Source organism: Lampetra planeri, chromosome 2 (genome assembly GCF_965212315.1).
Source record: "Lampetra planeri chromosome 2, kcLamPlan1.2.h2, whole genome shotgun sequence".
Lineage (NCBI taxonomy): Eukaryota > Metazoa > Chordata > Hyperoartia > Petromyzontiformes > Petromyzontidae > Lampetra > Lampetra planeri.
The window spans coordinates 20,519,550-20,807,544 of NC_136108.1; the positions used below are offsets into that span (position 1 = coordinate 20,519,550).

The window sequence follows — 287,995 nt, forward strand, 5'->3', positions numbered from 1 at the left end:
AGGCAGCTCAGATGAAACTTTTAACTCCCTCTGAAGGATTAACTTTCGAGTTTCATGCAGACCTTTCTCTCCCCCCGCCCCGCCCCCCCACCACAAAGGAATCCATCTATCACCACAAGGAAATGGGAATTCAAAGCCAGCAAGTTTGCAGACGTGGGGGGAAGTGCGCTGACGACACCGAAGTCCACAAGAATGCATCCCAGAGATTGTACCAAGCGTGCTCGTAGCCACACAATCCCCCCCCCCCCCCACGACTTGCTGCCAGTGCCATTGCGCTGCACGTGAAATGCTTTTAGCAACGCCGGAACGCCCTCTTGACGTTCAGCAACGCCTGCGGAATTAACCAGCTCGACAAACGGCAAAGGGGCCGTCCATAAATGACGTCACGCGATTTTGGACGATTTTTGAACCCCCGCCCTCTCGTCACACGGCGTCACAAAAGGTCAGACCCCCCCCCCCTCAAATATGACGTCGCAAAGCTTTGACACCCCCCCCCCCCCAAAAAAAAAAACAACGATATTTCCATTTTAAAAATAAAACATGCTTTAAATCGTCTTCTTGGTTCTTTCGGTAAAGTCACGTGACTTTACCGAAAGAACCAAGAAGATGAATCCCTGCAGTCACGAAAGCTTTAAATCGAAATGTAATGCTTTGAATCGCTTAAAACTATTGTCATTGTAGTGCGTATTTAATGTGGCGCTGCACTCTGATGTTGTAGGAGTGTTGTTATAACCATTAGTGTTGTTATAACAATTCTAAATGTATTTAAAGTTGCGCATTTTGATGTGACGTCACATTTCTCAACTCCCCCCCCCCACCTCGTCACACATCGTCACAAATGTTTGACCCCCCCCTCCCTAGGTGTGTGACGTCATTTATGGACGGCCCCGAAGGCAGTAGCCGTTTCGTGTGAGCAATTAGGCAGAATAATACGCGCTGGGCTGCAAATCCTTATTTAACAGGCTGAAATGTAAAAGGTGGCAGCGAGGCGCTTAATCGTGTAACAAGCAGCCCGCGAGTGGTTTACGGATGAGTGCAATACACTGTGGATGTGTGCACGCGAGCGTGTACAAACAATAGCATGCAGTGTTGCGCATAAACACAACCACGTCTCACGATGCCGTACGCGGAATCGTAGCGCAGAGACGGAGGGCGCTTCCCCGGCGTGCAACACGATTGCAATCCGACTTGGTTTTCGCGCACAGGCTCAGTGTCACGCCACCACGTTCCATCTGCATGGGGTAGAGTGTTTCCCCCTCGCACGCCTGGGGTTTTATCCAGGTGCTCCTGTTTTACTGCCACATGTAAACACTCGTGAATTGGCCAATAACACCGTGATATCTAGAGGACCGCAGAGCTTGGGCAATTTGCGGTTCGTCGTCTCACCTCTGAGTCATTCGCTTTGCACGAGAGGCAGCGAGTACTTCACACGTCAAAAGTTGAAATTGCTACTATGACGAGCAAGCGGGGGTACCCCTCTTGTTCAGCCGTTTATATGTGACGAGCTTTACTACCACGGCTTCGCCCGGGGCTTGGATTCTTGTCTTGGATTAATAGACGGCCTACGCGGAGGGTGGGTGGGGGGGGGTGCGTTACGTCAGCAGGCACACTGCGTGACGCTGCCGCATGCGGGTGACATCACAGATGTGATGTCACCGCTCACTTGCCATGCAAAATATATCCATTATTGAGCCCCCCCCCCCCCCCCAAGAAAAATATATACAAAAGTCTATTTTTTTACGTTTTGCATTGTGTACAGTCTGGAAGCTACCCACATGCCAATTTTCAACTTTGTTGCATGTTGGGAAGTATGCTAAACATTTCGAACATACACACATTCACAAATTTCCCTTTTATATATATGGAGATTTAACATTGAGGTATCTGTTCTTCAGACTGCCCGCAGGTACCTCAGTCATGAAGAGACAATTTTACTCCATGAAGGCACACGTTCGTGTCATTTGTATTGTCATTGACAAGAATCAGTCGAGGCACAGACTGCGTGGAAAGAGATGGAAGCTGCAAGTTGCGAATAACAGTGACTCACAACAGGCAGGTGCTGATGGAGACTGCACAGCTGACGTATGCAGAATCATCACATCCTCAGCCCAGGCTCCTTCTTCCTGTTTCAAAAGCAGGAAATTCACTTGTGAAAATGTGTTTTCCCCCCCTGTATAATCTCATGTTTTGTTCACGGAGAATGTATCATGGGTGAGTCCTGAAAAGCAACGGTTCTACCACGTAGTAATAGTCGACACAATGGCCTTGCAATCTAAACAAAAAAAACATTTATTTTACCAGGTAAGGCCCACTGAGCTATACATCTCTTTTTCAGAAGCGACCTGGCCACAAATGACAGCTCAACGAAGTGGCTTATCGTGTGGAAATTTACAATTAATTTACAAATGCTCTAAACGCATGTTTATTTTAAATGTGGAGGGACAAAACCAGAGGACCCGGTGAAAAATCCATGCGACCACGAGGAGAACACGCAAAATCCAAACATGCAGCAGGCGTCAGGGTCGGGATGGAACCCACGACCCCCCGTATACCGGGCGAGGTCGTTAACATCTCGCCAACCGCGGCACAATGCCGGAGTCGCCGGTTCAATCTCCCGGTGCGGCAATTGACACAATGGGAAATATTTATCAAACCCCTCCGCTGCTGCCCACTCAGCAGGGTAAATAGCTACCACCACAGTTAGTCGCATGCGGTGGAGTAAAATGTGGGTTCTGCCAACCTCTTCCAAGACCTTGTCGTCAGCGTGGAAGAGCAGGCCAAGATGCTTATCTACAGGCGGCTCGCGAGGGCTTTCTCCTCCAGTGGAGGCAAGCCATTGCAGGGCTGCTTCTTTACCTGAAAGGTCGAATATATGGGGCCGTCCGTAAATGACGTCACGCACCTAGGGGGGGGGGGGTCAGACATTTGTGACGATGTGTGACGAGGGGGGGGGGGTGTTTGAGATATGTGACGTCATATCAAAATGCGCAACTTTAAATAAATGTAGATAACACGTTCTACCTAATTAAATATACTTTTTCATAAATGTTTTCTCCTACAACATCAGAGTACAGCGCCACATTAAATACGCACTACAATGACAATAGTTTATAGCGATTTGAAGCATGTTTTATTTTTCGAGGTGGGACAGAGCTTTGTGACGTCATATTTGAGGGGGGGGGGGGGGTCTGACTTTTTGTGACGCCGTGTGACGAAGCGGGGAGGGGAGTCAAAAATCGTCCAAAATCGCGTGACGCCATTTTTGGACGGTCCCTATATACACACACACAAGGGTTGTTTTAAATTGCCATTCACCGCTCAAGGCACTATTCCTTGCCAGGTGTGGTGTTACATGTCTCATCCTGTCCGTCCACACACCTGTCTGCAGCGGCGGGGTGAAAAGGTTGACTCACTCTGAGCCGCGGAAGATCAACGTGAGCCCTGGATCTGGGGTAGACGAACTCACCTCCAGAGGAAGCGTTGAATTCAGCAGGCCGAGTGCAAGAACGACCACAGCAACTTCACTGCCATTTTGCTGGGCCACGTGTGGTCACGAAAAGGACGCCGACTCTCAATTGCAGTCCGAGGCAAAGTTGCCCCGCGTGCTTCAACGAGCAGTGGGGTCCCGATTATCCCCAAGGGACCTAAGGCCAGTGGTGGAAATGCTCCTACGCACGGCACCTATTGTGCAAGTGAGACTCTCAAATTGGACAATTGTAATGTTTAATAATAATAATGTTCAGCTCTTTGTCAATCCACTGCTGGATGAAGGCCTCCTCACGCCGTGTCTGTCACGGGGGTTGTTTGACCATACTTCACTACGCTGGTCAGTGCAGGTTGGTGAAGGAGAAAGCCTTGGACCGTTTCAGATAATGCTCGCCGCTGATGTTAGGCATGGAAATCAAACCCAGGCTGCCGGGTTCATACTGGACAGCTGTGGAAAAGAGCTTTCTAGCGCATCAGATTCCTCCAGTATTAATACATATTCTGATTCTGATAGTGCAATTATAGGACAGTACTGTTTTAAAAGCAATGCATTTTGTTTGTAGTAAGAACAAGCATTCAGTAACAGGGATCCCCGTAACATTTGGTTAAAATACAAATGGGCTGGCAGCAAATATTAATGTTTAAATATGCATGCAAGAACATCTGTTACATTTTGTGGTGAAGTCATTTAACAGCAGACACAAACCCACAATGTCAATTATACTTAAGCCACAGTAAACGCTGCATTTTAGGTGAGTGCTCACGAATGCTCTATATTTACGACGCGTTTTAAAAATATTATTTTTAGCTGCCGTGTAGTAATTCGTTTCAAATTGATCACCTCCATTTGTGCCGTAGATTACGTCAACAACAATAGCTTGCAATATTTTTAGTGCCAATCAAGGGCGGTGATACAATAATAGGGGACACGTAAGGAGTGCTTGGGGAGGAAGGCTATAGTTTCCCATGACCTTGAATTGTCTACGATACCAGGAGGCAGGAGTACTGGGCTGCTATTTGGCAGATGAAGCCAAGCGCAGAAAATGTATCCAAGCACAGTATAGTCAGGTTACAAATTAAACAACTGCTAACGCAACGCCTGGAAGCTGCTGTTGCTGCCCGTCTTGATGTTATCCAATTCAGCAAGGTCAGGGCACTGCAATGTGGACGGTGACGGGGCTCAGTGGCAGTGCCTTCCACTCTTGTTGCAGAGGGTTCACGGTTCCAACCCAGCAGACTCCCTGGTTAATACTGTGGGGTGCGCTAACCGTACCACGACGTGCTGCCTGCTTCACGGCGCACGTTAAAGATCCCCCCTTGATATCGTCCGATCTAATTTTTATTTACAGGGCACCTTCGCTCAAGGTGGTTGGCGTAGCTTACAAACGTGGTGCAAACGCTCTGGGTTTACTATCCAACACACCGGTGTGCTGAACTAGCATCTAATTGGCGCGTCTTGTTCACGTGACAAACCTTACCAATTGGCCGTGTCGGGTGATTGGCGGGTTTAACAACACATTTATATTTACGTGATCGAACCCTCCCCAAAAAACCTCTATTATGAATGATGTTGGTCGCGAAAGCGTACCCCGTATTAAACTGACAGAATGGAATGGTGCATTGGTGCCAGAGGCGCAGCGAAGGGCTGATGAATGAGCGATAGCAACAGATGGGTAACCGGGGATCACGAAAGCGGTAGGGGAGGGATGGGAAGGAGTGGAGGGGCGAGGGGAGGGAAGGGGAAAAGAATGAACAATAAAGAAGAGCTGAGGCTTCAGGAGAGGAATGGAAGGAGGTTGAGCGGGGGGGGGGCTGCTCAATACACAGGGGGAGATGATTCCAGTGTGCACTGGCCTCAGAGTTCAGATTTTACAAAGTCGAAATTTACACCACAAATTACTCAATTGGAATTATGCAAAAATACACACGCGCACGGCAGTAATAATCGCCCCCTACTGGCAGCTGAATGCCCCAGGTCACTCTTGCAAATGGGACTCATCCTGGTTTCTTGAGTTCTCACCACTTGGTTAACAACGTAAACTTTTACTTGAATTGTGATGGGCCTTTCCAGAATTCAATTCTACACTGTAATGGCTTTTATTTAGATAATTACACATTGAAGCATTACAATGTTCTGTGAGTGTAACTCATTCATGGTTAGATTCTATATTCAGTGGGACGCACAATATGCTACGAACCTGTATGTACGTATGTACAGTATGTTGAACTTCTTTCGCGCCGTACGTAGCCAAAGGTGCTAATTTGAGGTGCGGGGACAGGACAACAAACTAAACACAACAAGCAGTGATAAAGAAATGAAGTTTTCAATTTAGATTTTAAAGTGCATAGCTCCAGTGGCTTCCTAATATCGGAATGAAGAGCTTTCCAGACGGCCCCAGAAGGACATCTGAAAGTGCGTGATGCAGTGACCGTCTTTGTTCGATGGCCAGCCAAGATCCGCTGCTGCGAGGATGATCGGAGTTTGCGTGATGATGGTTTATGCTCTTGATGAGATCAGCAAGGTATTGTGGTTAATTTGTGGCTAACTGGTCCTGCCCACCCCACAGCTTGGGCAGGCCTTCATCCAGCAGTGGATAGACCAAGGGCCAGCCTCCATTAATCCATATCCCATTCATGCACTTCCAAGTCTGTGTGTGAAATGCACATGTATGCAAAACCGCTGATTCTTAAGGCATAAATAATTGAATTAATACTGCTCTTAAAAGCGATGCCTTCATTTTGAATTGAATTGCTTATTAATTTTATTCACTCAGACTGTAAAAGTGATCTGTATATTTTTTTAATGGAAAACAGTTATTTTACTGCAGTAGATCTTACAGTGCTGGAATCTCCGTAAACAATATTCCATAAACCCATCCGATAATATGAAATACAACGGTGAAATGTCTTATACATTGAAATTACTCCAATTTTTAAAGACAATATATATCTTGGAAGCATTAATAGCGTATGTTATTTGCGTCCATAATATTGCAACACCTACTTTTATAACCTGTGATGGTAAAATTCGTATTTTTTCCCTGACAACATGCATTTATTCCTCTGGTGTACAAGAAACAATTTTTCATCGTACAACAACTTTTAGCATTAACAATCTTTCCTTCTCTTCCTGGACATTTAAATCCATTGAATGTATCTACGGTGTAAAGGCAAGATGCAATATAATAGCGCAGTGCGTTCATTATATAACACTGTCTAAACGTTGACTCAATGTTCTATTGGAATGAATTCAATTCAGCGGAACTTCATTCTGCCATCCTCCTAAAATCTACGATTCCTAAAATCCGTGAGAATTTTTGGCACGTTTGGGGCACACGGTGGCGAGATGTTAACTACCTCGCCTGGTATGCAGGAGGTCATGGGTTCGAGTCTGGGCCATGATGCCTGTACATTTGGAGTTTGCATGTTTTCCCTATGGTCGCAGTGGATTTTTCTCCAGGTCCTCCGTTTTTTTTCCCATTTCGACATGATCAGCCACTCCGTTAAGCCAGGTCGCTTCGTAAAAAAGAGCTACTGTATATAACTCGGTGAGCCTTACCTGGTAAAAAATTTAGAAAAAACATTGGGATGGCAGCCAAAAATACTCATAGAATGTGCGGAAATTGTGTGGATTATAGCAGCTAATTTTCCTAAAATTCGTGAGACCCTGCTACGGGAATTATTTTTCGAGTGAGGTGCTGCAGATTTAAGTCGTCCGGCTTCATTGACGCCTGCTCCACTTGAGAGAGAGGGAGACGTTTTTTTAAGCGCTTCAAACGTTAGTACATTGCGCTAGCCACCGTTGCCACAACTCTGCCGCACTGACATAATGAATTAAACACCAAATCCCACTGAGACAAACTAAAATTAACTGTGGTATCCACTGAAGCACAAACATCCCAATATGAGTCATTTGGTTATTAAAATATTACAATAATATTCAACTGATTAATAAAAATAATAATTGTATGATGATGTCTGCGGACCGTTACTTTCACAGCAGTGTTGGCTTCCCAATGGGGAGTTGGCTAACTTTGGATGTGGAGCCCAGGGGCTTTCAGTTCCTCGCAACGGCACGGAATGCATCACATTTATGAGATTCACAATTTTAGAGAGTCCCACGCGTGATGAATGTTTTTCATTATTTCAAGTGATTACAGCTTCATTGGACCGTACATTATCGGTCATAAAATTCCAAACTACTCCAACAAACACCCATAGATACAGTTGTGCACTGCAATATATCCTGAGAGAGCTATAACCCAATATTATCATCTCTCATGTGCCAAGCTTCAGACCAAAAGAAAAGCCCACAGTAAGCAATTAAGGCAGAGTTTTGCCAAGGGAAGGTAGAGGGATTGGGTGAACAGCAAGAGTCAGTGAAGGTTGTTCCATGAGTAACATCAGCTACACAATAGGGTTGGGTAAATATTTTTTTTGTCATTTTTATATTGTCTCTTTTTCAGAAGCGACCTGGCTACAAATGATAGCTCAACGATGTGGCTTATCACGTGGAAATGTATTGCAGCCAAATACTCTAAATGCATTTTTATAAATGAGGGAAAAACCTGGAGGACCCGGAGAAAATCCACGTGATCACGGGGAAAACATGAAAACTACAATTATATTGGCTTCTGGTTCAGGATCGACCTCCAGCATACCAAGCGCGGTAGATAACACCTGGCCACATCACTTGGAAATCTCCAAAACATAATTTACGAATGTACGGTCATGTTTTTAGTTTGAGAGAGCTAATATAGCGTTCTGCCATTATGCATTGTTCACACCTTTTACAATTGTCAACAATTTGGTAAAAAGTTGTCTCCCACACCTGTGCCTACATATTTCAAACTTGGTGGCTGGCATGCTGATATGAAAAGATAATATTAAGTCAGCACTAGTTATAATCCAACTGTTCTTCACGCACACGTTGAAAATGTATCGATTATCGGAAGTTCACTTGCAATGCCGTTGTGCTTATTCATTTGAGTTGTCATACGATGCTGGTTTTACTGAATGTATTGTGATTAAACACTTGTTTCTGTTTTGTAAAGAAAAAAATATGAACTAAACTCAACATTTTGTTTTATTTTACCAGGCAAGGCCCACTGATCTACTGTATATAGCTCTTTTTCAGAAGTGACATGGCCACGAATGATAGGTTAACAAAGTTGGCTCATCACGTGGTAATTTATCGCAGCCAATTACTCTAAACGCACGTTTCTAAATGCGGAGGAAAAAACCCGGAGGACCTGAAGAAAATCCACGCGACCATGGGGGAGAACATGCAAACTCCAAATATGTAGGTGTCAGGGTCGGGATCGACCTCCTGCATACCAAGCAGGGTAGTTAACATCTGGCCACATCACTTGGAGATCTCTCTACGACAGTGGAGAGAGAGAGAGCACCACCGAGACACGAGCAGTTAAGGGGAAGGCCTAAAGCCAAACAGTGTGACGGTCTAGGAGTCGGCCTTGAATGTGGGGTGCTGCACGTGCAACAGGCGTGGGGTCTGGGACGGCGACAGCAGGGCCCGATGGCGGCCCTGGTCATGACCACGGTGCACGAATTAACCACGAGAGTCTGTGAGTTGTCTGCACCACAGCGGACTATAAAGACCCCCCCCCATGACATCATTCAAAACGAGTAGGCCATTGTGTGCCGGAAACATGGTCCAAATTTGCCCCAAAAAAAATAATTGCAAATTTTTCAATTTGGATTACGGAGAGCAATCATTGCCGCGCAGTACGGAATTCCTCGATTGCCGGCCAGGCGCTGAGTCGCCTTGTGCCCACAGGGACAGCTGTCACGGGGGTGCCCTTTTAATGTTTACGTCTAAAGCACTCTGAGACGTGCGGGCGTCAAGGGAGCGATATATACGATGTAGAAATCACGATCATTATCTGGCGAAAAACGTGGTGTGCTGTGGTGCCGTCAACAACCATGGCTCTAATGATCCTAACCTTGGGCTTAGTTTGCTTCTGCCTCACATTCATTACTCAAGTGCAGCATGAGGAAGCTTAAAATTCCCTCGCTTGAGCCTTTATTACATTAATTTAAATAAAGCAGCATTCCATGCCAGAAATAATATCACGGAAAGCGGGTTAAAGGCGGAGGGAAAAAAAACAGGAAATTCGAGGCGTCCGAATTCGAGGGTGAGAATAGAACTGGCACGGCCCCTCCGAATCCCGCCTTGGTTTTGAGTCGCCTCCAAATGAAAAGACTCCACCGCCAAATCAAATGACAGCCCCGGTTTATCCAATTAGTCGTATACACGCAGTATCGATGACATCCGCTGTTATCGCGTTTCTTAATTTGCAGAGGCTTAAATTTTGTTAAAGGCATTTTCGCAATCAGCACATTTCCAGCGCATCGTACTGTATCGTGGAATTATTCAGAATTATCGTTAACTCTAATGAGAGGAGGATGTGTGACGGAATTCTGATTTTTCGAATTCACAATGCAGTGTGTAGTTTCTGCAACCCAGCCACATATATATCAAGTACAAATTGCAATTTTGAGAAGCATATAAACAGCTAAAAACATAACCGTAAAACATTGCCTTTCCAATTTGGAATCCTGCATCTATGGAATACGCGCATTTTATTTTCACACAACGCACAAAAAACGGATGGCGACGCAGCCCAGCGTTAGCACCCTCGCTGCTTGTTGCAAGAAGCGCACGGTTCAAACGCAGCGGCCACCCTGATTAATACTGCGGCGTGTAATTTGCCATTATAATAAACATAATGAGGGCTCTTCTTGTTTCACAGTGAAAGTTAAAGATCCCATGGCGTCATTCGCAGGAATACGCCATTGCGTGCCGGCGTTGTGGTACCAAATATTTGCCACGTTTTGGAAAATTACTCGTAAATTACTCAATTGAAATATACATGGCAATCATCGCTCCCTCCCCCCACCCCCCGACTGCAGGAACCTCCTGAAAAAAATAGTCAAGATACTCCATGAGGCTTTCCCTGGTCAAACGAGCATCATAATAATATATGTACATAGAAAACTAACGTCATGTCACTCAGGTGGTGTATGATGCTGCAAACGATCCATTATGCCCTGGCAGAAGCCTCAGGTCTAGAGGGGGCCCACGCAGAGCAGCGTTGAAGTCCCACCGCCCTTCCCCCCGTCACCCGCCCTCCAGGACCCAATTAGCCACCAGCCAGACGCCTCGTTTCAAAGCGAGAGTTTTAATCACGCGCTATAAATCCCGGCCATTCTTGCACTGCACCCATGCTTGCGGTAAAGGCGTAGCCCTGAAATTTCTCGCTCTCGCCGCTGCAGGCAGAAGGGCCTCCACTAGAGGGCGCTCTAGAGAGCCCCTCTACCGGGTGTGCCACCCAACTCTCTTGCACGCTGGCCAGACGTTGAGGAAAGAAGTGGGAGTAGCCGCACTTGACTACGTGCCCAGCCACCGCATGCCCCAAGCAGCTGCCGTTTGGCCAGATAGAGGGTGATAAACGGGTACAACACGGGCTAGAGAAGAGATTGGCTGATGGGTTAGTAAGGGTTAGTGTGAGTATTTTAGTGGCACGAGCTAGAGATTAGATGGAGTGATGTGGGACAAAAGGATGTGGGGCTGAGTGGCCTTGCCGATGGCTGGAAGAGAGACTCGTAAAGGACGTTATTGGGCAGTTGGAGGCCGCCGCCCCCCCAACAACAGCGGAGGGCAGATGAGCGACACTCACAACAACGATTGGAGAGCAGGGCGATAAAGCACAACGAGTTGATACAGTGGGGAGCACAGATGGTGCATCTGTAAGTCATCTCAGTTAACCTAAAATACCTGGGTCGGTCCCATGACCTCTATCCCACTCGCTGACCTCCTGCCAGCGAGCTTTCCACAACGGCGTGGCCTCAAAGCGCACCTAGCCTGGCACAAGTGCTGTGGTGACGTCACTGCCACTATGCGGCGAACGGCAGCTGTTGCTTGTTGGCCTGCGTGCCGCTCTGGTCAGATCAGAATGGCTCAAGGAAATGTGGCGACAGGACATCGTGGTATTCATGCGCCCTACAAGAGATTCAGACGGGGGGTGAACAATAGCAGACAGAAGGGCATAAGAGGCAGCTTTAACAAAAAATGGTCCTGGCTTTGGGCCTAGAATGACCTTAATACAGGCCTGTGTGCATTTTTAGCCAGCCTGAGCAGAGAAAGGGGGTATACGTATGTTGAACTTAATTCGCACCATACGTGGTGTGCACAGTCGACTCGGTTTGCTCCAGATCCTAGGGTGTAAGGTGGCCGGTGCGTCGTAAGGGGGTGTGAGCTCAACGTGCCAAAGAATTGTGCCAAGACTTCCAACACGACGGACAGGATGGCACATCAATTCTGTCCACAGTATAGCAAGCGTTGGAAATGTAAAGCTGTCACACGTGGCCCATGCTCCTGAACAATGTGTAGTGGGTTCTAACGACGTTGGAGACGGATCTTTGGAGGCGACACTTTATTCAATACAAACTCTCGGCAGTACAGTCCCAGTCTCACACAGGGCAACGGCCCTTCTATCACCACTGCCTGGGGAGGTACTGCCTCCGGGCTAGCGTGCCCTGACACGGGGCGACAACTCTGGGTCCTCCGGCTATGGGTGCTCGAGGGGAGGCTGCACTGACCCGACCCAGCTAAGGTGTGGGTGCCGACCACTGGCCCACTCGGACCCGGCCCTTACAAGGACGTCGGGCCAGGGGTTCCCAGGGTCTCACCATTGGCCCACAAAGTCCCGGCCCTGACAAGGGCAGCGGGGCTAGTGGTCCCAGGGTACTAGCTAGCTGGTCTTCTGGCTTGGACTGGCCCTGGACCCTTCCAGGGGTCCGGCTTTTATACCCAGCACCGGTGCGTCAGCCCTGGCTCCGCCCACCTTCCAGAGAGTTCCAGAGGGGGCTCCGGGGGATCCTAGAACACCCCGCAGCCCCCGCCTGCTCTGGGGCTCGGGATATAGCGACTGCCCTTGCTGGACTGTGTCTGCCCCTGCAGGTAAGTGTACACTGCCCATTTACATCGCTACAAATGTAAACACAGCGCACACGCCACATGCGCACTGGATGGTCAAAGCAGAGCTCCAATGTTAACCGTCAATTGCGCATGTGGGGGTGACAACCTGCAATCTCGCTCGACTTGTCCTAGAGTAATTCCACTGCCCTCCAGATGTCAACCGATACATCAAACGGTCTGGCACGGTGTATCATTATGTTCCTAGGCTGGAGGTTGTTGGCCGCTTGATTCCAGAAGCATTTAGCACTCCTAAATAAGTTCAAGTTTAAGTGGAATGTAACCGAACAACATACAACAACGTAAACCTGATGAAAGGCCGATTCACAAATTAACCCTTACTGGGGGAGCTGAACACATACTTTTGTGATCATAAGCCCTTTGCTCCAACTGGCTTTAATAAAGCGTGCCTGCTGCTTGCTCTAAATATACAGTTTACTGAATGTGTGTTTGCATAGTGTTTGTAAATTGAACGATTGGACGAGGAGCCACGTGGTTAGTCAATTAATGTGTTCCAATGTTTAATAATAATAACAAGGGCATGTTTCAAACTGGGGCATCATTGCCACGTGCTTATTCTCATGCGTGTCTCGGAGAATGTATCACGGCAACTCTAGGAACCATCAGCGTTGACACAAGCAGAACATTACACGCTCGCAGATGTACTTGACAACAGCAGTGGGTCGTGGCACATTTGCTCTGTGCAAAGGGTGCGCCGTGAAAATTGCAAAACAAAGTAAAAAAAAAACTTTAGATAAATTACGGTCATATTTCGCTCGAACGGTTATTATGGGTGGCCATCACCGTCTGTCACGTTAACAACCACCACTTTACACATTCTGCGAGAGCTACTATTCATACTGATGGCAATATCTCCGGCGCCGTAACGTGGCAAGCCATTAGAAGGGCGCTGAACATGGGATCAAGGGTGATGCCCCTCTGATCTTCACATCTGATATAAGCTCACGGTGATGAACTCTGATTAACCCATCCGAAAAAAAAATCTGCGCCGCATTTTTTCAGGATAACATAATCCGTCGCAATGTATATGATTACAATAAACAGCCCCTCTGATCTTTGCCCCTGATGGGCTCACGGTGATGATGTAATGGTTGCTCTATTTATTAAGGCCGAAAGCAGGAAGACTTCTTCACAATTCTGGAAAACCGCCTGATGACGCTGGTTGTAATCACCAGCAAAACGTCGTGCCGTACTCGAATTATAAATGATGTGGGTTTACTTCGCCATCACACCGATGAGCTGAAGCAATAGCTAATTGGCACGTCTTGTTCACGTGGAAACCCTTAGTAATTGACTGTGTCGGCTGGTGGTGGGTTAACGACGCATTTATATTTACGAGATGTAACCCAAAAAAGCACCTTTATTGTGGACTGTTCAAGAAATTGGCCATCACAGTTTGTTGTGGGTCAAAAGGGCAATTCAGCTCTGCCCTGGCCCTTAATTCAACCTATGCCAGATGTACAACGCACTGAATCACGTGGCGTTACGGACTTGAAAGGCCACCTGCAGATTTTGTTTTTCTCCAGCGATTGAATTTACTCGGCAGTTTGAGCCACACTCTGTCGAGGTGGCTTGCAGCCACGCGAAACTCAACGCACGGCCGTTCATGGAAGCATTCCATATTCCTATTGTATTCTTATTATTTTAGTTAGGCTTGTTGACCCAGGAACGCCTCGCTGAGTCTCAAGACTATTTTTTTCCCAGGAGGGTCTTGCCGAGTTTCTAAAAGAAACATCGCAGCGCAGTGCGTAGGACAAACATTGTTTTTTTGCTCAGCCACTTACACCCAAACTACTGGAGCTGTCGTCTGGCCCGATGAGTCGATGGCGCGTGAAAGGAATAGTAGTAATGGGCGTGATAGAAATAGGAATGATTAGCGTGAAAGGAATAGTAGTGATGAGAGTGAAATTAATAGTGATGGGAGTGAAATTAATAGTAGTGATGAAAGTGAAATTAATAGTAGTGATGAGAGTGAAATGAATAGTAGTGATGAGAGTGAAATGAATAGAAGTGATGAGAGTGAAATGAATAGTAGTGATGAGAGTGAAATTAATAGTAGTGATGAGAGTGAAATGAATAGTAGTGATGAGAGTGAAATTAATAGTAGTGATGAGAGTGAAATTAATAGTAGTGATGAGAGTGAAATGAATAGTAGTGATGAGAGTGAAATTAATAGTAGTGATGAGAGTGAAATTAATAGTAGTGATGAGAGTGAAATTAATAGTAGTGATGAGAGTGAAATTAATAGTAGTGATGAGAGTGAAATTAATAGTCGTTCTCATGAGTTGGGCAGTATAATAAACTGCTCCCCTGCCCCGGTTACAATGTGTGCTGTCATTTGTTGGCTTGCCACATAACAGCCATAGGTTTAAGACTCAGTTGGGTGTCGAATCAGCCCATCATGCATGTGGGGGTTGATAATAAAAACAATTGTTTGTGACAAGTCAAGAGCTGTGTGCAATTTAAATCACTGGCTCCGGTTCACCAACAAAGATGACACGCACAATTTACAACTGGCGAGATGCATCTAAGAAGATGTTTTTGTTTAATTATCACCCAAATGTTTATTACAAATAGCTGTTGATAGAAACTGTTAACATGGAGACTTCGGCATGCTCTCCATTCTAAAGACGGACCCTTTGGTCAGAAACTTAGCCTGGTGTGTCATGATTTGTTGTTACGACAAAAACCGACTCGACTCTGAAGCTTCAAAATCATTTCCAATGCGTGGGCACGCTTCGTACGATGCTAACTTCCCAGTGATTCCGTTTTTAGTTCATTTCACCGTTGATCAAACCGAGCTCTCGGGAGTGGCAACAACAACAACAAAAACACGCATTATCATGTCGCGTTATGCAGGAAACCACCCTGTACCTTACTCTTTGTTTATTTCGGTAAAGTCACGTAGTTAGAAATACAATTTAAAAAATCAGGACGTTTCGATCGCAACACAAGCGATGTATTTTTCTTTTATTTCTAACTACGTGACTTTACCGAAAAAACCAAAGAGTATGGATTCCTGCAGTCACGAAAGCTTCAAATGAACACCCTGTGCCGATTAACACATTCCTGCGGAGGGAGCTGGTAGGAACGTTGGGTTGCTCGGTCAATGGCCAGGGTCAACGGCGGCGTGGTGTATTCCGCAAATATGGCCGACTGTGAGGGCGGGTAGAAGCCGGCGTGAGTAGGTTAAACGTTGAGTTTTATAAGGGCACCACGGGGTGACCAGCCCCTCCCCACCCAGCCCACCCCTCCCACCCCCACCCAGCCCCACCCTCCCCACCCAGCCCCCTCCCCACCCTCCCCTCCCCTTCCCACCCAGCCCCACCCTCCCCACCCAGCACCTCCCCACCCTCCCCTCCCCACCCAGCCCCTCCCAGCACAACGGACGGACACAATAATCCCCTGTGGGCTGGTGTAACCAGGAGGTTCCTACCAGTATAATTCAGACTAACAGCCCTTAACCCCACTGGGACCGAACTGACGTCAAACGACCCCTTCGTTTTCCAACCAACTCGCCTCGACGAGCCACAACCAACCCCATCGTCACCGCCCCAAACTTCAGCGTCTCTTGCTTTGTGACCGTGGGGGGGGAAACATCGTCGACTGACGCAGCGCCAATCATTTTTGCCAACAACGCAAAAAACAACCCCTGCCCCGCGTCGCTCGGACGCTGCGAGCGCGTGACCAAGATTCAGGGGACGTTAAATCCTTCTCGTCTCTTTTTGAGTCACGGGGAAACGGACGTCACTCCCGAGACTGTAATGGGTTATTAACAATTCCAAGCGGACTTGTGTTTTTTCTTGTCCTGGCTTCTCATCTGTAAGCAAAGGCGTAACTAGGATATTTGGCGCCCGGGGACAAACTATAAAATTGCCCCCCCCCCCCCCGTTTAATCACGTACCAAAATGTAATTACATGACATGTAGGCTGTGTGTGGCGGGATATATAAACTTTTAGGTTGAGGTGTAGATTTGTGCAGTAGTTTCAGGCTGCCGCGCCCGCCACAATAAGTTCTAATGTAACGTTGTAAGCCTCATTTTGGCGCCCCTTTACCTTGGCGCCCGGGGACACATGTACCCCCCCTGCCCCCCCCTAGTTACGCCTCTGTCTGTAAGCGGCAGCAGCAGCAGCGGCGGAGGAGGAGTCGAGGAAGATGCTCGCACGCTTCTGTCCGTTCGGATTTCGCCGCTGCGTGGGGGCCAATCCTCCTCCCTCCCCGCCTTTATCAGCCGGAGAAAAAACCCAGCGCTCATTGTACGAAACTCGTCACCCTCACCCAGGGCTGCTTCCATAAACAACAACAACAACTCAAGTTGACGCGCCTCTCTTCCGACGTTTATTAATGGACTTTGTTTACAAGGCTGCGGTGAATTGAGGCTGGGCTGGGCTGGTGGCGTACACGCGCTCGGCGCCATTTATTTTCACAGGTGGCAGCAGTTGCCAGGAATACGGCAACGCTTGCCACGGCGCTCGGCGGCTTGCTCTGTGTTTGTCTTGACGTTTGGCCAAGAAACCGGTTCGCCCGTGCCCACAACTCCCACCCCCAATCCCGCCTTGACGGCCCCCATCCCTCCTCCATCCTTCCCTCCCCACGCATTCACTCGAGGTGACTTCATGGAAAGGGGAGGGAGCAGGAGAATTGCCTTGACCCTCCCCACCCCCCATTGTGCGGTGGCTTCTCCAGTCATCAATCCGGGCCACTGAGTAGAACGCTGCTGCTGCTGCGATTTGCTGCTGCAATCGTTGTATGTCTCTCTCTGTCTGTCTCTCTGTCTCTTTCTCTGTCTCTCTCTCTCTGTCTCTTTGTATGTCTCTCTGTCTGTCTCCCTCTGTCTGTCTCCCTCTGCCTCTCTGTCTGTCTGTCTCTCTGTCTGTCTCTCTATCTGTCTCTGTCTCTCTGTCTGTCTGTCTCTCTCTCTGTCTCTCTGTCTCTCTGTCTGTCTCTCTGTCTCTCTCTGTCTGTCTGTCTCTCTCTGTCCCCACCAGGCAGCCTCCGGTGGTGTGCGGGTCGGCCACAGGCCGGGCAAGTGTGTGCCGCATATGGGGGACAAGTGACAAACGAGCAGAATATATCCATAATAATGTTGTTTTCTTTTTGTGAGTTAGATGGCGTAAATATAAATGTGTCGTTAAACCCGCCACCACCCGACGCCGCCAATTCCTACGGTTTGTCACTTCAGCACACCGGTGTGTTGAAGAGTAAGCCCACAACATTTACAATGTGAATACGTTTCACTGGTGATTACAACCAGCTTCATCAGGCGATTCGCCGGAATATATTCCACTGTACTTGTTCTAATGGCCGTGAAATTCCCTCGACTCGCCAGCATTTAGTTGAGAATTTCAAAACAACCCAATCAGTATTTTTTTCTCCACCCTGGGACGTCCGGTTACCTTCTGATGTTGCAAGAATAATCATTCATGAATACACCCGACTCAATTATCTTGGGTCGTGGGGGGAAGGGCTCATGGCCTCGGAAACACGAATACACAAGTAATGGAAAACACGTGTTAGTTAGGCTATAGCGCGCACACACTTGTGCGTGGCTCACCCTGCAGAGTGGAGATGAAGACCTCACGTGGTGTGTATGTGTATGTGCCTTATTCTTAGTTTTTTTCCGTAAAGTCACGTAGGTAAAAAATTAAAATTAATAGAAGTTAAATAAAATAAAAATAAAATAAAAATCACGACGTTTCGGAGACAACACAAGGAACCGTCACAGCACGCTTGCTGTGACGGTTCCACCTGAAGACGGAAGCTTGTGTTGCCTCCGAAACGTCGTGATTTTTATTTTATTTTTATTTTATTTAACTTTTATTAATTTTAATTTTAATTTTTTACCTACGTGACTTTACCGAAAAAAACCTAAGAATATGAATCCTTGCAGTCACGAAAGCTTCAAATCTAGAATTAATGTGTGTGCCTTCTCTGTTCTATTGTTTCGTTAAAGGTGGTCCCTTTCCCCTGCCGACGCGTTCGTAGCCACGTGGACACTTGCCCGCTGACCCCTCGGCGAGTGAGGAGCAGCTATAATAATTGTAATTATTATTAAACCAGCGCGTGCACGTGAAATATCATCGTTGTGTGTCGAGCACGCGGTTAGTCCACAACCCAGACGATCCGTCCATGGATAATCGCGGTTTCGCTCTGCGAAATATCACAGCAGGTTTTTTTTCATCAGCAAATATTGAAAACACAAAGGTGAACATACTCTCGTGTCATCGGTGTGTTTTTATTTGTTTTGGTGTCACTTGACCAGGTCAAGGCCTATAATATGATCAATAGGCCATGGCTCTGGGTTATTCTTCGTGTTTTTGGAGTTTCTGACTCTCTGCTCGCAATCGTGAAGGACTTTCGCGATGATGATCAAGTCCGGGTCAAGCTGCGTGGCAGGGAGTCTGAGCCATTCCCTGTTAATCGTGGGGTGCGACGGGGATGTAAAATGTTTAAAACTTTAAGTGTCGTCCTTAAACACTGATCGATGCTATATCTCGTAAGGGGACGTCCATAAATGACGTCACGCGATTTTTGACGATTTTTGACCCCCCCCCCCTCGTCACACAGCATCACAAAAAGTCAGACCCCCCCCTCAAATATAACGTCACAAAGCTCTGCCCCTCCCCCCCAAAATAATAAAACATGCTTCAAATCGCTTTAAACTATTGTCATTGTAGTGCGTATTTAATGTGGCGCTGCACTCTGATATTGTAGGAGAAAACATTTATTAAAACATATATTTAGAAAAGTAGAACGTGTTGTCTATATTTATTTAAAATTGCGCATTTTGATGTGACGTCACATTTCGATTTTTGACCCCCGCCCCCCTTGTCACACATCGTCACAAATGTCTGACCACCCCCCCCCCCAGGTGCGTGACGTCATTTATGGACGGCCCCTAAGTAGCGATGTCTCACGTGTGTGAGTTGTCATATTGTAATAAACATCATGAACCAGCCCATCGTCAAAACAGTCGAGACCCAGGTTAGACGTCCTGTGTAAATAAGAAACTGCAGTGCACACGTGTCAATAAGATTATTATCTGTAATATCGCCGGTATCTTTGATCTCAGGCGCTTGCACATACATTCATTATACCAGGGTAAATGTTGATGTGAGTGTTTGTGTTTCCCTTGTCAAACGGAGGGCTCTGCACTGTATTTGATACAAGGATGATCGGTGATGTAATGCATCGACTCCAGACGGGATTGCAACCTGTGCCGATTTGACCCCTAAAGGTGGCAACCTTTGACCCGGACAGTCCAGGAATTGGCGTCTGTGTTCGGGTGGCAGGGAATTGATCTGCAGCCGAGATCTGCTAGCGGTATTGGGTTGAAGTGTATCACAGAAGGCTGCTGCACATAGGTGTGATAGGCCTCGGCTGACTTGAGGACTGTGTCCGGGTTTGGTTCCACAGTGGAAACGCTGGCAAGAGCTACGCGTAGCATAGCTTCACTCAAATCCCTGGGCCCTGTTATATCCACATCTTACGGGTAATTTTGTATTACTGCGAAGCATTCCCGTTCCATTTGTTGCCATACTTGGATATAGCCGGCGGTATCACTGAAGGCTGGAATGTGTGGGAGGGCTTTATGTATTGCATTGCATCGAGTGTCAATATATTGAAGCCCTGGGCATCGATTTGGAGGGTGCTTCTGGCCCCCAATCGCTCCCCAGCGCAACGCCCGCACACAACACATCCCCCATCCGACATCTGCCTCCTCCATTACGGCAGCTCCCACGAACCACAGCGGAACATTCATTGTCGCCTGGAACACATTCCCCCTTTCGTAGTCGCTTCATGCCGACCTCATTTGTTTTTAGTTTTACCTTTGCGCGCTCTCGTTTATGACGGCGAGAACGTTGACATCGCACGAAACGCTGACACCGCAAGCTGCATCCCACGCACGTGCTCGGCTTTATACTGGTAGGAACCTCCTGGTTACACCAGCCCACAGAGGATTATTGTGTCTGTCGTGCAGGGAGGCATGGGTGGAGAGGGAGGGGCTTGGTGGGGAGGGGAGGGTGGGGAGGGGCTGGGTGGGGAGGGTGGGGCAGGGTGGGGAGGGGCTGGGTGTGGCTGGGTGGGGAGGGGAGGGTAGGGAGGGGCTGGGTGGGGAGGGGCTGGGTAGGGAGGGTGGGTGGGGAGGGGCTGGGTGGGGAGGGTGGGGAGGGGCTGGATGGGGAGGGTGGGGCTGGGTGGAGGGTGGGAGGGGTGGGGCTGGGTGGGGAGGGGCTGGTCACCCCGTGGTGTCCTTATAAAACTCAACGTTTAACCTACTCACGCCTGCTTGTGCCCGCCCTCACAGTCGGGCATATTTGCGGAATACACCACGCCGCTGTTGACCCTGGCCATTGACCGAGCAACCCAAAGTTCCTACCAGCTCCCTCCGCATGACAATGTGTTGTTGTGACAGGCGATTCTCTGCGTGATGCGTGAAAGTCGCTTGCAGCAGGCGCGGCCTTGCGAGCGGGCAATTAGAACATATGCACATCGTTGCGTGGGGGGTGCCAAGGATGGATTAGTACAGGCAACCCCTGTCGTTTTTTATTGCTCCAGTCTTTGCGATGTACGGTATATCACGTAGCATGTAACGCACACAAACAAGCAACGCGGACGATGACAAATTACTGCGTAACAAATTACAGAGTTATCACCAGAGAGTTACTTCCAATGGTGGGTTTAAATCACCGTTTGTCCAGAGGGAATAAAATGTACATGGATGCCAGATTTGTCGTGAGGAGGGAAGAGGGGGGGGAGCATATATGAATGTTTATTCACGTGAATTTCGCAAAGAAATCAAGAGTGCGATCGTGAGAGCGTGATACGCCGATGGCTTTGATACATCTGCCCGAGCCATAACGTTTTGGAGGCCCACATCTCTGCCTCGACAACGCTCTGGGGCAACAATCCCCCTCCCTACCATTGCTCTCCTCTCCGCCTTCCAAACTCAACCGCCCACTCTCCCCCCACTCCCCACCCCTCTCTCTCTCTTAACAATCCATCTACCGCTACCACTGCATTATGTAAGCGGCGTCTATGTACTGACTGGATTCGTTGTTTTGCGTGCGGCTCAGGCAGGTGAATCACAGCAGTGACAGAGAGGCTGTCGGCAGATACAGCATCCGTTCAAAATGCCAACTTTGTCTTATAATAGGTGACGTTTTGTATCTCGCTGAGCCATGACCACACTGGCCGCACCCCCACCCCCGCCCGCCCAACCTCTGCGTTGTGGATGCAGATGCCAGCCAGGCCCTGTCAAAATTAAGACCTGGAATCCGAATGGAGAAGGCTACAGCATAGCCCACGTCGAGCACAGCTGGGATTTCGAGCGCAAACGCGTGGCTTCTTTCTCTGGAGTCGTTTAACCGCACCCTATTTTAAACTAAAAACTATTCATTTTAAAAACAATTACGTATTTTTTAGTTTACCAGCTAAGGCCCACTGAGCTATATAGCTCTATTTCAGAAGCGACCTGGTTATCACAAATGATGGTTCAACAAAGTGATAGCTCAACGAAGTGGCATCACGTGGAAATGTGTGGAGGGAAACGCCAGAGGACACGGAGAAAAATCCTCGCGACCACGGGAAGAGAGACATGAAAATTCCCAAATATACAGCAGGCATCTGATCGAACCCGTGATCTTATATTAATAAGGCGAGGTAGTTGACATCTTGCCACCGTGGCGTTATGCAAGCCGAGGCTGGGGCTACAGAAGGCCGACCCGATTTACAATCAAAAGGTGACGAGGTCAAATTCGGTTCAGGGGTCAACTCAGCAGATCGACATATCAGCTTGTTATTTTAACAACAATTAAACGTGTGCTGATTTTGTGCCAAGTTACCACTGGTGACTGTACAGATCGATTGCTTCCTGCATGAGCAACAATGTGGAACTTTCATCGCTGGCTTAGAGCTACCAATGGGAATGGCTATCATCCAATTGCCAGTGTGGGTGTGAAGACATCCTCACTGACATAAGGAGAATGCGATATGTGCTGGCTTGTATACACGGCCGATAAGATTGTTTACAAAATCATGTACAGCATTCCCTGCGTATTCACGAGGGACATGTTCCAGAGATGCTCATGAATTGAAAATTTCACAGATACTTAGATTGGCCTAAGAAAGCCTATATTTGAAATGAATTTACTTAAAATAAATACGTTAATAAGCTATTACATACATGAACATTATCGTAATTAATATCTCTCATCACTTTATCTCATCACTTTCTTTCTTTCTCTCTCGTTCTCGATTCGCGGACAACTAAACTCGCGGAAAGCAAGTTCGTGAATATCGAAGGAATACCGTATCGAGAAAATCACCCTCAATACACCTAAGGGGCCGTCCATAAATGACGTCACGCACCTGGGGTGGGGGGTCAGACATTTGTGACGATGTGTGACGAGGGGGGGGGGGGTGAGAAATGTGACGTCACATCAAAATGCGCAACTTTAAATGAATATATACAACACGTTCTACTTAATTAAATATACTTTTTGATCAATGTTTTCTCCTACAATATCAGAGTGCAGCGCCACAATAAATACGCACTACAATGACAATAGTTGAAAGCGATTTGAAGCATGTTTTCTTTTTTTTGGGGGGGGGGGGGGAGAGCTTTGTGACGTCATATTTGAGGGGGGTCTGACTTTATGTGACGCCGTGTGACGAAGGTGGGGGGGGGGGGTCAAAATCGTCCAAAATCGCGTGACGTCATTTATGGACGGCCCCTAATGTCATCAGTTCTCAGAAGCTAAGCAGGCTTTGACCCGGCTTCATACACGGATGGGAGGCTACCTGGAAAAAGCAGGTGTTGTATGCTTGAGTTGTGAAGGGAGCAGAGAAAAACAGTAGTACAGTAGAGCGTTGAGTGTAACCTCCTCATATGCATGCGGTTTTTTTTCCAGGTTCTTCCCAAATGGCAAACGCTCACGAATGGAATTGGTCACCCATCTCAATGAAGGATCCTCGCGGAGACAAAACAAAAGTCTTGAGACTCAATGAGGCTTTCATTCGCGATTAACGTGCAGTGCTGTGCGGTCAATGACCACCTCCAAGGTAGGCACAAGGTATGAATTAGGAATTGTCAACATCCGGGCACTTATACTGGCCTCGTGCCAACCCAGGTTCTTCGCACACTTATAGTGGCGTTTCTACCTGGCCTGGCCTCTGTCTCATCACTCCGTCTCTATGATCACTCGCACTTTGCTTCCCTGATTTGATCAATGGCATCCGAGCAACTCCCCACAAAGAGCAACTTGAGGTTAATGTCCCACAAAGGAATACGGAGTAATTCAAGCGCTTTGACAAACTTAGCGGAAATGCGACACATTGCAACAGCTGGCAGATTTCACCAAGGTTATCCATCATCCGTGGATGCAGTATTTCAAATTAACCATAATGCCGTGCAACACCGTGCAATTTGCCTCTGTGTGTTCTATGTTTTTATTTAGCAATGCCTTTTGTGTTTAGTTTGTTGTCCTTCCCCCGCGCCTACGATTAGCACAGTTGGCCACGTACGGTGCGAAAGAAGTTCAGAATATGCATTGTTGCCTCTGTGCGTACTGTTAAAATGGGTTGATAATTGCTTTGTCCGAACTCATCCGTCTTTTATTATTTGATATTGATTCATGTTCGTGCAATATTTTCTGGCCTTGTGATGTCTATCTGCTTCATTTGCTGTGCTCGATGTTATTTTTTATGTTGGTAACCCAGGCCACTCTTGCAAATGACTCATCCTGGTCCCGTGAGGTTTCACCTGGTGAAACAAACTATACTTGAAACGTCGACAAGAACATTGAAAGAGAACCCTCTGCTCCAGAAAGCGGAAGCCTCCGTAACTTTTATCCCAAGTGCAAAGGGACAAGTCTTCATGCGCATTATTCATGTCCCGATGTGGTGCTTTATTAGACACTGAGCACTCGGCAATATAACCTGGCAATCTGTCACGCCCCGCGGCAGCTACAAGAATGTATTAATATTATCACTACGCTTGTTTGTGAAGGAAAGTCTCGCTGAGACAAATCTTCACATTCGTGGTGATGGTTGCCCATGCGTATCTGCAATTCACTCATTTGCGGTGTCATTTTTTCTCATTGGAACCATGATGCCGGCACACAACGGCCGACTCTTGCCAATGGCGTCACGAGACTATTAACGTCCACTGTGAAGCGGACGGCGCGTGGTATTGTATGGCAGATACACTCTCACTGTTAACCAGGACGGCCTCTGGATTCGAACCGTGAACCTCTGCAACGAGCTGCGAACAGCGCTGGGCAGCGTCTCCGCCGCCAAGGATATATTTGTATATATTTTTTCTTGCCCAATCTGGCAATCTGATGAAAACAAATGTGCACGTTTCATGTTTCCAATCGACCAGATGGTAAATTTGAGCTGTGAAACGAGGCACAAACAGTAGGCAGTGTGTACACACCCATTACAGCTTCAATTCGAAGGTGAACCTTTGCCATCTGGCAGCAAGGGGTTAAATTAATCTGGGTGTTAGTATAGTGGCTGTAGCAGCTATACCAGAACATCCCAAAGTGCAAGATAACGTCACTTTACTGGCCGAAAAAAACTGGTTTACTCGCAACACTCAGCCAACGTGGATTCAGGACCATAAAAATATGATTCCTCGTAACTTAAAGCTGACTTATTGACGTTAATGTTGGACAATTACAACACTAATTCTGGCAAAGTGAGTTGTGAAGACGAATGCACGATAACTTTTTGCGTGAGTGATTACTTTCGTTTCATTATTTTTTGTAAACCTAAATCTCAATGCAAATTTGGCGCGGTTAGGAAGTGAACTGACGATATGAATCTGAGAGCAGACGGCTTGTATCGTTTGCGAATGCATCCCATTCGTGACAGACATTACTGCAGACAAATGCTGAGCACGAATAGCTTCATGAGGGATTTGTTTTAGGTCTTTGCTATGTGTGCATTCGGCTTTTAAAAAATTAAATTCGTGCAGTAAGTGAAGAAGGGTTGATCGGGATTTTCATAGAACAACGAATGCACCAAAACGAGTCTCTGTAATTTCAAATTCGTTTTGTCGGGAAAGGGGCTCGATTTGACCTTCAATTATAATTAAACAGGGCAAACAAATTCAATAACCTTTAACCAAACACTGTACATGTATAGTCTCCCTTATCAAGGTACACTTGAACAAACTATGAATGAATTGGGAACATTTATTTCTTTGTTTTATACAGCATTGTAATTTTATTTGTGGGTATTTTTTTGACAATTTGAGATTCGAGCCGCAATAAGCACACATTAACCACCACTTGCAAACTACCAGATACGTCACACTGAACAATATGAATAATACTTTCATTTTATATAGCGTCGTCACTCATGACTACAACATTCCACAACGCTGTACATTCATTATATATACAGACCAAATCCCATACACGCGGTTGGCTACGTACAGCTTGAAAGTAGCCCAACACACACACACGTACATACACACCAAGCAGATGAAAGCCCTACTACCCTACTACTCAGGTGCATGCATTGGTGGTGTCACACAAGCACAGGTAGAGCATCTCATGTCGACTAGAAGAGAACCCCTTCGCTCTCGTGAAAACCCCTTCACCACCATGCATATTCATCCATCCGCAGCATCCGTCGGTTGTTATTCGTTGCTCCGATGTTTCCTCATTCCAAATGGCAAAAAGAAGATGAGGAAATTCACGCAACTTTTTTTTTTCTTTGGGGCATAACAACTCAGCCGACCTCCTCCTCCTCCCCCATCCTTCCTCGATGATTTGATGACTTATCACGGAATTGATTTAGGATTCGAATTTCGTCTCATTAAATTTTTACCATCTCATTTGTATTGTTTCTTATGTTCTGCGTCTCATTGGCACGGTGGTGTATGCTTCATTAGCCTCAATGTATATCAGCATCCCATTTGCTATGCGATTTGTGTACTGTACAATACAAAAATTACTGATTCTTTGATATGCAACTCAATACATGAAAAAAGAGATGATGAACCGACACCGTTATTTATTTACCTACAGCAGGGTAAACATTACGGCTTATGAGACAAAAGCCCAGACCCCGTAGTTTAAACAATGCTCATCAGTACAGTAATGACGATGTTAATTCAGGAGCCTGGCGTTTCCATACATGCAAATAATCACATTTTGCTATCCACGCAGAATATCACACATTTATGATATACTATTTAATTGAGTTCTAGATTATATAGACATTTATTTCATTACACAAAATAACAAGAAAAGGAATTATTACACTCGCTGAGTGGCAAAAAAAAATTGCTGGCTGGCCTCAAGTCAGCTGACCAAAATGTTCAGTCTTTCCTTCCTTCTTTGCAAAAATAATAATTCTTGTTTTCATTAATTTATTCGCATGACAAACCGTGTTATTCATCCGGTGTTCATTCAGTTTGGTTTTAAAAAAAAACAACACTTGAGGAGACTTGTAATAACGCCAAGTGATCTAAGACACACCAAGTGTAGACCGAGGAGATGGTCATTTATTTATTTTTCTCCCAGCTTCATGTATTCTTGCAAAGCAAAGTGGAGGGAAGCGTGCCACCATCACCTTTAAGTAACAAACACCGCGACTGTAGGGCACGACACGCATGTTACTCTCGAAAAATTACAACACAAAGTCGCTTGTACTTAGGACCGTGCATCCGGAGGCTCCTTGAGATTTATGCCGAGGTAAAAGAGAGTTATTTTGAGGCGTTAAATGTAGGTGACGGTTTGGTCAATTGTATAGTTTCTTATTGGGATCTGCCGTAGCGATGTCACCGTTAGCAGTTCACTGTGCTCCATAGGTTCTTCCCTTGACACGTCAGTTGAACTGTGGGTACGTTTCTCAAATTCCCCCGCATCTTTCCACCCAGCAGTACAATGTGGTTCGTAATTGTTGATCCGCAGATCGCGTTTGGTGGGGTAAAGTGTGGGCACTCCCACGTAATATTTACCCATGTCGTCACAGAGCGACTTTCTGCTATTGAAATGAAGCATCATAGCTGGCTGGGTAGCAATACGGGCACTCCTCGACTTGCGAACGGGTTACGTTACGTTCCTGGAACCCGTTCGTAAGTCGGTGTGTTCGTATCTCGGAATTCGATATTGTATTTAATTATATGTACGGTACATACTGTACGTAAAATATGTTATGGCTAAAAAAAGGAAGCATTTTGAAACTCAGAAATGAGAAGAAATATTCTACATTTGCATGTAATACTGCAGTTAGAAAGAAAACAAAAACTATTATAACTTACTTTGAGTCCTGATGCTGGTTTGCTTGTGCATCACACGGGATGCCGGGACTAATTACATCTCGCTGTGAATGGCTCTGCCGAACAAAATAGCGTCACGGTTCGCAAGTCGGATGGTTAAAAACAAAATCACATCTTATGGCGTTTCGTTCGTGAGTGCGGATCTCTGTAAGTCGGACGTTCCGTATCTCGAGAAGTCCTTGGGCAAAAACAAAATCTACGGATTGAAATCATTGGCCATTCACACTGTAATTGTCAATGTTATTGGGTTGAGGGAAGCTTTGAAGTGACATTCAGGGTGTGCACAACCTTCATGCCTGGGATCTGGTGAGAAGTCTTTTTTTGCAAACTCTTCAACAAAAGGATAGGCTCACATACGTACTGCTGGTAATACACCCATGTTACCTCTCAGCGTGCAACGAAGCCAATGCTCACGGGAAAGGGGCGTTTACATATGTCCATCCCACCCTCATTACACAAACGCTCAACCTCCCTGTTGCGTAACAAGTTCACACATTGATGGGCGGCAATGTCGTCGACGTCGCTTCTGCAACACAGTAGCACACGTGACTCAACGTGTACAATGTACACAAATAAATACATGCATTCCAGGATAATCCTGCAAGGGTGTCTTGAATATGGTTATATACGAGACACATTTTGTGAGGACAAGCCTAAAATGTCATTCGGAAACATGTTGCAATGCATTTACTCATAGAAACCACATCAATTTGAATATGCAAGATTCATCAAAAGACGATTTTTTATTTCAGACCAACTAAGGCAAAAATCATGGAATATATTTGATGCAGTGCTGCTCTGATGATCTGCCTCAATAGCAGGTCATCATCATCATCATCTTCTTATTTTCAATAAAATAACAATATTGCTATTTGAGGACAAGCCCCATTACAGGGCCAATCTGTGCGACGATTGATGGAACCGCGGTCAAGGAGTACGGCCATTGCTTGATGAAGGAAGACCTCGGCATTAATATGCCTTGGTGCTGCCCAAACAACATAGAGCCGTCACGGCTCCACAGTCACTCTTTGTTGTGGAAAAACAAGAACATCGAACGGTTATTGCCGTACAGGGGCCGTCCATAAATGACGTCACGCACCTAGGGGGGAGGGGGGTCAGACATTTGTGACGATGTGTGACGAAGGGGGGGAGGGTTAAAAATGCGCAACTTTAAATACATATAGACAACACGTTCTACTTAATTAAATATACTTTTTAATACATGTTTTCTCCGACAACATCAGAGTGCAGCGCCACATTAAATACGCACTACAATGACAATAGTTTAAAGCGATTTGAAGCATGTTTTATTTTATTGGGGGGGAGGGGCAGAGCTTTGTGACGTTATATTTGAGGGGGGTCTGACTTTTTGTGACGCCGTGTGACGAGGGGGGGGGGGGTAAAAAATCGTCCAAAATCACGTGATGTCATTTATGGACGGCCCCACAGATGCAAAAGATTCCACATTGTTCAAAAATCAATTCAAGCGTGGCAGCGAATAAGAGGGGTTTTAAAACAGTTATTCTTTTTTGTTTATGTTGGTTGTTAAAATAAATAAGGACGTTCTTGATTGCGACTTTTTTTAAGCCAAAACCCCAAACTCTTTGCTTTGCTTGGCAGACAGGGAAGTAAACGAGATACTCTCCGTTTGCTCCTATTTCCTGAGATAATCTCACAATGAACTGTATTGTAATTGGCCCGCTCAATAAAGATGACTACTGTATTCATAAATATCCCACAGCAGTCACTTCAACCACCCTTTGGAAAAAAACAACTACAAACGCGAAATGACTCGCACGTACCTCTGCATGAAAAAGTGAAGTCTCGGCTCTTTCTTTCTCTCATTGTACTTCCAACCATGCACAGTACTTCTCTATGCTTCTTTGCACAGTTTGCAGCTTGTTCCATTTTACTGGTAGGAACCTCCTGGTTCCACCAGCCCACAGGGGCTTATTGTGTCCGTCGTGCAGGGAGGGGCTGGGTGGGGAGGGAGGGGCTGGGTGGGGAGGGGAGGGTGGGGAGGGGCTGGGTGGGGAGGATGGGGCTGTGTGGGGAAGGGCTGGTCACCCCGTGGTGCCCTTATAAAACTCAACGTTTAACCTACTCACGCCGGCTTGTGCCCGCCCTCACAGTCGGGTATATTTGTGGAATACACCACGCCGCCGTTGACCCTGGCCATTGACCGAGCAACCCAACGTTCCTACCAGCTCACTCCGCAGGAATGTGTTAGAGGCCAACTAGTAATGACAGCAAGCTGGATGTATGTATGTAGTGTGTGTATGATGCACCTCGTCCGCACCGTACGTAGCCAACCGTGATTATTGGAGGTCCGGGAAAGGACAATAAACTAAACACAACAAGCAGTTCTAAGAAATGAGTTTTAAATACTAGATATACGAAATGTTTTTTGGTCATTGATCTGAACTAGATTCTATAAAACACGAAAAACCAATGAAAATAGATTCTGACATGAACATTACCTTACATGCATCGAAGCATGTGTATAATAATCAAGTGCAGACAAACTACTGTGATTATGTGGGGGATGTATCATGTGGATTGTTTTATCCGCAGGGTTATCTGCAAATTTATTCCACATATCCTCCGGGAACATTTGTGAATAATTATGGATAATAGGATGACATTTCCGATAAACTCCTCTGATCACGAAAACAAATCATGGATAATTAATAGGAGTTATAACGTATTTTCTCAACGTACATGATGGGGCAAATGTCCGGTCAATACCAGTGGATAATAGGATCAATCTATCGCAGGACACCTCTTACCCATGAAACATTGGCAGATAATGGCAACAGTGACCACTGTTCCACACAGCCGAGGGCGTCACTTTCTGACCCACTCTTCCAAAAGAGAGTCGCATTGAACAATCACATTGATATTGACGCTGACATTTGAATGACCAGAGGTGGATTTTAGTAAAATGTATTCCAAAACCAAATTTTATGTGATAGTTGTTTTGTGTGTGTGTGTCAATGCAGTCATAAACCGGACTGAAACGATCCACTCCCTCCACCTGAAAGCCTGGTTAAATCACAGGGGGCTGCCTGGATTAAAGAACTTTAGCGGTGCCGAGTTCAGCGCTCTGACCTTCTGAGTCTCCTGGACCCCCTCAGCTAAACGCTTTCTCTTTAAAGCTCGGCGTCTGCGTTTAAAGCACAGTGGGTGCGTTTAGAGCACGTCGAGTGCGTCTCATGAACGCAATATTCACGTTGACACAGGACAAAGACAAAGATCCCCCCAAATATAGCCTTAATAGACGTAGGAGGAAAGTGCTGTTAGTGAGCACCTATGAAGACCGGCACAGCGCACGAGGGGGTGGGTGGCCATCACCACGCCCGGCATCGCACCAGGTACTGTACTTATTTGAGGGGAGGCCCAGGACCCATTCAAACAATCGTCACTGGTGTCGGCCGTGAGCGGTAAATCGAACTCGGGACGCCGGGTTCGTAGCGCAGCGTGGCGCTAATCGCCACAACTACCACTGACACCAGACACGCGCGCACAAACGCACGCGCACACGGACGCGTGCACACAAACGCACCAATGAACACGCGCGCGAACACAATTGTCACGTTAGGGTTGGGGTGGCATCGGGGCAATTCCACGGACGTGGCGTCAACATTGCATCTCAGTGGCGATTCTGGCCCCTAGAAATCGGGCCGACTTATCATGCTGGCCAGCTGGAATTGACAATAGGTAGTTAGACTCAGCACAGCCGATGCTTAGCTAAGCTAAACGTGCTATAGAATCCCATTACATCGCATGCGGCAGAATACTCGTTAAAATATGAGAATCGCCTCTAAAAATACCACGATTCATGCAGGAATCATCAGGGTCGACTCATTGGAAATAAATAACATTCCTGTTCAGCTCTGTTGCTCATGCGTCACTGCACATTTGCCAGACACAGATGCTTTTGTCATCGATGGACAATGCGCCCTTTCAATGGAGTAAACATTTGAAACACCAAATTCATGAAAGCTATGCAAAAAAAAATGCCCGTTTGCCATGATTTTGCTATAAAATGACGTGTAAATACTTTACATCAACGCGTGTACACATTGTTAAGAGCAAGCGAGTGGTCGTCGTTTACAACAAAGAGTAATGACGTGATTGCCCGAAGTGATAAGTCGCAGAGTTCCTATGTACGTTGAACTTCGTTCGCACCGTACGTAGCCAACCGTGCGAATCGGAGTGTGCGGGCGGGTTGCAAGATGACACACATGGCAGATGCTGTCGCCTCACCATTGTTTTGTAACGTTAAGGTGCAGCCCTGCAATGGGCATGCTTATTCCACTGCTGGTGACGAAGGGCCACCACTAGAGGGAGATCCGGAGAGCCCCTTCTCGTGGATATGTTGGCCTCCTCTTTCACGCTGGCCCGACATCTTCAGTCGGAATGCAAGACCAAGATTGTAATCCTTTACAGCCTACTTTAAAAAAAATCGATTTGACCAGCAAATCGTGAATAACAGTGCAGCTTGAAATGCAACTTCCTCTGTCCGTCGTGGAAAATAAGTTTCGTCTCGATTCTAAAAAGTGTTTCAAGTAGGGGCGGCTTTGTGTTAAGCAAGACCGGCGCAACTGTGCTTCACCGTTTTGCCCGCAATTCTTTGCGATTGGAGCCTTGCGTGCAACGTGCACAATGCACGCGCACCTGTGTACACACGAGGAGCATATTCGTCGTTGGGGCATGCGGAGCCCAACCCTAAATATATTGAAGACTGCAGCCTCTGCAAGTCAAAGGTGTACATGGCACATTGCGCCCACACCATCACAACAAAGTAACCGCTCGCGTTATTTGTGTAGAATATTAGGGCGCCGCGGTGGCGAGATGTTAACTACCTCGCCTGGTATACATTTAGTTTGTTGTCCTTCCCCCGCACACTCCGATTAGTACTTCGTCGGTTCAGGAGGCCGTGGGTTCGATCTCGACCCTGACGCCTGCTGTATATTTTGAGTTTGCGTGTCTCTCTCCCTGTGGTCGCGTAGAATTTTCTCCGGGTACTCCGGTTTTACCCTCCACATTTAGAAACATGCGTTGAGAGTATTTAGCTGCTATCAATGTCCACATAATAAGCCACTTCGTGGAGCTATCATTTGTGATCAGGTCGCTTCTAAAAAAATAGCTACATTTCGATTTAAAGCTTTCGTGACTGCAGGGATTCATCTTCTTGGTTCTTTCGGTAAAGTCACGTAGAAGGGAAGTAATAAAATAATAAAAATAAAACATAATTGTTTTATTATGTTTTATTTTTATTATTTTATTACTTCCCTTCTACGTGACTTTACCGAAAGAACCAAGAAGAAAAATAGCTACAGTGAGGGAAAACAATTATTTAATTCCCTGTTGATTTTGTACGTTTACCCACTGACAAAGAAATGATCAGTCTATCATTTTAATGGTAGGTTTATTTGAACAGTGAGAGACAGAATAACAACAACAAAATCCAGAAAAACGCATGTCAAAAATGTTATAAATTGATTTGCATTTTAATGAGGGAAATAAGTATTTGACTCCCTCTCAATCAGTGGGTAAACGTACAAAATCAGCAGGGGATCAAATACTTTTTTCCCTCACTGTAGCTCAGTGGGCCTTACCTGGTGAAATAAAAAACTTCAAATCTAGAAATAAAAACAGTAGTTTAATGAACAAAATAAAAGGCCGACGACACGCCTTCTTCCCATGCCGTTGGCCACATGGCCTTCTGGGAATAAATGCTCCCTCTTGTGAGATGTAATGAGCTTACTTCAGCTGTATCAATGCAGCAGATTATAATTTGTTAGTTTTTTGAGAAATTATATACATTTTCTCAATTAAGACCTCGGTTCAATCTTGATTTGAAGCTTTCGTGACTGCAGGAATCCATACTCTTTGATTCTTTCGGTAAAGTCACGTATGTTATTTTATTTTATACCTACGTGACTTTACCAAAATAACCAAAGAGTAAAAACCTCGGTTTGTGATGTCTTGCTTACCTACGTCAGTTTCTACTGAATCAAATGCCTTTGCAGAGTAAAAAATCAGTAATTCTGGTATCTGATTGATTGTGTGCATGTGGTCAATGATAGAAAACCCTTTCCTAAATTCCACGTGTCCATGTGGTTGGTTGGGCCCTGTAAATTAGTTCCCTAAGATCTAATATGTTTTTGAACAATATATATGCCATACGAGACTACATTGTTCCTAATTTCACAAAGCAGTTTTCTCTCCCTTTTGAAAAGAATATCAAATTGAGGTGTCATTCCATAATTAAACTATTCAATCAATGTTTAAACATCTCGTGAGTAAATCGGCTATTTTAATTTCACCAGCTGGTACTGGTTCTCCGATAATTTCCACAGAGCACCCCCCCCCCCCCACTGTTAATATGGAAAATAAATCCCGTGGGATGCAGCAGAATGCAAATAACATCAATAAAAAAACAGAACAAACAATGAAAGTGAAACGTTTGCAAAACCAAACGGAAATGTAAAAAAGTGGGCACATGAGAATATGCAGCCAACAAAAATGGTCCACAGGAACAAAACATAACTCATGATGTGCACAGGTCCTTAAGTGCACAGGTCCTTAAGTGCAGGTTAAGAGCACGTGGAGACGCCAAAAGAAACTGGCAGGAAAACTCTGGATTAGAGCCACCCCAGGATACCAGTTGGGCGAAAGTTCTCATCGTCGGCCAACACCTTAAAAAAAAAACTTCCCTTTGCAGGTGGAGGTGGTGACTTTCAGGCAGAGTTGGCAACTGCCACCATGGACACACAACCACACAGACTCAAAATGCCATTCCACGAAGGCACAGAGCCCAACCTTGATTTCAAGTTTGGGATTAAAGACAAATCATTTCTCAATTGGGACTCTTATGGGCCGGCCAGAAATGTGCACTAATATCATCGATGCTGTGCTTCAGACACTGCGTCATTAGTTGCGAGCAGCGTGCCCCTTCAAATTGTAGAGGTAGCTTTTGACTTCTGAATCTGACACTAGCTTACGAAGAGTGTGAATGTTGTCACTGAGGTTACAGTCTGTAGTGTACCTGATGGCAACTTGGGGGGTTGTGTTTACTTAAAGAAAGACCTACACTTCTCCCAAATCCTGTCTCGATCTAAGAAAATGTATTTTGGAATGGAAAATACGTAGCACTTATTTTGAAGGTCTTAATTTAATGAGTAAATGTCAAGGTTTGACTCAGACCATCATCGCTGTGAGAATAATAACGCGGGTAACACTTTGTGGGGCAACCACAGTCCTTGTCCTCTGGAGGGAATGGTTCTGTCATAGAAATGTGGAATTTCCACCAATTGCTGCAGGTCACCGATGGAGATGAGCACCGCCCATCATCATTTCACTTTGATATATAGGTCACATAAAGTAAAAAAAATAATGCAATTTTTCCTACAATAAAATAACTTTGAATTGGGCCATTAAAAGAAGAAACAACCTCCGAGATACACGCAAATCTCAGGAAACAAATTCTATATTTTATAAGACCAAAATAATACAAGTGTTATGTTCATACACATATTGCCGGGTGCGTGTGAACATTTGTCAGCCCACATGTAGTAAAGCACGAGTGTTGAGCACATCTCCTGTGATAGACCCTTGAATAATTTACATGTCGCCATGGTGGCGAGATGTTAACTCTCTCGCCTGGTTCGATCCCGACCCTGACGCCTGTATATTTGGAGTTTGCGTGTTCTCTCCAATGGACGCGCGGATTTTTCTTCGGGTCTTCTGGCTTTCCCCTCCACATTTAGAAACATGCGTTTAGAGTATTTGGCTGATATAAATCTCCACATTATATCATTTATGGCCAGGTCGCTTCTGACAAAGAGCTATATAGCTCAGTGGCCTTACCTGGTAAAATTAAAAAAATTGTTGAGATTTAAGTTAGAATGGTATGTGATCATTATCTGTGACATTTCAGATGTTGGGATACCATTAATGATTACTAGTATTTGTCCATACTACTATTATTATATTGTACATGATAAGGAGTGTGCTGAATGTGTTTTTCTTATTGTGCAATGCACTCACACATGTTTTAAATTATCCTTGGCCGTACACCCATTGGCACACTGGAACCGCTGTGTTTAATACCGTGTTTATTTAACTGCAAAGATTAATGAGCCTAGTTTAACAGTGCAATTTAACCAGAATGGGGCTATTCTACTATAGGATTTATTTAGATCGTAATTTCTAATTCCGAGGAACGCAGCTGTATCTCATGCATGCACAGCGTATTTCACATTTGAAATGTTTAAAACTATTTAGTGGTAAAAAAAACAACGACATTAATCTATATATGCTGTCAACAGTAATAGTTTGTGTAGTTTTATTAAAATTTTCAGATAAAAAGAAGGGTGTTCACAAATTCACGGTGCGTTGTTTATCTGCGTAGTGTAATATCGCTTTGCTTGAAATTGTGCATCTAATTGCCTCTTACTATGAGCACCTGAACAGATGTCAACTTCATTCCGCACGTGGCTGTAGCGCGTTTCGGTGCACGTTCAAAACGGGAACGCACACCCCAGGTCTCTGCCACACCAGCAGCGCCAGATGTTTGGTAATGAATGTGTCAAACGTATTTAAATCTGAAGGAATTATTTCAAAGTCAGTTCACTTCAATTTCAGTGCAACGTAATTATGCCCCAAAGTATATTGTTTATGGGTTTTTTTATTTTCATTTAAATCTTTTAATTAAATATGCATTTTTAAGTGAAGTTCAGAATCCCATAAGCTATCAAACTCTTTTTGACATATGCCCAGTAATGGAAAAAAAAAACCTTAACACATTAATTAATGACATTCTGGCCTTGAAAAGAAAATATATATGTGACAGACGTCATTTCAGGCAATGGGCCTTCTTCATAGCAAATGGTATGGAGATATTTCCTGAAACGTCACCTATTTATTTATCCTCTTTAGACCAGTGTTGTTGAGGGATGTATTGAGGTTCTTCTTGTGTTTGTGCACCACAGCCAACACAGCATTGCCAGATAATTTGTTTAATTTTACAGAAAATATACTTCATGAGCTTCCACTTTTCATGACGTGAAACCTGTAATGGTTTGTCTTAAGGTTATGTTTTTGGCAACAAATTTTAATTCCCAGATGAGGATAGTGCTGTTATACTACAGTATGTAAACTACATGTCACCAAAGCGATTAAATTATTCTTGTACCGTTAATTCAATAACACTAAAATGTTAATCCGTTGTCTCATGTCAATCATGGGCATTTTATTTAATCCAAATAATCTATCAATGACCTGTTTTTCAGATGTGACCTGAGCACCCGTAGTTTTGTCGTACGGACTTTGGGCAATGACAAGGCCTAATCTTGTGAACGACATAACAATGGACTTTGACATCTAATTTGTGCAAAGGAATAACTGGCTGTCATAATCAGTCAACGCCATGGCAAGCTGGCTCGTGGCAAACAGACGAGTCACTGTGCAATCCAGCTATCTCAGCCTCATTTAAATCTCTTCCAGTTCACTACCCTATGCATGCAGGTCTATTAGAAATGAATAAATGCAGCATTATTTTCAAGTCTACACATGTACAGGCTGGGAAATGGCTTTAAAAAACGTTTGCGTTATTGTGCAAAAACGTGGATAAACGACAAACCTATTTTTATCTTTACTTTTTGGTTCTTTCGGTAAAGTCACGTAGGTGTAAAATAAAATACATCACGACGTTTCGGGCGCAACACAAGCGTCCGTCATCAGGTGGGAAAGCATGGTCTGCTGCTGAGGCAGACTGTTTTAATTTATTTTATACCTACGTGACTTTACCGAAAAAACCAAAGAGTATGGGTTCCTGCAGTCACGAAAGCTTCAAATTAAGACTATTTTTTATCTTCTTTATAAGATTGTTGGGGGAAAATACTCTTAATGGAAGCTTATCATGATCACCAACCCAAGGCTACAATGACAATTGTTCATTCTGATGTGGTGGATGCTCGCAAAAGATTATAATTTCCATGCTTATCCAAACGGTGTATTCTTCTGATCCGTACAAAGGAAGTGTTTGATAATGCGATGATAATTAATTAGACACCCACTTATGGATTACTCTTGGCCGTGGATATCCGCAGATAATTTAAATTTGGCACTTGTGGAAGGCCACACCCCTTGGCAATTCATTACCCGTGGATAATAATCATAGGATGAGTGATTCAACGAGACTTCCAGGGCCGAAGGAGACAGAACCACTGCTGTTGACCCCTCATAGCCACGATCAAATTGTGCGTTCAGTCCACGTTTGTGAAACGCAGGGAGCCCCTTCGTGATAGCCATGTCCCATAGGAGTGGCTTGAAGACCAAAATGTGCCCGAGTCATCCGCAAGTGAGTGCCTCGTCATGTGTGTCAACACCAACAGAATCAGAATCTAGACTGGAGAAATCCGATGAGCATTCAGCAGAATCAGAATCTGAATTTAGATTGGAGGAATCCGATGAGCGTTCAGCAGAATCAGAATCTGAATTTAGACTGGAGAAATCCGTTGAGCAATGAAGCTCTTTTTTCACGGGTGTCCAGTAGGGACGGGTCAGCTCCGGGTCTACCCTGTGCAGTCACTGGCTCCAGGTGCTCAAAGTAAATTATAAATTTTTTTAACCAGGCAAGGCCCACTGAGATGTACAGCTCTTTTTCAGAAGCGACCTGGCCACGAATGATAGCTCAACGAAGTGGCTTATCACGTGGGAATTTGTAGCAGCCAAGTAATCGCGAAACGCGTGTTTCTAAATGTGGAGGGAAAACCCCGGAGGACCCGGAGAAAAATCCACGCGACCATGGGGAGAGAGACACGCAAACTCCAAATATCTATAATAAAAAATGCATTAAAGGTCTGGACCGCCACTACTCAACATGCTGCCGCCGCGACCCTCACCAGGACTAAGCGGATTGAGAAACGAACGAACGGATCAAGTGCACCTATAACAAAGAGGTTTGTGTGGGGGTAGACCGCGTAAATATGCGTCGTTAAACCCGCCACCACCCGAGTAAGTTTTGTCACGTCAACAAAACACGCCAATTCGTGACCAGTACAGCGCAAGGGGCGTGTTGGAGAGCAAACCCCACACCATTTACAATTCGAGAACGACCTTTCGCCAGCGATTACAACCAGCATCCTAAAATCAAATGTTTTCGTTCCGGATGTCCGCTGCAAAGTATGATCTTGTGTTTTGATTTAGTGTGCTGATCTAAAGGTGCATTTAAAATTGTGATACTCCTACTGATGCTCCTGCTGTTGTGGAGTGACTCATGCAGCCAGCTATGGCTGCAGGGTTTGGTGGTACATGTTGTTTATGTCGTTTATTGTGAAATTTCGGTCACAGCTCCTATGATCACTGTTACATTGCTTATGGCTTTATTTTGGTGATTACGAAAACGTGTTTTGGTTTGGCCATGTTTGTTTGTTGTAGTACGGAGTTAGACTGATGGCTTTAATCCAAGTTGTCTTGTGGTTGTTGTTGTTGTTTGACTTGCATCCCACTGGGATTTTTGCACACGGCGTTGGTGGACGGTGCTTTTTCTGGAAGACTTTGCAGTTTTTTTCCTGGATTTTTCTGTTTGCGCATAGTCACTTTAAGATGTTTTCTTGTTCGTGTTTTTGTTTTTTGTTTGTAGCAGTTGCACCCGATTCACAGGTCTATACCAAAAAAAAAGAAAAACAATGAAAGCATCATCAAAGTGCACCTAGCATGGCACATAGTGCCGTCGTGACGTCACCGCCATTTAGTCGTGACCGGCGGCTATTGTTGTTGTTGGTGCAGCTGCTGTGGGGACCACGGTGATGCAGCGTCTCACCCAGGGGCATTGCCAAATCTGAGTGGGAGGGGGGGGGAGAAGGAGGTGGGGGGGGAGGCGCAGTCGCGATGACGTCATGCGGACGGACAGGGCACACATTTCGTGACGTCGCATAGGGAAAAGAGTGTGGGTGTGGTGACGTCACGCGAAATGATGCGCGCAAGGGGAGCGCGTTGGGCCGTCACGCTTAGAGACTCGGCGTGTTGACGTCACGCAGGGAGGGACGGGGCGTGGCGACGTTGCTTGCGCGGACGTGGTGACGTCACGCGCATGGGGGGGGGTTGGTGGCGTGGCGACTCCACGCGCATTGGGTAGATGTGGTTACGTCACGCGCAAAAGGGGTGGGGCGTGCAGACATCACGCCCATTAACGGCACGCGTTACGTCACGCTCATTTGTGGGCTTGTGGACACGTCACGACCATAGGGGGGCGTGATGACGTCACACGGACAGGGTGCGTGGAGACGTCACGCGTAGAGGTAGGTGGGAGGGAGAGGGGGGGAAGGAGCGTGGTGACGTCACGTTACCGGCGCGATGGCCGCCGCCCCGGAGTGAGGTCCGGCACAGCTCCGCGCTCCGCGCCGGGACCAGGGACGCCAGCGAGCCGGGCGGGCACAGCGACACAGCGGGGGGCCGGGGCCACGAGACGCGGGAACATCCTCGCAGCCGCTGCTGTTCGTGGTGGCGATGGCCGAGCGCGGGATGGACGTGATGGCGCTGCCGCTGGAGGTGCGAGCCAAGCTCGCGGAGCTGGAGCTAGAGCTCTCGGAGGGTGAGAGACGCGGGCACACGGGGAGAGCTGGAGGACACGGGGAGAGCTGGGGGACACGGGGAGAGCTGGTAGACACGGGGAGAGCTGGTAGACACGGGGAGAGCTGGAAGACACGGGGAGAGCTGGAGGACACGGGGAGAGCTGGGAGACACGGGGAGAGCTGGGAGACACGGGGAGAGCTGGGAGACACGGGGAGAGCTGGGAGACACGGGGAGAGCTGGGTGACACGGAGAGAGCTGGGAGACACGGGGAGAGCTGGGAGACACGGGGAGAGCTGGGAGACACGGGGAGAGCTGGGAGACACGGGGAGAGCTGGAGGACACGGGGAGAGCTGGGTAACACGGGGAGAGCTGGGAGACACGGGGAGAGCTGGGAGACACGGGGAGAGCTGGGAGACACGGGGAGAGCTGGGTGACACGGGGAGAGCTGGGTGACACGGGGAGAGCTGGGTGACACGGGGAGAGCTGGGAGACACGGGGAGAGCTAGGAGACACGGGGAGAGCTGGGTGACACGGGGAGAGCTGGGTGACACGGGGAGAGCTGGGAGACACGGGGAGAGCTGGGTGACACGGGGAGAGCTGGGTGACACGGGGAGAGCTGGGAGACACGGGGAGAGCTGGGAGACACGGGGAGAGCTGGGAGACACGGGGAGAGCTGGGAGACACGGGGAGAGCTGGGAGACACGGGGAGAGCTGGGAGACACGGGGAGAGCTGGGAGACACGGGGAGAGCTGGGAGACACGGGGAGAGCTGGGTGACACGGGGAGAGCTGGGAGACACGGGGAGAGCTGGGAGACACGGGGAGAGCTGGGAGACACGGGGAGAGCTGGAGGACACGGGGAGAGCTGGGAGACACGGGGAGAGCTGGGAGACACGGGGAGAGCTGGGAGACACGGGGAGAGCTGGGTTACACGGGGAGAGCTGGGTGACACGGAGAGAGCTGGGAGACACGGGGAGAGCTGGGAGACACGGGGAGAGCTGGGAGACACGGGGAGAGCTGGGAGACACGGGGAGAGCTGGAGGACACGGGGAGAGCTGGGTAACACGGGGAGAGCTGGGAGACACGGGGAGAGCTGGGAGACACGGGGAGAGCTGGGAGACACGGGGAGAGCTGGGTGACACGGGGAGAGCTGGGAGACACGGGGAGAGCTGGGTGACACGGGGAGAGCTGGGTAACACGGGGAGAGCTGGGAGACACGGGGAGAGCTGGGAGACACGGGGAGAGCTGGGAGACACGGGGAGAGCTGGGAGACACGGGGAGAGCTGGGGGACACGGGGAGAGCTGAGGGACACGGGGAGAGCTGGGAGACACGGGGAGAGCTGTGGTGACACGGGGAGAGCTGTGGTGACACGGGGAGAGCTGGGTGACACGGGGAGAGCTGGGAGACACGGGGAGAGCTGGGAGACACGGGGAGAGCTGGGTGACACGGGGAGAGCTGGGTAACACGGGGAGAGCTGGGTGACACGGGGAGAGCTGGGTGACACGGGGAGAGCTGGGTGACACGGGGAGAGCTGGGTGACACGGGGAGAGCTGGGAGACACGGGGAGAGCTGGGAGACACGGGGAGAGCTGGGAGACACGGGGAGAGCTGGGTGACACGGGGAGAGCTGGGTGACACGGGGAGAGCTGGGTGACACGGGGAGAGCTGGGTGACACGGGGAGAGTTGGGTGACACGGGGAGAGCTGGGTGACACGGGGAGAGCTGGGTGACACGGGGAGAGCTGGGAGACACGGGGAGAGCTGGGAGACACGGGGAGAGCTGAGGGACACGGGGAGAGCTGGTAGACACGGGGAGAGCTGTGGTGACCTGGGTGGGCATGGGAGACACGGGGAGAGCTGGGTAGGACACGGGGAGAGCTGGGGTTGACACGGGGAGAGCTGGGGTTGACACGGGGAGAGCTGGGGTTGACACGGGGAGAGCTGGGGTTGACACGGGGAGAGCTGGGGTTGACACGGGGAGAGCTGGGGTTGACACGGGGAGACCTGGGGTTGACACGGGGAGACCTGGGGTTGACACGGGGAGACCTGGGGTTGACACGGGGATCTGGAAAGATGATCGGGAGAGTGTATTCAGACAAGAAGGATAAGGAAGAGAGGGAGAAGAGAGGAGGGGTGAAGACCGTGGGGCAGAGGGAAGAAACTCGAGGCTATAGATACGACAGGGAATGGAGTTGGGACGTGCCGTGAGAGGGTAGACGAGGTTCAGAGATAGACGGAGGGGAGAGGACCCGGACCCTGTGCGAGCGAGGACACCCAGAGCCATTGCCGACCCCACTGGGTACCCAGGGAGTGATGGGTTACAACAGAAAGAACCAAGAATATGAATCCCTGCAGTCACGAACGCTTTGCATCGAAATTTCACAACAGATCGTCTACAAAGGGTGGTGGTGGTGGGTGCCTTGCGCGTGCCGTTGTCCGCGGCAAGGGTGACCGATTGCCCTTGCTGGGTTTGGTTCGATCTTAATGCGTGAGGGTGAGTGGGTGAACGTGGTGGGTGGTGGGTGGATGAGAGGAGATGGTGTCGGGGTGAGCTTGTTGTTAGGTGATGGGAGCGGTGGTGCAGTGGTAAGCGCACGGCGCTACGAACCCAGCGGACCCGATTTCGATTCCCGTTCACGGTCCACATCGTCGACGATTATCTAAACGTGTCATGGGCCCACCCTAGGTAGTCTCAGCTTTAAATGAGTGCCTGGTGCAGTGTGGAAACATCAGCACTTTGGAGACTGAGGTGGCCGGGCGTGGTGCTGGCCACCCACCCCCATATGTGGTGCTCGCTAACAACACTTGCCCCAACAGCCTGTGAAGGCCACACCGCGTTGATCTTTGTTGTCAGCTTGTGTGTGATGGGTACTTGAACACGGTTGAGCCCGGGGTCAGGTCGGGGTCAGGTCGGCGTGAAGGCCGCCACTCCCTGTGCTGGGTGGTTTCGATGGAGATTAAGCGCATATTCAGAGAGGATGGGTGTGGACACGATGGACAGAGTTTGGGCAAGGATTGTTGTATTTAGATCGCCTTTGGATTTCCAGACGATACATCTTGATGATCGTGTCCTCCCCGTCTATTGTAGAGGCGGCTCGTGCGGGGCTCCCCATAGTGTTGTCTGGATTTCAGGATAAATAATAAAGGGGTGGAACAGAGGATTATTGACATCCGAGAGCAACAATCAATCAGTGATTGATCTGTCACCTGGAAGATCGGAAGGCCTGGGCTGGAACTCGTCGATGTGTCTGTAAAAATAAACTAAACTTATGATACTAGGTAAGGCCCATTGGGCTATATAGCTCTTTTTTCAGGAGCGACGTGGCCACGAAGTGGCTTATCATGTGGGAATTTATAGCAGCCAAGTAATCGAAATGTGGAGGGAAAACCTCCAGAGGACCCGGAGAAAAATCCACACGACCACGGGCAGAGAGACACGCAATCTCCAAATTTATCGGGTCGGGATTTAACTCACGACCTCCTGAACATCAGGCGAGGTCGTCAACATCTCGCCACCGTGGCGTCTGATGGCAAGGCACATCATGGACTTATTTGGCAGTGGTTTTCGTCAACTCTGATAGCGAGTCAGAACTTGTGGTTTAACTTTCCTAACTTGTCTCTCCATTCAGTCATGGGTTTCTTCGAATTAATGTATGATTCATGCCACGCATCAGATACTGTCGTTAACAGTACTGTATTTTATTAAATCGAAAAGAAGACTTGCGATGGAGATGATGATGATGCCAGGCGATAAGTTCGAGATTTGTCAGAGTCTGGTCGAGATGCACCCCAATGTCAGCTGATTAACATCGTTTACCACACTTTGAAACGAGGTATTTTTAGTGAAATCTTTTTTTTTAAATCTCTGTTTACATGTAATTGAAAACCATCTTTTGACCTCCTGGTTTCACCGACGTTAAGGCTGTACAGTACTAAGTAACGCCGTATTGTTCTTCAGTATTTCCCCCGTTCGCAAGGGCCTAAGGTATTTTCTGGGCATTATTTGTAAAGAAGATTATGGGATATCGTCAATTGAATCTATTGTAATGACAATGTTACCATTGTATTATTCATGTTTCTCGTTGTGATGCTGTAGTTCTGGTGTGTCTGTTTACTCTCTTGCAGTGCTTTATTATACCACTTTTAAGAGTTACACAACCTTTAACAAAGCAAGGGTACAGGAGGTTGTGTCGATGACGACTGCAAGATGAGTAATTCTCATCGTAATCTGGTTCCATTAGGGTGTAAGGAATTAAGTGACACTTGAATTTCACGTCAGCTGATTAACATACATTGCAACCCACCACGGAAGCGTTCTATTATCGTAAGGAACACGTTACATCCGTTACGGCAGAACCAGATACAGTAGTTATCCTGTGAGAGTATTAATGGCTTATATATTTACGGCGAAACACTGCCTTGCATCGTTGTCCATTGTCACCGAAGTGAACATCTGCGACTGTTTTATTGTTGTTGTAACTGGTGGAACATGTTTGTGTCCCGTCGCCGTATAACAACATAACCAGCTGCGCACAAAGGCACCGGTCCGCACATGTAGACAGTGCGTTGTGTCGGTCGCGTTTGTCAAAATCTCATCACCGCGTATGGAACCCACGTCTCTTTACATAGAGAGGTACTGTCACTCATTTGTACTTTATCTTTGCATTGCTCTCACGTATGGCCCGGTCCATTGGACAACAGCAAGGCTACACTGGGCTTCCCAAACAAAAAAAAACCCCTACTTGTCATGAACGCATTTCGCATGTGGGCTGTACAAGTCCGTGCATATATAGATGGGAGGGGGATAGGATTCCATTTTGCCACCGACCTTCTGTGGTTATTAATCTCTTCTAGTTGGGAAGAGCCATTAGCTTTCAACGCTCCGATAATGGGACATAAAGAGTGTCTGCAATGTTTCACTCTGCGCTTCAATTTATTCACTTAATATAGTCATTTGTTTTTAGAGTGCATAACGCTTGCTTGGGAAACGCATTCGATTGTGAAGTTTTGAACTCTTAAAAGATCCACTCAGCGCAACGGCATTATATATTTTTGGACATTTAATTTAAGTCTTTCTTTTTTGCAAATGACCAATTACCCACCAATATGTGCCACATGCAACTGGGCACAGCAAAAGCGGTTTTCCATTGCAGGCTCCCCCACAGAGAGCTCAACCACAGACCATGTTTATAGTGCTGAGCAATCGATTTAGGGGCATGCTCTCATTGAAACGGTGAACTTTGATTCCTGGCATATTGTTTAAACTCAAACGCTTTGCTTCTGGATTTTCTCAATAGGTGATATGTAATTGCAAATAACCTAACTTTTTATGTTACTTTAACACGTAGTAGTAGGCTTTCGCGATTCACATTATTCATAATAGAGTTTTTTGGGTTTGATCGCGTAAAATATAAATGTGTCGTTGACCCACCGACACAGCCAATTAGTTAGGTTTGTCGCATAAACAAAACGTGCCAATTAGTTACTGCTTCAGCACATCGGTGTGTTGGAGAGTGAACCCACAACATTTACAAATTGAGTACCTAACACTATTGTGTGCATTTGGTTGTTTGCCGAGTACAAATTTTACACATTGATCTTTTGGCATGGAAGAGTTACGTTTTGTCTTATAAAATCTTGTCGACTAAACACTACATGGAAGCAATGTAGCGTTCCCCGTGTAAGCATTGTGTGAGTTAAATTAGTGTTACTGTTCATTTTAATAGCATACGAATCTTGATAAGCACTGTTGTGTAATGGAAGCAGTGAGTGCACAGGAAGTAGCGGTCAGCTGAAATCCAGGAAGGCTGGAGCAAAGCATTAAAGGCTCAGCTCCATAACAACGCAGCGGATGTCCAGACCTGGCCATGTTCATACTTCGTATACTCGTCGACAGCACTTGATGAATATTCCCATGTGCGTTGGTGTTTCTTTGAATAATTGATCAGTCCATACGATTAATAGTTTTCCATGGTGCTGCCTAGCAGGCTGGTGGTGCAATGTTTGGCGATAAATTTATTTGCGTTTATCGCACCTCGGTCAATAAGGTGGCTTTGGAAATTTGAGAGCCAGGCAGCAACAGTCGAGGGGCATGTTTCAGATAGAATGAATGCCAAGTTTCATGAAGGTTGAGTAATGGTGGTGCTTTGGTCTCTTGATGCATTGGCTGGAATAAGCCACACTAATTATGTGACGTTGTTCGAACACGCATGTTGCTAAGCATTCTTTCTTGCAACATATACACACGCACTGTAGTGCTAAGCTCTTTAATGGTGGTGAAGTGAGCCTGCGTTGCTTGTATTTTCGAAGGTGCTGTTTGTGCTGTCCCCATGTGTTGAATGATGCATGTTTACAATGTGCCATTCTTGTTGGAAGTCTGTAATTTTGCGAGGTGCTCGAGCGAGAGCGATAACATTGCAGCATGATTGACAAATACATACTTGGTGTTACTGGCGGCAGTGGGACTGAATTTTACTGTGATAACACGACAGGTCGTAAAATGCAAACCTGCAAATTATCTACAACAGCTTCCCCAAAATGTTCCATTATTGTTCAAGAGTCCAGTATTATATTCAGAAAATATTATACCAGGAAGATATATACCCAATAAAACCAGCGTAGTATTCTTATTATCTAGTAGACAATTCTGTGATGGTGAGCATTCAGATTGTGGATTTGGTAAGTGACATTGGCATCATATGAGCATCATATTTACAGGCATCGTTTTAGATTTAATTTGTATACACTTAGTTTTTTCTCCTCCTAAGTTTATAGATTCGTTTTGAATAGTTGAACAGTCACTTAAAATTGTAGTTATTGTCAGTAGTAAAAAAACCTGGTATAAAAATGTTAAATATTTGTTTAGTTTATTTTTTTCTTCCTGTAATTAGAAACACGTGGTCTCCAGAAGCAGCAAGGTTGTTCACTTACGATCCCTGAACCAACACCATTGGGAACCTGGGTTTGAATCAGGGCAGCCGCATGTCACTAAACCGATGTCTCAAAGCGTATTGACTTGATAATCCACATTCACATGGCAGGAGCCAATATCTCCCTACGTCTACCACAATTTACTTCCCATAGTGCGGTGTTTCATTTACAACAACCACAAAGCTGTACCACAAACTGTCAGCTGGCATGACGTCCCCTTTAGTATCACCCCAAAGAGGTTTGATCACTTCCTGATTTTTTTACTGACTGTGACATAGGTGGAGCCATAACATGGCCAAACGGAAGCATGTTTGCCCATAATTACAGAGGTTCACAGTTCAAGCCCCACTGCCGCCATGGTTAATATTGCAGGTGTATTAACCTAAAAGAAAATGCGGTCATCTTAACAGAGGACATTAAAGATCGCTGTGACTTTACTGGGGAAAGATTAGGTAGGCCATGTGTGCCGGCGTTGTCATCCAAATTCGAATAATTACCTCAAATCGTAAATTTGGAAAGCATATCCAGTATGTGCACGTATTGTTACGTAGCATTATTTCCCCCTCCTGATAAACAGCCTTTGAGACTCAGGCTATCCTACGTGATTATATGTTTGAAATAATAATAACATACAGGAAATAGTAATATAACTGTATACTTTCTATCTATGGGACCTTTTGGCAAGTACCGAAAAAAATAAGAATAGGTTTTTACCCTTTCCGGCAGTTGCCATGATAAAAATTAGGAATCGGTAAAAGCTATTCTTCTTTTTAATAATTTCTGTATAGTTTGTATAGACTACATTTAATTGTAAATACAGTACTTACAGAGGGGTTGTGTAATTGCATCCTCTGGTTTGATCAATCTTGGATATACACCACCTTGTATTTGATTTATGTTTCTCGTACAGATGTTCACATTCCCAAGGATTCCTCCACATGAATTGAACACAAATGATAGCTCAATGAAGTTGCTTATCATGTGGAAATGCATAGCAGCCAAATACTCTAAACGCACATTTATAAATGTGTTAGGAAACCCTGAAGGACCTGGAGAAAAATCCACGCTACCATGGGGAGAACATAATCTTGGTTTTTTCGGTAAAGTCATGTAGGTAAAGAAAAGAAAAATAAAATAAAAATAAAAGATACAAAATAAATTAAATTGGGGAGAACATTCAAACTCCAAATATACAGTCAGGGTCGGGATCGAACCCACAACCTCCTGTATACCAGGCGAGGTAGTTAACATCTCGTCACATTTTGACCGCACGGATGTGGTGTTGTGGACTCTGGTGCTCCACATTGACCGACTAGCGACCCTTTCAATGTCTAAACCAACGATCACATTTGTTTCAGTTGCACAAGTGCAACTCTGAGCAATTGGCTGCAACGTTCAATGTTTAATTTGTCCGCAGGGCCACTTCAGACCTGCACTGCCTTTCATGTGGGAAGTCCCCAGAACTTCCTGTCAAATGTCCCAAGTACTGTACATAAAACAACTTGAGATCTCAAGTGGCCATCAGTTTGATTTGGAGATGACTCTTGAGAAAACACGTGTCTTATTATTGGTCATTGATTATTTTTCCATGTTTCTTTAACACGGCTGTCTCTTTGCTTGTAGCCTGCACATTGGCTTGTGCTGCGTATGAGAAAATGCTCTGTAGTGATTTTTATGAATCTCGTCATTTTGTATTTTTATATTCTCCCACAAGAAGGTAATTGGCTTTATTTCGTCCTACATGTATATATCGTTAATACACTATGGTACATTATTCCACACACTCGCGTTCATTTGTAGAAGCGTGAGAGGAAGCTTGCGGGGAATTGTGGACAGAGCAGGGGGTGACTGAGCAGAGGCAACACCAGATGGTCCCATTCACCCTTTCCCATTCCGATGGCGTATGTGTACATGATCAGTCTTTCTCCCGATTCCGTTCTGATGATGTACACGTATGCACACGTAGTCATGGGAATGGAATCGTAAGAACATATAAAGTAAAACAACTTTATCAGTACCAAGGCTCCCCCACGAGGCTATCGTCGAGTGCGGTTGTGTCGCCACGATTCTCTGCGGTGAGTACAATGTCTTTAAAAACAACGATGCTACGCCTCTCTAAATAATAGTAACGCTGAACCGCTTGCACGTTCTGAGATCCATAAGTAAACGGGGGACCCACCCTGCGACTTGCAGGCATCTCGGAATGGGAAAGGGTTAAGAATCATCTCCTTCCGTGAGTTAATTAATATTCATGAGCACACATGGGCAGCACACGTCTCATCCGGGGAGCACAACACAGCAATGTCAAATAGTAATCGTCTGAAAGATAGACTTTCTTCTTGCCAGGGGACATCCCACAGAGACTGAAAAGTTAAACTCGAGTAACAAGTGACAACCAATACGGTGCAATGTGGGCTCAACATGCTAATCCACTGATGGATAAGGACCTCCCCTTGCTGTGCTGGTTATGGGGGTTATTTGACCATAATTTGCCACGCTGGTCAGTGGTATTGGCAGGGAGCATAGATGTGGTAGCATATGAAATACTGTGACTTTTGCCCATACAAATACTTTCCAGGCTCCATCAGACCTGCTTAGCTTCTGAGATCTGCTCTGTACGCTGTTATGCAGCATATTAATCTAGATTTGAAGTTTTCGTGACTGCAGGGATCCATACTTATTTAATTTTATACCTACGTGACTTTACCAAAATAACCAAAGAGTATGCAGCATATTATTGGCTCTTAGAACAGACAATGTTTGGGAATATTCAGGGATACCACCACAGTGTGTACAGTGGTGTATCTTTATAACTGCATTGTGTGATGACATTCAAGACCAGGAAACAATGAGCCTCTCGAAATGATTAAAATATTAGTTTTGCGGATTGGAGACAACTGCAAGTCACTCGTAATTGTGCTTGAGTGGAGATAACGCTCCCAATAGGCCATCGATCTCCTACAGATGATGCGCGCGCATTTCAACAGTGAACGGGTTGTGATTTCCACTAACATTACATGTTCAGAGCGGCTGATTTTTGGGCATCGATGTGGCATTGTGCATGATACTTTTTCAAAATGGCTTGGCTTTGAAGGGACATAAAAACTCTTCACACCGATTTCCACTACATCAAGAGCAACGCTATAGATGGGTTCCTCGAGACTCTTTTCATGAGAAAGTGGCATTTATGGAAATTACTTTGGGTCTTATGAACCATGACTAGATTCGAGGAGAACGGTTTCTGGAAAATATTGTTACTAGTGATGAGATGTGGGCTCGTGACCTCATTGCTTTTTTGAAATGACGAAGTGTGCAACACTGATTTATATATATGCCCCATTTTCTAAATGTAAATTATCACCTCAAGGTTGTATGGACAGTAGTCGCAGGCTCTTATTTCAGCTTCTATATTTTCAGATTTGGGCCACGCTTCGCTTTTTCACAGCAGTAATTTTTTAACGCCTAATGAATTTGACGTATGTGTGTACATTTTTTAAAAGGAAATTTACTCAAGGGGTTGACTTGAGATACAATAAGGGGGGCCCTTTGAATGACCAGTCAGGAAAAAAGCTTCATATGTTTGCCATATTAATTCGCCTTCGGTGGCTATTGCAGTGACACAAATAACGTGTGAAATAGTGACGATGGCAGGGTGTGTGAGTATGATAGAAATGCAACGTAGCGTGTGTATACCAATCGCACATACATCATGTCTGTTCGGCAACGATCGTTGTGGCCTTCTGTCTGCCATGGCGCCTTACATCAGGCGCTTTACAGAAATTGTGAACTGGTACATAAGGCGGCAGTGGTTGAGATAAACAAAGTGGGGTTTTAACAAGTGTTGGTGTAGTTATAGTGACAGTTACGAGAACAGGCGGGGAGTGGTTAAGGAGGGTTGGGGCAGGGTCTGATCGTAGCTAGCCTCATGACAATTTATTGTTTTACAGCAAAGGAAATATCGCCTGATTATTTTTGAGTCATAGTGTGGTGTCAGAATGCCGTTTTATGTTGTGCTTTCTTAAGAAGGACAACCCCCCCCCCCTACATAGACAGAATACTTTCACAAAAACTGACCATTCTTAATACTGTTAGAAAAATAAACCGGCCAAAAATGTGTTTGAAAAAAACCCAGCATAATGTGTCCAGGTGCACAGGTTACGCTTAGGGTTCAGATTGCTGCCAACGGGGGGGGGGGGGTATGCTTTGTCAAGACATGGCGAGATCAACTCTGCTCCAATCGAGATGAATATTTTTAACAAAACTTCCTCCAAGTGAAATGATTATAAAATGTAGAAATTAAAAACCAACGTTCAATGTAAGATGAAACATAAAGTTTACAGTGGACAACATTCCGCTTGTGTGTTAGGTTGCTCCTCCATGTGGATTGCCCTCTATGAAAGCAAAGTGTGAAACTTTGTGTAAAAAACCAAAACGAATTGGCCCACGAATGAAAATAACGTGCAAACGATTTTAGCAGTGGACTTGGTGCAAAGCCACATTGCCGCAGAGTGACGCTCCCAAGTCTTAACGTAAACCAGGACACTTGTGAACACCCCCTTTGTTATGGACATGTTTAGATACCTACTCAAAGCATGAAATTAAGAACATTCAGCCATTTCACTCATGTAGCCTCTTGATCTTCCGTATGTATTCTTCACACTTGCTTCCATCCTATCGCCCGCTTCCTTCGCACTGACTCTGGACTGGTATCGTCGCACTTGGGAAGGGCTGGGTGCCTCACTCGCATCAGGTAGCTTTTTAGATGCGTTATTTAAGCTGGCAAGAAAGAAAAAAAGTGAATAAAAATACACAGCCATCACACCACCTGGGCTGTCCACCGATGACAGATTTCATCGTCCCAATTTAATTCACCTAAACGATTTAAACCAACTCAAAGGACACTATTGTTTATAAATATATAGAAATAAAGGAAAAAAACGTGTTAACAGATGCTTATATATGCACCTTGTTTTATCACCTCCATGAACAAAAACAAACTTTTGGAATGCTAAAGTAGCACGTGGGTTTGTGTATTCTGTCGAAAAATGTGAAACGCATTTTTTGGCTAAAGGAAAAAAAATATCTTAAAACCAATCATAACATTCGGTGTGTATTTCTGCCAAACATGACATGTATTTAAAACATCGTGAAAAATAGTACAACATTCAAAGTGCACGTAAGATTATGTATGTTTAACTTATTTCGCGCCATATGTAGCCAACCGTGCCAATGAGAGGTGGGGGGGACAGACAACAAACTGAACATAAAAAGCAGTTTTAAATAAATTAGTTTTCCAACTAATTTCACGCGTGGAATTAAAGGGGTAAGAGGAGAAACACGCACATTGCAGACACATTCAAGAAACCCAAGACCACTGCACTATTACTTGAAAACAGATGTATTTGGTTAGACCTGTCACTGCTGGAGATAACAACTGGGTAGGAAATAAGAATGGCAGCCAAATGCCAGTGCACAGATAAGTTCGTTGGGGAAGAGCAAACCGCATTTGCGAACGACCATGGGCATCGTTGTTATTGGCACATTATTTTTTGCCAGCAGTGAACCGAGAATGAATGTTTAATTTTGTGGCGAGAGAAAGAACATGGCCCAATAACAGCGTGTGAGTTTGTCAGAAGCGCCCCATCCCCGTTTGGGTTCCTTTTTTTTATTACACGCTTTTATTTAACTCACTCTGTTTGTTGTTGTTGTTGTCTTTGTTGTTGTTGTCGTATCCTCAAATCTTGTAACTCAATTTTAACCCACTTCCCAATGTGGTATCGACTGCAAACTTGGTATACCTATGTCATACTGATGACAATACTATATTCTATCATAAAAAAATAAAAAAGACGTATTTTTAAACCATATTTTTTATATGTTATGTTTCGCCTTGGGTCTAATTGTCCACGCTCAACTCACGTTGGCTGTAAATCACCACGGCCCCTGACGTTATGGCAAGCCTCGGGGCCACTTCCTGGAGTCGTGGAGTTCTGCCATTACTCGTACGGTACATTTCATTAAAGCGTGTTTAAAAAAAAGTATTTTTAAATATTACTTTTTCATCGGTCGGGTTACGATGCCACTTGAAAGGTGGCGTGTTACGCACGTTCATCCCCTCTCTCACTCTCTTCAGTGGCTGCCCGGCTGACATTGATGGTGATTGTTTCGGATTGGCCGATTGACGTTGGTATGTTATGGCCGGCTCAAACATATTGCTTCTGCTACCCTGTCTCCACATCCCACTCATATTTACGACTATAAAGATTCATAGTCAACCGTTGGAGGCCATGGAGAGGATGAATGAAAATATTGTACATTGGAATTGGCCAACGCTGTAACTTATGTGGTAATGTTGTTCTCAATATTTAGTTTTGCTTTGGATCCTCACACATATCAAGCACCATGAACTACATTCTTGTTACAATGCTGTGTTTAGCATCTATTTCAACATTTGTGTTAACCTTCATGCTTGCTTTGGTTTGCGTAATTCCTCTGCACTGATGGCTGCGTACAACAAAGATCCCCCATATAGCCTTAACAGACTGTAGGGGCAAGTGCTGTTAGCGAGCACCTATGAAGGCCGGAACGGTACACGACCGCCTTTGTCTCCCTGGTGACGATGTTTACACACCACACCAGGTACTCATTTGAGGCTGAGTCGACCTAGGGGAGGCCCGGGACCGGTTCAGATAATCGTCACTGGTGTTGTCCGTGAGCGGGAATCGAACCTATGTCGCCGGGTTCATAGCGCAGCGCGCTAACCGCTACACTATCGCTACGTACATACACTTACTGTCAGATACTGTTGTAAATATACAGATTGTGTGAACACAACAGGGAGGCTTGTACTATGTTAACACCGCATCATGAAATATTGCTGATTGTCATCGCTTGTGGGTGTTTCTGTCTCACTGAATAAACGTATAGAAACTAAAACTAATATGTTTTATTTTACCACTGACCTATTTAGCTCTTTTTTGGAAGTGACCTGGCTATCACAAATTATTGCTCAGCGAAGTGGCTTATCACTGTGGGAATTTATAGCAGTCAAAGACTCTTAAACGCATGTTGATTCTGAATGTGGAGGGAAAAAATGTGAGGGCCTGGAGAAAAATCCACGCGACCATGGGAAGAACATGCAAATTCCAAATATGCAGGCATCATGGTCGGGGTCGAACCCACAACCTTCTCCAAGTGAGGGAGTTAACATTTGGCCACCACGGCACCCCTCGTGTTGTCATCCCTCAACACTAGAAACGAGTGTTGTCATCCGTCTGCAGTAATACGAATTGGAATGTGCAGATTCTTAAGCATCTGAAGGTGCCATTGAGAGCAAACCGAATCAACTCAAAGAGCAGCACATTGAGGCAAAATATATAATCAGACAAAACCAGAACACGTGCCGTGCAGGTTGAGCAGCCCTGGAAGAACACGGCATGCTCTGGCCGCCTCAGCCACCATATCCCAACGCAGATGGCGACTTTCATTTTCAAACAAACTTCGCATCGGTGCTTGGTAGCCCTGAGCCAGTGGCAGAAATTCTACGTTCTAGTGATGGGGGCTGGTCTGCTTTCGACTTTCCACGAGCCGGTACTTGGTGGGACAGAAGCCTGGCTGAGTTCACCCTCCAGTTGGAATCACCGGTTGTACACACGACCGACAAACACCATTCCGCCAAGGAGTCCTAACAGCACCGTTAGGGGCCTATATATAGAAGCGTGGAACCTGAAATTTGCATAGGACCTTGGAATGCCAAGTCACTTTCTGTTGGTTTCCATAGAAACGTGGAGGATCCCTTGGGATGCGCGTTGTATTTTTGGAAGATGTTAATTAGATTGCGTCAAGGCTGCACATTCTTTATTTGTAATTTGTGAAGCTTCGGAATGAATTTGTAAGAGCTTCTTCTACAAATTTACTACTTTTAAGTCCCAGGGATGCCACCCATCGTATCGCAAATGAATGTGGATATGTTTTCCCCCTTAATTAAAAATAATTGGTCAAATCTTAGCTGGAGATTTCACTAATGGAGACATTCAATGTTAAAATTCTAGCTTTAAGCAATACAGTTGCAAATGTGAGAAGAGTACACATGTTTTTGGTTATCACGAGTGTGACAATTAAAACTAATGGGATGTGATAATTTTTTGCGATTCAGTCTTCCTTTATGTAACTATTGTGAATTAAATTGGATGTTAGGCTCGTGTTGAATCTCCACTTGCACAGGGAAACGTTTGTGTACCGTTTTGCGCGTAGACTCTTCGACATCGTCCAGTGGCCTCACCTTACAGGTCTGTGAATTGTCATTCTTCATAAACCTTACAAAAAACAGAATTAATGTTAAACGCGAATATATATAAAAAACATAAATGGATACTGAATTAAATACCTTAAAAGGTCATATCCTGGACAACAGTGCTGGAGTATACATTCAGTTGTGGAGCATGTGCTTCATATTTAATAGTTTTTTATTTGAATGAATCAGCTAATTTATTGCATAGTCATAGGACACCATATATTTGCATGGCACCGAGTTCTAACCGGTTCATATCTGCTTGGTGCTCTTTGAAATATTTTATAAATATTCACGAGTAAAAAAAGGATATGGTGCCAGGAGAGAGAGAGAGAACATACTGTATGTAAGTTACCAACCCCATTCCAACAGTATTATACGTGCTATGGGATTGCCTGCTTTAGATGCAGAGGTTCAATTTAACCCCCCGTGTTCTATTTGTTAATTCTTTTCATCCTTAATGCTGTTTCCAGGCCTTGTAGATGTCAGTACGGTACATTAACTGTGCTCCCACGTTAATGTTAGGTTACGTGACATGAACAATATTACAGTTTTTTCATATCGTGCGCACGTCACGAAGAAGTGAACGGTTTTATGAAAAGTATATTTGTGAACTTGGAAACATTTACTTTAATTCTCTCGCCAAAGCCAAATGGAATATTGTAAAAGCTTGTATTTTGAGGCCTGCTTGAATTTCAAACACACTACCAAGGTCAAGTAGGCATCAGTAGATATATTAACATCGTTTTGTCCTGCCTTTTGAAAATAACTTTATGCTATCTTTTATAAAAAATAATATTACACCAATTTAAATACCATATCCACTCTTATAATTTTTTGCTGCACACAAGTAATTAACCGTGAATGTGCTATTTGAACTATGAATGTAAAATCGGCAGTGACAAGCATTATTGCTGCGTGTAAAATGAAAGGTAGTTTAGTACAACATGGGAGAGAGCGGAGGGGATGATTGGTGTAGTTGGATGGCTGTATATAGACTGCTGCTCAGTGTGAATACCACTTGGCCAGTTTACATTGAGTGAATATTTTGATTGGTTTGGTGCTCTGGTTTTTTCTATAGTTTCTGTCTGGCATAAAACATGATGGCTGTGAGAGTAATTTGCATGAGTATGCCTATTATAGAACCAAATCTGAGTTAATGAACGGTAGCATGAACGAACCCGGCCACATACATTAATTGGGTGACTTGATATTCCTTGGGTCTTTCGATAAAGCCACGGTGACTTGAGTTCAATTTCCATCCATGGCTAATATCGATACGCGTGTCATATCTAAACCTGTACTGGCCTGTCAAGGTGAAGTGACCTGCTCAAATGAGCATTTAGGTGGTGCTCATCTCCTATTTATAGCCCTGAGCTATGAGTGGAAACTCAACATTCCTATGGCGGGAGTAGGCCCTCCTATAGGTCAAATTAAGAACCAAAGTGGTACGAATTTCGATTGACTGGAGTGATGGTGGACTGAGACAACCAACAACTAGGTGGTTTATATTTCCCATCATTTCTCAGTTGAAAGGTCAAGTTGCAACTCTGCAAATGCTTGCTCACGCCACTGCTCGTAGAAGTGCCTCCATTGAAGGGGACTGGAGGGTATTTGGTCCGCTTGTTACTCGCTGCATTCCATGTCCAGCGTGCTAACCGTTACACGAAGTCAGCTCCATTGAGTTCAGAGTTCAAAAAGTAATTTTTTTTGTTTGTTGCTTTTGACGATTCTGTATGTGCGGCAAACTCGTAACCAGTTTTGTACCTGTTTTTAGCGCGCGATTACCGGGAATGATAAAACCCTCACGAGTTTAGAAATCCTACTTGCATATACACCGATACGGTACTTGTGTAAATAATTGCTAGATTCCACAGTAAAAAAAATACATTTTCCGCCGTTTTTTTAAAGTATGGGTTTAGATTTGGCACTTGGTCAAGCACGTGTCACGTGGTATTACAGGGTCTTTGATAAACAACAAAAGAAACATTTAAATTTTCTTCTGGTCAAAATTAGATTCAAGGTTGTGGGCCACCTGAGTAAAACATTAAACATCTGGCTCACGTCCCCATTCCAGAGTTCCCTTTGAAGCTCCCCATTTAAGTAAGATAAGCTTAATTTATGAATTGCCAACCATGCCATCCCATCTGCAATGCGGCTTAAACTTCTGTTATTAGACTCGAAGATGGCTTGCATTCACGACTGTAATTACTCAAACTGTTTATTGTCATAACTGTTGGAAACGGCGATTATTTATGACCGAAGGACCCTAACATTATTATTATTGTGCCACTTGGAACACGCGCTGCTGCACTCGGCGTTATTCGCTCCGCAGATGCGAAGCATGAAATTGAGGTGCGATATCAAGTGCCGATGCGCGCGTTTAATGCACGTTCAGCCGCTGCTTCCTTCTGTCCCACATCACCGTCACTCGAGCGTGTTTGCCGCCACTGCTGACCACATACGCAGCTTGCCCCCACTTCCCTTTCGGCTTCAAAGCATCCACCCAGATGTCTGCGACTGATAAAACGCTGATCTCGTTTAAAAAACCGCCTCAGAATTGTACACATGTCGTGATTCTTGTCATTGGTCGTGATATATCCACTGCTGGATGAAAGTCCACCGAAGCCGTAGACGTCTCTTGCGACCTCGCTATGCGACAACCTAACTGGTTGCTCTACACGAGTTAATCTTGCAGCTCAATCTCCGTGGCAGACGTGGCAGTATTTGCTTGCAGCCATCATCACTTTTCCCAAGCCCCCCACTTATTTTCTAATTAATCGGTACGATGTCTCGAATTGTGTGTGTGCTCGAATCTAACTGTTAACTGTCTTTGTGCCTCGGTGTAATTCCAAGCCTGTACCTCTCCTGTGAAAAGTGCCGACAGCATTGTGCAGCATGATGTTGATGACGATTGCTTGTGTTGCAATCGAAACGTCGTGATTTAATTTAATTTATTTCATACCTACGTGACTTTACCGAAAGAACCAAAGAGTGTCCTGCGTGATGTTCTTTGCGCTGCATAAATTTACAGGCCCCGTCAGCTGCTCGTATTTGCACACCACAATGCGTTGGATCTTCTGATGAGGATTGTGCCTGTCGTCACATGTCCGGAGATGTTTATCCTCTCAGTGTCATTTTGTGACCTCTGCATTGTCTTGAGTCCTGACTCATTGGTTAAAGGTAACGTTAGTAATGCATAATGCAAATGCTATGTTTTGTACGTTATACAATATGTTGAATGCACTCTTGTATCCAGTTTAATCATCCACTGTTATAAATAGGTTTGTTGTAATGACTCTGGGACATGATGACCTATTCACCCTTGAAGAAACTGCCACTATAATTAATAATGAATCATCAATTAACAGTAATTATGCCTTCCTCATGACATTTATTTTATTGGTTTTAAAAAGCCAAAGCTTCCAAAAAGTTGATGAGCATCGGGCAATATTCACATCTTCGCCGATCTGGTATACAACCACATTTCTTAAGGAGGGACTGGTAATTATAAAAAAAACAAGTGGTGCTTACCACGTTGTATTTACTGGCCTCTGAGGAATTATGGGCTGACTCTACCAGCTGATATTGCAACTGAAACGTTTATAAAAAATCTACAGCCTTACAAGTTGAGCAGTTCCGGTCATGAGTCTTTGTTGTTATACTGCTATATACTGTATGTAAAACACTTGGGTCATTTAAAGTGTCTAAATGTGAATGCCTTACACGGTTCAATTTAAATTCGTAACTAAATCGTAACCGTTTATATTAAGTCATGCCATTAAAAAACACTACGACTTCTAAAATAAATAGGGGGCGTAAAAATGCGCAAACATGTTTTGTGGCAGTGTCTTGGGTCAGATAAGTGTCTCATATTCGCATGCATTGTGGCTCTTGAAACATTGAGTTTTTTTACCTAATTAGAATAAAAAATGTCTCTTGTTATTTTCATTTGGCGACCTCTGGCCTAGTGGCAAGTGTCAGGGCGCGCACATGAGAGCATCATCAGCTGAAATCTTACTGCGAGCGTTGGATGCTATTTATGCAGATGAAGTAAGAACATCAGGCATTGGCACGCCTTGTCGGACACCGGGCACCGTCAGCCTTCATAACATTTAAGAGATCAGGTTAAGATTCCCAATTTCCTACTTCTGTGGGAAATGGCGGCTGTGAGCTGGTAAATATTTATAGTGCACAGCATTAGCAGCATTCACTCTCTGACCCGTTTGGTTTAAATCTTTATGGACCCACGGACCGCTATCAACCCTCAACATTTGTTTTGTGGACCACCGTGCAGTAAAATAATGACGTAAAAACAATATCATATCTGCAACAGTTGCGCGAACCACTTCCCATGGCCATGCGGGACCACTTGCAGTCTGCGGACCCCAGGTTGGGAAGCACTGCTCCTCCACCCGATATTAGGGTCCTGTATGTGGCATGAGCTTCTCGATCTACAGATTCACCCCGTAGAACCGCAGCATTTTGGCAGAAATGCCAAAGTCTCTGAGAAGTCGGCTCATGCCCTCGAGTGAGATGCTTTGCTTTAAGCTCTTATAGCACTCCATATAGAGTCATCATTGCAAACACCAGCAGAGTACTTGTGCCATAATTCTTTCCTGCCCAATTGCTCCAGAGCATTTCATCACTGATGGATAGGATAAATAATGAACATCAATGGGAAGGGTGCCGGGAGATCAAACTGCTTGCTGCCTGGGCATGCGTGGCTTTGAGGCCGTGTGCGCACAGCTGGCCTTGTACGCTTTGGCACATAGAGACATGCGTTGGCACATCGACAAGCGTTTTGAGAGCACTGCTTGCGGGCTTAATCTCTGGTCTCCATAACACACCGGCCTGTTTTGTTATTGTCAGAATGCGTGTAGAAGTTCGTAAGACGTGCACTGTGTAAACCGAGTAATCTTGAGGAGCCACCTGAAAGGCCGGTGCAACATCCAAATACACTGCGGGTGTTTTTTTTTCCCTTTCGAATTCGAGGTGTGTTTAAGCGGAGATTTTTTTTAAACCTTTGCACGCGTACGTGACCGGAGCTTGTTTGAGAATGTGATGTCGGTCGAGCCCAGTCAAAGCGTCTCGCCAGCTCAAACGAGCGAAGCTGAAGGCACTGATCTTCCCTGGTGGCCCTTCAGCCTCTGGTGGAACAGTTCACATTCCCACGGCGTGAGCTCGCTTCTCCCGTCTCACGGCAACTGTTGACTTTCCATACAGTGGTGTGTATTTTTTATTGACCCGTGGAAGGGGGTGATGATGGGCCGACTGGATCCCGATTCGGAACTTCTTGTACTGGTCACCCGTGATTGCGATTCCGCGTTCTCTAATCGCAGCACTCCATGGATACATATGAATGATGCACTTCATAAAGAATACAGATATATTCAAGATAATCCCTTGTCTGGTTATAGTTCATGACCCCGCATACTGTTTATGTAGGCTATAGGCTATAGTGTAAAACATAGCTTTTGTTGAAAATAAATATTTTAATTGTCACGGTGGGATTTTTTTAAAACGATAAAAATATTTTGCATTTTATGAATGCAGAATCATGTATTACTTTAATGTTATTGGAGAATGACCAAATTTAAGGAACTAATTACTCTTGAATGCCTTATGAAATATAAGTAATAATGGTATTTCATTAGCTAGACATCTGCCAAAGTTTTAATAAAAATGCCATGTGCAGGGTAGAGTGGTGCCTACTGGTTAGCGCACTGCACTATGAGCAACACATTAAAGCAGCAGATTGCGCTGTGTGGAAATAAGTTTATTGGATCTTTTTTTGTTATCTTTGTTTTTTTTCATCACCATTACACTTTGCCCATTTTACTTCGAATTAAGATATATGTAACAGAACAACGTTTTGCTTGTCCAAAATCTGTTAGCCTTGTTCACAATAAGTGCAATGGACCATTAAGAAAAAAATTGTTGGGAAGTGCGCACGCATTTGCTTGACAGTTTGGCGGATCTTTGTGCCGCGCTCAGTCTGGCTGACATTCCGCGACAGTGAGGCCTTTGAAAGGAGAAGAATGCAGCGCCGGTCGGGCCTTCCCAGCATTCCAGATTCGCCTGCCATGCCGAAAGTTCGCAGAGTCGGGCCACAATGCAGAGAGCAGTGGGGTGCACGAGCCTTGAGGGCCCCCAACCCCAGTTTGCCACGTTTGGGACTATTGAAAATGGTGAAGTTGACTAATATGGTAAGAACAAAACAAACACATTGAGACATTGTCAGCATAACAAAACGGTAGAGAATGTAGCCAAAAGTGTTGACTTCCCAAGGGCGTATATCCGGCTGTTAATCGAAAGCAAATGTAAATTAACTGAAAAGATATTGTACGTAATGTTTGTGTTGCAAAAAATGGCATTCGTGTTTCTGGTGAAGAATAAGGCAAATTTGAAAGTGACCTGAAAATGAGAATTAAAATGCACCTTAAACAAGGTCGGTTGAAACTGTCACCAAAGAAAATGGCGCTGGATATTTTATGGGATTCATTTTTCTTCCTTGGGGTACGGGCGATGCATCTGGCCTCTGGATGATAAAAATGTCAAGTGCCAAGACCGATGAACATTTTACAACTTTTATTGCTTTCTATAAAATTGCCTGGGTGGGATACAGATCAACACCATAAAGCCTCTTTCACAGGACTCTAATAGTAGCCTTATTTTAACATTCTTCGTGCAGATTGTATGCAAGAGACGAATGTATAACTTTGATAATGCATTTGTTTCATATAGCCTCATACTGAAGAGATGCATACTAGAATAGCCAAAAGTTATTCAAAGTGTGTTGCAAGGGTGGCTAATCGCAGTATCTAAAATGTGTGCTTCCTTTTGCAAAGTGGTTGTTTAGTACGGGAGCCATTCTGTCGATATGGGGGTTTGGGGATGTGATGTAGTGGTTAGCGCTCTGTGTTATGAACCTGGTAACCTGAGTTTTGTTCCCTTTTCATCGGTTGTGTAACACTGTGTGGAAGCTACCTGGTCTGTCGCTCCACACGAAGCTTCAGGTCTTCTCGGCCACAGTCATTCCCTCCCTTCTCTATGCTTGTGAAACGTGGACCCCCCTAATGGAAAATCTTCGCCGGTTACAAACATTTAGGCTGGCCTGCCTACGATCCATCCTGGGTTTAACCAGGCTGGATTGTGTGAGGAGCTCACAAATTCTTGAAAGATCTGGGCAAAGTCCCATCGGTGAGCTCCTCCGGCAGGCAAGGCTGCGTTGGCTGGGTCATGTAGCCCGCATGCCCAGCCACCGGCTGGATCGAGGGGGCTAAACGGGCGCGGCACAGGCTAGAGAAGAGATGGAGTGATGTGATATAGGAGGATATGGAGCTGAGTGGACTTGCCAATGACTGGTACCAGCGGTGTCAAGATCGGCCTCTGTGGAGGAGATTCGTGAGGGACGCTACTGGGCAGTTGGAGGCAGTCGCCCTACAACAACAACGGAGGGCGGAGGAGCGACGCTCACAACAACGAGCGGAGCGCCGGGTGGATAAAGCACAGTAGGGGGCACAGGTGGTGTATTAGCCAGTCGTCTCAGTCAGTCGACCCATGGCATCTGGGTCTGCCCCGTGACCTCCTGCCAGCAGGCGTTCGACACTTCTCGTGGCCTCAAGGTGCACATAGCCTGGCACAAGCATCGTGGTGACGTCACCACCACTTAGTGGCGAATGGCGGTTGTCGTGTGGGGACCGTGAGCCAAGCAAGGCTCCTGGTGCCACCGAGCTTCAGGGCTCCATGTGCTTAATAACACATTCGCTCCAGATGTGGCATTTTCCCTTGTCATGGACGCACAGTGCCTGCTTTCGCGAGTTTTAATGAATGCGTGGCTTATGCTGCCTTCAGTGAACATAATTGGCAGTAATTTCCTGCACTTACCCTTGACGAAGGCAGAAAACAGGCTCGAGCTCTTAATGGGATAAAAGCTGTTTATCAACGCAAAACGAAAAGTATTCTGTTGTTAGGAATCGTTTATTCAATTTCCTAAGAGTGCAAAGTTTGCGCTGACAACACTGTGGTGCACTTAATGTGAAATGCCTATTTTAATTTAGATATTTTTTCACGTGGTTTTTTTCCCACCGTATCCTCACCGTAATTTTTTCATTAGAAAAGAGCGGCGCTAATCTGCTTTGAGTCATAGTGTATTTATTTTATATATAAGGTTACCTAAATGTTATTTTATTTTACTGCAGTAGGTTTTAAGGGGCCATGAACATATTCTTAAACTTTCTCTCGACTTCAAAGCGAGGAAATATCATGACACGCTTTTATTTGGCGATTGTGGTGGCGATATGTTAACTCCCTTGCCTGCTATGCAGGATGTCGTGGGTTCGATCCTGATCCTGACACCTGGATGTTTGGAGTTTGCGTGTCTCTCTCCCTGTGGTCGTGTTGATTTTTCTCCTGGCCCTCCGGTTTTTCCCTCCACATTTTGAAACATGTGTTTAGAATATTTGGCTGCTATACATTTCCACGTGATGATATCATTTGTGGCCAGGTCGCCTCTGAAAAAGAGCTGTATAGCTCAGTGGGCCTTACCTCGTAAAATAAAAAAATGAAGTTTAGTTTTAGTAGCTTAGTACTAAGCCTCATCGAATAATTGTCAAAATGTGATTTTTTAAAGTCTATCGAAGCACTGGTTGTCAGCCCAAGCCCTCTTGTCACTCCTCTCTTACAAACCATTGTTTATACAGACAGGCCTCTGCAATGTCCATTGTCTCCGTGCATGTGGCTCCTGTGCCATGAGAAACGGGTTTGGTTTGGCGGTGGGCCCACCCAGTGTGACGTATGTGCGCACACACCATCAGGAAAAGTGACCCCTCCAGCACCTTTTTCCGTTCCACAGCAAACCCCATCCGGCCTTGGCCCCACGAGACTACTTTAGGATAACCAAGTCAAAATAACAAAGGATAAGCCTTAGTCTTATCATGTTTTTGTAAATATAAAAACGGCTTACCTAATCATCTTCAACATCTGTGGCTAGACTAATGAGCCAAGAGAGTTCTGTGCCAATGCTGCTTTGCTTATTCACTCTTGTAAATTGTCAAAACCTACGCTTTTGTAAGGTTTTGTTTTTCTAAGTGTTGCTTGCTTGCCTTGAGCTACTATTACTGATTCAATTGTCCTTCCGAGTGTGCAAATATTATGGATACATTATATCAGCAGACGAATGTGGGTCATGTGTCGTAACATGTAAACGTAGAGTCAAAAAAGCCATAATTTATTTTTTCTAAATTAGATATTTTTTATTGGAACATTGATACATTTTTCAGGCAATGGACTCTACAGTGGTTGTAGCAATCAGTAATATGGATAAAAAATAAATAATCTTGCGTTATGCCTGGCAGGCATGAAGAATTAGAGGCAATGTAGTTATGATATGTGAGAAAAAAAAAAGCTGCAGATTAACAATTAGTATTTTGCTGTTGTTCAATTGTTTTGTATCCAGAAGAAACTGGCTACACAACTTGCTGTACCTCTTAACCCAATCGTGTCGCTCTGTATAGAACCGTGGTTGTCCTATAGATCCGCTAACCCCCTGCCATACGAACGCAGAGTTCCACCATTGGCTCAGGTCTGCATGCAGGAGATGCGCGCAGGCCCCACACCCGTTTTAAACGGGGACAACTTAGACTGTTGATATGCTTATATGCATCTTAACAGTCGCCTACCCACCAGTCTCCATGACTTGTAGCATTTCACGTTTTCATTGTTATAAATCGTTTTACCTGTCGCGTGTAATTTACGTAAGGTGAATCCGATTAGCACGGTTGACTACGTATGGTTCGAAATAAGTTAAAGATGCATACGGTTGCTGCTTGATAGACGTGCAAAGTGAGATTGTGCTGTGTGCACGGGGGGTGACATTTAACACGCTCCCCTCTTTTAGTGTGTACTGTGCTATGTCGATGACTGCCTTCTCTCTATAAAATGAATATGCACACTGTTTACGTACAGAGTCCTGGGATGGGTAGCTTTTAGTCGCTACATAAACTCAAATTATATTTTATTGCCCAGTGTGAGACCAGATAAAAACTGATGAAGCACTGGGTGTATTGAAGTAGACGAACTGCAAATGAACTCAAGTTTGCATTGGGTTTAGGATGAACCCAGGCTTTTGGGTCTCCAGTGCCAACATTTTAAACATTTTATTTAGATTTTTAGGAACTATTAAAGAATTTCCTTGTGGTTCTATCATTGTGAAAGCAGCAGTTGGATCTTTTGCAGTGCTGAGGAATTAAAACATGACAAGTGTGGGTGGAGATGGCTATTGTCTACCGACTTCCTTCACGTGACATGCCAAGTCACAAGTACTCTCCCACACCTCTTTGCCCATTGGCTAATGAGACCTCCAAAAAAATCGTGTCAATTCATTTACATAAGCCTCGTCGCAGCAACCAGTGTATAATCTCCAAAAGGTCCTCTATTTTGTGCAAGTGCGATCGGCAACTTTTCAATGCAAAATTTGTGATTAGCACTCTGCTTTTGCATTCGTATTGTGGTTGAATCGCAATGCCTTCTTAGACATGCCTAAATTGTTTTGTAATGTCTGGCCAAATTGTTTGTGAACCCAAATGTTAGTGGCCATGTGAACTGGTCACGGCGGGCTGCCTCTTAGCCAGTTGGAAATGCCGCAGGGCCGGGCTCTCACGCTTCCGTTCCAAAGTGAAGTGTCCCTGTGGTCGCGTGTTCCTATCCTCGATTCCAGTCGTTGTTTATTTAAAAAGGCCAAGACCTTCCGTTTGTCGATTGCTGTCACAATCTCGGCCCGCTTTGGGTTTCTCCGAAAACTGCGGTGGGATTTGTTATTTTGATAGACCAGTCAACTGATTTAATACTTCTGCATATATACAAGTCCTCATTTCTTAACTCTGTGTAGAAAGTTGTCGATTTCCAAGCCACTCACTATGAATACCTATCTATAAACAAATACGGTGCACATTTATAAATAGTGAGACTCATTTTGTTCCTTGAATTAATGTTGTCAGTCTTTCACCAGGCAGTCTCTGAGAAATGCATTGTGGGCCATCGCCAGCATCACATGTTTAATCCTCATGAAGGCTCATCAGTTAACCTTGCCTGGCTGCAGTTGTTGTACATAGTACGTTGGGAACTGTGGTGGAGTGATGTATTGTATCATTGATTAATATACATTCTTAAGCCATGGTATATGAATTGAGTCACGTGGGAATTAATAAATCTTCTGCTCTGCATGTTGTATGCAACAGGGTCATGTAATGTAATGCACCTTTAGATTTTACGTAAGGCACTATTTAAGCTGTAACTTTTATTATTGTTATGCAACTGCCAGAGGCACTACCATTCACCACAATGTTAAAAATAATAGTTCATTTTTGAATTGAATTGCGACCGTGACTCACGAGTTTGAATTCCAGGGTGGGGCTTGGGGAGTTTTTGGGAGTGTTTAATAATTCTACCGCTGTTAGGAACGTGCCCTTCTCTCAGGGTATGTTGTGTGCAGCCCTGTACTAAACATGCATGTACACACACGAATGCAATTGAACGTTCACTCGGGGCTTGTGTGCTCGTTTCCCTTCTGGGTGGGGTCTCCTGAATATATGGGGATGGATGAGGCACCCCCGTAATGTGTTTTCTAAGAACGCATGGTTCCTAAGCCAGCAACGGACCCATAAATGTTGTGCATATATATTGTACATTTTATGAACACATTACTCATTGCAGTTCACACCATGTGCTGTATGAATAATATAACGTATATGAATACCTTATGCGAAATCAACATTAAGGTTGTCACCAAAATGATAAAAGAATATAGCTTTTTGGGAAGTGAGACTCTGTAGGCAGTGGAAGAGAAAGGTGGGTGGTGAGTCTGTGCTTAACAGTGGGAGGTAATCAGTGGTGCTTGTGGTCAGAGGGAGGGGTGGTAGTCCAGACAGGAGGTGGGGGGGGGCAGCAGAGGGAAGGTGGTGGCCACCCACTGAGCACAGGCTGCGGGTAGAGAGGAGTGAATGCAGTGGGGGGGGGGGTGGTTTTGATGAAAAGTCAAGAGAGATAGGATGGGGGCAAGGCCACTATGGATCTTTCAGACAACAAAGGGGAATGTTGCCTGGGATCCACAGTCCAGGTTATGAGTTTGAAATAATCGTCGAATTGACAAAATGAAAAACAAACACCAACATTTTGGATGTGCCCCTTGAAGAGGAGTAATCAAGTGCTCCATAGGAAAGAAAAAAGTTAACGGATCTTCCATACTTAAAATATGACCAACCATGATTGCGGGGTTATGGTGATGCCTTGATGTAAGAGTGCAGCCCGAAAAATGCCATTGTATGATCATCTGAGTATTGATGGAAAAAACAAGTGGAGTTCAAGCATCATTTCAAAAGCATTTGCTGCCCTACGATGTGAATGATCGCTGAACATTTCAAAATATTATTTGTGATGAATGTTATTTGAGATAAAGCCACTTGATTTTTTTCTTCCATATTTCTTTTTTTGGTTAAATAGTTTGACCTAAAAATGTGCAAAATCAGTATGATTACATTGGAACATTAGGGACGATTTCATCTTTCAGGACGGACATGTCAAGGAAACCTGAATGTCTATAATTAACTCGGTACTTATTTTAATTAATGCAAGTGCATTGATTCTTTCAATCAATTGGGGAGCCCATTTATGAAGCAAAATGCTATTGCCTGGGAGACCAGGGATTGTTTTTTTTATATCTGTGGATAATTATCTGACATTGTGAATTCCCATGGTGGGTGACATTTAATGGCATTATCTAAATCCACGTAAACAAACGCTTCTGCAAATAAGCAAATCCGATCATTGCAGTCTTATTCTTGCCAGCCTTTAAACTTGGTTCGAGTACCCCTTTTGTTTTATAAATCTTTTCAACAACCTTTTGTCCTCTAAAGTTACACTTATTCTCGCCGCACCGCGTAATAATCTGCCGTCAGCGTTGTGCTCGTCACGACACTTTTAGGCACCGCCGTTTGATATTCAAGGGCCACCCTTCGCTTCACATATACCACTTGCAGGACATTTATACAGTACTTGGATTGCCCTCGGGCGATGGCGACGTTATTGAGTGCAATGCAGGGTTGTGATTTGCATCTCAACTTTGAGGTTAGTGACTCAACGCAGTGCTGTACGCATTTTTTTTCATTCCAGTATCAGTATCATATGTAAGGCTTCCACCGTTGCATTATACTCTCTTGTTTGGCGAGTGTCACAATAAATCAGTGGCTGCTCGGAATTTTGAACTTACTTGGCGGTCTTCACATACCCACAGTAACCTGTTATTTCACCGCATGGTGCCATATTCATTATTAATGCTGAAAAGCTCAACAACATGTGCTTTTAAAATTACACTGGCAGCAATTCTGAAAGAGTTTATAAATTAACGGGAATATTTATGCTCACGATAAATTGTTGAAATTATATTTTCACCTGAAACCGATTTCTGTTTTTGTTTTCTCCTTTGTGCACTCAAATGCCTTTTAAAGAAAATTGTAAAGGGTTTGTAAAATGAAACATTATTTATGTTTCTTCACCCCCTTGGCACATTGCTACCATGTCTCTGGAGGGGAGGTGGGGGGGGAAGCCCGGGAGTGAGTGTCTGTCTCGAGGAGTAGCGGCTTTAATATAATCTGTGTTAAATTCGCAGACCGTGTCTCTTTGAGCCGCTGCTCCCCAGACTGCTTTGGCGATAGCGGTACAGTGCGCAGAGCGTGCGCGGTCACTTAGCCTCACCTGAAACGCTCAACCACTGGCAAGTGAGGGCATGTCTGCGGCAGCCAGAGCCTTCTGTTCTTTTCGCAAATTATATCGCCCGTATCCAGAGGCCTGTCCAGCCTCCCAGACATGTGACATTCTCACACACTCTTCAGGCCCAGCAGGTTGAATGCATGTGTTTTTTGTCCCTTTAGCCACTGCGTTACTCAACAATGAATGTTTGTGTGTGTGCGCATGCATTGTGGTCATCTATGAGGAACGGTTAGTACAGCGGTTAGCGCAGCTGAGCTCCCAACCTGGCAACCCGAGTTCGATTTACACTAACAGCCAACACCAGCGACGATTATCTAAATTGGTCCTGGGCCTCCGCTAGGTCGACTCAGTCTCAAATGAGTACCTGGTGCGGTGTGTAAACATCGGCACTAGGGAGACAAAGGTGGTTAGGCGTGGCGATGGCCACATACTCCGTTACGTGCCATGCCAATCTTTAGCAGCACTTGCCCCAAAATACTGTAAAAGCCTATACGGGGATCTTTATCTTCGTTATCATCTATTTAACATACACTCGCAATTCACACCTGTATCACTTTCATGCAGACACTCGTTCCTCCAGATCCGACGTGAGGGAGGAGAGAGTTGTTTGGGAAAAGATGGTTTGATATTTTCATAAGTGAGGATGAGAGGCTAGAAAAATGTTTAAGTGGTGGGTTGTGTGTACAGTGACAATCATCATCATCATAATCATCGTCATCACGTGTCTTGAAGATTGACAACCATTTCACACCACGATTGGCAGGGCGGTGCACAGTGGTAACACTTGTGCCTCAAATTAAAAAGGGCCTGGGTTCAATTCCCGATTGGGGGTGACTTTCTGTGTGGAGTTTGTATGATGTCCCCTTGCTCTGCATGGGTTTCCTTCGCATTCTCCGGATTCCTCCCATTGTAAGCAAAAAAAAGTTCGAAACAATGTAACTGGTCTTGGCCAAACATCCCAATGCTAAAAGATTACGTGCAAATTTCTCTATTGAGATAACGCATTGCAGCATCCCACCAACCGTAAAACCTTGGCAGTGAACCACTTGAAAAAAGGACTTGAGACTTGGTGAGGCTGTCTTGGGTAGTAGACAAGCCTACAAATAAATAGGTGGCATTTGCCATTCTTTTGATCTTTTTATACATTTCCAGCTTGGTCCATTCTTTCACATCTCTTGCCATCCTTTTGACAAAATAGAAACCGCCACGTTTTCCAACGTACTAATCGCGCGAAGGAAATGTAAAGCTCGCAGATAAAGTAATGATGTTTGTCATATGGAAACTGACGAAGGTGGTGTGGCACAACATTGGCATGAAGTCAAAATAAATGTGGTATCCAGCTGTGATTTAGATTAAACACATGCTGTTTTATTCAAGCTCGACCTGTGTACTTTTACACTATGAGATCTCTTTTACCAGTGGCAAAATATAATGGTAGGTTTTTACCCTTTTAACTGGTACAAAACTGACACCTTTATTCAAGGCATCATGTTTGCAATGACCACAACACAAGTAGTCAATAAAGCAAACAAAAAGAAGCAACTCTGATAAGGATAATAATATGCACTGTCCTTGAAGTTGATTGGCCCACACCCGAGACGGCTTTCTTTAGAGCCTAGTCCCCATTGGTGTAGGGCCAGATGACACCAGAAGGCGTACAACTCAAAAACAGTGCAATATCAGAGTATTGAGAGTTCGGGGTAAACATTTACACTATGAGATCTCTTTTACCAGTGGCAAAATATAATGGTAGGTTTTTACCCTTTTAACTGGTACAAAACTGACACCTTTATTCAAGGCATCATGTTTGCAATGACCACAACACAAGTAGTCAATAAAGCAAACAAAAAGAAGCAACTCTGATAAGGATAATAATATGCACTGTCCTTGAAGTTGATTGGCCCACACCCGAGACGGCTTTCTTTAGAGCCTAGTCCCCATTGGTGTAGGGCCAGATGACACCAGAAGGCGTACAACTCAAAAACAGTGCAATATCAGAGTATTGAGAGTTCGGGGTAAACATTTACACTATGAGATCTCTTTTGTGCCACTGGTAAAAGAGATCTCATAGTGTAAATGTTTACCCCGAACTCTCAATACTCTGATATTGCACTGTTTTTGAGTTGTACGCCTTCTGGTGTCATCTGGCCCTACACCAATGGGGACTAGGCTCTAAAGAAAGCCGTCTCGGGTGTGGGCCAATCAACTTCAAGGACAGTGCATATTATTATCCTTATCAGAGTTGCTTCTTTTTGTTTGCTTTATTGACTACTTGTGTTGTGGTCATTGCAAACATGATGCCTTGAATAAAGGTGTCAGTTTTGTACCAGTTAAAAGGGTAAAAACCTACCATTATATTTTGCCACTGGTAAAAGAGATCTCATAGTGTAAATGTTTACCCCGAACTCTCAATACTCTGATATTGCACTGTTTTTGAGTTGTACGCCTTCTGGTGTCATCTGGCCCTACACCAATGGGGACTAGGCTCTAAAGAAAGCCGTCTCGGGTGTGGGCCAATCAACTTCAAGGACAGTGCATATTATTATCCTTATCAGAGTTGCTTCTTTTTGTTTGCTTTATTGACTACTTGTGTTGTGGTCATTGCAAACATGATGCCTTGAATAAAGGTGTCAGTTTTGTACCAGTTAAAAGGGTAAAAACCTACCATTATATTTTGCCACTGGTAAAAGAGATCTCATAGTGTAAATGTTTACCCCGAACTCTCAATACTCTGATATTGCACTGTTTTTGAGTTGTACGCCTTCTGGTGTCATCTGGCCCTACACCAATGGGGACTAGGCTCTAAAGAAAGCCGTCTCGGGTGTGGGCCAATCAACTTCAAGGACAGTGCATATTATTATCCTTATCAGAGTTGCTTCTTTTTGTTTGCTTTATTGACTACTTGTGTTGTGGTCATTGCAAACATGATGCCTTGAATAAAGGTGTCAGTTTTGTACCAGTTAAAAGGGTAAAAACCTACCATTATATTTTGCCACTGGTAAAAGAGATCTCATAGTGTAAATGTTTACCCCGAACTCTCAATACTCTGATATTGCACTGTTTTTGAGTTGTACGCCTTCTGGTGTCATCTGGCCCTACACCAATGGGGACTAGGCTCTAAAGAAAGCCGTCTCGGGTGTGGGCCAATCAACTTCAAGGACAGTGCATATTATTATCCTTATCAGAGTTGCTTCTTTTTGTTTGCTTTATTGACTACTTGTGTTGTGGTCATTGCAAACATGATGCCTTGAATAAAGGTGTCAGTTTTGTACCAGTTAAAAGGGTAAAAACCTACCATTATATTTTGCCACTGGTAAAAGAGATCTCATAGTGTAAATGTTTACCCCGAACTCTCAATACTCTGATATTGCACTGTTTTTGAGTTGTACGCCTTCTGGTGTCATCTGGCCCTACACCAATGGGGACTAGGCTCTAAAGAAAGCCGTCTCGGGTGTGGGCCAATCAACTTCAAGGACAGTGCATATTATTATCCTTATCAGAGTTGCTTCTTTTTGTTTGCTTTATTGACTACTTGTGTTGTGGTCATTGCAAACATGATGCCTTGAATAAAGGTGTCAGTTTTGTACCAGTTAAAAGGGTAAAAACCTACCATTACTGTGTACTTTTGTTAACATCTCCAGAAGATTTTGGGAGATTCTGCTTGCATAATTAGCCCATAGCGCTCACCAGATTCTTTGCTCATGGCATCACCTGTTTGTGTTGACTAGTAGCCACAAACATAATACGGGGTCTTGTTTCTAGATGGTGTAATTTGTAACTGCAGCTGTGTATACAATAGGGCATGCTGAATAAATATTCAATTGTTCCAACTTAGAAACATTTACAAACCGAATTGTTCGCGTATCATTTCAAATGAAAGTATCAGGCACTTTTTTTGTTTATTCCAAAACTTGTTTTGTGGGAAACGGACGTCTTTTGTGAATTATTTATAGGTAAAAAAGTCAGGGTTGTTGCCGCCTTTCTGGGTTTGACCACAGACATTCTGGGAAAATGGAATCTGTGATCGGGTGGCAGAAATTGATTTCTACCGTGAAGTGGTACCAGTATTGTGTTGAACTTTATTCCAGCATGCTGCAAAATTTTGATGGACCTTGGCCGACTGTGAAATATGTCTGGGTTTGGTCTGTGGGAAAAAGGTAGGTGACAACGCTCGTTTAAATTCTGTTGCAACTAGATTCATTACCCCATATATTGTCTGTATTTTTTCAGATCTTCTCTTGTGAAATAGTTTAACATATGTGGCACGTTAGTCTAGAGACAGGGGTCTGCAACCAAAATAACAAGAAGATATTTTTTTTTTCATTAGGTAAAAAAACCCTCAATATTTCAAGAGCCGCAATGCACGTGGTATACGAGAGGGTGGTCCTTAATAAATAAAGTCAAGAAGCAGTCCTTAAAGAGCCGCATGTGTCTCCGGAGCTGCAGGTTGTCTAGACAATTAAAGGTTTTCTTGCAATTAATTTTAGCAATAATAAATGGATTAGCTCTTATTGTAGTTTCACAAGTTCCATCTCCACAGTTTACATTTTTAGGCCATCATCCTGTTTTTGCTTAGTCAGACGCCTTACAGTGATAACGCCACGGTGTCGAGATGTTAACTATCTTAGCTGGTATACACGAGGTCATGGGTTCAATCTCGATCCTGACGCCTGTATATTTGGAGTTTGCATGTTTTGCCTGTGGTCGAATGGATTTTACTCCAGATCCTCTGGTTTTCCCCTCCACATTTCGAATCAACATGCGTTTTAGAGTATTTGGCTGCTATACATTTCCATGTAATACGTCACATTGTTGAGCTATCATTTGTGGCCAGGTCGCTTCTGGTGTTCACTTAGACAGGAAAAGGATGCGTCCACTTAGGCAGGATGAGCAGCAATGGATATATTGAGTCCGAGCACGTGGAGGAGAGAATGGCAAGCATGGGGAGACCTTCATCTTGTCAGTGGGTCAAGAATGGCCGGCAGTTATGATTGTTAAAATAATGTTCAGCAATTGTAGTGTCACATCAAGCAGCATATATTTTAATGGCTTCCGCAACTGGTGTATTTATTTAGACTCCGTGAACAAAATGCGCCTGTGGTGTTTTCGCGTGGTTTGTTCGTTCAGGATAAGTTTCAGATGACATTCATGACAACTTTACACATCTCTATTGTAGTGCATATTTTGAAAGCTTCACAAATTGTTCTTCTGCCCATACCTTTCACCAAAGATCTGCAATAATACCTTTTTTGCAAACTCGTACATCATACCACCGAATAACTGAATTTTGTTTGCTTGATTTCCGACGTCACTTGCGGTGTATTTAATCATGTGTGTATATGTGACCATTTCTAGTCCTAACTCAATCTTATAATTCTACTTATAGGCATGTGGCTACATGAATGTTCAAGTGATGTGAGCAAACATCAATTAGTTTTAAAATGTTTAAAAGACTGCAGGACGAGACTTTTGCTGAGCTCAAAATCTTAGTAATAATCCTCACTGGAATGCCATGAAGCTTTTACTCAAAGAACCGGCATAAGCTCTTTGTACCTTCATTGCCTACAGAAGGAAATATGCAGTAGTTATTGGAGTCATGTCTATGCTCTTTAATGTTCGACACACGACTATAGAAAGTTAAAAGTACAGCCTCTCATGCCAATGCTGGCAGATGGTCATTCGCTAGAGTGAACTCGATTCATGATTTGGTCTACTCTACCACATTGACCAGGCGTCTTGGAAGAGGTGGGTGTACCACCAACACTTTACCTAACCACACGCGGCCTGCCGATCAATTCACTCCATTGAAACCCATCGACACTGCTGGATGGACAGAGGTGGTGGATGGGGTTGATTTGAGAAACTCGCCCCATCGTTTCAACTTCCGCACCAGGAGATGGAATCGAAACGGCGCCCTCTGGATTGCAAGTCCAGTTGCGCTGACTGTTACACTGTGGCCGCTCCCACTACTGTCCTCACCGTTAATGCGGAGTTTGTTTTTTCCGTGGCACTTTGATGGATGTCCAATTTTCCACGTGAAATTTATATTTTAGGCCGCGGTGGATGGATCTGCATTTGTGTTTTGATGCTTGATTGAAATGGATGATTTAGAGCGTCTGTAGGGCGTGCTTCACGCATGAAGTGATGGCATGCTCTTGCCAGGTGCACACTCATACACTTTCCTTGTGGGGACAGCCAATCACCAACAGATATATATTTATCCTGTCCCGTGATTATTCATGTCTCTCTCCGTGATGAGAAGACGGGGCTTTGGGCCGCACCCTCGGAAAGAATTGGAGAGTGCAGCCTGGTACCTGGTCCCATGTCTGGTTACGAGAAGCAGCTGCCGACTGTGTGGTAGCGTGGCTGGTTTCACGACTCTGGCTGCTTCGCTTGCTAGCCAATACCAACCACACGGGTTCAAGCGCTTCTGCCATCTTCGTAGGCAGAAGACTCGTGAGATTGCGAATGATTGTAGCTCGGTGTGTTTTACTCTTTGCGGTACATGTGTTTAAATGTAGTGTTACGTTGAAATATTGTCCCAATCACTGTGTGCAGTATTATGAATTGTATACACTCTGGTCTTATAAATACATTATACAGAAACAAAGAAACGTGACCATCCACTTTTTATCGTTAGCACATACACTTTTGGTGGGAAAGTGTTCTTTTGTTCAGTGTCTTTGTTCTGCATGTATGCCAACACATTGACTTAGTTTTTAATCGGCATTACAGGATATACAGTATACCGTGGTATATGTAACAAGCACCTGCGTCTCCTATTACACTTATAAAAAAAAATTGTAATGTACACAGGATGAACAATGGCCCTCCATTATACATGAAAAAAACTAACTTGGTTGGGGTACCAGGGTTATTAAAATCTGTATTTTTTTTGCGTTGCCAATAACCGCAAGTAAAAACGTGGTCAAACTGTTACCGGTTTGCTGCACGTATAAACATGTCTACAGCAATACATTTAACATATTTAGTTATTTAACTGAGAAACGGAGGGAACTGCACACTGGGTTTGTCATTCACAGATTGTATTCCATCTCCCAGCATGGCATTTTAAGCAATGGTGCACGTTTCAATACGTGCATTTATTACCATAAATCCACTGGAATCGGTTATTGGCTCCTAACTTTCAGATCTGGTCATTAATTATTGGGCGCCCCGCGGTTGGGGGCTCTGCGCTGGCGAGGTGTTAAATCCCTAGCTTGGTGTGCAGGAGGTTGCGGGTTCGATCCCGACCCTGGCACCTGCATATTCGGAGTTTGCATGTCTCTCTCCCTTTGGTCTTTTTCCCTCCACATTAGAAACACGCGTTTAGAGTATTTGGCTGTGAAATATTTCCACGTGGTAAGCCACTTCGTTGACCTACCAATTGTGGCCAGGTTGCTTCTGTAAAAAAGCTATATAGCTCAGTCGGCCTTACCTGGTAAAAACAAAGACAAGGATTCTGAAAATGTAAACCGATTTACCGGATGCCGGCTAGCAACTCTAGTTAGCAATGAATTTGGGTATAATGCATGTTGGGCTTTTTATATTCGGGTTGCCTGTCACCCGGGGGAACGGGCGGCACATCTGACTGTGCTATTTTTGTTTGTGCCGAGGCAGGAAACACCTACGACTCCTTTGTAACTTCGTATACCTACGCACACAATGAGTAAGCCGCAACACATGCGCAAGGCTAACGTAAAATACCGTCTAGCAGTCATAAAGGACACGTTGTTCTTGCACGTAAAATTGATTGGTTTTGGCCAATTCTAGGGGTGTCTTTACAACTGTCCTCCCACTTCATCAGCACATTTGGATATTGCTTTTCCGTTTAGCGTTAGAATGTTGAAATAACACCAGCAAAAAGTGATGTTGTCGTCTTGACCACTCACTTTAATGTTGAAGTCACATTGTGGCTCTGATAAAGTTTCGTTGACCAGTTTAGCACGTAGGCTTTCGCGACCACGATCATGCATAATACAGGGTTTTCTGGGTTAGATGGCGTAAATATATAAATGTGTCGTTAAACCCGCCACCACCCGACAAATGTGGCTGTCGCCTGATGAAGCTAGTTGTAATTACTGACGAAACGTCGTACTCAGATTGTAAATGCTGTGGCTTTGCTCTCCACCACACCGGTGTTGCTGTACTAGTGACGAATTGGCATGGTCTATTTACGTGACAAACCTTGCTAATTGGCTGTGTCGGGTGGTGGCGGGTTTAACGACAAATGAATATATTTACGTGATCTAACCCAAAAAACTTGTCTTTCGTTGACCAGTCCAACCAGATGCTGGAGAGGAGCATATTTTTGTGATGTTGATGAATTGGATTTGAAACATTTCTTGCGAGGCTCGAGTCGAACACAACGGCCGTAAAGGGAACAGTTTGGTATTTCCCGTCATTGGCAGGAGGCTGATGCGTGCCCGTGGTTTGTTGTTTTGCGATGCAGGGGAAGGTCCGCTGATTTAAATCTACTTCCCTGTCGGTGACTCAGCTCGGACGAGCCCAGCCGTAACGGCTCGCCTACAATCGCCATTACTTACGCACCTACTCAGGCAGCAAGTCCTGGTGTGTGGTAGACTAACAACATTTTCTCTCTTAAAAAAAACAGTGTACACGTTATTTAATGGCCAAAATGCTAATTATAGAGGTGACTTGCCTCAGTGCTGATGCAGTGTTTGAGGTGACAGATGACAAAATAAAAAAAACTCCATGGCAATTTGACCACAGGGTTAAACAACAGTTCTCGACAAGATATAATAATCTACTCTGCCAGAGTGTGCAGCCTAGTGGACAAGTAAGAAACTGGTTTCATATGGTGGTACACTACAATCTCTCTCGCCAGGGCTGTTCTCTGTGGAATATACATTGCACCACCCTCGCTGCATTGCAGCAGATTAATTTATTCTCGCACGCGGGCTTCAATTTGCATTTAAAAAATAAGTAGGTAGTGCAAACTTCCATATGGAATCGAGAAAATGGTCCCTTAGCTGGTGATGGTAACAATTTATGCATAATTGTTAAACCCATTTCCACCCATTCCCCTACAGATTTACGGCTTCATACTCTAGGTAGGACTCGTTATCGCAGATCATCTGATATGCAAACCCGAGCATATACAGTTGTAATGGAGGGGGGCTTTGCCATTTTTTCCTTTATCTGCGACTCAATTATCTCTTATCCTGATTATCACTGATAACAGGCGATCCTACCGTGGTGTGTACAGTCTGTCCTCCTGTAACGCGGAGAAGTTGCGTTCGTGAAGATTACCGCGTGATTGAAAAATTGCGTTAGAATATATAACATAATTTAGGGGGTAAAGCACAGTCCGCGATAACACGTGAGATGCGTGTGTAGGCTGGAGAGAAAGACTTGAGGCGTGTGGGTAGGGTCTCGAAGCATCCAGCAGCATCCCGCCTCGTGCGATGCTACGTTGAGGCAGCGGCACAACGGCTTATCTCTCCTCGCGCGACGTAGCTCTGTTCACTCAATCGCTTGATATTCAATTCGCATCCGCGTTATAAAATGAACGTGTCCCCCAACACATTCATCGCGTTGTGTATCCAATTCGCTTTAGGGGCCGTCCATAAATGACGTCACGCACCTGGGGGGAGGGGTCAGACATTTGTGACGATGTGTGACGTCACAACAAAATGCGCAACTTTAAACAAATATGGATAACACGTTCTACTTAATTAAATAGATTTTTTAATAAATGTTTTCTTCTACAACATCAGAGTGCAGCGCCACATTAAATACGCACTACAATGACAATAGTTTAAAGCGATTTGAAGCATGTTTTATTTTTGGGGGGGAGGGGCAGAGCTTTGTGACGTCATTTGAGGGGGGGGTCTGACTTTTTGTGACGCCGTGTGACGAAGGGGGGGGGGGTCAAAAATCGTCCAAAATCGCGTGACGTCATTTATGGACGGCCCTTTATGAAAACACTCCGCGTTACAGGAGAGAAGAAACTGTAGAACGCGCTCTGTGCACTCCGCGTGGTGCGCACGCTCCAGAACGCAGCGTGCCACGCGGCACAGACGTGCACGGTGCGGCGCACGTGTCCCAAAGAAGGGAGGGTTTGCAACGTGTAGTCGTCTCGGTGTCATGCTGCCCGTGGTGCAAACAAAGCCCCCCCCACCCCCCCCCGTGTATAGTCTTAACAGACTGTTGGGGCAAGTGCTGTTAGCGAGCAGCACCGATGAAGGCCGGCACGGCACACGAGGCACGGAGGGGGGTGGTTGGCCAGCACTACGCCCGGCCGCTTTTGTCTCCTCAGTGGTGATGTTTACACGCTGCACCGGGTAATCATTTGAGGCTGAGTCGACCTCGGGGAGGCCCAGGACCGGTTCAGATAATCGTCACTGTACATATGTATGTTGAACTTTCTTCACACCGTACGTAGCCAGCCGGGTTAATCGGAGATACGAGGTCACTGGTGTTGTCCGTGAGCGGGAATCGAACCTGGGTAGCCGGGTTTTTGTAGCGCAGAGCGCGAACCTCATTGCTTCCGCTCCCCTTGGTGCACACACACACTCACAGGCACTGAGATGTGCACGCACGGACGCATGCGCACTGCTTTCAATTGGAATGCAAGAGGCTCCAGGTGTGTGCAATGCGTAGGGCAAGCGGTGCGTGCATGTTGAGCAGGAAGTTGGTGTCGTCTACAAATTATGGGTAAAAAGGAAGAGGGTTGGTGCATAGCGGATAGGACTGCTGGTTTCCTTTGTTGCCTCTAAGCTCTTGAAAAGTGCCCATTGCGATTTAAAGAATATGAATGGAAAGTGTGCAATAATCTCTTTTTTATTGTATGTGCCTTGTAGCTGTAACATTGATTTTCAGAGTGAGCATGTAATGCTATCCAAGGATTAGGAAATGTGTGGGTTGAGAATCGATTGAATGAGATTTTTCTTGTCTGGACCTAAAGGCTGAGATTTGTATTAACTTTTTTTGTTGTTCAGTCCCGAACATGATGACTCAACATTTGTTATTCATTTTAAAATGTTTAAGTCGATGGCAAGGATAGGCCTTTGTATGCCGATGTTATTAGTTACATGACTCTTTTCCTAAACTCCCTGCAACTGTATCGACAGTAATCATTACTGTCTCTATGTAACTAAAGGAATTTTATGGGGTGCCTGGCTGACGAGATGTTAACTACCTCGCCTGGTATGCAGGAGGTCGTGGATTCGATCCCGACCCTGACACCTGCATTTTTGGAGTTTGTGACATCTTCCTGCAATCACCTGGATTTTTTTCCAGATCCTCCGGTTTTTTCCCTCCACATTTAGAAACATGCGTTTCGAGTATTTGGCTGAAATATATTTCCAAGTGATAAGCCACTTCGTTGAACGATCATTTGTAGCCAGATCGCTTCTGAAAAAGAGCTATGTAACTCACTTGGACCTTGCCTAGTAATATAAAAATAGTTTAGTTTTAGTTTATGAAATACATATAGTTTAGTAGTTTTTAGTTTAAGCATTTGAATAAAAAAAAATACACTTCAGTAGACTCCCACTCATTTGGTCAAAGATAATTGATTTGTATGTCCTACTGTAGTGCTTTGAGGCCTTGTGCATCCTAGTGCTGTTGATCTCATTTATCTGAGTCGCCATTCATTGCCTTTCTTCTGCTGGCTTCCTAGCACGCGTGCTGCTCATGGTCTGGACTCGAGCCTTTCCCGGTGCTGTGGCCAAGACTTCCTCTTCCTGTAGCCGCTTGTACCCCTAGGCTTGCCGTCTTTCCTGTGGCTCATGGTCCAGCCCCTGGCTTCCCAACATTGCTGACACTTGAGGCGATGGACTGTCGCTCAATGCTGCCACGATATTTAGTGTTATTTACTTATTTATGATTTTGATGCTTTTTTCACAGAAAAGCCTCACTGAGTCTCGAATCTCTTTTTTTCCGGTGAGGGTCTTTTAAAGTTATTGCATAGGGGGTCAATGCTGCTGCCATGTGTGTGTGTGATCACATTTAAGTAATTATCAGGTAATTTTTCGACATTGGGATATTGGGGTCTTTGAAGCTATGGTAGGAAATCTGAGCACCCAGAGGAAATCCATGCAGAATAGGGGAAGAATACCCAGATGCCGCAGAAAAGTGCCAAAGTCAGGGATCAAGCTCAGGCCCTTCTTGCTGTGAGGCACGACTCTTACCATTACCCGACCCCGCTGCCATTGTCAGCAGTGCATTTGAGTTGCGTTTCTGCAACTGTTGCCGCTCGTGCTTAGGAGTCGGCCTGCTGTAAGTGGTAGGTGTGAAGCCTGTGCGGTGGATTGCCCCAGCGAGTCTGGGAGGAACGTGGACTTCAAGCCGCATTCTCAATCACAGCTCAGCTTTGGCTCAGCCCTTTAACACTCAGCCTCAGCTCAGGCCTGAGTCGTTAATTTGGTTTCTATTTTAACCTATTTTTTTTCTTGTGTTTACTTTTTATTCATATTTTACCAGGTAAGGCCGACTGAGCTATATAGCTATTCTTCAGAAGCGATCTGGCCATGAATGGTTTCTCAACGAAGTGGCTTATCATTTGGAAATGTATTTTAGCCCAATACTCTAAATGCATGTTGATTTTAAATGTGAAGGGAAAAACCAGAGGACCCTGAGAAAAAAATCCACGCGACCACAAGGAGAACATGCAAATTCCAAATATACCACAGACATCAGGGACGTGATCAAACCCACAACCTCTTTTATACCAGGCAAGGTATTTAACATCTCGCCACCGTGATACTCCTGAGATGAATGAGCGAATAGCTCAGCCATGGCCTGGCTTGGGCTTAGCTCATGGGAATCCTAAGCATGGCTGGCACCATTCTAAGAGCCAGCTCAAGTTAATCATGGTTTTGAGCTGGCTTATTTTAGCCAGGGCTAAACCTGAGCCAAGCCATATCATGTAGATCACAATTGGAAGTTTCCAGTTCAAATATCAGTTGGAAGTTGACTTCAGCCCTTCTCACTCTGGGTTTGATAAGATGACTGTCAGTATGTGGGAGATCAACAGTTGTAGTCCTCTGGAGCAACAGGCCCTGCCATGTGAATGAGGAAATTCCACCACTGGCTATGAATAGAGATGAACACGTTTGAGCAGGGTAACTCTGTTATGATTATCTTTATGAATCAGTTTAACACCTAGGAACAAATAGATGATCATTACGTCGAACCTGGAAGGTCTTATATTGTATTTAATGTGGCAGCCATGGTAAACGCACAAAATCACTATTTATGTTCCAATAATATCTCACAAATTGTTTCAGATAGCTGCGTATGATTGCCTGAGAGCCACTCTTGTGTTCATTGTGCAGGAAACTCTGCACTTCTGTATTGACAAACGGTACGTCTTGGACTACGCCAGGGTTCTAAATGCAGCTGAGTAGAGCAATGTGTTGTGGGAAGGGTCCTGAGTGTTAGCGTCCACACCTTTTACATTGGTGTCGTGTCTGTGCCTATGTTTGACTGCAATTTGTACGTCCATCCACTAGGTGACGGTGCTTATTATTTAATGTGATGCAGTGTTGAACACTGGACCCGTTAATGTGTGTGTGACGCAAGAAATAAGCCTTTTGATGCCTCGCGGTACATCAGTGGAGTTGTTTTGCTTTATCAGCGCGCAGCGTTTCCAGCCAGTGATATGAGCTGCTTCCAGTAATATCTGTCAGTGATCTAGGCATTAATCTACTTGTTTTGTTTATGGATGTTTATGCAGTGTACGACATACAGTTATTTATTTGCCATTTACTTTTTTAAATCTAACAGAACCACAACTTGTAGTGCTTTAACATTTGAATCGGCCTTGGTTTGAACACAAAGTGTGTCTACAATTAATTGATAATGTTTGTTTGTTGGCATTATATAAAACAACAGGTTTAATTTCAAGTGTTATATAAATTAAAATGCTCTACATGTATAAACCCTGCAGGAATCTAGGAAAATAAGACCCAATAGATTTAGATTTAACAACACACAAAGATGTGCAGCATTGCATGTTCAAAATCTCTCAGCCTTGTCCAGACCACCAGCTCAAAATAACTGAATGACCATTTTGCAGTTTAGACCACCAACTGAATAGACTTTGAGAAAATGTGTCCATGGCAACCAATAGCTACTCCCAGCTGGACTGATACTGCCACTACGATGCGATTGTCCCTAGCACTTCTTTGTTGGCTCAGCCACAGCAGATGATGAGCACGAAGAACTACTTTGCTATAAAGGAGCGATAAGGGACGAGGGCATTGTGGGGTCTGTTTTGTGGGCTGATGCTTGTTTAGATAGAGCAGCCCAGACTGATATCCACACACGCTAGTGGGAATGTGGGAACTGCCTGTGTGTATACACTATTGATTTTTTTTAAGCAAAGAAAAAAGATAGTGTATTAAGATTGGTCCGCGAAAAGAGTTTAGAAGTTACGGTTTAATGCATTGCGACCAAGTTTGGCAGTGTAGTTTAAAGCAATGGATCAAAGACAGAAAGCCACTGAATACAAGTCTCCAGGATGTCTTGTTTCTCTTGGCCAGATTGAACTTGTGGCTTTTGTTTAAATGATGTCATTGCGAAGCTGCAGTCGATGATAACATAACTCCCACGTGATTTAGACCCCTCCCAATCTTTATCCTTTCTATTCTTGCCTTATTTATCAGCACAGCAAAGTAAAGTCGTTTTTTTCGAAGTTGAGCCCATTCAAATGCTGTATTTTAAGTGTTACGAGAACTATGCTCTCTAACATTGTGAACTAGAAGCAATCTAGGTCATCTATGTCTAAGCCGTATTATTTTGTTAGAATAGAGCCTGTTTAAGCCAATAACTGAATTTGTAACTTAAAAGGGCATGTCTTTGGTAGGATCACTATGCTAATTGTAACGTTAAGTTCTTGTGCTTCTTTCCTGCATTATGGATTTTAGGACAGGGAGACTCGGGGTATTACTGTCGGCACGATGGAGCTCCTGTGTTACCAGGTCTTCTCACAGAATGTTGGGGAACCGATGCGATGCCTGTGTTTACGCATAGGCTACCACAGGAGACTAAGATGAGGCTTGCTACCTGTGTGATAGTGGAACGCCGGCCACGGCACTTTGGCCACGTGGCTTCTTGCTCCCCCGCCCTTGCTGTTGATGCTGCTCATTGGCTTCTCTGAGCCTCGTGTAAGAAGGGGGCCACAGGCCCAGTCACCGACAGCTCAGATGCAATGAAATCGATTGTTGCTGTCGAGGAAGGGGGCTCGCTTGGTGGCTTTGCCAGGAGGAGACCCATAAGAAGGTAGAAGGGTTGGCTACGTATGGTGCGAAAGAAGTTCAAATGACATGCATACAAGGGAGCTGACTTCACGGGCTGTCCCAGAAGGGGCCCTAGCAGGTGGCACTGGGGAGTGGAAGCTGATACGTGCTTGTATGCTCCCATACTCGGCTCGGCTTATGACGATCAAGAAGCTTAAGGAAACCACGCGGTGACTTTTATTTGTCTGGCGTACTAAAATTTATGACGATAAATGAGATATCACTAGCTTTTGTTGCAACAATTCGAGATGCGTGTCAGGAAAATGAATTAAACATAATTGCGATGAAGACGCTTTATTTTGAATTGTCGTGATAAGATCTTAAATTAATAAAATAAAATATTCAACTGAAAGCGGTTGAGGATGTGTGTTAATGTAACTTTAAGGTTGTTAAGAGGTTCACCAACACACTTGCTCTTTGCCGGCCGGTATAAGTACTTAAATTAAACCCCCACCCAATTATATATTTGTTTATTTGACGATAGAGGCTTTCGGCCAGCTCCTCTCAGCTGTACTGCAAGGGCATAGATTTACATTCCCAATAGACCCTTGAAGAACAGGTGTTGTTATGCCCTTAGACCTGATTAAACCCAGGTGCCCGCTCCAAATGCAAGCTGCCAAGCAAAGCAAATGCAATTCTAAGAATGTGTGCTCTAGCACCCTGGCACTGGCTACTCAGGGAACGTGAGCATTGTACATCGCAATGCAAGCTTTATCTCGAACATGTGGTTTGTCATTGCCACATTTGATTGCCAAGATATGCCTTAGATTTGCATTCAGGAACATGTGGGCAGTGCAGTTTTTTTTTATCTTTCTAATAATAATAATAGGTAGATGCTTACCCCGAGCCCTCATTACTTTGATAGTGCATTGTCTCTGAGCTGTACGCCTTTTGGTGTCCTCTGGTGTAGCACCAATTGAGACGAGGCTCAAAAGAAAGCCGTCTCTGGTGTGTAACAATCAGTTTCAAGGACAATGACAATATATTATCAGAGTGTGTTTTCATTTTGACCACAAGTATCATGGTTAATGCAGACATGATTCCTTGTAAAAGTTTTCAGTTTTGTTGCCATAAAAAAAGAAGGGGAAAAACCCTATTATTATATTTTGGTACTGGCAAAGGAGGTCTAATGATATGATTTTAATGTTTAAACGGTGGCATGTGTCGCTTCATGCTGGGCTACCTGCAAGTAGAAGCAAGACCAGGTAGGTTGCGTTGATCTATTTGTGCCACGTTTCAGTGATCCATCTTTGTCCGTGTAGGTTTTCTCTGGATTATACGGTTTATTTAGACATGCATGGGTTTGAATAAAACATCTTTAGAAAGACGCTTCTGAAATCATCCCAAAACTTAAGTTCATCCGTGTTGGATGTTTGCACTGTATATGCTTGTCTGGTAGCTGTCCATGAGACCTAATGAGTTGGTTCTGTACTAACCGTGTCCTTGTTCAATGCAAGTCGTGCGTACGATACGTTACCAGTCACCATATGTTTCTACTCCCTGGGCGATGATTAATTTTATCCACGATCTCGCTCCCTTGTGTGCCAACCACTGTAGTAAGTTGACGCACAACTGACAATGTGCGGTGATCCACAGCAGGCAAAAGGGAACGGAGTAACCGCGCAATAAATCAGCCCAGTGAAAAATGCCGATTAATGTTTTGGTTCAGAAATTTTGAACAAGCGTAAAGTGTCATACATGCCCAGACCATCGGTCATGCCTCGTGGTGGAATTCTGAGGTTGTGTACATTAGGCTGCCAAGGGACCTCGTGGGAGATCCACTCTGCCGTTTATAGCCAAGACTTGAGTGATGCGAGGGTGTTATTTTACTGTTAAATTAGATTTCCGTTGGCAGTTCTCGGTATGTGTTGAGGATTACACTTAGCCCAATTAATGCATATGCCCTTGACCGGTGGGACCAGGCTCTGATATCGGTGCACTTTGTTGTAATGCATACTTTGGATCATACCATTTGAGAACAGGCCTCGTATAGCATTTCAATAATGCATTAGTATTAACGTTGGCACTTCCAATTACCCAAGAATGTACAGGTGGTGTTTTGTGTATGGAAAGGTGTTTTTAAATAGTCCACCAATGTGAGGCTGCAGTGTAGTAAGTTGTGGAATGTGTGGTATGGGTCTCTTGGGCAGCAGTGTGGCCCCTGCAGTTGCTTCCAATTATTCACATTTCAGTCTTATGAATACACTTTCCCTGCTTGAGGCTACTTTCTTGGTCTGTGCAATTATGGTCAATGCCTTTCATAGCGTGAAAGATAACAAGAAAATATTTTCACCCCCGAAACATTCTACCTTAGTTCTTTCTCTTAAGAAGACATTACCAAAGTGCACTTTCCAGAGTCGTGCGTCCTTCATATTTTGTTAACCGTGATCCATTGCTGGAAATTTCACATTCCCATAGTGAAGAGGGAGTCTCTCTGGAGGACACCCACTGTTGGTGATCTATTTTTTGACCGTGCAGAGATGATAAACCTGATGTAAATGTTGTCACTGACCGTACATTCACACATTAAGTCGTTATCAGTGGTGAACACTGTTCTTAGCCATATCCCTAATAATCCCGATGGACAATGATTGGTTTCTGGACACGGGGCTAGGAACCTAAGTACTTAAATTCTAGTGGTATAACACAAGTAGTATTATTTACATGCCTTTTACTGTTGAAAGCCTTTACTATTATACAGATACTCGGTATAGACTGTTTTAAGAAATACGCAACTCACAAAAACGATTGGCCCTTATGTTGTAGAACTATCCCACATAAGTGAAGTTGTGTTAATGAAATACACGGACTTAATGAACAGCCAGGCAATATCATATGGCTTTAGTGATATCTCTGTGTTGAACTATTAAGATATTTAAGGTAGTGAAGACAGCGACATGCTTAAAGTGCCTTCACGATGCACACGAGCACAAGTTGAGCGCGTTTCTTCTTGTCAAACAATCCAGAACACATTCATATCTATGGCATAATAGTTGTAGGCTTTTTGGATTATTTGTGTTGGGTCTACTACAGCCTTGCTCAGTTGAGAGAGACTGTAGGCAGAGCAGTCCCGAGGGTACACGGCGAATCGGAGCAACCGCCCCGGGTCCCGCGCTTTGGGGGGGGGGGCTCAGCACTTCGCCGTCACGGTGTCAGATATAATACTTCTGGTTTAGTTTGAAAGCATCGGGGGAGGGGGGGCCCACACGGTGGGATTTCTCCCGGGCCTCACCCCCCCCCATCCCCCCATGGGGACTCCTCACGTACCATGTGAAGGAAATTGGTTGAGTTAAATTATAGTGGGTTTTAAAATAGTTAACAGCAACTTTTCATTGGTAATGGGGGCAGGGGTCAGAAACCTGCGGCTCTGGAGCCGCATGCGGCTCTTTAAGGACTGCTTTGTGACACGTTATTCACACGCAATTTGCAGCTCTTGAAATATTGAGGTGTTTTTTGTGTTACCGAATTCGAAGAAAAAAATGGCTGCTCTTATTAGTTTGATTTCCGATCCCTGGGCAATCACGAGGTATAATGAGAATTATTGTATTACAAGCTTTGTGTTTTTTACGACAACGAGGACGTGTTATCCGAGCTTGGAAATGGAACCCGACGGTTTGCATGTCGCACGGGGCCGTCTCGTCTGCACCCCTTTGGGCCACACGGCCAAGCTTGGCTGGGAGCTCTGCTATTTTTAACTTAAACTCATTCAATGGAACATGTTCTATGTCTCCTCTAGTCCTGCCGCCACCCTCTGAATCGTTGAGTCACGTTGCCTTTCACCCCCCCCCCCCGCTGCCGCCGCACCCCCAGCTTGTGAAATGTTAAATGGTCGGAAGGATTTTCGAGGCACCTAAAAAACCAGGTTGGCCTGAGATGCCATCTATTTTCACTATCATTTTCCCCCTCCCATCTCTCCATTGTCAAAGAGGAAGGTGTGTTTGGGGAGGGGGAGTCACTTTGCTGAGACTGGTGGACTGGCTGGACCTTGTGTCATGGTCTACGGCAGTCTCCAAGATGTATCCACTCTTGTCTCTTTGGCCTCTCTGTTTTTTGCTATGAAGGGCCATTGCCCGACACGTTGCCTATTATACATTTTATCCTTTGAAGGCCACACACACACATACAGAATGTTATTGGATCACGTGTTGAGTTTTATATTTTATTGCGCTGGGACGTGAGTGATAGTGATGGCCTCTGTGTGGTTCACACGCTGCAGCGTGAAAGCCACGTGGTTCTGGGCTGGCTCAGGACATCTGCGATGTTTTCGTGTGGATGTTGGCATGGACTTGTTAGTGAGATGTGAATTTACAATGTGCAAGGAAGGACAACTTAAAAAAAAATGTGCCCGTCAGTGGTAACATCCAAACAACACCTTACGTACAGAAATGCGATTTTGATTATTATTTTGTATCGTATCATATTTGTGAAGTACATAAACCCGTCGTTTATTTTACTTTTCAACCCCCTCCCCCCTTCTCCATTCCATTCTTGTTATATCATAGAGCCATGTGCAGCGCATGCGGAATTTGTGTTGCTAAACTACTAAACTTTTTAGTGAACCATGCTCCTCCTGCATGGGGGGACAGGGGGGGTGAGCAGCGCACAGGCAGGGCCGCCCGCACGAGTTTTCGAGTGGGACGCGTGGGCCACGTGGTCGTGGCAAGGGCTTGCTCCACGTGGGGGGGGGGGTGCTGTCGAGTGGTGAAGGTCTGCTGTGAGCAAGAGAAGGGCTTGCCCGGGCACAACACTCGGAGTTTATTGGTTGTTTCCGCCGAGCGACCTGGTCATTTGCCCTATCCCGTAACACAGGATGGGCAAGCCCCGACTTGCGGGCAGGTGAATGAAGTTCACCTGCACGCGGGGTACGTACAGGGCGGGGGAGGGGCGTCTCAAGGCGTTATACGGCTGAGGTGGGGGAATTTACCGACTGAGGTGGGGGAATTTACAGGGCACGCCGCCGAGGGTGGAGGTAAAGTCCAACGTTGTATAAACAATGCCGTCACATATACAGTTGAGTCACGTGTGTACAAGATGCAGATCCAAAAGGAACTGAACATTTATTCCAGTTTTGATTTGTATAGCGTTGCGTCTATGATATTTCGGCAGTGTATAGAGACACAAGGGGCCAGTCTCCGCTTATTGATGAAACGGCGAAGCATATCACCTTGAGGAATTGTCCTTTGGGTAACAGTGGAGTGACTTTGGCACGTTACTTCCCAAAACCCGATGACACGGACTAGTTGGCAACGTGTGAATGGGGCCAATCTGCTGTGAAGTAAAGGGTGCCACGGTGGTGAGCTGTTATCTACCTCGCCTGGTTTGCAGGAGGTCGTGGGTTCGATCCCGATCCTGACGCCTGCTGTATATTTGGAGTTTGCACGTTCTCTCCGTGGTCACGTGGAGTTTTCTCGGTGTCCTCCGGTTTTTTCCTCCGCATTTAGAAATAGGCGTTTCGAGTATTTGCCTGGTTAAAATTTTCCACACGATATTTATCAACACTTCATTGAGATATGATTTGTGGCCAGATCACTTCTGAAAAAGACCTACATCTCTCCGTGTGCCTTACCTTGTGAAATAAAAATAATAATGCTTAATTAATACGGTTTAAAACCATGCAACATTTGAAGCAACCACAGTGTGATAAGTTATGAACTTATGAAAGAAGAGGCTATAATATAAAAAAACACAAGTAAATTATAAACTACATCACACCTGGATTTATAGACACATATCTGCTTAGAGAAGCATACATAGGCAATACCGTCAAAGAGTCCGGCATTGAACCATCAGTCCATTGTGGATTTACAGTCCAAAGGATGAGCTCGGAAAACTCGACCCAACAACAATGGCACGTCCATCGCCTTCTCACGAATTAAGTGACAGCTCTACAGATCGAAGTTCACAGAACCAACCAACCAACCAACGCCCCCAATAGATACAGTACAGAATTGTCGGTGTGGAATGTTGCATGCGACGTAAATAATTGTGTCGTTTCCATTGTGCATATAGGTGTTATGGAATGTCATTAATGACAAAGAAAAGTAAATCGAGTACGTATGAAAGGAAAAAAGGGTGTGCTTGCTTTGGTTCATAAGTGCTTAAAGAGAAATGGCAACTACAATTCACAGTTTCTTAGTTCAGTAGAAAAATACGTTTTTCGGCAAAACATTGAGATTTTCACAGCGTCGTCCTATGCAGCCATATTAAAGGTATCACTTACGCATTTAACCCTTTGCTGTTCCGAAACATCTGCAAGCTGCAGGATGGGTCCCATTCACCGCTGAATTTCGGAACGCGCCAGCGGCCCAGCGTTAATTTATCTAGAGAGGCCTAACGCCGTTGATTTTATAGACATTGCACTCACCACAGAGAACTATCACGACACGACCACACTCTACGATAGCTGGTGCCAAACTGTGCCACATGCCCTCCCACATGGCCTTGTGGGAGCCTCGGTACGTCTTTCGACCTGAAGACGTAACGATAAAGTATTTTTTTTTATTCCGATTCCATTCCGATTACGAACACATACGTTAAATGTGTATGTGATAATTTTCACACCGCACACAGTCAACCGTGCTAATTGGAGGTGCGTGTACGCATACGTTATTGGAATGGATTCAGAATAAAAACTGATGACTTGTGTACGTCTTCGGAATAGGAAAAGGTTAAGTGCATTAATTTTTTTAAAAGGGACACCCTGTGGTTCAAGTGCAATCCCATTCCTTTTGTCTATGGCACGTCATCTTTAAGGTTGCATATCCCACCCTCGCCCTGATCTCTCCACCCCATCCACCTGGACCCAAGCCACATGAGCGGTTGGCCCCGGCGCTCGTTAATTAACCGTAGGCTTTTATAATTAGACACTCCTCAGTGCTGCAATCAGTAGGGGGCACATCATCGTTAGCCGTGGCCAATCCACATCTGGATGACGGACTCCCTAAGCCGTGACTCCCTAAGCTGGTGCCCGTCTGTCACGTTCCTGTGTGATGTAGCAATCCACCTCGCACCTGCACAGATTTAATGACTCCCGTCACATGGCACGTCCTCTCGGGCACTGTTCCTCCATAGCTGTCACTTGGCGGTTGTTATTCTGGACCACGGGCCTTCATACCTTCTAGCGGGCGTGCGAGTATAGTTCCATAAAAACCCGGACAGTGTTTTCACATTGATTTTCGATTTCCCGGCTCACATCCGTAAAATGCGTGAGCCAGTGAATTACAAATTTTAGGCTTTGCAAATAGGGTAAAGATAAAGGTGCAGCACTGTAATTGCTTGCTCACTCCACTGTTGGCAGAACGGTCTCCTAGAGGGAGTATTTTTTTCCTCCTCTTCCAAGCTGCCCAGACATCTTGGAAGTATATTTTACACATATCACCAGCCGCAAAGTCTAATGGTAGTGCGCACTTATGTGCATAAATATATATTTAGCAGACTTGGTTTATTAGAAGCAAACTGGAGCATTTTTTGACGTTCAGTGGTCACATTAGCAGTGTGAGGCTTATTTAAACCATTGTTGGTGAACTGCCAGCTTTTATATTCAAGAGCCTCTTTTGTTTGATATGGGTTCACCCTAGTTACACACGGAAAAAAAATGTAAGATCCGTTGCACTCATCTCTTGTCAGGGTCAGGAGGCCATCGTGTATATTGCCCCCGTGATGGTACCCCACATGTTCATTGTTTCCTTCCTCTTGTCAGACAGGGCAGGTTTTACAACCATTGCACAGATTTTCATCTTTATTAAAGTCTCACGGTCCAACATCTGCTCGCATCGGACCATCGCAGCTCTGTCTTTCGCAGTTACTGTACTGTATATTTTACATCTCTATAATTTCCCCCCTTCTCTATCTGTCAAATGACCTGTAATTACCATGTAGAAATGCCATTCCCTACCACTGCCATCAATTTAGGGTTTAAGAACGATTATTTTCAGACTGGGCAATGTCCAACTTCAATTCCTACATCTGCCAAAGTCGTGTCTCATTCTCGACACGTGCCATAGCTTAGGCCCGTGCCCTTACAGATGAAAAGACGCGGATTTATCTGTGCCTATCGAACAATACGGACCCCGTCCGTCTTGTGTGCTTTTGAAAAATAAGTTAATTCCTCAGTGGGTTTTGTCTGGTAGGATGGGGGTTGTTTAGTTGTATTTGTATGTGTTTTGGTGATTCGTTTACCTTTCTTGTACTTTGCAGACCTATTACGTTTTTGTATTGTTTGTTGATGTAACATCCTTACCCGCCCCGACTAGACATATGTGAAAAAGAGCTTTTTCGCTCAGCGGATTCCTCCAGTATCAATAAATATTCTGATTTTGATATCCTGATACGATATGCAGATAAAACACTTGTGTGTTCTTCAACCACTCTCCTTTCATACCTATTTTAAAAAATATTTATTTGTATTGAGGCAATGTGCGGGCCTGATACATCACGTTGTGACGCACGTACACACCGTTAACATAAGCCAAACCGGTTATGAAATGCAAAGCATAGAAAAATGGGGAACGGGCACCTTTGGTATCTGTTAAATGGTTAGTTATGGTAATGACAACAATTAGCTTTTTTTCACAAGTGGAACCGAGGCCTATTGAAACCTAATTTGTGGATAAGCTGTGGCCGCTTGGAACTGCATTAGCTGTGTGATAATGGATTAAAATCGAGGCTGTTTATCAAGTGTTCGATATTCTCGGTGGATAAACACGTGCAAGAGCATTTGTGTTTTTTTTGTTGGTGGTGGTTCAGGCGCTGAATGTTTCGGGGGGGAAAAGCCATGGGCCAACCCTGTTGAGGTGCCTGGTTCTTCTCTCATTGGGGCCTACCTGAATTGGAATAGGTGACAAGGCCTTGGCCATTGCAGCACCGACGTTTTGGAACAACCTTGTGCCCTCATTATTATTATTGCTCTTTATTTGCACACAAAAGACAAGTGAAAGACCAACGGTGCAAATAAAAAAAACGAAGTAACAAAAAGATTTCGTTTTAAAGCTTTCGTGACTGCAGGGATTCATATTCTTGGTTCTTTTGGTAAAGTAACGTAGAAGGGAAATAATACAATGATAAAAATAAAACAATCAAATTGCAACACAAGCAATCATCATCAGGTGTGAAAACCACAGCAAGAACATTTGAAATAAGATTTTTGTCTTTTTCGTGAGAATTTAATTGTTTTATTTTTTATTATTTTGCTATTTCTCTTCTACGTGACTTTACCGAAATAACCAAGAATAACAACAAGATGTGCAGGTGAGGTTGGAAACCCAAGAGGGCTTATATGAAAACCACACCAAAAAAATTGCAATGCATAAACAAAACTGATTTTTCAATTTATTAAACAAAGCATACAAATTACAATTAAACGTGTTAAACTCAGTATAAAAAAAACATGTTTTTTTTGTATGTGCATGTATCCTGAAGCAGAAGATTGGATGGAACCACATTTGCCAATGTGACTTGTAACTTTGATCCGTAGCCGTGTATCGATAGCTCGATTTTAATGTGCAATGTTATTGAGGGGGACTGTGTTGTTGTTGTATTGCTGTGTTCTGGGACTGTTGTTGTGGTTTTTCTGCCTTGCCCAAGCTTCAATGTATACCTTAGTGTCGTGTGTGATGCACTGGGAGGCAAGACGTTTATTACACAACCTCCGCTAACACTTTGGTTCTCTAGCTCGGTGTAGTTACACCGTCGCTATGTGCGTGCGAGTTAACCCGAGCGAACGGGCCAGCCAGCACACACGCTCTCTGACCCACGATTCCCAGCTAAGGTTCAACCGACGAACGCAGAGCGACGAGTTCGTTTGCTTCTGACCTGCTTTGAAAGCAAGTGCACCTCTGTTGTCCTAAAACGAGGTGAACAGGTCAGCCGTGGTCACGGTGTGAGGCTATGTCGCTGTAACGTTGCCGTGGGCTTCTTCGGAGTGATGGTTTATATTTAAAACACAAATGGCTTTAGCTGTGCAGCACTATTCGTGTTTGGGAATGTTGAGAATTATTTAAAAGGGGCACGGTCGTGGTATGCACTAATTTTAATAAGTAACTCGAGCAAATGAAGCCTCACTTAAAATAGCCATATCTAAATTTGATCTGCATTGCAATCCTGTTGTTATTTGACCAGGTAAAGCCCACACTGAGCTATTTAGCTCTTTTCACAAAGTGACCAGGCCAGGAATGACATAGCTCAACGAAGTGGCTTTTCACGTGAACATATTTAGCAACCAAACGAGTCCTGTTTTTTCTACCCCAGCAACACAGCTACGTTTACATATGTAAAATGCGTAATGAGCTAGAGAATGGTGGGGGGGGGTGTGGGTTTAGCATGGGAGACTTGGGGTGTGTGTGTGCGCGCTTCACTGCTAATTGGCTCACGGCAGGGGGTTCCCTCCCAGCCAGCTGCCTGTCCCTCACACACTGTGTGGTAAATGGCTGTCTGTCGGTCACTTGGCCCGGTACACTCTGCTGTAGGGGGCAGGACAGACCGGGATGGGAAGGGAGTATCTGAAGCGCATATGTCTGAGTGGCGTGGAGGGGTGGCACCTCGGTGCATGCTCGTCCCTTTAAACGGGCTTGAGGTTTGCTGGATGCGATTGGCTGGGCCACGGGGGGGGGGGGCGGGTCACCCAGGGGAGGAGAAGGAGGAGGGGATCCGCGTGGGTCTGGCAGCAGCGCAGGAGGCACCGCACGCCTCCCTGCACCGCAGTGGTGGTGGGGGTGGTGGTGGGTGGTGGTCGCTCTGCTTGTGTCTCCCAGCACCGTCTCGACGGGCCGGGCTTCTCAGGGATGTCGAATGATGCTGCTGTACGTCGAGGAAGGAAGTGACCTATGCTGTTTGGTGATCGGCAAATAATATGGCGCGTTAACGTATCGGGTCTGTTCGCACCTTAAAAACTAAAAAGTAGTCTGTTTACACAACCCATTAGCCCCAACGGAGACTGCATTATTTCAGCAGCATTGATTCAATACGAACAACACTCGGGGCTGCATTTGCTGAGAGTTTGCACTCGCAGAAGGCTTTGGGGCCGATGGGTTGTGTAAAAAATACTTTTGTGTTTGGAGAGATAGACACGTGAGGGCTATGTAGCGTCTGATTATTTATATACTAATATTCTGTGCGATGCGCGTGATTATCGTGTGTTATACGTGCTATGTGTAAAATGCTTAAACTACACGGGGTGGGTTTGTAGATTTGCATGGCTGCTGCTAAGTCTTCAATCCGGATCAGGTCATCATCGCCTGACTCGTTAGTTGAAATCTCATACACTGAGGTTATTTAAGTCACGGCAGTCGATATACTTATAACCGGGCTCGGTTATCGACAGTATTTCCAACTCGTCGCGTAACGTTTCAGCCGGTGTGTGGGTTTTGCTCACCTCGAAAGTGGGCGAGTCTCTTCGGAGGCAATGATCGCAAACAACTTTGACGACGCCTTGAGCCGTCGCCGCCGCGTCTCACACGCTTCTTCCCTTCTTCTTCGGCAGGTGACATCACGCAGAAGGGTTACGAGAAAAAGAGGGCCAAACTGCTGTCGCCTTACATCCCACAAGTGCAAGGTTGGTTCAAAACAAACGCGTCTGAACGTATCGTTACACCCCGCACTTGCAGTGTAATGCGCGTCCAGTACTACCAAGCAGTTCTCTGCCATGTCTTACTTCCTGGACGTATTTAAACGCGTGTTTTGTTCCCGTCTTAACAGTCATTACACTTCGCATCGGTATTTATGTTTATTGATGAATCGGTGGCTTAACCCAGTGAGTGGTCCTCAACGCGTTTTGTACGGCAGTTTCCGAGTCAACTCCCTCACCCCCCTCCCTCTCCTTGCCTACTTCCAACGAGGTTAGCGAGACCACAATGCACAGAGAGAGAGGTAACGAGTCCACGCCACGAGTCTACCCCGTGCGAGTAAGACGCGGGTTTCATGTTGCGGATAAGTTTGTTGTGCTTCAGTAAGGCGGCGTGTAGGCTTCACGTTGTGTATTAGTTGGATTTGTGTTCGTAAGGTATTGATTTCACATTGTGTGTCTTCTGTTAGTAAGTCATTGATGTCACGTGTGTTTTGTGTCAGTAACGCATTTGTTGCACGCTGTGTGTGTGTGCGTTTTGCTCTATTAAGACATTGATTTCACGTTGTGCGTTCGTGTGTTTGGTCATGGCAACGTGGCACTGACATTCCCCATCCTCATTTATTATACACTTCTCCTGCACGGTTTTCATGCCGCAGCCTACATCCCCTAGAACCTTAAAAACTTTCTAACATTACAAAATGACTCGTTCTTCTGGGGGGGGGGGGTAATCGTCACCTAAAGCGAGCCAACCCCTCCTCCCCAAGCATCACATCCCACCCAGGCAATTGCATTATTTATTATTGTGCTCTGAGGAATTTATCTCCTGTGTACTGATAAGATTAAAGGAATGAGATAAAACATTCTAGTTACTACTTCTCTATGCCCTTCGCCCCCCTCCCCCGCCTCTCTCTGTAAGCTCAGAGGCTCCCTTCACCTTCCGTCTATGGTAGCTGTTCCAGAAGTCATTTCTGGAGCAAAATCATTGTACAAATAAATACTTCACCCTCTAGGCGTCATTTCTAGATCACCCCCCCCTCCTCCCTCATCTCATCTGCGGCATCTTATTTCTCGGTTTTTAAAATTATTATTTTTACTTGTTTACCCATGACCAGCCAGGAGGATCCTGACAGATTTTTTGCAGAACGGCGGGTGGGGGGGTGTTTTAAGTGTAATTCCTATTGAGTACATTGGATGTAATTTTGTCTTTCGGATGTTTGGCCAAATACCAGGGTCATTGTGTGTTATTTTTATCTGCCAATGGAAGGAAATCAAAAAACCCATACAGAACAGAGTGAAAACAAACACACTTTACTCAAAAAAGGCACAGGAATTGAACCCAGGTATTTTTTCTTGAGGCACAAGTGTTAACGCTGCGCCACCCTGCCACCCAAAATAGCCTTTGAAAGAGTAATATTTTCTTGTGTTTAGTTTGTTGTCCTTCTCCCCGCACCTCTGATTAGCGTGGTTAGCTGCCTATGGTGCGAAAAAAGTTCAACATACATAATACATATCTCTCGCCAGGCTGCTAAACTCTATCAGTGAGTTTTTTTTAGACTTTCTTCAAATCATAGCAGCGAAGCGAGGGAACGCATCCCAGAATAAGATGATCGTTGAGTAGGAGCAATGAGATTAGCCCATGTGCAGAGAGGTGAGATTGATTATAGCCTCACAAACATCATGGGGGGGGGGGTTGCCAATGCTATATGGGGAGGCCGTCACCCTGCAGTGGATAGATCATGGCTGCTTCTTCTGATGATAATGCTTGAGCTTTTGGGCATGAAGTCTGATTGTGACCTCGTAATTTCCTCTTGTATGTTTTTATGCGAAAGAAAAATAGAGGTTAATCTGTCTGCTTTTACACGTGGCATGGATTGAGGCTGGAAAATTTTAATAGCCGGGTGATTTTTCCTTCGTTCTCTGTTTTTAAACACAACCTAATGGTTGTCATAAGAATTACACGTCGTCTTTTACGGCTTCAAACATATGGCCTCCGGTTTTTTTTTATTCCTGGGAAAGTTTTTTTTTCTTCCAGGAAAGCACTTTGAGCACGTTGATTTAAGAACTTTACAAAGACAAAGATCCCCCGTGTAGGCCTAAGTTGATCAAGGGGAGGCCCAGGACCAGTTCAGATAATCATCACTGTTGTTGCCCGTGAGCGGGAATCGAACTCGGCTCACCAGGTTCATCGCGCAGCACGCTAACCGCTAGGCTACCGCACACACGCACATATACACATTAATAGACTATAATATTTCAATCTATCAGTTTTTTCTTTAGCTTTGGAAATGCTGAATCATGATGTAGAACAGGGATATGAAATAGTTTTTTGAGCGTGGGTCACATTGACAGTTTCTTAGTTTTCAGTAGGCCGAGAGGGTCATGTGGAAACTTGGGAGGGCATGACTTCATATTCGCTATAACAATACACGTGGTAACGTGGCATTGGTCAAACAAATATCACAGTGTTGAAAGATTACCTGTAAATTACTCAAATGGGATTGCACAGCAACAACATCAACCCCTGCTTTGAAAACTTGGCAGGGTCCTACCGAAAAAAAAATCTCTTTGGACTCGCGTGAGGCTTTCCTGGGTTAACAAGCAGAGTAATAAAAATAATATTTAGTGAGAGTGACGTCACGCTCGTGAACAGCAGCAGGTGCCGCGTTCACTAAACGTTCACGCACCTTGGGTATCTTCATTTTACCCTGATATCAATACCTTGTATTTATTCCTTGGTAAATAGCTCGATTCGATATCTACATGCAGTTTTTATACAGGCAGACCTCGCTTAGCGCTCAAGATGCGTTCCTGGAGTAGTGAGCAATATTCGAATCGGTGCTGAAGATGGGTCATTATTCCATTGCATATATGGGGATGCGTTCCTGACAGCGTTATTTCTTCATATGAGCAATATGCAGGCTTCTTTGGGGAATCGGTAATAGCGCTAATAATAATAATAAAGATGGTTTATTTTAGGTAGAGCCTGAGACTATCCTTGCAGTCACGAAAACTTCTAATCTAGAAATATCTTCGTCTTCTAGAGTTCCCACCTGGCTAAACCAATCACAGGCGGTGGGGATGTGGTTGGCGGAGAGCGTTCGTCGTATCTCATTGGCTGAGCGAATGATGGGGGGGCGGGTACGTTTCCTCGGCCAGCACTGCTGCGTGTTCTCACTCGCAAAGACTTTGTAGATTTTTTTTATTTTCTTAGGTCTTTTCTAGTAAAGCATATCTCCGGGATACAAAGCCCTATAACGAATCCGAGTTCTACGGGGGGTCGTATCAAGCGAGTTCTCCCTTGAATGTGATCTCAGTACTTTATTCAACAACGTAGCACACTTTTTAACGTTGCATCACGCATGATCAATGTAGTAATTGTAATCGTGGTCACCTACGATGCCTGGCTGAGTCGTGAAGTGCTCTCCTGCTACCACGCGTAATGAGGCATTGACGCTCTTCCCCCGTTTATACAGCCCTGCAGAGCCAGTGGTGGAAATTCCACATCCTCATAGCGGTGGCCAAGTCCATCTACAGGACAACCACTGTTGATTTCCCCACAAATACGGCGGTACTCACTTTATCGTCCCTTCTAGGGCTGGTGCCCTAAGTCACTTGAAATACTCTCACTCCATCGTGAGAGCACTGAAATGCCACAATTTGAGTTTCAAGGAAACCCTGACAGGCTCCGTTTCCCACACCTCAGGCCAATCGTTGAGCAGCTGGCCTACATGAGCTTCTTCATGACATAGTAGTTGATTAACTAGCAAATATTTGAAGAGCCTAGAGGCAAAATGTTCATTTGGTTTTTATTGACTTTTTAAGTGTACCGACAGATCTGAAACGTTAATGTAACGTCCATTTTATTTGTACAGTGTTCACCTACATGTATATTTATTGTATTTACACTAGTTTAACCAGATAATTCTCCCATGACTTTTCTGGTTACAGCCGCGTGGGTGTCGTTGCTGTGTCATCCCAATTGAGTAATGTGCAGGTAATTCTTTCAGCATCAGGACCTTTGGGCCAAGACAACTTACATTCTATGTCTTGTATCACTATAGCAGGAAACTGGAGAACCCAGACGACACCCATGCAGAACAGTGGGAGAGAACATGAACTACACGCAGAAAGGTGCCCCAGTCGGGTATCGAACCCAGGTCCTTGCCGTGAGGAAAGGCACTACCACTGCCACCACCCTGCCACAATAAAATTAGATATTGTGTTTCACTGGGAATGGTTCATCATTGTCATTTGCACAAACGTGTATCGGCTTCACTCGGAAGGCGGCAGACTGAAAAGTACACCGGGCTGAGATTGATGGCAGGGTAGGGCCGCTCTGGAACGCGTGTCTGTCTGTGTGGAGAGTAATTTAATGTTGAGACAGGCGTTGTGTGTCCACGGTACTTGTCAGCCTCGGGGATAGCAGCCCTGGAAGGCGCAGCCCATAGAAACACTCCGATGTTTTATTGTGAGCCCGGCGAGATCAGTTGGAGAAACACAAGGCATGGCACGAGTTGCTGTTTTTCCACAAAGGGTAGATCGACTGCAGTAAATCTTTCTGCACACTGTGAGACAAAGTAAGACAAAATACAACACTGCATCGTCCACCAATTGGCAACGTGAACAGCTCAAATGCACTATGAGATCTCTTTTACCAGTGGCAAAATATAATGGTAGGTTTTTACCCTTTTAACTGGTACAAAATTGACACCTTTATTCAAGGCATCATGTTTGCAATGACCACAACACAAGTAGTCAATAAAGCAAACAAAAAGAAGCAACTCTGATAAGGATAATAATATGCACTGTCATTGAAGTTGATTGGCCCACACCCGAGACGGCTTTCTTTAGAGCCTAGTCCCCATTGGTGTAGGGCCAGATGACACCAGAAGGCGTACAACTCAAAAACAGTGCAATATCAGAGTATTGAGAGTTCGGGGTAAACATTTACACTATGAGATCTCTTTTACCAGTGGCAAAATATAATGGTAGGTTTTTACCCTTTTAACTGGTACAAAATTGACACCTTTATTCAAGGCATCATGTTTGCAATGACCACAACACAAGTAGTCAATAAAGCAAACAAAAAGAAGCAACTCTGATAAGGATAATAATATGCACTGTCATTGAAGTTGATTGGCCCACACCCGAGACGGCTTTCTTTAGAGCCTAGTCCCCATTGGTGTAGGGCCAGATGACACCAGAAGGCGTACAACTCAAAAACAGTGCAATATCAGAGTATTGAGAGTTCGGGGTAAACATTTACACTATGAGATCTCTTTTACCAGTGGCAAAATATAATGGTAGGTTTTTACCCTTTTAACTGGTACAAAATTGACACCTTTATTCAAGGCATCATGTTTGCAATGACCACAACACAAGTAGTCAATAAAGCAAACAAAAAGAAGCAACTCTGATAAGGATAATAATATGCACTGTCATTGAAGTTGATTGGCCCACACCCGAGACGGCTTTCTTTAGAGCCTAGTCCCCATTGGTGTAGGGCCAGATGACACCAGAAGGCGTACAACTCAAAAAGGGTAAAAACCTACCATTATATTTTGCCACTGGTAAAAGAGATCTCATAGTGTAAATGTTTACCCCGAACTCTCAATACTCTGATATTGCACTGTTTTTGAGTTGTACGCCTTCTGGTGTCATCTGGCCCTACACCAATGGGGACTAGGCTCTAAAGAAAGCCGTCTCGGGTGTGGGCCAATCAACTTCAATGACAGTGCATATTATTATCCTTATCAGAGTTGCTTCTTTTTGTTTGCTTTATTGACTACTTGTGTTGTGGTCATTGCAAACATGATGCCTTGAATAAAGGTGTCAATTTTGTACCAGTTAAAAGGGTAAAAACCTACCATTATATTTTGCCACTGGTAAAAGAGATCTCATAGTGTAAATGTTTACCCCGAACTCTCAATACTCTGATATTGCACTGTTTTTGAGTTGTACGCCTTCTGGTGTCATCTGGCCCTACACCAATGGGGACTAGGCTCTAAAGAAAGCCGTCTCGGGTGTGGGCCAATCAACTTCAATGACAGTGCATATTATTATCCTTATCAGAGTTGCTTCTTTTTGTTTGCTTTATTGACTACTTGTGTTGTGGTCATTGCAAACATGATGCCTTGAATAAAGGTGTCAATTTTGTACCAGTTAAAAGGGTAAAAACCTACCATTATATTTTGCCACTGGTAAAAGAGATCTCATAGTGTAAATGTTTACCCCGAACTCTCAATACTCTGATATTGCACTGTTTTTGAGTTGTACGCCTTCTGGTGTCATCTGGCCCTACACCAATGGGGACTAGGCTCTAAAGAAAGCCGTCTCGGGTGTGGGCCAATCAACTTCAATGACAGTGCATATTATTATCCTTATCAGAGTTGCTTCTTTTTGTTTGCTTTATTGACTACTTGTGTTGTGGTCATTGCAAACATGATGCCTTGAATAAAGGTGTCAATTTTGTACCAGTTAAAAGGGTAAAAACCTACCATTAGCTCAAATGCAATTACATGATTCCCTCGCTCTACGCGGATTTGGTTTGTGCGATTTCGCGTTGTATATGCGACTTACCTTTGTCTACTCAAAAGTCGCTCTATGCAGTATGCGGTTTGAATTCACACTGCATGTTGCTATGCATGGTGCGTGCTACTCGGCAGACAGCTGCCTCGTGCGGTTTCGCATTTGTATGCCCCATTTTGGAATGCATCTACTACCGCATAGATGGAGGTAAACCTTTCCATTCTAATTGCATACTGATAGTTGTATTCAGAACACTGTGATCTGAGTTTATAATCAATTACATATTTATTGGCATTTGCTAGCACTGAAGTATAACTTGCAAACTGTCTAATGTTAAACACCTTCAGTAGTTTATATCCCCAGATTTGAACGATTGTGTTATTTGGTCTTTACATTATAGATGAAGACAAATTCGTGTAGTTGACTGACACAATATTCCACAGAGCATAGCTGTCTCGAATAAAACACACTGGCGTGGTTGACTACCTGTGGATTTTGGCCAAAATACACAAATGCTTGTGATGAATATTACATCACAAGCCATGCATTTGGCTCAGTCGGTGTAATAACTGTTTCCGTCTGATATTTAATTCTCTATTTAAAATTGTGTCTAACATGCATTAAGACTGTTTAGCCGGTGCGTACGTCTCCCAAAATGAGGACTTTTACGGCTCTAATTGAAATATTAGCTGTCATGCATCCAGAATTGTTGGTGTTTAAGGGACGGTTTCTTAGCGTAAGCCACAGCCATTTGAAGCTCTCGCTCCTTGATCATGCTGTTGCTGCTGCGGGCCAGGAAGAGGATGCTGAAGGTTAACCCAGCAGGACGGGCATAATTGTAGTCATGTCACTGCAGACGGGGCATCAAAGTACATCTTATGCTCAAAGGACACACAAAGTGCATTTAAAATAAGATGTGATTGCACCCGCTGGTTTGCTGCAAAATGTTCCCAACAATACTCACGCTGCCTTGCTTTATGCTGACACGAATTAATTGTCGTGCAGAATTGATGTGAAAGTTCCGAACAGAGATGTCCTTTATAATGAACAGATACATTGTGAATGCCAAACACCATTGCCTGCAAATGTTCTAAACAATCAGCGGCCAGTTTCTATCTGCTGCTGGCTAAATGCCTGCATTTTAAACGTGCCATCATATTCGTGTAGCTGCTGTCCCAAACGTCTTGCTTCATTTACACTGAGACCTCGTTTACCAGTGGCAAAATATAGTAGTAGGTTTTTACCCTTTAAACTGGTACAAAACTGACACCTTTATACGAGGCATCATGTTTGCAATAACCACAACACAAGTAGTCAAAATGCAAACAAAAAGAAACAACTCTGATAATGATAATAATATGCACTGTCCTTGAAGTTGATTGGTCCACACCCGAGACAGCTTTCCTTAGAGCCTAGTCTCCATTGGTGTTGGACGAGATGACGCCTTTTGACTACTTGTGTTGTGGTTATTGCAAACATGATGCCTTGTATAAATGTGTCAGTTTTGTACCAGTTTAAAGGGTAAAAACCTACTACTATGTCTTGCTTCATTGTCTTCTCGTTTGCCTGCCCGCCCAGGCCACCTTTGCCCCCTTTTGCGTATTGCATCTGCATTGCAATTTGGATTAACATTGTGTCTAAATTCCAACTAGCTGCTTGTGTTAAGATTCTGTAAAATTAACAAATGGGGCATCTGTGATGCAGCAACCGCGCAAATCGGAGGTGTGGGAAAGGACAACAAACTGAACGCAAAAAAACGGTTTTAAAGAAATTCGTTTTCAATATAGATTTACTGCAAGGCCCTTGCAATTTTCCACTGGGTGGAACATGTTTTCAACCCTAGATTGCCACCCACATGCAGATCCCCATACAGTAATGTAGTTTTTATAAAACGTCAGTGCTGTTTGTAGATGACTGCTCTCTTGAGAGCAGCACAAGCTACATGCGAGTACTACGAATGGGTTCCAACATTCCCGCTCTGCTGTATGGACAGAAGCAAAACTTCATAGTTTGGCATGACAGCTTACAGCTGACATATCATCTATAATATATTTTTCTGGATATTGCTTCCAGCGATGTGTTAATGCTTACAACAATATTTATTTCAATGTTTTTCCAGGTTAGTATCATGTTTACCGGTCGAGAATTCTCACATTACTTGTTGGCTGGCTTTCACACGGTGTCCTAATTAGCTCATTCAAGCTTTACTGGTTGTGTCCGGTGTGTTGCAGGTCCGGGTCAAACATTGTTTCGTCACCATTCGCCAGAAACTGTAATTGGATTATGTAAGGCACATTTAGGCTACTGTTTACTGGCATTATCCAATTTTTATGTTATTTTGAACAGTTCATTATGAACCAACGCTACACTGTGAGATCGTTTTTATGTGGTTGTGTGAAGACCAATTCAATCGGCTTATAAATCTGCTTTAATCCCTTTGAAGTTGATATCATTCAAAAGTCTATGGTTCCTGGCTGTAATTAACATAGCTATTTTTTAAACAAAAGCTTGGTGTGGCAGTGTGCCAATCAGTGGTCCAGCACACAGCTTGCCAGAAAGCCAGTGTATTCACGGTAGCGTTAGTGTCCGGTGGCGAGCCAATGGAATGGACCCCTTTACAAACAGGATTTGCTTTGTTTGCAGTGCTCAGTGAGTGCACCACTGCCCTGTGTCCGGGCAGGCGGGCAGGCAGGAAGCCGCAGTGCATGGGATGCACCACCAACAGCAGCAACAGCAGCTGACGCAGAGGCGCGGGGAACATTGGGCGGTGCGGCGAGCGAGACAGCCAGCGAGCGCGCGACGCACTTCCCCAGCGAGTACAAACCACAGACAGACGCGCCTTCCATCTGGTAGCTTCTCAGCCCAGGCTGGCACCAGCTGCTTCTGTGTCCCACAGCAGAATGCGCTAGGGTGGCCCACAAGTTGAACGGGGAGTTGCGGCGCACCTTTGCTTTCAGGAGCGCCTAGGCGGACGCAGCTGCCCTGGGGCGGCTTGCCGGACGGGTTATTGAGGAGGTGTGGGAGGCCGATCCAAGGGAGGGGGGCGGTGGGGATCAGTCGAGTAGCTGCTGCATTTCAGCGGCCAAGGGTCGGCTATAGCAGGGCGACTGATTATCTTGTGACCGCTAAGACCACTGGATACCACGGATTATGAGTGTACTTTTGAACCACATGGACTACAAAAAACGTAAGTATCCATTGGGAACAGTTGTGAGGGTTTATTTTGTTTATCGTGTTCATATACCGGCTACGATTAGTAGTCGACAACATGTATATTTACATTTATCAGTTCATGTACAAATTATTGAAGCATCTCATGGGTATTAAAAGGTGTATATGTCGATTATCTCCCTTTTCATTTATTACTAACAGATATGATTTTGTTCCCAGATAATTTGCAAATCAAACATTATTTGCTGATAACATATTTGAAGACAGTGGTAACTCAAAACAAGATACATTATAGGTTTTGCATATTGTTTGTGTCTCATCAGCAATGGGAGGAAGCATTGTGAATTTAAATTATCTTGTCTTCATAGCAATGATGCCATTGCGGACTTATTGAGCAATGGAGGCATCCTGTCGAATACAGTCGTTTTGTCGTATTTAGCTCCATGTGTTTCTGTTGAAGAAGATGTGACTGGCCTTGAAAATGCATTACCACGCTTCATGTAATTGAAGTGCAGCTTTTCTAATTAATTAGCAAATCCAAGTTAAATTGCACGTCAAATTTAGCATTAGGGTGGGGGTCGTCACGCTCGTGTCTCACAGCAAGAAGGGTCTGGGTTCGATTCCCAACTCGGGTGCCTTTCTGCTTGGAGTTTGTTCTGCCCCTGTTCTACTTGGGTTTCCTCCGGGTGCTCTGGTTTCTTCCCATAGTAAAACAAATCTTTATACCAACGTAAACTGGTGTTGACCAACCATCCAATGTAAAAAAAAAATACTTGCAATTTACTCAATTGGGATTACACATGGAAGCTTGGCCCCCTTTGGTAATATTTTTTTGTTAGCTGGATCCTGAAAAAGTATTGAGACTCGGTGAGGCTTTCCTCACTGAGTAAACCCCACTGAGCTATATAGCTCTTCTTCAGAAGTGACCTGGCCACAAACGATAGCTCAATGAAGTGGCCTATCACATGTAAATGTGTTGTAGTCAAATACTCTAAACACGTGTTTCTAAATGTGGAGGGAAAAATCGGAGGACCCGGAGAAAAATCCTCGCGACCACGGGTAGAGAGACATGCAAACTCAAACCTACGACCTCCTGTATACCAGGCACCGTGGCACTCCAATAGTTTAATCTGTCTCCTCACCTCTACCTTCACCCCCTCTGTCCATCCCCTTATCCCCTCTGTCACTATCCCCTTTGCCTCCCCCCCCCCACAGGGGTAGACCCCTCACTGCAGACAGAGGCTCGGACGCAGGCCGACCCTGCCCCATCGGGTTCCAAGCACAATCGTCGGAGGGACGCGGGCTCCCGTGATGAGAGATATCGCTCGGGTAGGCTCGCTGCACACACGCCGCTTGCTCCCTCGCACCTCACACGGCGTCCGCGCACGGTGCTTTGTTCCAGTCTGCTGCTTAAGAGTACAAGCCGTTAAAAACCTTGGCGGCGAATGCGTTATGCGCAGTGCGCTCTGCGTTATGCGGCGCGCGCGGCCTGTACTTGTGCGAATGCTTCAGCTCGGCATCGTGCTCGACGCAATGCATTTGGAAAGGTGATGCTGAGCCTATGCTTCTGAACAGAGTGCGAGTGGTTTTCGTCTAACAGTGTGTTGCCATGTGATTGTCATTGACGTTCGATTGTTACAAATGCTCATGTTAAAGTGGAGGAATCTTAATTTGCCGAAAAGTGTTAATTGTGATTGTCTTTCATGGCGGGGTGGCGGTGTGGTGGTGACAGTTGTGCTCCATATTCTTGAATTGGGTGCCTTTTGGTGTGGAGTTTGTATGTTATTTTCCCCTCTTCTGCATGGGTTTCCTCTGTGTTCTCCAATTTCCTCCGAAAGCTAAAAAAAACATACAATGGAACTGGTATTACCCAAAGATCCTATTGCACATTACTCAAGTCCGGATGACACATTGCAGTAGAAAACTAAGCAGGGTCCTCCTGAAAAAAGAGTCTTGAGGTTTGGTGAGGCTTTCTGAATAATGATTAGATGGTTAAATTCATCTACCTTCATTAAAAAAACCCTAACAGTAATAATTTGTTTAAAAAAATGGATAATTTTCCTTAAATTTCTGATGCCGTTGAGTGTTATGAATTGTATTTTCAATTCGAAGATCTTGGCAAATCTTCTTTGTAAACATAATGGAAATCCTTTTGTATTTCACATTGCTTAGCAATGTAATCAGGGCTTACTCCAGTGATCATGATAACTGCTGACATAAGGGGATCTGATTACCGGTACAAACTGTGTTTTTTTCTGGTTAATAAAAATGTCTTATCCGGCCAATAGCCAAGTTGCACCAGGGCATCAGACTCGCAATCAAAAGTGCATGAGCTCAAATCCTTCTTCAGGCCAACTCAGACTATCATTCCGCTGTGGTCGATAAAACAATTACAGCTTCGTGGAAAGTTAACATCGATTTTTTCATGGACAGACTTGTCCCGTCCATAAGCTTGGGACACACACTTTGACTCTATTTCTTGTTCCTGTGATCGTCGGTTTAAACACACGAGCGAACGCACAATGGCATGGCTGGATCGCAGGGCGCCATGGTGGTGAGATTTTAACGACCTCACCTGGTATGCAGAAGGTTGTGGGTTCGATCCTGACCCTGATGCTCTATATTTGGAGTCTATTTAAAGAACGAAACAGGATGATTTCTCCACAAATCTGGCTGCCGCCTGATGATGCCGGTTGTAATCAATGGCGGAGCCAGGATTTTCAGGTAGGTGGGGCGAACCCCTCCAGCAATGAAAAATGATAGAGGAGTTGTTAGTAAGTAAGGACTTGTCCCTTGCTTTTTATTCGATGCGTGTGCGGCGATAGCGCAGCCATTGATCGACGGGGTCGAATTCGAACCGCGTTGTATGATCGGCATCGCGCTCGTTGAAGGTATGCCTTCAGGGAAGTCGTGTACTGTATACGCAACTGCGCACAATTCTGTGAGTCACTTGTAACTGCTTTGCCGTTACTTATTGCCAATTATCATTTCATAGAGTCCCTGGCACGTAATAATATGCTACACAGTGGCAGTGGGGTCGCAAAATGCTGATTTATTACTAATAAACCCCAATGATCCGATCGAAATTAGGGATTTCAATCAGATCATTGGGGGGGGGCACGTGCCGCCTCACCCCCCATGCACGACGTATCACCAGCCTGTTTAAGGCTGGTGAAACGTCTTGCATGTTTCTCCGTGGCTTTAGAGTATTTGGCTGCTATACATTTCCACGTGATGATAATCCGCTTCGTTGAGCTATGATTTGTGATGGCCAGGTCACTTCTAAAACAGAGCTATGTAGGTCCGTGGGCCTTAGCTGGTAAAATAAAAACAGTTTAAATAGTTGACAGTTGCCGGGAGATCGCCTCAGGGCCATGCCTGGCCCACGCTCGATCATGCTTTGGGTCCGAGCATTAGTCCCAGCCACGCTCAGGATTCCCGTGAGACGAGCCTGAGCCAGGCCATGGCTGAGCCGCTCAAGTGGATCAAGCCTGTGCTGAGCCGTGTGAGACGCTGAGCCAGAGCCGCCAAGCCTCGACAAATTAAACATATCGGTAAATAAATAAATATAGGTGCCGGTGCCGTAACATGGCCCTGTGGAAGGGCTAGCAAGTGTATTGTAGGCACTTTTACCAAACTCAGCATTGTTAAATTCATTCCTGTCAAGACAGGCACACTAATAAATCACTTACGATTTCAGAAACACAAGGTTTTTTTTATTTCATGTAGGGGATTTCAAAAGGTCGCATTTGTGCATATGCAAAAAGAGCCTTGGTCATAGTTTTACTATTTCTAACGTTTATTATTATTTCAACCAGTATAATTTTTGATCCTATAAAATACCCAAGAGGAAAATGGCTCTAAATCAATCACCTTAACCTGTAAAATGACTCAATTATTTAGCTGTCTTTTAGCATTGACTTAAGTGTATACTTTGTCAATGAGCTCCCAATTTGGCAGTCTGGGGTCAACAGTGTCTGTTTACCAAACATTTTAAACCCAGCTGTAAACACATGTCTTTGTGTACCCCAATTACCACGCAGCCTTGCTTCTCTGGGTTTGTCTTGGTCATGGAGTGTAAGGAAGGAGGTTGAGCTGCACGATTGATCGCCCACCACGTGTGTGCTTGTGGCCTAGTCGTCAACACTGAACCAGTTAACACGGCGTCGACAGTTTGAAATCCGCCGGCCACCCAGTAAATTCTACGGAATTACGTCACCGTTTGCTGTGAAGCGGTTGTTAAAGACTCGGCGATGTCATCATTCGAAAGCCAGACTTGGTAGTGCATGTGCAATAATCCAGCGCTCTGCAGGTGGGGGTTGATTGTGGATTGTGCTGACATCATCAAGCGCGTGGCCACGTCTACTAGGCTGAGCTGCTTGGCCCCGAATCATCAATCATCTCCACTTGCACCAACCCGACAACAAGAGTAACGTTTCTATACAATCAACGGTAGAATCCCTCCTTTCAGCGAGCAGCTCATTGCAACTACCCTGCAAAAGAAGAAAGTGTTACATTCCATCACTTGTAAAAAATAATTTAATTGGAGCATTCTGTAAGTATTAGACTTTCACGCGTATTACCAGAATATGCTAAATATCATGAGTTCTTCGCTTATGCGTCGTTTATATGAGTCGGGTGTAGTCCACCACACATATTTGCACAAGGTCCCTTTAGAGTAGTTGTCATCTGGCTTGCTGCTGCCTGTTTAAGGCCCATCCTGATGAATTCCAATGTGACCGAGGAGGCGCGGTTAGGTGTGTGTGTGTCCTTGGGGGGAGACCCGCAGGCCGGCCGGTCCCATTGTTTTGCGCGGAGTGCCAGCTGTCCCACTTCCATGAGTAATGAGCGCTGCGCATGCACGGTTACAGCACAAAAGGAGCGGCGCCTTTTAGTCCCATGCACAGCTTGCGACGCCAAGTTCAGACCCTCCCCTCCTCGCTCTTAGAACATGTTACAATACATGGGTGCTCTCTTCTTTTAAATTCTTGTAATGATTACGGTGAGAATATTGAAGAGAATGTAATCAAGTTTTTTTTTTAACTGCATTCAACGTTTGGTGTTTATTGAGGGACAAAAGGGCAGCTGACGTGGCACAGTGGCACCGTGCAGGCATCGATACCCTCCTCCCTATGCCCACTCAGCCCGATCATCCCGGCTGTGTTTCGCTTCGTAGCTTGAGTTGGCTGAACTGTGTCGCGCTGACGCACGCATTGAACACAACCGTACGTTCACACCCCAAACGTATAACCTCATCACGCTCTGCACTAACACCGCATTAAAGGGAGACATTATAATAGGTAACATTTTGGGCTGTGGTCTTCATTGCACATAGATGAAGAAACCCACCACCCTCAGTTATTAAAATTTGGATTCACTTTAAAAAGTTAACATTTTATTCGAAGGAGAAAACTCTTATTTTTGTCTTCTGGCTGTAAGTAAATATTATTAAAAACACAGTCTGCCTGGAATGTTAATGAAATCTCATGCATTGATGATGCATGTTGATTTTAGATTGTGACTGTTGTTGTTTAACATAAGTCAGGGGGCCTTGTGTTGTTGTGTGATGCTGTCGGAGGTATTCCCGGCTGCGCATATGCTGCTTCAGAGCCCGTGATGTTCGCTCTCGACTCGATTGGAGGGCTCTACTCCCGGCAGTCGTGCTGAGATGAATGCACGGCCACGAGAGAGGCCCGTTGCTGTGATCTTCCGAGCACAAACAAACATTGCGCACCAAAGACCCCGGCAATTAAAATTGGGTGTCCATATGTAAACGTGCACGTACACAATTCTGTAATTTTACTCAAGTATCAAATTCCCAACAACTTGGACTATTTGGACCGCGTAGGTTTTATTTAATGCCGACTGCATTCCAATTCTTTTCTTACATATGGCAATATGTTTTAGAGCTCGGTACCAGTGTTTGGCATTTAGTTCTACAGACCAAATCTGGATTCAAATTAACGAGGTCCATTTCGCCTAGATGATAGTGTTGTGTTTAAGGTAACGTGAAACAACGAACAGGTGAGCCGTGAGAAGGCCCACCATCTTCCGCCCAATGTTCCAGTTGAGGATTTTGAATCGAGCGAAATGATGAAGAAATGCTTCCATTGCAGTCACTACATCCTGACAGTGGATAACGATCTTTGCCAAGGAACATTCCCAGAAGATTATACCACAACACCCATTCTTGTGCATCCCCAACTGGATCCTTCTTTTCCAGAAGACAGATGGAATTCATTCCTATATAGCTTTTGATAAAGATTTGTCATCAGCTCATAGACATTTTATTTGGAAGCCAAAGTTTCACTTGTGTTGATTTTCGTTCATTCACAGATGACTCGGCAGGGACCATCAAAATATAATTGTTTCGAACTGAGGGGTGCCTCGGTGGCGAGATGTTAACGACCTCGCCTGATATACTGGAGGTTGTGGGTTCGACCCTGACGCCTGCTGTATATTTGGAGTTTAAGTGTCTCTCCCCGTGGTCGCATGGATTTTTCTCTGGGTCCTCCGATTTTTTCACTCCATTTAGAATCAACATGCGTTCAGAGTATTTGGCTGCTGTACATTTTCACAATGAAAACCCACTTCATTGTGCTATCATGTGGCCAGGTCGCTCCTAAAAAAGAGCTTGCTAGCTCAGTGGGCCTTACCTGGCAAAATAAAAGAAAACAGTTTAGTTTTAGTTTATAATTTCAAATGGGAGGATTTCAACAGTGCTGGCTCAGCATTAGCCTCTTGAACCATGTGGTCACATTTATAGGCATTTACAGGTGTCACCTGCACAATAACAGTTGCCATATCATTTAAAATATGAAAACGGCTAAACGTGTAGAGACACGCTATTGCCACCATTACTCATGTCAAGCGGTAAGTTGACATTCCCGAAAGCCCTCAAAAGTCTGTAGTCTACGCGATGCTGTAGGCATCGGTGTCAACGTGCAAAGCCTGGCTAATAGCTGAACTGACAGGCGAAATATGCAGGCACTTGAACGTCACGCAATTTAAGTTCCTGGTGACTCCGTATGCTGTAGTTCACTTGCCCTTTCCCCTGGTATCGGGATGTAAATAAATCAGTGGATCCAAGCTCTGGTTTGCTCGCACATATACACAGTACGATCGACCGCCTCCCGTGACAAGTTAATTTCAAAGATTATAAATGAAGCAAAGTTTGCAATGTTCCTCTGGAAACTCGTTCGCGACCAAAGCGCTTTTTATAAAACACTCAGCAGGCTTTTCCAGTTAGCACATTCCAGGATAATACACACATCGGAATTAATGTCGTCTCCCTCGTATCAGATGCACTCGGAGAGTGCTCCTAGAGTGCATCTGGTCATGCAGTCACTTGGAGAATGCATGACACCACAGTGATTAAACACAGTGATTAAATATAGCTGAGAATGTATTCATTGGTGGCTAAGGTTTGGAGAAGTGGAAGAAGGCTCAATGCGCACCGCCAGTGTTTCTGCCCGTGCCGCATGCACGCATCTTGTCTCCACAAATTGCGCCGTGTGAATTCTGAGGCTTAATTTGTGAAAGGATGTCTTCAGTGCACAGGCCGCAACGGCGGCCCACTGCTGCTTTCTGTTACTGTCAAAACACGTTAAATAATAAATAACATGGACTAAGCCGATTATTAGAGGTTTTAATTTTTCTGAATACTCAATAAATAAGGGTCAGGCCCCAGTGTAGCAGGCAGACTCGGCAAATCCATTGAGCTTTTTTTATTTTATTTAATACCCTGGGTTAAATTTGTTATTGGATGATTGAGTCAGATTAGCGGTTGTTATTGCCTTGGTTATTTGTTCTATGTGGAAGGGCTGCCGACTGTACGTGTGTCCGTAGAACTTATTTCGCACTGTACGTAGCCAACCGTGCTCATCGGAAGTGCAGGGAAAAATTGGACGGACTCCAAACTGGGAGTGCTTTGCTTACCAGACAGAGGGTGCATTAAATACGATTCGATGTGGGTCATTGCTTTACCATTGCAGTTTCCAGACATTAATGCAGGTGAGCTTCAATTTTTTAATTAACGGCTTTTAAGGCATTGTGCAAATCGGACTTCGCTTTTGGCTAAAACAGTGTAGAGTTGGCTCCTCTTTTGGCACAGTCATCAAAAGCTGATTCCATTCGCCATTTAACTCCCTTAGGCGTTGATGACTTGGTGACAGCCCTTGGATATATAGCATTGGGAGACCTGGAACAGTTTCACTTTTCCCCCACATTGTGGTGACAAGATTGCAACGTAAGGATTAAGAGACCGGTGGAAAAAAATTCGGATGATGTCATGTTCTCCACCGCAGGCAACTGGCTTAAACATGCCCTGTCTGCATCGGTTTAGCCGCGAGTGCCAAAAAGTGCATAAGTATTTGAAATCCATTTGTCCTTTGTTAAAAAAAAACATTCTCTGAGATGCAGACAGACATCCATCATTGCAACTCCTTTCTATTTCATTCCGTTGAAGGTTAAAAGAATATTTCCATTTTCATTCCTGTTGGCTTACAGAAGCGTTTGCCGAGTCCCCGGGGCCTGGAGCCAAGTCTTGCTGTCGCACAAAGCCCCTGCACAGCCTCCACTCCTACCCCCATTCACGTCTCCTGTTCTCACGGATTTCACCAGCTTTTTCGGCCAAATGCAATGCTGAGAAGAATTAATTTAAACATCTGTGTTAAACGACTTATTCATCGGAGCGAGTTGCTTTTGTAGCTGTTCACCGATCCACGACGGGAATACTTGTGAACATTTGTACGAAATAATCCTAACCGACTGTAAGATACACTTTCTGAGAAACAATGTTTGGCCCACATTGGTTTGTGTTTTTTTGTTGTTGTTGCTGTGTGGGGAAAGGGATGTAACCAGAGTGCTTGGAGAAACCCCGTGATTATGAATGGGAAAACCCGTGCATGTGATGGGAAAACTTTACAAAGAGATGTCATCAACCTAAGCCCCATCATCACATGTGTATCTCCCATGATCTCTTCGTGACCCTAAATTAGAAGCAAACACTGGCTACCCCAGCATGCTGTGCGAATGACCCTATCGTCGTGCGGACGATTCTATTGCACGTCACGGTGCCGCGTGCCTCCGTGTATGTGTGCGTACGCGTGTCCGTACGGTCACGTGGAGAGCAGTAGTGTAGCGGTCAGCTCGCTGCGCTACGAACCGGGTGACCCGGGTTCGATTCCCGCTCACGGCCAACACCAGTGACGTATTTGAACCAGTCCTGGGCCTCCCCTAGGTCGACTCGGCCTCAAATAAGTACCTGGTGCGATGTGTAAACATGGCCACGAGGGAGACAAAAGCGGCCGGGCATGGTGTTGGCCACCCACCCGCTCGCGTGCCGTGCCCCGCCTTCATAGGTGCTCGCTAACAGCACTTGCCCCTACAGTCTGTTAAGGGTGGACAGGAGATCTTTGTCTTTGTTTTTTGCAGACGTTCACACAGAAGCCGTTCAAGCCGCGCTTGCCAAGCACAAGGAGAAGAAGATGCCCATGCCCATGCCTTCCAAGCGCCGCTCGTTTGCCGTGCAAGCCGCTGTAGACGCCTACACGCCGCCAGGTACGCTGGCGATCGGCAGAACGCCGGCCGCTCGTTGGTCGGTTGAGCCTTTATTTGTCGAGTGGTGTTAACTGCCTCGCTTGGTATGCAGGAGGCCGTTGGTTCGATCCTGACCCTGGCACCTGTATATTTGTAGTTTGCATGTTCTCCTCGTGGTTGCGCGGATTTTTCTCCGGGTCCTCCGGTTTTCCCTCCAGATTTCGAATCAACATTGGTTTAGAGTATTTGGCTGCTATAAATTTCCACTTGATAAGCCACTTTTGTAAAGCGATCATCTGTGGCCAGGTTGCTTCTGCAAAAGAGCTAAACAGCATAATGGGCCTTACCTGGTAAAATAAAAATAGTTTAGTTTTTAGTATCTATGTATGCTGAACTTATTTTGCACCCTACGTATCGATGCAACGCTTCGGGTGTTAAGGGGGAGGCCTTCATCCTGGGCCCCGTTTTATGGCAGAGATGGCACAATTTAAATCCGTCCTAGTTTCAGTGACATGTTTGAGTTGAACGCTGTGTGGTCCATATCCATTTTAAGTCGTGTTCCAGTGCATTGTTTTGGGAACGTTAGTGCCATTTTAACACGTCCAGAAAGATGTTTTCTAACGTTGCACATGTTGCTAAAGTGGTAACAGAGAGAAAGATGATAATTGAAACCAATTCAAAATTATCATATGAATTAAATTATTACATGAAAGCTTTGTTCAGTCTTTGCTCCGTGCTTTGTGCTGTCAGAGGAGCCTGATTTACATTTCCAATAAGAACTACACACTGCCCTTTATGCATTTGTCAGGATAAGTCATGGAGCCAAGATAACTGTTATCAGTGATCTGCAGAGAGCCTTTGTGTCTATGGGGGGCTATAAAAAGGGAGGATTCTGTAGCTACTGTGGGCAGCTTAGTGGGATGTTTCGTTCAATTTCTCTGGCCTAGTGATGCAAACACATTCTCTATTAATGATGACTTTCAGAAGTATGATCCATTGTGGGTGTTTTTCCTCCTCCAGTTATCGCCATAGGATGTCAAGGCAAGAGCTGTAACTAGAGAACGCATGTAATGTAGACTAAAGTAGAGTGTATGATGTGTAATGAAATGTTAATATGTGCATATAAACAAACATTATGCTCCCACTCATTGCGAGGGAATATGCCAAAAATCAATTTGTAAGCACCTGAAAGAGAATATTGAGACTCAGTGAGGATCTCCAGGATAACTGCAAAAAATATAATTGTCCAATAACAGTATCCCAATAGATTTAAAATGCTGTTGGGGCAAGTGCTGTTAGCGAGCACTTATGAAGGCCAACACGGCACACGAGTGCGTGGTGTGTCTCGGACCACGCCCGGCCACCATTTTCTCCTAACTCTTTATGTTTACACGCCAGATTAGACACTCATTTAAGGGAGAGTTGACCTTGGGGGGAGGGGCATGCTAGGCTCAGATTTTTGTCAAATATGTTGGCCGTGAGCATGCATGCTAACCACTGCACTACCACTCCCCACACTGGTCAAACAAAGACACGTCCGGTAACTTAGGAACCTCGAGAACATGACCAGAATATAATACGGTGGTGAGATGTCAAAACAAACCGTGCACCTTGACGCACATCACATTTGTTGGTGAACTGATCCCGGGTGGGAGTTGTAACTTGAATCACCATCGTGAGCTGTCAGTCCACACACACACACACCACTTTATTCTTCGTGAATTTTTTGATACGGTCCTTGCAGTAACTTGCGTACGTATGGTGTCAGTCACAGAAATAACTGCTGCAAAACCAGAGGGTGGTGTATTGCCAATCTTTCTCACCATCTCGCGGGTTATTTTTCCTGTACGCAACCATGTGTGCCCGTCTTTGTGTGCGGCTTTGATGTTTGTTGTTGTCCGGCACAATTGCCTGCCATGTGAGTGCACTAAGTTGCAACCATTCAGCATGGCTACGACTTTTGCCAGGCAAACTGCGCCCAGCATGGCTGTCTGTCGATGTTGTGTTTTGTGACCCATAGCCAGTGCTGCTCAAGAATATTTGGAACCGAACCGTGTACTGTATTTATATATTATTCATGACTTTACATTTCCCTGGCTGGGAATGCTAAACAGCAGCACGGCAGTGGTTGTGCACTGCCTGGGATATTTAAATGTGAAGCATTGGCGGGTGTCCGACTGTGATTTTGATCAGTTTCAGCTGCTGCCAGCTGTGTGCCAAGCACGCCCATTACCCTGATCAATAATTAAAGCCGGGGAAGCGGTGTGGAATTGAATGCAAATTGCTTCATTTTGTCTGTGTCCCGCGTGTGGAACAAATTCTGATTTGGGGATGCTTGAGTATAGAACATGCTGAAATAATACAACCAAGTGTACTGATTAGGCGCATACTTTATGAGCCAGACAACAGCTGAGCACTGCGCGGTGCTGTAACAAGGGCTTCCAGTTGTTCCCTCTCGGAGGAAATGAAACTACAATGAAATGGCTAACCCAGTTGAACCAAATTTTTGCACACGTCCACTGGCTTTCAAACTGTACGGCTAAGCGAACAAACCCAATTTTCTTATGTGAGGTATTTCCATCAGTCACGTTCCTGCTTCATGTCGCTTTTGTAAATGCAGGTTCATAAGTCAAGTGAGCAAATTCAAGGAATTTCACAAACTCCTTGGAATGAGTCACTTAAAATTCTCTGCTTGTCGGTCTTGCGACTGACCTACGCATACGCTCATGTTTTTGACGCACGTAAAACACTGCGTTCCCATGGCACTTTTCACCAGACATGGTTCGGAGCCATCCACATTAAATCATCCCTCACACTCATGCATAGTTCTCCCATGACACTACTACTAATCCTCCTCCTCGTGTCAGAGTGGAAACCAGAAGATGTTTTATTCCTAGATTTCTATTTAAATAATGATTCACTTTTGTCATCTTCCAACAATACGTCATGTCAAAGGCTACTTGAGTTTGAAATAAATGTGTCTATTTGCATGCACACAAGTCATAGTCCAAGCTTAGCCCTTTCGTACCATGTGGGCGAGTGTCATAGTCCGCGCTTAGCACTTTTTACCATGTGGGCAAGTGTCATGAGCAATGAGCTCTAAGCAGGCACAGCACACATGGGTACGGTGTGGGCCAGCACAAACCACTTCGAGCAGCTTTTGTCTCCAAAGGTCCGGTGTTCACACGCAGGTGAACCGAGTGGCGAGTTGGGTAAAATATCTTTGGAGAAAATCTCCCCTAATTGACACCGATTTAAACAGGTTTGGTTGATGTACAACCCAAGGTACTTATTTAAGGATGCGTGTACCCAAGGAAGGCCCAAAGCATGTTCAGATGCCTCTTACCAATCATGCCGTCCATGGCCAGGAATCAAACCCCGATTGCTCAGTTTGTGGTGCAGTGCGTGACGCTGTGTGCCACCGCTTCCAAATCAGCAGCAGCATTGTAATGAGGGATATCTCTGCCTTCGGGTTCCTGTTGTGAATGTTTATCTTTGGATAATTGAAGTTATTGGTTAATACATTTGTAATAATTGTAACACTGATTCCTAAATTCGCATTGAGACTCATCTAAGGCACATTGTTTAAAATTTATTGTAATCAAATATATTAACGATATATGTGTAACATATCTAACATTTAGTTTCTTCACCTAATTTGCATTTCAATGGAGTTTTTTTGGCAAACTATGCATGCACACATCAACTTTAACGACCCACAGTCTCTTCCATTTAGTCATGAATAGTCATGAATAAGTAATCATGCTCCGTGTGCTGTTTTATGCTCTTTTAAAACATTTTACGGGGTTCTTTGTGCCAAAATTAACTCAGAAATTTTACATTGAGTACAACGGTTTAGTCGCAAGACTTCGAATAAAGAGTAAACTATGGTGTCACGAGTGCAGTTTATCATAATTAACTTTTTAGAACTTGCGATACGGAAGGCGAACGTGACCCTTCTACTTTAATCGCCGTTGTTTTTCACGCCGTTGGAATTAACCCTTTCTTTCCCGATGTAAAAACAGCAAATCCCTGTGGTCGTTTGGATTTTTCTCCAGGTCCTCCGGTTTTTCACTCCACATTTAGAAACATGCATTTAAGGTATTTGGTTGCTATACATTTCCGCATGATAAGCCACTTCTTTTTGAGCTCTAATTTATGGCCAGGTCGTTTCTGAAAAATAGCTCAGTGGGCCTTAGCTGGTAAAAAAAAAAAATGGTGTCCGAATTTACGGGCACAGGAATTGGGTTTTGTGCTTCACCGCTGTCGTTGTGTGGTGCGGTTGTGGTGGGCCCCACAGACACGTCGTCGGCCTCCGAGGACGAGAACTCTCTCCGCCGGAGGTCCCAGGATCCGCTGGGCCAGGGGTCGCTCAACGTGGAGCGCTGGATCAGCCAGGCCATGCAGGTGGGACCGTGATACAAATGCCACTCCGACCCCTCCCCCTCACCACACCTCTGACCTGCCCGCAAAGGCTGTAGCTTCAAAAAAACAAAACGGGGGGAAACTTTTGGTTCACAGTATAATTAACGGAGAGTTTACCAAAACCAAAATCACAATGAGAGACATTTTTTTTGGAATTTGGTAATAAACTTTAAATTTCATGGTCCCGCAAAGCATGTGATTGATGTCACTAAGCGGTCCTTAAAGAGCCGCGTGTGGCTCCAGAGCCGTAGGTTGCCGACCCCCTGGTATAATGAGTGAGCCATCTGCCCTTTCCCATTGAAGGCTGCTGTTGTGATTGTTGCTAAAATATTTATTCAGAGTTCATTATTCAACGAAAATCATTCTGCATGTTACTCTTTTAGCTTCTACCCAGTTAACATTCTAGTAGTGTCTGTCTGCCTGTACGCTTTGGAGATTCAGATCATTACATAAAACCAGTGGTAAATCATTCCGCGTCTGCAGCATAGTGAAACTCAAGCCTGGTTATAGATTTGGCATGCGGCATGAAACTGTCGTGTTCGCTCGGGAAACACTAAGTGCACAAAATGATGAATGGATGCACCGTGAACACATGGACTGATTTCATGTGGCAGCTTTCTATGGAGTTGACAAAAAAAATGGTATTTACAATTACAATGCAAGCTCATTAGAATTTTAATATAACCGAGTGGTGCTACTGTCGGATAACTTGACTCAACATCAGAAGGTTGCAACTGGTAATCCTATGAAGAGATTGGAATTCTTCTCAAAGAAATGTAGATTTTTTTTACAAAGCTCCAAGGTCGTAATTGGAGATAAACAACGTCCAATGAGTGTGGAAATACCAACTGCTTTGTTTTGAATGTAGGAGTTTTTAACTGAATAAAAATGGACCGCTTAACACAATGTGAAATATTTGTGGCTACAGCCGGTTAATAATATCCTCAATTTATTCACGTGGAAATTATTTGAAAAGCAATACTTGCCGAATAATACAGTAATACCCCGATTTACGTCTCTCCCTTTTACGGCGTTTTGCAAATACGTCGTCACTTTATTAACACCTTGACCTGATTTGTGTCGCCTCAACCCCCACACTTACGTGGCTTGCAACACCCATCTTTTGTCGTATCCGTCGCCTCGGCCTCCACGTACCCTATAAATTGCTTTGATTTACGTCGTTCCGATATTCATCACACCTCTCAAGAACGCATCCCCGACATAAACTGGTGTATTACTGTATTTCCAAATGAATGAGCGAATACACAGCTAAAGTTCTTCGGCCAGTCTCAATGATATAATACCATGTTGGACGTCCCTCCGTGTGTGGAGTGCTGACCCGGCTGCGTCTACTCCCTCAGCAGGGCACCTCCACCACGTCCTCCTCCGCCTCCTCCGCCTCGTCCCACAGCACGGGGCCACGCGCCACCTCCCAGGCGGGGCCTGCCCCGACCCACACCTCCACGGCCACGCCTGGGCCCAGCCACGGCGAGCGGGAACGCCGCGGTGGGCCTGGCGCCCTGGCCGACGTCATGGCCCACACACACCTCGGTGAGTTCGCCAGCGCGGCACGCTCGCTGTGGCGTGCCTCGAACAGATGCATGTCACCTGCTCCTTTCTTAGTTCATTGCTTGTTTATTGTGGTTGCTCATAATAAGTGGTTCCCTGCCGTTCGTTCTATACAACTAAACTACTTTTTTATTTTACCAGGTAAGGCCCACTTTGGCTGTTTTTCAGAAGTGTCCTGGCCATAAATTATAGCCCAACAAAGTGGCTGATCACGTGGACATTTCTAGCAGCTAAATACTTAAAAACGCATGTTTCTTAATGTGGAGGCAAATAAATGGTGGATCCGGAGAAAAATCCACACAACCACGGGGACAACATGCAAATTCCAAATATACAGACGACATGGTTGGGTTCGAACCCACGACCTCCTGTCACCTACTTAATCTGTTCTTGCCATTGGGGTGGCTCAGACAATACCAACAAAGTGGCTTGAATCAGTGCGCTGTGTACATCCGACAAGGAGCACGCGGGCGCCAGTGGCTCGCATTCCACATGGGTTTGCGTGGCAGCCTTACAACCGTTCTCTGGTCTCATAAAGGCCATGACTGTTCTCTTAGACACATCAGACATACTCGCACACATTATTACATGTGCAACCATAGCTACCGTCTTTAGAGCCTAAAAAGAGCAGTCACATCTCTTAAGACCCTACCCTGCCCACCTCCCAGAGGAACGCTGGTGGATGACGATTAAACGTCAGCTCACGCGTGCTCGTCTCTGCCCCACCTTGCTGCCTGTGCAGCCACGCGTCGAGGTGGCGACCCCACGCGTGCAGCTAATGCGTCGACGGTTCTCTGTACAGACGGCCGCTCCGCGCCCCCCGATGTGACGACCCACACCTCGGAGGCGCACCCTCCCCCAGTGCGGGGCTACTCCAGGGTCGCGCATTCGGAGATGATGGACACCGGCAATGGTACGTGGTGGCGCCCGGCACAACCACCTGCCAATGTCAGGGGAGGGGAATGGTGCATTGATTATAACCAGTGTTATATCACGTAATGAATTGCCGTGTAGTTTATAAACTAAAACTTCCCAAGTGGTTGAATGAGATGAGTGACCTTCAGAAGTTTGGGCGGTCACATAACAAAGCAACGTTTTTCCCATGTTTGGCCCAAGTAAAAGATGTAATTATTTTACCAACACAGTTCATCGCCAGCTTTATTTAGCCACTTTTAGCCTGGCATGGGCATTGGTTTTGTAATTGTGAGGATTCACAGGGCAAGAGTGATAATGGCCAGGGACTGACAGAGGTGAAGATTTGTGTAGAAACTTCGCAAAACGTTTGTAAATAAATCCTGTTTACGTCCTAGCCATAATATTTAAACTAAACTCTTACTATTCTTATTTTACCAGGTAAGGCCCACAGATGATATAGCTATTTTTCTGAAGCTAACTCAACGAAGTGGCTTATCATGTGGAAATGTATTGCAGCCAAATATTCGAAACGCATGCTTCTTGACGTGCATGTAAAAACTGTAAGACCCGGAGAAAAATCCACATAACCACAGGGGGAGAGAACAACCAAACTCCAAATATACAGCCGTCAGGGTCAGGATCAAACCCACCACCTCCTCCATACCAGACGAGGTAGTTAACATCTCGCCGGCGTCATGCCATGTGATAGTGTTTAATTTGTGTTGTTTTAGAAAACCTTAGACTTTATCCGCAAAATACACATTTTAAAGGTGTGGTCCCAAACATATTAAATAAATCAAGTCGTTTGTTAAGTGTACTGAGTAAAATGTTCAGTGTGACATCTTTAAATGGAATGGCTTGTGGATCTTAAGTGAAAGTGCAATGTGCATTCAGCTGTTGCTTCTGCAAATTATTCTTATATTTTACACTGGAGACCATTCTTGGTACCACATGGTATGTCCTTGAATTCTTGATGATATTCAATATGTTGCTCCAGTTTTATATCTTGCATTTCATGTAAATATGTATGTTGAATGTATATAAGTTGAACTTCTTTTGCACCTTACGCAGCCAACCGTGCTAATCAGAGGTAGAGTTCATTGAAACGCAGGTTTTATAATTTATGATATGAAAAGTTAGTTTCTATTGAAGAGAACAATTGATTTACAATTGCACACAGACGTTTCCATTTTATGCATTTGTCTTCTCATTCTCATTTCGCATGACATAGTTACAAACTTAAATATTTTCATATGAAGTAATTTATTTTTACAACAACATAATTTAAGGAATGAAATGTGGATGAATGCCCATATATATATTTTATTTATCAGATAAAATCATGGAACTTGGAACTCTAAACTTAGTTTAGCAATGTTGAGGAAGTGGCTGGAATATTAAAACAGATATTTGAGTGGCAGAGCTCCCATCTATGTGAACGTGAGTTCTCACCCTGGCCAAGTCTGAATGTGGTCCTCATTCCTGTGGCGTTAGTAAGATGTTCATCGCCTGGGAGAGCAGTGCTTGGTATAAAATGAATGCTTGGTTGTCCTTTGGTATAATCTGAACCCTGGAATTTCCAACACTGACTCAGAACTGCCTCTTGACAACAATTTGAATGTGGTGTACTTTGACTTTTAAAGCATTGCGGAATGTTACAGTTTGGCACATGTTATCGATGAAACATTTGTACTTTCATATATTTGCTTGGAGGCTCCAATGGTTGTATTGGTTTGGTCCCCCCCCCTTCATGTGATTTAGGAGTGTAGATTTTTTTTCATGTTGTCGGTGTTGAATCTTTGTGTTCTCTGGTCCAGGGATGCCAGTCAACAGCCGAGTCTCCTCCAAAATCCAGCAGCTTCTCAACACCCTCAAGAGGCCCAAGCGGCCGCCACTCAAGGAGTTCTTTGTCGACGACTTTGATGAGCTCTTGGAAGGTACCACTCGGGGTTGCGGCTTACCAACTGTCACCACTTGCGGTGCCGTTCCGTGATTTTTAGCTGAACGCTGCGCTGTGACTGCTCCGTGCGGTGCACCTTGTTGCAGCATAACAAGACAGAATCAGCCGTGAAATTGACAATAAGATCGAATAATATTCAGCTAAAGCAGTCTTGGGGCTCTTCATGTTCAGTGCTGATGCCTACATTTTCCCTCATTTTACTTTGCCCCATGAGTACGTGCCCCATTGCAGTGATGTCAAAATCAAGGGTAATTAGAGCTTTGCTCCTTTTTATAAAAAAAAATGGGAGTGTTCCTTTTGTGTGTTCTGCCTGGAATTCACTGGATCATGCATCCAGGAATCAATCGTGGCGCTGGGGTGGCTCTGGGCTGGCCCTTCACCATGTTTAATTTGCATGGCCAGTGCAGTACCCACAACTCTTCCACGGTTCATGTAGATATAGTTTAACACAACTTGTATTTAAAACAATGTTTATAAGAATGCTATGGAGGCTGGGTCTTATGGTTGGCGATTAAAACAAACAAACCTCGACATAAATTGGGCATTTGGTTGCCACAAGAGTGCCGTGTGTGCAGGTGTGTTGATCATTAGCGCCGATTTCACGTACTTGCCAGTACGGCCCGCGCGGTTGCCATTAGCACACTTAGTTCATTGTGTAACTCTTAAAGATGCACCGTAATTAAAGCATTTACGGAGAGTGACTAGTCATGGAGAATTAACAGAAATGGATGTTAACATATATTTAAACTTGCACAGATGGCTTTAACGACCATTAATTACCCTGAAAAACACCTGCATCTTTATTTATTTTTGAGGCATTCGTTTTTCATATATATTTTAAAATAGCATGTTTGTAGCATCGCCTCTCAGTTACACACCGCTTAGTATTGGGGCTTCTGTGCCTTGATTGTATGAGACGACAGCTGTTGTTCAAAGCAAGTAACCTCCGTATATTTCAGTGCCCATTGCATTGTTGTTGAACACGTGTGATTCAGGAGTAGTTACGGGAAGTGTGACTTGATAGCTCATCTGCATGAGCAGTTCACTATTAACAGTACAGGCTACAGGAAACACAACTTAACAATATGGTATAGTTATTACAAAAAAAAACATTGCTCATTTAAGTGCTGCTTATGCATATAATACCCAAACAAGACTAAATTCCAGCCTGCAAAAGTAAGCCTTGTTTGTCTGGTTTAGTGTGTGTGCAGATTAAGCGTTTTTTTTATTTTTGGTTTGCCATTCTTTCAATAAATACTTACCTTGAACCTGATTTGGTGCTGTTCCCGCACCACAAATTATTTTGTCTAAGCGGCATTGGAGATGGAAGAGTAAAAGGGAAGTGAGATCTGTGCATGGGCTGCTGCTGCTGTGTGCCCTCTCGCTGGCCTCGTTGGGTAGCATTGCCCTACATGTCGGTATCGATTTGATACAACAATGAAACAATGAGCAGTGCACTTGTCTGCCTGAGAAGAAATGTCACGGTCAGCTGTTTCTTAACTTCAAACTATAGGGACCATTCACAAGGGGAGCTTGTACAATTCCAGCATGGTTCAGCCCCTGATGCCCTTGCGCCTTTATAATGTATGTTGTGTTGTCAATCAAATCTCTTGCAAACAAAGCGGGTAATTTTCAACTCTGCAATTTGAACACGGTGACCTCTTCTAGCAAATTATTGTGAAATGGTCTTTAACGTCCACTTTACAGCACACTGTTTCGAATTACTTGAAATAAATCTTTGACGACCTGCATGAATTCAACTCTCAACCCTAGACAAGGTGGCCGAGTGGGCAACGTGATGACCACTCGGACACCCGTGCTACCAGCCGTGCAGCTGGCACGTTATGACGCTTCCCATATTCAGTGGCACGCCGAGTCTCTGACCTTGCTGCGAGAGATGACGCGGTGCTTCTGTGTGCAATCCCGCATGCCGCGCGATGAGCAGTGCCACAACCCGACCCCAACCAGCCCAAGCCAGAGGGCGCGCAGACAACACCCGTCAAGGGGGAGCCGCTGGGAGTGGTGACCAATTGGCCTCCCTCGCTGGAGGCCGCCCTGCAGCGCTGGGCCACGCAGTCGGCCAAGGCGCTGTGCCTTACCGCCCTGGACACGACTGGCCGGCCCCAGTGCTCGCTCACCTACGGTACGGGGCCCTCGGCCATGTCTCCTGGCCCGCTTACCCCCACGGTCTAACCTCCACCTTTGACCTCTGATTCCTTTGAGATTTGTGTCAAATTCACAGCTTGCCAGGGAACTGAGGAGTGCAAATCTTAACCCCGTGCAAAGACACGCGTGTTTGTATTTTACCTTCATGCAAGTGACTCCACCAAAGTGTAAAATGCATGAGTGCAGATAAACTCCACGGGCCACTCTACCATGGTGTTTGCTCATACAAAGCGTGGTAATGCCACGAATCACACGCATGCTGCGTATCGTTAATGTTGTCTTAAAATGTGCGGTAGGCCATGGTATGTACAGATGAGACTTGCTTGTTCTGGGTTGTATTGGGCAACATTTTGGTAATAAACTTGACACGAAATAGCATGCAACATTGTAACAAGACAGATGTCCTTGAATTAATGCGAGAGTTTTATTATTGTAACTTAATGATATTTCAATGAATGAATACCGTTGTCTAAAATAGTTGAATTAAATTAACATCACTTTTCACTTTTTTTTTTCCAGGAATGCTTTTAAATCTTTTTAGCTATTTTAATAAGTCAAATAAGTAAATACATTAAAATTACTGCCACATTTATTCGTGAAACACCAACTTTGCCATTCAGCTGACTCTTTGTTGGACAGATATACACGTTTCAGAAGATATGGTTAAACATTATAATTTGAACCTCTGGCCAAACAATGAGCTGCCCTTTATTGTAGACAAGACTGTGTGGCGCAGTGTCTGAACGTGTTTACGGTGGTGGAGCCAAGGGTCAATCGTGTTTACCCACAAAAGCCCTCTCAGCTGTTACCACCGAGAGCACAGACTGCCTCCACTTCGCGTGTTTGCAGGCTCTCCGCCAGTGACGGAACTCACAGGAATAGCAGCACACACACTGGCTGACAAACTTGGGAACTTGTTTCAATCCTGGATGACATCAACATTTAGGTCATGCTACCGCCAGGCACTCGAGGGATATTGGAGTCCGGCCCTGATATGTTGAAATGGGAGAGGTGCTCAGGGCTTGCAGACCACTGGAAATTCAAGCTCGTGTAAATGCGCTTCTACTACGACAGTGCGGGTGATAAGCCCGTCTTGACGCTAGAAAGGCACGTTTCCGAAGAACATTTGTGAAATTAAACGTCTGTCTTTGCCGTGTCGTGACCTGGCGGAGCGGTGCTCAAAGCATTGACCTCCGCAGCTCCATTGCTTTTGCACGAGATGGCAGAGTGATCGCTCGGTGAGCCGCCGTGTTGCACAAATGGGCCCCCCTTGTTTGGCAGCTGCACGGAGCTCACGTGAGGCCAGAGTGGCTCCGGCTATTTCTATCCACTTGTGAGACACAACGTCAGAGTGCAGGCCGCGGCCAGTAAACTTGCAACCACAGGGCTGGTCAGCGCAGGCATTGTAACGCTGATCTTGAGTTGGACAAAGATAGATTTGAGGCATAGTTTGCTGCATTGTCATCTCAGCTTACCAGTAATTAGTCACATATGCACAATTCGTCTTTATGATTATTATTATTGCACTCATTTTATGTTTCCAGTTTACTCTGGGCCCATTATTTTAAAATAAAGTTGGCATTTTTTTTACGATTAAGACTGATAAAATGTTGGCAAGTGACTATAACTCCTGCGGTATTTAATTTTACTTTTTATATTCTAGTTTGGTATTGGCTGGCATCACAATGTCGAAATGCCAATTTCAAATGCCTAAGAAAGTTTAAGAACTTGTAGCAGGGCAGATTTGTTGCACTTCCTGCCACAGCAGTGCCTGTGAGAATGTTTTGTGTGTGTGGGCGGTGGTGAGTGGTGGCGCAGCGGTTAGCGTGCAGCGCTACGAACCCGTTGACCCGGGTTCCATTCCCCCTCATGGCCACCAACACCAGTGACAATTATCTGAACCGGTGCTGGGCCTCCCCTAGGATGACTCGGCCTGAAATTAGTACCTGAAGCAACGCGTAAACATCGCCACTTGGGAGACAGTGGTGGTGGCCACCCACTTCGTCGCGTGCCGTGCCGGCCTTCATAGGTGCTGGCTAACAGCACTTGCCCAAACAGTCTGTTAATGCTACACGGGGGATCTTTTTCTTTGTGCAGGCAAACTGTGGAAGCAGAGTCTGAAGCTGGCATACACACTGCTGAACAAGCTGGGGACCAAGCAAGAGCCTCTCCTTCGGCCCGGCAACAGGGTGAGTATGCTGCTGCTGCTGCCTCCTCCGTGTGAAAGGGTCTGTGCCTTTGCTGATGAGATCACTTTCGTGCATTAGTTACACACTGTGCAAAAATCGTTCTTCATGTCAGGGGATAGCTTCTGCTGCTACGTCAAGCACAAGTCCGTCTCATATTGGAATTCTGCATTCATATTTGCGATTGGGTTGCTGCAATCGTATATCTGTCCACCCGATGATTCCACGCTCGTTAATCCACAGCCACCACTCTCACCGTCATCAATCTGCTACCCACTTCTTTTTGGTCTCCCATTACTTTCATGGCCATTGCTCTCATGAACTCCATTCCATCATCCCTTCTCTGATTTGCTGTCCCCACTCTTGGCCAATTGCTGCCATCCGCACTACACGAAGCTATCTCGCCTGCAGTGCAGAATTTTGTATTTCATCGATTTGTTTTCCTTGCACAGCTTAGCTTTGAAATGTCTTTCCTTCATCTTTACAACTTTCATATAGCCTGACCTAATATGCAGAAAAATATCACCTTTCACTTGGGGGTCTTTCATCTCTACTTCCGCATCTTCGATTAGCACGATTGGCTACGTACGGTGCGAAAGAAGTTCAACATACATATATGAGAGAAAAAAAAAATCATTTTCCAGGCAGAGTCTGGACGAATGTAGCATTGTCAGGATACAGTCTGGTTCCACGTTAAATCAACGGCATCTCTAGCAGTAACAATTAAACAGTGACCTTGCAAGGCGTGGGGAGCTTTCTCCGCAGTCGTCATCATTCGCGATAGGCAGCTGAAGAGAAGAGAGAGAGCAGAATACAAAAACATGAGAATCTATTAAATAATCTAACTGGGAGATATATGGTTTCTGTGTGCCTAGGGTTACCATAAAAGAGAAAAAAAAAGTCACGGATAACAAGCGCCACATCTGAATACTTTGCAATAAAATCCACTTTGTGGGGGCGGCGTGTGGGTCATATGACCCAGCGGTGGCCCCCATCTACTCGCCCACACGGACACTGCGCGATGTGATTCCGGCCGACGTTCTGTCATGCTCAATATTAAAACTCTTATGTTTTTTTTTATCGTCTGCCACGTGAAGAGAGGCCTTGCGGGCATCGTGCGGATGCTGACGGAGAGCGCCGTTGTGTTCTCGTTCAGGTTGCGCTGGTCTACCCCAACAGCGATCCGGCCGCCTTTGTCGTTGCCTTCTACGGCTGCTTGATAGGAGGCCTCATCCCCGTGCCCATCGAGGTGCCTTTGACGAGCAAGGTATGTGTGTGTACGTATGTATGTTGAACTTCTTTTGCACCGTATGTAGCCGACCATTGCAAATCATGGATTCCCGTGCTCATCAGAGGTGCGGGGGAAGAACAACAAACTGAAGAAAAAGCAGTACGGTGCGTTCATGGTTACCTAGCGCATCTGCAGTCAGAGCCACATTCCCTTGGACGTGACCTAGAAACTTGAGTTGCTTGGAAATGTGACAGCAGATAATACAAAGCATTGCTTAAAGTCTTTTCATACTCAATGACGACCGCCTTTCTCTAATTTCACTGAGAAACGTTAATCACAAAGTAGCAGCCGTCAGACACAGAGGCCCATTATTCATGCACTGCATTCCACCAGGCAGGAACTTTGACATCTGTATATTTTTGCCCAGTCGTGTTGTAAATGCCCTACCATGGCCGTTATCCAGTAAGTATAAGACAGACAAAGCTATTTACAAGACTCTGGGACTGTTCACAGCTTTTATGCTGCACGTGTTTGCATTGTAGTTCGTAATTTTGGGGGGAAAACAGTTTTTGTATATTTTTGGATTGCATTTTTTGCGTATGGCCAGTAAAGTTTTGGTAAGAAATTCATATTTTGCTACAAAGCAAGTTTTGTTAAGCATACCATTTTATTGAACTGTTGTCTTGAGTAGATATGGAACTATATTATCTATTTTTAAGTTACCCTACCCTCAATCGTGTCAGATCTTGCAAGCTCAACAGGATTTGAACTCGGTTCATAATTGGTTAGAAGACTGCGTAGGAATTCCAGATATTTAAGGCTTTGGCTGTGAGGTCGCGAGGAGACAATGGATTCATAAATATATCCGTGTGGAACTCTGAGTATTGCCCCCTTGTATGTGTGGGTTTTCTCCCGGTTACTTCCATATCCTTTCACAATGGAATTGGCCGAATGCCTGAATGCAGGACCCTCCTGAAAAACGATTCTTAATGCTACAACTAGGCTTCAGTGAGGCCTTCCTGGATTAAACAAAGTGCACTATTCTTAAAGTATGAATTGATTCCTGATAAACCGTTACTAAAAGCGGTTTTGCCAGGCCTGGAAACTTGATTCCACAATTTAACCACTGCCATTGGGGAGAGCGTATTACTTAATAATCTCTATTATTATATTTTCAAACACTTGACTGGCAGCCAGATAGAATTAGCAGCGAATTAATTTGGTAAGCTGCTCAAGCGTGTGACCTCATCCGAGTGCCCTGCCAAGCGTTGAACTGCCCTGTGGCGCGCGCGTGTGTGTGTGTGTGTGCAGGACGCAGGCAGCCAGCAGATCGGCTTCCTGCTGGGCAGCTGTGGAATCTCCGTGGCGTTGACGAGCGACGTGTGCCTCAAGGGGCTGCCGAAGGCCCCCACGGGGGAGACCATCACGTTTAAAGGCGAGTCTCGTAGCCCTGTTGCAACGGCAAGTGTGGTCTGTCGAACCAGGTAGATAACTCAAAGGGACCAGGGTAAAAGAGTCTCATTTGCGTGAGCGCGACTTGGGTCACCGAAATGACAACGGCAAAACAAGTAAAGTTGAGCACAGCGATGAAGCGAATAGAAATCGGAGCAAAAAACTGACTGTCACGTGAGATGTTGAAAAATATTGCAGACACGTACGTCAATGTAAAATGATAAATTAAATTCCGCGCCAGCGCAATTTGGCTCGGCAGTTTGTAGTATCATGGAATTTACACCACTTGGGATAGGACTGCGAATGGAGATAACACCACCATCACGATGTACATTTGAGGACAGGAGGATTTCCACTTTATGACTGAAACAGTATCCAGGTATAACATTGTGTAACTGCTAATACATTAGAAGAGTACCAGTTTGGTGGCTTGCAACGCATTGTGGGATATATTTCCCCCCCCCACCCCAACATCCCATGGAAACTTACATCTCGTTCTGCTTCGGCACCTTGTTTGCGACGTGAGTGCGGTTGTGAAAGACGGTCAACCTCACTCTCAGTCGAGTGAAGCCACCGAAGGTTCGTGTTGGTTGATGTCTCTGGTTTCGGCGCTTCCGTGTGGTCCACAGGCTGGCCCCGTCTCACGTGGTTTGTGACCGACTCTAAGAACCTCTCCAAGCCTCCCAAAGACTGGCCCGCCAATCCCCGCGAGAGCAACAGTGATGCGGCGTACATCGAGGTGATTCTTCTGCGGTTCGGTTTTCATTCGCGGTTCACTGTTTAATTTGTGCCTGTGAACCCTTCTAATGGAGTGCATGGAGTAAATGGCATATACTTCTGCTGTATACTTTAAACACCCTCACTACATAATGTGTTGTCTCTGTTCAGTAACATTGCTACTCCTGACATGATTATTTGACTTGACAACCTGAATATGAAATTGTAGTTTTTGCTCTGCATCTACATCAGCCATACGGATGAAGAAGAAGTAACATTGCCTATATTTGCCTTGTAGGAATGCAAAGTTGAAGATGTTGGAAATGTACATTTTCAGATGATCTTTGTTTCCTGTTAATCGTGGACAATCGTAGATTTTGTGGGACACGTCATGCCCATCGACACAATGGCTGTCGTTAAATCCAAACACGAGAGGCTGCAGTGCCTCGATGTGTCCCGCGAAACGTTCCGGCTCAAAGCTGCCCAGTTTGCCACTCTCTCATCAATGTGCCACGCTGAGTACAGTGCCTTGTTCTTCATAGACAAGCGTTCTGTTCCCACAGTGACCTTAATGTCTCCCCTTATTCACTTTAGTCTGCTGAAGGACCTTACCCGCACAGAGAGAATCGTCGGGATGTAAATGGTCCCTTTGTTGCTAATTATAATTTCTATGCCAAGCCACTTAAATGTGGTGACCTGCAGTAATCTCACACTGTCATGTTCAAGATGTCTTTGCTGCTTTTGTCTTTTGCCTGAGAAACTTTGGTAGTTGGTTTCTCAATTGAAGTTTATCTTATTTTGTCAAAAATATTGCCAACTTAATGATTTTTGCCCCAATCGTTTTTTTAACAATCCAGAAATTAAGCATCACACAGTCATGGCTGTGAAGAGACTGGTGTGATTTTTCCTACATTGTTTGGATTAAGGCTTCATCTTGCTGGGATACAGCACACAGAGTGCCATATAATACTCTATTTGGGTGCAATTAACGGAGCTTAGTACCAATTAAGCCATGAGATGTGACTCGTGTAGCTCTGCTGCTGCAGTTTGGCCATTCTTGCAGCTTTGGGTTATTTATCCAGTTCGACGAAGCGTGTACAGCGTAAGCCCTCCGCGTCGATGCGTGGCTGCCGGTGTGCAGTGAGGTCGCTCATCTCGCCCACCCTTGTCTCATCGCAAAACCGGGTGGTAATCTGGATAGTTGTTAAAAAAGTATTTTTTTAAGATTAATCATTTCATGAGGATGAACAATTCTAGATGCTTTGAGCATTATACAGGGCTTATTAGCACATCTTATTCCATACATAGCAGTATAGCTTTCAGAGGCTTAGTCATCGAGTGAGCAGGTTGGTGCAGCTGCACAATGGCCCACGGCCTAGTGAGGCCCAGGTGTGTCTGAGCTATGAAGAGGGGTGAGATTGACCAGACTAGGTCCGATTTCATTGTGTGTCCAAGGGCCCAATGGCAACGGCGTGGCGCAACTGATTGCTGTGCTCGGCGTGCCTGCGCGGTGTAGCAGTTATCGCTGTGCTGCGCTACGAATCCGGCGACCCAAGTTCGATTCCAGCTCACGGCCAACACCAGTGACGATTATCTGAACGAGTCCTGGGCCTCCCCTAGGTCGACTCAGCCTCAAATGAGTACCTGGTGCAGTGTGTATACATCACCACGCGGGAGATGAAGGGCGTGGTGTTGGTCACCCCACCCCTCTCGTGTGCCGAGCCGTGCTTCATAGGTGCTCCCTAACAGCACTTTGCCCCAACAGTCTGTTAAGGCTATACGGGGGGGGGGATCTTTGTCTATCCGTGCAGTACAAGACGAGCCGTGAGGGCACGGTGGTGGGCGTTGCCGTGTCACGCGCCTCCATGCTCACGCACTGCCAGACGCTCACACAAGTGTGCGGGTACACGGAGGGTGAGCATCGCAAGCACCCCCCAGTCCCCCCCACCCTCCCATCCCCTCAACCCCCCCCCGTCCCCCCCCCCGTACTCTCCCCAGTCCCCTCCCCCACTCGCCCCCCCCACAGATCGAAGCCAATGGCCTCGATTATCTGGACTCTGCACCTTTGTTTTGCTGTTCACTTTGTTGTAGGGCTTCAATCGCGCGTATATGTGCGCAGCACATTCAACTCTCACATGGTATCAAATCAATCAAACTTTGTTTCTATAGCACTAGTCGTGCAAAAAAATGCAGTACATAATGTTATACAGTCACAAACAATGAAAGTGAAATTGTAGGCAAAATAAAGTCACGTAACAAATTTCTAGGCATAATAACAAATAACACGTTAAGAGAATCTTATTTAAAAGAACATTTTTAAAAGTAAGTTTTTAGATTTATTTTTAAAGTGCTTAATGCATTAACCACACAACATGCTTCGATAATAATGTATGCATTGTCCTTGAAACAGTTTGGCCTGTACCAGGTCCAAGGACAATGCATACATTATCAAAGCATTTTTTTGTTTGCATGGTTTACCACAAGCATGTTTTGTTTGTTGCAGACTTGATCCCTTGTGATGGGTGTCGATTTTGTGATTGAACATCCTGACACCTGTATTCTTGCCGGATAGGCTAAAGCGTATTCTTTTTTTCACCACCTTTATACTGGCAAAAATTGTCCCATAGAAACAGTCAACTCTCTTTATCTGTACAAGCTCTGGGCCAATATTGATAGTGTGTGCACTGAACGACAAAGATGCAACCAAAATACAAATATCTTTTATATTTTAGACACATATCGAGGTTGTCCGTCCTTTGTTGTTCGGCAAAACTTTAAAGCTAAGCTTGTTGTGGAGGTTGCATTTTTGAATGTTGCTTATAGAACAAACTATACACTATTACATTGATCCTTGTCATGTAAGTTGTGTTTAAACATATTTTAAATGTGGAATGCTGCATTATTATTGTTTCACGATTTTTCCTGACCTGGTGCAGGTGACATCCTCATTAACGTCGTGGATTTCAAAAGGGACGTAGGACTATGGCATGGAGTCCTAACCGTGAGTAAATTAGTTACTCATCATTTACACCTCTGTGAATCTACGACTGGATGAAGGCCTCCCCACACCTTGTCAGTTGTTGTTTGACCATACTTCCCTATGCTGGTTCATGCGGGCTGGTGAAGGCTGGTGGTTCTATAAGACCGACCCAGATATAACATACCCCTAATGTTAGTCGTAACCATGAATCAAACTCAGGTTGTTTGGTTCATTGCGCTGTGCGCGAACCGCTGCTCTACCACACCACCTATACAGCTGGGGTGAAGTGATGTGTGGGAGAATGGGTACAACACAAAGTGGTATTCATTTTTTATCAACCCCCCAAAGGAATTTGCAATTACAACCTTCCGAATGTGATTTCAAATTCCTCTACGGTCGATTAAACGGACATCACTTTGTAAGGAGTCAACAGTGGTTGTCGTACGGATAAACGCTCCCTTGCCACAGAAATTGGCGTTTTCCACCACTGGCTCCGTACTGAAAACAACAGTTGATTGCCATCCGACAGTCCTACAAACTGGCAAACTCCATGGGTACTTGGCTTGTGTGTAGTTAACATACAGGTATGATGTTCACACGTTATGAGATTCACACCCCTGACGTCTGCGGCCACAAACGCCCCCCGCACACTTTGATGTGGTGTTCTGGTTTTACGACCGCGTGTCGGAGATTTTTCACAAGCTAAATTTAGTTCCAAAAGAAGCTGCCATAACATTATGAAACACTTCGAAGAGCTGTTCAGCACAACCATCACAGACCTATGCAGCTACATCCCACACACATGCCACATTGTGCCAACCCCAACCCCGTTGTGTTTTGATGCCCTCTTAGCACTCGGCATCCAAACGTCACATTCTAAATCAGGGTTCCCCATGGCACTAAATTCCAGAGGTTGGTTTGGCACTTTGGCACAGACTTTGCACCCAATGCATTGTACTAAGTTCTGTACATAAATGTTGCACGTGTAAAAGTAAAATTGTGTATATATATAGATACGTTATTTAATATACTATATTATCAATGAACTACATTTTTATTTATTTAATGTATTTTCACAGATGTTAGCTTATTATTTCTGGCTAAATGTTCTGTCAACTCAAGCCAAGATTGGAACTACTCAGTCTAATGTTAATCTTTAAAAAAATCAAAGGGTTGTTCCCATAGCACATTTAAATCTATATCTTTGTTGGATAGCCCTGCAATGATGTCACTTTTCATCTTTACAGATTGCCAGCCCCGTACTGGGGCAGGAGCTTTTCTTTCCAGATGAATTATTTAGGGTAATATTCCAATTTGCCAAATTTTGGCCCTTGATGTTCTCTGTGTGTTGAGAGCTTGCCTTGGGTGTACATTTGACTGCCACTAATGAAGTCAGAGAGAAGTTTCCCCCCCCCCCCCCTTGTGGGTGAGTGCGATCGGCGGAGGTGGTAGGGGAGGGTGGGCCAAAACTCGTGCATGCATCGTGTGTGTGTGTGTGCAGAGCGTGATGAACATGGTGCACGTGGTGTGCGTGCCGTACGCCCTCATGAAGGCGAATCCTCTCTCCTGGATCCAGAAGGTGTGCCAGTTTAAAGGTACGGATTTCGGTGCACACCTTTCCGTCGCTACCACTCCCATCGTGGCACACTCACCATGAAACACTGTGATCATATTAGTAGTAATAATAATTAGATGAGTTGTTTTATGTGAAGTCCACTCCGCTTAAAAATCTATAACAGCGCTTTACTCACAATCGTAAGATCATTAGAGGGCGTTTTCTAATTAATGGCAATTTCAAACAATTAGCATCTTTGTCAAAAATACCTTTGACACCATTTGGTAAATTTACAAATCTACTGTTATCATTTTTCTGGATGTTATTTTGTGCAGATGGACACAAAGTAAATTAACAACAGGGCACGATAAAAAGTTACTTCTTTCGCATCGTAATGTCAATTTTATTGAATCAACTTGGCTCAAACTGTGTGTTGCTGCAATCATTCTTCATTAAATGTTACTGGTTTTTTAGGTTTTGTAATCAAGTGATCTATCAAAAAGACTCTTACAATCGCCGTCTGTCTTCTGACATGATGCTTTCATTTACATTCCAGTATCCCATGTGGATTGTATTGATTTATCATCCCACGAGTGTTTGTGTGGTGACATGGGCTCTCCACTAACTGCCGCTCTAGGGACATTTTCAGCCAAATTTTTCTGCAGCCTTTGAGCAGCGATTCACCGCATCTGTCAAGCTACGCCCGAAGGCCTCGCACAACAGCTGACTAGCGCTCCCGTTCATGCCCGTACGCTCACTTGCTGTTTGCAGCGCAGTGGCTGGCAGCCGCCATTCTCCGCCGTGGGCCTCTGTGCCTGCAGGTGACCGCTGTGGAAAGGGAGCGCAACTGCGCCAGCGAAAGGGGTGGATGCAGGGCACCATCATTCACTTTGCAGACAAATTTGCCTGTCAGTGCATACGATGCATTGTTGCTTGGCATTCGCCGGTTCACGCTGTACTCTTTTAAATATGGATTGTTTTTTTTGCTGCGAAGGGGAAAAAAATGCTTACTTTTATATGAATATTACAACATTTTCTTGTTTTTACTTCTTGTGGAAGGAGGAGGGGGTTAATATTGTTTGGCTTGAGGGTAAAAGGCACATTTCTGTGAAGCAACCGATTATTTAACTTTTAGTGTGATAATGGCAATCCTCACATGCATTACGTAAGAAATATGTTGCTTACAGCGGATGCCGCTATTTAAACACGGTGTTGTGTAAACCACTGCTATCAAAACTATTTAGTCTTGCATTTTCAATGGTGAACGGAAATCATTTGTTTGTTTTTGGGTTAGTCTACGTAACAGTTTATCATATCAAATGCGTGTCATTACTACAGTATCTCAAATTGTGTGCATTTTGTAAAAAAAAAACCCCTTCAAATGTATATTCACTTACCGCAATTGCACGCCCAATGGAGTAATCATAATATTTTTTTAACTCGGTATCTTATAACGCAGTTCGCACAAGGCCTCAAAGGGCTTTACATGAAGCCTAAGTTATGGAGAAAGCCTATTGTAAAAACAGGTGAGTTTTAAGACACGATTAAAAAAGTGTAACATACTCAGATTCTCTCATGCACCAAGGCGGAAGGGAAATCCACAATCGCGGAGCCTGGCTGCAAAAAGCTCCGTGTCTCCCACAGAACAAAGTGTGGCCTTTGTTGAATCATAACGAGCAGTAGAACAGAATCAACAGATTTGAGATTCTTAGCGGCACATAAAACCTAAGCAGTGCGGCCTCTGTGATGCGGCGTCTCATCTGTGCATTGCCGTTTGTTGCTGTGCTGTGCTTCGGCCGTGCTGCGCCCTCCCCACAGCCGGCGTGGCCACCGTCAAGTCGCGGGACATGCACTGGGCCATGATGTCGCACCGCGAGCACCGCGAGGTCAACCTGAGCTCCCTGCGCATGCTCGTTGTGTCCGACGGGGCCAACCCCTGTGAGTGTTTCCGGCAGATGTCGTGGCAGCCTGACCATTTCGCGTGCACCCCCCCACCTCAATCCACCCACCCACCAGCCCAGCACTGCGCCAACAGCAATGCAGTAAAACCTCCTGATGCCTGCCGACAGAGTTGTCAGAGAGAGCTTTTTTTGTTGTTGTTATTATCGTGGGAGTGTCCGGCATACTGCAATCAGTTTGATCAAGCCAAACACCTTGTGACCGACGCAGCATGGAGTGGCCTTTGTCCAGCAGTGGATTGACAAAGGTTTGTAAGTTATTAGCCTCACAGATGCCGTCACACTCTTTTCATTTTCAGTGCAGTGCTTGGTGTTGCTCCTGATGGCCGTGCAACAAAGGAAATATTTCTGATCTGAGTTAAAAACAAAAGGAATTCGTTTTTTTATTATTTGACAATTGTATAGAAAATGGAAAGTAGCATTCTTGCACAGTCATGCAATTGTGTGTGAATTGTGGATTAAAAACTGGCTGCACCGCGATGCTGGGACACATTTTAGGTGCGATCGCTTCACTTTGCATCACGTGATTTGCAGACAAATGGGGTTGCAAAAACGTAGTGTGAGCACAGGCTGCCAATACACCCCACGGGTTGCACAGACATCAACCGGCTTGGCACTCTGTGGCATGAGCATATTGAAGCAGGGTGCACAACCCAGTGCGGCCTGGTGTGCTTGTTTGTATTGTGAATAACGTCAAACGCCTTCCACCCAAAGCAGTCTGCCCTCTCGAAACAGGCAACTGCAATATTATCAATGTTTTTATTTTCGTGTAAGACATTCCATCGAGGAGAAACTGTTGTATTTTGCCCAAACCTAGCACATGAGCAGCTATCCTTCTAAAAATGATTGTCCTTTGAAGGGTACAGTTGAAGATTAATATTTTTAAATATGTTTTTAACGCTGGTGCTTAAGCTCATTTTACACTGCACGAGTAACGATCTTCTAGTGTTTTCTTAAACGAGCGAAATTTTCATGTCGTAGGAATTGGGACCAGTTTCCCTGACACTTTGCTGGATTGCAGCACCATACTATGCCTCTCTCCAGCGGGCGTTCTCTGAATTCTAAGTAGCTATTGTGTGAGAATTAAAATCTGTGACCGCCCGAGGACAGTCTGTAAATGGGGTGGTCTGATTACAGACACGAGCGAGTGCTTTGCTTTGTCTCTATGAACGTGATTAGTTCACCGAGCATCAGAGTCAAGTTCCATTTCCTCTGTGATTTGCCGTTTTTTGAGATGTGCTGGAAATACTGCACATATTATCTTGGTTCTGTTGCGTGCTCTTGTCAATATATTATGTTAAATCATTTTACGTGCTTTTGCATTTTTGCCCTGCAAATTACATTATTTGTTATTGTGTTAATGAATAGCCAATGCATGAAGAAAAAATGTAAGAATACATTTAATACTAATACGTTTAATAGTAAGTATAGGTGTGAGTAATGAGGGGATCTAAGCTTTGCTTTCATGCCATGCCAACCTTACCTAATACATCTGACAATTACAAATGGGGCCTTTATCTTTTAAACAATTTAGCAGATCTTTTGCAGTGATATGACAATGGCTTAGTGAGATTAATAGAAGTAACTGTAGTTTCCCTGTTTCATTTACATATTTTGATACGTGACTAATTGTTGGGCTTTAATCATTAAACATTCCCATTGTTATTGTAAAAGCATTTTATGTGTTCTAAGATTCAACAGTGTATTATGTATGTTGAACTTCTTTCGCACCGTACATAGCAAACCATGCTAATCAGAGGTGCTGAGAAAGGACAACAAACTAAGCTCACAAAAAAACGATTCGAAAGAAATACGTTTTCAATTTAGAGCAGTGGGTTTAACTATGGAATGACTGGTCCCTGCCATGAGAATGTGACATTTCTACGACCGGCTCATGGCTGGCGGTAGCCATGAGTACCATCCCATGTTTATTTGAGGAGTGAGACATTTAAACTTTGAAGACCCGGGGACTGTGATTCCTCCTGATAATGCTGCTGAACACAAAACCCACACATGAGGTCACCAGGCTGCGTGGTGGGAGAGTGGAAGAGCGGCCTCTTGTTTTGCAAATGTTGGCCATCTGGAGGAGCTTCAGAGCATCGCCACTTTTGATTGATTGTCTCGTGTGCATGATGGGGCGCAGATGAGTTAATATTTTTCTTGTTGTTGCTGAAATTGTCACTGCTGATGACCTGGTGCTGCAGATGGCCTTGATCTCCCAGGCCATACTTTAAAATCCAAAATGCAATAATCCTTCGTGAAATTCATGTAAGCTGGAATATTCATAATCAGCCTTGAATTTTTTTTTCAATCAAATCCATTAATTTTTGCGTTACAATTCCAAGGCTGGTTAGAAGGGTATACGAATTTGCTGCTTGGTGGCGGGGGTGGGGGGTTCCCGAATGCTGCGAGCGGGTCGATGTGTTTTGTTACTGGCGGCGAGTGCCATGAGCCAGCTGGGCCCACGCACCTCAAAGGCCCTGCCATGCTTAATCCTGTGGGACCACGCTCCTCCTCAGTCAAATGTGCTTGACTCTTCGCTGTGCTGAGACTGCCGATCGCGGGCTTGCAGCTGTTTGGGGAATCGACATGCACGCTTGCTCCGCTCCTAACTAACCAATGGGGTTGATCCACGGAGGCCGACAAGGGATGGCTCCTCTTAACCCCGGAGAGGATTTGAGTTTTTTACAAACAGAGCGAGCAAGCATCCGTCATGCCCCGCGTGCCCCGTAGCTTAAACCGCTGCAGCGGTTTGTGATGAGAATGTGTTTTCGCTTTGGCAACAGCACGCGATCTTCTTTATTGTTTTGCAGGGTCTGTCTCATCCTGCGATGCCTTCTTGAACACCTTCCAAAGCAGAGGACTGAAGCCAGATGCTATCTGTCCCTGTGCCAGCTCTCCAGAGGGCCTCACTGTGGCTATTCGCAGGTAAACACACGCGTTACTGTTTTCTCAAGTTCCACCTGCGCTTTTCACACGAAGTAAACTTGCGTATCCGAGCATGAAATAAAATCTTATTTTGGCTTGATTTGAATTTGTTTTGAATATACAGTATTACGTGTGTAAATTATACACACTTTTAGTAAACCGGTCATTGACATCATGTTGACTTGTGATTTAAGAAAGCTAACCATGGAGGTTTTTTGGGTTAGATCACGTAAAGATAAATATGTCGTTAAACATGCCACCACCCGACGGCCAATTAGTAAGGTTTCTCACGTAAACAAAACATGCCAATTAGTTACAAAACATGCCAATGTGTTGTTGTGTTTGCATGACAAACCTTACTAATTGGCTGGGTCTGGCGGTAGTGGGTTTAACAACACATATATATTTACTTAATCTAACCCAATAAACCTCTATAATGGATAATATTGGTCTCGAAAGCCTGCATTGTTCAACTAAGAAAGTTACGTCAGCTTTGGCAGGGCATGTTACTGGAAAGGCTGATGGCCAGTGAATCAGAGTGGCAGCCCAAGAAGCGAACACGCCAAAGACGATGTCAACCGCGGAGATCGAGCGATGAAAATTGCTTTATGCGCGGAAGCTTTTTGTTTTATACCGTCGACTTTGCCACCCACTGGACGATGTTGGTATTCGTCAACATCAGCAACGTTCCACAGAGCCCATCCAGAAGACCCACCCACTACCCCCCCCCCCATCAGACCTCGTTGGATTTTGGTTTTGTAAGACCCTGAAAGGTAGCAACGACTTTGGGAGGCCGATTCCCGTGATTGGTGTCGGTGGATACATCATAGCTGATAATAATGCTAATAGGTTAAGATCAGCAGGCAGAGTGACCCCCGAGGCTTTGGCGTTGCTCATCGTCGTCATTGTCGTGCGTGTGGTTGTGCAGGCCGGGTGCAGAGGGCAGCCGGCCCACGGGGCGAGGCGTCCTCTCCATGCACGGCCTGAGCTTCGGCGTGATCCGGGCCGACTCGGAGGAGAAGCTCTCCGTGCTCACGGTGCAAGACTCCGGCAACGTCATGCCGGGCGGTGAGTGGATGCCTCCATCTCTGTGTCAGAATCTTTGTTTATACTGGAGGAATCTGATGATCTATGAAGCTCTTATTCGCCAATGTCCCATAGCTGTCATGGAATTGCACTTGCTTGTCCCTTAGATGTGATGATGAAAATAAAAAATATAAAAAATCAAATATCATGGGACCTCCTTTGCAAGTACCAAAATATAATAATTGTTTTTTCCCCTTTTTTCTGGCAAACAAAACAGGTGTTAAGATGTGTAAACAGCAAACTGAAACCTTTTGCAACGAATCATGTCTGCATTAATCACAATGCTTGTGGTCAGAATGCAAACAAAAAACATACTCTGATCCTGTTGGATTAAGAACCAATTCACTTTGATGAATATAGAGTAAAGTAAAACCTTGGATTGCGAGTAACTTGGTCTGCGAGTGTTTTGCAAGATGAGCAAAAAATGTAAATAAATATGAATTTGATAAACGAGCGAGGTCTTGCAATACGAGTAGTACGTGTATACGCTTTGTCTGCCGAGCGTCACGTGATCACAACTGAAAACGAGTGCTTTGATATACGAGTGCTTTGGATTACAAACACATTTCCGGAACGAATTATGCTCGCAATCCAAGGTTTTACTGTATATTGAATTGTGTTCTGTTAAAAACGTTGCGCTACTTGTGTGACCAAATTGAGTGGTCGTGCAGTGTATCAATTACACGTTAAAGTTAAATGTGTAGTGAATATACAGAATGTAGTGTGTTCCTCACACAGCTATATTTTCACGCTCCCTGAATGCAAGTTAACAATTGAAGGCTGTGTGTCTGTGGTGGTGAGATGTTACCTACCTTATTTGGTATTTAGGAGGTCGTGGGTTCGATCTCGACCATGTTCGCCCTGTGGTCGCGTGGGTCTTTCCCTCCACATTTAGAAACATGCTTTTTGAGTATTTCGCTGCTATAAATGCCAACATAAGCCACTTCTTTGGGCTATCGTTTGTGGCCAGGTCGCTCAGTGGGCCTTACCTAGTAAAATAAAAAAATAGCTCACTTTGAAGGTTCTCCATGCCCAAATGCCAACATGCTGTGGCGTGCTCTCCTGGCGGCGACAGCGTTGATGTGCGTCGTCAAGCCGGATGGGCCTCCCCAGCTTTGCCGGACGGACGAGATCGGAGAGATCTGCGTGAGCTCCCGATCCACAGCCTCCACGTACTACGGCCTGCCCGGCATCACCAAGAGCATCTTTGAGGTCGGTCTGTCCCTGCCGCCCCCCGCTATCCCTGACGCGGCAGTCTCACTCTCCGCGGCTCCCCGGGGACGCGAGAGCGGGGATGGGATGTGGGGGCGAGGTGATGCTACCCGCCTCGTGCCTGCAAAGTCATGTCAGCCATGGAGAGGATGGTGAAGGCTTGTGATTGCACTTGTGTGTTCATCACACGTGTGGTGTCTTCTTTTTGCTGGCAAAACACACGAGTGCTTGACTTGAAGCACTATGCAACATTACAAACAAACAGCTCTTGTAGGTTTGGACCTTTGCAGCATGTCCTGTGAGCTTTCTGTCCTACACGAGTCTGATGCTATGTTGATGAAAAATTCTGCTTGATTGCTATGGTCAAGTGTGTATCATTGTAGCACGCTAATGATGTCACCTGCAGTCACTCACATGCGGTTCAATACAGCAGCACCGCGGTGATGTCAATCAAAAAAAGTGCTTCAACAGCAACAGGTCCCGCGTTTGTTGAAAATATCTAGATATATTATTGTCCGTGGTAGCTCGTTTACCATGTCATGATCAATTATATACGTGCATACATTTTATACTGACATGTTAACTGTTACATTATTTAATCAAATCTTGCACAAAAGATCTCATAATTAACAGGCAAAGATCCCCCCCCCTGTATAGCCCGAATAGACTTTTGGGGCTAGCGAGCACCTATGAAGGCTGATATGGCACACGAGTGGGTGGCTGAGCAGCACCATGCCAGGCCGCCTTTGTTTCCCTCGTGGCGATGTTTACACACGGCACCAGGTACTTACTTAAGGCTAAGTCGACCGAAGGGAAGCCCATGAGCAGTTCAGTTGCTGGTGTTGGCTGTGAGCGGGCATCGAACTCAGGTCACTCGGTTCCTAGCGCACTACCACTCTTATTTATATAAAAATACACACAATCACCTTTATTTGTATACTGTGTTCGAACAATGGAGCCAGTTTCTATTGCCGCCATCACCACTCCCACACGTGTTTTGTACAGAAACGAATTACAGCAGTGATTTGCTTTTCTAGCTTCAATACGAGCTGGTCGGGAAATCTGAGTCCTGCCGTGTGTGTCTGTGTGTTGTGCTGGTCTGTGCGTGCAGGTGTTTCCTATCAGTGCCACGGGGTCTCCCGTCAGCCAGTATCCCTTCATCAGAACTGGACTGCTTGGCTTCCTCGGGCCTGTACGTCTCAATTTGCCAATTGTCTGTAATAATGACGCATATACGGTGTTACAGCAGTGCGCGTGTCAGGCAGTTGCCTTCCGTCAGGGGAGCGGGTGTCGAGTCGGCGTGCTCAATTCAGAGCCATTGTGCCACCTCTGGGTAATTCTTTTGGAGAATTTCCATCGCATTTCCTCGAATGTAAAGTAGGTTTTTAAGTCAACAAATAAAATGTTTTAATTACATGTTGGTATCCTTGTCCCCCTCGTTAAGAGTTTATGAAATAGTTATAAATATGCAACAATTTGGGTTATAGTGTCTAAATTGAACTGCATCCCAAGACGCTAAAGTGTAAACAGATTATTCTTCTTATTCTTGGTTCTTTCAGTAAAGTCACATAGAAGGGAAATAATAAAATAATAAAAATAGAACAATTACATTCTCACGACGTTTCGATTGCAACACAAGCAATCATCATCAGGTGTGAAAACCACAGCAAGATAATTTTTAAAAAGTGGCATTTTTTTTAAACGTTAGCACCGCCACTTTTTTAAAATTTTCTTGCTGTTGTTTTCACATCTGATGATGATTGCTTGTGTTGCAATCGAAACGTCGTGATAATTTTATTGTAAAATTTGTGTTATTTTATTATTTCCCTTCTACGTGACTTTACCGAAAGAATCAAGAATATAATATGAATCCCTGCAGTCACGAAAGCTTTAAATCAAAAGATTATTATTCTGTTTTCCCAGGGTGCCCATTGCACAATATCTAATGTGTCTTTATAAACCTCGTAAAATAACAGACATTTTTTTACTACTTTTACTGTTTTATAAACCTTGACGATTGTTCTAGGATATTGATGCTGCATACTAATGGTAATTCCGATTGCCTTCATTACACATTGGGAGCAATGTTAAAGTTAAACGATGATGACGATGGCGGTGCCACGCCTGCGTGTGCTTCCAGAACGGGCTGATGTTTTCCGTGGGCAAGACGGACGGCCTCATGATGGTCGCAGGCCGGAGGCACAGCGCCGACGACGTCATCGCCACTGCATTGGCTGTGGAGCCCGTCAAGCTGGTGTACCGTGGACGGTGAGCTCACTCGCACGCTCACTCACTCACTTGCTCACTCGCACGCTCACTCGCTCGCTCACTTGCATGCTCGCTCACTCGCACGCTCGCTCGCACGCTCACCCGCTCACACGCTCGCTCATTCACACGCTCACCCGCTCACTCGCACGCTCGCTTACTCATATGCTCACTCGCTCGCTCACTCACACGCTCACCCGCTCACTCGCTTACTCATATGCTCACTCACATGCTTACTTGCTCACTCACACGCCCGCTCACTCGTACACTCACTCGCACGCTCGCTCACTCGTACACTCACCCGCACGCTCGTTCACTCATTCTCACTCAATTGTTCGCACACTCACACGCTCGCTCACTCGTACACTCACTCGCACGCTCGCTCACTCGTACACTCACCCGCACGCTCATTCACTCATTCTCACTCAATTGTTCGCACACTCCCACGCTCGCTCACTCGTACACTCACACGCTTGCTCACTCCTGCTCGCGAACTCGTTCGCTCACTCACATGCTCACTCGCTCACTCACTCCCTCGCTGGCTAACTGCTTGGTTCACTCCCTCGCTGACTCACTCACATGCTCACACGCTCACTCACTCCCTCACTCTCGCACATTCTCACTCCTATGCTCGCACGCACGCGCTCGCGTACTCGTACACTGAGATGCCAAACAGCAGACCCAGGCTCGACAAATCACACCACACTTGCTAACGCCATCACTGACTGTGTGGCACACAGAATAAAACATTTGCAACCAACATGTATCTTATGTTACCAAATGCATAGTTAAAATAAGTACATAAATACATGAATATGCAATGAAATAAAACCCATTGATAGATGTATTTTTTTTATCAACATATAGTCGAGTGAGGAGGCTGCATTTTATTTGCGAATGCGCTTTGTGTGACGACCACATTGATTTATTTACCTTTTTCTAATTAATTACGCTAAACATTTAGTGAGTCTAATGGTATTGAAAATTAAAACACTGAGTTGTTTAATTGCTTGCTTGTTAAGTGACATAAGTGTAAGTGAATGTATCATTCAGGTTAAAACAAGACCTATAATGGCCCATCAAAGTCAATAGTCCTCTATGCAACCGTTAATCATTGGCGATTGCTGTGGTGTTTAGTCGTTAATAATGGCTTTTAATGGGACGCTGGCCACCATTGGTCTCCTGTTGTCAGGCCAGTTGTTTGTGCCTGACCATCACTCAGCCGGTTTATGGCCAAGCGCTGTGTGACCTGAAATCCAATTCTGTAGAAATGTGTAGAAGCCACTGTTTTACGCAATTGTCTTTCTTTACACGCGTCCAAAAAAAAAACGAGTCTTGTAACTTTGCTCAAACACCAAAGAGTATCTCCCTTGTCGAACTGGCGTGAGGCCAGTGTTCGTTTCTCTGCATCCATGCATCCTTCCACCAGCCACCCAGTTCATCTTAACGATTAGAAATTCCCCGTTAAGGTCACCCAACGTGACGGGTACTGCAAGATCTTACCATGTCCGTCCAGTGCTCGCCGAGTTGCATTGGCTTCCGGTTGCCGAACGAATACGTTATAAGGTCGCACTCATTACATGCAACGTGCTTGCCACAAATGAATTACAATACCTTGCTGATCTCGTCAAGGAGCATAAACCATCACGCGAACTCCAGTCATCCTCGCAGTCGCTTTTGGCAAGCCATCGAATAAGATGGTCACTCTTGATTTGAAGCTTTAGTGACTGCAGGAATCCATGCTCTTTGATTTTGTAGGTAAAGTCACGTAGGTAGAAAAATAATATATCACGACGTTTCGATCGCCACACAAGCAATCACACAAGCAATCGTCTGAAGACGATTGCGTGTGTGGCGATCGAAACGTCGTGATCTATTATTTTTCTACCTACGTGACTTTACCGAAAGAACCAAAGAGTAAAGATGGTCACTGCACCGCTTGCTTTCAGATGCACTTCTGCGGCCATCTGGAATGCATGTTGATTCTAAATGTGGAGATAAAAATGGAAGGACCCAGAGAAAAATCCATACAACCACAGAGAGAACCTGCAAACTCCAAATATACACGGCTCGGGGTCGAGATCGAACCCACGACCTCCTGTATACTAGGCGAGGTAGTTAACATCTCGCCACTGTGGCGCCCCACTAGCACCAGGAGATGCAATATCCAGCAGCTTTTCACGGCCACGTTTTTACAAGCTGGACTGATTGAATGTTGGTAGTGATGCTTCGTGTGCGCTTTAATTATCCACGAATCACTGAATTCGCACTCTCATTGTGTAATGTGCATTTACAGCACCAACGCTTAAAGATTTTTTTTTGCATAACCGTTGGGTGCAGGGCTTTCTAACACTTTGCTTTGTGTGAAAATTATTACTGGGGCTAATCCTTTCGTCGGAGCACTGAGGCAGCACGGCTGAGATCCTCCCTTTTAATCTGGGTGGCCATCCATGGGTAAACCAGGTTCACATGTGCAGAAGGTTTGATGATTGGTCTCGGTCCACTCACTCATGACTGCACACAAACTCACGTGCAAGTTGAGCTTCACACTTTTTTGGCTGTTACAGGGCTCGTGGACACATCGTGAGAATTTTATTGTTTTGTATTTTTATTATTATTTTATTTCCCTTCTACGTGACTTTACCGAAAGAACCAAGAGTATGAATCCCTGCAGTCACGAAAGCTTTAAATCAAAGGTTTGTGTCGTGGGCTTATGACATTACTGGCCAGCCCTTGGTGCCGCTACTACTCGCCGTGTGCTCTTCTCCATCAATGGGTGCGCTGTAGTGATTCGGCACCTTTATGCTGCACAGTATAGTGCAGTGCACTCTGTGACGTGGTAATTTATTTATCGCGTTGTGATGTTTTAGTTTGTTTATCTTCATGCCGTTGTAGAATTGTGTTATTGTGCGCAACTGTTTATTGTATCCGAGTGCATTGTTAAATCCCTGCGCGCTCCATTGTGTGCCGCATTGTTTGCATATCACGTGTTGATTTGACGTTGCTGCGCTGGTGTATATTCCAAACCGTCCGATGAAATGTAAAAAAATATATTGTGTTTTTTTTTGTATCACGTATTTTTACATTGCTGTAGGCTGTGTTTTATAGCCGTGTTGCGTTGTGGTGTGTGGCTGCGTGCTGTGCCACACTGCAACCCGAGTGTCGTTTCGCGTGTGTGTTGGTGCTCCCAGGATCGCCGTGTTTTCGGTGAACGTGCTGAGAGATGACCGCATTGTCGTCGTGGCCGAGCAAAGACCCGAGGCTTCCGAGGACGACTGCTTCCAGTGGATGAGTCGGGTGTTGCAGGTGAACTCTCTCACTGTTACATCACCACCATTGTCCCTCTGAGTATAATCCATGCACCACCCCTTATACCACACCCCACTTGTTGGTGTCTTCCCAGATCTCTAACCTCGATGTTTACCCAAAACCCAATTATCTGATTATGATCCCAGTACTAAAGCAAAGCAAATTTTGAACTCTTATTCCAAATAAAACCTTCACCAAAACTAACCTGAAAGCAAATCAATTATCAAGCAAAACCCTCATGTAAACTCATTTACTTTTATTTGGCAATGGATATTTGTTGTGATGACACATTGCAATAACATAATGTATTAGGAAACTCATTAAATCTTCGTAGAATTACCTATAAGTGTAACTCAAGAATTCTGTTTTGGAGGGATTCAACAGGCAGGTAAAATTATAAAATACACATGCGCAAGCAAATGAGAGGAGGCAGGATAATATGCAGGTCAAAGGTTCGATCCCGACACCTGCTGTGAATTTGGAGATTACATGATCTCTCTCCCCGTGGTCACGTGGATTTTTCTCTGGGTCGACCGGGTTTTTCCTCCACTGGTTCTGTAAATTGCCACACGATAAGCCACTTGGTTGAGCTATCATTTGTGGCCAGGTCGCTTGTGAAAGAAAAAGCTACATAGCTCAGTGGGCCTTTCCTAGCATAGAGCTGAACATAATTTCTCATTTGGCTCTGTGATTAACCATACAGAGAGCCTTTGCTTGTACCCTTTTCACAAATAAACCCCTGTGACAGTCGACACGTTGCTACGCATTCTCCGTGCGCACGCAACCCCCCCCCTCCCCGTCCATTCATCGAGCTCCACGCCTTTACTGTGTGCCGCGCGCTGCTGCAGGCGATAGACAGCATCCACCAGGTGGGCGTGTACTGCCTAGCGCTGGTGCCAGCCAACACCCTGCCCAAGTGTCCGCTGGGAGGGGTCCACATCTCGGAGAGCCGCCAGCGCTTCCTGGAGGGCACCCTGCACCCCTGCAACATCCTCATGTGTCCCCACACCTGCGTCACCAACCTGCCCAAGCCACGGCAAAAGCAGCCAGGTGTGGACCCGACCCCCTTGTCTTGTACACCACCGCAGCTGAGATTAACACCAGCTGGGTGGCACCTGTAGGGTGCCTGACCATAGTCCAAAGGTTGCGAGTTTAGATTACCTTTTTTAGAGGTCGGTTAAATCCATTTTTCTGTCCTAGGGCCAATAAAATGAGTACCACGTTTGCAAGAAGTTACCAGTAGCTGTTCCGTGAATGGAATGGTGGGATTTCCACCATTGGTTAAGTAACGTGAACATTAATGAGCAGTACTCAGTGTGTAAAAGTGACCTCACCATTTACAAGCTGCGTGAGGACAGATTGCTCGGCTTAATCAATCTTGAGACCATAGCAGAGACTAATATTTTATTTCCCAGCTTTAAAGGCATTCACTTTATTTTGATAAATGATAAATAAATTTAAAAACGGGGAATAAACAATAACGAATAAAAGAATCCCACAAGGCTCTGTCCCTATCATCAAGAGTAACACACAAGAATACAAGATGCCATCGCTTCCCCTGACACCTTGTGGCACGGCTGAGTACCGTCACCTCAAGGAGATCCCCTCCTGCTGCGTGTCACGCCGCTCCCTCGTTGCGTCGCCGCGCCCAATTGCGTTGCCGTTCTCATGTCGTGCCCTCTGCTGCTGCTGCCGCTGCTGCCGCTGCTGCCGCTGCTGCCGCTGCTGCTGCCGCTGCCGGCCCCACTCCCGTCACACAGAGGTGGGCCCCGCCTCGATGATGGTGGGCAGCCTGGTGGCCGGCAAGCGCATCGCGCAGGCCTGTGGGAGAGAACTCAACCACTCGGACGAGCATGACCACACCAAGAAGGTGACCCCTACAGCCACCACCCCACCCAGCTCGCCCACCTCGCCCACCTCACCCACCTCACCCACCTCACTCGCTGTGTCACAGCTCGGTTTTGCCACCTGCCTCAGTTTATCCAGGCTCATCCTATTTTGAGGAGGTAGCTTTGCTGAACAACCCACAAAGTCTTCTAGGGACATTAGAAAATCTCCTGTTATTTTGCCGGTTGCGTGATAATACACCTCAAGACAATGCATTCACGTTTAGTTTTCCGTTTTTCTGGTGTTGTGAGATTCTTCTTCTTCCCGTGTTATGAACGTCTCACAGTTGCATCAATCAGCCTGGAAACTAAACAAGGGTGTGACCAAAATAATAATTCAGCCAGACATTTTCCCATAATGCCTGAAGCCAATTGGCCCACTTAATACAGACTATTACACTGTATATACAATACAAAAGCTTGCATACTTTATCAACTGTGCTGATATGACTAGCGGTACGACGCTTGCCATGAACATTCGAAAACACTCTGTGAATACTCAGAGGTGCACATTTTATGACGTTAAATAAACACAAACAGAAATTGCAAAACATCTATTACATTTTTTGCCCTTCATTCTCTATCTGCACGTCATTGGCAGCATGGCATATTTCGCTACGTTTCTTCATGTATATGTGTCATTGCATTACTGCTGTCACCTAAAGAAATATAATGTATTTTATGCAGTTTCAGTGTTCCATCTAACAAACACATTGCATATTTTGCTGATACTGGTGTTACTGTATTGTGGAGAGCGGTAGTGGAGTGGTTAGCACGCTACGCTACAAACCCAGCACCGCAAGTTCCATTCCTGCTCACAGCCAACACCAGTGACGATTATCTGAACAAGGAAGACAAAGGCGGCCAGGCGTGGTGTTGGCCACCCACCCCCTCGTGTGCCGTGCCGGCCTTCATAGGTGCTCGCTAACAGAACTTGCCCCCACAGTCTGTTAAGGCTTTACGGGGGATATTTGTCTTTACTGTTGAGACAAAACTAATGGAATCTGCTGTCTGTGGCTTGGTCTTTGTTGATACAGTTCAACTTCCTGACAGAGGTTCTGCAGGACAGATCTGTGACGACACCCGACCACAATCTCTTCACGCTGATCAATGCAAAGGTGACACGACCCCTTTGCCTGACCGCCGCGTTGCTGGTGAAAGCATAAACTCACCATTCAGCCCGTTCTGTTCAACCGTGCGAGAACTGGGTGATGAGTCCCATTGTGTCCGTTAGCTAAAAATATACAGGCTGGCCCAATAAGTCAGGGCAAATAGGGGTTATTGTTTTAGAACCACAGGGTCTATGTTATGAAATGTTCAAGCTTCGATTAATATTCATGCACGCATGAATGATTTTTTTACATTAATTTAGGACTTTTTTTTAAGATTACATATTCATCAATTATGTTTTGTTGTCTCAATTCATTCGGGGTTCTTGGTCAAGATTTGTAAACGCCGAATTTGAGGTGACCCCACACGAAGAATAACAAAAAACATTAAAATTAATTAAATAACCCTACCTGATTTTTTTCGGCCTGAGTTCTGGGCCACCATGTACAATGTAATGGCTTTTGGCTAATCATCCCAATGTCTGCAGGCTTTTTCCAAAGAGAGTATTTGTAGCTAGTGTGGTAAATAAATAATACTATTATAAGAAAAAGCTGCTTAACCAATAAAATATTCAGGGCACCAAAAGTTGCACGAAATTTAGTGGAGGAATTGTTTACAATTTGACAATGGCACAAATAATTACTGTTTCAAATCTTGTGTAAGAGGTTTTATTGATATCCCCGATGCATGTGCAATTGATAGACTCACCCCTGCCATAGAAATGTGGAATTTCCACCACTGGCTGAGGGCTGTATAAGAGGAGATGATCACCGTTTCAATGTTCATTTGAGCAGGAAATCACTTTGACTCGAGTGATGAGAAGAGAGATGATCCATTTTGATAATTATCCCCAGGGGCGCTTGTAATTAATGAATACCCGCCTCTCGTTTTGGTTGGCTTGATATCAAACGCACGAATCACTTGGCTATTCGTCTACATTGAGCACCGCTTATTTAGCATTTGCCGCATTCTGCATTCATCGCTCGCCTGCCACGTATTCGTTTCGTAAGTCCCACGTTGCATCGCTCGCTTAAAAACTGCTCGTCGTAACGTGTCGAGCGTGTGCCCCTCCGTGGCTCGGGTGCTTTACAGGGCCTGGTGATGGCGACGGCCACATGCCTGCAACTGCACAGGCGTGCCGAGCGGGTGTCCACGCTGCTCACGGAGAAGGGGCGGCTCAACTCGGGCGACCACGTCGCACTGGTGTACCCCCCAGGTGCTGTGCCAACTCATGCGGTTGAGGGAGTTGTTTGTTTTCCAGCCCATAGGCCGGTGCGATCAACTCCCAACGGAGGAAGATGAAGATCCACGTTGGCCTTGTAGACCGAAGAGCAGCTGCTGTTAGTGAAACAGCACATGGCAAGGGTGGCATTGAAACTATTTGCTATTAACTAACAATTAAAATGTATTTTTCCAGGGAAGACCCCACTTAGCAATATAGCTATTTTTCAGAAGCGACCTGGCCACAAAGGATAGCTCAAAGAAGTGGCTTATCATGTGGAAATCTATAGCAGCCAAATACTCTGAAAGCATGTTTCTAAATGTGGAGGGGAAAACCAGAGGACCCGGCTAAAAATCCACGCGACCACGGGGAGAGAGAGACATGGAAACTCCAGTTATACAGGCGTCAGTGTCGGGATCTATCCCACGACCTCCTGTATACCAGGCGAGGTAGTTAACATCTCGGCACCGTGACGCCCGTGTGAGGCGGCGGTTGGTGCGGCACCTCGCACGTGAGACATTGATCGCCCACGTTGACACCCCCCAGAACTTGCGTTTACTATTACACATGCATTTACAAACCATTTAATCCACTCAGTCATTTACATTGACCCTACACTCCTATCCAATTACCTCTCGGCTCATTGTTGTTGGCAGTTCCGCATTGCATCTTTGTACGCAAGAATGTTGTACTGTATTCGGTTTTGTAGTAGTCGTCGCTCTGTCTGATGGGTGCTGCTGTGCGCGGCGGCTGTGCAGGCATCGACTTGATCGCGGCATTCTACGGCTGCCTGTACACGGGCTGCGTCCCGGTCACCGTGCGGCCTCCCCACCCGCAGAACCTGGCCAGCACTCTCCCCACCGTGCGCATGATCGTCGAGGTGCGTCACCCGCTGCGAGCACGGCGACTCGCCCACTCGCATCGCGGTCGAAAAGCAGCCCCATCCTGAATCCCGCAATTTCCGTGCAGTGTGTTTTGTTCTTAAGTAAGTTAAACATTTATTTCTATTTTATCAGGTAAGGCCCACTGAATTATGTAGCTCAACGAAGTGGTTTATCACGTGGAAATGTATAGCAGCCAAAAGAAGAGCACGTTGTTAGTAATCGAAGCCAGGCCCTACTTACTATAAGGCGCAAGTGTTACCACTGCACCACCCTGCTGCCAAATTAGATTAACGGAGCGTCTACTTGCAGCTGCATCTCTAGTCCTGCGTTTAGTTGGGACCCGCCAAATATTTTTTTTCCTATTGACAGTTTATTTTAATATGTTGTAATGCCACCGATATGAAAATGCTAAGATAATAATGATATGAGCAATCGGAAACCTACACTATCACAGGTTTGGTTTGTTCCAAATGACCGGTTCACATGAGATTTTAAGAATCCTTTGACACAGTGATGGTGATGATTCATGACTGTGTTCATGCACATGCGGCCTGATACACAGGATGCAAACTCTCCGCGTGACCCATGTCTAAGATGATAGGGTCAATGTTTGGGTGCAATTACATCCCTCTTGTGAAAGGGCAGTTTGCATTATAAGGGATGTTATTCCTAATTAGTTTTTATTTATTGAGGTTTCACATGAATTTGTATTTCACCGCAACGAATGGCCTTGCCTGTGTGTGTGCATTTGTGTGCGTGTTTGCGGCACAGGTTAGCAAGTCTGTGTGTGTGCTCACGACCCAAGCGGTCACAAAACTGCTCAAGTCAAAGGAGGCAGCTGCTGCAGACATCAAATCCTGGCCTCCAATTCTCGATACCGGTAAGCTCTCTACTGTCTTCTGGTAGGATCTTCGCCGGTGGTTTTATCAGAGCATTTGACAGCAATGGTAATATTTTAGGGAGTGACTGATGACATTTGATTCATTTATTAAAACATGAAATTGCTGTATAATTGATTGCAAGCGCACTTGTCAACAGCCCGCCATCTGCCCGCTGTAAAACGATGATACCTTTACGACACATTATGCAGTCAGAAGGCTCCGTGTTCCTTTGTTGTGAACAAGCAAAACACTTGTAATGAATATGCAGATTACACGAAACAAGTTCCACTTGGGTTTAACCTTTGGCGGCTTGTAAAAAGATGCCACGCTGCCTTGTTTAAAGATTCATGGTAAGCCAACGACCCAAGGCACTTGTGAGGAAACAGAGGAGTTGTTGCCCTTTCATGCACAGACGACCTCCCACGAAAGAGCCCCAAGCAGCTTTACCGAGCCCCCACGCCCGAGATGCTGGCCTACCTGGACTTCAGTGTGTCCACCACGGGGATCCTGGCTGGCGTCAAGGTAGGGCGCTTGGAGGAAACTCTGCTCCTCATCAGGCACCACACACCGTGCACGTCTCTACCCAGTCAACAATCACACGAGCCTGGCGCCACACTGCCCTTGTCTCTGCCTCATCTCCGATTAGCACTGCTCCACACCTTCGATTAGCACGGTTGGCGGTGTACAGTGCGAAAGAAGTTTAACATACATACATTATGACATGACCCAGGTGCCCAGAATTCCTACATGAATGAGCCCCTAAGAGCCAACACATCTTTCGTCTGAATTTTCATTCATGTTTTATCATCGTTATCAATGTTATCAATCGCCACTGTTACATACAGGTCACATAATAATGTTTTCTATTACATACAGGTCACCTAATAATACTGTTAAACGGTATTGTCTTACGAGGTTTCCATCCTTGAAGCACAATGCGTAAGCAGAGCACCTCCCATTAGCACGATTGGCTGCGTGCGGTGCGAAAGAGGTTCAACATACACGCATACAGATTGTGTGCATGGGACAGTGATGGGTGAGGGGGGTGGGGGTCACAGGCGCTGGAGAGTGACGCTGCCGTGCGCCGTGTGCTTGTGTGTCGGAGCAGATGTCGCACGCGGCGGCGAGCGCCCTGTGCCAGGCCATCAAACTGCAGTGCGAGCTGTACCCGTCGCGCCTCGTGGCCCTCTGCCTCGACCCCTACTGCGGCCTGGGCTTCGTCCTGTGGTGCCTCTCGGGGTGAGGACCGGCCCGTGGCAGCGCTCGCACTGCACTGCACCGACGTCGTGGGGGGCGTGGGGGGCTGTCGGCATCGACCGCACGATCTGTCGTAGCGGTGCATGGAATGGACTGAATTACCTTTGACAGAGCGTCAGAGCTGCAGTCTGGGCCTTGTGCCAGGAACCGCCCCATTTAATCTGAGCACAAGATACTTTTTAAGAGTGTTGGCCATACTCATCCTCTGTTCAGTGGTGGCCACAGGCAAAAGCAAACTAAGGACCCGAAATAGCTCAAGGGTCCCCATATTCGTGAACAAAATCAAGTGAACTAATTATCAACTCGAATTAAAATCTTCGTAAACATCGCAATCTGATCTGTATCTCTATTCTATCATATGGATTCCATACTTGTCTTTTGTCTACATCTCTCTCATTTCACTTCAATTCCTTCGCATCTGTATTTCCCTTCTCTCGTCTCACTACATCTCTATCTCTTCTCTATACCTCGTCTGTCATCTCACTCGGACATTATAAACAAAAACAGTGTGTCTACTCATGGCCCCCAAGGGCAAGCGCCACCGCTGTTTTATTGGATTTGCCGCCTGAAAATGTTTAATTTCGTGCATTTTTGTAAGAACTTTTGAAGGTCACTGTGACCAGAAAGTGGTGGCTCAGCAGCAGATGTGCCGGAAGCATGTTTCATTATACAAAGCTGACACAGCAGAGATCCTCAGTTTGAATTGCATCGGAGAGCAGCCGATGGAAATAATTTCTCCAGAGCGGCGCGTTAAGGGTCACCAATCATTGAATATAAAAAAGAGATTTAAATCTGTTGATTGTCGGAGCTTTCAGAGGTAATCTTGTGTATTGATTTCGACGCGTGTCCGGTACCCTTAACGTAGCAGGGTTTTTGGCCTTGCAGGTAAAGTCACAATTAGTAGATGCCGCAAGTAATTGCCCCGGGGGTTCTGTTCAATGGTCTTTTCACCGTGTAACGTGATGCTCCAGTGAATTTGTAGGAAGTTACTAGATTGAGCTTTTGTGCCTTGACTACAATAGCGCAGCTTGGGACGGTGAATCTAAGTTAAGTGAAATTAATGCATGGGATGTGACTGTCTGCTCTACTCACATGCAAGCAGTGCACAATGACCTTTTCAAGCTAATTTAAGCTCTTGGGTTATTAAATTATATTTTTTTGTTTTGTCAAAAAAATGTCCGCTTCATTTACTGACACACCACTGCTTTCCCTAAACCTCTGTGATTACACAGAATCTTGGCATGATATCGTGTAACTGCGACAACACGGCAGCCTCGAGTAAGCTTTCGTGTGCGCTCGCTTTGTGTGCGTGCGTGTGTGTCACTGCAGGGTATATGCAGGCCACCAGTCTTTCCTGATCCCGCCCTTGGAGCTGGAGTCGAACCCGGCTCTGTGGCTGTCGGCCGTGAGCCAGTACCGCGTGCGGGATACCTTTTGCTCGTACTCCGTCATGGACCTGTGCACGCGCGGCCTGGGCACCCAGACGGACACACTCAAGGTCCACCCCCCGCCACCCTACACCTCCCATCACCCCCCCCCCCCAATCCTGCGCTTTGTTGGCCTTAATTAACAAGGGTTTGACACGTCGATGTGCCTCTGCATAGCAGGCATATGGAACTGGAACGGTGCTCTCCGTAATGGGCTCGTCCGTGGGTGAATATTTTCAAATGAGGATTTGTTAACAAAAGGCCAGGCCTATTGTGAACCCAATCAGCATTGGCAAGAGAGATACAAGAGTGGTAAGTGATTGACAGCATACTGCAGGGAAAGTAATTAGTTCCAGAGTTTATCAACATGTAGGTGGGGCATGGAAGAGGAGGATAAAAGCTTTGCTTGGGAGGTCTGTGAGGAGTCCGATTCACATGGCTGGTTGAAGAGAAGAGAGAGGCAGGCATCTCGTGTGATCACTGAAAGCCCCATGGTGGTTTCCTGCTCAAATGAGCATTCGCAGTCCCCGTGGGGTAGTGGTTGCAAATTCCACTCTCCTATTTCTGCGGCCAATTCATATTCATCAACAATGGCGAACGCCCATTGTTGATGGTGGCGAGATGTTAACTATCTCGCCTGTTATACAGGAGGTCGTGGGGTCGGCCGCGACTCTGTCACCTCCGGTTTTTCCCTCCACATTTAGCGACATGCGTTCAGAGTATTTGGCTTGCTGTAAATTTCCATATGGTGATAAGCCACTTCGTTAAGCTATCATTTGTGATAACCAGGTCGCTTCTGAAAAAGAGCTACGTAGCTCAGTGGGCCTTACCTGTGTAGCACTGATTTGATTGGCTGGATAGGCCACGTCAACCCCAAACCAGGAATTGAGTTGCACCCTCTCCCTCTGCGCCACCTTGCGGTTTGTTAAAAAAAAAATTGAAGTTTTGAGTGCAGAGTGGCGTTCCGATAGCGGGGCGGGTGGGCGATCAGGCGGGCGATCGGACGGGCGGTCACATCCTGTCGGCTGTCCTTGCGTGCAGGCGAAGGGTGTGAACCTGTCGTGCGTGCGCACGTGCGTGGTGGTGGCGGAGGAGCGACCGCGGATCGCGCTCACGCAGTCCTTCTCCAAGCTCTTCAAAGATCTGGGGCTGTCGGCGCGCGCCGTCAGCACCACTTTTGGCTGCCGGGTCAACGTGGCCGTTTGCCTGCAGGTGTGTGCGCGCGCGTCACCGATGTGTGTCTGTGTGTGCGCGCCTCGAAGCTGGCGACCCGAGTTCGATTCCCGTTCACGTTCACCAACACCAGTGATGATTATCTGAATCGGTCCTGGGCCCTCCTCTAGATCGATACAGCCTCAAATGAGTACCTGGTGCAGCGTGTAAACATCAGCGGACGGGCGTGGTACTGGCCACCCACCCACCTCCTCATGTACTTTGGCCGGCCTTCATAGGTGCTCACTACCAGCACTTTCCCCAACAGTCTATATGGGAGATCTTTGTCTTTGCCTCCCTTCTTCTACGAGAGTGTGCCGCCGACGGCCTCTGCTCCTGCTGCTCCCCTTGTGTTCTGTTGCACGGACGGCTGCGCACATCAATGTTGTGCGAGTGGCGACTCTTCCATGCTCTCTCTGTCAACATCACGCATTGACGATAAATCCCAACAAGTCTAAAAGCCCCATAGTCTGTCCCGCTGAGCCACAGAGATTAAAAATAAACCATAACAATTGTAAGAGTGCATTAACTTTGCTTGTGAGCCTTGGGTATTAGCACTGAATTCGAAGCATCCTAATGCTCCTTTGTACTGTTGCACTATTTATTCGTGTTTGTACATTTCAAGCAATACAAGTAGCGACTTCACATGCCCTGAGCTACTTCTAATGGACTCGGCGTGTTCTTTGCAGGCTTCAAGGTCGCGTTGCTATGTAACAAAAACAAAAAATGTAACTGGTGTGATCCAAACATTGGAAACTCATTTATTTTTTCTAGATTGAAAACGAATTTCTTTCGGACTGATTTTTGTATTCAGTTTGTTATCCTTCCCCTCGCACCTCCTATTAACACGGTTGGCTACGTGCGGTGCTAAAGAAGTTCAGCATACAACAATACAAACATCCCAATGCTGAAAATGTACCTGCAAATCACTCAAATTTGAATCACACAGCAGCAGCAGCAACATCGCCCCCTCCTGCAAAAACTTGGCAGGACCCTCTTGAAAAATTAGTTGAGACTCAGTGAGGCTTTCCTGAGTAAAGAGAGTGTCAAAATAAAGAAATAACGTGCCTGTGGCTTTGACAAAATCGCTCTCAATGCTACCCAATCTCATCACTTGCTGAAGCTCAGCAGGCTTGGGTCTGCATCGGTGACCACCGGAGCCTCTCGGGTGTTGTTGGCACGGAGCCGCAAGGTAGCCAAAAACTTGCAGTGCCGTGTCACCCCCTCGCGTTGTGTGGGTTTTCTCTGGGTACTCAGAATTCCTGCCACATAAAAGAGCCGTTAAGCTCAGTGGGCCTTACCAGCTGAAATATGGTTCGAGTCTGATTCATGCTTATGGCAATGTCACAATGCAGCACCCGCGATGAGAACGATTTTTTTAAGACTCCTTGAGGCTTTAGTGGGAAGATAATTGCCAAATTGTGTATCGATTAACGTGTTTGTTGCGTGTGGATTTCGAGCTCATCAATGTTTACGACCACATATACTTGAAAAACAATGTATGTGTATTATAAGTTATTGGTATGGACTGGCAGTATGGGTGAATTACCATAACCTTGGGAATTCATTCAAGTCCAGAAGAGACCTTTGCCAAAAAAACAACAGGTCTTTAGTTGTTACTTGTATAGTTTTATACGAGCGGTTGTTCCATCCCCTGTTGTGAATGACACAGAACGATATTAAATAATTGATATGTAGCCGTTATCAATAGTCGGTGATAGTTGTTACCTGGTTCTCATGAGCAAGCCTGTATAATGACTCGTGTGGTTGGAGTGTGTGGGCATGCCTACTCGTTTGGCACAGGACTTTTGGCAGTGTGCTTCCTTTCAACTTTTCCCTGACCTTTCCTGTACATTCTATGCTGTGTACCTCTTCCTGTCCTCTTCTAACAATTTTCAACTCTTCCCCCCCCCCCCCCCTTTGTTTAAATACATTTTATGCGTTCGTCTTTGTCATGAAATCTTTCTTTAGCCGCGGAAAATGGGCAACGTAGCAGAGCAGGTATTTGTCCTGGTCGTAATCCCTTTCATTGCCCCACCTCTAGCCTTCACCCGGCCACCCCCACCACACAGGCCCTGTGCCGTGCTGGCCACGCTCACAGCATGCTGCCATGAAGGGGTGCGGCGATGGCGAGATGTTAGCTACCTCGCCTGGTATACAGGTGGTCAAGGGTTCGATTCCAACCCTGACGACGCCTGTATATCTGGAGTTTGCATGTCTCTCTCTCTCCCCGTGGTGGCGTGAACTTTTCTCCAGGTCCTCCCAATTTTTCCCTCCACATCTAGAATCAACGTGCGTTTAGAGTATTTGGCTGCTATACATTGCCACATGATAAACCACTTCTGAAAAAGAGCCATAGAGCTCAGTGGGCCTTACCTGGTAAAACCAAAAAAAATAGTTCATAGTTTAACTGGTGTACGTGTTTTGAGCAACACCTCGGAGAGAGAGAGCGCATTCCAGCATAAATGCTCCATGCTTGCATGCTGCAACATCCCTGTGGTTGCAAATCCGGTGTGAGTTTACGGTCGCGCAGTGCAACAACGCAAAGGTGTCATCTGTGTTGTAGGGTACCGCCGGACCTGATCCCACCACCGTCTACGTGGACATGAGGGCTCTGAGACACGACAGGTGACCTTGCAGCTCACAATCCCCTGTGGGAACAAACCTTGCACAACACGGCCCACACTCTGCACTGCTGCGCCCGCAACCATACTGCGATGTGTACTGTGTGTATTATACCATGGTACAGTAGTCCCTCGGTTAACAGTGACATGGGTTCACGATTTTTTGATTAACGTTTCGCCTCCCGTTGGGACCCCATGGTTTCGACTGACGTTCAAATTCTGATTAACGGTAGTGTTTTCATATTCTTGGTTCTTTCGGTAAAGTCACGTAGAAGGGAAATAATAAAATCATAAAAATAAAACCAAAAAATTCTCACGTCGTTTCGATTGCAACACAAGCAATCATCATCAGGTGTGAAAACCACAGCACGCGGGTGCCAATTTCGGCCAATCTGAGCCCTCATTAGTGGGGCTGAGCCATGCCCTCAGCCAGTCATCAACGCCCATTTATGAGCATTTAGACCTCGGCTGACTTAGCTTACATTACATCTTCTGCTTTGGCAGTGGAAACAGCTCTCTCTTCAATTAACAGTTATTTCAGCCAAGCGTGTCAGAGGTCCGTCTATTTAGACAACGCAGCACAATAACATTTACTTGGATGCAAAGTAAGTTATCGAACCAACTACGTGTATCATAAAACAGTGTCGAATAACATTATAAATGTATTCTTTGATCATGATATGCGTTTAATGTATGTATTTTGAATCGCACTTTGCTCGTATTAGAATCGCGCTGTACTCATATTAGAATCGCACTGCATCCATATTATAATCGGTATTAAAATCGCACTGTGCTCTTATTAGAATCACATGAAGTGTATAACGCACAGTATGCAGCACAAAGTGTGCAACACACAGTATGTAACAAGACAAAATATAACACAGTTGCACGTTAGCGAGTGGGCGATCGCCACTGCACGATGAAGACGTGAAGCTTTGCTCAACTTTTGTACCATCTCCAGGGTCCGCATGGTGGAGAAGGGCTCTCCCCTGAGCCTGCCCTTAATGGCATCTGGAAAGGTAAAGTTCCACCATGTCAAGGCTCGTACAGGACATTGCATCGTTGACTTTTCATAGATCAAAATTGTCCGTTCTGCATTGCACTTGCATAAACTTGCATACGTGTGCCGCACGCGTCTGATTCAAAGTTGTTTCATAATGATCAGAAATAACCTCATGTATGTATGTTGAACTTCTTTTGCACCGAACGTAACCGACCGTGCTAATTAGAGGTGTGGGGGAAGGACAACAAATTAAACAAAAAAATAAGTTCTAAAGAAATTAGTTTTCGAACTCGATTTTAAATTGCATTGCTCCAGTGGCATCTTAATATCGGAAGGAAAGAGCGTTCCAGATGGCCGCAGAAGCGCATCTGAAGACATGCAATGTAGTGACCATCTTTATTTGACGTCTAGCCAAAAATAGACTTTAATAACATGCATGTTGGTATTTTATATGTTTGTCACAATACAGAACATTCATATCATCCCTTGCTGTTGAAATATCAAAACGCTTTACATTCACCTCTGTTTGATACACCATGGCAAGGAATATTACCGGGTCTTGTGATGCCAGCGTCTTTTGTTCAGCCTTAAAACATAGAGTGTGCCCTGCACAATAGAATAAAATTAATATCATCCATCATGATCATGCCAGTGTGAACTGAGCTAAAGTTCTCCACTCATCAACCCACAACGTTTGCTGTATTGGGGTCATGGCCATCATCTCTGTCATTCACTTAACCTCAATGTCCCTTCTCCACTACCTTGCAGGAGTGGCCAAATTTCAGAATTCCACTATAGTTTAAGAGTTCATCAGTTAAGTTAACTTTAGCACTGATATACACCAGCTATTCCCTTACCGGTATAATGTTCTCTCGTTGTTTTTCTCGATTAGATTATGCCTGGGGTGAAGGTGATTGTTGCCAACCCGGAGACCCGCGGGCCCCTGGGAGACTCCCACTTGGGAGAGGTAATGTACAACTTTTAATGCACCATCACAGGCTCAACAAACGTTCTGCTAAGATGCCTTGCCAATTGCTTCAAAATTGAATCTCCACTGACAACTCTGACGCATCACGAGAAGACAGCGCACGGTTGACTCTGACGTATCTCCCTTTCGTGCAGCGAGAAAGCGAGAGAGCGAGCGAGCGAGAGAGCGACTCTGCTCACACGCGTGTGTGGCCACCCTACGCTGTGCTTCCCCCGCAGATCTGGGTGCAGAGCCCTCACAACTCGAGCGGGTACTACACCATCTACGGGGACCAGTCGCTTCACACGGACCACTTCAGCGCGCGTCTCACCGTGGGAGACACGCACGCCGTGTGGGCCAAGACGGGCTACCTGGGCTTCATCCGGCGCACAGAGCTCACCGACGCCAGTGGGGGTAAGCAACGGCCTCGTCCCCGGGCCCTGTGCTCGCTTGGTTTGATTCGGTTATTTTTGACCCAGCTGGCCAGGATTGGGACAAAAACTCAGCCCACTTTTTCACCCGGGTAACTGGAGAGCACACACTTAACATTAAGACTGACAGTAACGTATTGAAGAATCACAGTTAAGAGACAAACAACATATATAGTATTAAAAAGAAGAAATAAAATCTCATCAATGGTCCGCATACTATCCATGAAGTGTTAAGGCCGCTGGGATAAAAACAATCCGTACGCACGCCGGGAAGCGTGCCTCCGTGCCGTGCAGCACGGGAGCAAAATCTGCGATGGGTAAAATGCACAACTTGCAGCAGCCTTGGCAATTGACAGACAAAGCAGCAGAATGCAGGCCAGGGACAGGAGCATTTGTGCAAATCTAAGCTCTGATTTAATCGGTCTGTACTCGAATGTGAGGAATGTAACTCGGATTCCAAACATCTGTTTCGGGGGTAATTATTTTCATTTTACCAACTTCCAGGATTCAGTTGGCAGCTGAGTAGTTGGGAAGCCGCGGGGATGTGGCACGGGGGGGGGGGGGGGGAGAGGATTCTGACGGCAGTTATCGCCATTGAGCTCCTCCGTGTGTAGCTGTTCGGCAGCAGCAGGGGATGGATGAGTGACTAGGTAGGATTGGTTTATCACACTCCGACTTATGGTGATGCTGCCTCATGTAGTGCTCAGGAGTATACAATATTCACTTGTTATTCGTGACGGGAATATGCTTCGAAGATGCTTATTTTGGGGCGGCGATGAGCGCCATGGCACGTCAATGGTGGACGCAAGTGTCACTGCTCGTTAAGAGGGCTCCCAAGAGACACAACAGTTCCGGAGTGTGCACGGTAATAATTCTGGCGACAGGGTGGCGCTGCAATGGGTAATACCTGTGCCTCACACCAAGAAGGGGTGGCCTGGGTTCAGTTCCCAACTTGGGCGCATTTCTGGAGTTTGCATGTTCACTCTGTGTTCCCTCCTATAGCTAAAAAACACACATACCATGTAGGCTTTCGCGACCAATATTATTCATAAGAAAGGTTTTAGGGTTAGATCGCGTTATTTGGAAATGTGTTGTAACCCTCCACCACCCGACACGGCCAAGCAAAGGACAAATATTTCACTACTTTAGCCCACCAGTGTGTTGAAGAGTGAATCAACATAATTTAAAATTTTAGTACGACGTTTCGTTGGTAATTAAATCCAGCTTCATCGGGCAATTTGCCAGAATGGTAAGGCTCTGCTCTTGCTCCCGGTCTTAAATAGAGCAGCAGCAGGGTGACGTCATCATTTAATTCATTCAGGTGAAGTGATTTGAGGCGGGGAGGGTATTGTAATTATATAATAGATTTGTAATCATTCAATTGTTGTTCATTGGTATTTGTTTCCCTTACAAGGAATTGTAATTGTATTCTATATTTTATTTAATAATACGCTTATGAACATACCATGTAACTGGTATTGACCAAACATCTCAAAAGCTGAAAATGTACATGCAACTTACTCGGGACTACACACAGCAACATCGCCCCCGACTCCAAAAACTTAGCAGGACTCTCCTGAAATATAACATTGACTGACTGAGGTTAAACAAGCAAAATAACGAGACTATTTTTATTACATTGTGTGCAAGGGCTGTATAGCTCATGCATGTGCATTCATAAAGCCAATAAACTATTCCCACTTTATTTGGCAACTCGCCTTATGTGAAGACATCTAGAAATAATCTTTCTTAAAATGGTATAGTGCTGGCAATTGGATTTTCTCAGGCTGATTTGTTGCACCACATTTGTGCCATCAACCCCAGGGTTGAGTCAACCTTAGATGAGCACCTGTTGTGGTAAACATGAGCATTGGGGCGACAAAGGCAGCCAAGCGTAGTACTGGCCACTCATTCCCCTTTTGTGCTGTGCTGACCTTAATATGTGCTCGCAAACAGCCCTTTCTCCGACAGTCTGTGTAGGCTATATGAACCTTATGGCAGGACCCCAGGGTCCCATAAGCCCCCTGCTCTCGCATAAACTGCGTTGCGATGTCACTTTATGTCTGTTGAATGCGAACGATATGCTAATCAAAGTTTTAAAGTTCTGTTTCTGACCACGGCAATTTTGGCAACGACGGGTGCTTGGTGAAGAACGAGAGGATTGATTTCTGGTGGGTCGCGGCATTTATGTGCGTGGTGGAACGGAGTCGCCGAAAATAAATTTGTTAATTACGATTTTAACTTCAGTTTATTCGGGACCCCGGGGTCCCGCCATGAGGTTCATATGGAGGAATATTCGAAAATGTATTTAGCTGCCCAAATGAGCCCCTGTAGTGATGAACGCTATGCTGTCCCTGCACACACACACATGCACACAACCTGTGTCAGGAGCTTCTTCTGAGAGGCCACTGCTTCCTAGCGATGGCTTATATTCAGCGCAAGATTGGAATCACAGGACTATCTTATAGCCCATGTGCTGAATCTTGTTTTCAGTGCCTTTTACGTGAACATTTCTGGATGAGTGCATTGCCATCTAGTGGCCAAATTAAACGTTCCGAGGCGCATCTTTGTCAGTTGTTGAATTTACAAATGTTGACAACTTTGGGTGCAATGTTCCACCACTTTATTCATCAAATGTGATACAATTTCGAAAGTCAAAGTTATTTTATTGAGACACATAGACCATGTAACCAGGTTATAGTAGTTTTTGAGATGTTTTTTGTCTGTTTTACTGGATACATAGAGTAATCATTCCAAGATTTAAAAAAATACCAAAAATACTCTATTTACCATCTTCTTCACAGTGGACATTATAGGTCTCCTTACGTCATTCAAAAAATGAAGTGGCCATTGTGTGCTGGCATCATGGTCCACATTTTCCAAATAAAAAAAAATGACCCGCAAATTCGTCAATTATGATTACACATCAGCGATCATCGCCCCATGGTATGCAGACTCTCGTGCCCACTTCTCAGGTCAGGTGCTGTGCCGCACAGGGACAGCTGCCACTGGCGGGGGGTGGGGGGTCCCTGCACATGTTTCAGATGTAATGTAAGGCGCGTTGAGTTACTTAAGGCATTTAAACGCCATATAAATACCAAATATTACAATGCAACATAGAATTTTGGAGTGGGGCGTTGGCCTGTGACGAGGCACACACTAATAATAATCTCTTTTAATCAAGTTAATTTAAATACGTTTAAGCAAATTTGACGGACTGATGGCACCACTGAGCCTCTGTGCATTATGCAACAACCACCAGCATCTTCTGAATAAGTGCATTATGATCCTTTTGTCTTAGGTCGCCATTCAAAAAATTTGAGCAAATGCATGACCATCATATCAATGTGTTTAGGCCGTGTTTAATTGTGATCAGCCTCCAATTATTATTATTCCGTGTGTGAATTATCACAGCTTGGTGGGAATTGGCTAAGCTTTGACTTTGCAGTGCGGCATTGGGCAAGAGTCGCTTTAAACGCACTCCCCTCGAGGCTGTCACCCGTGTACCCTGCTGCGTGTTGTGAGCGCCTCATATCGCAGGGTAAGCTCATAGGGACTGTAGGTGTCGCTCTGTTTGCTTCGGAGCAACCAAAATCCACGCGCACACTTTGTTCCGTCATAAATTAAACATCCGTTGTGCGATGAAAGTTGTGAAATCTTGATTTGAAGCTTTCGTGACTGCAGGAATCCATACTCTTTGTTTTTTTCGGTAAAGTCACGTAGGTAGAAAATAAAATAAATCACGACGTTTCGGGCGCAACACAAGCGTCCGCCATGTGACTTTACCGAAAGAACCAAAGAGTATAAGTTGTTTACCATTAATTCCGCACAGTGCTTGCGTATAACAGCGATTGATTCAAATGTGAAATTGCATTAGCGTCTGAATATATACCAACTGGAGATTGATGCTGGCACAAGACGGCTTAACAAAGAGAGCATGTGCACTGGCTAAGAATTCTAATGCATGCCCTGTATTTGACAGCGAGTTATGTGGGCCAATGTGCGGGGCGGAGAGCGGTTGTTACTTTTTGTCAACCAGTGAGTTGTTCCAATTGCACAACAACAACAAAAAGTGTTCATCTCATGAATGTTAAAATAGTGATAGTTATCCAAGGAAAAATTTACATAAAAAATATGGGAAAACCTTCTGTGCAAGTGATCATGCACTTTTAGATGATACATGCAACTGTTGTATTCACTCAAGTAATCTGTCAATGTAACCTTGCTCAATTTCACAAAATAATACGATTCCTTACCTCTGTTTTATAATGTAAACTGTCTTCGGGTATAAAATGTAAAGTTGGCACACTCCAGAAAATGACAGTCGTGACACGCACAGCGTCTTAAAACATCTTATCAATTTGATTTTATTCAAATATCCTTCCGTGTGCGTTGTCTTTCTTCGGAATGAGAGCAAGTATAACCAGCTCCGCGAGAATCTGCACCCTGCCTGCTTAGTATCTTAGCGGCATGGAAGTCCATGCTTTTAAATTACCCATCTAAGGCCATCCAGTTGAAGGTCAACCCGGGGTCCAGGCTTCCAGCCCTTCTTATCAATCTTTGCAATCTGGAATTGCTAGCTCACCCAGTTACGGAGAGGCCTTTTTACATTTGTACTTTTGTTTAGAATACTGTTAATTCCACAGTGTCTTTCTAATTATTAAATTGTTTCCTGCTGATTGTGTATATTTATATAGGAGCTAGCTATATGGAAGTAGCTGTATATTGTACACTGCAGTTTTTGGAAAGTAAATACATGAAAGGTTCCAGGAGCACAGACAATGATGTAAAAACAGAGGTTTCGGTGTCACACTGAATTCGCAATTGGGTTGCGGTGTTCAATATGAATCCATGTTAGTGGCCTTTTTAATTATTTGATGATTCTGGAAAAGATTAACTTTGCCAGCTAAGCCTGGGTAGCTGAGGTACAATTATGACCAAGGGACAGTCAATTGAATAAAATATGTATATTTTTTTATTTATAGTAAATTGATGAATATTTAGAAGTTGGACAATAATAGCGGCGATGATGCTAGTTTTCCCTGCCATGGGAATGTGGAATTTACACTCCTGGCTTAGGGCTGCCACATTCCTTGCCCTGCTGATCCACCGCTGATATTGACGACGCCTGCACACAATAGCTTGCGCTTCTGAATGTCAAATGGTCTTTAACGCACACTCTCCATCTGACTGACATTATTCCACCTACACAAACACCAGGCAATGATGGGAATTTAGTTGTCCATATAGAGTGGGTTATTTTAAGTTTGCAGCCTTTTGGCCACATACAGGAACACATAATTGCATAGTGTCTCAACATAAAGAGTGTTTAAGAATTCAGTAGATATGCCAGCAAGTAAAGTATATATGTTGGTGCTAAAACAAATAAAAATGCTATATTCATGAGTGAAAGTAATCTCTTTACATCCTTTCACTGGTGGATAATGCCTGCAATTATCAGCCACATCTCAGACCTGAAATGCCATGTTCAAATTGCATGTTGTAAATCCCACCAGAGGGAAGGACTGATTGCTTCCTTTATTTCGTGTTTACTCTGGAATTCCCCATGCCGAGCCAGATTTGGAAGTTGATGCGAATAGAAACACGTAATTTGTGTATACAATTTGTAGCAACACATTTGCTCCTTTTACAGTTGGTACGTACTGTGTGAAATGCCAACAGAAAGGTTTGTCAACATTTCATTAACCTGTAGAAAATAGTAAAAAAAACATTTTTTTTACGAGTGGCAGCAAAAGTTTGAGAATGAGATTTCTACCAGACCCGAATACTTTAGCAGGCAAATGTTGAGGTTCCACCTGTATGTACTCAAAATGAATAATTACTCCCCTTTGTCAGTCCACTGCTGGATGAAGGTCTCCCCACACGATCAGCCATGGGGTTTGAATGTCCATACTTTACCCCGCTCGTCAATGTGGCGCCGCCAAATTGATCGTGCAGTGCGCTAACTACTGCTCCACCGCTCCCCCGCTCATTTCTCACGTGGCTTAGGTGCCAACGTGCCTCTAAGGTGCTCAGTCATCATCGGAGGCCCGTGCTCATCTTTGTTTGGCCACCATGTGCTTACTGGTGGAGATTCCATGGTGGCAACCAATCTTTCATTAATAAAACCACTGCCAGCATTATACAGCGTGATGATTATTTTATTCACCATGGAGAGATTATGGGCTGTGTCGATCCTAAACTGGCATTTCAACTCGCAACGTTGCTAACGCGAGCGCTGTAACTCTAGCACACCCTTCAGCTGGATGTCTGCACCACTTGGTGTTAAATTACTGTTTACTAGAATTTTAATTAAGTTTTAGTCAACAGTATGTCTTTAGAATAATATGAGATGCAGTTCTAACAATACTGTAATACAAAACTCTGTAAATATTCCTTACTTCCCGCTGTCTTTGTATCCTTGAAGCTTAGTCAAAGTGATCTCCTGTTCAAATGAACATTGAGGCGGTGTTCATCTCCTGTTTCCTGCCCTGAACCGGCAGTGAAAATTCCCACATTCCTCCTCACAGGGTGACCTCAGAGGGATTTATGATAGGCCCGAGTCAACCACTTGACCAGGATGTCAACTACCAATCTTCCGATTGCTAGCCCCCCTCGCTCTACCGCTGATCCACTTGGGCCGGCTGTCTTGAGAACTGCCGACACGTTCACGCTTGCCCGCCCTTTTATCGTCGTGCCGTTTGCTCCCATCCACCGCCTTCCCAGATCGCCACGATGCGCTGTACGTGGTTGGTTCACTGGACGAGACGCTGGAGCTGCGAGGGATGCGGTACCACCCCATCGACATCGAGACCTCCATCCTGCGGGCTCACAAGAGCATCGCCGAGTGGTAGGTGTCACCCCACGCTGCAGTGCCACTTGTACCCACCGTAGTTCATGGAGAGGGCAGCAGACTGTGTTAAGGGCATCCCTCGCCCACACTAAGGTTTTATTTTTACCATTTTATTATTATACCAGGTAAGGCCCACTCAGACTATATAGCTATTTTTCAGAAGCGACCTGGCCACAAATGATAGCTCAACGAAGTGTCTTATCATGTGGAAACTTATAGCTGCCAAATGCTCTAAACATATGTTTCTAAATGTGGAGGGAAAAACCGGAGCTCCCGGAGAAAAATCCACGCAATCACGGGGAGAGACACCGCAGGTGGCTTGGATGACATTTAGGATTTCTCCCATGATGATTTTGTTGCCTCTGACATTTGTAAATATTTTATAAACCATACATTTTTCATATCTTGGTGTGCGTGATTTTACATTTTGTCTCAGCTTGCTTGCGTATTCCAGTTCATGAAAATTGCCATTTAAGAGTTGGCATTTTAGTCTGATTCACAAAACTGATTTGGAGCGCCAAGGATTTTGTATTCCCAGTTTATAATTAAGCTAGGGAAGTACGATATATTCTTTAAATAATTGTTGTATCATCAATATTTACTTTTGTTCACTGCTGTTGATTCAGAATTGTCAATTCCACGTAATTTGTACGCTTGCTTATACAGTAATTTCTCCATCGAAATAATGTAAGGACAAAGTTTGGCAAGGGTACGATATACCTACACCCAGTGAGACGGTGGGATAATGAACTGAGGTGTGAGGGTACATCGCTGTGTACTGTAGCATTCCGTGCGTATAGCCAGAATGAATTTCATTACCGCTCAGTTGCGCAGCTCAAGAAAGTAGTTGGTCGTCGACTGCTCAGAAGCCGTGTTCTGCGTTGTGCGAAAAGTTTTCCCTTAATACTAGAACCTTGTTATTGTCAAAACGCGTTGTTGTCGTGAGCACGCGTTCAGCGAGGACTCGCCCTAAGTGTCCTGACTGCCCTCCCAGTGCCTCATCCCCTCCACTTTCCGTTTCCTTTTTTTTCCTTCCCTCCCCCGCAGCGCTGTGTTCACGTGGACCAACCTGCTGGTGGTGGTGGTGGAGCTGGGAGGGCAGGAGCAGGAGGCGCTGGACCTGGTGCCGCTGGTCACCAACTCGGTGCTGGAAGAGCACTATCTGGTGGTGGGCGTGGTGGTGGTCACGGACCCTGGCACCATCCCCATCAACTCGCGTGGAGAGAAACAGCGCATGCACTTGCGCGACGGATTTCTCGCCGACCAGCTTGACCCAATATACGTGGCCTACAACATGTAAACCGCTGTCCGTGGCCCCCCTCACCAACACTAGCGAGGGTGGTTAGAGGTTTCAACGTACCAGCTTTGGTGGAGATTCAGGCAAAGCTGCAAGGGAGGCAGTGGGGGGGGGGCGTGGTGACTGAAAGCAGAGTGGCAGATGATGAAACGAGCATGCAGTCTCAGCCAGGCCTTGCCCCCCACAGTCATTTCTACACACTTATCAGGATTGAAGGTGCTCGTTTTGGCGATATTAATTTGCTACCCTTTTTAGCTCGTCGCAGCTCTGCTTGTGAGCCCACCCAAACGTTGCTGCGCTAGTGCGCGCCTTGTACGGTCCGGCGTGGGCTGTTGCGGCTGCGCGCGTGCGTGTGTGTGTTTTTTTGCTGCTATGTTTTGACGCCACTAGAGGAAATTGACACCACATCGACTTGCCCGCGCGTTGGCTGTTCTCCTAACGTCGCTGAGAATTGACACCGGATCGATTCGCAGCGTATCGCTTGTTCTCTACTAACGCTACTCAAGATGCACATCTCCCGCGAACTTTGAATTGTTATTGGCGGTATGCATCTCAAGCGCTTATTTTACAGTGTAATAGATCAATCGGTTTGAGCTAAGACACATGCAGTGGGAGATAGCTTTACCAGCACTAAAAGGAATGTATTTTTTTAGTTGCAGGATTTGTATGTGCAAAATTCATTGTATATAGTTCGTTAGCCTAATTGTCTTATTTGATGTATAGTGAACTGTAAATACAGCTTGCTCACGTCCGTTCAGAAAACCGTGACGTTGTCTCTCCCAGTACTAATTTGCATTGATAACGGTTCCTTAATTCTGCAGACCTCACTGCCGCAGTGCTCGTTCGATCAGAATTAGCGAAGCAGATCCCTCATTTTCCTCGTTCTCTACACGTGGCCTAGCAGTCGTATTGTCTCTGTGTGTAAACCATGACCACTTTTTCCAGACTCCACCACAGCAGAGGGACTTGCATAGATTACAAAATATACGCTTCTCCTACTGAATGTTCCATGTTACTCTTGGCTTGTTTTCACTTTACAAACAACAGGGTCAAACCTTATACATTTGCCAAATGTATGGCAGGATGTTTTATTGTTATTCAGTTACACAATGTGAAAAAAAACAACCTCCCAAGCCATGTATATCTTGACAAGAACAATCTGGGATGAACTTGAGTTATCTGGTGATAATTTAGGTTTTTCAGAACACCATTTTTTGGCTTTTTATCAATTGTGGTGGGCGAGGTGGGGGGGGGACAGAGTTGAAAATATATTGAAGTGGAGTGGGAAACGTACGTGATGTGTCAAAGCACATGGATTCACAGCGGTGCATGAGCAGGGAGCGGGGAGCATCGTTTGCCTTGCATTTTCCGGATTTCCATGCCGGCCGGTTTAGTGCGGTCGTACTTAACCGGCCACCGCTGCCGTCACCGCTGCTGCGGTGCAGCGAAGGAGGTGACGGGAGTGCGGTGCTGGGGGCCACGCGGCCCCACCTCCTCCTCCTCGCGTGTGAGACCCTCGCCGCGTGATCGAGGCTTCTTGTGCGGCGAGCGGCGCATGGGCGGCCTGAGCTGGGGCGGTGGGGGTCCGGCTCCTCATACGAGAATACTTGAAGCCTTAGTAGAAGTGTAACCAAAATGCAAAGCGACTCCGCGATGAATGCTGAGGGGTTGCGGCGCGTTTACTCCACTGCAGTGTGTGACGGCGGTTGTGCTGCGTTAGCGGAAGGAAAAACGGAACCGTGGCTGGGGCCGTGACCACTGACTTTCATCGTATGGCGGGAGGTGATTCAGTCTTAATGCAGTGAATATAACTACTCTGTGCACGCAGTAGTTTGCTTACAAGCATACAAATTCTAACTACTGTACTGTTGTTCATGTTTACCATCAATATTTTGGTGCGTTTCTGTGCAACAGAGGCTTGTGTGAGTACGCTTAATGTTAAGCAGCTACGTGGTTGGGTAAACAGGGGGACCACTTGCCATATTATTGGTGATGTGTGACGCACATTATACCGAAAATTACTTTTGTTATAAATATCAAATGTACATTAATAGTAGTTTTTTTTTTAGCACTATGTTGTTCTTTGGATTTGCCGAGCTGGTCATGAGTGAGAAAAAAAAATATCATGTTTTAAACTTTGTGTAATTGGTTGAAGTTGTTCAACTGTAAGTAGCCGTGTGCCGTAAAACTTGTTACCTACTGCTGTGAAACCCATCCACACACACGCCGTCGTCTGAAGAGGCAAACTCAATGGGGATTCTGTTTTATATTTTCAATTTTAGTCATTTATGCCCCCATGTACCGTCAGAACTGGCTTTTCTTTTTTCAAAGAATGTGCATGCCATTACCAGTATAAACGATTGTCACGTATGCAATTGTTTTACAACAACAACAAAAATGGCATTTCATTTCGCAAAAGCGTTTGCATCAATTACGGTTTTTTTTCACGTTTTACAATTTTGTGAGCCACCTTTCAAATCCAAAGAAAGACATGCCGTGAAAAAGATAAAACAAATCAATTTTAACTGTTGGGTAACATTGGTGGAAACCGCTTGCAAACGTTTCACCGAGTAATTAAACATTAATGCGGTGGTTTTATCTTTCAACTTAAAAAATAATAACATGACCCGAAAAATTGACAGTTTTGTGGGTGTAATTATGTATAAATGCCATTTTTAAATTATTGTATTTAAACATGTATTTTAGTGCATACAAACCTTGCAGATAATCGTCTCTTAACCCATTGTAATTGCTAATAGTTCTTTCTATCCTGAATTGCGGCGTCAGAATTCTGTTTTTTTAGCCTCCGACGTTTTCCTTTCATCGCTAGTTTGGGTTTTACGTCATTCTTCTGAAAATAATTTGTAGTAAAACGACGACAACAACAACAAAAAAAGCAAATAAAAATGTAAACTGTTTGACTGTTGCCTGTTTTATGGTTCTTTTTGGGTTGACATCTCGATCATCATCAGTGGCGGTGGCACAGCAGCGGTTCAATGTGAACCATCGCTCAACAAGGACTAACACGGGCAACCATAAGAGTTTTTTGTTGTTGTTTAGATCGCGTAAATGTAAATGGGTTGTTAACCCCGCCACCATCCGACACAGCCAATTTGCAAGGTTTGTCATGTAAACAATATGACAATTCGTTACTAGTACAGCACACCGGTGTGTTGGAGAGCAAATCCACATTTACAATCCGAGTATGACGTTTCGGGTGGCGGGTTTAACGACATTTGTATTTACGCGACCTCACCCAAAACAACTTATGGATGATATTGGTCGCGAAAGCCACGAGTCATGGCGAATAAAACCCTTTCTGATTCTGAAACAAACACTGGCAACCCATACACATATCGGGTGTACTGGCCACGTGCAGAGTGAATGAGAGATCAAGCTTTGCCCCATTTGCAGGTTATGGAATTCAGACTATGCCCAGTATATCTACCCATATTCAACTTCTGGAGCTTGAGTACTGTCATTGAATCGGGCGAATACCGACTTATTGAGACAAAACTCGGATACGACACAGGGTCGTGTAACATGTGCCCAACGTGAGGATTATTGCTCACTTGAAGCTATTTAATATTACTAAAGTGTTCATAAAAAAGTTTCATATACTGAAATATCTAGACCAAATATGTATACCCTGTTCTGGAAAACATTGGAATGCTGTTTGGCAACACGATGAAAATTAAGCGTTGACGCTGTCTGGTTGACAACATCTGCGATTGTTACGTAGTCTTGTCCCAAGATTATTGCAGGACCAACTACCCGAGTCTGCCATTCGAGATGTGTGCCTAGTGCACGTTATTTTCAAGTTATTTTAGAATATTTTTTCCGTCGTGTATTCAGAGTCTGCATGCAAATCTTTTTTTTCGTGATTTTTAAAGCAATGTGAGACAATGTTTTAATAAAATTCCCTACAATCATGCAAGTTCTTCCCACAGGACAATCGTCACCATTCAGAAAGCAGGGAAACATCTTACCAGCTCTGGAGAGTTGATAAGCTCTGTTTAATTGTATGGGAATTGTTATCTGAAAAATGATCGTGCCCACACCACATAGCTGTCTGAAGTAACCAGAACTCCTAGAAAATTACAATGATGAGCATGCAATGCTAATTTTCCAGAGTTGTCGACAAGCCCATAATCGCGTTCGGACTCGATTCTCTTTTCCAAAGTCAGACAATTGATAATATAATGGAACCAAATGAAATGTCAAACAAATGGACCGATTCGCATGAGCGACGATTCAAACAGCACGGCACTCGGTCAACGCGTGGTGTGTCCCGGCAGACAGACACCGATGTCCCGTAGGGACATAGACTTTTGGGGCAAGTGCTGTTAACGAGCAACTATGAAGGCCGGCCCAGCACACGAGGTGGTGGGTGGCCAGCACTACGCCTTTGCCTCGCTTGTGGCGATGTTTACACCTCGCACACATTTGAGGCCTTAATCAATCTGCGGGAAGTCGAGTACCCGTTCAGATAATCCACACTGGTGTGGGCCCTGAGCGCGAATCGAACATGGGTAGCCGGGTTCGTCGCGCAGCGTGCTAATCGATGACGGACACGGGTCTGGACCACTTTTCATGGTTAGATGTTTCGATCATCATTATCGGCCTTGATCAGTCCACTGCTGGATGAAGGCCACCAACTCCATTAACTGCCATGGTCCCGTGGTGTAACATTCCACCCGACACCTGCATCGCGAGCTGACGTCATCGCTCCATCTCCACGAGGGACGTACTGTCGCCCTGGAGCGACGGTCTCCTGCCCCAAGCCCGCGTGTATAAATATCTTCAACAACGCCGTTAACCTGCACGTGTTATCGAGTCCACGCGTGCCTCTTCCCTGTTTCTCAATGCAATTCCATGCACGCATCTCTCCTTTCTTCTTTGTGCACGTCTCTGTTTTTGTTCAATTTCCTTCGACAATGTCCGCGTTCCTAAATCCATATCAAAGCGTGCAAATTTGCAATGATTGAAAACGAACCCAAAAAAATCCGTAATTAAGCCCATGGTATTTTAACTTTTCACGATCAAGATCGGTTTACAAACAATTCTCAAATTCACAATCGCCCCACCGGCCCACCCCCATTATTCCAACATTTTGATCCTGAACCTCGCTCCACAGCTCGACTCAACACAAGCCGCTGTGCTGTTCTCTTTCTCAAATCGATGTGTCTTGGCAGTCGTTTAGCCACAGCTTGCTTCACCTGGCCATTTTAGTTGTCTTAGGGGCGTATATAAATGACGTCACGCGATTTTGGACGATTTTTGACCCCCCCCCTTTCGTCACACGGCGTCACAAAAAGTCGGACCCCCCTCAAATATGACGTCACAAAGCTCTGCCCCCCCCCTCAAATAAATAAAACATGCTTCAAATCGCTTTAAACTATTGTCATTGTAGTGCGTATTTAACGTGGCGCTACACTGATGTTGTAGGAGAAAACATTTATTAAAAAGTCTATTTAATTAAGTAGAACGTGTTGTCTAAATTTATTTAAAGTTGCGCATTTTGATGTGACGTCACATTTCTCAAATTTCCCCCCATCGTCACATATGTCTGACCCCCCCCCCCTAGGTGCGTGACGTCATTTATCGACCCCCCCCCCCCCTTACGCATTGTCACAATGTGTGGCAAACCAATCGTAGAGTTTTATCTTTTTCGCCAGCGATTATAGATCTAGGTAACGCTTTTTAAACGGGGTTCACAGCACGGAATCGTGGGTTCGATCCCGACCCTGACGCCTGCTGCTGTATATTTGGAGTTTGCGTGTGTCTCTTCCCGTGGTCGTGTGGATTTTTTCACCGTGTCCTCCGGTTTTTCCCCTCCACATTTATAAAAACATGCTTTAAGAGTATTTGGAAGCTATTAATTTCCACATGATGATAAGCCCACTTCGCTTATCATCATACGCCATCGGGCTCTAATAAAAACATGGTTTAGTTTAATTCTAGATTTGAAGTTTTCGTGACTGCAAGGATCCATAATCTTTGGTTCTTTCGGTAAAGTCATGTAGGTAGAAAATTAAAAAAAACTAAGAATAAAAATAAAGAATAAAAATAGAAATGACTAAATTAAATCACGACGTTTCGGAAGCAACACAAGCTTCCATCATCAGGTGGGACAACCACAGCAAAATTACTGTAGTGGGCAAAGAGAGCTGTTTTTTATTCTTATTTATTTTCACCCACGTTACTTTACCGAAATATCCAAAGAGTATGGTTTAGTTTTGTTACTTGACAGGCATCGTTTCTCCCATGACAGCCTCGCGTCGTTCATAACGCGACCACCATCCCTCTGCCGCCGCTGCTGCTGCTCCACATCCATCACATCAGCATTCAATCCACAGCGACTACTCAGCGACACTTTGAGGCGCCCCGTCTCTCTCGTCTGGCTCTCGAGCATCAACACTGAGCCTCGACTCCGCACATCAAGAGTCACGGTCGTTCGTTTACGGCCCGAGAAAAAAAACACATTTGTGTGCGTTCATGAATGTCCTTCCATTACACTGGTCAACAAAAAAAACATTTTTTTGTGGCCTGGACTTTTGCAGCTGTTTTAGACTAACTTCAGGGTGCTGATTCCAAATCTGATCTCAGATTTTCTCTATCACATCTCATTTGTATGCTATCGGCATACCCCATTTTCATTGATTTTACCTGAAATTAACTCTGTCACTTATGATTGCAAGTTGTTGCGAGTCAGGGACTGCTTTAGTGTTAAAATGTATTTTTAGGATAGTGTGTTTATAATATCATTGTATGTACATATCCATATTTATTTAATATTTTTCTTCTGCAGTTTTTATTTAAAATGCAATATTTGATATCTCAAAAATCTGATGTGATAGACAAAAACTGATGCCAGATTTGGTATCAGCACCCCAAAATTACCTTAAACCTGTTGGAATACCTTATGCCAGAGAAAGTGTGTTGACCAGTGTTATCAGCAGCAGCAGCATCACCGTCATTCCATCCAGCAGAGGGCTCTCGTGCTATCTGTCCTATTGCAGCTTCTTTGAAGGGGTGGGGGGGGGGAGCCAATTAATCTACGATCCTCACGAGTCCTATCTATGCATACAGGCAGCGGCTGTCTGCTTAAACGTACATACTTACCGAATGTACAAGACCACACGAGGTAATAATGCACAGGCTTATCAAACCAGTAACGTTTGTGCTTATATGCAGCATTATATATGTCACGAAGTTTTAATGGTGAGAGCAAGTTATTGCGGTGTATTTCTGACATCTCCATTCAGTGCCGTGGCAACATAGCCACGTGCAGGAGTTTAAGGGGAACAGTCGCATTGAAAACCAATTTTCTTTGATTAAAAACTAATCGCTTCAGAACTGCTTGTGATCATTTATTGTGACTTGCAGATGCCCCGTGCTTTTGTGGCAGCCCACACGCAGCCCGCATTCGTCTTCAGTCTCGTAAGACTGGTGCCGCTCAAAAGTAACCATTGATGGGACCTTTAGACATCTATTACACATCACTGATACTCTCTGGTGGCGCTGCGGGAGGCACTCATTGCACCTCGATCCCAAATTGAGGGACGAGGCTTGTCCATTGAGATGTCAATTTTCAATTCCCACGGTTGAATATGATTGACTCAATATCCGCAGGCACAGGTACGATAATGCAGCTGCCGTCTGAGGACACGGTGAATGGACACACAATTGACCGTCTCTGAAGTTATCGTATAAAACTGCACGTGTCTGAGCAGTCCCTACTCCAGACACTATACCTGATCACAAAGACTGTTGGGGCAAGTGCTATTAGCGCGCACCACCTCCGCAGTGGTGATGTTTACACACCGCACCAGGTCCTCAATTGAGGCTGAGTGGACCTATGGGAGGCCAAGGAAGGTTCCCAGGTAATCGTCATCGTTTGTTGGTGGCCCTCAGTGCCGGATTCTCCTAGGAGCAATAGTAGCTACATATGCTACGGGCCCCGCACTTTCAAGGGCCCCACGCTAAATGCTTTAAATTTATCAATTCCGGTTCAGTGATTCTGCAATTGCTCTATTACTATAGTACTATATTACCTTAAACTTTTATGAACGACTGGGTGTTTATGGTTAGCGATTTGTCATATTTTCTGGCTCGAAAGCAAATGAAAACATACAATAACTTTAGTATGCAAGTTAACATTTTGTATTTTCATATTGAAGTGTTCTTTGTTTTATTTAGGGCCCCTTTATAACATATTCTACAGGCCCCGCACGAGCTTAATCCGGCACTGGTGGCCTTGAGCGAGCATCGAACTCGGGTCACTGGATTCATCGGGCAGCGCGCTAACCGCTACATCACCTGATCGCTTACACTACTCCACACACACACAGGCATGATCTGTTAGAAAGCCCTCCTCTATAAATGCAGCTATTGTTTGATTTTGTCATCCCCCTCACCCCGCCCGCCCGCCCCTGTGTTTGCTCTAAAATATTTTTTTAAATACTCCAAGAATGGCCCGCGGCCTCGTGGTTAATAGCCTTGCACCCGGAGACTGACCCCTCTCTCTCTGCCTCCCACACCTACCGGTCGTCTTGCACTGCCACGGGTGCAATGCACTCACGAAGCTGAGTTCTTAAGCCCAACGAGGAGAGAGATCGGAGCACAGAAGAGAACAAAGTCGTCAACGGGCAATCGGGCACAGTCATAGTGGCAGGAAAAAAAGGGGGGCTTATTGATGAAATACAAAGATAAGGTTTCGAATGTATTCAAGGTCACGTTACAGCCCATATAATGGGAGTGCAGCGGGGTGAAAACACAGAGCTCTGTGTGCCAGACTGTCAAGGGCGCTATGTGTTCGCTTGGTCATCTTGCCTTACCCGAAGCCCTTCCTGTGGTCAATGAGCCAGTCTCTGAAATGCGCCGAGCGACATTCTAGCTTATTGCCATGTCATCGCAAAGATAAGGCTGTCGTTAACGTAGTACGAATATATTTAAGTTATAAAGGGTCTTTCAAAAAGGTACTCGAAGAGCTGTAACTTAGAATGAGCAAGCGAACGGTTGCTCAAGTAATGTATAAACATAAAATGTGTATTAACTAAACTGTAGTTGAATGTTTCGTCGGTTTCAGAGTAATACTATTACAGCAGAGGACTTTGCCTCGAATAATCACACTTTTTAACGTCAGTGTTCTTCGTGATTTATTTGTTATATAATAGGCTGCGTGCCAAATTGTTTGAAGCCAAACGGAGCCCAGAATGAATGCTCACTCAGTGTATGAGGTTAATAAACTAAAACGAAACTATTTTTTATTTTACCAGGTAATGCCCACTGAGCTCTGTCGCTCTTTTTCAGAGGCCACAAACGATAAATCAACGAAGTAGCTTATGGTGTGGAAATTAACATCAGCCAAATACTCTAAACGCATGCTTCCGAATGTGGAGGGGAAAAACTGGAGGACCCGGAGAAAAATCCAAGCGACCAGTGGGGGAGAGAGAGAGACACGCAAAATCCAACTTTACCGTAGGTATCAGGGCGCGGGATCGATGACACGACCTCTTGTATACCAGGCGAGGACGTTAACATCTCACCACAGTTGTTTAATTATTTTAAGGCGCCATGGTAGATTAAAGTGCCTTCTACAACGTGTATCCTCTCTACCTCTCTGGAGGAAGGGTCATTGCCCGAAACGTCAGCTATTATTTATAAAACATGTTTTAAGGCCACCGCGTTATTGACGAATGTTTCGATGTTTGTTTGTTTTCTGTTATTTAAGCCGTGAAGTGACCAGCAAGCGGAGAGTGTTCCATTCTAACCATTCGCATCGACCCACAATTCACCGCCTAATCACCACACGCTCCCTGCTGACGAGCCAGCGCTGCCATTTGTGGCGATCCACGGTGTTCGATCGGCACAGCGTGCTTGCCAAAAAATTAACACCTGCAATGCAGAGAAGTCAACCGCTTCGAAATGAAGCAAGTTCTTTGCACCGGTTACTTTATGGACTTCGCAGGACCCCCCATTGTAACTCCCTGCACTAAAAAAAAGACGCTGCATGCCCACTGTTGCTACTGTGAACGCTCACATTCAGGCCGTGCCTCGCACGGAGTGAATGTCAGGTCACGATGAACAGATGCCACCTGGTGAACATCCACTGCATTGCTCGAGCTGCTCGAACCATTACGGAATTTAAACAACAACAACAAAAATACACGGGCACCGTAGCGGTTGCCTGCGGACAGCTACTGCGGCAGTGTGCAACACCGCGTCCCACGCTACAAAACTACGCCCCATCTCCAGCTTCGCGGCCAGGGCAGGGAATTGTCAAAAGTCCCCGACCTGCTGTAAAGTGGTCATTATTGACCTGTGACGTTGTCAGAGGAGGCCACTGTTTGACGTCATCATTTAAGCTTTGTTTCCAAAATCCTACGTTTAAAAAATTGCGTGCAATCGTTGTAAACGTATCTACATGAATTGCGACTGGAATATATCTACATTGGCAGTGCTGCAGGACTCCTAATTTTGAGGTTGTAAGTTCAAGTCCCAGGCAAGCTCAACTCAGTCCCATCATCATCATCCTTTCAGAGTTGGAAATCGAGTCCTACTAGGCGAGCCCCACAATAAGTGGCTTTCCTGTGGAGAGCGACTTTCATTCGCGACGAGAAGCATCCCCGCACTTACGTTGAGTGCAGAGACAAACGTGGTTTTATTTTGAAACAACTGTGGTTTTGTGAGGGCTTCTCTTCCAGAAAAGATCATTAACCGCAGGGCCGGTACGAGGGATACCCCGTGGTGGGGGCCCTGCACCACCCCATGTCACTTGGGCCCACCGACGCCACCGCTCGCTCTCTTGAGTGCGAGGGCCACTGCCTACGGTGGCCTCGCACGCAGCAGCACCGCTGGGCCCCTCCCTACATCCGAGAGGAGTCTGAGCCGGGCCCCATAAATCCCAGCGGGATCTTAAACGGATTTCAACTCACGTACATGGCCAAACCATATTTCGGGTGGTAGTGCCTCGCCGTGAGGTTGTATCCGTGGATGTGGTCGCGACTGGCATGAATGGGGGCATCCAAGGCGTGGGTTTCTTGCAGCGTTAGGACATCAATGTGGGTTTTCGTTATGTTCAGTTGGAGGATCCTTGTCACAGGGCCTGTCTGGCGTGTTGTTGTTTGGCCCTGAAGAGGGTCGTTGGCGTGGTTTGTGGCGTTGTTGCTCTGGAGACCCGGAGATCGATGATCGATGTTCGGTCGCCGCGTTGACGGAATTTCCTCGTGATTTCTCACTGAACAGATTGGGCCGCGTGAAGACTGCCGTCTTCCACCTAAACGGCTGAATAAAAGTGAGTGCATTGACTCAAATGGAGCTATTGATTAATTGTATGTGGAACTTTGCGGACAGCCGATTGATACAAACGCTTCTTTTGCAAGGGATGCCTGGAGCAAAAGTATAAGGGGCGAAAAATGTAGGGAGTAAATGTTTTGTGCAAAAATAAACTATAAAGAGAAACGGAAATGAAAAACTTTACACCAACAACTGCCACTCATTGTGTCAATTTGTAGACAGAAATACATTCATATATAGCCTTGACATATCGTTGGATAATATTGGTCGCGAACGCCTACGTGTTCAACAATATCACCCCATTCAAAATGACGCGGCATACATAAAATATTTCCGCGCAAACGCAACGTTTAGGTTTCGCAAGAATATATGAAGCACACCTGAGGATGCAAAGCTTCAAAACTCTGGACTGACAAAATGTCCCGTGACGTTATCGCGGCAATATATTCTCTGACTGGTGGTGCATGCGCCGCAGGGGCGCATTCCCATTTACTTAATTCGCAGACCCCCCCCACACGACTGTGCGCTCACCCTTGGCCAACCGGCACAGCAGCTTGAGGGCAACGCAACTCAAAGTCGAGAATGGAACGCAGCTTGACCCTGAAAGTGGGATCATAGTGCCCGAGAGAAAAAATTAAATTCACTTCGTGAGGTTCTGTGCCTCCAGTTTATATTGGAGGGGAGGGGAGGGGGATACGAGAATTTGAAAAGACAAACAATCGCATTTCTCTGACATTTTTTGACTATTTGATTTAAAGTGGCTGGACAAACGTTCTAATTACTAAAAACTTAACTGAACTTTATTTGAACCAATCTTGATTTGAAGCTTTCGTGACTGCAGGAATCCATACTCTTTGGTTCTTTCGGTAAAGTCACGTAGGAATAAAATAAAATAAATCACGACGTTTTGGGCGCAACACAAGCGACGTTTCGGATTTGTTTTATTTTATTTGAACCAGGCAAGGCCCACTGAGCTATGTAGCTCTTTTGCAGAAGCGATCTGGCCACAATGACAGCTCGACAAAGTGGCTTATCACGTGGAAATTTAAAGCAGCCAAATAGCCTAAACGTGTTTTTCTAAATGTGGAGGGGAAAACCGGAGGACCCGGAGAAGTTAACATATCGGTGGCAAAATGTAAACTACCTCGCCTGGTATACAGGAGGTGGTGGGTTCGATCCTGACCATGATGCCCGCTTTATATTTGGAGTTTGCGTGTTCTACCTGTGGTGACGTGGGTTTTTCTCCGAATCTTCCCTCCCCTTTGTGAAACGTGCATTTAGAGTATTTGGCTGCAATACGTTTCCACATGATAAGCCACTTCGTTGAGCTATCGTTTGTGGCCAGGTCGCTTCGGAAAAAGAGCTGTATAGCTCAGTGGGCCTTACCTGGTAAAATAAAAAACAATGTGGAGTTATTCCACAAAATTAAGATTAAGTAGCAACGCTGACATTGAGGTATGGCTTAGCTCACCGCAGCTCCGGGCTAAAAAGACCCCCACTCAAGATTTTACTTCTCACATTCTCTCTCACCACAAAATAACGACAGGGAATGGAATTCCGGCCCTTTTGTCCTTGTTGAACAAAGCGAAGAATGTTTTCTTAGACCCACACGTGCTCCTCCAACCCCCCCTCCCACCCCCCTTTTCATCCCAAACCCGAATGCTGACGCGGCCACACGCCTCGCTCGTACGAGCACTCCACGTTGAAGCCTGTGACGAAAATAAAACGGGGGGGGGGGGGTGGGGGGGGAATATACTCGGTAGTTTGAGCTGAACGATATTCATTATATTCTTGTAATTGTAAGTACACATTGCTGTCAAAAAATGAGAAGTAAAGATATTTCAGAAAAAGGAATCGAATTTGAAATGATGTCGAATGATGCATTGAATTGACCTTTTTTGCGCAGTGGGACTCCTGCAGGTCATTATCGTCTGGACTATGAACCTTAATTCCCACGAGAAAAGTCGCACACCAACATTTCTTCATCAATGACACCACAGGTAGAATGATATCATTTCCTTACCCAAAAGTCAGGGCTAATGCCATTCATATCACATATGGGCGAATTCATTTGCGTCCAACAGATCCAGGAGTTCCGACAGTGTGGAAGGTCCTGGAGAGGGGTGATTCAAAACCGGGGATTTCTTAAAGATGGCCCAACAATTTGCAGCAGCAGCAGCAGAGATAGACGCAGCTAATCATTGTGGTGCTGTTGTTGTGGTGGCTGAACAATTGTGGCTTTTTGCCTGCAGCCCAGAAACACCTGCACTGCGTTGGTCTGTCTGTGCCCGCTGCAATGTGGAGAACCGGTAGTGTAGCGGTTAGTGCCACGCTGTGCTACGAACCCGGCGACCCGAGTTCTATTCCCGCTCACGGCCAACACCAGTGACGATTATCTGAACCGGTCATGGGCCTCTCCTAGGTCCACTCAGTCTCAAATGAGTACCTGGTGCAGTGTGTAAACATCACCACTGCGGAGATGAAGGCGGCCGGGTGTGGTGTTGGCCACTCACCCCCGCTTGTGCCGTGCTGGCCTTCACAAATGCTACTCGCTTCCAGCACTTGCCCCAACAGTCTGTTCAGGCTATTCCGGGGACTCTTTGTCTTTGTCTGCAGTGTATGTGCACTACGTCATAAAATAAGCATTTGAAAACCACGACCTCTTGTCGAGGCAGCCTCGAGAGCAAACCTCTCTCTTTCCCATACACGTTGTATTCTACCCAGCGCAAGGTTTGGCTTCACCACGGATTCCATAAATTACCGTGAATTTTGTTGGAGCCCACAAATAAAGTTGGGTTGATTTTGGAATCATATATTTACAATTCCAATGGCTACACTGTGAGCCGCTGGGTCAGAAGTGTTATTCAACTATAACATAATTGAGAATAGTTTTTTTTGTCCCTTCATTCTGGTAACAAAACAGGTGTTAAGTTGTTAAAACACCAAACTTAAATATTTTTTACAAGGAATTAGTTTAAAAGACAATGCATATATTTTTTTGTTTGCATTCTGACCACAAGTATTGTGGTTAATGCAGACATGATTCCTTGTAAAAATGTTTCAATTTGGTGTTAACAACTCAGCACCTGTTTTTTGCCAGAAAAAAGGAGAAAAAACCTATTCTCATGTTTTGGTACTGGCAAAGGAAGGCCCATGATATAACATAATTCTCAAGCTGTTTCGATCACGAACCTAATCTACATGTGATTGCGGAAGCCACGTGTAGTGTCGATTCCTTTAAACCGTAACTGAATGGGAATACGATAGATTGTGCCGGTTACATCAGCATACACTTGCATTTGGCGGCAAAAGTGCGGTGGAATATGTCAAATGGACTTTTGTTCTACGACTAACGGAAAGGTCTTTGCGGCCACTATCTGTACATTTTTTCAAACGACATTTAGTGTTCAAATATATATTTGATGGAAACGATACGTTTTGATACATTTAAAACATAGATAAGGTCGGTACATTTTTAAAACAACACCGAAGTTTTTTTTTTATTTCCAACGTTTATGTGGCTAAAAAAAAGTGTTCAAACCCCGTCTGAAGCTCCACATCACGTGATGCGAGGTCCACTTAGCTGCCTTCCCATAAGTGCAGTATACTGACCCATACCCAGGTCACTCTTGCAAATGAGGCTCATCCTGGTCCCTTGGGTCCTCACCTGGATACGCAGGATCAACTTAGAATTGTATACCTGGCATTTGAGCACAACAGTAGTTGGGCTCTGGCTTCCAATTGGGATTTAAATCACTGCAGGAGGTTGAGTCGTGTTCTGCGTGAGCGAAGGGAAGTCATGAGCACGGACGAACCCACATTGGAAAACGAGGTTAAGGTAAAAAAACCCCACCAATTTTCATCGCCAACAACTGCACAATAAACGCACTCACCGTATCCTTACACTAAACTAACAATGTGCTCGCACCACGTCGACTCAGCCTCAACTGAGTACCTGGTGCGGCGTGCGGTAAACATCGCCACAGGGGGAGACGAAGGGTCTTGGCGCTGGCTACCCCCCCCCCCACTTCTCTTTGTAGCAGAGCAGCTTGTGAATGGGGGGAGGAAGAGGAGGGGGGAGAAGAGGGAGTGATGTCATTGCCTAAACCCGGCTCGCCTCTCTCGCTCCCTAAGGGGTGAGTCAGCCTGCGTGGTGGAGGCGAGGGCTTGTGCTCGAGATCTCCCCCTGCCCCTCTCACCCCTCCCATCACCCACCCACCCCCTCTCTCACCCACCTCCTGGATGGCTGGAGGTGAAATCTGAGGCTCATTTCTCGGGCTGACGGGGATGTTTATTTACAGACCGCACGCCGAGACGCAGCAGCTGCGATCCTATCAACTTTCGTGGGATTTGTCCCGTTACGGGCTAATCGCCATTAATCTTGCAACACAATAAAAAAAACTCCCCCAGGAAAACAGTCTGGTAATTAACTAATGTCTCTGACCCAGGTAACAACGGCCGAGTGACATTTGTTATTTGTCACCAAAACAAGAATAAGATACATTTCAAAGATACAAAAACAACGGTTTTGTGATTGCTGCTTGTTCGGAATTGAGAGCGGTGGTACGAGTACAGGCCGGTCCTGTTGTCTTGTGACCCTCAATTAATTGACCTCTAATAATTTGGTTTCTTTTGCACATTAATTTGTGCTTTAAATACACCTTACTTAAAACTAAAATATTACGCTTTAGATAATTAAACGGGGGTCACAAAACATGTGGACCACGCTGCTACACAGTGCTCCCTTATACAGCGGTAGCAGAAACAGCCTTCTTCTGTCGATGCAAAGCATCAGCGACAAAGTCACATTCAGGTGTTCAAGCCAGACGACCGCGTCGGGAGCAGTGGGGGAGTGCAATCAGCGCTGTGATGACGTCCCCTTCGTATTTGTGGATCGGGCATCGCGTCGTTAAACCGTTGTCGGGTCTCTGTTCTGGATGAGCACAGTCGCGCACCGCCACTGTTTAGTTTTTAATTGTCCATTTGTGCATCGGTTATCCGCGTCGGCTGCCATGGTTTGTGCGGATGCGGTTACAATACATAACGTAACAAAGAATCGTTTTTGGAACTCCTTGAAGCGATGTGTTTCGCGCTTTCTCAGATGTCCTGCCAACCAAACGTTGCAACCTCTTCTTCTTAAAGGTGAAAGGCAACGGTGCAGCGCCGAAGCGGTTTTTTTTCTTCTCGTGCCACTGCTGCCTGAAGGGCACCTCCACCACCCGAGAGGGAGCTCTAGACAGCCCCTCAGAGAGAGTGCCTTGGGTCCAGTGCCGGATTATCATCATAGCAAAAGTAGCTACATATGTAGTAGCTACGCGCCCCGCACTTGTAAGGGCCCCGCGCTAAATGCTTGCAAGCTATCAATTCCGGTTCAGTGATTCTGCACTTGCTCTATTACTATAGTACTATGCTGCCTTCAACTTTTAATAACGACTCGGTGTTAAGGTTAGCGATTTGTCGAATAATCTGTTTGCATAGCAAATGAAAAAAAAAACAATTAATTTACTATGCAAGTTAAAAATGTATGTGTTTTAATATTTAAGTGTTTTTTTATTTATTTAGGCCCCCTTTATAACATATGCTACAAGCCCCGCACTAGCTCTATCCGTCACTGGGGCGAGTGTTAACGAGTAGCTCCTTGTGAAGGCCGGGATGGCGCACGAGGGGGTGGTGTGGACAACACCACTCCCGGCCGCCTTCGCCTCCCCAAAGTGGCGATGTTTATTATCACACGCCGCACCCAGGTATTACGGTAATTTGAGGCTGAGTCCACCTAGAGGAGGCCCAGGACCTGTTCGTGAAAGTCTTACTGGTGTTGGTGGTGGCCGTGAGCGGGAATCGAACTCGGATCGGGCGCACGGTTGGGGTTTGGAGGGGGGTTCGCAGTGTATCGCGCTAACCGCTGCACCACCGCTCCTCGCAAATTTCTGCTACACCACCACCGCTCCTTACGCCTCCTCCTCCACCCCCCACACCACTCAACCTGCTGCTCGTTTAATCTAAGATTGAAGACTCTCACCTACCCACGATCCGCATCGCCAATGCCTCAGCGCCCACAGAGACGTCGCGGTGACTTGTTCGAGATGTTATCTACCTCGCCAGGCACGCAGGGATCGTGGGTTCGATCCCGGACCCTGGTGATGCCTACTCTTTGGTTCTTTCGGTAAAGTCACGTAGGTATAAAATCAAATAAATTCAATCACGACGTTTCGATTGCAACACAAGCAATCATCATCAGGTGGGAAAACCACAGCAAAACATTGTAATTATTTTTTGCAGTGGGTTTCCCCCCTGATGATGATTGCTTGTGTTGCAATCGAAACGTCGTGATTTAATTTAATTTATTTTATACCCACGTGACTTTACCGAAAGAACCAAAGAGTATGGATCCCTGCAGTCACGAAAACTTCAAACCTGGTGATGCCTGTTTGTATATTTGTGTGCTCTCTCTCTCTCCCCCCGTGGTTATCCCGTAGATTGTTCTCCGGGGTCCTCCCGTTGTGACCTCCACCGCATTTCGAGACCCCACACTCGTCTAGATTATTCGACTGCTGCTAAACATTCCCACGCATGATGATGGTTACAAGCCGCTTCGATGAGCAATCGTGTGTGGTCAGGTCGCCTCTGAACAAGAGCCCGTAGCTCAGTGGGCTTTACCTGGTCAAAATAGAATGGTTTATTTTTAGGTTCGTGTCCCGAAATAAACCCTGGGCTCACTGCCACAATTACACAAAGTTGCCTAGGGTTGCTGCTGCTGCTGATAATTACCATTATTCCTGATTCAATGAGTCGCAAGGCTCTTTTACACAAGGGTCTTACTAGACATCTATGAAATATTTCTTTATAGCTCATCGGATTCCTCAAGTATAAATGAATACCATTGAAATCTCCTTTGTCAGTAGCAACATATGATAATTGTTTTTTACCCTTTTATCTGGCAACAAAATTGACACCTTTTTTTACAAGGAGTCATGTTTACATTGACCACAATACCTGCGGTCGGAATGCAAAAAAAAACACAACTCTGATAATGAATGCGCGCCTTTTGGCGTCATCTGGTCCAACACCATGTGAGACTAGGCTCTAAGAAAAGCTGTCTCGGGTGTGGACCAATCAATTTCAAGGACAGTGCATACATTATCAAAGTTATGTTTTTTGTTTGCATTCCGATCACAGGTATTGTGGTAAATGCAAACATGACTCCTTGTAAAAAAGGTGTCAGTTTTGTTGCCAGAAAAAAGGGTAAAAAAACAATTCTTATAAATAAATATTTAGATGATGATGTCATGGTCGACAGCAACGTTGCCATGTGTACTCCTAATTGAGTTATTTGCAGAAATATTTTTAGTCGGCATTGGAATGTTTGGCGAAAACGAGTTACATTGTGTAGCATACAAACTCCTCTCACCCAAAATTCCCCAGAAAGCCTTAGCAGACTGTTGGGGCAAGTGTTAGCGAGAAGCTATGAAGGCCGGCACGGCACACGAGGGGGTAGGTGGCCAGCACCGCGCTCGGCAGCTTTTGTCTCCCGAGTGGCGATGTTTTACACATCGCCCCAGGTACTCATTTGAGACTGAGTAGACCTAGGGGAGGTCCAGTACCAGTTCAGATAATCGTCCCTGGTGTTGGCCGTGAGTGGGAATCAAACTCGCGTCGCCGGGTTCACAGTGCAGCGCGCTAACCGCTACACCACCACTCCCCCACACTCACACACGCTCACGCACTCTGATACTGACAGTCAGGAATCTAACCCAGGGTCTTCTTGCTGTTAGGCACACATGTTACCACTGTGCCTGTAGTGGAGGCCCCTCTGCTACTAGTGACGTGAGCAAGCAATTGCAGGCCCCCGTTTTTTAAATGACAATCTAAAAGTTAATAATTCAAAAATATTTGCATTTTATATGGCGCTTAGATTGAAACTCAAAAGCGTCATCTCAAACATTCGAAGGGGGGCCACCAGTGGTAGCTGTCCCTGTGCGGCACAAGGTGGCCCAGCAAGGGACTGCAAGTCCGCATCATTCTGCCAGTAGGAGGCGATAATTGCTGATGTGTAATCTCTACTGGATATCTATGAAAAAGAGCTGTACATATAATCGGATTCCTCCAGTATAAATTAATATTACTGGTAGGAACCTCCTGGTTACACCAGCCCACAGGGGATTATTGTGTCCGTCGTGCAGGGAGGGGCTGGGTGGGGAGGGAGGGGCTGGGTGGGGAGGGGAGGGTGGGGAGGGGCTGCGTGGGGCTGGGTGGGGAGGGTGGGGAGAGGCTGGGTGGGGAGGGTGGGGCTGGGTGGGGGGTGGGAGGGGTGGGGCTGGGTGGCGAGGGTTGCTGGTCACCCCGTGGTGCCCTTTTAAAACTCAACGTTTAACCTACTAACGCCGGCTTGTGCCCGCCCTCACAGTCGGGCATATTTGCGGAATACTCCACGCCGCCGTTGACCCTGGCCTTTGACCGAGCAACCCGACGTTCCTACCAGCTCCCTCCGCAGGAATGTGTTCAGAATTGAGAAATTTACACTGCTGGAGGTTGGCATTCCCTCGCATCTAATTATGTTCCGAAACTTTTAAAAGCTAATGCTCGGCTAAAACAAAACGTGTTCACTCTTATCTATTACAACTATAGCGCTCGTTGTTGCTGGTAGTTTGGTGGGTTTTTTTTGGCCTTTTGGGCTCTGTAACTATGTTTTTTTTTTAACCCTCCTTGATCGAAAGTACACCACAATAAATACACGTTATATTGACTCGACAAAAATTCCCAGTCGAAGTTGTGTCGCATTCACTTCTTCATATCTCAAAGAGTCCGGGATGCACACTCTCTGGCGAAGCATCGAGCCTTCCTTCGTCCGTACATGGTAAGATGATGAGTGCTGTAATTCTTTATTCATCTGGACAGCTTCACACTGAATGATTTAAGTCCATATTTGAATATAATTTCGCAGGTGCCCTCGTGGAAAAATATAATGAAGATCACTGGTCTCTCGCTGGGTTAAAGAACGTAATCAATCATACTCCTGAATGTGAGTGGCCGTTGTGTGACTGAAATGAAAATGAATGCTGCAGACGATGACAACAGCCCCTCCCGTTGAAGGCGTTCACTCTGCAGTCTGTTGATTTGATTGCACTGCGAGGCGAGCCCAGCACTGCACTGCATACACGAGCATTATTAACCATTCGAAGAATATTAATTATTTTTTCATCATTTTTGATCCTGGCAAAAAAGGGTCCCGTAGATAAACCTGCTGAAGCCGAGATATTAATACACGTCTGTTTGCATGTTTTACCACAGGAATGTGTGGTTAACGCAGCCTTGATTATTTGTAATCGGTGTCTATTTGGTGTTTGAACATCTTAAACACCTCCTGTTTTATTGCCAGAAAGGGTAACGACAATTCTTATATTTTTTCTCTCCGTAAAATGTTATACAGTACTGGCAACAACAAAATAATGAATGTCCCATAGATAACATTCAGAGAATAGTCTGCAACAAAAAGCTCGCGGCAGAGTCTGACAAGGTGTTTCAAGTTTGACAATATAAATCAACTAAAAGGACAACATCGCATGTGACACCAAGATAATTAGGGCGGCCAGGATTTAAGAGAGAGAGAGAGAACGCGAGATAGCCACGTCTGTTTAACCCGCAAGTAGCCGGACGCTCTGAAGGTTGACTTGTACCGTAGCTTCAAGTAACTGATTCATGAAATAGATGATTAAACAAAGCATGCCGTGCATTATACACCTCAGATGTATTCTGTATGGATTTTTTTTACGTTTTAGCGAAAGCAATTTTAACTTTTCCTCCTTTGAAAAATTACACAAAGAAGAAACCCGCACGAAGGCGAATATATACTGGAAATTACTTTCTAAAAGCAATTACAGAAATCTCTTTGTTTAAAATGCTATGACTTAGCACGTGATTAAATGCAATTTTTTCGTTCGAAAGACGAGCTGTGGGATGCCAATGCTGAACGTCCGGCTGTGTTCAGGCAATGCTGTGGACCAGATACCCACCGACTTGCCTCTAAGTGGCAGTGCCGTCCTGCACACAGCAAGTTTCTGCTCTCTCTGTGCGGGAGTTCAACAAATGCCCTCGCCTATCTTGTGGGACCTATTCAGGAAATATATAGAGGGTGATCCAGATGTCTTGTGACCCCCCATTTAATTCGAGAAACGTTATATATATTTTAAGTAAGGTTTATTTAAAACAAAATTCTATTTGGAAAGGAAAAACATTTTTTGGGGTTAATTAATTGTGGGTCACAAGACATCTGACCCAATCTGTACATTGGCATGTCTACCAAGACAAATATCCCTCCCTATCGCCTTAATTGGCTGTTGGGACAAGTGATGTTAGCGAGTAGCACCCATGAAGGTCAACAGGGCACACAAACGATGTTTTATTTTACCAGGTAAGGCCCACTAAGCAATATCGGTTTTTTTTTCAGGAGCGACCTGGTCACAAATGATATCCCAACGAAGTGGCTTATCACGTGGAGATTTACAGCTGCCAAATACTCTAAACGCACGTTTCTAAAGGAGCATGCCTGGTCGTCTTTGTCTCCCTAGTGCTGATGGTTACACACAGCACCAGGTACCCATTTAACGTTGTGTTTTTGACGGGTATGTAGCGAAGAGTGCACGCCACTGCACAACTGTTTTTTTTTACACAACACACAGATAACATACTTTTGAAAGCATTTGCCGGATTTTCAGAGCAGATAAGTTAATCCAATTATGTTGTGATTGATAATTGAATATCTAAACGATGTCTCGCCCTAAGTATGTTTATTCATATAATAGATCAATATCTGCCTATGGACTTTACAGGCTCATATTATTCATGGACTGTTCTTACCCACAACACTCCACAGCTGCATATCCTGCCATGAGTTATCAGTGAAAATGCTGCTGGCAATTTAAATTGACCAGTCAATCAATGGTTGTTTGTTACACGAAAAGTCCCGTGTAGCCAGTTACCCCGCTAGCTTGCAAGGGACATCCGAGGTGCATCAGCACTGAACAAGAATGACGAAGTTAAAGTGCACAATAAATAAACTTTAATAATTAAACTGCTTACGTTTAAACAAAAAATCAATACAGATTTATGTCAAGTTGCTCTGCTGTGTTCACAAGTTTACGATGACGCCCTTTTACATAAACTAGTTTGGGTATTTGTTTTATATCAAAATGCATCAGGATATAAAATGTGACCATTGCATGAACGTTGTATGATTCCTTTCACCAAGCAAAGACTCTTGAAAGAAAAGTGTAAAATCTCTGAACTTGTCCACACTGATTAAACATCACTTGACTGGAATGCAGAAAACTCGGGTAAATGTGTGCGCATTTACGACCCCCTGTTGCTTCGTTCTCACGAACAATGAACGCGGGGCCCAGGCCAGTTCATGATCGGGGGAGCCACCGGTGACCTCACCATTGGTGTTAGTGAGCTCAATTAAAGAGGTAACCGTTACAAACGCTACGAGACTGCTCTCCCCACGCGCGCGACCAACTGCGCAGAGTCAAGGCAAAGGGGTCTCCCGACTCAAACGAGTAGTGGGAAGGCGCACACCTCTGTCGGTGGCCCTGGAACACATTCTCGTGGTGGGAGCAAAAGGCGTGCCGCCTACAATTGAGCATTGTGGTGTTTATGGGGTAGTTTTTTTTACGTACGTCCACGGAATACCCATTTGCTCAGGGTTAGCATTTCAAGTGAACGTGTTTTATTTCTCTCCCACACAAGTGCCCAAAAGCTAGTGGACACTTAAATCACTGCTCAACTCCGTGAAGAAGTGTGGCGTTTGTTTCAGGTGGAATGGGACCGCGAGGCCAAGAGGTTGACGAGATGTTAACTACCTCTCCTGGTATACAGGAGGTCGTGGATTCGATCCCGACCCTGATGCCTGCTGTATATTTGGAATTTGCGTGCCTCTCTCTCCCCATCGTCGCGTGGAATTCTCTTCTGGTCCTCCGGTTTTTCCCTCCACATTTAGAATCGACATGCTTTTCGTGCATTTGGCTGCTATATATTTCCACACGGTGATAGGCCACTTCGCGCGAGCCATCATTTGTGATAGCCAGGTCGCTTCTGAAAAAGAGCTATGTAGCTCAAGTGGGGGGGGGGGGGGGGGGCTTACCTGGTCAAAAAAATAAAATCGTTGTTTAGTTTGGTTTGTGGTGTTGGGGTGGTGTTGGAGTGGTTGTCATGCGAGTATCCAGATGAGGTCACGGTTGAAGCAGGGCAGCAAGAGAGGGCGAGGCGGAGAGTGGCGGCGAGGGCAGTGGAGGAGTGCGCGTGCTTCTGGTTCCCCAGGGAGACGGCGGGCGCAGTCCTGGGAGCAACGCACCGGGGCTGGGAGAAGGAGGCCCTCATCGTATGCGAGCCACGCCGCTAAATCCCCGGCGCGGCCCCAACCAGTGCCGGATTATATCCTAGTAGCAAAAGTTGTTACATATGTAGTAGCTACGGGCCCCCGCACTTTCAAGGGCTCCGCGCTAAATGCTTTCAAAGCTATCAATTCCGGTTCAGTGATTCTGCACTTGCTCTATTACTATAGTACTATACCGCCTTCAACTTTTATGAAGGACTGGGTGTTTAAGGTTAGCGATTTGTCGTATTAGCTGGCTGTATAGCAAATGAAAAACTACAATTACTTTATTGTGCAGGTAAAAAATAGCGTGTTTAAATATTTATGTGATTTATTTATTTATTTATGGCCCCTTTATAACATATGCAACAGGCCCCGCACTAGCTTAATCCGGCACTGGGCCCTACGGCAGATTTGCCCGACTCCCGGCGCGAAATCATAACCGCCAAAGAATGTCGTAATCCCCACACATTGGTTTAAAGAAACAAAAAAATGCGACAGCATTACAAGATTAATCGTGAATGAACAACGCAATAAAGAAATATTTCGGAGCTCAGAGGAGTCTAAATGCTCTGCTGAATGGTTGACTGTGCGCTAATGCAACGTTGGGAATGTTTCGTTGAATTTATTGTTGAGGAATAAAAAAAAAAGTCTTTGCTAATCACGTTAAGTAAATTGTTTTGAGGTCCTTTATTTCTGTACTTTGTTACACAGTAAACATTGTTATTTGTTTTTTTGGTTCTTTCGGTAAAGTCACGTAGAAGGGAAATAATAAAAGAATAAAAATATTTAACAATAAAAATTCTCACGACGTTTCGACTGCAATACAAGCAATCGTCATCAGGTCTTGCAGTCGAAACGTCGTGAGAATTTTTATTGTTTTATATTTATATTTTTTTATTATTTGCCTTCTACGTGACTTTACCGAAATAACCAAGAATATGAATCCTTGCAGTCACGAAAGCTTTAAATCAAAATTAAAAAATTGTTATTTGTGTTTTGCTGCTGTGATATTGGGTTTGGTCTCTGCACCGAGGTTGCATGCGATCTTTCCATGCAAAGAAAATGGTCTCTGATTCTCAACAAAGATACATTTTGCAACTAATCATATTCTTTAATCACTATACAATAAAAAATGTAAATGAAACTTGTACGTTAGTATGTTGAACTTCTTTCGCGCCGTACGCAGCCAACCGTGATAATAAGGAGGTGCCTTCCAAACTAACATCCTACATTTACAAACTTTGGCATCACACCTAGATTAACGTTTCATGCCATTCTGACCAGAATGGTGATCCTGACCCAGAGAGTGGTGTTGGTTTATGAGCAGGTGCCTGGCCCATGAACCTGTTATTTCAGGCAATGTTCACAGCCATATAGACCAATGAAACCTCATTCATTATCTCGACAAAAAGACCTTCATTGTATGACAGTGACATTAAACAAGGCTTATAGGACCTTTTCCTGCTGTGCAGTCCTCTCTCTCCTCCCAAATATGTTTGAACAACAAAAGTTTAGGAGCAATTCCCAGCAAATGGATTTTACCCCCCCCCCCCTCTAAAAAAAGGGAGATAAGAGATTTTAATTGCACCGCATTCCAGGGGCATGAGTAAGGCATACTCCGGTGGTCCTTTGTTAACTAAGTAGGCTCGCTTTGTTTGCATGGCTCCATATGCAGAAGGATTTGAGGTGGAGTGGCTGGGGGTGGGGAGGGAGAGGATGGTTCAGGTGGGGGTGATGGTTGAGGATGGATGGATGGGGGGGCTTGGGTTTTCCACGCAGTTTTTCCTGCGGAGTTTGCGCAGCCGAAGCTTTCCGACTCTGAAGATTTGGCTTCAAGGGGGGGGGGGGGGGCGGTGGGACCTTTCAGGATTTGGGCGACGAGGCTTCTTGTCGCCCCTACTGTGTGCTTGGCCAATGGGCGCGTCAAGGGGGAACTTAGGGCCGCGTGGAGGGTTGTGTGGAGACGTCTGCGTGAAGTCATAAATCCCCCCCCAAAGGCTGCCCACTGCCAAACCCCAAGTCACAACGTTGTCCGGGGCACCTTCAAGGGCTCGTGAAAGGTGGTCTCCTGAGAGGCGCATCCAAGACGCCGTGAAGCTTGCCAGAGCCTGCACACGGGGACAGGTTAGTGCGTGATGCTCCGTGTACGTGTTCGCCGCGCGCTACTTTGGCCGTAAAGCAAATGATTGCCTTGCACGGGGGTTAAACAGAATTAACCGCTCACTTGCCACTTGCCTCATTGTGCCGAGCCGTTCACTAACTCCCTCCCTTTGACGCCGATGTTTATTAAGCACACAGCAATGACCGTCATTCGGAATGTAAGACGTTCTTGTTAAGTTCGTGTGTGTGTGTGTACGTATATGTATATATATACATACACACACAACACGTGTTATTAATGCAAATGGGTGACCATAAAAGTGACGTGAACGATTGCATCAGTCGGTGTTGGTATGCAAAGGTGCCAGATGAGGACGGCGCAATTCAGAAATGTCGTCAAATCTGGAGCGCCAGAAGGGAAGAGCATTTGTAGAGGGCAGCAAACATTTTAACGTCTGCGGGGTTGTTGATCCACGTGGTTATCTTCTTCTTGGTCTTTTCGGTAAAGTCACGTAGAAGGGAAGTAATAAAATAATAAAAATAAAACATAATAAAATGAAACAATTCTCACGACATTTCGGCCACAACGCAAGCAGCCGTCCACAGGTGAAGAATGAGACACTTCAAGCTAGGAACTTACATATAAGCTGGGTTGGGGGTGGTAGAAGACCACCCCCAACCCAGCTTATATGTAAGTTCTTTCACCTGAGGACGGCTGCTTGCGTTGTGGCCGAAACGTCGTGAGAATTGTTTCATTTTATTATGTTTTATTTTTATTATTTTATTACTTCCCTTCTACGTGACTTTACCGAAAAAACCAAGAAGATGAATCCCTGCAGTCACGAAAGCTTTAAATCGAAATCCACGTGATTATGTTTACATCTTTAATCAATCGGCCAATCGATTCGTTGGTTGAATTACGTACGTAGCAATGCGTACGTACACTTCGTATAATGTGGCAGGCGTTGCGTTATTATTTGGAATTATGCAAAAGTTGCCGTCAGGGTGACACTTTGTATCGAGATTTGTTCTTGCAATATTCCACAGTCAGTTTATGTATTTTGTCGAGGGGTTTTACTCTTCTATAGCGAGGCTCGGACAGGTGAGGTGATTATGGCTGGTGAGGTTGCTATAGATCTTATTTACAATCACGGTTAGTTATATCATCATACACACCAGCAGGTATCAGCAGGGATATTGGGGTATTGAATCACATATTTGTGGATTAGAGAATGATGAATCAGAGAGAAATTATCATACGAGAAAGTTAATGCAACAAAATCCTGATCAAAAATTATATGCGTGACATTTTTAAATACCTTATAAAGGTTTGCTGTCCGTGATTGGGGTGCTAAAAAAAGTGGGTTTTAGGAATTTGTAAAAAATCATCATCATCATCATAAGGTGTAGTTGATGATGCGCATATTGTGTGTGGCGCACAGACTTTTAATTGGCAATGCCTGTTTAAAAGCGAACGGTCAGCATATATTTTAGCATTCGCTAACGAGTCAGCTTGCACAATGTGGCTGTTTGCTCTATTCTTATGGCCCAATGATCATTTAAAAGAAGAATGACTGATATCTGCTGATTGCTGCATCACAAGGTGAACAAAAGAAAAGATACAACCCTGACATTTCTTTCTTGCGCCACTACTGGCGGAAGGGTTTTCATAAAGGAGCTTGGGCGCCCCTGTAGAGGGCATTTGGCCTACTCTTCTACGCTGACCAGACCGCTTGGAAGAGGTGGGAGTGCCCACACTTTACCCCACCACACACGGCCCTCTGATCCACTAACTGTGGTGTTCACATACGTACTGTTGGGCGCCACGGTGGCTAGGAGATTCTAACTACCTCGCCTTGTATACAGGAGGTCGTGGGTTCGATCCCGATCCTGACGCCTGCTGTATATCCGGAGTTTGTATGTTCTCCCTGTGATCGCGTGGATTTTTCTCCGGGTACTCCAGTTTTTCCCTCCGCATTTAGAAGCATGGGTTTAGAATATTTGGCTGCTATCAATTTTGCACCTGATAAGCCACTTCGTTGAGCTATCATTTGTGGCCTGGTCGCTTCTGAAAAAGAGCTAGAAAGCTCAGTGGGCCTTACTTGGTAAAATAAAACATGTTTTTTTAATAGATTGAACAGAGGTGGTAGATACAGGCGATGATTGAATAGTCACACATCAAATCAAAGCAAGCGCTGTGGTTGTCGCTCATTTCCATCCGTGGCCCTGAGCCACTCGTTGACAATGCCCCATTTAACAGCGGAAAGAAAACGGGAATTTCTGTTTGTCCCAGGAAGACGCACAGTTTCCCCCAAGACGGCCACCTTGAAAAGATGATCCTGGGGAAAAAAACTGAACAGGTGACAACCCTTAGTTGTGGTTCAAATTCCAAATGATAAAAGTACTCACTACTATGGCTTTCAAGGATTTGGCTAAGAGTTAGGCTTTGTAATAGCACCACGTGGGGTATTATGGGTTTATCCCATAATACCTGTGCTCAATGGTTTTAAAGTTTAAATGGTGTATTATTGCAGAATTTGACTTTGGCTGCACAGTGTCTTCTGTCTACTCACACAGAATAAGACTCTTAATAAAAGTCAAATGCTTAAATGAGGATCTATTGCGGGCTATTTCCACTGGTGGCCCTACGCCATTTGCAGGTTATGAAAATTGTAAATGCCAGCTGCCGGTCTCTCCGTATGACAACCGTTGCTGACTTCCCACCGAGTGGCACTCAACGGGCAGCGTGCGTTTGGTCAGTCCGGGAGGCAGGAGGGGCCAGAATCAGAGCCGTCCCCAGAGTACACGGCGAACCGGGGCGACCGCCCCGGGCCACGTGCTTTGGGGTGTCCCCGCGTTTCGACAGGCGTCAGGGAGGCCCACGTGGTGGGATTTGCCCCTGGCCCGCACCCCCCTCCTCCACCACCACCTCTATGGACTGCCCTGAGCAGAGTTATGCGATGGCTGTGATCTAAACGCACTGTTTGAAGTCTGCTGCCGTGACAAGTGAACTGTTCTGGGCTGTAATGAGGTGCCTGTGATAAGCATCTACAGTTCCCAGCAGCAGCTCGGCACTGGCAACAACTGCGTCCAGTGAATGTTCAAGCCTGGGGATACACTGACTGGCCTGACTGACTTAAAAAAACCCATAAAATTCTCGCCACAAAATGTTTGAATTTATTTTGACTGGGCTTTATAATTCAATATGTAAACAAAGCCACTATTTTTGGAGAGCATTTGTACATACTCCTGTTTTAAAAATGTATCGATTTTATTCCATGGCAATTCACTCAGGAAAGTGTCCTCTTTAATAATGTTTCAAACTTTATGTCAGACATACTCTTAGGTTTTTTCGGTAAAGTCACGGAGGTAAAAAAATAAAAAAAAATATATTTTTATTTTTACCTACGTGACTTTACCGAAAAAACCTAAGAGTATGAATCCTTGCAGTCACGAAAGCTTCAAATCTAGAATTTATGTCAGACAGCCTGAGATACTCAGCCTAGGTAGGCCGCCCCTAGAATACTACTTGGGTATTCCCCTAAGGATTAAAGGTCACTTGTTTTTTTGAGAATGCATTTTTTTTTTTACATCAAGATTGACATTATTGTCTACTCCAAAGTTATCACGACTGCGCAGGCAAGTTGTCCCGGTTGCCCTGTGCACCTCTCCGTTCAGCTTTCGGGTCGCATGGGGGAGTTATCCGGCGCGGCGTCCAGTATGTGAAGCGAAAGCCTCCATAGTCATTCTTCCTGGAACTGGTAACTCTGGTAGCAAGAAATGGACTCAGGCCGTCCTTGGAAAAGCGATTACCTATGAAATACAGTCGATAAACAAGGGAAGCAATGCCAAAAGAAAGGCCGGCAGGTGATTGTAAAAACACCTACCGTAGACCACAGAGTTACGGACCACAGTCGCGTACAAGAATTTAACATGGGCATTGAGGCAATCCACCACAAAGCACCTGGAGCCATCTCCCGCAGGCCAATCTGGCCATCGACTAATCAGCTGTGATTCATCCACACGCAACCAAGAGAAACTTGCCGATATTGCTTAAATAATGCATTAGAAAACACTGCTTTGAAATTAACATTTATAATTAAAATTTCCCATAGCCGTCAAATTAAGTTGAAAGCTCGGACAAGCTCATGTTGCCTGAGATGTCCGGTTTGTGATCGTGGAGGGAAGCTCGTCAGCACCGCCTGTTCCTCTGCCGTGGAGAAAACTCGGGCCAGCATTTTATAGATAGCGCATCAGTGGGGAGCAGTTGCATCGTCTTTCATCAGGATATGCTGCAAGATCGCACAGGTGATTCATCTCTCCTTCAAAAGACTTTATTAAAGCGTTCCATTGCCCAGAAGGGGCTCAACTCTCCTATGTTAAGACGAAGAAGACAAATGTGTCCCTTATAGTCCTAATAAACTTTTGGGGCAAGTGCCGTTAGCGAGCGCCAGCACAGCACACGAGGGGGTGGGTGGTCAGCACAACGCGCGACCGCCTTTGTCTCCCCAGTGGCGATGTTTACACACCGCACTAGGTACTCACTTGAGGCTGAGTCGACCTCGGGGAGGCCCAGGACTGGGTTTAGATAATCGTCACCGGTGTTGGTGGCCGTGAGCTGGAATCGAATCCGTGTCGCCGAGTTAGTAGCGCAGCGTGTTAACCACTACAAAGACAAAGATCCCCCGTATAACCTTTACAAACCCCTTGGGGCAAGTGCTGTTAGCAAGCACCTTACGCTACTGCTCCCTGCCCCTACTGGAAATCTGTCGAAAAGAGCTTCACAGCTCAACGGATTCCTCCAATCTAAATACAGATTCTGATTCGCATGTGTGCGCCTTCTGTTTCGTCGGTTGTGTCACAACATTGACGGGACGTGATTGGTTATGACCGCGACGGATTGCTTGCACCTGTGCTGCACTGCAGTGGAAAAGTAGGAGGCAAAAACCGTTTTTCAACCCCATGGTGTAAGATGGCACAAGATATATGCCCGTGTTTATGGTCACTATATGAGACTGTGAATGTATAGCAGTGACGTGCGGTGAGGTCAATGGCTGGGGAGGCACTGGCTCGTGTCAGAGCCAGATTCACACACTGAGGGGGCGTGTCCTCCCTGAGGGGGCGTGTCCTCACTGAGGGGGGCGTGTTAGACACGTCCCCCTCAGTGAAGCAGATGTGATAGCTGCCTCCCCTGGTGCTTTTTCATTGCAGTTTCATGACGAGACCAGCGAGCCTAAATATATTTATACACATACGTGAAACAAGTTACCTGGAGTATGGAAGGCGAGGACATGAAATGAAGGGGTCTACAAACATTACATTGGTGACATACTGAGATAGTAATAGGCACGCGCTTATTGCCCGCGCTCCATCCAGTTACTGAGGGGTTGCGCAATCAAAGGGGAGGCTGAGCTCGTCGCTGCCTCACCTCTCGTCTCTTCCTGTATTTGCAGCGGAGCTCCGCAAATTTGGCGATTTTGACTATAAAAATAATTGGAAGTGTACAGAAATTACATTTATAACTCAAATCAGTGGAAAAATCTTAATTTTTATTTTATTTGATTATTCTATGTTTTACTTTTCGTAACAGCTATTTTCATTGGAGTATGACAGGTGAGGTTCTGCCTCCCCTGCCTCCCCTGCCTCCCCTGCCTCTCCTGACCGCACGTCCCTGATGTATAGTTACTCCTGCTAACCACAGCTATCGTATCGGTAAACCCCCTCCTGCAGCAAGGAGGTGTTGATCTCTGTCACGACTGGGACATTCCCATCCATCATCTAAGATTTGAAGATGACTTTCACATCCAAAAACAAACTCAATACGCTCGTCAATGGCCTTAACAAATATTTCTCTTCTCCTTCTTTCGCACGGCTGCTGATGCAGATGCAGAGCAACAAACTGCAATTTCACATTCAGGAGGTCAAACCCAGACAACCGTGGCAGGAGCAAGCAGAGCGTATATCTCTGTGATGTCTCCTTCGTATTTGTGGATCGGGCAATTGCGTCATTTTATGTTGTACGGTCTCTGTTCTGGATGACCGCAAACGCACACTGCTGGAGAGTTGTTAACTTTCCATTTGTGCATTTGAAGTACGTTCGTCGATGTTCAGTTGGAGGGATCCTTGTCCCAGGGCCTGTCTGGCGCATTGTTTGACCCTGAAGAGGGCCGTTGGCGTGGTTTGTGTCGTTGCTCTGGAGACCGGGAGATCGATTATATGTATCGATGTTCGGGCGCCGCATAGATGTGATTTCTCAAAAATGAAAAATATATCCTAGACGACGTTCCAGGCAATGGTTCTTCTTCATAGCACATACACGACGTCAAATAACGCGACTTGTTTTTTGTAACCACTGTAGTGATAGATGACACATTGCGACTGATGAGATTGTTTAATATTGTCACCCAGACAGATGGAGTTATTTCATTTGTAAACATCTCTTTTTCAAGGAAATGTTGAGAGCGACCAAAATCTGTTACAAATTAAGAACATTTAAGATCAGTCAAAGGAGAGCCGAGCAAGAAAACGTGAAATACAACTTAAGATTTAAACGAGGTATGCAGTTATAGTTATACAGTACTGTTGTTAGTACAAAACACATGCATTCATATTGCCTGAGTCGAGTATCCGATTGAAGCTGATGGGAGTGGAATCTCTTCTGAATGCTATGTGGATGTAATATTCTGAAATTCACGTATGATATACGTCACTCAAGGGGGTCAACAGGTCACCTGTGATGGGGTAAAATGTGGGCACTCCCACCTCTTCTTCCAAGAAGCCAAGCCCACGTGGGCCCGTGACGATTCAGATATCACCGGTGGCAGTGGCGGCTCCTGCAAAATCTCTCAGGGGGGGCAAATGTCTGGATGATTGATAAGGATAAGGTCCACCCATGCAAAGGATAACTTAACAGCTTAAGCATGTAAAGGCAACTTCACTTCTTTAATATTAATGAAAAATAAAGTGACTCTTACAATACATCTTGTTTGTTTCTATACTCACTATTAATACAATCCACTCATGTTTCTTTTATTAAAGATTCCACTAGGTGGCGACAAATAATTTTGTTGGATGAAACGTGCTTACGTATGATGACGTAAGCACGTATGATGACGTAAGCACGTTAGGGCGAGCCCTCCCGGAAGCCATAGAGAATGCATTGCAGCGCCCCGTTCGAAAAAAAACATCTTTGAATGTAAGTCTATGGGAACACTCGGGGCGATTCTCAGCAGGAGTGAAATCGCCCAAAAAGAGGCGGTACTCCACAGAACGTGACATGACGCTGATTGGACTATATCCAGAGGCACAGTGACGGCTAGCGTGACTCTGTGGTTGAATGACATTGGTGGTGCGTCGCCCAATCGCCCTAATGAAGAAACCGCCCTGACCGGTGGTGCTGCCCTTGGCCTGGAATTGAACAGAGGTTGCCACCTCTCGCCGGGTTGAATTTGTGTGTGTGCATGTTGAACTTCTTTCGCACCGTACGTAGCCAACTGTGCTAATCAGAGGTGTGGGGGGAAGGACAACAAACAGATAATTTGAACAATGTATGACACGTAAAGTGTTTTAGCCACTTGACTGAGCAGCGATGACTATTTCTACACACACTGACATTAAAATGTGCTAAAAAATACTACTCTGGTCCCTAAACAGAGATGTAATCGGCATTCACTGCCTCTGTGCTCTATCCCTGGAGTAATTACAAACCAAGAGGAAAGTAAATAGAGATTACATTGCGTGGAGTATAGTACTTTTATTTATGTAGTAATTCACTCGATTGAGATTGAGCTGTACAGGAATGTATGTCCATCAACACAAGTTCAGCGCCACGGTAGCGAAATGTTAACGACCTGGCCAGGTATAAAGGAGATCGTGGATTCTATCCTGACCCTGACGATGCCTGTGTATTCGGAGTTTGTACGTATCTCTCCCCGTGGTCGCGTCGGATGTTTCTCCGGTTTTCCCCTCCACAATTAGAAACGTGCGTTAAACGAGACACGCATTTGGCTGCTCTAACTTTCCATGCAATAAGCCCCTTTCGTTGAGCTATGGGGCCGTCCATAAATGGCGTCACGCGATTTTGGAGGATTTTTGACCCCCCCTCCCATCGTCACACGGCGTCACAAAAAGTCAGACCCCCCCCTCAAATATCACGTCACAAAGCTCTGCCGCCCCAAAATAAAACATGCTTCAAATCGCTTTAAACTATTGTCATTGCAGTGCGTATTTAATGTGGCGCTGCACTCTGATGTTCTAGGAGAAAATATTTATTAAAAAGTATATTTAATTAAGTAGAACGTGTTGTCTATATTTATTTAAAGTTGCGTATTTTGATGTGACGTCACATTTCTCAACCCCCCCCCCCCTCGTCACACATCGTCACAAATGTCTGACCCCCCCCCTAGGTGCGTGTCGTCATTTATGGACGCCCCTAACGGGACTACTCTCACTGTTACTCTACAGAACTGTATTAAAACGACGGATGCGCAGGCTGTTGCAGTGTGGAATTGTTCAGAGACCCCCCCCGTTAAATGAATTTAACTAGCCGGTAATTCACCGCGTGAGCGGATTGATTGTGGGGGTGCGCGTGGTGCCTCACGCGTGCGGGGAGCGGTGGCGCAGTGATTAGCGCACCGCACTCCGAATCCGGGGCCACCCCCGAGTTTCCGATTTCCTGCTCACGGCCACCAACACCAATGACGATTATCTGAACCCCGAGCCCTGGGCATCCCCTTAGGTCGACTCAGCCTCAAACGGTGTAAATGTGAAAAACATCGCCACTGCGGGGGGAGACAAAGGCGGCCGGGCGTGGTTGCTGGCCACCCAACCCCCCCCCCCCCCCCTCTTTCGTGTGCCGCGGCAGCCTTAAGAGATTGCTACTCGCTAACGGCACTTGCCCCAGCAGTCCGTCACGGCTATACGGGGTATCTTTGTCTGTCCCGGACGCGGCCGTTTTTAATTTCGCGTGATGACAGGTAAGTGACCGGATGTGAACCCCACCCCCCCCACTATGACGTCAGCCAGAGCCGCGTGTTGCAGGCAGTGGCGACGCTTCGACAGGCCAATCTTGATAGGCACACGTTTTTTTCTAATTTGCCTTCGAGTTTAATAAGGCAATAAAGGCCCCCGTTAGCGTGCCCTAGACATGACTGCATAATATATCTCTTTGAAACAGTAATATTTCGTCACGAAGTACGATAACTAATCTCGTGTTCCTGGAAGCTCGCATGGATAGTAAAACCAATAAAAAGCTCGTTGGGGGTTCATCTGAACAGGTTTCAAAAAAATTCCACGCAAGAGCCTTTATATAATATGTAAGTCACTGGCGTAAACAACTTGGTTTTATTTTAACACTTGCTCTGCCTCTTAGAGAACGGTATGTATCTTGAACTTCTTTCGCGCCGTACGTAGCCAGCCGTGCTACTCGGAGGGGCCATGGAACAACCCCTGCACTCCACTGACAACATCGACCTTGGTCTCTTTGTTTAATCCCGACAGGAGCCGATGGCGACCTCATTTCTCACTCCGGCCGCCAATGCCCACCCTCAGTATTATTATTAATAAGATCAGACTGTCAGATCGCGGTGTGTATTATTTCTTATTAGCGAGTCTAAGGCTGATAAAAAATATACTTTCATAGGGGCAGTCCATAAATGACGTCACGCACCTGGGGGGGGGGGTCAGACATTTGTGACGATGTGTGACGAGGGGGGGGGGGGTTTGAGAAATGTGACATGTGACGTCACATCAAAATGCGCAACTTTAAATAAATATAGACAACACGTTCTACTTAATTAAATAGACTTTTTAATACATGTTTTCTCCTACAACATCAGAGTGCAACGCCACATTAAATACGCACTACAATGACAATAGTTTAAAGCGATTTGAAGCGTGTTTTATTTTTTTGGGGGGGCAGAGGTTTGAGACGTCATATTTGATGGGGGATTTGACTTTTTGTGACGCCGTGTGACGAATGGGGGGGGGGGGGGTAAAAAATCGTCCAAAATCGCGCGACGTCATTTATGGATGGCCCCATAGGCGTACGGTACGACTCTGTATTCTCCTTTAATTTTTTGTTGTTGCATAAATGAGAATCGATTTTTTTCCCCAAAGCGGTTAAAAGTGTTAAACTGCTTTCGTTTCGTCCTGTGTAATGATGCTTTACGGATCACGGTGAGTCTACCAGAGCGAATTTTTTACTCACGTTATTACCTTGCACCGTACCTCTGTGGCACTATTCCTAAGTGCATTTAAAATTTGTCTTGTGCGAAAACAAAAAAAAAAACAATTTACAGGTGTCTCTTTATACAGTGAATGTCACACCATTTGTTTAATTCCTCACCAGTATCAACAAAGGTCGTACTCAGATTGTAAATGTTGTGGAGTTGCTCTCCAACAACACCGGTGTGCTGGACTAGTAACGAATTTGCCACGTTCTGTTTACGTGACAAACCTTACTAATTGGCTGTGTCGGGTGGTGGCGGGTTTAACGACACATTTATATATTTACGCGATCTAACCCCCCCCCAAAAAAAAAAAACGCTCTGTTATGGACAGTATCACCAAAGCCATCAACTTCAGTTGACGGCTTAATTCCCCCCTCCCTCCCACCATTATTATTTTTACAACATAGCCTGCAGTTTATAAAAAAAACACATCCAGTTTCGGCTTGAAATCAATTCTACGCTGATTCCAAATTGCGGGCAGAGATTGATTGGACGCACGGTGCCGTCCATGTGATATGACGGTAGGGTGGTGGTGGTGGCTCTTGCCCTCCAATTGGACTCACTGCTCAGATCTAATAGGCCTGCCTCAGCCCCCTCCCCAGCTGGGTCCACGCTCACTCTTATGGAAATCGAGTTTAAATAATTGACGTGCTCGGAGCACCGCCTCGTACAGTGTTTCCGGGAAATGCTGATGCCGCTTACGTGGCTTGCCTGAGCGCAGCCGCCGCCGTCACCTGATCGCATGATGCCGCAGTGTGCAGAGAGAGGCATGCCCAGCATGCTAAACACTCGCTTGCAATAGACTTGAGTGGAAGTGTGTCTTCTTTGGGTCTTTCGGTAAAAAAAAGTCACGTGGATGGGTTGAAAAATATCACCTGATGATGGTCGTTTGTGTTGCGATCGAAACGTCTTAGTTTGTTATTTTTTTTCGTGCAGTCACCAAAGCTTCAAGTCAAGATTTGGAAGTGTGTGGTTATCCCGACACGTGATTTTTAATGTGTACAGGGCGGCCCAGATGTCTTGCTCCCCCCCCCCTCCGCAACAATTAATTGACCCCTAACATGTTTTTCTTTGCAAATTCATGTCTATTTTAAATAAACATTAGTTACAAAAAATAAAAAGTTTTAAGGGATTCAATTGTGGTCACGATAAATCTGGACCACCCTGGACCACTGCTTTTTTATGCTGTGTGTGCCCTGTTAAATCCACTCGTTTGAAAAAAAAAACTATTTTTTAGGATTGTATTTACCTTATTAAGTGTAGAATTCATCTCACAAGTGCGTACATTGTGACTTCATGGCCAATAAGCTGTAGCTTGGTTTGCAGACCGCGCGCTAACCAATCTTATTCACATTTCCAACGTCCTAAAATGAAATACTCGAGTATATTAAGCCAAATCCGAACTACAGCTATTATCAGCCTCTCAAATCAATCCTCCTATCCTCTATTGTTTGATAGTTATGCAATGAAGTAACAAAAAAAAAGATTTAACATTATTAAGCTTTCATTTGATGCTGGTTTAATTTTTTTCACCTTTTTATTATTATTTTCCATTGACTTTAACTTTGCTTCACACCTGAAAATGTGTAACTTTACCCACATTTATTCCACCCCATTGTTCTATGCCTTGTGACATCACGGTGCCACGTGATGTCACCTGGGCTTATCCCGACACTTGATTTTTAACGTGTTTGGCTACAAACAGAACCGAATGTCAACCGCAGCATATATCATTATTAAACGCAGATAGATAACAGACTCGTCCAATATGTCACAATTAAGGCGTGTGTCTCAGGGTTCATGATGACATCACAATAATGAATCGTGACTTCACAAAGTAGCAAGAGCGCAACGGATGAAGGAATGCATTCAGGTAGACGCTGCTCATTGAGATTACAATATTACACAAAGATAACGGGGTTAGAGCAAATTGAATGATATATATAATGGGGTAAAATGACATATTCTCAGTGAGGAAATAAATTGAATGTGATTAGAAGATTAGTATTATTATTTTTAAAGGTAGTTCATTGTGAGCACATTCTCTTCTACAATGCAGTGAGAGTAAAACACACTCTACACTGCAGTACACACATACTGTACATAAGATATTGCCCTGTCTTGCAGATGTCCAGTAATGCAAATGACGTATTATTTATTCACGTTTCATCCCCACTGCATTTCAAACTTTGTACGTCATCGGTTTTAGTTGCATTAACACTGCTCGTTAAGTTTAATTGACATTAATGGCCCAAATTACCCACCACTAAATTAGAAAACGTTGCCCGTTGTGTGGCGGTTTGCACACATCATTGCCACCTGGCTGTTACACCTGACCCCTTGAACCCAATTGCCTTGAGCACCTTCGAGGTGTGACTGTAGCGCTGTAAGGCACTAAACGGAAGTGATGACTGAATTAATGGCCTCCCGCCACGTGGTTCGGCGGGAGAGATCGAGCGGCTCGCAATCAAAAGAGGTTGCGAGTTCACGTCCTCGTTGGGGGTTGACTTCTGGCTGCAGGGTTTGGTGGTGCGTGTTGTTAATGTTGTTTATTGTGAAATTTCGGTCACAGTTCCTATGCTCACTGTTACATTGCTTTTACGGCTTTATTTTGGTGATTTCTAAAAGTTTTTTGGTTTGGCCATGTTTGTTGTAGTATGGAGTTAGATTGATGGCTTTAATCTAAGTTGTCTTGTGGTTATTGTTGTTGTTGTTTGACTTGCATCCCACTGGGATTTTTGCACACAGCGTTGGTGTACGGTGCTTTTTCTGGAAGATTTAGCTGTTTTTTCCTCGAATTTCTGTTTGCACATAGTCACATAGTCACTTTAAGATGTTTTCTTGTTCATGTTTTTGTTCTTTGTTTGTTGCGGTTGCACCCGATTCAAGAGCCGAATGGCTCACAGGGCTATACCAAATAAATGAAACTGAAAAAAAACTGACTCGGCACCATCATCACCCCAGGGTCGATGAAGCAAGTACCGTACCACTTTGCAGAGAATTAACAGTGATTGTCCTATGATGACTTGGCCCCGCCATAGGAATGGGGAATTTTCACCACTGGCTCAGGGCAGTAGTAAATGGGGAGATGAGCACTGCCTTGATGATCATTGGAGGAGGAAATCACTCTCTCACTCTGGTTTCTTATTTGGTCTCTTTAATGGAAATGTATGGACACTGCCCACCCAAAACCACCTCGTATTAAATGTTGACTTAAAGCTTTCGTGACTGCAGGAATTCATATTCTTTGTTTCTTTCGGTAAAATTACATAGATAGAAAAAAGAAAGTGAATACATTTTTTTTTAAAAAATACTGTAGCCTGGTTCTTAATTGGAGTGAGTGTACTGGCAGTCTATAATGTAGACTGTAGCCAAGCTACAGTATTCTTTGGTTTTTATTATTATTTTTATTAACCTAATTTGTATTATAAGAATAGGTTTTTCGCCTTTTTTCTGGCAAAAAAACTGAAACCTTTTTACAAGAAATAATGTCTGCATTAACCACAATATTTGTTCTATCTACGTGACTTTACCGAAAGAATCAAAGAATAGTTTTTAACATTCCGCCAGTGTTTTGTCACGGACAAAGAGCATGACAATCCGCCGTCACACAACGCAGATTCGGCAGCTCACGTGACTCCAAGGTTGAGTGTTTTTTGTCCACTTGTTGGTGGCAATGTGCATTGCCTTGTAATGGAGAAGGCAAGCCGCAACATCGTTCGCTGACACACGTGACAGCTGTCAGCATGCCTCTCGCCTACCCAGAGTGCCTCATTCACACCTCGGTGTCTGCCTTTCGTTCATTGCGGTGGCTGACCTTTTGCCGTTGGTTCTGTGGCGTAAATGTCTCGTTGTCCACATTGGCACATGCCTCTTAACTTGCCTCAAACTCGGTGCGTTAGCAAGTAATGAAACGCAGTACTTTGCCCTTCATCCCATTGTGAGCATGCACATTGATGATGTCACAAGATATTAATATACTTTATTCAAGAGAAATGTGTTAATTTAACACATGTGAAAGGTAGTGAGGAATACAATTAACGTTGTTTAAACTTGAATTTATCAACTGCAGTGAACATCATTGAGGATAGGTTTTTTTAAAATTAAATTCCACAACATTCTGTACAAAAGTATTATAATGAAGTCAATGTAACGATTAATTTTAGGAACAAGTCATAATATAAAACACAAACTACATCAGAAACCCCTTGCTGTGAAAAGTTATACGCTCACATCTTGACAAAAGCAGCCGCAACTCAGCCCAGCATGAAGGAAGTAAAAACAAACCATTGTCTGAATGGCAGTTCACCCCTCTAGAGCTTTGAGCTTTGCCATCCTGAATCTCGCCATAATGACAGCTCTCTGTCGGTTTCAGTGTGTGATCCTGTGTCACCTTTTGGTTTGTGTCAATCTGAGAGTCTGAAAAAATGCCGTTGCTCCCAATAGTAGGTGGGCCCGTTGCTGGCCTGGTGATTTTCGTGAAGATGGCACATGCTTCCTGAAAATGGCCTCTTCTGTGCCGAACTGAGCCGGAGTTGATCGTCATTTCACAAAGGTATTACGATAAAAGCAGAAGTGAGAGAAAAATAAAAGTTGCACTTAGCGGAAAACCTGATGATGCAGGCATTGATGAGAAGGACACTGGCACTGTTTGGACACGTTTGTCGGATGGACAACAACATGGAAGGAACCGGTAAGAGAGGAAGACCGAACAGATAATGTTTTGATGACGACATCATGAGAGATTGGTGCCAGAAAGATGTGGCACTACTTGAGCATTCTTGATTTGAAGCTTTCGTGACTGCAGGAATCTATACTCTTTGGTTGTTTCGGTAAGTCACGTAGGTGACTTTTATACCTACGTGACTTTACCGAAAGAACCAAAGAGTAAAGTGGAAACAAATGACGAAATGTGCAGTGGATACCTACAGGCTATCTGCCGACGATCGTGATGATATGATGATGATTACGATAAATACCATAATAGGGTGATCAAGATGATCCAGAGAACACATTTGCGTCTTTTTTTTCTTTCCCCAAAGTAAAAAAGGAAGTTATGTGTGTACATCTTCATCACTTGAAACATTACACCACTTTATCGGTGGTGTAATTGCTGTGATTGGTATGCCACACGTTATTAATATATTGGAGTACTCTAATTGTAAATGCTGTGGGTTTACTCTCCAACACACGACACATCTATATTTACGCGATCTAACACCCAAAACACATTTCTGCGAAGGGAGCTGGTAGGAACGTTGGGTTGCTCGTTCAATGGCCAGGATCAACGGTGGCGTGGTGTATTCCGTAAATATGCCCGACTGTGAGGGCGGGCACAAGCCGGCGTGAGTAGGTTAAACGTTGAGTTTTATAAGGGCACCACGGGGTGACCAGCCCCTCCCCACCCAGTCCCACCCTCCCCACCCAGCCCCACCCTCCCCACCCAGCCCCTCTCCACCCTTCTCTCCCCACCCAGCCCCTCCCTCCCCACCGAGCCCCTCCCTGCACGACGGACGAACACAATAATCCCCTGTGGGCGATCAATGTTATCCTCTCCTATGGATAACATTGATCGCGAAAGCCTCCGTGTTAAACAAAATTTAGACTATTTAACATTTTTCAACTCGTGGGTTTCACACGGAATAATACTGTGAGCACACGTGACGTTTGTTTTCGCATAGACCTTGATACAGTGATCCGTTCATAGCTGCTTCACTAAAATAGCACAGAAATGCAGAAAAGGATTGAGAAAACAACACTCTGGTCCACATCTCTCGGCACGTCTCCCACCAACAGCAATGAACGTATTTACAGCAACATCCTTCAAAAGGCCCTTGTCTAAAATATAGAGCCATTGCTTTCACCAGACAGTACGGTACTGTATTCAATCACCTGCTGAGAAGAAAAGTAACCCAGTAATAACCTTCCATAAGGAAAAAAAAATCTATTTTGGTTCATGTTATAACATCGCCGTTTGCCCATCCATTCCCATCCATTTTCACCATCATGAGTCAACAGTTAATGCCCTGCAACAACAAATGGCAATATGCACGTTACACCTGATGGGCAGATCGTGTGCTGTCCCATAGTTTGTTCTGCCTTGGGACACAAACTTGGAGTCGGTGATTTTATTTGTACTTCATTTCACGTCGGCATTTGAGTTGAGATTCCTTCTCGCACAATTCCTTTGCGTTGTGTTCAATATTGCCCGTCGGCGTTGATGCTGTGGGGTGGTGGGGGCAGAATCGGCAGTTGTTTATTTATCACAGTTCGTCTTGTGTGTCTCTTGTTTCAGTCGTGGTTTAGCATTCCTTAAGTACTGCGCGTTATTTAAAGAAACGCGGTTTATGGCAATTGACTTCAAATTTTTTTTATATAATTACCACGCGTAGATGATCGGCCATGGCAAGTCTCGGAAACAAAGCCACCGTGGATGACTCATGCTGATGAATTTAAAAACACTCAGATTCAATGTCGTATTCTCACAGCAAGAGGCCATTATAATGTCATTGTGACACCCGCACGCGGCCAAACAGCAGTGTTTATGAGTTTTCCTCTGTCTAGGCCAAAGCTGTTTTCGCAAAAAATAATTTTTTTCACGTTTTGACGCCTAAGTCCTCCTCTGCTCGTTAAAGGTGTGGGCTTTCCGCATTGGCAAGCCGCGTGCTATCTCTGCAACTGCGAATGGAACTCCTGAAGATGGCACAGGCGTCGGCGTGGCAGTGGCTTCGTGACGCTAGGCCCAGCTGTTGGCACGTTCGCCGGTCGTTCTTGCAGAGGTTTCGCGGCTCGAATACAGCGGCCGCCCTGGTCAATACTGCGGGGTCTAATAACCATGATAATTTCACGCGCTGTCTGCTTCACTCACGCCTCCTGTATATGTCGAGTTTGCATATTTTCCCCGTGATCCGTCCTCACGGTTATTTCCTCCACATTTAGAAACATTCGTTTAGATTATTTGGCTGCTATACATTTCCCCATGGTAAGCCATTTTGTTGCGCTATCATTTGTGGCCATTATTAAAAAATAAGCTAATAGCTCAGTGGACTTTACCTCGTAAAATTAAAAAAAGTTTTATTTTGTCATTTGTTTACCTTTCCTATACTTTGCACTCCTATCGTGTTTGTTGTTCCAAGGTTCTGACCCCGCCCCTACTGGACATCTGTGAACAAGAGCTTTAAAGCTCATCGGATTCCCCCAGTCGAAATAAATATTCAGATTCTAGAGATCCCCTGATGTCATACGCAAGAGTGGGCCCGTAATCTCATGAATGCAATGCCGACCCTTCCTCATATCTGCCAAGTCGCAAACAGGAAATCCAGTCTGCTAATAACGGGAGAAAAAAAACATCTACCAGATTATTTGGAAAGTTTCGGATAATAGGGCTGTGGGATAACACTGCAGCACTTCCACTGTTGTTAAATCTGACCGTCGAAGAAGCAAAGCAGGCATTTCAGAATTCGAATTTTCAGAATCATAATATTCATGTGTCCATTTGCCCGAGCGGTCAGTTGGATGAGGCAAGTTGCACATGCAGGCAGCCAGGCAGACAGACACAGTAGTCACGGGCAATTGCAGAATTCACCCTTGAGGGCAGAGAAAGGCAGAGGGCAGGGAGACAGGCAGGTGCCGGCGTGACTGGGCGGGGAAGTGCTAGGGTGGGTGGTGTCCTGTGTGTGTGTGCTGTGTGTGGGTGGAGGCTGTGTCCTGTGTATGTGTGCTGTGTGTGGGTGGAGGGTGTGTGTGTGTGCTGTGTGTGGGTGGGTGGGTGGAGGGTGTGTATGTGAGCTGTGTGTGGGTGGAGGGTGTGTATGTGTGCTGTGTGTGGGTGGGTGGAGGCTGTGTGTGTGTGTGCTGTGTGTGGGTGGAGGCTCTGTGTGTGTACTGTGTGTGGGTGGAGGTTGTGAGTGTGCTGTGCCTGGGTGGAGGCTGTGTGTGCTGTGTGTGTGTGCTGTGTGTGTGTGGAGGGTGTGTGTGCTGTATGTGTGTGGAGGCTGTGCGTGCTGTGCGTGTGTGTGTGTAGGCTGTGTGTGCTGTGTGTGGGTGTAGGCTGTGTGTGCTGTGTGTAGATAGAGGCTGTGTGTGCTGTGTGTACGTGGATGCTGTGTGTGTGTGTGTAGGCTGTGTGTGCTGTGTGTGTGTGTAGATGGAGGCTGTGTATGTGTGTGTAGCTGGAGGCTGTGTGTGTAGGTGGATGCTGTGTGTGTGTGTGTAGGCTGTGTGTGTGTAGGTGGATGCTGTGTGTGCTGTGTGTGTGTGTAGGCTGTGTGTGCTGTGTGTGCGGACGTGAATGCTAATTCCCGGGCCACGCTCATGCTCAAGCCCATTCATGAGATCCTTGTGACGTCACGGCCATTCAGCCCGGACAGCGGCAGCAGCAGCAGGAGGAGGAGGAACAGCGGGAGGAGGAGGAGCGCATCTCTGCCGGGCAGCAGCATCATCAGCAGCAGCTCCCGTTCCTCCTTATCCTCATTACCATCACCACCACCACCATCATCATCCTCCTCCAGTCTGCTGCCTCGCCCTGCCTGCATCACGCACGGATCCCGGCCGTTGCGAGGATGGCTGAAGGTTAAACGCAAACCGGGACCTTTAATCGCTGGCACGCCATCACCATCATTGGCATCATCACCGCCGTTGTCGTCCTCTGCATCCGCGCTGCTTTTGTGTGGCGACGGTCCGGAGGTTAAGGTGAGCCCCGGGGTTCACGCACACGACACACACGACACAGCGCACACACGACACACACACAGCACACACAGAGCACACACAGACCTGCTGCCGTGAATGTCATCCGTGTCACCTTTATGGGGTCATCTCGTTCCAGGTGAACGCACTGTCGCTACTGTATACGACGAGGCGTGTGTGCCATGCGCAGGCGAGTCGGGCCGTCGTGACCCCGTGATCACGGTGTGTCAAACGCGGAGTCGTTAGCCTCGGTGCCAGCGTTGTGTTTCGTACGCACGGGCCACGCACGAGCGCTTTGAGTGGACGTCAAATGCACAGGGTTATGGTGCGCGAAGCGTGGATCGCTTGCCCTGCGGATATGAACATGCCGTACGGACAGACCCCTCGTCCCTTGCCTGTGGACCCGAAGCAAATGTGACGGGGCCGTCTTCGTGTTGGGATCGGGCAGAGCGACGCGAACGCCACCGCGCCTCTGCCGCGGTGGAAGAAGGCGCGCCTTCATTTGCAGTAACATCGGCTTACGTGCGTGTGTGTCTCACGTGTAATAAATACTACATGTGTGTGTTTGTGTGTCTCACGTTATACTGCATGTGTGTGTATGTGTGTCTCACACTATACTGCATGTGTGTGTGTGTCTCACGTTATCGTGGGGAGCGGTAGTGTAGCGGTTAGTGCGCTGCGCTACGAACCCGGCGACACGGATTCGATTCCCGCTCACGGCCAACACCAGTGACGATTATCTGAACCGGTCCCGGGCCTCCCCTAGGTCGACTCAGCCTCAAATGAGTACCTGGTGTGGTGTGTAAACATCGTCACCAGGGAGACAAAGGCGGTCGGGCGTGGTGCTGGCCACCCACCCCCTCGTGTACCGTTCCGGCCTTCATAGGTGGTCGCTAACAGCACTTGCCCTACAGTCTGTTAAGGCTATATGGGGGATCTTTGTCTCACACCTATACTGCATGTGTGTGTGTGTCACACGTATACTGCGTGTGTGTGTGTGTGTGCACCCTTTTGAAGGAAGCTTATCAGAAATTATCTTAAAGGCTGTATGGGGCTGGATATCGAAACACGCGGGTTGTCACTCAGAATCTGTATTTATCCTGGAGAAATCCGATGAGCTATGAAGCTCTTGTTCACAGACGTCCAGTCGTTTCGCAGATGTCCAGTAGACAGTCATTTCCTGTGTGTGTGGTGCTGAGGAGCGGTGGCGCAGCGGTTAGCGACACGAGATCGATTCCCGCTCACGGCCAACGCCGGTGACGATTATCTAAACCGGGCCTGGGCGCCCCTAGGTCCACTCAGCCTCAAACGAGAACCTGGTGCTGAGTGTAAGCATCGCCACTGGGGAGACAAAAGCGGCCGGGACGTGGTGCTGGCCACCCTTGCCCGCGTGTGCCGTGCAGGCCTTCATAGGCGGACAGCGCCAACAACAGCACTTGCCCCAACAGCATGTGCGAGGCTACCCGGGGGATCTTTGTCTCCGTGTGTCATTTGCAACGGTGACCCTCCTTCAAACCCACGGGCCCCTTCATCCCTGGGCCTGGGGGGTGTGGAGGAGGGGGGGGTATGGGATGGAAGGGATCTTTCCGGGAAATCGTTGAGATGATGCTCAATGATTTCCCGGAAAGATCGGCATTGGCAGCAGCAGCGGCGGTGGCAGCGACGGCACTGCCATGCAGATGCGAAATATGCGGTGGTACTAACATTCGGTGGTGCCAACCAGTGCCGGATGAAGCAAGTGCGGGGCCTGTAGCATGTGTTATCAAGGGGCCCCTAAATGAAAGAAAAAAAACACGTAAATATTAAAACACACATTTGTTTTTACTTGCATAGTAAAGTAATAGTTTTTTTTTCATTTGCTATACAGCCAGATAATACGACAAATTGCTAACCTTAAATACCCAGTCGTTCATAGACGTTGAAGGCAGCATAGTACTATAGTAATAGAGCAAGTGCAGAATCACTGAACCGGAATTGATAGCTTGAAAGCATTTAGCGCGGGGCCCTTGAAAGTGCGGGGCCTGTAGCATATGTATCTAGTTTTGCTACTAGGATATAATCCGGCACTGGTACCAACGTTGGCATGTGGTGCACAAGCACAGATAACAAGAACAATACCCACCGGCACATTCGTTCGTTGAACTTCTTTCGCACCGTACGTAGCCAACCCCGCTAATCGGAGGTGCGGGGTGGGAAGGACAACACATTAAACGCAACCCAAGCAGTTCTAAATAAATTAATGGTTCGTGTCAATAACACTTACCACTGTACCGCGTTAAAGGGAGGGGAAAAACATATACACTGTATATAATAGGAGAGCTGCCCAACCAAGGCAGTTGCTATTGGCCAGTGTGTTGAGTTTGTTATTTATCAGCCACTGGAGCTGATTGTATACCAAGTATAGGGCGCAGATGAGGCTGTCCTCATCATCATCAACGCGGCACAGACACATGGGCTTGCTTGTTACCCACGTGTTTTCGCTCTCACGAAAAGCAACGGACCGGTGTGCACCCCCCCCCCCTCCAAAAGTGTGAACGCTTTAAATCGGCTCATGGTGTCTGCTCCGTCCTGCTCGAGATGGGCATGCAAGATGCCCATCTCCATCGAGGGCCCTGAGATCAAGGTGGAAATTCGACGTTCCTATGACCGGCAGTGGGTGGGAGGTGGAAGGGGGGAGTCAGATGTTCTACAGAGCAACCGATGCTGAATTATCGGTCGGTGGTACAGTGTGCATTGTATTCGTGTTGCAGCGTATACATATAAAGTTCTCGTCTCCATTCAAGGCCCTCCTGAGCCAGAGAGGTGGAAAATCCACATTCCTACGGCGGGGTCCGTTTCACCATAGAACAGCCGCCAATGTGGACTCCTCACGTGCTGTGTAGTGTTCACTTACCTGCTAACCCATACATTTTACCCCGTATTCTTGTACAGGGAAATTTAGTTGTCAGGTCCATACGGCATACTACAGCCGTTTCAATCCAGGAATTTTTTTTATTTTGTCTATTTGATTGTATTTCTCCCTTGTGATGGGACTTTGTAGGATGAATGTTGAGATGTATAAGGTCACTGGGTGACCAATACGGTCTGAATTGGTCAGTAAAGTAGACACTGATAAGGGGTTGACACGTGTTCATTTCATTGACCTCGGAGCCCATTTAATTGATTTTAAACGCGGTTGGCTCATTTATATATTGTACCGGTGGCACAGATGTCCGTGTGCTTTCATCGCCTTCTGCTTGCTCATGCGCGGGGAGTAATAGTGGGGCGCGTTGACAAAAAATCATCTTCAGCTCACCGTGGTACATCGACCGTTGTCGAATCTCGTGCGTGGACACATTGATGACTGGGCTGGCCCGTCGGGTTTTCTCCGTTCGATGTGGAGTAACGAGTTCACCTAAACCCCCTGCAGCCACTAGTGGCCGCTATAATAACCACGATATTAAAAAATATATACGCACGCACGTCCTGTACCTGTCAATTCCTTTTCAACGGTGCCCTATCTTGCTTCACGTTCCTTATTGCCGTACAAACACTGGAGGAAGGTCCTTTGCTGTTGATGCCTCCAGGGTCTGGAATGCTATTGCCAATAAACTGCAACTTGGATCATTACCTGTGAGATCTGCGCTCAAAACTGCTCTTGAGGAGCTGTACACCCCTAGCTGCCACTGCTGTGCAGAGTGGCCTGAAATCAAATGCACCACTCCGGATGTCCGCTGCAAAGTATGATCTTGAGTTTCGATTATAGTGTGCTGATCTTTAAAGGTGCATTGAAATTTTTTTAGACTCCTGCTGATACTCCTAGTGTCATAGAGTGACTCATGCTGCCAGCTATGGCTGCAAAGATGGGTCGTACATGTTATGTATATCGGTTATTATTAAATTTGAATCACAGTTCCTATGATCACTGTTACATTGTTTTTAAAGCTTTATTTTGGCGATATTCGAAAACGTATGGTTAAGCAATGTTTGTTGAAGTACGGAGTTAGCCTGATATTTTTTTTTAATCAAAATTGTATTATGGTTGTTATTGTTCAACTTGCATCCCATTGGGATTTTTGCACACAGCGTTGATATACGGTGCTTTTTTCTGGAAGATCTTGCTGGTTTTTCCTGGATGTTTCTGTTGCGCGTCGTCACTTTAAGATATTTCTTTGTTCATGTTTTGTTTGTTGCGGTTGCACCCGAGTCAAGAGCCTCATGGCTCACATGGCTATTCCTAGTAAATGAAACTGAAAACTGAAATTATCACAGACAAATTCAGACCTTATTGGTCACCCCGTGCCCCTTATAAATCTCAACGTTCATCCTACAAAGTCCCATCACAACAAGGGAGAAAACAAATAGACAAAAATATTTTTGCCGGTATTGAAACGGCTATACACCGAATGGACCTGAAAACTCAATTTTCCAGTACAAGAATACGGGAAACTGTATGCTTTGAAAGTTATATAATAATATACGTCTGGTATACAGTATTGTATATTCAGTAAACAATATATAGCAGATATGCTGATGTGTGTGTATACATATGGTGCAGTGTTTACTGTTCAGTGTTTTACTCGGATGTGAATCGAGTAATAACAATGACAATTACTGCGTACATTTTTTTATGAGAGTGGGGCCTCTCAAAGAGCCTTGCATCGCAGCTCATCTCAAACACATGAAAGGGCACCCCTAGAGGCAGCCGTCCCTGTGTGGCACGAGGTGACTCGTCACCCCGAGTCCTGCGAGTGGGGGCCACTAGCAGGCCGCCAGTAAGGGATTGATGATTGCTGCTGCTGCTTCTTCTGTGTGCGTAACCCCAATGTGGAGCGGTGGTGTAGCGGTTAGCGCGCTGCGCTACGAACCCGGCGACCGGAGTTCGATTCCCGCCCAGGGTCAACACCGGTGACCATTATCTGAATCGGTCTTGGGCCTCTCCTAGGTCGACTCAGCCTCAAATGAGTACCTGCTGTGCGGTGTGTAAACATCGCCACTGGGGAGACAAAGGCGGCCAGGCATGGATGCTGGCCACCCACCCCCTCGTGTGCTGTGCCGGCCTTCATAGGTGCTCGCTAACAGCACTTGCCCCAACAGTCAGTTAAGGCTATACGGGGGATCTTTATATGTCTTTTGTAACCCCAATGGAGTAAGTTTGCGTTAATTTTTCGAATGTGGCAAATTCGCCGACGCATTGCCGCTGGGCCGTGTCACCGCCCCACTGAGTGGAGGCACGATTACATGTGACATCCCTTCACGTCGGTATCTACCGTAGCATGCACCGCGCTGCATCGGCAGGGTATATATGTAATGTAGTAACTCGGCGGGAGACGACTTCACGGGTAACACACTCTTTATTTTATCAAACTCGTTCACAGGTGACTAACACCTACTTTGTATCTCGGGTGACAAACACCCACTTAGTATCTCGGGTGACAAACACCCACTTAGTATCTCGGGTGACAAACACCCACTTAGCTACTTGGCGACTAACGCCCACTGAGCTACTCGGATGACCAACATCCACTTAGTATCTCGGGTGACAAACACCCACTTAGCTACTCGGCGACTAACGCCACTGAGCTACTCGGATGACCAACATCCACTTAGCTACTCGGCGACTAACGCCACTGAGCTACTCGGGACACTCCCTGCCCGGGGTATCCGTCTCGACTGTGGGTCCCCAGCCCGACCCACGGGGGCGTCGGACCCCGGGTCCCACAGCCTCGCCTCCGAGCCACACAGGGCCCCGGTCCCCACAAGGACGGCGGGACTAGGGGTCTCGGGGCACTAGGTCTTCAGCTCCGTCTTCGGGTCTTCAACTGGGTAACTCTCCCCGAGTGCTCTCGCGCGTCCCCCTTTATACCCCACCTGCGGACGTCGCTGCGAGCACCCACTTATTCGACCAATCGCTGGGCGCTGGCTACGATCCTCTTTTCCCACATCTCATCGTGCCTCACCACCCACGCCGCGCCGCCCCGTCATCTGTCACTCCCGGCGCGCGCGTCCACACCACGCCCACAACGCGTGCCCAACCCCGCACCCCGCGCCGCCCCGTGATCCATCACTGTCACAGTCGGCGCACGTCAATACCACCACTACATCACCCCCTACCACATAGCTCGCAGCCGACCCGGCTGCTATAAAAATATACAAACCGCCCTGTGTGCCCCGTAACACAACACAACAACAAGAACAACAACTAACGTAACAACACAACACGACGCGAACACTACCATCCGCAACCATCAACCAATGCCACCACGACAATAGAACAATATATACAAACCGGCGAGTGACAATAGCAATGTGTATGCAGAAAGGAAAATAAATGGACAAAATTTTTTTTTTTTTTTTCGACTCGTGCGGTGTCCCCTTCTTTCCGAGCGTCCCTACAACGGGACAATACCCCGGCAGAGGGGAACACCGGGCGAGCTCGGTGTAGAGAAAAAAACGTCTTCATGAAAATTGTTGAGCCCTAGCCCGAGTCCGCCTTGCCGGTCCGTCGTACGGCACCAGACGCGGTTGAACGTCCGGTGGTGCCGGCGGTTCAGGAAGACATCGGCCAGGCATCGAGGACCCGTGCGTGCCCCGGGGTTCAGGCTCCCGACGGTCAGCAGCCGTCAAGCCCGAGGCACCTGGGGGTGGGTCAGGTGGAGACACGTGAGGATCAGCCTGCGACACCTCCCTCCCCGAGTCGACGGTCACATCACACGCCCGGTCGTCACGGCACAGAACGGGGTCACACGGTGCCGCATAGGGCTTCAGTCGGGAGGGGTGCACATACCAACGGCGTTTCCCCCATTTAATCTGTATACTCTGGGGTCGTGCAACCCGCACAATTTCCACCGGTCCCCTCCAAGGTCTCAACAACTTGGGGGACGTAGCCAACGGTGCATGTGGACAATGCAGCCAGGCCTTATCGCCCGGTTTCCAATCATGCGTATGCACCCTCCGCTCATGCAATCTCTCGTTCGCAATTTGCCGCGACCGCGAATTCAACCTCGCCGCCTCCCGCGCTTCAGTCAATTTGGCGATATTAAATTTGATGTGGTCTGCCAATTTAGATTTTGCACGTGGCTGGGAAATCCCCAGTTGGACGTCCATGGCCGGATCGGCCTCCCGCCCATACATAAGAAAAAATGGGGAAAACCCCGTCGCCGCATGAGGGGCCATTCGATAGGCCGCGAGTACCCCCGGCACCTGTAAGTCCCAATCAACCTGATCGTCGCAGACCTGTTGGCACAACATAGACGTAATCGTCCTGTTCAGACGCTCAACCATCCCGTCAGTCTGCGGGTGGTAGGGGGAAGTACGCACTTTCTTTGTACCCAACAGGTCGCACACCTCGCGCAACAAAATGCTCAAAAAATTCTTTCCTTGATCCGTCAGCAAGCGTTCGGGGGCGCCCTTGTCCAAAACATAACCCTGGACAAAGGCGTCCGCCACCGCCGCAGCCGACTGGTTGGCGAGCGGCCATGCCATAGGCCATCGGGTGAAGTATTCCACGCCAACCAGCAGGAACCTATTTCCCCTTGGTGTAGCCGGAAAGGGCCCCAAGATGTCCAACGCTACCAATTCGTTTATACGCGAAACCTGAATGGATTGCAGCGGTGGATTAGCTGCCAATGGTGGCGGTTTCCTTTTGGCGCACCCTACGCATCCCTTAAGAATATTCGCCACGTCGTTACCCATCCCCGGCCAATAATAGTCTCGCTGGATTAGGGCGAGCGTTTTGTGAAAACCCAGATGCATGAGCCGTTCATGAGCTGCCAGAACAACCCTACCCCGCATAGCAACAGGCACAACGAGCACGTGACGCCGGGACATGTTGTCCCACTTCATCAAAAGGCCCTGTCTGCACACCCAGGAACCGACCCGCGCCTCCCCTAGCTCGGGAGCGCCAACTTTCCGACGTAGCGTAAGTAGGGAGCTGTCGGACATCTGGAGACGGCCCCACTCAACGAGGGGCAACGACAACAGCGAATCCCTCCCCGTGGGGGCGTCCTCTCCCGGGGTGTCAGAGGCGGCGAGCGCAACTCCCGGGGTGCCGGCGACCGGGGGTTTGCACCGCGCCGATCCCAACAAACATGTGCAGTCCGTGCACGGAGGCAACCGCGACAAGGTGTCCGCATTTGAGTGTCGCAATCCCTTGCGGTAAATCGTCGTGAATTGGTAGTCCTGAAGGACTTCCAACCATCGGGACAATTGGCCCGATGGCTGTGCCACGCGCATAGCGTATTGTAGAGCCGCATGGTCCGTACGGACCGTAAAATGACGGCCGTAAAGATACGGCCTGAATTGCTGTGTAAAAAACACAATCGCTAACAATTCACGACGAGTTACGCAATAGCGTTGTTCGGCGGGGGAAAGAACTCTACTACCGTAGGCGACCACCCGTTCAACCCCCCCGACCACCTGTGAGAGCACCCCCCCGATACCCGTGTTGCTGGCGTCTGTGTCAAGCAAAAACGGTTGTGTGAAATCGGGGTAACACAAGGGGGGAGCCTGCACCAAGGCGTCACGAAGGGAGCAGAACGCAGCCTCCTCTTCCGCCCCCCAGTGAAACCTCACACCCTTAGCCGTCAAAGCGTGCAGGGGCCTGGCTATGGTGGCAAATTGCTTGACAAAACGACGGTAATAGGAGGCAAAACCAATGAAACTGCGAACCTCCGTGACCGAGGTTGGCGTTGGCCATGAGCTGACGCAATGCGTCTTAGCAGGGTCCGTCGAGATCCCTGAACGACTCACGATATGGCCCAAATACCTGACCGATTCCCGAAGCAGAAAACATTTAGCCGGTTTAAATTTAAGCTTAGCGGAACGCATCCTGAGGAACACCGCTCTCAGTCGCTGGAGGTGCTCCTCGAAAGTCCGACTAAAGACGATGATATCGTCGAGATAAATCAAACAGGTATCCCATTGGAGGCCCGACAAAACCAATTCCATGAGTCTCTGGAACGTGGCGGGAGCGGAATGTAAGCCCATGGGCAAACGGTTGAATTCAAATAGGCCACCCGGTGTCCGGAAAGCAGTTTTAGGTTTAGACTCGTTATCGAGTGGCAATTGCCAAAATCCAGAAAGCAGATCGAGTGTGGAAAAACACTGTGCTCCCGCCAAGGCATCCAGCGACTCATCCATCCTGGGGAGCGGATACGCATCCGCCATCGAGATTTTGTTTAAGCGGCGGAAATCGACACAAAACCGCAAGGACCCGTCCTGTTTCTTTACTAGAACAATAGGAGCACCCCACGGACTAGAAGAGGGCGAAATGATATCGGCCGCCAACATATCATTAACCGCCGATTGCACATGTTCCTTCTCGGCTGGGCTGAGCCGGAAGGGATTCTGACGAATAGGGGCCGCGTCCCCTGTAGCTATGTGGTGGCGCAACAGGTCAGTGCAGCCGATATCGTACTTATGTTTGCTGAACACATCAGCAAACTCGAGTAGCAAACCCCTCAATGCTCCCAATTGCACCTCGGACAAGTTAGCAGAACCGGCACACAACGAGTCCAACCACTCAGTCCCCTCATCACTTGGAGGATGCGACTTGACAGTGAAATCTGCTTGAGCCACGAGCCGTTCCTCAACGGGTAGCGGCGCGGCGTGAGCCAGCACCGTTCCCTGCGCAATTACGGCCGGCCGCGACCCCGTATTCAGGACCATTACGAACGGCTCACTGTCCCCTCTCACCATGGTTTGAGCAACCGCTAAGTCGAGGCCCCTTCTGGCCCTGTTAGACGGCCCCAACAGCACCCCCTGTGCCTCCGCACCCACCTCGAGTGGCTTCCTGAACCGAAGGGGTACTAACATTTGCGATCCCGGGGGCACCCGTACAGTGTGAGTTGCCAGCGCCTGCACCGTCGCACAAACCGTGCGCATTTTTGTAGGGCCCGTCAAGAACGCAACCCGCCGACCTGACGGAAGCTCTATGCAGGCCTGATCTATAAGAATTTTGATGGGCATTTTGGACAAAAAGTCCGTACCTAGCAAACAGGGAACGGCCAGCGATGATGATACAAAAATAGGGCCCGCCAATTTGATGTCACCAATGCAAATAGTCGCCCGAATCTGGCCGATGATCCCCAGGGATCCCCCATTCGCCGCATAAAATGGCACGTCTACTGGCAGAAGGGGTCTACTTTGGACGGGAAGAATGTTATAAATAAGGTCCGAGATGATGGTGGCCGACGCACCCGTGTCAACAAGCACCCGGATCTCAACCCCGTCAATGAACCCCGTTACCACGGACGACCCGGCCGACGCAGCCACGATCCTGTGGGCCAATTCGGACCACTCGACTGCTTGCGGGCCGCGTACGGACCCCCCTCGCCGAAATGAACCCCCGGCACCCAGCCGCGAACCCCCCACCGCCAAGCGGCGACCCGAATGTGCCGTGTTTGTGGACCGAACGTGTGAGGTGCCGCGACTTGCCGGGTTTTGTTGGGATGACTTGTGGCCCTGGTCGTCGTCCCGACGTGGTCCTGTGGCGCGCTGACGCGGGGCCCGGCACCCGGCTGCGACGTGACCCCGAAGGCCGCAGTTGTAGCAGACGACGGACGTCGTAGGTTTCGGTTGCTCCAGCTTGCGGGGTGAACGTGTGGGCGAACGACCTCCTGTTCTCCACTCCCCCGGACGCGATGCAGCGAAGGCCTGCTCCTGATCCGCAGCTGGCTGAGGTTCGGCGATCGTGGCGGCCAGTGCCGCGTTCCCCGCCCATTTGCAGACGACCCCCGGCTTGCGTTTGAGGACCTCGTACGCGTGAATGCTCGTGGCGATCGCCAGGGAGCAGATATCCATCTCGTCCGCCACATTGATGGGGACCCCCAACTCGTGGGCCAACGCCAGCAGCTGCTCCGTCACCATGGCGTCCTTCCCCTCCTTATCCATGCGGGGAAAAGCTGCGTCCGCCAAGGCGAGTAGTGCCGTGCGATAGGCGAGCGTCGTTTCTCCAGCCACCTTCCGCCGATCGTAGAACTGGTGGCGACACGTGGAGGGCGGCCCGAACACCTTCGCCATCAGGTGTAGTGCGGCCTGGAGCGTAGAGCGGGACGACCTTGCAGCAGATGTGAAGGCTGCAAGCGCGTCGTCGTCAAGCATCGCTGGCAACGCACGCAGGGCAGTGGTGTCGGACCACCCCGACATCTCCTGATGAGCGAGGAACCTTCGTTGGAAGGCTCCCCAGTCGCCCCCATCCGCCTTGAACGCCGACAGCGTGGGCAATCTTTGCTGGAGGACCCGATCGTCGTCGACGTCGGAGAGATTTTCCCGCGCTCCGCTGTAGTTGTGTAAAATGTCGGCTCGGTTGTCAGGCGCAAAATGGAGAGCTCCGGCGCGCGCTGATGACGTGGGCTGCGCTGAGCGGAGGTGTCCGGCCACGTGGCGTCCGTCTTTCCCGCCAATCGGTGGCGGCCCCCCAAAAACGGCGGCAACTTCCAGACTTTTGGCGCGAAGCGCCTTTTGGCGGGATTCCTCCAACGTCGCTTCCTCCACCAACCCCGCAGCCGTTTTTCCGCTCGCCGGAACGGAGATGTCGGCCAAGACAGCGGCGGCGGCGAGTAGCAACTCCGCCAACCGGGAGTGCGCGTCTTGGAGGCTGGTGTCGGAGGCAAGCAGAGCGTCGGCCATCACCGCGAAGTGCTGCATCGGCGGCAACTCCTCGTCCTCTCCTCCCGAGGTTGGTGTCCCCGGTACGCCGTCGTCGTCCCGACCTCGCTCGTGGGTACGGGTAGTCTTCCTCGTGTCCATACTTTTTGAAGACAGGTTTACTTCTGACGCCAGTTGTAATGTAGTAACTCGGCGGGAGACGACTTCACGGGTAACACACTCTTTATTTTATCAAACTCGTTCACAGGTGACTAACACCTACTTTGTATCTCGGGTGACAAACACCCACTTAGTATCTCGGGTGACAAACACCCACTTAGTATCTCGGGTGACAAACACCCACTTAGCTACTTGGCGACTAACGCCCACTGAGCTACTCGGATGACCAACATCCACTTAGTATCTCGGGTGACAAACACCCACTTAGCTACTCGGTGACTAACGCCACTGAGCTACTCGGATGACCAACATCCACTTAGCTACTCGGCGACTAACGCCACTGAGCTACTCGGGACACTCCCTGCCCGGGGTATCCGTCTCGACTGTGGGTCCCCAGCCCGACCCACGGGGGCGTCGGACCCCGGGTCCCACAGCCTCGCCTCCGAGCCACACAGGGCCCCGGTCCCCACAAGGACGGCGGGACTAGGGGTCTCGGGGCACTAGGTCTTCAGCTCCGTCTTCGGGTCTTCAACTGGGTAACTCTCCCCGAGTGCTCTCGCGCGTCCCCCTTTATACCCCACCTGCGGACGTCGCTGCGAGCACCCACTTATTCGACCAATCGCTGGGCGCTGGCTACGATCCTCTTTTCCCACATCTCATCGTGCCTCACCACCCACGCCGCGCCGCCCCGTCATCTGTCACTCCCGGCGCGCGCGTCCACACCACGCCCACAACGCGTGCCCAACCCCGCACCCCGCGCCGCCCCGTGATCCATCACTGTCACAGTCGGCGCACGTCAATACCACCACTACATATATAAGCGGTGTGTGGATCACAGATATTAGTTGGTGAGGCCATTGCCTCCCGAAAGCACGTTAGTACTTGTTAAATGAATGTACACTCTTTACAACGGTGACCATTTAATGAAAAACTCAACACATTCGTCGGTAACACTTGAAAATAGATGTCATCGGTGAGGTTCGGAGCAATGGCTCTCCTCGTTAGCACATGAAGTAGGACCATGCATGGGGTTGTTGCCTGAAACGTTGCTAATTATAGATTTTTTCCCCCTTTAAGGCTGCGGTGTTATTGACACATTTGTTGAGGTGTTGCTGTTATGTGTGGTAGCGCACAACTGACAACATAGCAGCAGCATCACCAAATGCGAGTAAATGAAAAAAATAAGAATACGAAACATGACCTCTATTTTGTCGGAGCTCCGTTCATGTTGAACAAACGCATTTCATACTTCAAGCATCCACGTACACGCGGATCGAGGGGGCATTACAAGCGAAATACCAGGCAGCTTGTGTCCTGGCTTGGTTGGGAAGTAGGAATTGTGGTCTGGGGTGTAAGACCAAATGGACTCGTGTCTTTGTTCTGATGACTTTGTGTTGTTATTTGTGCTTTTTGTTTTTGTGTATTTTTTTTATTAGTTTCTAAATTTTTGAGTTTGCTTCGTAGTAGGTGTTTTCACCCGCTTTATGTGTATGTACGTGTGTGTGTGTGTTGGGCTTCTTTCAATCTGCGAGTAGCCAACCTCGTGGATAGGATTTGGACATTTTAACCTTATGGCGGGACCTCGAAGTCCCATAAGCCCCCGGCTCTCGCACAAACTGTGTTGCGACGTCATTTTATGTATGTTGAAGGCCAACGATACGGCAATCTATTCCTCTCGACGAGCTCTACGCGATGCGCTAATCGAAGTTTTGAAGTTTTGTGACTACGGCAATTTTGGCAGTGACATTACAACAGAATGATCCGCGCCAGGTGGGTCGCGGCGTTTATGTGCGCGGTGGGACGGAGTCGTTAAAAATTCATTAATTACGATTTTGACTTCCGTTTATTCGGGACCCCGGGGTCCCGCCATGAGGTTTATTTTGGACCTCATATATTATTAATGTACAGCATAGTGGAATGCTGTTGGCGTGCATGACGCTACATAAAATGAAAGTATTATTCTTAAAATGTTCTTGCCTCAGCATTCTTGGGTGGGTTGCGTTTGGCAGTGACACTGCTTTTTGCTATACCAGCAGAGTGGAGAAGCATTTGTGAGCACCCCATCCGCCGTGCCACGCCGCACGTGTGCACGTGCACCAATGGATGGGCCGGTGTGTGGCTTAATTAGGCCTGCGTCTTCATGTCGTGGACTTTGAGGCATCACGGGACAACATATTGCACGTTGTTTTGTACGGAACCTATAATTGCGTATACAGGAGGCGAGACTCTTATTTTATACCAACAATGCCTTGAGAGAGATTTCCTCACACAGCAATGCATGGTTGCACAATATTTCAAGAAGAGATTAAAATAAATACTGTTTAATGGGAAAAATGCAAATTGCATTTATTTTACAACGTACATTGCATTTGACGTCTCCCTTGAGGTAGTGGGCTCAGATTCCAGATTGTTTAAATTATGGGAATCTGCATGTACAGTAGGTGTCCTTAACAAACCCACAATGACCAACGTGGTGAAGTATGCTCAAACAACGCTCATCATGGCAGCGCTGTTTCAGTTTCATTTATTTGGTATAGCCCTGTGAGCCATTCGGCTGTGGCAAGGCCTCCATCCAGCAGTGAAACGCCAGAAGGCTGCATTTTAATTACTTGTACAGTTGACCTGTACACTGTAAGATAGTTTTTTTTCCCCCACAGTGTATGTATTCCTGTTATAGTGTGCATTTTCATGAACATTTGCAATTAAGCAAATAGAACAATGATACGGATGTTTGCAGCACCAATAGATCAATGTATTTCCCCCCCCTACCCCCCGCAACTTTAATTATTTCTTTAAAAAAAACCTGAATGCAACATTTTTTATTCTAATGATAAACACTGTTCAATGCAAATTTTTTGCCGTTTTGAAATGAGCGCACATTTCATGAATTTGCTAAGATTCTGCAAGTCGACACCGTTGTCATTTGGGCCATTTAAATGCGCGGCGAGGTGGGTGGCAGCGATGGGCCGAGACAGCAGAACGGGAGACGACAGGGCACAGTGCTGAGACTGCCAGACCTGGTGCCATTATTGAGCTACTCGTGCGATGACTACAGGACAAATGCCTTCTGAAAGCCAACACCGCCCATGCCCAGCCACTCTGGCCCCCTCGGCTTCACGAGGGTAAGGGCTTAATTTATATATATACTCTGTATCTGAAAGCAACGAAATAGGCATTGATTATGTGTGCGGGATTAAAAGTGGATTTACACGATATGCTGAGCACGCGTAATGGCAAGCAGGGCTTGCGCGTTGAATTTATAATTAGGGTTTATCAGTTTAGCTGTGCTGCACAGTTGTGTCACGTATCAGGCCAAAAAGCATGTAAGATGATGATTACAGTGGCTCTCATTATAGCGAAGCGCAGACCACGTCTGTCGCTATAATCTGCTCCGTAAACAGTTGGCTTGGCTCTGCGTTATTCAGACAACTGACAATTTGCAGGAGTGCCAAAGGCCAGACAGGTGTTTAGAGGTCAACAGGAATTATCTGTGTACATATATGTGTGTGGGCTTCTTGCGTGTGTGTTGGTTTTCAGGTACACGGGGAGTGGAACGTGCAATATGCATTTGATATGCGCTGCACAATGTTAAACGTTTCATTTTTATTTTATACCTGTCAGATAGAGTATACGATATGTATACGTGTATTCGTGTTGGCTGTGTGTTTACCCCGATGTTAAAAAAATACAAACATATATTTAGATATAGTCTAAAAAAAGTTATATATTAACGAGTGATAATCAAGGCTATCGAGTGGGGAAGAAATTTAGTTTTTTTCACGTTTGAAAATAATGTGTCAATACTTGAGATGGGTTATCAAACTTACCTCTATATGGGGAGGGCGTTTCTGTGAATACAACAGGACTGTTGAGATTAAATCTGGGTGTGCACGGGTCACCATACAGAATGAATGTAACCTTTACAATGCAATTTCGCACCAAAGGGGGACATTCAACACAATGCCTTTCCTTGACAACTCTGTAACAGCGTTTCTGTTGCTGATAGCTATTAAGATAGTGTCATCACCATCATTATCTTCATCACCAGTAGCACACGGTAAGGTCACTTCTGAGATAAGAGTGCAGTCCCCTACATGTCCTCCTTGTTGACATCAGGCACTGTCAAGAGAGCAGTTTCTTCACAGAAATATCCTCAGACTAAAACGATCTCCATTTCTTAGACCCAATAATAATTAATGATGACGCTTCGTTTTAAACAGTGTCGTTGGTGCAATTTGCGCCTCACAATCGCCGAGGAACCACATACAAGCTGGATGGCAGCAGCCAGGTGGTGACTTGGGGCCGATAATTATCCAAGCTCCGCAGTCCTCGACATATTAAGATGCTTTCAATAAATGCAAGACTTTTTATACATGTGAAAGGAAACCGGAAGTCCGTAGGAAACCCACGCGTGCGAGGGGGCAACGCTCTATCCCACACAGAAAATAGATATTTGTCCGCACCTTGCTGTACCACCTCATTGGCAAGCATCTCGACGCCCACGGGAAGGGAGTTGCGCAGCATTTGTGCGGTGATCCACCAACCCTCACCTCCACGGTGCTGGATTACTACAGGTCGTGTGTGCCACCAGACCTGTATAGTGCTTGTTGCCTAGGCTCTTATACAGAACAGATTTCCCCGAAAGCTGTAGGACATTTATAACAAGGGACATCGGCTCATCCTACAGTTTGTTAAGCGGCGACATAAAACAAACTCGCTATTGCATATAACAACAACGGCCATTCGCCTTTAAGTGGCGGTGACATGACCACGGCGCTTGTGCCAGGCTATGTACACATTAAGGCCACGTGAAGTGTCAAACAGCCCGCTATCAGGACATCACGGGACAGACCCAGGTGCCACGAGTTGATTGACTGAGATGACTGGCCGATGCACCATCTCTGTGCCAACTTGCTGTGTTTTAGCTACCCGGCGCTCCGCTCGTTGTTGTGAGCATCGCTCCTCTGCCGTCCGTTGTTGCTGGAGGGCGACTGCCTCCAACTGCCCAGTAGCAGCAGCGTCCTTCACGAGCCTCCTCCACAGAGGCTGATCTTGACACCGCTGGTACCGGTCGTCGGCAAGTCCAGAACACAACATGAAAATAGTAATACAGGAATTCATTATGGAAACAAATCATCATCCATAGTCAGTCCACTGCTGGATGAAGTCCCTTGCCATGGCCTCACCAACGTTCACGATCATGCGGGGGGGGGGGGGTGACGATCTACCCCGAGCACCCGCACCCCAGCTGATTCCATCGTGTTCATTACAAAATAAAAAGTAAAAAAATAACCATCTCACTTTCATTTTGACCAAGACCTTTTGTGCTCTGACTCTGAAATAGGAGTTCGGCTTAGAGAGAGACATGCCCTTACTTCTACTCGATTAATCACATTTGATTAGAACATGAAGCTTCGCAAGATATTCAACGAATATCATACATTAAACGTACCGCGTCAAGGTCGTTGAAGGTTAGCCTGCGCTTATTTGTACTGGAATTGCTGCATGTTGGAATGCAGGTTACTAAAATATGCTCTTTGGAGTTACTGAACAGTTGCCACAGCCTTCTCAGAACTGCAAGCAAACGCTCATATGCAGTCAGCTTAAACGTTTTTCGAATATTGTAACTGCAAGTCCATCTAAGGGCATCGGTATCACTTTGTTGGAATTCGACAGCAGTCATACGGAGATTGTCCCATCGTACAAATGTGGAGTTTGCGCTACCTTCTCATGGCCAGCAATGGAGCTGGTTTATTACCATGTGAGTGGAGAGATACTGCCACTTTAAATTTCACAGATTCACTTGAATTCCGCTGAGGAGCTCCTTCATGTTTCTTAACTCATCTACAGTTATATAGCACCTTATTTCAAGGCACTTTCGACCGATTATAAATTGTACGTAAGATGATAGTGGTTGAAATAAAGAGTGTGGTTATTTTGTTAAGTGGCAGTGCAGTTATGGTGACAGGAGAACAGGTAGAAGTGGTTAAGGAGGGGTAGGTGTAGTGATAGGGGTAGGTGTAGTGATAGGGTTAGGTGTAGTGATAGGGGTTGGGGTAGTGATATGGGTTGGGGTAGTGATAAGGGTTGTGGTAGTGATAGGTGTTGGGGTAGTGATAGGGGTAGTAATAGGGGTGGTGATAGGGGTTGTGGTAGTGAAAGGGGTTGGGGTAGTGATAGGGGTTGTGGTAGTGAAAGGGGTTGGGGTAGTGATAGGGGTTGGAGTAGTGATAGGGGTTGGGGTAGTGAAAGGGGTTGGGGTTGTGATAGGGGTTGGGGTTGTGGTAGTGAAAGGGGTTGTGGTAGTGATAGGGGTTGGAGTAGTGATAGGGGTTGGGGTAGTGATAGGGGTTGGGGTTGTGATAGGGGTTGGGGTTGTGGTAGTGAAAGGGGTTGGGGTAGTGATAGGGGTTGTGATAGGGGTTGGGGTAGTGATAGGGGTTGGAGTAGTGATAGGGGTTTGGGTAGTGATAGGGGTTGGGGTAGTGATAGGGGTTGAGGTAGTGATAGGGGTAGTGATAGGGGTTGGGGTAGTGATAGGGGCTGGGGTAGTGATAGGGGTTGGTGTAGTGATAGAGGTTGGGGTAGTGATAGGGTTTCGGGTAGGGATAGAGGTTGGGGTAGGGATAGGAATTGGGGTAGTGATAGGAGTTGTGGTAGTGATAGGGGTTGGGGTAGTGATAGGGGCTGGGGTAGTGATAGGGGTTGGGGTAGTGATAGGGGTTGGGGTAGTGATAGGGGCTGGGGTAGTGAAAGGGGTTGGGGTAGTGATAGGGTTTGGGGCAGGCCTGGTAGGAGCTGGGGGGTAGGGACAGGGAGTAGCAGGATGATGATGATGGGCTAGGGGAGAAGAGATGGGGGTTGTTTGAAGGTTAAAACGAAAGCAGGTTCGTCAAGATGATTGTTTTGTGTGCAGTGGAAGTTTGTTCCAGTGATAGGGGAGGAAGAAGGGACAAGGGACGAGAGACTGGGCGCAGGGCGCAGGGCGAGGGAGGCACAGAGATGGCCGGTAGAGGCTGGGAGAGTAGAGTACAGGACGACACCTTGACTGTGTCGGGGTTGGCAAAAAGCCACGGTGCAGCTCCAGGTCTGGTGCCGTTCGCTCTAAGCCCAGTGGCTTGGCTTAGTCGGGGTCTGGCGGACTCGGTAGAAGCTATGACGAGCGAGGCAGCCACCATAACAAACAGTAAACAAACAACCTTCCTCAATAACAACGTGTGGGCCTTAAAAGGGAACAAATATATTCAACAGGTGACGTTTTGGGCAATGGCCCTTCTTTAAAGCACATAAATTAAGGATTTACATAAATAATTGATTTCATATGAAGGATCATTACCCAAAACGTTACCTGTTATATACAAGAATATTTTTTTTACTTTTCAGGCCCAAACAATTGTAATGTGCCTGTAGGGGGCAGTACAGCAAACAGGTCCTCTGACCTCTGTATAAGACGAATATGGCATTGGTTTTCACTGATTGATCTTGGTTCCTCACTCATACAAAACCACGGCACAGTATTAAAAACATGTGCTGCGTAAACATCTGAACGGGGATTCTCCTCAAAGAGAATGTTTAGTGAGATTTTCTTGAGTGCTGCAAATGTCTAAATGTTGGAGCTTCCCATCACCTCCCATCGGCTTCCACAACGAGGGGCCGAATGGAGTCCCTCCCCTCGTGTCCTGTCCACACTAATTCCTCTGCCCTGTTCACTCCCAAACCTCCCAGCTCCACGTCCTGCTTCTCTTTGTCTCCCAGCACCTCCTTGCTATTCCCCTACCTCTTGTACTTTCTATTCTGGTAAGCATGGCACGTGTCGTGATGGCTACCACAAGATCCGGCCATGTCCGTCCACTGCTCGGCGAGCTGCATTGGCTTCCGGTTGCCGCACGAATATGTCATAAGGTTGCACTCATTAACACACAAAGTGCCTGCTACAAATGAACCACAGTACCTTGTTGATCTCGTCAAGGAGCATAAAACATCACGCAAACTCTGGTCATCCTCGCCTCGGCTTTTGGCTAACCATCGAACAAAAACGGCCACTGCAGCGCGCGCTTTCGGATGCGCTTCTGTGGCCGTCTGGAATGCTCTTCTGATATTAGAAAACCACTGGAACTATGCACTTTTATATCTAGGTTTAAAACTAATTTCTTTAGAACAACTTTTTGTACTTATTTTATTGTCCTTCTCCCGCACCTCCGATTAGCATGGTTGGCTACGTACGGTGTGATAGAAGTTCAACATACACACATGGTCAAGTGCAAATATATTATTCACAGTTCTCCCGTGCATCAACTGACCTTTCAGTTCCAAGCCACTGCTGCTTCCAATACTAAAAGTTGAACAGCTCTGGTGTCTGGCGACTGAACACATCCTTGCCTTAATCCTACAGTCATTTTGAAACACTGTCACTTTTTTTGCAACTCTTATCGAACTTATAGACTTGTAATGGGAGCTCTCGATCAGCTTGATTGGCATACATTCTCAAGGCTTGCCAAAGGGCCTTTTTTCTGGATGCTGTCAAAATCTTGTTTAAAATAGTCTTATGAAGCTTTTATATCTACTGCAGTGTGATTGTATAGTCTGCACATTTCTAAAAAGAGCAGCCCAAGCGTGTCCCCTGTGCAGGACTTAATCTGGCCTGTCGCTTTGCCAATGATGTTTCTACATATATCTTAATTCTCTTTTGAAACGTCGTTGTGAATTCTTTCCCAGCGTGATTTTGTTCTTACAAGTTTAACAGGTCGGAAGTCCTGACTTCACATCTACTTCTTGTTGTTCTTCTTACGTATGGGATAGTAACTTGATGATTTATATCCAAGTTTAAAAGCAAAGCGAAGGCTTCACGTGAGGCCGAGTGAATCACCGCCACTGCCTCCGTTGGATTTTCGAATTCAATTGCAGTTACACTTCGCTAGACAACAGCAACAGTCGCCATTCGCCACTAAGTGGCGGTGACATCACCACAGCACTTGTGCCAGGCTAGGTGCACTTTGAGGCTACGTGAATATGTCAAATGGCCGCTATACAGCACCCTGATGAGACACATATGAAGCCAATTGTAGCACACATTGAGGTCAGTTTCACAATTGGGTTATGAGAGTTACGGTAAATGCAAGTGCAGTATATAGAACAACACTTAAACAAATCGAAATGTGGCATCGCGAGCGTCATGCTGGACCACATCTCATTGACGTCGATTTATTTCTTAGCCATGCAGACCAGTGGCAAATGGTATCCGAACATAAGCCAAGCGAACACTACTTAGAACAAGTTCTGTACATATCGCAATGTGTCACCGTCAGTGCTGGTAAGACAAATGTAGCCACGTGTGAAACTATTACTGTACCACCCCAGTCTGAGCCCTGATGATCTTGGCATGGTGCTTGCAAAAAAAACATTTCTCCAACCCGTGGTAGAAGGGGGTTTTGTGTTTATGCCTTTTTGTAATTAAAGTGTGTTATGAATCTTGATGTAAAAACTTCAAGTAATGGTTGTTTTGAGGTCATAACTGTCACTATGGATACTCTCTGAATTTGACTATAGATATACAGTAGAACCCCTCTTAACGACGGTAATTGGTTCCACGAAACCGGGTGTTAAGTGATTTGGTCGTTAAGCAAGTGTAGGAAATACACGTTAAAGATTTCATTCGTTCCGATAGCATTGCAAGTTACCATTTTTTACCCCAAAAAACGTAATTCATATTTAAACAATGAATATTAATAGAAAGATAAAAACAAATTATAAACACATACTATTAAAGGAAACATGGTTAATCATTAATTAACATTACTGTACCTGCAACAGCTCGTCGTTAACAGGGGAATAGTCGGTAAGTGAACACATTGGGCTCTATGGCGGTCCGTCGTTAAGCGATTAGTCGTTAACAGGGGTCGTCGTTAAGAGGGCTTTTACTCTACATTATTATACACTACACTACACACTACACTACTATACACTACACTATACACTACACATTGGGTTCTATGGAGGCCCGTCGTTAAGTGATTAGTCGTTAACAGGGGTGGTCGTTAAGAGGGCTTCTACAGCACAGCACTGTAGAGGCTACATCAATAGATTCATCATCTGAACCTTATGGCGGTACCCCGGGCACCATAGAACCCGGGCTCTCGCATAATGTCCGTGATGCAGTCATTTTTAGTTTGTTGATGGTCGGCGATGCGGCAATGGACTCATCTCGACGAGTGGTACACAATGCACTATTCAAAGTAGAATTTTTCGATAACGGATTTTTCATGCTGTTTGGCGTTTCGACATCGCGGAGTAACACTGATTTCGGATTGATTGTTACCCCAGTCGCGGAGTAAAGTACACCCCTGGAAAAAATCGTGTCCCAGAAATTAAATATTTAATTGCCTCGGCCATTTTGTATTATTTGGTACCCCGGGGTACCGCCATTAGGATCATCTATTGTCTCTCCACTTCTGGATGAAGGCCTCCCAATGCTGTCGCCATCCCCTCACGGCCGTGCAGAGTGCCACAGTCTGTCTCGGTCCTGCCCAACTGTGCGCTTCAGCGATTGCCGGGTGCTCGTGAGCACACGGTTAGAAAGGTGCCAACTGCTGTCGCGCGTTGTGCTGGGGCCACGTAGACTTGCCAGCTGTAGCTGCACCTTCATGGGTTTCCCCGGATGTGGCAGATATGAGGAAGAGCCCTGAAGGGTCGGCACTGCATTCATTAGATAACGGGTCTACTTTTGCGCATGACATCGGGGGATATTTAGAATCTGAATATTTAATAAGACATGGGGAATCCGATGAGCTATACGGCTCTTCCTAGATTTGAAGTTTTTGTGACTGCAAGGATCCATACTCTTATTCACAGATGTCCAGTAGGGGCGGGTCAAAATCTTAGAACAACAAACACGATAGTAGTGCAAAGTATAGGAAAGGTAAATAAATCACAAAATTAACTTTTATTATTTTACCAGGTAAGGCCCACTGAGCTATATATAGCCCTTTTTCAGAAGCGATCTGGCCACAAATGATAGCTCAACGAAGTGGCTTATCATCACGTGGACCTTTTATAGCAGCCAAATCCTCTCCACAAATGTTTCTAAATGTCGAGGGGAAAACCGGAGGAAAATCCACGAGACCACGGGGAGAACATGCAAACTCCAAATGTACAGGCGTGAGGGTTGGGATCAAACCCGCGACCTCCTCTATGCCAGTCGAAGTAGTTAACATCTCGCCACCGTGAAGCGGCGAGATGGTAGCTGCATTGCGTGCCCGTTCCTGCACAAAAACTGCTCTCATTGCTCCGTCTCTGCGATGGTTCATCCTTGTGAGCACAGTCCCAGTCCGTCGTTGCCCTGCCATTCTGTTGCCAGTCTCATTCAACGACCAATGTCTCTTCCCGCGCTGTGTCACTCACACCTGCCCAAGTCCATGTATTGCACCTTTCCTTAACACTCGCTATGATTTCTCTGATTTGCGTTCATTCCCTGATGCATGTGCTCCTCTGCAGCCTCGTCTCCACGAGGTGAAGCAGGCTGTAGGCCCAGGGGCAGCAGCCCATGAACAGTGGCGTCAGTCTCCCTGTTCGATGAGTCTTGACGATCTACTTTTTTGTGTCGGTATATCGACGTTAATGTGACTGACCCTGGCTTTATTGTAACTCATGCAAACTTTAGAGAGAAAACAAACACAGTGTGGGTTGCTATGAACAATCATGAAGAAACAGACATAGCAGGCGTATTGAGCTGGTTACTGTTCATTGTTTTTGTGGACAACTGGATTCAGTGTTATAAGAGCTGATGGCCTCAACCAGTCTGTGACTGCGGCAGCTCAGTTCGTAAGGTTCAGGCGTTCACATTATAGTCATACTGCTTCCTGTATAATTATATCTTGACCCACATTTCTTGTCTGCGATAGTTACTGTCAATAATATTTGAGCTGAGGAATTTATTTCGTGGACCTTGCATCCAATTTGGCGCGGGTGAAGCTATTTGTTGGCATCCATGGTGCGTGATGAGTTTGTGTCAAATTTTTTTTTTTTAAAAGCTAGTATTTGAGTTGGGTTTGAATTGAATTTTTTTTTGTTTTTGCTTGCATGAATGGAACAGCTTATGCATGTTTGAGCAAAGCAGTAATATGTACGCACCAACGAATGCAAATGCCATCCTAAAACTGCTACCCAAAAAGCAAGCAATCTCTTGTAGATTCATTCAAAGGCTGTCTGCAGATTTGTTTATCGAAAACAACTTTAATCATTAGCCAAAGATATTCACTATATGAAGCAGTTTTGTTATGTAATTGAATTAAAATATATGGGAGTGATGTGGCAGTGACTGTGCTAGAGAATTGTGTACCTTACCATAACTTTCAAGTATTTTCCTGACTAAGAAAATGCTTTTAAACAGTGTAGGACACAAAGCCTAGGCATCTTCAAGTTTGGAGCTGAAGTAGTAGATTGTATGTTTGGGCTTACATCAAATACTTTCAAATTGAACTTATCAGTTTAACATGTAGGCTTCCGCGAGCAATATTATCCAAGATAGAGGGTTTTTTTTAGGTTAAATCGTGTAAAAGTGTCCTTAAACCCGCCACCACCTAACACAGCCAACCAGGAAGGTTTGTCATGAAAAAAAAACATGCCAATTCGTTCCGAGTGCAGCTCACCGGTGTGTTGGAGAGTAAACCCACATTTACAATTCTAGTCGGATGTTTCACTGGTAATTACAACCAGCATCATCAGGCGGCATCCAGAATTGTGGAGAAATGTTTCTGTCAGAACATATCAGCTGGTTTTATTGGGCCATGTTGTTAAAGGGACACGCCTGATACACACCAAACATCACGATATATCTTTCTGAGAAAGAAAGAAAACACCCAGGCACAGTTTTGAAATGTATTATTAAAAACGGAATCATCAAAATAGGGCCCGATGGAAATGTTTTGGGGAGAGAAATTAGGATAGCTGAAAACACTAATCATCATGCATTAGTGGGATGTCAGGTAGTGATTATTATCATGCAATCCACTGGAGTGTTTTTTTATGTAAAAGCATTGCAATTTCTGTGATATCTGTTTTCTGAACATGTTAAAAGGCTTTTTTTCACAATGCTCGTAATAAGCACCGTTCAGAACATTCTTGCCCACACAAGCTGTTTGCAAAGTTAATTTACAGTAATACAGTACAGCACAGTTATAATAAAACCGTTTTTTGGTGGAAACAGTAATTGGTTTTCTTCTACTCATATTTCACGTATTAAATATATAATTGTTTTGTTATAAAACCCAGAGGTGCCATATTTCTGTTGCCCTAACCTGGGGACGGATAAACATTTACGTGATAACACTGTTTCATTGCAAAGCAAATAACACATTTACCAGACGCAATTCCACACACCCAGTGCACAGGGTTTAACACCACGCATTCTGCCCTTCGGCTATGGGGCCGTCCATAAATGACGTCACGCACCTCGGGGGGGGGGGTCAGACATTTGTGACGATGTGTGACGAGGGGGGGGGGGGTTTGAGAAATGTGACGTCACATCAAAATCCGCAACTTTAAATAAATATAGACAACACGTTCTACTTAATTAAATATACTTTTTTATAAATATTTTCTCCTACAACATCAGAGTGCAGCGCCACATTAAATACGCACTACAATGACAGTAATTTAAAGCGATTTGAAGCATGTTTTTTTAAAAATGGGGGGGGGGGGGTGGCAGAGCTTTGTGACGTCGTGTGACGAGGGGGGGGGGGCGGTCAAAAATCGTCCAAAATCGCGTGATGCCATTTACGGACGGCCCCTGTGCGAAAATGCACCGGGGGAGACGCGCGAAGCGGTTGGGCACATCCCACGAAGCAGGGCAGCGACGCCTCCTTAAGAACAGAAACGCATCGTTTGTCCGCAGCGAGCGACCCGGGCACGGCGCCTCCCGCCGGTTCTGGGAGGTTGCTACAGCACGTGGCGTACCCCCCCCTCCACCCCCGTTCGTCCGTCTCAAGTGCCGCACCGAATACGCGTGGACAATCGTCTCCTGTTGGCTGCATCTCGCCACTGCGATGGCGGGGGGTTGGCAGGAGAATGTGACGTATGTCTGGGGAACATCTCTCGCAACCGAACGTTGAAAACCGTGCTGATCGCAGGTGCGGAGCAAGGACCACAAACTGAACGCAGAGAGGAGTTTCAAACTAAGTACAGAATCAGAATATGTATTTATACGGGAGGAGTCCGATGAGCTGCAAAGCTTTTTTTTCCCCAGATGTCCAGCAGGGGCACGGGGTCAGAACATGGCAACAACAAACAAAACAAACAACACGATCGGAGTGCAAAGTACAGTAAAACCTTGGACTGCGAGCATAATTCGTTCCAGAAACGTGTTTGTAATCCAAAGCACTCGTATATCAAAGCACTCGTATATCAGTTGTGATCACGTGACGGTCGACAGACAAAGCGTATACGTACTACTCGTATTGCAAGACCTCGCTCGTTTATCAAATTATTATTTATTTAAAAAATTTGGTCGTCTTGCAAAACACTCGCAGACCAAGTTACTCGCAATCCAAGGTTTTACTGTATAGGAAATGTAAACAAATCACTTTAAAAAGATGTCAGCGTGGTGACGGGAATACCCGCCCCAGTATAATGTAACACAAAGGGTTGTTGCGGGCTGGCTTCGAAGTAGCAATGGAATGGTAAATTCGTTTTTTCGAGTTTTTAAAATTGCTGAATAAGAAGCATATGGAAGCTTAGCACTGGGATTAGGACCTGGCCATTTGCACACGGTCTGTCAATATCCCCTTCCTTCCTGCCCTCTGACTCTGCTATCGATTATTCCACAGTACCCATCCCAGCAGCTGTGCTCCGGGAGAAGGTGGTTTTCCAATGGATACCTCTTCCTTTTGAGTTCACTTATTTTTAGAAACGTGTGACATCTGTGTTCGATATATAATTTATTTAACCCATTTTTTAAAATATTTTTTTACTGTATTCCCCTTCAAATATAGAATGCTGCCTGATGTTGTGTCACATGGCTGTACGTTCGAGGATCATGTAAGGGGTCTTGTGCATGACTTGTACATTCACCTGCAAGGCTTCAAGGTTACCAGCAGATGACGAAAGATCAAGTTTACGCCTGACCAAATGTGCATACATTGTTGAGTGTATGTACGTATGTGGGTTTTCCCTGGGCACTCCAGTTTCTTAGCATGCACAAAATGCTTAATACGTAATAAGAAAACACATCCCAAACAGTCCTCTTCAAAATAAGTCGTGTGGCTCTTCTAGATGTGTGTGTGTGTGTAAATAATGTACTCTTATTCACAAGAATATGATATCTCAAACATTCATGCTTAAATTGCTAAATTGTGAAATGTATTAAACAATCGTAGAGCACCGAGATTATGTAGATTGATGACATGTTCCTCTGACAAGGGGCACAGTGCGAGAGGGAGTGAGGACGCGATGCGACTGCCCCACCAAAGACAAAGATCCCCGTATAGCCTCAACCGACCGTTGGGGCAAGTGCTATTAGCGAGCACATATAAAGGCCAACACGGCACGGCACACGACGGGGTGGGTGACCAGCACCACACCCGGCCGCCTCTGTCTCCCCAATGGCCATGTTTACACACCACACCAGGTACTCATTTGAGTTTGAGTCAACCTAGAGGAGGCCCAGCATCGGTTCAGATAATTATCACAGGTTTTGGCCATGAGCGGGAATTCAACTCGGGTCGCCGGGTTCATATGCCAGCGTGCTAACCGCTACACTACCACTTACACTCACGTTATATTTCGATTTAATTAATCAAGTGTTGTTCTATATGAAGTATTGGAAAATGACGGCAGGAAACTCCTTGACGGGAACACACTTCTTTTATTAAATCTTGACTTGTAACAATACAACGCGTGGCCTCTCTTCTTCACAATGCGGTCACCATACAACGGTACAACTCGTGACCTCTTCTTCTTCACCCTACGCTTCTCTTGACTCTCTGGATTCTGTGCTGCTGGCTCTCTGTGCCTCGTGTAGACTCCGCGCCTCGGCTACACTCTTCTCTCGCCTCGTGTAGACTCTGCGCCTCTGCTACACTCTCCACTCGCCTCGTGTAGACTTTGCATCTCTCTCTCTGGCTACACCGTATGCATACTCGGCTCGTGTAGACCTTCCTCTCTCTCTGGCTACACCGTATGCATACTCGGCTCGTGTAGACCGTTCTCTCTCGCTGGCTACACACTATACATCACTCAGCTCGTGTAGACCGTTCTCTCTCTCTGGCTACACACTATACATTACTCAGCTCGTGTAGACCGTTCTCTCTCGCTGGCTACACACTATACATTACTCAGCTCGTGTAGACCGTTCTCTCTCGCTGGCTACACACTTATACCTTACTCTCCTCTATTCTCCATTACTCTCCTCTACTCTCCATTACTCTCCATTACTCTCCTCTCCGGGCTCTATCTCTGCACCTTCGTCTTCATTCTTAGATGGTTCCACTTCTGCCCCCTGCTCCTCTGTGCATCACCTTATATACCTCTTCTTCCCGGGAGACGGAGCGGATGCGGACCTCAACGTCGGCACCGCTCCTCAGTTACCCAATCCCCACGCGCTATCCCTACGATCCGGTTCCGCTCAGCGCGTGTTTCCACTCCCCGACCAATCACACCGCGCTGCTACCCGATCACTCCCTCTGGGCGCGTCACCGGCACACAGCCAATCAGCAGCACTACCCCCACCCGCGCACTGACGCCTGCTCCTCCCCGTCAGCGCGCGTCACCACACACACACCCGTACATACGCGCTGGCACACGACATATACACCCAGCGCGTATCACCACTACATCACCCCCTCCCACATAGCTCGCAGCCGGCCCGGCTGCTAACAACAACCAACCGCGACGATAAAACGACAACCAACAAAAAAAACCCCCGTAACCCCCCGAGTGTGCCCCGTAACATAACACAACAACAACAACAACAAGAATAACTATGTACAGATTGACAATGAACACGAAAAGTCAACAATAACACGATACGAGCAAATTCGAAAACGAACGCGCCCCACGTCCCTGCGACTACACGCAGTGACGAGGCGCTCCAACTGCCCCGACTCCTCACGAGGCAGGTCATGCAAAGTAGCACGACCTGGCGCGAGTCCGTCTGGCTGGTCCATCGTATGGGGCGGGACACTGACGACCGTCCGGCGGTTCCGGCTGCTCCAGACGGCGCGGAACGGGCCTGAAAGGGCCGGCCCCGCCGCGGAGATCCGGCCGCCGGTGATCGGCAGCTGTCAGTTCCGAGACACCTGGGAGCAGATCAGGCGAAAATACGTGTGGATCAGGCAGAGACATTTCCCCCTCTGGGTCGCCGGTCACGTCACACGCCCGGCCATCACGACACAAGGGGAGGCCATATGGAGGCGAGAACGGTTTCAGTCGGGAGGGGTGAACGTACCAACGGCGCTTTCCCCACTTTATCTGAACGCACTGGGGCCGTGCAACGCGCACGACCTCCACGGGTCCCCTCCACGGTCTCAACAATTTAGGCGACGTAGCCAAGGGTGCCTGAGGGCAATGCAGCCAGGCCCTGTCACCTGGTTTCCATTCGTGCATGGACACCTTCCGTGCCCGCAACCGTTCATTAGCCATTTGGCGAGCCCGCGAATTAAGCCGTGTGGCCTCCCTCGCCTCTGTCAGCTTGTGAATATTAAACTTAATAAGTTCTGCCAAATTAGAATTAGTTCGTGGAGCGGACAGGCCAAGTTGCGTTTCCATTGGCGGGTCAGCTTCCCGACCGTACATCAAATAGAATGGGGAAAACCCCGTAGCTGCATGGGGGGCCATTCTATACGCGGCAAGGACTCCCGGGACCTGCAGGTCCCAATCTACATGTGCCTCGCACACCTGCTGGCACAGCATGGAAGTCAAAGTTTTGTGGAGTCTCTCCACCATCCCGTCAGTCTGCGGGTGGTACGGGGAGGTACGCACCTTCTTGGTACCCAACAGATCGCACACCTCTTGCAACAATTTACTCGAAAATTTTTTACCTTGGTCGGTCAGCAGGCGTTCGGGAGCCCCCTTGTCCAGGACATAGCCCTGGACGAAGGCATCCGTCACAGCCGCTGCCGACTGGTTAGCGAGAGGCCACGCCATAGGCCATCGGGTAAAGTATTCGACCCCCACTAACAAATATTTATTCCCTCTCGGCGTGACTGGGAAGGGCCCCAAAATATCGAGTGCAACGAGCTCGTTGGTACGCGAGACCTGAATAGATTGCAGCGGTGGATTAGCTGCCACGGCCGGTGGTTTACGCCTGGCGCACTCAACGCACCCCTTCAGAATATGTACCACATCACTTCCCATTCCCGGCCAGTAATAGTCACGCTGAAGCAGGGCAAGCGTCTTGTTAACTCCCAAGTGCAAGAGGCGTTCGTGTGCCGCCAAGACAACCCTCCCCCTCACAGCGGAAGGCACCACGAGTGCGTTCCGCCGGGACAAACTGTCCCATCTCAATAACATGCCCTGCTCAAGTACATAGGAGCCGGTACGCTCCTGGTCCCCCTCGGGACCCCCAACCTTGCGGCGCAATGCTAGCAGCGAGCTGTCCGCCATCTGGAGGCGGCCCCATTCGCTGAGCGACAGCGAGAGCAGCGAGTCCCGACCCTGAGAGGCAGTGGAATCATCCCCGATCGGTGCGCCCGCTGTCGCAGCCAGTGCCCCCATCTCCCCCGCAAGCGTCGGTTTACAGCGCGCCGATCCCGACAAACACGCGCATTCATCACAAGGCAACAACCGCGACAAGCAATCGGCATTCGTGTGTCGCAACCCCTTACGGTACGTAGTCGTAAACTGATAGTCCTGGAGGACTTCCAACCAACGCGACAACTGGCCCGAGGGCTGGGCGACCCTCAATGAATACTGTAGCGCCGCGTGGTCCGTTCGGACTGTAAAGTGACGACCATAGAGATATGGCCTAAACTGCTGCACAAAAAAAACAATGGCAAGCAGCTCGCGACGGGTGACACAGTAGCGCTGCTCCGCCGGAGACAACACCCTACTACCGTAGGCGACAACTCTTTCGACACCCCCAACGACTTGGGATAGCACCCCCCCAATGCCCGTGTTGCTAGCATCCGTGTCCAGCAAAAAGGGACTGGCAAAATCGGGATAACACAAGGGTGGGGCACCCACCAAGGCCTCCCGGAGGGAGCGAAACGCGGCCTCCTCCTCCGGTCCCCATTTGAACTTCACTCCCTTCGCCGTTAGAGCGTGCAAGGGTTTTGCAATAGTGGCGAAGTGCTCAACGAACCGCCGATAATAAGAAGCAAACCCGATGAAACTACGCACGTCGGAAACGGACGTAGGTGTCGGCCACGAACCGACACAATCCGTCTTCGCGGGATCGGTGGAGATCCCCGAAGAATCGACAATGTGACCCAAGTATCTAACGGACCTACGAAGGAGGTGACATTTGGCCGGTTTAAATTTCAACTTAGCCGATCGCATTCGCAAGAACACCCCTCTCAATCGCCGGAGGTGTTCTTCAAACGTTTTACTGAAAACAATGACATCGTCCATATAAATCAAGCATGTATCCCACTCCAAGCCCGAAAAAACCAGCTCCATAAGTCGCTGAAACGTCGCTGGAGAGGAGTGAAGTCCCATGGGTAACCGGTTAAACTGGAACAGCCCCCCTGGAGTCCGAAATGCTGTCTTAGGTTTCGACTCTTCGTCGAGCGGCAACTGCCAAAACCCCGATAACAAATCAAGAGTCGAAAAATATCGCGCACCAGACAATGCATCGAGGGACTCATCCATCCTGGGGAGCGGATACGCGTCAGCCACAGAGATCTTATTCAGGCGACGGAAATCAACGCAGAATCGCAGGGACCCGTCCTGCTTCTTAACCAGCACAATAGGCGCTCCCCACGGGCTAGAGGAGGGCGAAATAATATCGGCTTCTAGCATATCGTTAACAGCCGACTGAACATGTTCCTTCTCCACGGGACTCAGTCGGAAGGGATTTAGCCTGACCGGCGCCGCATCGCCCGTTTCAATGTGATGGTGCAACAAATCCGTGCACCCAATGTCATACTTATGTTTACTGAATACATCAGAGAATTCAATGAGCAACTCGCGCAGCGCACCCAACTGCGCCGCCGACAAATCGTCCGAGGCGGCACATAGCGAATGGACCCACTCAAGGTCTTCCCTTGGCTCAACGTTCCGCGCGGGGCTCGAGCCCACCTGCGCAACCAACCCATCATCCCCAGGGACCTGCGCCGCGTGAGCCAGCACGGTGCCCTGCGGAATGACAGCTGGTCGCGACCCCGCGTTCAAAACCATCACAAACGGATCCCTGTCAGCCCGCACCAAAGTGTGAGCCACCGATAAATCAAGACCCCCGACAGCCTTGTTAGAAGGACCCAAAAGCATACTCTGTCCCGAAGCCTCCCTCACCCATGGTTTCCGCAACCGGAGGGGAATCAACATCTGTGAACCCGGGGGCACTTGCACTGTCTGCGTCGCCACCGCTTGTATCGTAGCGCACGCCGTCCGAATGTCCGTAGGGCCCGTCAAAAATGAAATCCGGCGACCCGATGGCAGTTCAATGCATCGCTGATCGATAAGAATTTTAATAGGCATTTTAGCCAAAAAATCAGTGCCCAAAAGACACGGAACTGCCAAAGAAGACGAAACGAAAACGGGTCCCGACAATTTGATATCTCCAATGCAAATGGACGCCCTAACCTGACCGATAATGCCCAACGATCCCCCATTAGCGGCGTAAAATGGCACATCCACTGGAAGCAGCGGACGACATTGGACTGGAAGAATATTATAAATGAGGTCCGATATAATAGTTGCCGATGCCCCCGTGTCCACTAACACCCTAATCTCAACCCCATCAATAGATCCCGTAACAACGGACGAACCCGCCGAAGCAGCCACAATTCTATGCCCCAATTCCGCCCATTCAATGTCTCCCTGGTCCCGGCCGAACCCCCCTCGCCGAACCGAATCCCCGAACCTTAACCGGCCCTCCTCCGCCGCAACGCGGCATCCCATGTGTGCCGAATAAACAGGCCGAGCGTGTGAGGTGCCGCGACTTGCCGGGGATTGTAGAGATGACTTGGGCTCTCGGTCGTCGTCCAGCCGAACTCCCATGGCGCGCTGCCGCGGAGCGCGGCACCCGGACGCCACGTGGCCCCGGAGGCCGCAGTTATAGCACGTGACGAGGGTCGGAGTAGATCTTGGTTGCTCCGACTTTCGGCCCGATCGCAGAGGCGACCGGGCCCCCGGCCTCCAGTCCCCTGGTCGTCCCGTGGCGAACGCCTCCTCTCGTGGGCTGACGACTTGGGGTTCGGCGACCCCCAAACCCGGGGCTGCGACGACAGCAGCGTTGCAACCAACGCCTTGCTTCCGTTGTAGGGCCTCGTGCGCTTGAATACTCGTGGCGACTCTCAAAGAAGAAATATCAATCTCGTCAGCTGTGTTGATAGGGACCCCCAGGTCCTGCGCCAACTTGAGCAGCTGCTCCAAAACCATCGCGTCTTGGCCCTCCTCGTCCATCCGAGGGAACGCAGCATCAGCAAGAGCCAGCAACGCCGTGCGATAGGCCAGCGCGGTCTCCGTGGCCGCTTTCCGTCTTGCGTAGAACTGATGGCGGCACGTAGAGGGAGGTCCGTAGACCCTGGCCAACAACCCCAGCGCATCCTTCAGCGTGGAGCGGTCCGACTTCTGTGCAGCCCTGAAGGCCGCGAGCGCATCGTCGTCCAGCATGGCGGGCAATGCCCGCAGCGCCGTAGCATCGGACCACGCTGACATCTCTTGATGCGCCAAAAACCTTCGCTGAAATTGGCCCCAGTCTCCGCCTTCCGCCTTGAAGGCTGACAACGTGGGCAGGCGCTGCTGAAAAATGAAGTCATCCGCCTCGTGGTTCCTCTCCGCCTGTCCGTCGGTGTCTAAGATGGCGGCTCCAGCAGCAGACGTAAGATGGCGGACCCCCTCGCGCGCTGATGACGTCGTTGCGCGCGCTTGGGAACCCACCACCACGTGGCGCTCGCCGTTCCCGCCAAAAGTAGGCCCAGGCGCAATGGCGGGAATCCCCCATTCGTTTTGGCGGGAATCTGCGGGGCGACCTTGTAAAATGTCCCCCACCGTCCCCGCTCCTCCCGACGAGCTGATCTCCGCCAAGATGGACGCGGCGGCGAGCAGCAGCTCCGCCAGTCGGGAGTGCGCCTCACGAAGCCCGGCGTCGGTCCCCGGTCGCTCGGCCGGCGCCGTCGACGGACCCTGTAGCGTGGGCAAGTCCTCTTCCTCACCCCCCGCCACCAGCGGCCCCGAGTCGTCCAGGTCTTCCTCGCGGTCAATCCCGTGGGTCCTACGGGTCTTCCTTGTCTCCATACTTGGAAGCCCGTTTCACTTCTGACGCCAGATGAAGTATTGGAAAATGACGGCAGGAAACTCCTTGACGGGAACACACTTCTTTTATTAAATCTTGACTTGTAACAATACAACGCGTGGCCTCTCTTCTTCACAATGCGGTCACCATACAACGGTACAACTCGTGACCTCTTCTTCTTCACCCTACGCTTCTCTTGACTCTCTGGATTCTGTGCTGCTGGCTCTCTGTGCCTCGTGTAGACTCCGCGCCTCGGCTACACTCTTCTCTCGCCTCGTGTAGACTCTGCGCCTCTGCTACACTCTCCACTCGCCTCGTGTAGACTTTGCATCTCTCTCTCTGGCTACACCGTATGCATACTCGGCTCGTGTAGACCTTCCTCTCTCTCTGGCTACACCGTATGCATACTCGGCTCGTGTAGACCGTTCTCTCTCGCTGGCTACACACTATACATCACTCAGCTCGTGTAGACCGTTCTCTCTCTCTGGCTACACACTATACATTACTCAGCTCGTGTAGACCGTTCTCTCTCGCTGGCTACACACTATACATTACTCAGCTCGTGTAGACCGTTCTCTCTCGCTGGCTACACACTTATACCTTACTCTCCTCTATTCTCCATTACTCTCCTCTACTCTCCATTACTCTCCATTACTCTCCTCTCCGGGCTCTATCTCTGCACCTTCGTCTTCATTCTTAGATGGTTCCACTTCTGCCCCCTGCTCCTCTGTGCATCACCTTATATACCTCTTCTTCCCGGGAGACGGAGCGGATGCGGACCTCAACGTCGGCACCGCTCCTCAGTTACCCAATCCCCACGCGCTATCCCTACGATCCGGTTCCGCTCAGCGCGTGTTTCCACTCCCCGACCAATCACACCGCGCTGCTACCCGATCACTCCCTCTGGGCGCGTCACCGGCACACAGCCAATCAGCAGCACTACCCCCACCCGCGCACTGACGCCTGCTCCTCCCCGTCAGCGCGCGTCACCACACACACACCCGTACATACGCGCTGGCACACGACATATACACCCAGCGCGTATCACCACTACATATACACTGCACGTGTATTTGCCGTATCTGGCATAACACAGTTGTGAAACTGCTCTATAAGTGGATCTCATCAGGGTTGCTGCATAGCGGGCCTTTGACATTTCACAAAGCCTCAAAGTGCACCCAGCCTGGCACAAGTGCTGTGGGGATGTCACCGGCAGTTGTTGTCGCGTAGCGAAGTATAGACTGCAACCGCTGCCTGACCCACCACCACCACCGCCGTGACAGCACAAGCAGCAGCTGTGCCAGGGAGTCTGCTGCTGCTGCTGTTTGCATTTCCACTGCAGGGCCTCCACACATCCCCTCCTGGGAGCTCTCAAAAATTGGGATTTTGGTCTCGCTCTCCGCACACTCGAGGAGGCTCGCTGATTTACACAAATAACATCATGCTTTTTTGGGCAATTGTTTTATTTGTAGTTGTTAAACCCAAGATATAGTATTGTGTTTAGAACACTGTGTGTCCCAACAAGCATCTGGGACTTGCAACGGCCAGACTTTGATCACTTATCCAACGTGCAAGTCTAATGGTTGTGTGCGTGGATGCATGCGCGCAATAGCCGTGTTCGCAGGAATTTACAGCATTAAATTACAGCGGTTGAACATTTGCGCTGCGCAGATTGATGATTATGCATTTCGACCGATATTGGAATCCAACAAAACTTAAGTAATGTTTATTTTTATAGTGTGATGCAGATAACATGTGAACACAATAAGAGTTATTGTAGTGAGGGGCGACCCTTTTGAAGAATGTCCAGTTTAGTTGTTAACAAAAGCCAAGCGTTAAACATTACTTGCTAAATGTGTGCATTTTTAATGATCAATTTAAACAGAAAGTTTCTCTCTTGATGTGAAGCTTTCGTGACTGCTGGAATCCATACTATTTGGTTCTTTCGGTAAAGTCACGTAGGTAGAAAAATTAAAGAAGAAATACGTGACTTTACCGAAAGAACCAAAGAGAAAGTTTCTCACCAATTCAATCAGTGTTCCACATCACAACAGGTATATTTTAAAATTGTATTTGTAAGTGTAATCAGGATATGATAAAGGAGAGTATGAGAATGTTTTTTTTTAAAAATACTTAAACCTTACATTCCATTGTACCACGAAGAAGTGGCATTTTCCCAAAACATTTGCTAATTTTCTATTTTTTCTTTCAAGGCAGTGTTGTTGACAAATGTGTTGAGTTCTTTTTTACATTAATTTGATCTTTTATAGGAATAGTAAGTATCAACATATTTCCAAAACTAGTTAAACTTTCATCATAGATAGCACATCTTGTTTCTCCAGTTATCACAATATCAGAGAAGATCTGTCTGTGATACTCTTTGGTTCTTTAGGTAAAGTCACGCAGGTATAAAATAAAATAAATCACGACATTTCGGGCGCAACACAAGCATCCGTCATCAGGTGGGAAAGCATGGTCTGCTGCTGATGCAGACTGTTTTAAAGGTTTGAAATGGTTGTAGCCCAAGGGTCATAAAGAAGTGGCCGGGGCTAGTGATGTTAATGTGAGAAATTAGCATGTAACTGTAAGATAGGAGAGCGGCCTCCTCGACAAGGGCACGGAAGTGGTTATGTTAATGTGAGAGATTAGCATGATGTTAATGTGATACATTAGCATGTAACTGTAAAATAGGAGGAGAGCGACCTCCTCGACGAGGGAGTGCAACCCAACGGGTGCAATCCAAAGGGCATGTGAGTATGAGAGTGCAATCCAAAGGCATGAGAGTGCAATGCAAAGGACATGAGCATGAGAGATCTAAGAGAGAGGTTTAGAGAGAGAGACACAGAGAGTCGGAAATAACAGAAGCAACCTGGCCACAAACGATAGCTCAACGAAGCGGCATATCATGTGGAAATGTATAGCAGCCAAATACTGTGGAAGGAAAAACCGGACGACTTGGAGAAATGTCCACACGACCACGGGGACATGCAAACTCCTAATATACAGCAGGCGTCAGGGTCAAACCCACGGCCTCCTGTATACCAGGCGAGGTAGTTCACATCTCGCCACTTTTAGCTTAGGTACTGTTTACTGTACATGTAGAAAGTTATTTAAATCATTAATGGATCTATTATGTTATAGACAAATTTGTATCCGTGACAGTTAACTGATAATGTTTTGTAAATGTATGCAGTATTCAAAATGATCATATTTTGCAGCGCTCCTGTCACGCTGAGCACATTTCCTGTTTGCGTTTTTATTTTCGTTGTATTCCAAAAAATCCCATCAAGCACACACACACACACACACGGGATTATGAGAGGGCATACATTAATTCAGCAGTATTGGTGCAACACAAGCAAACTCGACACCCGGTGTATCACCAAGAGAGTCGGGTGAATAGATAATGTACGCGCAGCGGCAGTGCGGAGCCGCAGGCGGCATGCGACATCCACATGCTCGGCCCACGCCGTGCGTGCGACGATTATTGAGCATTTCGTATCGATTGAGCAGCAGCAGCAGACTGACTCACTCACAGCTGGGTGGGGTCCACCCCATGCCTGACCAGAGTGCTCGTGTTCGGTTCGCTGGTTTGTGTTTTCCAACGGAGTTTATATTGATCCGCAGTGGATTTCGCAGCCAAGGATGGCGAGAGCAACGCGCACAAGCACGGGCACCGAACTACTGATGCTGCACCCCCCCACCCCACAGTTGAGTAGAGACTTACGTAAGTCAAGGCATTTTCTTGCACCAATGCTTTGCTTTTCACTTTGGCTCAAAAGAAGAACCTCTAGAGTTGTGTAAGAATTGTCTCTCACGAACAACTCAATTGCGATAATTTCTTCTCTTCAGTCTCCAGCTGATGCCCGTTTGGGTTTGAGGTTGAGAATGGCATATAAGGTACCACATGTAATTTCTCGAAAAATAACATTTAAATTGTACAAATTATAAATACGTATAATTTAGAATGAAAATAAATCTAAATAAAGGAACTGAAGATATCACAACTTTCCACTAAATAAATATTTGTGTAGAAGCAAAACAATTGTCATACACAATCTTTAGTTAAGCGATATGAATGCAAATTGCATTACAGTATTCTACATTTTTCACATCAACAAAGAAAAATATTATACGTACACGTAACAATTTAAACCTGTCACGCTTGCTGTACTCTGCTGAATTATGATATTTGTTTTGGCCTCACTGTGCTCAGGGATGGCTCTTGCGTAGAACACCAGCCAGCCCAGTGGCATTCTCTGTCGGCCCACACCCAGTGAAGCCACAATTGGTTCAGTTTACCGTGTTGACCATGTTTAAAGAAATATTACTTTCCGAAAGCCGTGGTCAGAGAGGGAGGGGGACCCATCCATTGCCGGGCCTCAATGTTTATTTTGGCAACGAGGCGGGACACCCATCCCTGCTAATTTGTTTTTCTTTCTCTTTTCGCAAGTACAGGCGAGCATTTCACTGGAGCCCATTTTTTTTTACCTGCTTGCACAATATTAGATGATTATAAAACCATCAATTATGCATTATGCTTGCTGCATGCATTTTCAGCCCAGGCTTGCAGGCAGGTTAGCACAAGTGCCTAATGATGTTGTACTCTCATACCGCCACATCAAAGGGGCCTGACATTTCCGTAATGTGCCTTATTAAGCATCGCTGTTCTAAAATACACTCACCATTAAGTGTAGAAAAAAAAACATTTCGGCCTGTGTAATTAATTATTAAATGACATGCATTCTAAAGGAAGATAGTAATGACAGGAGACTATGGAGAGATGCAGTACTTGAAACTCAACGGGAATTTTAGTTACGTGTAAACAAACGCAATTATGTCCAACAGATATTCGAAGAACTGCTCCTGTAACGTAGATTAGATCACACTGACTGCACACGTTTTTAATTACAGTCTTTTGTGCTTATTTGCTAAAATGTATGTTTACAAAGTGCATACTTTTATTTATTGGTGCATATCGTTACACGTTTAACCTATGAGGTTTAATTTCTCATTCATTATTGGCTGTCGAGAAGAATCACGTTAAGTAAATGAATCAATAGACATACTAATTATATCACAATTTAGTCCATCAGCATATGCACCTTATGGACCAACATTTTTTATTTTTTCCCCCAGCATCATTAGTTTAGACGGGCAAAATCTTGACAGGTATCCAGATTTGCGAGCGCCGTCAGCAGAGTAAGTCATGCACACGGGGTATAAAGACAACTTGTACACCTATTGTTCTCTTTCAGCCCCGTCCACCCCCCCAACACGTTCCATTCATTGGCTACCACATTCAGATAAGCCCCTCCCCCCTCCTCCCCCCTTAACTTGTATTTAAGAACTTGTCTCTTGGAATTTTGCCTCACTTGATGCAGCAAATCTAGCTGTGACGGTCCCACCTGATGACGGAGACTTGTGTTGCCTCCGAAACGTCGTGATTACTTATTTTATTTCTATTATTTTTATTTTATTATTTATTATTTATTTTTACCTACGTGACTTTACCGAAAAAACCTAAGAGCATGAACACGTTGTTGGTTCTCGATTGCCATGCATCGGACAGCTTTTAACCTCGAGATGTCCCATCAGAAACCTTCGTACGTGGACGAAAATTGTGGCCTTGTAAATGACCTTCATTGAAACTGGCATCTCGAGCAAGTCCTTTTGGGCTTGGTGCACGAGAGCTTTCCTTTCAGTAACACCGCAACGAGATGCCTTCACACCCTATGGCTGCAGCAGCTCAAAGTGCGGATTCCCTTTGCATGAGCGGCAGCGGTGCTGAAACACAACGGAGAGTTTGATTAATCGCGTTGACGAGCCAGAGTGATCCTCAAAAGTGAGGCAGCTTCCCAACCTTGATGGCGATGTTGTACTTGCACAGCGCACTGAAGTGTGGCCATAGGGCTCGTGACGTTTGCGACTTGAGAAGTATATTTCTAGTCATCCCGCTGCACTGTAGCATGGCCCTTGTTCATCCCAAATAATGTCCCTGGCTGCTTCCCGGCTTGCAACCAACCCACCCTTAAGCCCTGGCACAGCTGCCACGTGTTCGCACCTTGTTGGTCGAGTGGTCAGCAATGATGAGAGGGCATCTGCTGATCCTGCTCATGTTTTGCAATCGAAATGAATTGGTACCCATGACTTTTTTCTTTGCTCATCAGCGAAATTGTTGTTATGAGCAATAACCTATTAGAAACTAATGAGCCGCATCTAATCCGGCTTTCGTTGGCCTGTAATTGCACGCCACACCTAATGCAAACACTGGCCAGGTGCTTTGCCCAACGTCTGGGACATTGGTGGTAAGCACTCGTATTTGTTCGCAGTGTGATTTTAAATCACGCTGCGGTAAACGTATGCCAGTGCTTATTACACCCACCAGGAATACAACAAATGCATTTTTTTCAAAGCACACGTTCTTCAAGGAGAGTTGTTGGTTTTATAATATTTGAGTCAGGAGGAGTCTGTTATGTTTGCGTAACGTGTGTGTGACGACATTGCACGGGTGTAAACATGTTTTAAAGATGCCCCGCAAGGAGAGTGGAATTGCTTTTGCTGACCCATCCGTTGTTCATTTCCGAATTGCTCCTGGACAAAAGAAATATAGTGCATCGCAGTGTTTTGCTTTGGTGTATGCACCGTCGAGTGCTGTGTGGTCTGCAAGAAAAAATGTAATTCCGTACATTTTATTTTTATGTTCATGAACTAAAATTGTCCAAGAATGCGATAGTGCACTATTTACGTTTTAACTTTGGTGCATGCGCCGATGAGTGCTTTGTGGACTGCACAAACGCCAAACCGTGCGCACGTTGTCATTATGCTATTGATGTAAAGTGTGCTACGACATTGACATTCATGTTAGCATTCAAGAAAATGTAATTATAAACATTGTATGCTCAAAGAAATATATCCATGCACGACAAATTCCACACGGCTATCCGGAGTGCATTCTAAAATTGATCTACCATGACCTTAAGTAGCATCACCTTCCAATGTGACATGGGCAACATAAATTAAATACAGCAGCTCCAGTGTCAATTACAGGCTCACCATCCTGTAGCTTTAACCCTTCAAATCAAGAAGAGGTGGTACGTGGTGAGTGCTTGGATGGGTGACCACAGGATATATAGGTTGCTCTGGCGGAGTAATATTGCATCCTCACTTTGGGTGACATTGCTTTGAGGTTCTGTATAGGTCATCAGCTCTCCATGTACAGCTGTGAGGCTCATGTTCACTTATAAACGTGCGTTTTACAGTATTTGGCTGATATACATTTCCACGTCATGAGCAACTTCGTTGAGCACTTATTTGGGCCAGGTCGCTTCTGAAAAATAGCTATATAGCTCAGTGGACCTTGCCTGGTGAAATAAAAAATAGTTCATAGTTGTAACGTCGCTTTTCGTAGCCAATACAATGATCCTTATTTGGTTATTAGACCACTAGGTACAGTACTATGTGGCCTAATCCAAAAACAAATGTGGATCAAGGGTTATCTTGCTGTAGAACGTGTGCCATCCCAGTCCCATGGCCATTAAAATCCCATGGCACTCTGCAATATTATCAGAGGCATTGACCCCCAATGTTCTGGCTAAAATCCACCAGCCGAGCAAACCTCCCTGAGGTGTTGGATAAAATGTATTCTGAACCGAGTGCATCTTGTTTACATCACTGTAAACGATGTGTATTGATCTCGGTCGATATTCACCCCACAGAGGTCTGTACTGTACCTCGTATGCTTCGTACAATGTAATGGAGTGCAAAGAGAAATATCATCGACGACAAATAAAGGGCTTGTTGCTTGTTTTAATTTACATTCCGAGCACACGTTGACTCCTTAAATATACACAATTACCACAAAGTGTTAATTTGTATTAGTTGTGCAGATCTATTTTGTTTATCTCAGGCCAGTAACCCATGGAGTTGCAATTCCCCATGCAATCTTATTCATGTGAGGACGGTTATATTTTTCAGGTAATTGAGTTGAGAATGCTTGATTATAAACACAATCAAATTAACATATACAGTATTTTACAGATTGGGTCGTGTTCGCTCAGCCTATAATATCTCTGGAGACAATGGAAAAAATGCCGTGTTACTTTGTGGGGAATGTGGAATTTCCACCACTGGGCCAATCATGACTACCATGGCGGGCACCAACAGTGTTTGTCCCATTCCAAAACTCACCGCCACTTTGCGTTTTGGTTTGTCTTATTCAGGAATACATGCTGGTGAAGCTCTGAGAGAAGGGATTTGATGGCGAGCGCTTGGGATGTACAGAACCGCACGGGCTCCTTCATCCCGGCAGGCCCAGGCTCCGAGGCCAGGCCCCGTGCGAGAGGAGGTGGCGCAGGAGGAGGAGGAGGCGGGCCACGCAAGGAGCGGCCCAAGAGCAGCGCCGGCCCCGAGTCCGCCGACAGCAGGCTCCACCGCAAGGCCCGCTCGGCCAGCCTGGAGGCCGGCACGCGGCCCCGGCGCGGTAGCGCCAGCGGGGAGTCGCCGGAGCCGGGCACGGGGGGGCTCCGGCGGGCGGAGCCCACGCCGGAGGCAGAGGGCGCCGGAACGGGGGCCGCGCCGGCCCGGCCCGCGCGCAGCAGCGCCAGCGGGGAGTCGTCTGGGCCCGAGAGACGAGGCGGCGGCGGCGGCAATGCGGGCCGCCCACGCAGCAGCTGCAGTGGGGAGTCCGCGGGGCCCGGGCGCTCGGGCCGCGAGTCGCCGTCCTCGTCGTCAGCGTCGCGCCCGCGGTGCCGCCCGCCGAGCAGCGCGAGCGGGGACTCGTCCGGCCTGGAGCAGCGGCGGGAGCCCTCCTCGTCGTCGCCCGAGGTCCTCGAGCCCTCCTGGGCGACGGACGGTGGTGGCGACGACGACGACCCGGCCGCCACCGCAGACGCCTCCGTCACAGCCCTCGCCAGCTTCGGCGAAGACGCGCGCATGCAGTTCGCCAACAGCCGCCTGCACCTCAACGAGGAGGACGAAGAGGAGGAGGAGGATGAAGAGGAGGAGCCGGAAGAGCTAAAAGAGGAGTGTCACTACGACGTGGGTGCGGTGGCGGCGGCGGCGGCGGCGGCCGCGGCAGACTCCGCGCCGCGTTCGGCCTCAAATTGCACGGCCGGCGGCAGTCCGGACGGGGCCCGGGCGGCACCACTGCCACTCCCGGAGGCCATGGAGAGGGAGTTCGCGGTCGGGATGCACATGCAGCGGAACCGCACCTCGGGGGGCTTCCTGGAGGGCCTCTTCGGGTGCCTGAGGCCCGTGTGGAGCATGCTGGGACGGGCGTACACCACCGAGTACAAGGTGCAGCAGGCAGGTCGGTGTCCTTCGCTGCTTTCTTTAAACGCACGGTCGGCCCTTACGTGATCCCCGTCAAAACGTGTGTGGAATTATGTCCATTGACAGCTTCACTTCTTCTCCGTTGCCCATTCTCTTCCCTCCCCTCGCCCCTCTACTCCATCCCGTCCCTCCCCTATAGCCCTTTTGTGACCCCCACGTGCCCTCTGTTGCGGTCACTCATTCCTTGGCTCTTGCACTGCCCCCGGCCATCTAATTTACTCAAATTTCTTCTTTAAACTCTGTAAAGCGCCTTGAGCTAAGGTGCTATTTAAATGTAAAATAGCATGTATCACGTCTGTTGTAGTTCAGCTATGAGTTAATGATGTGCGTGTCCTTGAAAATTGTCTCCTTTTACACAAATGCCTCCTTGCATTTAGTCGCCTAGTTTCTGAAATCTGTCCTGGCAATCTTCAGCCGAAACATCTCTCTTACTTACGCCTTAGTCAACATTGGCTTGAATGTCCTCAGTGTATTCATAATTAAGTGCCTTGCAAAGAGAATTTGACGCGTTGCACGCCCTGCGAGGGGCTGTTGTTACACGGCGAGAGTCTTCCATGGCCGTTTCTCGTGGCGTGACGACCTTCAAGAGTGCAAAGGTCACGTGGGTAGTTAACTGCTCGTGCCATCGTTCTGCTGGATCGTGTGATTGCTTTCACCGATACCTGGGGCAGATGTACAACCAAAAAACCCTTTGTATTTTACCATGGAAGACCCACTGAGATGTATAGCTCTTTTCCAGAAGCGACCTGGCCACAAATGATAATCCAACGAAGTGGCTCATCGCATGGAAATTTATAGCAGAAAAATTCTCCAAAATGCGAGTTTCTAAATGTGGAGGGTAAACCTGGAGGACCCGGAGAAAATCCATGTCAGGGTCAGGGTCGAACTCACGACCTCCTGTATATCAAGCGAGGTAGTTAACATTTCGCCACCACGGCTTCCCATTAAACAATGGTTTAATGTTCATATTAACGCGGAGTGCATCACATTTAAATAATCCATTGGATTTAATTAAAAGCCACCACAGTTACGAAAAATACGAGTTTAACCGGTTTTGATTAAAAATGTGTCACGAAACATGCTATGTCTACGCATTACGTAAAACTGAAGTCACATTGCACATCTGTCCATGTGATTTTAAACTTCAGTTCCTGTTTTTAAAAGCTGGCATAAATCAATTGTGGAAATTCTTATGTTTTCCTTAATGAGCTCCAAACACGTCTTCCTTGGGCAAATGCATTTCAGCTGTAAACACTTTTTCAGCACCATTAAAATGCTTTGCATAATTATTGTGTGTGTGCGCGTGTTCATCCAGAATTTGTGCATCTGCTGATCTGTGCAAAAATAACTTTGTCCTACTTAGCCGGGCGGGTGATACCGGCAGCCATGGTTGGCGGATCGCACCAATGTTCTGAAACTCCCGTCAGAATAATGCGGTGCAACATGTGTGGAAGCTCCATCTGTTCCATCTGTATGGGATAGTTTAGCCCCCTTGAACGCGTAGGTTTTCTCCCACACGTAAAAACATTAATTGGCCGATAACACATTTGTATGTAGAGGACCACAGAGCTTGGGAGATAATTTTGTGTGAGTTCCCTGCTTGGCTGCCTTTCCGTATTGTCTGTGGTGCCTCGCACCTCTGTGCCGGTTTCTCTATCTCTCTCTCATCCAGAGCTAGTGACTCCTGTGCACGTTGCAAATTGAAATGACGACAATTGTGATGTCACCGTCGCTCTTGCAGAGACGATAGATGTTCGGAGGTGATGCAGCTGTAGCCGTTTGGTTTTGATTCTGAGTGTTTGCACTGAAATGTGATAACCCCGAGCCGTCTGTTTCTACATAGCCCAGTGCTAAAGCCTGCTCAAGGTTGCAATCATACAACGCGCATGATTTAACCAACGCAGTTGTCGTCTCCGGTTGAGAAATTCACAATTGCATTCATCATCGGGCAGTGGCTCAGTGGTAACGCTCGTGCCTCACGGAAAGAAGGACTTGGGTCAAGTGCTGTGTGGAGTTTGGATGTTCTTCCCCAACTCTGCATGGGTTTCCTCTGGGTTCACTGGTTTCCTCCCCTAAATATAAATAAATCTGAAGATGAAATGTAACTGGTATTGATCTCGGTTGCAGGGAGCGTGTTCCCCATCTTTCTATCCCCTGCTTTTCATAACCGGTTGGGCTTATGTAGACGGTGTGTGTACATGCGTCACACCGTGATGCATTGGGCCTGCACGTTGCCTCAATAAATATAACGATATATAGTTTTTAATGTAACTGGTATTGACCAAACATCCCAATGCTGAAAAATGATCTACAATTTATTCAACTGGGATTGCACAGCAGCAAAATGACCCCCCCCCCCCCTGCAACAAATGTGGCAGGAGTAAAATAATAAATATATAAAAAATGCTGAGTACTTTATTTAAATATGTATTTGACCTTTAAAACTTGGTGTGCTTTTTTTACAAATACCGCAGGAGTTATCAATCATATAATACATCATAATATTGTTGGTTCAGTGAACTTGCACAGTTGCAATGACTTACAGATTGAGCACAAATGAAGACAGGTTTGTTTTACCCCAATTTATAAGAATTAAAATTGTTGATATTTCAGATTTTGCACTTGTTGAATAATATTAGTATTATCCGCAAAGCCAATACAATGATATTGAAATAAATGTATGTTAAGGGGACAAATATAAAACCGAGGCTTGGGCAAGTGTGCCTTTTGCTTTAAAGTGTGAGAGACACTATTGTTTGCTTTGAGTTGACCATGATGACGGGTACCTGGGTGACTCACAGAAGCGAACGCTGTGGCTTTTGGTAACCTGTGATATCCCTGGATTTAAATCCTGGGTTTCAGTCACTTTTCCGCGATTGAACCAATTTCTCAAGTGTAACAAGTTGCTGATGGTTTTGACCTGGCGATCAACTGACTCCAGGGACAAAATATACTGTACTCTCCGTTTGTATGCCACTTCAATCAGCACATTCCCAGGTTTGACTACTAAACTTTGGAGTGGCTTCAGAATCCCGTGTTGTCACATCCTCTCCCAGTACGCGGGCATGTGTGTGTGCACAGTAGCCAGGTTAGCTTGCCACCAAGAGATGGGGCCTTACCATCAGCCCCACCAAAACTAAGCACCTGCCTGGGTATTTTGTACCATTGGACACTCCACCCCCACAACTCCCAATTGGTGATAGGGCAGTTGTGGAGTGAGTGGAGAGTTTCCCATACCTTGGCAGTGTGCTCATGACCGGCTCCGGTTTAACAGCAGAGGTCTCGCTCCAAATCAGTCGAGGCTCGTGAAGGATGCTACTGGGCAGATGAAGACAGTCGCCCTCCAACAACAACGGAGGGTGGAGGAGCGACACTCACAACAACGAGCGGAGTGCCAGGTGGCTAAAGCACAGCAAGCTGGCAGAGTAGGGGGCACAGGTGGTGCATCAGCCAGTCGTCTCAGTCAGTCGACCTGTGGCAGGAGGTCACGGGGCGGGCGTTCGACACATAACGTGGCCTCAAGGTGCACATAGCCAGGCACAATCGTCGTAGTGACGTCACTGCCACTTAGTGGCGAATGGCGGTTGTTGTTGTAGCCAGGTTACTCCTAGGTGGCCAAACATCCACATGGATACCTCTGCATGTGAAAAGAATTACTTGAGACTCAGGGATAAATGACAATACTGCTTATTTTTTTGGTCATTTCATTTTTTTATTCAGAATTTTGGCCCAATTTTGCACAGAACCCACGTTCTGCTTTCATATCTTAGTAGGCCTCTCTAATCACTAAACTCACAATGAGTACTCGAGCAGCCGGGCAATAGAACTAGGTGTGAACTTGCAAAATGACCTTCCTACCGTCAAATTGTGTGAGAAACCACGAATACACCTCCACTCAAAATGCTTCACCCTGCAATACGGTCCACTCTACTGCGACCCCACCATCACCACCCAGGCAGCTGTGGGGCATGCCATGCTGGCATTTCAAACACGTGGAGCAAAACTCTGGGGTTCTCAAGCAATGAACACGTAATGTACAATGAGCATGGGAAGGAGCATCAAAACTTCCAAAAAATTCACCAACAACACCAATGTTGGGCTTGTTTATAAGACCTCTCGTACGTAGCTTTACGTCTTTGTGTCTATATTCCCTGAACCATTGGTCGCATTAAATCCTGGAAGGGGCATCACAGACTGTTCTGTTAAACTTAGCGTGTAAATTACTGCATTGCTGGGCATCTGCTGGGCAGTCACAGATACCGCGTGGCTGCCTTTGGGGCTGGTGTGGGCCAGTTGGCATGTGAATGAGGTTAGGGCTGTGCATGCAGGGCCTTGTGAATGTGTCAGCTCAGCAGTTCTGGGGTGACAACTGCCCAGCCGCAAATCGTAGATTGCGGCGCTGTTCTGTGCAGCCATAATTGTAAATGGTCTCTTGATCAGTCCAATGGAATAAAATGAAGATTTATTGGAGGTTCTTGCCGAGATTCTCAGAGGACTTGTATAGAATTCTTGCTGACACACCCAAGTTGCTGTCTAAAATTTCCATGAAACACTGAAAGTGCTCATAAAAAATGCATGTGCTCTTTAATCAGCTGAAACTGTGCGGATCGTCATCAACAGCCATGATCAATCCACTGTGGGATGGAAAGCCTCGCATGCCATCAACATTCTTTGCGATGCAATAAACCATCTTGCTCCTGCACGTGGGTTAAACTCATTGCTTCGTGTCTCCTTGGTCGGTGTCTTCTTGGGTTTTTGCCCATTTTTGCTGCTATGTTATCACCAGCCTCCCCTATCAGCCCCAGCATACGTCCAGCCCAAGCCCACTTATTTTGTCTCAAGTCAATATACTGTCTCTGCTTTGGATTCGTTTCCTGGAACCGTGTGCTCATTCTGTCTCTCAGTCAGATTCCAAACTCGTATTTTTGTTGTTGCTCAAGGTGCTTGGCGTAGCTTAGAAAACGATGACGGAATGGAGTGATGCAGTTGACTGGAGCGAACAAGGATAGAGGACAGAGGGGTGCTCGGGGATCACGAAAGGCAAGGGGAGGGACGGGGAGGAGTGGAGGGGCGAGGGCAGAAAAGAGGAAGAGAATGGGCAATAGAGAAGAGGTGAAGCTTTGCCCGTTTCCACGTTTCCACGTACACATTTTTTTTTAAATTGAAATTCGAAACGATGTCCTTCCATGCGTGCTCAATTCCATTGCGCGATCTCCTAGTTGCGACGTTCGTGTGGCAACGAGCGAGTTTCGAACCACTTCCAACAGCTGGCATTTTCAGAATCTTTGATTAATCGTGGAGAAGTACGATGAGCTATGAAGCTCTATTTCACAGATGTCCAGTAGGGTCTGGTCAGAAAGCTACAACAACGAACGATCGCAATACATTAGTTCCTCGGTTAACAGAGACATCGGTTAATGTTTTTTTTCATTTCACATTTCGTCTTTCATAGGGACCCCATGGTTTCGACTAACGTTAACATTTTTATTAATGGTAATTTCGGCCAATCCGAGCACTAAAATGAAGGATATTAATCCTTTAATATGTTCTTATAATGTGTATTTATTAATATTGAGTGTTTAAATGTTATAGGCTAGGTTTTAAGAGTCAAAAAGGTCAACATCTGATCGTCTTGAAACAGATTAATGCTTTTAACATGTAATTCCTATAATCCATTAACATTTATTTTGGTTAACAGTAGCTTCCGTAGAACGGATTAAAAACGTTAACCGAGGAACAACTGTAACGTTTTCCATGAAACCTTCCCAATAACGTGTCTTGTACACGCTGTGAGTCAATCTCTTTGCAAAGACACGCAAACACCTGGAACAATCCGAGCAAATTCACACGCCTCTAAATCAACGAGTCTCCCATTTCAAAAACGTACGCTGACCCTGCCGTTTAATAGGCAGGCAGCATGGAACTATAAAGGCTTTTGTGAAGTCAAATAAGCCGGAGGACGAGCGACATTTTATTTGGCCTTGGTGATTTGAATTTGCATGCGCCGCCGTAGCTTGTGACACCAAGGTGGATTAGGCGTTTGTGTCGCGCGCACGTTAATGAAATCGCCCCAGCCCTAAATCCTCTAAGCACGTGTAAGAGTGGAGCAAGCCTATTAGCAAGAACATTAGTATTCTTCAAATAGGCCTGTGAGTCAGACCTTACACTCGACTGAATCAATCCAGGCAATAAAGGGGCTGGCTATACGCAGCGCCGTTTTCTTTGCCTCTACCAAATCCACCGTAACCAATGCAAATGAAGCTAAACGCAAAGGATTTACCGAAGATAACATTGACGGTCGCGAATGCCGCATGAATGTTTAATTGACTGCAGGCAGATTTCATGGCACTGTGATTATAAATAAACATGAGCCGCCGTCGGGACGTGGCGAATGCGCAGCGTGAGTCATTGAGCTCCTTCTGAAGATGTCTAAACGCAGCCCTCTGTGATTTGCGACAGGAAGTTGGATGTCAATGGCCGTACGATGGCGAGATGTTACTTGCCTTGCCCGGTATACAGGAGGTTGTGGGGCCGATCACGACCCTGAAGCCTGCTGTATATTTGGAGTTTGTGTGTATCTTTCACTGTGGCCACGTGGATTTTTCTCCGGCTCCTCCGGTGTTTCCCTACACATTTACAAACATACGTTTAGAGTATTTGGCTGCTATACATTTCCACAATGATAATCCAATTCGTTGAGCTATCATTTGTGGCCAGGTCGCTTCTGAAAAATAGCTGTATAGCTCAGTGGGCCTTATCTGGTAAAATTAAATGTTTTTTTGTCGTTTCCAAGGCTGCCAGTACGCGCCATACTCCGCTGCAAGCTCAAGATGAACGGGCTACTGCTGCTTCTTTAGTTTGTTCTCCTTCCCTCGCACCTCCGATTAGCACGGTTGGCTATGTATGTTGCGAAATAAGTTCAACATACATACGTACAAACTCAGAGCGGTATGGGCATCACTATCAAAGCTTGGGACAACTGTAAATGGTTGTTAAAGACATTGTACTTGGGTCAACTGGCGGTTGAACCAGGTGAATGATTCCCGAACATTTGACTGAAACAGGGCCACACAAACTGCACACCCTGACCTGAACGTTCTGCCCTGTATATATTTACAATTTGAGTGCCTCTGACAGTTATCGTATTTATATATAAAAAATATATATTTTGGTATTAAAATAACATAAGTTGTATTGCTCTATATAAATGTCCATTACGACTTGTATTGTTACGCGGTTTAACATGTTCAATTATATTACTCAGGTTATACAGTCTGTTCTCCTATAACGTGGTAGTTGCATTCCTGAAGAACACCTTGCGATGGGAAAATCGCGTTATAATTAATAATATTGAATGTAGGGTAAAGCACAGTCCACGATAACACGTGAGATGCATATGCAAGGTGAACAAAGACTTGAGGCGTGTGGGTAGCATCTAGAAGCATCCTGCAGCATCCCGCCTCGTGTGATGCTACGCCGAGGCAGCCGCACAACCGCTTAATCATACTCGCGTGACGCAGTTCCGTTCACTCAATCGCGTTTCATGTAATTAGCATCCACGTTGTAACAAAAAAACATGTTCCCTAATACATCCACCGCGTTAAATCCAATTAGCGTTTTTAAAACACCACGCGTAATAAGGGGCGGTCCATAAATGACGTCACGCACCTGGGGGGGAGGGGGTCAGACATTTTTGACGATGTGTGACGAGGCGGGGGGGGTTTGAGAAATGTGACGTCACATCAAAATGCGCAACTTTACATAAATATAGACAACACGTTCTACTTAATTAAATAGACGTTTAAATAAATCGAAATCCAATTATGCAGATCTGAGATGCCAAAAAATAGTGGAATTCCGCTTGTTTCACACCTGGTAACGAGAAAAAACAGCATTAAACTTGGCAGCGGTAGTGACATTTGAACGTAACACATTTGTCCAGAGTCACAGTAAAATCGGGTAAAGGGGAGGCAGGTTTGTAAAACACACTCCAGAAATTGCAACGACATCCCGAGTTACACCGCCGCTGCTGACAAAAACAAAAATCATCCCACTTGAAGAATAGCAATCTTTGCGTTACAACACCACAAAGTAGCCCCCAAGACTGAAAATATAAAGACACGTTCACAAAAAAAGATGGGGGGGGGGGGGGAAACATCCGCCCAGTATCAACTACTCAGTTTATCACAAGCTTTTAAATGTGACTTCACTACCGGTCGTTCTTAAGTCGCTCTCCTTCTTCCCGGTGTCCGTAGACGACAAAGGCAAACAACAAATCAGGAGTGGGAATATAACACGATTCTAAATGGTAACAGTGAGTACAGCTGTGACGCTCACAGATTCCGACTGCACAGAACCACTTGCTGTAGAATAGGCGGCTTGTTTAGTAGCAGCAACAGCAGAATGAGCAGCAGCAGAAGACTGTAACAACGGCAGCTGCAGCCGGATGATGAAGTGATACACGCGGTCACACCTGAATAAAGTGGAAATCAGAATTTTAATCGACGTTGCAGAAACCCCATATCTTATGTTGTCAAAAGGAGTTTACAGAAATGGATTCCAAATCCACCTGTGCACGTCTGCCCCTTCCCTCACAATAGAACCGAAGGTATTCAAGATCAGCGGCATTGTACAGCTCAGTGAATCACGTGGCCACAGTCGACTTTTACGATATTTTCATACTCTCAAGATTAACGTTGTCACAATTGAGCCTCAGATATTCAGCAAATTACGCGGAGATGCTTACAATCGATCTCAAAATGTGACACCAAGTTAGGGAAATGTCCAGTCATGGAGTTATTGATGTTGTGCTGGCCTAATTAAACAGGTAATATGCCACAGTTTGCACATCTGAGCGTAACTAAAATCCATGTTCATTTGTAAGAATGTTATCTGGGAAACCACAAAGGGCAACACTGATTAACCCAAGGTGAGTATTTCACACTTTGCGTATTAGTGTAATATTCACCTTCTAGGAATTTTTACTGTGTGAGTTTAAGCATGGTGGAGTTGACTCTGTGGACAAAACAATTCCAGATAGCAGACCAGACCTCGTCTGAAAGAGGGTGAGACTTCATACCAGAGTCCTGTTCTGTGTGGTGTGGGCAGGAGTTTGTAGCTGCCAAGGAGGAAAAAAACTATTGAAATGTTATGATTTTGAAGTGCTCCCTCTGCCAAACCTGGATTTGGTCATGGTGACATCTTGATCTTGAATAATCCTAAAATTCAAGTCACTGCATATCACCAGTCCTATTGTAAGTAAGCTGTAACGGATATTAATCTTACAAGGATTCAAGAGCGCTGCACAGAAAGTTAGGCCAGACATAAGTCCTTCCCACTGTGGCTGTAGGGCCATTCGCTATGGGTTTCGAGTTGTGGCATCGTCACGAGCGGCTTCCCTGGAGGCCTGCGCCACAATTGTTTACCTTCTCTGCGAGCGTTATAGAATCACACACGCGTTGAGCATTGATTAAGGCACAGCATTACATTTGCATTTCCGCCCGTGTCCATTGCAGTTAGTTTCATCGATGGGGGATTATCATGTCGTTAATTACTTTGTTGCATTTTAAATTTGTGTTCATTTTTACCAATTCACTTCACTTATATCTCTATCGTGATATTTGCAGGTGTGCATAAAGTGAATCACTGTTCTTCCCGGAACAACAGAGCTATTTGTAGGATTAGGGATTGACCCGGGACATGACAGTATTGGTCGATGATGTAACTAGCTGACAAGCCCCTACTGGACATCTGTGAAAAAGAGCTTCATAGCTCATCAGATTCTTCCAGGATAAATACAAATTCTGAGAATAGGCCTGGCATCCTTTAAGGGCCTATGTTACCGATTGCACTAAACTACACTGAGTGGCTCACCCTATCTGTTTATAGCAGTCATGGTCAACCTCGGAAGGCAACAAGCTTGACATCGTGCTTGTGCACTAATCATGACCCCATGCACCACTCAAGAGGCACCTAGGCCAGGTCACCACGAGAAGCTGCACAGGACGCATACGGCCCGTGGGTTGCAGGTTGCCCACCGCTGGTGTATGCGCGGTCATAGGCTGGGAGAACCCCATTGAGTGCAAAATCAGACTTTCATGCGGGAGGTCGTTCAGCGCAACTATCGGTGACCAGGCAGTGAATTCCCAAGGCCAGCTTCCCTTAAATTCATTCCAAATTGCGGGTAGCATTTTGCGTGAAATTTAAAAGGCCACTTGTGCTTCTCGGAAGTTCTGTGAAAACCTTGGGCAGTAGTCGCACCGCTCTGTAATTTTTTTTTCAAGTGTGAGCTTTGGCTCATCACGCTGCAAATAACAGTTGGAAAAAGTCCATGAAAAAAGACAATCATACAAAATGATATATGCAAATATAGGTCTGCAAACTACTTTGCTGTAATGACTTCTACAGGCCATCTGCATTTATCAAGCATACGACATTCGCAAAGCTGCCAACTTGGCTTGATTAGGACTGTGCCCTACCACGCATGACACATCGAATTGGCTTTTTTTATCCTAGTTAGTAATATACCTAATTAGCATTTTCATCAATACTCGTTTATAGCATTTGTCACGTGCTCTGAGGCTTTTGCGTAGGCTCATGAAATGGAATGATGTTGATGGTGGTGGTAATGGTGATGGCACTGGACCCAATCTGTCCGCTGCACCTACCCTGCAGTCACCGTGGCCGCATGGAACGCAATGTTCGCATCGTGGACCTGCACGCGACGCACAATGCTGTTCCGATGTTATACTTAACGTCACGCATTGTGCGATGGTCTGTTTCTCCCTGCTGCATTGTTTGTGCCTGCAACCAGCTCTGTGTTATGCGTTGCAATTCGCGTACAATGTATAGTGACTGACTTGGAGGAAATTATTTAATTTAAGCACCGAGCACACTTTGTACACTTCGTACAATACACCCTACACTGTTACACACTCTCTGTCTCTCGCTTATACGCAACTCTACACTGGTTACTAGCCTACACACAACAGCGGCGATGGTGACCATCTTCAGCAGCAACGACGACGACGGGTATGCCACTCACAACAACAGCCCCGAGCTCCCGCTCGGGGTCCCCTTTTATCCTTCCAGCATGGCCTCGCTCCGCCCCGGCCACGCCCCCCTTCTGGAACCTACTAGTGGGCTCTCGACGCGTCCCTTCCGTAACCTTTATCCTAGATCCCTTTCGGGTCTATCACGTGGCCTGTTGTCAGTCAGGGCTGCTACAAGCTGCAGATTCCCTTCCCTGCCAGCAGGGCCAGATTAAGATTTTGTAGGCCCCTGGGCTACAGGTCCTGTGAGGCCCCCAGTCATATTTAAAAATAAAACAAAGTTAAAGAAAAAGAAACATTGTTTTAACAAGGCTAACAACAAATAAATTTCAGCATTCACAAATGAAATAGCTTTTCACTTAAATCTCTGGAGGCCCTCCAGCTGATGGAGGCCACTGCGCTACAGCCCCTAACGCCCCGTGCCTTAATCTGGCCCTGCCTGCCAACAGCCAGCAGCCAGCGCTATGCTACATAGTGACCAATTCTATGTCACTACAAATGTACCGGTGCTGTGCGCAGTCGAGTTTTGACGCGGCGCTGTGCAGTTGGTGCCCTGTTGCTGCTGTATGAAAAACAAAACGAGGTTTAACCCTTTCTGGCAAAAGACACGTGTTAAGATGTTCAAACACCAAATATAAACTTTTGCAAGGAATCAAGTCAGCATTAACCACACGAATTTGTGGTGAACATGCAAACAAACACACTATGATCATATATGGCAGTCTTTGAAACTGATTGGCCTACACCAGAGACAGCCTTCTTTATGGTATAGTCTCACCAGTGTCAGACCAGAGAACGCCAAAAGGCAAACAGTGCAAAGACGATGCACGTATGAGAGCATTCATAACTCAGGGACGATGCCATATATTATCAGAATGTGTTTCTTTGCATGTTCACAAGTACGTGTGGTTAATGCAGACTTGAAACCTTGCAAAAGGTATCGATTTGTTGTTTGAACATCTTAACATCTGTTTTTATTGCCAGAGAGGGGAACACCTATTCTTATGTTCATACTTTGATGATGGCAAAAAAGGTCCCGTGATATTGCTGCTGCATGTGTTTTGCAGTGCGTGTGCTGATGATTATTATTGTGCTCTGTGTTTGTTGTTCACGGGGCAATGCTGCTGCTGTTGCGGTGTTCATCTGTTGTCATTGAGACACAGAGTTCCTCTCCCAGCCAGAAAATTACAACACATACCACAAAGACTTTGCGTCCACACTTCAACAGTGTCCATGATAACGTAATAATTTACACTGCCAGTAACGTACTGTACTGACACATATTATGTAATTGATATATGCTTGGGAGGGTTAACATTGATTGTGCATTTTAGTTAACATTTATTCGAATCTTGAGTCTAAACTACAACAATGAGATATAATAAATGTGGTCATATTACTATGGTTAAGTTACCCACTTTTCATTCTGTACATGGGGAAAATCCGATTCCAAATACAGGGGTATATATTTTAACTTTGAAAAAGAATGGATTTATTGAAGCAAAGCGGAAGCTCATTTATTGGACCAGTTGTTCCATTTTCTTTACTGCCTTTGCGCACTTTTTACGAGGTTCTATCGCGTTTTTACACAATCCGCTCGCTGTTTCGTATAAATTTGTGTTGTCTTTTTGGTCCTCACATAAAAGCCAAAAGCCACTGACCTGGGGCACCATAAATGTAAACTCAGGATATTAGAACACTGGTGTAATTACGGGTAGGAAATTAACCTGCAATCGGTTATTTTAAAAGAGCTTCCACAGGTCACATCATTGTGCAGCACGGCGGCGGCGGAATCCGCCGGGTTAAGGGCAGTGGGCCAGATTCGCCGAGCAACTTGGCGCCGGTGCTCTGGCAGAACCGTGGCGGGAGAACTCTGCCAAAGGAGAGATTGCATCGTCAAATTGACGTGCAACCGTTTGGACGATGCGTGGAGGCCCATTGGGCTAAAAAAACTAAAACTGAGGAGTGCCAAGGGGGGATTCAGAGGCCTTGCGAGTTGACATCCACACGTGCTCGCTTCGCGGATGAACCAAGCCAACCGGTCGGGCTCTGTCCATCTCACACCCCCACCGCACGCGCTGTCTTGGTGTTCCCAGTGCTGGCCACGGCTCCAGGGTTCTCTTTATTTAGTTTCATTGAAAGGAACACAATTTCATTATATTTAAAAAAATGCTGTAGTTACGTGGCTCAGATAATTTGACGACAGATGCCTTAGAGGTTTGTGCCAGAAACGTGTCAATCAAATGTACAACACATCTGCCAAGCAATCTGACATCATCATCATCTTCAGCTTATAAAGATCTCCATCGTCTGGAAAAATGTTTGCACACACTCCCCCTAAATGTCAATATATAATTAATTTCTATGTATAAATATATCTCCCTTTGGGGGGCTAACGCCACGTCAGAGCACTAATGGCTATTCTCAACAACCAGTTCAGAGCGAGCTTGACTCATTCCGTGCAGATTCCGATCCGACGTTCCGTTCGTTGCCATCACTTTCAAAATCACGTCGGTGCATGTTTGTACGTTGAACCTCCTCTGCACCGTACGTAGCCAACTGTGCTAATCGGAGTTGCGGGGAAGGACAATCAAATCACGCCAGTGATGGCACGAGTAGATGTCACAAGGTCAGCACGGCATGGAGGCACAAGGTCGCTAGGTCACTCAATTTGAACACCTTTAGTTTATAAAGAAAGAAGGAAGGGAGGTAAAGGTGCGGCCCTGCAATTGCTCACTCATGCCACTGCTGGCAGAAGGGCCACCACTTGGGGGAGGTCTGAAGAGGCACACTACAGGGGGTATTTGAACCTATCCTTCCACGCTGACCAAAGCATATTTGTAAGATTAATTCATAAATGACGTGGTGAAAATGTACACAGCACACAGTATGTTATATAACACTGATTAATGTAACCTACCAATGCAGTGCCATTCTAAACTGAAAACTAAGTAATGTATTTATTTTACCAGGTAAGGCCCACTTTGCGATTTAGCTGTTTTGTCAGAAGCGACCTGCCCACAAATAATAGTTCAACAAAGTTGCTTATCATTTGGAAAAGTGTAGCAGCCACATACTCTAAACGCATATTTATTCTAAATGTGGAGGGGAAAAAAACGGAAAAATCCACGCGGAGAACATGCAAACTCCAAATATATAGACGTCAGGGTTGGGATGGAACCCACGACCTCTTGTATACCAGGCGAGGTAGTTAACATCTCGCCACCGTGGAACGCCAGCAGTGTCTGCTGGGGCACCAGCAAAGACTTCTGTGAACTCATGCAGTGTCTGAGTGCAGTTCCATTATGAAACAGAACGCAGGCACAGGTGAACGTCAGATGCAGCAGGCAGCAGGATGTGGTGGCAGGGTAGCTATGGGAAACATGGCCATGTGGCTGGGGACTAAGCAAAATGGAGCAGAGAAAATAATAATGCACTCAGCAATACATAAGCAAAACGTGCACCAGTAGAGGTAAACTATTGAGCCTTTAAGTGTTTTTTTGCGTGGGCAGAATGTCTCAACACGAGTTTTACAAAAAAAAACTCAAAAGACGACTCGCAACTACTTCAATGTCACGAATGAGAGATAATTAGGTTTTTACACTTGTTAAGGATTTTTTTTTTATATGAATAAGGCAATTAACATTAAGGTCAAAATCACTAAAGTATTAAATTACATTTTCACGGATGACCAACTCCCTCCCTTCCCTCCATTGCACAGGAGTTTATTTTATTTATTTCCACCACTAAACTACAGCAGTCTCAAGACCAGTGAGAGGGGAGCGATTACCACTCTAAACCGAGTAGTGAGCGAGTGATTTACGAATGGTACACCGCCTGATTGTAACAGCAGTGGACCCAGAAAGCTGTTATACTGTAATCCTTTCATCGCAGTCAGTGAACTCCAGCCATTTTCATCCACGCATTGTTAACTCCCAAATGTGTGGGGTCAGCCAATGAATGCCAGTGTGTAATACCATTCTGGTCATTTTATGGTTTCAGATAACATTTGCCAATACAATATCGCTTCTGTAATTGAAGAAGCTTTCCACAATCACACGGGCCACTATTGGGCAAGCCTCCTCCTGTACAGTCGATGTGTTGTGAAGTCATGGCCGACCTTGGTGGGGTGGGAATGTGATATCTGAAGCGTCTCTCTGCAGGATTTGCCGGGAAAGTTCACGCTGACGTTCTAACTTCCAGAGGATCTACACAATAACATGCGCGCAGGGCGCAATACGAGGCTATATTTTATTGCGTGCAAAAATACCACTTTGCTGACTCTGCACCTGAGCATATTTGCTATATCATAAAACGTTCATATATTGTATTACTTTGTAATTTATTGCCTACCTTTTTTTTGTTTCGTTGGCTATGTAAACATTAATTTTGTTCCAATAAACCGCTGGCATATTGGGCAACATTGTATATCACGTTTAACTGCTGAGATGAGCTTATTTTCTGCAAGTTTATAGTAATATAGGGCTTGTCCCGACTCCTGAAATTACGCATCTCCATGTGACGAGACTCCTTTACAGCCAGCAGAAAATGCGTGCAACCCAGCAGAAAATATTAGTTCACTCCACAATGAAGTGCGTGTACACACATAGTAGCTATCTTCGTAGTCTACGGAAGCTGGCGTAACAGGCCCATCAACAGCAAATGTGTTTATGTGAGCATCAACTGACATGGTCAATAAGCCTATAAAATAGGCCTACTACCCAATAGAGCAGTGTTGTAGGGCTGTATTTTGCTGATGATCTCCAATGTGAATGAAACTGAATGCGGTTTTTGTTTGCATTTGGTTACCTTGGAACGCCTCGCTGAGTATCAATACTTTTGCAGGAAGGCCTTGCCAAGTTTTAGTAGTTGGGGGCGATGTTGATGCTACTGCTGTGTGTTTCCAATTGAATCATTTGCGTATAAAAATTTTTTGCATTGAGATGGTTGGCCACATAGTTACCGTATGACTCTACTGCTGAAATGTTTAAATGATCGTACGTTCAGTGTTTAAAGGTGGATTGATAGATCCGCTGTGCATATGTACTGTGCATAGATCATCACTCTATGTGCTCTTCTCCAGTCTCTCTGGAGATACAAAGTCCTGCAGTACATCACATTCAAGCACGTTTGTGTACAGTACATGATATTAAAGATGACCCACATTTGACCTCTGACCGATATTTAGGCTTACACAGTTTCACGTCGAACAAGCTGATACACTTGATTTTTTTTGCCATTCTCAAACCTTTGAAAATAAAATATTCATCCTTCTGCTGAAAACTGGAACATAATGATCCAATATAAAATATTATTTCTTTAATACGTTCTAGTAAAATGGGTAATGGAGTGATAGTGCAATGATTAGCACACTGCTCTGTGAGCGGAATTCGACCTATAAACACTTCCTTTGTACTCGTTCTCTGCAATGTTGAAGTTGTTGTCTTTGTTTTGCTGCTGCCATGCTCACAGTTAGCAGCATCACGGATCTCCCGCGTAAAATAGCCGGACAACCACCGCCATCATCATCATCATCATCCGTGTAACAAATCAAAGTAAACTTAAACCTATGGCAGCGTCGGTGACATCAGCTCACGCCAGACTGCCACTTCTCTTTGGGGTCATCCAAAGGGTTGTTGTCCTCAGCAGAGGGGGTAGGTCCTCTGTAAGATTGGACCTTATTTGCAAAGGGGGGCTGATAAAGAGTGATGGGATGATTAGGGTAAAGTGGCTTCTGTTGGGGTGGGGGGTGTAGTCTGACGGTGCGGCCTCAGCACTGTCTGTCCGTGCAGCTCAGGCTAATCCATTGTGGCAATAAAGGCTTGCCGAGGGAGGGTTTATCCGAGGGTTATCTCACGCCCGCATGTGTCACAAACCAGCAGAGATGTCCCACGCTAATCCGTTGTCACGTAAAATGTGCCAATGGGGCGTAAATGTTATCTTCATGTTACATTTTCTAATCTTAATTTTGCTTTGCAAGGAATTTCTTGTGCTCTCGCTCTGCCACCCCCCGTCAGTGTCAGTGGTCGCTTGCATTTGTGTGTCCTCGTGGTGGTGTTTGGCATGGTGCTGGTGGCAACACACAACCTCGTGTCCCACATTACCGGCCTGCGTAGGTGCTGCTACTCGCTAACAGCACTTGCCCCCAACAGTCGGTTACAGGCTACACGAGGGGATCATTGTCTCTGTTGTCACCACAACTCGAACGCACCGCTGTAAATAAATGTAAGACACGAACGAGGCCATGTTGTATTTTAACCGCTCGGTGGATGTCTTGTCAAGGGAGCCGCGCATCACCCAGCGTTACAGAACGGCCCCGCGGAATTTCTGTAGATATCACAGAACTACCCTGCAGTGCTTCATATTACCATTTCAAGTTACCTCTTATTAGCACGCGGAGGCAATAGTTTCCCCTCACACACACACCTGACTCCTAGAGCATTTCTTTACTATCAAACTACCATTTCTAATTGTTCGAGGTGGAATTTAGCCAACTTTAATGTGGTGGGTTGTGTTTTTTAAAATATATTTACAGTCGGCGGCCACTTGGCTGAGACCATCGACCGCAGCCGACTTGAGAATTAATTTTGATCACGGGTGGCTCGCCCAGCTGCTCAGCAGTTGGGCGGCAGCCCAGCACCTTGTCACCTCTCAGTTACCCAACAACCCGCACCAGGGAGGTGTTCTGCTATTTTGTGCACGGCTTTGTCCAAGCCATGAGTGAGTTGGTTAGCTATATCCGCAGCTGCTGCAGTGTCATTTATTCTTTCATGCACATAAACAAGCCTCAATCTCCAGCATGCGATTATAGTTGTGGGGGAGAAGGTGACACCTCGCTACGTGTGAATGCCAAATCGGTGGCCGAATTCCCGACCAAGGTATCTTTGGCCTAATTAAGCAAAAGTGATTTTTTGTTTGTTATATTTGTGTGCACTTAAATGCATTTACCACAGCAGTATTTCCACCAAGCTAGCCTTGGTCTTTTTAGTACATATTTTAGTGCTCTTCAACTTAAGATGGAAAATGGATTACGATAAAGCAGCTGCCGTGCCAGAGTAAACAATGATAAGAAAGCTCCTCATTATTGATTGGAGTCGGCCCAGACAGCAACTGACAAAGCGACTTATCTTCCAGGATACAGATGCTGTGGACATGACCTTGCCAGTGAAGATTCTATGTGAGACCAACACCCCCAATTATCATAAACACATTTGCAATTCTCCAATTCCCATTTAAACATTATTTTTCTAGAGGGCAGATACAATTAAATTTAATGGATGTTCAGTCCGAGGCTCTAAAATAACAATGTCACCGGTTTTAATCGTTATGGTAAGCATGCCGATGCTGCATGTTACATACAAAGTTCTAGCCACAAATGAACCACAATACCCTGCTCATCTCGTCAAGAATCATAAACCATCAAGCAAACTCCGGTCATCCTCGCAGCGGCTTCTGGCTTACCATCAAACAAAGATGTTCATCGCACCGTGCACTTTCATAAGTGCTTCTGCGGCCATCAGGAATGCTCTTCCTTCGGATATTATGAAGCTACTGGAGCTATGTACATTTAAATCTAGATTGACAACGAGTTTCTTTTAGAACTGCTTTTTTCTTTAGTTTGTTGTCCCTGCCCCACTACCGCCGATTAGCACGGTTGGCTCTAAGAAGTTCAACATCCTCAAACATGTTTGCATTAACAAAAAACACAAACGCATCTGGAATAGTTTGACAAAGCCCGTAAAGGGCTTCAAGAGTGGAGTTTGTTTTGGAGGAAACCTTTTGAGGCTGTAAACACTTTGTCCTCACGAATTAAAGTGAGCACGCTGATCTACGTTCGTGTTCTTGCCATAGCCGCGAATTTTTACACCAAAAAGCGCCCGGGAAGGACTTTACATAAGTAAAAATGTGTTTTGATCCAATAAAAACAAAAAGTTACAAACAGTGTGGGAGTGATGAATTGGTATACTACTCTACTCAAGCAAGATCAATAGGTAAACATGTAACAATTGCTAAACGCTTTTGCATGACTGTGTTCTGCAAATCTAGTGCAGTACCTATACCATTATTTATTTTCATTTGCCGAGCACAGGACAGGCCCAACAGCTAAAAACGTCAAGGGTCAGCAACAAACAGCAGCACTCTCACGAGCAGTGTGTGTGCTGAGAACTTGAAGGGCCTACAGAGGTAACTTATCGTGCAACTTCTGGGGGACACGTGTCAAGCACAATGCATGGTAGAACCATCGGGACCACAGGGCTGAGAGGTATGAAAATTGGATCTGTCCCGTGATCTACCACCAGCGAGGATTCAACACTTCACGTGGCCACCAAATACAACCTAGCCTGGCACGGACGTTGTAGTAATGCCACAGCCACTTAGTGGTTAATAGCGGCTGTTGTAAATCATGAATGTGTCTTTTAGTGGTAGGGTAGTGGTTAGCGCACTGCACTATTATCCCGGTGACCCGAGTTGATTCCCACTCACGGCCACAAACACCAGTGACGATTATCTGAACTGGTCATGGGCATCCCTCGGGTCGATTCAGCCTCAAATTAGTACCTGGTGTGGGGTGTAAACATCGTGGCAAGGGAGACAAATGTGGCCGAGCATAGTGCTGGCCACCCAGCCCCTCCTGTACCGTGCCAGCCTTCATAGGTGCTCGCTGACAGCATTTTCCCCAAAAGTCTGTTGAGGCTATAGGGGGAAACTTTATCTTGTGTGTACAATATGTATAAACATATTGTATGTGAGTGTATGTTTTGTGAGTGTACCTCTTTTTCAACGGTAAACTGGTCACAAATGATAGCTCAACGAACTGGCTTAACCATTTTTAGCAGCCAAATTCTCTAAACGCATGTTTATAAATGTGGAGGGGAAGACCAGAGGACCCGGAGAAAAATCCAGCGACCACAGGGAGAACATGCAAACTCCAAATATACAGCAGGTGTCAGGGTCGGGATCGAATCCACGACCTCTTGTATACCAGGCGAGGTAGTTAACATCTCGCCACCTTGGCGCCCCTGTTGTGTGGGTGTCTCCATATCCAAGTCCAGGTTTCACCTACCAAGAGCTGTCGGGATTGAAATATATAGCAGTCAAGACTTCAAATCTGCATATCATTGTGCTAGATATGCCGGTAGTTCTGCAGGTCAGTAAGTCAGCTGTATTGATCACATACCCATGCATAGATGAGGTGCATGGCAGTGAGATTCTTTGTTCCCGTGTCCCTCTCTCAGCTTCAGCAAATTAACAACAACAATGAACAAAACAGCAGCAAAAATATTAAAAAAAATTATTAAAAACTAAGTGAAATCGCCGTGCAGATGATGAAAGTGACATGTGCATAGCAGAAATATGGTTCCCTGCGGGTGAGCTTGATCAATTATCTTGTTATGCAAAATGCTTGGTTAATGTCTATTGAAATCGGTGGGGGAGGGAGAGGGGGTGTGAATGGGGGTAGGGGGGAGCAAAATCAGGGTTAGTGGGGCTTGGGCAGATATTGAGGCGGTTGGTGGTAGCCGCAATGCTGATGTCGCCGGGCTTCCTCTTGGATTGTTTCCTGATGAAAAGGCCATGGCTCGGGTGACTGGAATCGGCGATGATCATTTGGGCCTCTGCGATGCACCTCTTGGTGTCTAGGTCTCTTAGGGTGGGCAGCATGCCACTAGTGATCCGCTGGACGGACCGCATCACCCTCTGAAGCCTCTGCCGGTCCCGTTCGGTACAGTTACTGTACCAGGTGGTGATGCAGTCAGTCAAGATGCTCTCAATGGTGCACCTGTAAAAGTTCCTGAGAACAGGTGCGGGTATGCCAAATTTTCTCAGCCTTCTGAGGTTTTAAAGGCGATACTGGGCCTTCTTCACCAGTGTATCCACGTGCCGGGACCATTTCAGGTCCTCTGAGATGTGAACTCCGAGGAACCTGAAGCTGTTGACCCGCTCCACTGAGGCCCCGTTGATGGTTAGTGGCACGTGCTTACCCCTGAAATCCAGAATGAACTCCTTGGTTTTTCCGACATTGAGCTCAAGGTTGTTCCCTTGACACCACGTCGAGAGTGCCGTCACCTCATCCATGAAAGCTGTGGTGTTATTGTTGGCGATCAGGCCCACCACTGTTGAGTTGTTGGCGAACTTGATGATGGCGTTCGAGCCGTACCTGGCTGTACAGTCGATAGTGTAGATGGAGTACAGGAGGGGGCTAAGCACACATCCTTGGGGGGGCACCTATGTTGACGGGCAGGTAAGATGAGGTGTCATTCCCCACCTTTACTGCGCCTGAGGTCTTCCTGTTAGAAAATTCCAGCACCCAACTGCAGAGGGTGGCATTCACACCCAAGGCCTCCAGTTTGGAGATTAGGATGGAGAGCACTATGGTATTGAATGCTGAGCTGTAATCGATAAACAACATTCTCACAGAGTTACCCTCCTTCACCTCCAGGTGGGAGAGTGCATTATGCAATGCAATAGCAATATCGTCGTCCATGGACCTGTTAGTGCGATACGCAAACTATAGGGGGTCCATTGTATCCGGTAGGATGGATGTGTTTATTGATTGCCCTCTCGAAGCACTGCATGATGATGGGGGCGAGCTCTATGGGTCTGTAGTTATTAAGGCACGTAATTTTGGCCTTTTTGGGGACTGGAATGATAGTAGACGTCTTGATGCATGTTGGAACGACAGCCTGGACAAGGGAAAGGTTGAAGATGTCTGTTAACACAGGGGCAAGCTGGGGTGTGCATGCCCTGCGGACACACCCCGGTATCCCCTCTGGGCCGGCTACCTGTGTGTGTCAACCTGCCGGAGGATCTTTGTAACTTCGCCTCTGTTGAGCCTAAGGACACCTGCAGGAGAGCTGTGGTCGGTGCGATGGGGGCAGGGCCGGCCCGAGGCATAAGCGAACTAAGCGGCTGCTTGGGGCCCCCTGGCCACCAGGGGGCCCCCGAATCGTTTTTTTTTTTTTTTTTTTTTACAATTAAATAACTTAAACAAGTGATATAAATGAATTAATGAATGAATGAATAAATGATTCAAGACAAGAAAATTCTGTCGACAACTGCTGCTTTGTCACGGCTCACGGATGTCACGGCTCATTGACAATTCGCGTGGGCGCGGGCGCGGGCGCGGGCAGGTGCGCGCAATTGTACGTCACGATAATAAATACCTCTCACAAAATGAGATGTGTGAGCTTTACCCAAATCTTTGGGTAGCTCTCAGGATAGCCTGCACTCTGCCTGTGTCAGTTGCCTCAGCAGAGAGGAGCTTTTCCAAGCTCAAATTGATAAAAACATATTTGAGATCATCAATGGCCCAGGAAAGACTAAGTGGACTTGCAGTCATTAGTATTAATAACAAAGTTGGCCAAGCAATACCATACAATGATGTCATTAGTGACTTTGCCTCCAGAAAAGCTAGGAAGGAACGATTTTGAGGTCATTGTTGTACAGTTGACATTGTTGAACCCTTGCTGTTCTTATGTTTGCTTTCATTATTTAAGTATCTTTTTTTTGTAACATTCTATTTTTGATTAGATTAATGTTTGTCTATTTTGGTTTTATTTAAAAGATTGCACATTTAATGCACATTTGCAAATAATTTATTTAATATGTTTTTTGTGACCGTTTGTATTCAGAAGTTTTAATAAAAGAGTGAAGTATTTTAAGTGTTGTTTTTATTTTTTATTAATACATAACCTCACTGTATTCGTTTATAATATTCGCTATAACATTATAGTGTGACATTTGTGTCAATAATCTTCTAGCACAGATGAGTCTGCGTGGTGGGAGGGGGGCCCCCAAATCAAATTCTGCTTAGGGCCCCCAAGAGGCTCGGGCCGGCACTGGATGGGGGGTAGACGGAGGTGGGGGACGTAGGGGGAGACAGGGGAAACTGTGGAGGTGGGGGTGCAGGGATTGCTGCGTTGGCCTCGAACCGTCCGTAGAAGGTGTTGAGCTGGTCGGGGAGGGAGGCGTTGTTGATTGCCTCGCAGCTTATTGTCCCCTTGTAGTTTGTGATGGACTGTAATCTGCGCCGCAGGTTCCTAGAGTTGGAGTCACGGTACAAGGCCTCCAACTTTTCCCTGTATTGTCTCTTGCTCGCCTTGATGGATTTTCGGACCGCGTATTTGGTCCTCCTGATTTCAGCAGGGTCTCTGGATTTGCATGCTTTGTGTTGGTCCTTCAGTGCTGCTTTGACTGCTGCGTTTTTAACCCAGGGGTTGTCATTTGGGTAAGAACGGAGAGTTTTGGTTGGCACAGCAACGTCCGTTCAGAACTTGATATAACCTAGCACACTGTCGATGCAAATTCCTCCACTCTGTTGTTGGCCGCATCCCTAAACATATCCCAGTCTGTATCCTCCAGGCCATACGTGAGTCTTTCCTCTTGCTTCTTCTGACCACAATTAGACTACTTTTGTAGTGGGAGCCTGTCTCATTATGAGTGGGCGGTACTTTGGCAGCAGCACGATGACTTTGTCGTCGGACTTGCTGAGCGCTGGGCGAGAGAATGCCTTGTAGGCATTGTTCAGCATTTAATAACAGTGATCCAAGATGGCGTCTCCTCTGGAGTTGAATTTTACATGTTGGTAAAACTTTGGGAGTACGCTCCTAAGGTTCGCTCTGATAAAGTCCCCAATTACAATCACAGCAGCTTCTGAATGTTTGGTTTCCAGTGCAGAGATTGTTTTGTGCAATACGTCCATAGCCGGCATGGTGTTGACGCTCGGAAGGACGTACACAGCGATTAAAACAATCGCATGAAATTCTCTCCGGAGCTAGTGAGGGCGGCATGATAGGATCACATCTGGTGAACACAAAGACGCTTTGACGGAGACGTTACTCACGTTACACCAAGATGAGTTGATCATCACATACAATCCGTCACCTTTTGTTTTCCCACTGTCCAAAGTCCGTTTGTGGCGAAAAGGAGAGAAGCCTGTTTGCCCAATGGATGCGTCTGTGATATTTCCATTCTGCCAGCTTTCCGTGAAATACAGAACATTGCAGTCTCGTGTCTCCCGTTGGAATTCGATCTTGGCCCGCACATCATCCAACTCGTTAACCAGGGACTGTGCGTTGCACAAGAATATGCTCCGCATTGCAGTATGGTGAGGACGTTTTCTACTTCTCATCTGAACGCCGGCTCTTATTCCGCATCTCTCGTCTTATGTTGTCCAGTAAACAAAGGGTCGTCTCCGGGCAGGCAGCATTGGGTAAGCAAGCGACGCTCTTCTTCCCGATGTCCAATAAAGTTTGTCTATCATAGGTAATGATCACAGGTTTGGTACACATTTCTGGTGAAAAGTTAATTCAATAAAACTACAATCAATTCCATTAAACGCTAAAATCTAACTGGTGAGAGCCAGTCAGGAGGCTTGCTGCTGCGTTGAGCGCTATCGCAGGGACTGTAGGTCACATTGATATGTGAGCCGGTGTTGAGTTGTTTTATTTAAAAAAATACAGCTGTCCAATACTCTACCTGTCACTGATATGATAACAAATATGAATCAACATAGCATATTACAGTAATTACCGTATGCCACCTTGAACACAATTGGTTCCTAAATTACACCATGTATGTAGGACATTTGCGTGGCAAGCATATGACATGCACTCAAGCGTTTAAAGTTTGTAATTTATAATTAATGAACATACGCTATTGATGTGAATACATATATACAGTGTATATAGTGGCACAATGGTGCAGCTAGCGGCTCGTAATCAGAAGATTTCTCATTTAAATCCTGGTTGGGAAGTTAACTCGCCATCATCATCATCATAAAAGGATCGACAAAATAAGTACCACTTCATGGGGAGGTAAACAGTGGTTGTCCCATGGATAAACTTGTCCCCCACCATAGGAACTTGGAATTTCCACTGCTGGTTCAGGGCTGTTAACGGTTGATGATGAGCGTCACTCTGAATGCTCACTTGAGCAGGATATCCCCGTCGACTCGTTGACGATGCACACACACCACGGAATATAGGAATGTCTCTCACCCAGGGATCGGCAACCTAAACAACAAGAAGAGCTGTGATTTTCTTCGAATTCAGTAACCCTCCCCACTCCCACTCAATATTCCAAGAGCCGCAATGCATGTGAGTAATGTCACGACGCGGCCCTTAGAAGAGTCGCGTGCAACGCCGGACCTCCTGCTCTTACAGGAGGAGGCAAGGAGAGGATAAGCCTAGCACGTGGGTGCCACACGCGTGTGTTAGTAACAGTAGCAGCAGGACAACGATGCCTCAGTTAACGACGTCACTTGTCTAAGTTCATGATGCACAGCTTTGGAGGTCTGACACGGCAGTGCTGCTACCAACCAGCACACAGCGCGCAGTTAATGTTTTAAGGGGTATGCTTTTTTCATAATGACGAACACATATGCTGTCTGCGATTTAACTGATAAAACCAGGACGTCTGAAACCTCGAGAAACCTGAGAAAGCTCTGATTGAACCCATACTTACCTGATCTGTGGCTGTTTCTGTACATCTAGAATTCACTCATTGGGTGAAGCAATTTTCTACAAATACTGCATTGATGTTTGCTATGATCAAGCAGCTTGTAGGAATACAGTACTGTAGATCTATTTTAAATTGAATAATAAGGGCATACAGCGGAATAATAAAATTGAATGGTAAATAGTATAGAGTAGAGTACCACTGCATACTATTTTTCAATGTAAAGGTAAGATGATAGTGTTTTGTGTATTTTATACCTGAAATCAGGATGTGAGGATAATCGTTATTTGTGTTATCCACACACATTTCCATATGCAGTTGGTCCCTCCAACATGAACACGAATATGCCCATGGGTGTTTGTCTCTGTATCTGTCCGTTTGCACGTGAGCCTTTTTCACACGTGTGTGCGCGTGTTTCTCCTTCTTTAAACGTGCAAGTCGTGGACCTGGCCACAGCGACAGCTTTGCCAGCTGAAACACCCACAACTGACCTGCCAGTGCCACGTGATTGTTATCCAAGGTTTGACTCAATTGGGATTGCTCGTGCCAGCATTTGTGAAAACTTTGGTGGGACGCTCCTGAAAAACAGTGTTAAAGACACAGTGAGGCTTCCCCAGCTTAACAAGTGTAATGAGCAACTCTCCGTAATTCTAACGGCATGAGTTCGATTCTCGGCCAGCAAAGCAGGCTGTTTTCGGCAGCTGATTGAGCTTGGATGCGCAGCCACTGCTTGCCCAAGCACCCTTTTGATCGGCCAGATGGAGAGGGGCAGGCAGGAGCAGGAAGCACGTGATGGTGAAGAGGTTCGGTTGGCGCAGTGCAGAAGGACTTAAATCGCGTGGCTCGTTTTGGCACGGCCTGGTATCAGTGGTGTCAGGAGCGTCCTCTATGGAGTGAGCTCGTGATTGATGTTGCTGCTGCTGCTGCAGCTTGTGGCATTTGCCTTCCAGCAGCAATAGAAGATGGGGGGGGGGGGGTACACACTGATGAGCAAAGTGTTCCACAGCGCAGATATAGCAGAGTGGAACAATAGGAGGTGCCATTTGTTGCAATTACAACAGGGCGCTTCTGATCTGTGATGTTTGGGTCTGCCCTGTCACATTTTTGCCATTGGGTTTGTGTCTTCGTGTGCACAGGCCTGGGCCTCAGGTACCTTGAGCACAATTCACATGGGTGTCAATTATTTATTTATTTTGGGGTCACTAACCAAGGGGGTAAATGTTGAATAGCCATGGGGGAGGGGAGGGGGGGCTATGACATCGTTTAATTGAGGGGCCACAACATGTGGCTTCGTCTCCCTGTCCAGACGTTTCCTCAACGTTCCATGACCGTCAATTGGTGGTAAATGGCACCTGGTTTTATTTGTGCATATGTCAATTTTCAGGATGTGCCTATGTGCACACAGAGATGGCCGTCATGGCCAGCAAGGCCTTATCTGCTGGCGTACAGATTGTCAGAATCAGAAAATTGTATTTTTTATAATTTAATATATATTTTCATTAATGCTACATGTATTTTACAAAGTTCGTTCCCATCAGTCTATTAACATAATTTCATTGCTCCTCTCTCCCTCAGTTGCGCTGCTTCCAGTGCAGCTCATATAAATTAGAGCTTATATCCAATCAGATTTTCCACCTGTGCTGTCTCCGCCTCTCCGAGTGAAAAATCTACCCTGACGCCTTCAGAATGTCGAGTGAATCCCCTCTGCTGTTGAAGCAAATGGGGACGATGTTGTTGATTGTCATATTCTTTAACCAATCAGATTTCGAGTTCGCCATGTTGGGCCGGAGCCTTCTAGCTGGCCTAGCTGCTTACGTTACCATTTTTCGTGTGGCGGGATCGGAGGGCCAGTTAGCTAACTGAAGTAAAACTATCTAGCACGTAACGTAGCATCATCTAAGATTTAAACTTTCATTCGT

The 287,995-nt window shown here is 46.1% G+C and overlaps 1 protein-coding gene across 7 annotated transcripts; it reads left to right on the forward strand.

The window, feature by feature from the left end:
* Positions 1 to 40,128: 40,128 nt before the first annotated feature.
* On the forward strand, positions 40,129 to 175,330 carry LOC144729604 (disco-interacting protein 2 homolog C-like). 7 transcript variants are annotated; one of them, XM_078609978.1, is made up of 39 exons: positions 40,129 to 40,411; positions 96,122 to 96,193; positions 107,120 to 107,233; positions 115,340 to 115,465; positions 119,745 to 119,851; positions 121,231 to 121,420; positions 122,241 to 122,351; positions 124,171 to 124,290; positions 126,256 to 126,456; positions 128,577 to 128,668; positions 129,822 to 129,932; positions 131,208 to 131,331; positions 131,978 to 132,087; positions 133,877 to 133,979; positions 135,002 to 135,066; positions 136,547 to 136,640; positions 138,419 to 138,538; positions 141,372 to 141,486; positions 142,415 to 142,554; positions 143,648 to 143,784; positions 144,896 to 144,976; positions 145,925 to 146,052; positions 149,241 to 149,355; positions 150,207 to 150,408; positions 151,119 to 151,228; positions 152,282 to 152,362; positions 153,447 to 153,570; positions 154,335 to 154,456; positions 155,232 to 155,340; positions 155,754 to 155,863; positions 156,450 to 156,580; positions 157,928 to 158,096; positions 159,067 to 159,237; positions 161,804 to 161,865; positions 162,823 to 162,880; positions 163,757 to 163,831; positions 164,071 to 164,245; positions 170,989 to 171,112; positions 172,163 to 175,330. In XM_078609978.1, the coding sequence occupies exons 1-39, from the start codon at positions 40,327 to 40,329 to the stop codon at positions 172,413 to 172,415; spliced, it is 4,737 nt and encodes a 1,578-aa protein (XP_078466104.1). In that variant the 5' UTR covers positions 40,129 to 40,326; the 3' UTR covers positions 172,416 to 175,330. The 7 variants fall into 7 exon arrangements, with proteins under 7 accessions (XP_078466104.1, XP_078466122.1, XP_078466115.1 ...); XM_078609996.1 differs by having other exon boundaries at positions 126,259 to 126,456; XM_078609989.1 differs by having other exon boundaries at positions 121,234 to 121,420.
* Positions 175,331 to 287,995: the final 112,665 nt, after the last annotated feature.

Coding starts and splice junctions, on each gene's coding strand:
- LOC144729604 (XM_078609978.1), top strand. CDS start 40,327: ATGGCCGAGCGCGGGATGGACGTGATGGCGCTGCCGCTGGAGGTGCGA. Junction 138,539..141,371: donor GTCCGACGGGGCCAACCCCT/GTGAGTGTTTCC, acceptor ATTGTTTTGCAG/GGTCTGTCTCATCCTGCGAT. Junction 146,053..149,240: donor AAGCTGGTGTACCGTGGACG/GTGAGCTCACTC, acceptor TGGTGCTCCCAG/GATCGCCGTGTTTTCGGTGA.